This window comes from Metopolophium dirhodum, chromosome 3 (genome assembly GCF_019925205.1).
Source record: "Metopolophium dirhodum isolate CAU chromosome 3, ASM1992520v1, whole genome shotgun sequence".
NCBI classification, from domain to species: Eukaryota; Metazoa; Arthropoda; class Insecta; order Hemiptera; family Aphididae; genus Metopolophium; species Metopolophium dirhodum.
The window spans coordinates 40593805-40809930 of NC_083562.1; the positions used below are offsets into that span (position 1 = coordinate 40593805).

A 216126-nucleotide genomic window follows, 5' to 3' on the forward strand; every position below is an offset into this window, starting at 1 on the left:
GTTAAGTTAGGTATATTAAATTCTATTATCCATAATATTTTACATAGTTTTTTTTAAATACATATACATATACATATGCATATACATATAAATATATATATATATATATATATATGTATATCTATGTATATATAATGTAAAAGAAGATTATAGTAAAGCTATTGATAGAATGATAAATGTTAGATTCACTTCAGAGAAATTATTTACTAGAAAAAAAATTTCACCGAATGAAATTTAAATTGGTTTTATATTTTGTTTCTGAACAATATATTTTTTAGTGTTCAAAATCCAAGTCTAATAGCTTATAAGTTATAAGAAAATAAGAAACTGAATGCTCTTCCACTATAATTGACATGTTATATTGATATCCTTTACGTTATTACAATATGAATAGTGTTCAGTAACTTAAATTTAAATTCGATCAATGATAGGTAGATGTAATAATTAAAATAAAATAATGAATTTGAAATATCAATCATGTTTTTACTGGCTGTAGTTCAATCTTGTCGTAACAGTAAATCTATCAAGATTATATTACTAGTTTCTGAAATTAGTGGTTTTCATACTAAAACACTAAGTATACAATCTTTACTAAGTACAGTTAGAAGTTTTATTCTGGTTATTTTTAATACTTATAGGTAGTACATTTAAGTCAGTCGTACAATTGATATAGATCAACTACTAATACACTCTCTCTTTCTATGGTCCAATGGTCATTATTTACGTTCTATCCATGTTCTTAATAATTACTTCTCAATAACGAGATTAGAGTCAATATTGAGGTTGTAATTGCGGTTATTTGAGATCATATTGTTTTTATCGATTACATATTATATAAAAGCGTATAGGTACGACGTAAGAACCTATTAACTACGAAGGTTTACAAGCAGAACAACAATAGGTACCTAGGCATTTTTTTTGGGGGTACCTATTACATATACATATTTTTATATTTCATAATATAGGAGATCCAGCTTTCTCGTTACATATTAGATAATATAAAAATAGATAAATCTTTATAATAATAAATTGTTACTAATAAGTAATAACTAATAAGACTAACAGCTTATATACAGAGTGATTCACCTAGCATGCTCACCCAAATTTTTTCTTTTAATAATGAATTTATTCAAATAATTTTTGTAATTTTTAAATATCCTTGCATAGACCATATTTTTAAATACTTTAATTTTTTTGTACTACTTAAGAAATTTCCTGTGACATAAATATAAAATAGACGTAAAACCAGACCTAGTATTTATTATACATAGGCCATTTTTATAAATCTTTAATATTGATGGATTAATATTAATAACTACAGATTTTAAATCACCATAGCCTCCATATTTTATAAACTTATTATACCATGAACCTTTTATCCTATGAAAATAAAGTTAAATAACTCAAAAACTACTCTTACGGATTTTGATTCTGATACGTCAAAAATTTCAGAAAAATTATCCATTGTATAATTTACAGTTGAAAAGGGCTATTCTCAAGAATAAGAGGCTATTTCTTTGAAAAACGGGAGTTTGTATCTCCACAGTCCTTAAGTATTACAAAAATCTCAAGAATTTTAAAATATGACCTTAAAGTATATTTAAAAATTCCAAAAATTAGATTTTGAATAACTGCATTATTGAATAAGAAAAAAGGGGGCGAGCATGCTTGGTGAATCACACTGTATGTGGTTATAAAATGCGCCAACACCTACGTAAAATTTCATTCGCAGTGAATGAATAAGAATACAATAATATGTTTCATAATAATTAAAATTCATTCTTATATTCCTTGTTTACAAAATATATCAAATTTAAAGGTTCAAAGAAGATCTTTTTGTATTTTACTATTAAAGAAAAAAAAATAATGTAATATTGGCGGATTTTATTGTGTTTATTTTCCCTCGAGTTAAAAGTTACTCACGCTTGACTTACAATTGATGGCTTTGTTACCAAAAACGATCTCCTCGATTTTATTCAATTCTTGACAATAAATAGCCAGAATGGCAAATGCCAAATGACTACAGAAATTATGGCATCATTCACAAATATTATATATTTATTTCTTACTCGTCATTAAATGTCAGTTTACCCTCCGCTATATTATTTTCATCTTGATGGATCCGCGATGGCGTGATCGTTTGATTAGTTTATTTATTTCGGTTTGGTAATTATTTAATAAAAAGAAGGGACATCTGCAGAATATTATTTCAATCTTCAGTGGGTATTCACTTTCTTTAATTGTGTCAATATTTTAACGCTTCTCCAATTTTCTTAAAAATTCTATAAGAAATTGTTGCTTCTCAGCAAAATTAATTTGACAACTATTTGATCCAACATTTTTTTAAATATAGATACTAAACACTTGTCATTTTTACGTTAAAAATATAAAATTTGATTGTTATCATTATTTTTAACATCTCTACTTTGCTCCAAATATCGCACACAAAATGATAATAATTATTGTTCAAAGCAAGATATATCAGTTGTCTCATCAACCAATACTGAAAAACACTTTGATTTTTTCAACTATTTGTTCCTGTATAATTTTCCGCAAATTTCAATAAAATTATTTTATATTATAGGACTTAAATACAAAGCATTAAATTTTTTATTTTCATATTCTAAATTTTTAGTTTGCACAATACTAGAACTTTCCTGATCAGATGGTAAGTTAATATCTACTTGTGTTTGGACAGTGGGGACATCATCAGTCTAAAATAAATAAAGTAGTACTTTTTAATAGATATATTGTATGGTAATTAATAATTATTTATCCACATCATAAATTTGTATTATAACCATTTTACATAATAATAATCAGTAATTTTTCACATACCTTTTGACGCTTTGTAAAATAATTTTGAATTTGGTTTCTTTTACTCATTTTATAAAGTTAACGTGAGCACGAACCACCTCGATGAACTTATTTAAAATTTAAATAACACTTGTTTCGTTGTCAATTGAGATACCTAGTTGGTTGCAAGATTCGTCGTCGCCGCAAAGCCACTGCAAGGTTTTCCTCTTTTCTCGGGAGACTCGAGACGAAAAATTGGGGAAACACATTTTGTCTTACCGAGTGGTGAGTAAATATAGTGAGTAATGGTATATATCAATGCATTTATTTTATTCAGCTCCTAACATATATATACACATACTATATGATGAATATCTTTACATAATAGAATATTGTATACCCCACCAAAATTCACAACCGTTTTATATTATTGACGTCTCAACATTTGGCTAACAATTTTTTTTCGACAGTTTCCACACAGTCACAAATACTGAATCATATATTGCGATCGCAATAAAACAATGTATTATCATGATATTTATTTATAGCTATGGGTTGGACGGCCGTAATACCACACGCCTGAAATTTTCTCAAAAACCTCACTACTGATTATCATAGGTGTCGTATTATTGATAATTATTTTTATTTTTATCAAATATACTTTTTATTTGAAATTCCAATCATTATTTTATTTGTTCGTTATAATAAAATATTCAGAAAAAATAATATAAGAGTATCATTACATCATCCAACTAGGATTTAGTTCACATAATATAATAAGTTATAAAATAAAAATGGTTTGATATGCAAAATAATTGTTATTTTATCATAGATAACAATACTTTAGGATAAGTGATGTAGTCATACATTTTGTTTTGGGCGTAGATAGACCACAATAATTCAACAGTAATATATCGGTTCCAACGAAACCCTACACAGTACACACCTTCCAAAATTAACAACCCTATACACTTTACAATTCAGACAGTAGAAACAATATTTAAATTTTAAACTTAATATATTATCAAGTCACTTTGATTAATTGTTAGGCGTATTAAATAGGTCCTTGTATATTGTTATTTTATTGTGTTGTTAACGTATAATAATGCATTTAACTATAGCCCCGACAGAATTTTGTAATGATAATATTATAATAGTATTATAATAACGTTATACTAATATTATTCGTTATTATAATGTTATAATAATATTATTAAACAACAATTGCTGTCTGGGAGGTACTTATATTTTGTTGGTACTATAAAATAATATTCTTAGCTAAACTATAATATTTAGATAATACATTTAATAAATAATTATAAATATATGTACTGATATCGTATCAAAAATAACTCAAATTTATGTTTGGACTTTCATATTGAATATAATATATTAATTAATATTCAAATAAGAAATTAAAGCGAGAAAACATTATTTTAATACTTATTAGCAATGGTGTCCAACTACTTTATAATTGCTAGGAAAAAACCTACTACTTACCTATTCACCAACTAACATTTCAGCAAACATTAAACAAAAATTCCAATTTTAAGTTTTATTCCATAGGGAATCTTATATTTAATATATAAATAATTTTTTTATGACCAGCTTTAGAGTCAATTACCAAACAAGTCTATGTTATAATAAGAAATAAGGGCCCAGTTACACTGCAGTATTTTTACCGTTGACTGTCGAGTCTGAACAATTTTACAGCCACTGTTTTTACGTCTAGTGAGCCATACTGCGACTGTAACGTAAAAACCGATCGGACTTGACGGTGAAAATACCACAGTGTGGCCGGGCCCTAAAAACGCATGATTTGTAGGTAAGTAAATGTAAATATTATTTAAATAATTCAAGTAGAAATTAATTAATATAATAATAAGTAATTATAATTTATAATTAACTATTCGTATCTAAATATCAGATAAAAAGCAGTTAATCGCACAAATTTGTTCTAATAATACATTAATGCATCTTACATGTCAAAGGTCGATTCCATTTTAAAATATTTATAATTAAAGAATATTATTACAACTTACTAATTTGATAATATTTATATTTGACTAGTTTTTAAATTATTATACCTAATGTTAAATCGTATTGCATAATACCTATTACAACGGTGCACCAATTCAAAAGGGATATATACCTACTTTTTCGTTGTATTTTATTTGCTAAAAAATCGTTTAAGAATTTTAGGAATCAGCATACGGTGCCAAGCATACATACAAACTACAACACTGTTTCGGATGTCAAGAAACGCGTACGTATAATATAGTGTTTATATTATCTTATTAGCTGTTATTGATCACGTCCTAGGTTCAGAAAAAGTTGCAAATTCCCGCAGGTACACGAATAGCTCCTTAGCGGTTATAGCAAAATAAATAAACAACATTTAAGATTTATCTGCCTCCGCAGTACACTTGCTTGCGTCCTTCTCTGAGGCAAACAACACAATAAATTATTATAATATAAGAGCGTAATAACACGCAGCTACACGGTTATAGTATGCCTCAAGCAAATCGAAATATGATATGAAGCTCGTTTTGTACATTTTAGACGAAATGTTTCAACAACAATAATAATAATTACTATTATTATAACTTATAAGTGAACTAAAATTTATTCTATTAGAATGAAACTAGTACAGGTAATATTAATTATTATTGTCATCTTATACGTTGGTGGATTATTATTTTTCACTTGGATACTTTATGACGTACCTAATACCTATATAATATGTTTATATCTGATGATATGTGAGGAGAGTAAAGCTGTTATAATAATATTATTATTATCATAACACGCTGTCGTGAATTATTATGGCACCTTTGGTACGTATACAATTTCCCGTGTGAATTATTATTTTCTCGGTATTCACGTTTCAGATAGTGATCGTTTTCCGATGTTTCCCCAGACTATATAGTATTTGATTCCCATCCATAATACACATATTAATATTATATTATGATATATTATAGTGTAGGTAGGTTAGGTTAGGATAGGTTAGGTTTTATGTATATTAGTATATTATTAAATTCCACTACACGCGTTATAATTATTGGTGTATATTGTATAATACATGTGCTTTATCATGTCGGCTCTTCTCACCACTTAGTTGCAGACTACGATAATAGCTCATAGCCTCAAAATGTTCTACTTCTACAAATTCCAATGTCACCGGCTACAGGTACAATATAGCTCGATTCAATAAAGAAATCACTCGATCGTCTTTTAAAATGATTATGTTTTTCGACGGCTTTTCGTGTCACTCTTCACGTTAAAGACGCCCCCTTACATTGTACCTACATATATGTATTATGTCCGTAAGTCCTCCGCCATAGTTAAATCGGTTCCTAACTAGTGCTAATGTTTTTCAAATTATTTGCCACTAATTGAAAATCAGTAAGTATATGAAATTGGAAAATCAGTCTTTATAATAATATGTCATATGGCTAAATCAGAGACGTACTAAAAAGTTGCCCTCCTCCTCCTCATACAAACACTAATTTATTTGAAAATTATATAGTTTTTACACAAATGTTTGCAAAATTGGTTTTCAGAATTCTGCAGGGAAATGATTTGTAAAATGTTGATACCATTTTGAAGACCATACTGACTACGGTGAGGGGGGGGGGGGTTGGGCGTAGCGTATTTTTTTATATAAACACTGAAAGAATATTCCGCCATCATGGTCACACCTACTGCTCGAAAGTTTGGGGAAATCGTTTTATAGTCGGTACAAACCTTTGACCATATATTTAATTCGTATAGAGGCTTAATAGCGCTGATTATTGTGATCGTCCAATTACATTTTCGCAGAGACATATTTGGAGTGATTCCTGTAGCGATTTGAATTTTGCAAATAATATACTTGAAATATTTGTTATAGTATACTGCAAAAAAGGTATTCCAATAGAAATAATAGTTTCCTGAAAAGTTATCTATTAATGTCTTAAAATAGGTCAGACTTTTTCGTAGTGAAACACTGGCGAGTGGCGAGTAATTTCCAAGAATGTAAGATTAAATTCACGTAACGAAAAATTGTAAAAATCTGTACTCAGTAAAAAGTATCCATGTGAAAAGTAAAAGAAACTATCCAAAACTATATTACAAAATATATACCTATATTTATTTATTTTTCATCAATTTTTCAGCGTGATGGACGTAAATCTGTAATAACATAAGTTATATAACCTAACCTACCATTAATTTTTTAGGCATCATAATAAGACCTAAATAGTTGGTTACTCATAGTAGTTATATACCCACATAATAGCAATGATGATAAAACAATAACAGTAGAAACAAAGTTTTCATAATATGCAATTTCTCACTGATATTTTTCAAATTATGACATAGGTACTTTTAGTCTTAGCAGAATTCGTTCAAGTAAAACAAAATGCATAGGTCACCAAACATGATAATATCAAAGGAAGCCACGCGTAGTTTGGAGGTAACAGATAACCATGTTCTAGGGAAATTATGGAAAATATTAAGTGCATTGTACGTGGAATATCATACACAAAAATAAAATTTTAGTTTACAACAATATGTAAGTAAAGTTAAGTTATACCATCTACATTCTAAACTCAATGTGTGGTCGGGTTTCACGCGGCAAAGTCAACGGATATTTTCAAAAGCGTTTATTGAGGACATGTTGCAGATATCTCATACGCTCATAGATATCCAAAATTCTAATCACTGTATATATTTTTTCTTTCAACTCTCTGTTTTATAATATTTTTTAAATTTTTCCTCTTCTGTTATTATCTCAAAATTACACGGCTGTAACACACCTGTCACTATATGACTTCGATGTATTGTCGTGTCACTGCTTAACTACATCGATTACATTATATTTTAGCCACTTATAAATTACAACAGACTATAATATAGTGGCTATATACCATCTCTTAGAGTAGGCCTCAGGTAGCGGGGCCCCTGCCTCTAGCCTCATGCATTTGTATGACATTTTGGATCTCGCATTATAAAAAATTATAATCCGAGGTCTCGCTCCACCTCAAAGCCAGCGCTGTGGTATCCCTGAGCAGCACTTACCTAAATATAACCCTTGCGACAAGTGAGTAAATAAAAAAAAAACATTGTTTATTGTACATATCGTACATAGCTACTGTTATAGCAGTCGAGTGCGAATGTGTTTGGTAAGGGCGAAGACTATGTAAATTCCATTACTATACGCCGTCATCGAAAAGCATTTTCTGTTAAAGAACGGACGACTTATTCTATGCACATTGGCGCATTGCATACATTATAATGTGACCACCATATGTGTGTTATATTATATTGCAATATAATGAGTGAGCAAACAATGAAAACTAACATTATTTATCTAAAATAACTACGGGTAACTATGGGAACGGGGCATTTACGTATGTACACAACCGGCTGAGAAAATCATATTCCTCAATTATATACAGGGCGATTCTTCAAGAATGGAGTTATTGAAAATCTGATTTTTGGAATTTTTATATGTATACATAAAGATCATATTTTCATTTTTTTGAGATTTTTGTATTACTTAACGAGTAACCAGTTCTCGGATAGCTGAAAATAAGTGTAATAAATTAATTATTAAAAGAAACTATGGGAGTGAGCATTGGTGAATCACCCTGTGTACCTATATATAATAATATTATTATGTATACATTTATTAATTTTAATTAAATTCAAATTGTTTTTGTTTTATTGTTCTATTTAAAATTGTGTAGGTAACGCGCCCACGGCTACTACATCAAAGGCCACGTAGGTATATGGGAAATTTGAATGCCTACGCGATTATTACGTTATTGATATCACTGTTTCGATGACATTATTTCCACCAAGGGCGTGTCGTACATATTCTGATATTCATATATGTATACCTAATACCATTATACGTGTTGTTAAAAATGGGTTTTTATCATTTGTCTTAAACTTTGAGATTATATCTCAAACCACCATGTGTCACCGACTAACTCCTCGATGTAACTCGTGGAGTCATGGGTACATGAAGTAATATTTAATGTGAAATCGATTCCAAACCTTGTACCGAGAAAAATCGTAGTGAATGTCAGGTATAATGCGCACGGAACGGCGGTAAGACATAAGGAAACCACGAGTGTGTGAAGCAACAAACGAACACACTTAACATTTTAGTAAAATATAGATTACGTTTTATCATAATGTACCAGAGTATAGTGGATACTATTATGGAGTTATTTTTGAAAAGCATAGATTTAAAACAATTTTTCACTTGTGTGTATGCCGAACAAAAAGAAAGTTTTTACATCTTGTCTTAAATTGGAGGTATCTTTTCGTGTTGAAAAAAATGTAGGTAACAAATATTTTTCATTATCCACCAAATAATTAGCTAACAGTTGGATAGTTATTAAAATGTATTATATTTTAATATTTAAATGGTAATGTACCAAATGTATGTCTTTTTAACACTTTTCTTAAGTTTGGTTTCACGTCTGTCTGTGATCAAATCTTGCGCGCTCGATTTGAGGCACTTTTTGAAGATGAAAAATTCTGAAAATTGGTATAGACCTTGGTCTTGGATGACAATACAATAATCCGTTGTCATTTTGAGACATGGACCAAAAAAAAAAAAAAGGATTGTCCCCACGACGTCGCCGTAATATCTCTCGCAGATATTGAACTTTCTCTCTTCCCCAAAAAAAACCGCAACCTCTTACGAAGCAAGTATAGGCGTGTCCTATCCATTATTATAATATCTATGGCAACAACGGTAATTAACGACCACATAAACTTATTTATTTATAAATAAATCATAATCACCAGTAGTTTGATTCTTTTTGTTTCACAAACATATTTCTTAAACGTTTAATAAAAATATTTACTTTCAACTAAAAAGTAGAAAATAAAAAATAAAAAAAAAAATTTTAAAAACACACTTTTCCATAAAAACATTTAAAAAAAAATTTTAAAAATTGCACTAAAAAGACAAAAATAATTCTCTGTACTTAAAAATAATGAAAAATTTATTGATGAAAAATTTAAAAGTGTGTGGTGCTCATACACTTGACATATATTCCCAGTCACTATCTTATAAACAGGATTGAACAAAGAAGTGTATGTGAGACTTAGCTCGGCTTTTAATGTTTTGTATGATGCACCACACACTTTTAAATTTTTCATCAATAAATTTTTCATTATTTTTAAGTACAGAGAATTATTTTTGTCTTTTTAGTGCAATTTTTAAAATTTTTTTTTAAATGTTTTTATGGAAAAGTGTGTTTTTAAAATTTTTTTTTTTATTTTTTTTTATTTATTTATCGAAATTAAGGACGTTTTGCTTGATTTGTTTGAATTAGTTACAATATCAATAAAGTATTAAAACTGACCGATATACATACGTATTATATATATTTAAACACTGCACGCCTGCGCTTACAATTTTCAGGAAGGATTTATATTTATATACCAAATTATAGTTATAATTAGGTAATTGGATGTACAAATAACTATTGCATTAACTTTTTTCTATTGAAAATTAGGATATTTTTCGAAAATAAGCTTACAAAATTATATCATAATATGAAAAGGTTAATCAAGAAAAATGTCAAATGCAATTTAATTCTGACCAATTTCTAGCCAATTCATCCTTTAAAACCACCAGTAAAGTATTTTATTACATTTAGAATTAGAAATTATATCACGTGTACTATTGTGGTGCTTGGTGAATATAATAATAATATATATATAGTATAATATACTATATGGAAATACTGTACGTGATATCGAACATAAATGATAACGTATTATGCTATGAGTTCTCGTCTATTTATTTTGAAAATTTGAATATAAAATATTACTCCGTAGATCATTTATTATTTTACAAAGGATACTATTCATAATATTATATACAATCGCTATAAATTTGTAGAGATATAATTTTTGGAATCTTTCGAATTATTTCTGATCAGAGATTATGGAAATATGATGACCGAATTTAAAATCGGATAATATTTTGTATTTCTAAAATGACATAGTGCCATATCAGCTGTTTAGTATCATTGAATAATTTTACATTTTACATATTATTGTAGTAGAACAGTAGCCAGTTGGTAAGTACATGTGAAAAGTTGCGTCGATTAGGTTAACGTTAACAAAACGTACTTTTGAACGTTTATCGTATCGTCTTCGAATCATGTAAAATACGTCTTCGATATCATTTGCGACGTATTTTTTGCATTTAGGTGCTTACCGTTTTTCTGAAGACTTCTTATTCTGCCATTATAATATTATTATAATATGACATTAATATTACAAAATACATACGAATAATTTTAATACTAATAATATTACGTGTGATTCTAAATCATTTCAAAACAATATTGACTAAATATACATAGCAGACTTCAGGCGCATGTAATTTATCAACCATACAATACCTATTCGAAGATACTTACCAAAGTTTGCATAAAACTCCTGTTCTTGAGGGAAAATATCAAATTATCTCTACTCCATCTAAATATCAATTAATTATGTACGATGACAAAGTAATTCAATTTGTGAGGGCATGTGGACGCGTTTCATAGTTGTCGTGCGGTATAATAATATAGAATGATCGGTTCGAGTCACGGATGTCGTGATTCACCGGTGCCCTAAAAAAACTTAGGAAAAATTGATTATAACGATACAATAAAAGATTACCGTAAACTCACCCTTATTATTTTATACAAAATATACAAACGTAGGTACTGAATACGCGTGGAATTAAATATGATAACTCATACGTTCTATTCATCTTAAGTTTGAAATGTTATATTAAATATATACCTATTATTACACATTCATTAACATGTGAACAATTATTTTGCAACGAGTGCAGTAAGTGTATAGACTTAACTATAAATTAATAGTTACAGGGGCTGGAATATTAGAAAACCAAAATGTAAAATAAGATTTGAGGGGCAAAGTCCACCACATCCACATCATGAGCGTCACTAGAGTTTAGCATTCACAGGGAGTCCTGTAAATTCAAAGTTGAAAACAAACCATAGAGTAAAAGTGTCCCAGACATTAAAAATAAAACTAAAACATAATATTATAATGAAAACAATAAAATAAGTTTAATACATATTTTATAACGACTATAATATTCAGATGCACATATTTTTTTTATAAAATATCATTAGGTAACGATAATCTAGTTATTTTTCTTTATTTATTATAGCTATATGGCTGAATTTATTTTGGGTCATAGTCGCTCTGATGTATGTTTTGATTATCTTCATATACATAAATTCGTACATGTACCATCCACAACATTATATATATTATATAATTGTTAATTATTTTACAGATTGAATACATGAAAGTTTTTTTCTTATACATGAATTTGGATTTTAACCAAGAGGGACTATTTAACACCTTCCCCCTCACTAGTTACACCGATGCGTAAGTGATGAATAATATTAATTAGCCAGTTGTCTTGACTGAAGAAACTATGCATTGATAGATTGTATTGGAACTTTGCGGAGTTGAGAGTTTTTAGTCACTTAGAAATAGTCATTACACCATTTGCGTTTTAAACGTCTTGATTCTTAAGACACTTTTAAAGAGTTAAATTTAAGAAAGGATCTGAACGTGGTAATTTGGTTCTGGATCATGAACAGTAAACACGAATGGGGGGCTGCTGGAGTGCTACAGCTACTTGGTTTAAAGCACCTTGGACCAGTCCACCCATGGACATGTTTAGTTCGGTTCATTTTTTGGCACTGATGCGGTATAGATTTATACTTTATAACATTCGAACGCGAACTATCTACTCGCTGTTACGTGAGCGCGCTATATTATGATGGAGGACTTGTTATTTTCCTATCACTTCTACAATCATACTTGTATATTTCAATACAACATTATTGTGATGTTTGATGATATTAGGTACTTAAATTTTATGGCATATTCTTTATTAAACGATATTTCTCGTAAATATGTAAGTATTGTGTAGTTATTATACAATACTAGCTGATTCCGCTGGCACTTCGTTGCCCGTTAAATGTACCAATTCTATATGACTCAAACTTTGTTCAATTCGTTATTTAATATTCGGTGTATAGTGTATGGTGTTCAAAATTTATCTTAACTTTTCTGTTGCCATGTATAAAAATTCTGATTCGCAGCAGTATATTATCAGGTAGGCAATCTACCTGCGGTAGATCAAGGACCCCGTGCTGTTTGTACGTAAGTGTATGATTTAACTCTAAAGTGTCAAAATTGTACCAAGTTTGTCATTTTTACTTATTTTCACCTACGGAGGATTAATATAATCAATTATTACAAAAGCCTAACACTTTTTAAATTAGCCTATCTTCTTCCCAGAGGTCTAATCTACACACAAACATTCATTTTTATCTATACTAATATATAAAATGATAGCGTTTGTTTGTATGTTCGGGATAAACTCCGAAACTACTGAACCGATTTCGAAAACTCTTTCACCAATACAAAGCCACATTCTTTGTGAGTGTCATAGGCTAATTTAAAAAGGGAAGTGATCACTTCCGGTAGGTGCTCAAACAGGAATTTTGAGATTTACGATAGAAATTTTTGTTTTTTAATGGTTACTATGTGTTACATATATAGAAAAAAATAATTGTATAGACATTGTTGTTGTTTTTGGCTATGTCACCAGGTGTGCACTTAAGAGGCCATAACTCCGGAAACACTTATTCCACAGCGTACAAGCTACACAGAAACCTTCTACATGTTATTCCTAATATGCCCTGAAATTTTTATCGAAATCGGTTTGGTGGATCTCGAGTTATAAAATTTATTCAAAATGTACACTTATTTTTATATATATAGAAGATGTACCTATCGGATGTTATACGACATTATTATTACTCGTGACACATTTAACTACACAATACAATAATATTGCGTAAAAATAGATTTTCACTTACGGCAAAGCACTGAAAAGGTATAGAACGTCAAAATATTAAACACATGGCTGTCACGTTAACAGAAATATTACTTTCGTTTGATTCGGCTGTGTTTGATTTCAGCCTGTGGTAAACGAAAAACAAATACATAGTAATATTATGCTTGCGCTGTTAGTTATTTACAGTAAGTTGTGTTCGTCTGATAAACAAGTAGTAACACGCGCGAGTACGGTGAAACGTTATAACTTATAATTATATTATTATGTTGAGTGTTGACGGTGATTTACATCAAAATAGTATGTCAGTTCGGTACGATTTGAAAATTGCACTGCACGTGGATGTCTCTGGATTTTGCGTACCTAAGTGTATGGGCGGTGTGATGCTGCATTTGCATACGACGAAACGCTAAGAGACGTTATACATGATTGTGCAACGCTTTAAAAGTTACGAAATCAAATTGAATTTACAATAAGTTACTCGCGTGTTTTTCCTCATTGAACACGGAAATATTAGACTCGACATTCACAATTCAATGTTTTTAATGTCGTCCACAATATGACAACAAAGTGCGTAAGTATATTGTATATCCCATCGCATCTGCCATCTGCGTTAGGGTTCTATTATTTTTATAAATACAAATTGAAAACATATTTTTCACTTTTTTGATTAATATAATAACAGTAGAACATTATTATTCATTTTATATAATTATATAAATGTTATTTTCTAAGTATACCTATCGTTGTACCATCACAGGACACAGAACCATGCTATACCTACTATACTGTAATATGTATAGATAGAGAAACAAACTAAATGAAAGTCAAAACACTCTTATTATGGTCACTGAGCTGTTTTAAAATTGGATTATTATTACGGTTTCCGGGAAAACCGAAGAAGCTATTAATTTTGTAATGGTATATTATATTTTTTTTTATGTCAACATTTATTTTTGTTCCATTTGTTTTTTTTTTGTCTTATTTATGGGCACAGTAATAATATTTTTAAGCAATTGAAAATCGCATTTTCACTATCATTATATAAGGATAGGTATTTCCGACAGCAGCTAGTGCCTCCTCTGGTCCACGATACCACGAAAAATAAAAATAATAAATATTATTATGTAAGTACTATTTTTATACTCATAAAAATGGTCCAATTATTCCATCCACGACGACGAAAGTCCACAAAAATGATCAAGACTTTTTTTATTATTATATAAAATACTCTAAAATAAATTATATTCTTGTTGTTTTTCATAATTTAAATTTTTTTTCATAAACGTAATAAATACTTTCATACAAAAATTACATCTCAGAAAGAAATGACTTCGTAAAACTATAAAATAAAATACATTATTTTTAATTTGTTATTTATAGCGGACAAATTCACAATATTGCACGACACGCGTCTTGACTCTTGACTCTTGAGTGTATTTGGACTTAAGTACTTTTAGGCATCTCATCTTACAACCAACGGGTAACCATTTAATATAATATTATAATTAAATTATATTCATAAAAATGTATTTTTATTTGACTTAGTTGGAAACAGATAGGATTTTATAATATTATGGTTGTATGTCATGTTCAGTTTTTCATCATTTCAATTTTCAATTTCAATAATATTATATACCTATACCTAATAGGTATTTTAATTTTATAAACTTTTAATTTCAATTCTGGTGATAAGAATTTACGTTTTCAATATCATATTTACAAATTAAAATATATTTAATTATTAATAATTATGATTTTATATTCATGACAAAAGTATACATAAAAATAGATTGCGAAAAGCAACAAACCATTAACCAATACGCAAAGTTCGATTTTGCCGAATAGATTTGTTCCTCATTAATATACCAAGATTCAGCGATCAATAAAAACAAAAAATGAGCACTGATTATGAAACCTAGAGTGAAACTCCTGACCTGAAAATTAAAATGTATATTTTAAACAATATCATATTATAAATAGGTACCTATATACTATCTTTGATAACACAACGTCTAATAATAAAATGTTAAACGACAAACGAAAACGACTCGTTCGTGAGCGTTGGTGGGTAAAGCGCTAAAACGTATTATTATAGTGTTTAAAACAAAATACTTAGATAGTTAGGTAGGTCTGTAGTAAGTAAGCGGTAATAAAACTATTAAGACGTATGTTGACGATTATTTACATTTTGCTGAATGTTTTTGAACGGCATGGCCCAAGGTATGGAGCCGGTACCCTGAGCAAAGCCTATAATGTATAAAACTAACGCAGACATAATGCACACATGACGTATTTTCACTGAGGTGATCGCGTTACTGTTGAAAATAACCAGCCCCAGACCCGTGGCCGCCAAGAGCATGACGAGACTCGATGTCAACAAGATTTTCCTCCGGCCATACATTTCAACCAGAAACACGGTAAATGTCGTAACTATCAACTATAATACAAACAGGCGGGTTTTAGTAACAGCTGCGTCGGTCGCCATATTATACTACCACTCCTTTCGGTTACTTGTAACACGGTCACCAACAACGCGCATTGTTCGTACGTCACGGGCTTGACGTTCAATTCCGCGAAGATGCAACGTACGCTCTTCTTGAACACGTGGACGCAGCTGAAATCACAGAAGACGAACAGAGCCAAGCAGACAAAAACACACCTCTGGAGCTTTTTTTTATAGAACTTGTCATCGTCAGCGTACTGGCAAGTGCTTGAGCTCGACACGGGTATGACCTGAAAATGGTATAACAATATTATACACAGGTACTTATATAATATTATTATAGTGTGAGTTGTGTCATGTGTGTACGATAGTATAAGAAAATTATATTTTAAAACAACGAAAATGGGGAAAAATAGAACAAATATCTCCCGTGCACGCCGGTCAATTGTACAGAAAATGTGAAATTTAATTTGGATCGCAGGTACACTCGCAAAACGATTTTATTTTCTTTCAACACCAATATCTGTGTGTGTCACTTCACAATCAAGTAACTCCGATTTATATTTTTCTCCAGCCCTTATCACACACAGGATATACATTATATTGATAAATCTGTTTTGATTGTATACAGATTAATGTAATATGAAGACATGACGGATAATATAACTTTTGTTCTAATCTAAAAATTATTTTTATTTTTTTATTTATAATTTATAGTCACTTGCTTTACACGTATAATAAATGAAAAATATTTTTATTTTTTAGCCTTTATAATTTATTATAAATTTGTTAATCTGATTATAAGAAAAATGTTGACGGTCAGTCAGCCTATGATGTTACTACTTGATGATATCATTGTGAATAAAGTAATATATTTACCTATTTACGTGGAACCTTGTTTTCAATTTTCAATCCTTGGCTATAAAAGTTGAACATTTTTTAAATTTTTCACTACAAAATAATTAATTAGAACTTTAAATGCTTATAAAAAAATTGTGCCTGTGTATTTTTAATATTTTTCAACTGCAATTGAAACAATATATTAGGAGCTTTGTATTCAATTTTCACGCATTTTGACCCAATAAATAAAATTTTATAGACAATTATAGAAAAAAAAACTAAAAAAATTGAAAATTTTTCTAAACAGCTCAAAACGTATCGAAATATAATATTCAACATTTTATCAAGTATGCGAATTGATAAAATAAACATAATATAATGTAAATTTTAAGTATCGTTTTTAAATTACAACAAAACAAGGAAATTGCTACTTAAGAAATCGAGTGTCGTAAACATTTTAACTTCAAACGCTCATAAAAATTTAATTTGACTTTCCGGTAGACATTTTCTTTTTGTCGAAAACCGATTTTGCGTAAAAATTCCTGTTTACCTTATTTTTTTTTTGTTTTTCCTGGTGGTTTTAAAAACTACTGGGAATTTCAAACTTTGACCTCCTCAATGCACCAACTAGATTCACTTTTCCATCGAACAAGATACCGAAGTTGAACATCGAAGCGTGATTTCGACTACATATCGTGTACACAGACATAAATATAAATCAATTAAAACAAAAACACACATCATTATAAAATCAATACATTCATCGTTCCGCTCAGAATCTAGAAAAACAATGATGTTATCCTTAATTTAATTGTATTAATATTTGAGACGACGATTAAATTAGCTTACATAATATTTGTTAATATGTATTATGTTTCGTTATTTAATTTGTTAAAATTGTGATAAAGGGGAAAAACATAAATATAGGGGGAGGATGTGATTAGTTATGCTCACTCATTGTTGGCCTATTCAAATTACTGATTATTGATTTATCAATATCGAACTCATCTTATAATCATCCATATGATAATAACATTACTTTTGGTTAGGTACAGACACGCAAGGTTTATAGATAATATTATTATCAATAAACCTTGCGTTTCCAATCCATTATATCTTAGTCCCTGGGTACAGAATATAATATATCAAAATAGTGTAATCGATACTATTTGTATTTGCTTCATTAAAATGCAATATTATACCAAATGAAAAACAAATGATGATACAAAAATAAATTGGGTTTTATTTTTATTTATCGTTTGATTTTTTTTACCTGATTCACGGTTTCGTTTATATCTCTTAAAAAATCGCTGTAGGGACCTACCAAGCTATCAGTACGGTGATAATGACACACCATCATTCGGTCGTCGTGACGGCGGGAAGTAAAGTGTAACAGGATCAACGAAACTATGTTCAGCGAAGCTATACTGGTGGTCACGAGATTCATATGAGTCCACGTCATGAGTAAGCTTAGAGAGTGTGAAATTAGCTCTCCAACAACGATGAACACCCCGATAAAACACAACATGGAACCTGAAATCGATCAGTAGGTAAATTATTTTATCGTATAGGGATTGACAAAATTTAAGACGCTTTGCAGCACGAACGGGTATCGGTGTTAAATAGTACGTAATTAAGGTAGAGGTACTTTGAAGGTATTTTAAGATCAGGAGGCTTGCAATGGGTTCAATAATACTAACAGTTTTTATTTTCTAGCCGAATACTTGTATACCAACGTGTAAAAATAATAACTATAAAAAAAAATCACTGGACAACTTGGTAAGGACCCTACGACCATTTTGGATACATTTTACATACAAACAAGAAATATAGCACTTAATGCAAATAAAAGATTTTATTTTTAATACTATAAATAATTCCAGGTAGCCATTTTGTAGTGATAATATCTTATAAATTTATTTCCCAGTAAAAAATTTAATATTACTTTAAAAAAATAGCGCATTAATATTATGTCATTATGAACAAACTAATAATTTAATATTCAGTGTATTATTATTATATTATGTTATTAGAATCTACATAAATATATTTTTATAGTGCCCGTGGATTTATCCTAGCTTAAACTCCGTTAAATGTAAACCACACATATTTGATATTTATAATATAAGAATTTGGGTGGTTTTGACCAAATATAACACAAGTTTAAAATTATATCCAATTATAATAACAACTTTATTTTCTGTAACCACTGGAAATCCTATAAAAAAATCGTTTATCGTGAGCCTCCTTTAAAATTCAGAATTAAAAAATTGGCTTCTAGGTGCACATCCTCTGTTATATGATTACCAATGTATCTAATTTTAGAATCATTAGTGCGATAGAATCGATTGTGGATCGTTTCGATATGCACTTTTATTGATATAGGTAATATCAAATATAGGCTAGATACAAAATCTAAATCAAAATTAATTACAATTTTAAAATGATATATTGAATAATATATACTAAATTGACACGTTAATAAATACGTAAAATTATGATATTATTACTTTGATTGTAATATATTATAGAATAGCTTTCAATGAATCAAAATATAAAATGTCTTTGGTATTCAAAGTGAAATTGAATTGAAATACATAAATCACATATCTTATTGAATATACTTTGATATTTTCTTTAAGGACAATATTGTTTGTACTCGAAAATCAGAATATTATATTTTTATTGGTTAACAGAATCACTCATGTACACTAAATTGTAATATATTGAAATCAATCCATTGATTTGAATACAATTATATTAATGTAGAAAAAGATCAAAGAGTTGTATATCTACATTATTATAATTATAGGTATGTAGGATCTTTATTGGATTTGTATAAATAATGGATGCAAGTGTTTTGCAATTGGAAAATTGTTATAGTACTAAAATCATACAATAATAATGAAAATATTAAATTATAAAGCTAAGTACAAGTATGATTATATTATAATTTTATCAAATCATTATATTATACATCATATACCTGGTTATTATATATATGTTTAGACATCAGTAGCAACTTTTGTCATTTAGTTTTTACATATTTTATTATTATTTATTTTATAAAAGGACAGATATATTATATATATAAATTTAATATTAATAATTAATAATATTTTCTAATTTATATATGTATTAAATAATACTACATCATAAATGTAAAAAATTAAAAACATCGCGCTCTGCTCAGAATCTAAAATAAATCTATAATTTTCATTAATGGACATATCTTATTTATATAGGTATATTTTTTCAAATTTTAATATTTTGTCATATAAAATTATATGTATCTTACCCGTATGACCGTATTCCATACACTTAGGTATTGTGCCCTTAGGTATATATATTAAATTTAAAACTACAAACAAAAATTAGGTCTAATTTTAAAGAATGTGAAGGAAGTAAGTAACGGATCATGCGTAGCCTTATAGAGTAGACTACATGTCTGAGTAGACTAACAGATTACGCGATAGAAAGAGGCATTAGTAACGGTTATACAAATACTTTTGCTGAAAGGTTATGTGATACCTTCCTTTCAATAGCTCAGAGTATAAACTATTTTTTCAATAAAGCCATTTACCACAACATATTATTATATAAAAAAGACAAATTCATAGGTCGTAGCTATTATAGTAGAGGCTGTGGTATCATAAATGTTGTTACCCGATATTTTTCCATAGCATAGAACCAATGAAAATGTATAGTTTAAATAGCAAAATTAGTATAATAAATGCAAATCGGATTTTTGAGGAAGCTAGTTTAACCAAAATTAGTGAATCAAACATCAAGTTATCTCTTTTGGTATAAATTAGAACGAGAAAAAAATATATGTCAGTTATAAAACTAATGTTATACAATCCTTTTTAAAATGATAAATACCCACGGATATTGTAGTGTATATAATATTGTTTACAATTATAATATGACCGATGATCCATTTAATGTAATAATATACTAGAACATGTAATTTTGTTTTCTAATTAATAATATAAAATAACAGAATAACAAAATAAGTACAAAGTGAAATGTGTGACACACGTGGATGTATGATCATACGAAGTGTACGATTCAATTACAACTAAAAGTTGCAGCATGTATATAAAGTGTATGCTATTTCAGAAATGTATTATTTTAAAGTCATGTTATATTAAGTCATCATAGAATACCTATGGTGACCCAAGGTGCGTGTTTCAACCATTGAGAAAATTATTTATATTTGTTCAGTAACAATAACGCCGCAATAATTACAATATAATACTTAATTGTCTTAAGATATAAATTCTCGTACACTGGTCGGTGTCAGAATATTTTTTTACATAAACTAGGTACTTGATATGATAAATCATGCTTTAATTATAGAATATAATTGTATAGGTAATATTGTTGTTTTAATAAAAATTTTACTTTTGTAATATTATGCTATAAATAATGGTTTAATATTATATGTTTTAAGTTTATCTCGTGAATTATTTAAATTTTAATTGAACGTTTAGCAGTAAAAGTTTTACGGTAATTCGACGCATCGTTTTACTTTTAATTAGATTGATAGTTGTTATTAATGAATATTATAATTTTGAATCCAAGGTTAAATTTACGGTACTTTAATCTTGCAATACTTATATTATTTTGATTTTATTTTATTAACTCGCAAAGTTTGAAGCATGGTTGTGAACAGACAATGTAATAAACTGAACTTATTCCGAAGATTAATCATTATTTTTCTAATATTTAAAATAATATTCTTTATTATACACTAACTACAAAGTTTAGCACTGATTCGAATGATTGAAAAAAAAACAGTTATATATATATTTATATATCATGCCATAAAAAATAAAAATATTTTGTACTCAGGATAATAAATAAGGGAAACAAATTCCAACTCCAAGCAACAACTATAGGTTAGATATTATTAATTATAAGGTTTATAATATATTTCTTGATTTCCATGACAAAACATTACAGTAAAAACTATACTTAAAATGGACAAAATGGACAAGAAAAGAGAACCGAAGAGATTATCATTACGATAGAATAATAAAATACTTTAGTTCAGTTATTCAATTTTTGTTAAGTATAAAATAATTAACTCAATTACCTGATTTGATTCTTTCAAGCAATGTACATACATTGTTTGAATTAAATTACATTACCACCTTCTTATAAATTTAATATAAGTCGTATTAAATTAATGAAAGTGTGTACCTAGTGTATATAATTCGAATTAATTTACAAACTCATTAGCAGTACCTATACCTACTCTAATGCCGCCTATGAAACTCAATATCATATTATGTGTATTGTGTACATTGCGCACATGTTGTATAATTATTGTACGACGTGTTATTACGTTTTTTTTTATGAAATCTTCAGTGTAATTTTGACTGTATGGTGCTTTATTATTTTAAGCCTGCAATACATTTTATGCACCGGTGGTGTTACTTATCTTCGAAATCGTGATAAAAATCCCACCACAAGGCTTTCCGTACACATCCATTGAAGATTTAAAGATTAATTTTTGTCCCATTATTCTCAACTATAGTTTGTATACCAAAATTCCAGCTTTAAAAGCTTTAAAAATCCATTTACCTTATAGACCTGTATATATATATATATATATATATATTTATGTATATCCCAATCGTTAGCTAAACTAATTATTCATACAATCATACCTTATTTTAATTTGATTTAATTATAATATAAAATAATTATAATTTTGATTTAATCAACAAAGAAAGAGTCATTGTAAACTCGCGTCACTAGAGTTTTTTGTGATGAGCGTTTAAATTCTAAAAATTATTATTTAACTCGGTTAATTATTACTTTATTCTCACAGGTGGGAGGGTATGTTACGTTTTTTTTTTTATGTCAAACGTATTGTTCTATACTTCTATAATAACGTATTTGTAATTTTTGAATAAATTCTAAATGATAACTTGTTCTATTATTTTCTGTTTGAAATAAATAAATTACATTTTCAATATTTAAAAAATACAATGTAAAAAGCTAATATAGTTGGTCATAATCATGGAATATAATATGTAAATAAATTATAACACGAGTTATTTTATTTTTACTGGTACCTTATATTTTTATAAACCTATAAGTATTTATATACGAGTAAACGTTTACAACGACCTATACACATAACCTAACTTACCTGCTAAACAGACTTACTACTCGGCTTAACTTGTTCGAATGTATTATTATTGGATAATAGGAATAAAAATCCCCCGGAAAAAAATCGTTAGGCTCAAAATACGATAATGTGAGAATTTCAGATGTTATCGACGTGTATGGTGATATACGGTGAAGCAATTATTACTTAATTGTTAGACACACGAGAACGATAAGATATTAAAATAACTTTGTACTAAGTAAGTACCCAAGTAGGTAGCAAAATAAATATTTCCGATTTTTTAACTGAATAAGCCAGAAAATTGTGTAATAATTAATTAATTATTCTTAATTTTATTCAATATTTTGTATAATATATCGCGATTTAATAATATATTTTTATTTGATTTCAACTATAGTTATAAAATAGGTGTATTTTTAAATTTTAATTATTTTAGGTGAGTCTCTTTTAACGTGAAACACATTCTTTAAAAACTATTAGTATTTCTTTATATTTTTTCTTTTTTACTTTTTGGAATGGAATTTCATACATTTTAAATTTCATATTCCGAAGCGGAATATTGTTTGGTGTATTTAGATAAATAAAAATCAAATTTCAGACGAGTAGCTAAGTAGGAAGTATACTAATTAGTTATATTAAAGTTTCAATGAGTGCAGCTAGCGGACAACAATTTTGAGAGGTACCTACCTCTAAGCAACTCTACTCGTCTAAACTTTAAATATTTACTCAAGTTATATCTCATATTAATCTACTTGTCTAAAATTTGATTTGATTTCATTGAAAGTAATAAGAAAAATATTTTGCTTTAGAATGAAGAATTGAAAATGTATGTTATCATTAAAATAGTAAAACCTTAAAACTAATAACAATAAAATAATAATTGTTTTTCCAAACTATTCAATCTGTGACAAATTAATATTATGTGTAAATAAAATATTTTCAAAAACTTTACAGTTTTTTGAAACAATGAGTGTTATTTGAAGGACTATTAGAAGGACAGAGGATAATATTATATTTGTATACTTATACTATGTATACAGGTAATATTATGTCTGTACGATGGAATAGATTTTACATACCCAGGGGCTTATTTTCCTACGATCGTGAATTTTTTTTCCAGGTTACTATTTATTTTCCCGGAATTAAGTATATCGCGCCGGTGCAGTAGGTACTCGCTTTGGAACGGTCCTGTGACGTTCGTGTTGCTCGTCATGATGTACTCGGGCACGGCCACGGCCAGCGATGCGGACCCGAAGCCCTGGAGCGCGCGGACCGCGTACACGCAGTACACTTGGCTTGGGAACGCGGACGCTAGTGCGCCGGCGCAAACGGATACGAACACGCCGAACACCATCAGTGCGTACGGGCCCACGCGGCTGACGTTGGCGCCCGACCACTGCGACCAGCCGATGGCCACCAGGTACATGGTGGCCATCACCTTTTCCAGTTCATCGTCCGTGAAGTCCGGAAGGCACGGTGGTTGTCCCTCCGCCTTATTCTGCGGCCACCAGCTCTGGTGCAGGCCGATGATCACGGCGCATGTGCTGGCTGCGTTGCGAGGGTGACGAGGCGCAAATCAGCAAATCGTGTCGACGAAAACACAATAATATTATAATAAGTGGTAAAATATGCATTAAATAATATTAAAATAATACTACGTATGCTAAAGTTTATGTGAAAACAAAAATATGTTAAAATTAACCAATACAATGTTACTACTTTGATTACGTTAGTGCAGTCACACGCACTGGTAGGGAGGGGGAGGGGTATTAAGGGTTCACCAATCGACGAATACCATAAAAATATTTTTTTCATAAGTATTTGAAAATCATATATATCATACTTTATACAACTTTAACATGGTTTTTAATTCTGAAATTTCGAAGTTTAAAATTATGCATAAATAATCATACGGTAACGCGCATGTGATAACAACGAACCCTACGTGTCTTATAATATTGTTCGGGGGACGGAGTGGCCGAGTGGACTAAGGCGTCGGCTGCGACGCAGTCGACCCGAGTTCGATTCCTAGGCCATGGGCGGCTATTTTTCTTCGGACAAGTCACGGTGTCCAGAGAACAAGTGTCGCCATCCCCCACCCGGGCATGGCAGATACCTACGGGTGCCCAATAAAAATTCTGCCAAACTAAACACATACGTGTTCCTCCCCCTACCGACTTAATAACCTACAGTAAAAAACTAAAAAATAGCTAATGGCCTCAGCTGCCGGGCTGAAGTTCAATAAAAAAAAAATATTGTTCGTGCTATGTCAAAACATTTGAATATATTAGTTATTATAGCTAGGTAACTACTAACTAGATTATCCATCAATATGGTACCTACAATACTTTTATGTTTATACTCGAATTTTACAAAACACTACGTAATAATTCACAATTTTTTTTCACTTAAAAGTCTTCGTATAATTTTACAATAATATTTCTCAAAAATAATTAGACGTGCGTCTCTTAATTATTATTGTTCTAGCCTTCTGGGTGAATATTTTTATCCACACAAGTCACAGATAGTTTCAATCTTATAACGGGGTGGATAGGTGGCGCTTCTAAAATGATTACCAGATGATTATTTATGTATTACGAACTGGCCACAAATGTGTGTAGTATGTCTGTCGATTAACTTACCGAGAAAAGTCGATACTGAGTCCATTTCAATTTTCGATTTCATGGCTTATACGTATTTTACAAAAACGACATAGGATAATATGAGAGATTCGAGCAATAACCGTATACCCGTTATTATGTAAAATAACAAACAATGTGTTTACTGTAAACATAGAAACGCCGTCGAAGGTCGTGTTTTGATACAATCATGACGATGAATGCACATAATAATATTGCGATACGTTTATTAAAATATCTCATCGATTGTGTGCGATTAGAGACGTACGTAATTACTTTTTAATACATCATTAGGTAGTACGTATTATGGTGAATCTGCAGTCCATCGCATTTTTGCGGTTATTTATTGTATTGATATTGTTATAATATTATTATAACGACTATTGGAAATATATTATGTTTGTGGGTTGAAAAATTGCCGAAAACTCCATAATACGCACCTTAGGAATATGTCAATATATTCATATTTAGTCGTAGGTATAATATGTTTTTAGATTCTGAGCGGAATGAGGGATCTAGTGGTTTTACGATGGTGTTTATTTTTTAATTTTTTTCTAATATCCTGTATACAAAATTTCTACTAGAAAGTGTGCTTTGATTTCAACATATAGTATCTTATTTTTTAACAAATTGGATCAAGATGGTACTTTAATGAAGTCATTTTTCGATTTTCTCAATAGTTATTTAATGCCACGGGAAAAACCACAGACAAATTACAAAAAACCACTAAAAATGGGATTTTAATTTCCAACACTTTGTTTATCACCATAGAAACGAATAATAGAATAACAATTTTAGTTATTTTGTTGTAATTTCTAATATTAAATCAACATAATATAGGCTATGATAAATAACAATATAAAATATCCAGACCGATGAACCATCCCCGCTCAGAATCGTTTTTCGTATACAATGATATGATATCATTGAATTCAAATTTAATACATTCCATTATACAGAGACCCACTTGTAATCTACTGTACAGTAGAGCGACATCCACTTACCTGCTTTTTGTACTTATATGGTGATAATTTATTTGATAGTTAACAATCCTACTTCAGATTGTAGAGCAAGTCTTTTAGAGCAGTTTTTTTTAAATATAATATTATAGTATGACTAATGTCATCCATTTGACAGTGATATACTGCTGTATAATATACAATTACATTTAACACTACTCCACTAAAATATTTGCAATACATCAGGAATTAAGGTTACTGACTGTTCAGTTGCATGAAGCACATTGTACGTATAACATATAAAATATAAACATATATAATGTGTACTCGGGGTGATTCTCCAAGCATCGTCATCACAATGTATCACCTTATAATAATTAATTTATTCGAATTATGATTTTTGGAATTTTTAAGTAGCTATGTACTATTAAGGACCATATTTTCAAATACTGTTCTATATATGCGATAATATTTATTTTCAAATGAAAATCATTCTCTTTTCTATTAATGTTTCGGACATATTCCGGCGTACCAACATCGTTGATTTTTCGAAGATGTCTACAGTTTAGGAGTCGTTACTATTGACTGTAGTTTAAAATGTATATACAATGTTTATAAAATATACAACTGTTCCGTAGATAAATAAACTATTCAAATATTTTATTTTAATTAAATTTATAATTATTATATTCTTAACTGTTAATTGGTAATCAATAGGTATCTACATTATAAAAAAATACATTATCTTTGATGTGGTTTACTTTTTTCTTCAGTCGTGATTTCACAAGTTTTTTGAAGGTATTTACTAAATTTTTAATCCTAAGGAATGTTTGTTTTAGCCAAGGTAACACTTTGGAATTTTGCCAATGATCATTTATTAAGTCAAAAAGTTTTTACCGTAATAATTATTAGTGGTTGGTAAGGTTAAATTTGAAACAATGGTCTAGTAAGTACCTCAGCTGAGGCCGACCCACGGCAAGTGATTCATTGATACGAATTAAATCAGAATTTAGTAGACTTAACAATTGTTATTAAAAATACAGCAAAATGGTGGCGGGGAGTGACTATAATAATCAATATTTTTTTTATCTAGATTCCATTATAAATAAGACTGGTTGTAGGTTTTAAGAATGATGATATTATTTGATTATGATAAATTAATTTTATATGATTGAAAGTATTTGGCCATTCGTAAGAAAGAAGTGGTTAGTAATATTCCACATAAATATATAAAATAAACGGATTATATTTTGGCAAAAATATTTTAGTTTCTTTTTACATTAGTTTCCTAATACATAAACCGTTTCATGAATGTCGTGAACTTAATGTTTGACATTACCTTTTATAACACATTTTAAAAGTAAGTATAGGTATATCTTCTAATATATTATATACCATCGCCAATGGTTCAGGTATAGTGTCGCAGGTGTAATATTTCATTTTAGAGTTCAGATAGTTTTAAGACCATATAACGTATACGAATCCGGAGTCTGTATGGTGCACTGTTATAATGGGTATCAGATTCTAAAATAGATTTTAGTGGAAGAAAAAAATAATAATAACTGAAAAATGTATACGATATAAGAAAAAAAAATATTAAATATCACTGAATTACCACGAATGGAACGACGCTATTCGATACCCATTATGTGCAGTTGTATATAATAATTTAACATCACATATAGTTTTCATCATAATACAATTGATATTGATATTCTACGAACATTGAATGCTACATTATTATTTGTTTATAACTCTCAAAAAAAAATTAAATTCTTTTTAAATAAAAACTGCAGGTACAATATATACATACATTGATCAATATTTAATATGACAAAAAAAAAAAATTAGTTCAACATTGAAGAATGTTGGTTCAATAACATGTATTTATTTAATATTAAAGATGTATTGAACTATTATTGAAGTGAAGTTATCAATTTGCAATAAATTCATAAATGAGCTAGCTGCTACTGCAGTTCCGTGGACGAACGTTTCGTAAATTTATCTTACGGACAAATTTTCTGTTTATCGTTGAATTTATATAAAACTCTGAAGATTGCCTATATCATCTCGTAATTATTTATAAGGTGATACTAAAAAATAGAATTCTTTGCTAAGCGCACGAATAAAACAAATGTAGTACCATGTAGACTATGATTTAAAAAACCCCAAAATTTCACATTATTATTATTGTGCTCAAAACTTGACCCATTTACTTTTTGTTAATGAAATAAGCGTCTCAAAATTCCAGGATGATGGACATTTTATGATCTTGGGCAATGTTATTATTATAAATATAGAGATATGATTTTCGAAAATACGTTAACCATTTTTTTATTTTATGAGCATTTTAAAATGTTTCAAATATTTTATGTTAATACATAATTTATGTCTATAGTAAACCGATATCTGCTCACAATATATTTTTTTTTTTTGCAACTGTTTGATAAGTCACTTCTTCGTCAATTTAATATTTAGTATTACTCCATAGATGAAAATAATATCGATAATATTATCGATCTGACTAGGAGGGAGAATTATTACGAGCTTGTAATTTATGAGTTCATGACCCGTAATAATATTGTACGCTGTCTTACATTAAATTAAGTACATATTTATTTTGCATAATGGAATAAATTATTTTATACACGGCTCATCGCATAGGCAAATTAGCTGCAGCGATGTGTAGAATGTTTTAAAATGTTTAATAGATTTATTATATCTGGTTTTCTTAGTTGGATTTTTTTTTTAAACTACTAATTTTAAACGAACAAAAGAAGAAAGAAACCTCTTTATAAGAAAAATGGTAAGTATAGAAGTGTCGCATCTGGGAGGTAATTTAATAGGTGTGTCTTTTTCGTTTTGTTTCTAATTTAATTTAATTTTTTTACTGTGGCACCGTAACTTGGAGGCTGTACCTTTTGCGCATTGTCAAATAATTGGTTAGGTTAGGTTAGGTGCGCCATGTGGTAATAATTCAGTCAACTGAGTATCACCATAACACAAAGGTGTTGTTACGATAAGTAAGCAACACGTATATTATGTGTGGTAAGGTTTCTAATTACTACGAACCCGGGTGGTCACCCATCCGGGAGCTTGTAGCATCGGGCGTTACTTACTCTCTGTCGCATTGCGTGACTGGGAGCAGCCAAGGCACCACGCCAAGCCACTAGTTAATAATATTAAATATATAATAAACTAAATTTATATTATGACTATTATTAAAAAATATTAAAACACGTATAGATGTAAGGTAATACGTGTAGGTAATAATATACAATGATGGAGGACGGGGATGATAAATGTGGTTACTGAAATTACTTATGCAAGCAATTTTGATAATAAATGAAATACGTAATTATTTGAACAATATACTATACCTATATTATGTAAACGTATCATTTATGTACTTATTATTATTTCATAGGTTAGGTATGTACGTCTTATGTTTTATTATTTTTCATCAAAACCGTGATTTTTAAAATCTGTGTTTCAGATTACACACAATAACTTATTAGTTTTATAATCACAGGTGAGTGCAGTATTTTTCATGCTATAGTTGTTATATTAGGAGTAACTCTTCTTTGACTTACTATAATATACTAGCATACAGAATAATGATTGATGAGTTATCTGTTTAAAATAAACATTAAAAAATGATATTATATTTTATATTGTCATGTTATACATTTTACCAGCAAATAATAACCATATTAATATTTTTTTTAATGAATTAAATATTTGAAGTAGGTAGAGTTTTTTGCTAGTTGAGTATAACTGCACCCCATGCATCCCATTTTTTCTAGGAAATGTTTGTATCAATAAAATATGTGCCACATAAGAGTTATATCAATACTATTTTATTTTCATTATTAATATGTGCTAATTTAATTAATTTTTGATAGTGAACATTTTATAGTCATTATAATAGTATGTAATAAAGCTTATTAGTTATTATTATGTAAACAACAATTTTGTAACATTTAATTCACATTAAGTCATAACATTTGTTATGAAATTATACTATGATGGTATTATCATTATCAGTTTTATTTATGTGTACATCAAATTGTCAATTGATCAAATTCTAGTACCAATATAATTTAGCTATTCAGATTTCTGAACTTCCAGGAATTATAGTTTGACTGTAAAACTTATAATGCATTTTAGGTTGCATACAATTATAATTAATTGTTTTTCATTTTCGATCATTAACATAATTTTCTTAGCTCAATTTATAACGTGTCATAATATAATATACATACATTTTGAGAGTGCTGATTATGCTGTTACTAACGAAAAGTTCATCTGTTGTGTTCAGAGTTCTATATTTTGATAATTTAACTTTATGAAAGAATTTTTTTTTTCACATTTCCACCTAGGTAGTAAAATATATACAGGTTGATTTTTTTTCACTAACTTCTTACGTTTTGGAAAATTATGTATAATTATTTTTACGAAATTGGAAGACATAACAAGGCAATATTATTGTAAAAATTGTATTGTTATTTATTAAGTTTTTTGTTTTTTTTTGGGATGAAAAGTAACATTTTTAATTGGATATTTCGAAGCAGAAGATTATTTTAAATTATTTTACAAATTTAAAATGATTAGTAATTATAGTTATAAATATTAAAAGTCAAGATGAGGGAAATAAAGTGTCCTTGGTACTCCGCATAATGTTGACCACTAATCTGGTTATACAAACTTAAAAGTAACAAATAACATTTTGGTTTCGTAATGACTGCTATTTAATACTTTCAAAAACTTAAATACTTTTCGAGATCTGAGATTATGAGTGTTTACTGTTTTAAGAATTACCCAGTAAATATATGTATAAAAATTCATAAATATTTAGTTTTTAGTTGTTTGAGATTTGTTTTTGGTACTTAATAAATACATTTAAGTGTCTTTTTATATTAATATAAGGTAAGAGTGTAAGACCCGTCATAGTTAAAAGAAAAATTTAATTTAAAATGTTCTGCCGAACATGAATAACATCGTTTTAACATCAACCAACCAAATATAACCTCTTTAAGTATCGTTATTTATGTCTTATTGTAAGTAATTAATGTGGTTAAATTACATTTACAGGAATTAAATTGCCCAAACAAATGTTTCTAAATTTATATACGCATTTCTCATTCGAGTGTCACTACTCACTGATGGATGGCTTCTTCAACCAATTGGTCATGTCTTTAAACTCTTAAATCCTATATTCTGATTGTGCTTATAGATTGTATATCTTATTGAAATAAATATTTCTAAGTATAAAATCTATGTATGACATTTTTTTTTTGTCAACCACAAAAATTATCTGATAATTACCATTTTGTATTTAATTAATTTTAAAATGTTTATTCGTGTGAAGTATGATTTATATTAATTTGTTACAGACCGTACATTTACATAATCTGAAGGAACTCATATACTTATATATATATATATTTTTATATAGAATTAACTTTATTTTGTTTTACTTATATTTTTTCTTAGTTTTGAGTTATGATTTGAAATCTCTATTATTACTACTATTGTAACTGACATAAATATTAAATTAAATTTGTTATTTAGTAACTAAGTTTTTACGAAAGTAGAACAACGCAATATGACAATTTCCTATTTTATAATTTCAAATTTATAAAGAAAAAAATGTAAAATTCAAATCATCAGGAAGCGCTTAATATTTGTTTAGTTCTGATTATTTACATGATTAAAAATCTTTAAGGAACCAAATACAGTTATGAAAAATATAGAAGGATTTTGAGGGGCTAATAGGGATAAAAATACGGCTAAATAATTGATAAGGGGAAATAAAGTAGGTACGTTGGAACACTTGCTACACCGGATATAGTTTAGAACTTAATTAGTCTTAGTGAAAAGCCAGAGGGTATTAAAACAATTAAAAATAGGTCATTATTGTTGTCAGTGTTGGGTCCTGGGGCTCCAAAGCGTGAATCTATTGCTATTGTACAAACAACATGTAAGCAAAAAAAATTGTCACGGAGATGAGTAGCACACCAAAACGACATGCGTTTTAATTCATATGTACCTACGTAGTTATTATACTTAATAACCTCATAATGTGATACAGCTGAGAAATATAGCGTTTAAATAGATTAACGACGAGTAATTGACAACCGGGTGGGATGTTAAACCGATGAAATTTAACAATAAGATTTTTTGATACTAATAAAAGAATTTTTGGATACAATAATTAGTAAGCTTGACAGAAAAAAAACCGTTAAAATTATGACCAAAAATGCTGATGATTTTATTGAAAAATGAATGACGAAAACTGCTAATCACGGCGTGACTCAAACCTATGAAATTATATAATGAAGATCGTAACGAATCACAGTTTGATTAAAGTTTCCGTCAAGAAATAAGTCGAATAAAATACTCTATACAAAATACACACAATATATCAATATTTATACACGTATCGAGTAGATAAAATTTCAGTTTGATACTAACGTGATGTCCCATATATAATAATTATAGACGTACCGATAGATTTGGCAGACTGATGTTTTTTTAATTTACTATATTGACCTTGATTATAATTATTATAACAGACTTGTGTTAAGCCAATTTACCATTATTGTATAATATATGTAGGGCGTGCTGCATTATAGTCGCAGGCCGAAGATTTAAAATAAGTTGAGACAGTAAAACATTATAATATGTGACCGCCGATTAGTATCATGACCAACATTAGTTGAGAGAAGCATGTTATCCATCCGTGTGATAAGTTATGAGCAATGGCAATGGCAAGTATACGTGTTTTATCATAATTTTGAATAGGTAGTGTTTAGAACGAAAACTTAGTGAACACTACAATTCGTCAACGTTCCCAAAGCCATCTTTAACTGTCAAGCTGGCTGTTTCTCTGTTCGTTTTATTAAGATTTTGGCCGGAGAAGTGCAATTTTGGTTATGGCCAATGCCGTTTGCGCCTAGTTTTGCATTTTGCAGAGCTGATCGTGCAGCACTTTAATAAATCGAAAATTTATTACTTATCGAGTGATTTAGAGAAGTAATTTTCTCACTATTTAAGCAGTAGGTTTAGTGTTAGAGGACATCACGAAAACCAGTAAAGAAATGCAACAAAAATGTTGACGATTGGCTTTACTTTCATATTTCATGTTAGGACGCGCCATAATAATATAATAATATATTTATAATATTTGTATACTAATCGATGCGAGTGAATTGTCTATAATTGTCCTATCTGGATTGTTTTTCTCTTTTTTTCGATTAAAATTAAAATGCATTATGTTTTGGGACCGGATTTGATGAATACGAAGATGAAGTTAACCTAACTACGAAAAAATAAATTTTGCAACTTGAATGTTCATATTATTATATCTTTCACGAAATTTACCCTATTTTACGACAGTGCACAGACATTCATAAAATGTATTGAGTTTTTTCGTTTTGTTTTTAAGGGAATATTTGGAAAGTTTTGTACGTTTACCTACAAATTAGGCGTATAGGTAAGTTAGCTACTATGCATTGCGTCCTACTAAAGTTTGCCATAATTTCACGAGTGTTATTCTATAATAATATGTTTGTACAGTAGGCATTACACCTGTTGTAGTTTGGAAATCACAAATACGAATATAATTACTCTAATCAATTCGACTATAGCGGCTAGCTGAAATAATAATATTATATTAATGCGCATTGTGACTAATGTACAAGTAATCCACCGAAGTTACACATCGTCCCGCTAAACGCTATTACGCAAAATTCACTATAGAAACGGAAACTATAATAATTATTATCGCGTAGTTTCAGGTACTATAATCTGGACAGCAACATTCAATTGCGATTATTGAATATTAATAACTGGGGTGTGGTTTTTATAATATAATAAAAAGTCAAAATATATAAATATTTATGTTGTCGTACTATTGCCAAAAAGTGTATTAAAAGACATGAAATATTTAACAAAATAATAGTAGGTAGGTATCATATAAAAAAGAAAAGTACCGAATAGAAAAACAAATGAACGATCTAGAACAATACTATAGTCACCAGAGAAATATATTGACAATATAAAATATTACATTGAGATACGATAAAATACGTTACTTCTGTCGCCACTTTCAATTAAATAAAGAAAATTATATTGTTCGGGGTTATCAAATATACAAATTGGAAGGAGGAAAATAAGGTGTTCCGGACGACTTACAAATATTTTTTTAAAACCGTAGCTACTATTCCTATTTATAATAGTGAGTGTGAGCGAAATTTCAGCTCTATTAATGAAATTATAACACCCATCAGATCTTCATCAAATATTAGTACAGTCTCTTTTATTTGATAATTGTGTTGGCCATCTACTCACTGAATTTTGTCCTGAAAAATATGTACCTACGCTCATGGCTAGTCAAAGGTAGACATTCTGCTTAAGACTCAGTGGCAAGTCGCAAACGTGAAAAAAAAATTGACGAAAAATACTCAGCATTATGGAAATTATTATAAACAATGTATTACATTTGAATTATACCTATAACTAAATTTTTTAAGCTTAAAATTTCTTATATTACCTTTTTGTATCTATTTAACTAATTATATTGTATTGTAAAGTAAACACAAATTAAAATGATTAAAATTCAAAATTAATATTTTAATCCGCACATTAATTTTATGAGCGTTCCTGGTTCGTAAAATTTTTCATTTCGAGCACTGTATATTGTATACTATAATAATATAATTTGGCGTTATAAAAACTCGTTTACCTATTTTATCTAATTTTTTTACGACGTTGACTATTAATATTTACGACAGAGTGAACATATTTACCCCAGAATAATGATTATTATCAATATATTATGTCTATGATTATGTAAAAATAAAAATACGAAATACTATATATTTATTCGTAAAATATTTTAAAATGAAATATGCGAAAATATTTAATAATGAACACGTAATTATTATTTTATTCAGGGTGTTAGAAACGTGCTTGTTTTTTAATCAGAATATTAAGAAATCTACGTTCAATATAATTATGAATTTATATAAAAATTCGTGTCCAATATTAATTGGTTATTTAATGGCCATCTGGCGCTCAAGAAATAGTACAATATAATTTAACCAGAAACAAAAACTAAATAATATTATATGGATGCGGACGAAAAAAAAACGAGCGATAATTTCATTTAAAAAATACACAATAAACATTACAATATATCGGGACGCGCGTAAATCACACGAATGAATATCCACACCGGAACGGTATTTTATTATTGTTATTTCGCCAAACTCGTATTTTATAATATATAATAATAATATGTGATAATACATAAAATGATATCATGTAAATCACAATAATAGTATTACAGCAGAACGTTGGTGTAAAGCGGAAAAACATATCGTTTTTAAGATTCAATGAATCTATAAATAGGCAACAAGAGAATAAATATCATGTGTGTTGAAATATATTCATATTTCATATTATATCCATATTTACTTGGTAATATGTTGTTATTTGTTATCTTAGAACATATGATGAAAGAAATAAATAATTCATATTAAACTACAAAAAAAATTTGTCTTATATTCAATGCATTGCGCGGGGCCTGATAAACACTGTGTGTGTGTGTGTTTGTAGGGGGGGGGGGGTACACGTAGCACGTAGGCTAGTGCGGCCTTGTTCTCTTTCACTTGATGATAGTTTAGAAATTATTAGGAATTTAACTGTATATTTTACCATATTTTTATTCAATACTTCACTACTTATTTTAAATTGCATATCATAAATCCTTGTATAATAATAATATAATCCTTATAGAGTGATAAAAATATTGGCCGGAGCTACACTACCGCATGAAATTGAGAACTTTTCCCTTACAATTTTCGCATCTCAAAGATTTCAACGGCGGTGGTCTCTTATAATATTGTAAACTTGATCTCAAGGTGACTTATTTTTTTTCTCGGAATCTCCAAGGCTCCAACGTTGTATAATATAATATTTTATTATTAATAGTGGTGTCTAGTGACAAGTTTAATATATGAAATACCTCGCGTGTTTTTAACCTATCAAAAAAAACACAACTTTACTGTGGTTGAGACGTTTCGCTTCAAGATTGGGAAGATTTTCAAGTATAGCACTAAAGTTTACGTTCAAATATCAACATGGTGTCGTTTACAATTCGGCCGTAAATCGCTGCTGTTTATGAACATTAGGCCTATACTCGTTATTGAGAATGGATGGCGATAAATTAATTGTCTAAAAATCAGCGTCGCGTATCATTGTTAATGTGCATGGAAATTCATCCTCGGAGACTCGAAAAGTAAAGAAAATTCAAATACAACTTAAATACAAACGTTTATTGTCGTCCCCCACGTTTCGAGATTAATTAAACTAAAAGGTACACGCTTTGACTTATGAAAAAATAAATTAAATATAACTCCGTCCCCCACTTTGTGCAATGGTGTAAAAACGTCATAAAAACAATTGTTTGTGTTTAAAAATTTGCTATACGCTGATAATTAACTGAAAAATAAAATTGATGAGATTATTTTATAATAAAATTATCATTATTATGATAAAAAAAAAAACGGTGATGTTATTTTTGAAGAGTGGTAAAAAATACAAAATAATAAATATTTTTCCTCGGGTGGTCGGATTAAAAGTAATTTCTAGTCCATATATAATGTAATATAATCATGAACGTTTTTTGTTTGAAAAAAGGTAAATGCACCTTCATCATCTAAAATATGTAGGTATATATATGTATATATTATAGTAAATTATGAGTTCACAGTAATTTTAGTAAAGATACCTCATCCAGGGGTCAGGGATGATATATTTATGTATTCCAGGGTTTTCAAGTCTTGTGTGCTCCATTATAATATTGGACATCATTCTCAACGAAACTCACTAACCGGTTACGATCATCGAGATTACCGGGATGTAAATATTTATGTCACATGTTTAGTTGTATATATTAGTAACCACCAAGCTAAGTTACTTTATTTGTATTAAATTATCGCAATTCATCAAATACAAACAATTATAAACAATTTCTTTAATTATGAATCTACTTAGCCCTTTTTTGTTATCACAACTTTTCTAACTTGAGTTTTTTTTTCGTAGCGAGGTTTTTTACACGTAGTGTTTATGTTGAGATAATTATAATCAAAACTCATTTTTCGGTCTATTCGTATAACCTTTAAAATTTAATCTGACGATGGACGCGATCTGTGAAATATTTTTTTGAAAACAAATCACAGTTTTGTCCAATGAATTTTGTGTTTAATGGGTGTACCTGTTTATTTAGTAAAAAAGTGGTTAAAAAAAAATGTATTATTATTTTTACAATGTACAACTGTTATTATTATAATTTATAACATGTCATCGTATTAATATTGTTTTGTTAAAAAAAAAAAAACGGTTTGTAAGTCTTTCTTCCGATAAAAAAATGTAAAAGAACAAAACATTACCAGAAAATTGTACAAGATACAACCAAAAATGTGTTGCTGAACCTAACACACCCACACACCCACACACCCACACACCCACACACCCACACACCCACACACACCCCATCGTGATTCGTTCGGCGATGGTCGGGCCAGGCGACGACGAGGGTAAGCGCCGCTCGCGAACACGTTGGGCGAGCGTATAGACTCCACCGTTGTCGCTGTCGATTACAGTCCGCCGATGCGAACGGAACTCTGACGACAACCACCGAATGACGAATCGGATCGTCTCGCGAGATTCAAATAGTCGTGATCCCATTGTTAATGTCGTGATTGTTGGTTATCGTTGTTAATATATTTTAATTAAATCGTTTCATTATTATTAGTATTATTATTTTTCGACGGATTTGGTGTCCGATGAAGTGAAGCCAAACTGATACTGTACTGCGGCCGGTCCTGAGGTATGTGTACGAGCATCAGACATCCGAGATAACGGACATTTTTTTATATTTTTAACCATCGTTATTTAATTTATTATTATTTAATTTTGTTCTTCTTTGTCATGTATGACAATGTCGAACAGGAAGAACTGATTATCGTCAATTCACAAACGATCCGTCTATAATAATGTCGTATACCCAGTGCTCGGATTAGTTTGGGGTAACTTGGATAAGTCACAAATAAAAAGTTAAATGTCTTAGACACTCAATATGTATACATAACATATTTTTACCGTTCTGAAATCAACTATATTGTACAGAGAGCGGTGAATGGCCTCAAGTCGATTCGAGAGTTTAAAATGATCAAATTTAACGTAAATGTCGGACGAGATATGAAACGATAATTTTAGTGCTTACAATTACTGCTGTTGTTGTAATAATAATAATAATATATGATGGTCATGGGCTCGAAGAAATTAGGATTTTTTTTTCAAAATATTTAGAAAACTCGAAACGTAAAGTTGTGTTAGTAGATAAATATTTTTTTTTCTCTAAAGGTACTCTATAGAGTATTATAATATTATAGACAGTGTTGAATGTTCTATTAAAAGTAATAACGAAAATTCATAACGCAATTTGATTTTTAATTATTCGAATGATTTCAATGTGTCGGACGGCTTTTACCTATATAATAAAAGTATCGAAACCAGGTAGCAGTTAACGGCGGCGTTGTGTATACGTGCTTAACGTTTTACATACCTTTTTATATTATTTATTACTTTCTGTTGTATTTGTGATTAGTAACATAAAGTAACATAAAAAAAATGTTTGTACGTAAAATTCAAATAGTGGTGAACTTGTACCCGAGTGAGTATGTGAAACTTTTGTCTTATGAATGTTTAATTAACCACTGTTTTTTGAAAATTTTCAATTTTTATGGATATCGGTGAGTTATAATAGAAGTTGAAAAATAGCACTTTTGGTTGATATTGATGAATCAATATTCAATTTGTAAGATAAAAATATGACAAGATATACTAACGAATCATTATATTATATTGTGCAAAACGAATTTTTTTGAACAAGGTAAATTACCATTTAATTATTTGGAATTTAAACCCGATTTCTGTCTAAAGAATCACACTTGTTCATTCTATTATATTATGATAGCACGTAGGCTTGATCTTTTTAATTAACAGTTTATCGGTAATATTTTTATTTAATTTTACAATCTTATATACATTACGTTTTTTAATTTATAATAATATTATTACATGGCTCTTTTTAACAAGGTATGCTTTTATCACATAAAATACTAAAACATTGGCTTTTGCCTCATGTTTTGGCCTACGAATTACAATTACTTAAGTGATACAATTTGGGTTTAATTATTATACGGTGGTTTGTCCTTGATATATTAATTAAATAATTATGTTTGATGATAGTTTTGAAGTTTAATAATAAATAGTTTATTATGAAGTGATATATATAATAATAGTATACATATAAAAAGCTCTACCTACATGACAAATGCAACACGCTACTCGATATTTTACACTTCGAAGAAAATTTATGAATCAAAAATGTGTATTAATAAGTACCAATCAATTTTATATTATATACCCTAGTGGGAATTAGGTATTTTTTACGTTTTATTCGTTTAATTGCCATAAACAAAGCGTTACGCAAAGTCGGTTAAAAAATGAAAATATCTGAACTCAGCACAAAAATATTATATTTATGTTAAAATTATAACCACGGTCAAATTACCATTATTACCATTCAATACCATTTAGCCAATTGATAAATATAGTTATATTGTATTATAGTAATTGTTGGCCACCGAAACTTGAAAATAATAATACCAAAAACTTTCAGATACATTATAATATTATATGCAATTTTAGTGCATTGGAGCTCTAGGTATTTTTAGGTCCTCGAGAAACTGTTGTCTTACCACTCTTCTCAACCCATTCTCATAATGATCCTTCCAAAGATATTATCTGAATATAAGCTATAAAAATAAAACTTCCATGCCTGGTTAAATATTTATTTTGTAAATTATGATGGTATTAAAATATGTTGCACGCAACTTGGTTTTGTCTTTTATGTCAATAACATAAAAATGATAACAAACAACGATTTTAAATTACAATTATCATAATATTCTCATACCAAATATTCTTATATTTATTCGACATGATCATTACATTATTAAAAATGATTGTCAAGCTTACAACTTTTTGTGTCGAGTTACTTTTAAATTTATGGTTTTATTGAAAATGTAAACACCGACTGAATATTGATATTAACTGAATAAACAATTGTTATTATCTTACGTTATTACTTATTATAGTATTAAATATTAATCAGTACAAATAGAGATACCTATAGAATACCTAAACAATAATTAAAAAAAATGTTTGTAACTTGTAAGGATACTATAGTACGATTGAAATATAATTTAATTTTGAATACTCCATACTAACATTATTAAGTTTAATTCCTCTCTAGAGTTTAAAATAGACATTTATTTTGATGTCGATTTTAATGAAGATTTCTCATTTTTTCGTAAATAAATTAAATACGTCCTGACTCGACGTCTTGATTATCATACTATTTGGTCCCTAAAAAATAATACAATTTGTATAAACAATTTGGAACCGATTTACGACTTTTGCGACTAAGAGAGTAATTTTATCGTTTCAGAATAAATTCGTTCCAAAAGAAAATCACATGCGCTCTACGTCTTACTCGAACAACGTGACATATGTCATGCATGTTAGTATTGAAAAATGAATGTATAAAAACTTTGTAACGTATACGCAAATTATAACATTACATTCATAAGTAATGGGTTTTGGTATTTAAATCCCATTCATCGTACAATGTAATATGTTGTAATGTTCGGTTAGGTACAGCATAATTTATGATCTGTAGACAAAGTATTATAAGCTTGTAGTTACACGCGAAGTTCTTCAAGTGAAAGTTTATTTCGCAAAGTACACGTTCGACATACCTAATATTGTGTACCATTTTAGACGATAAGTCTGCAATACAATCGAACTAGGTCCCAGGGTCCCTCAATGTGCATGCGCATACCTACTTTATAATATATATATATATATATATTATTACACGAATAATATTCTGTCTCCTGTGAGTGCTCTTTTTTTTACGTCCGTGTGTATATCAAGCACACATATGTACAATACGCTTTCGACGGACTGCAAACAATAATTTTCTTCCGACGTCATAATATTTCGATAAAACGAAGCGGTTTTATCTATACAATACGTCTTCAACGGATCGCCGCGCTGTAGGTATTCTGTTGACAGTGTACCTACATATGGCCGCGGTTCTGTCACAAAATAAAAACTACTCGTGCACACAATGCGGTTATTTGTAGTTGGATTCCATTAGTGGTTTGGTTAAAAGGCCATGAGTACAAAATATACTACTACAAAAGTCTATGTCGAATTATGGTTCGCTTCTTAAATAATTACATTTGAAACGTAGCAATAAAATCGTTCAAATATAAATTAATTGTCATAGAATCTCAAAGTTAGGTTAGAAATAATATAATATAATATAATCGTTTCACTATAAACGAACACCCATCATAGATATATACAGTGTTTGGATTAGATAAGTATTTTTTTTTATCTAGATAGATATAAAAGATAACTCAACTCATATTTATCTAGATAAAAATAAAGATAAATACTTTTTTGTCTAAATAAAAAAAAAATACAATTATTTTTTAAATGGTTTTAAATTTAGGTATATTTTAGTTGGGCACTACGAACATAATTATAATAATGGTATAAACATAAATAATTACATTATTTATAAACTATAAACTTTGTTTGAGAATCTGTATAAATATTTAAAAATGCATTTGTACAATTTCACAATTTTTATCAGTAAAAATGTATCTAGATAAATTTATTTAGATAAGTAAAAAAATTATCTAAGATGAACGTTTAGATACCTTGTAACTATTTATCTAGATAAGATAAAAGATGAACAAATAACTATCTAGGTATTCATCTAGATAAATTTATCTAGATAAGTCCGAACACTGGATGTATACCATCCAAATATTGGAGACAGGAAAAATACTGTTCGTTTTTAGTGTCCAGAGTTCTAGGTGTGGGAGGGGGATGGGGCTTGTACAGAAAATGATTTCATACTTTAAATAGATTTTTTTTTATAACGCATAATAATATTATCGTAAAGTAACAGATGGTAGATATTAATAAAAGTTTTATCACCTACCTATAATAGGCTATTGCATCATATTATTAACGATACATTATCATATGACTATAACTTCACGTGATTTACACTGTTAAAACGTCAGTAGATACATAATAATATTATTATATGCATTAAAACCAGTATACAATCATCTATTTAAATTTATAAATTTGTACGCAAAATTATAATAATATTATTACAGAGTGTCATAGGATAAAATTTAAATCATTGTTTCAGGACGTACCTATATGTTTGTATGACAGGTTGGATTTTAGTGGCATGAGCGATTTGCTGATTCAAACAATATAAACCCTTAAATCTGACTTTGAAATTAATTTTACTGATAGGTTTATTTGTATATATCATGTATTTGTATTATTGAAAATAATTTATTCGTATGTTTATACACTATACCTACCTATTACTTTTTATTTTTAATTTCAATTTTAAATGAAATACATTTTCTTCAATATAAATAAAAAAATATATATACAATGTACGACTGTATTTTAGAATTACAAAAATCATTTTGAAGTTTCTTCAATTTTTCGACCGAACGTCTTGTTTCAAGGTCTCCAAATGGCAGAAGAATATTTTAAAATGTTTAAAAAAAAACAATAAGTGGCTGAGATAACCACAGTTCTTATATATTGGATACGACTTGAAGCTGTTGACACTTATTTATGCATTCGGATAGAATAAAGTTTAGACGCAAATAATGAATTTCTATAACAAACAAACTTTTAACCAGAGGCAAGTATATTGTATATTATATCCGATGAATGATGATAGTTGTTCGAATACAAAATAAACATCTGTCCATATATTAAAGTGAACCAAACTAACATGGCGGAACCGGAAAATCGTAATAGCCAATAGTATATAGGCATATTATTATGAAAATAATTCAGCTTTATTTTAATGCTATTTAAAAATACTACCCATCATTCTTGTAATTTGGACAAATCTAGTTTGGAAACGATAATGTATTTCATAATTTATATTAAGAGCATTAAAAACGAAGAACGTAATAAACTGTATGTTCGTGACAATCCATTTTACTCTGTTATTTTAAAAATTAGAGTGATTGACCTGTAATACAATTTAAAGGTAAAATTTTCTTCTAAGGCATCTCGGAGGCTTTTAATGGAATTTTAATTTTGATATTATGTACAAAATAAAATTACAGTTTTAGATGTTTATAACTCGCGTAATTAAAATATCAATGAAAGACTCCGAGATGCCTTGGATAACAATCATACCTTGAATCGTATAATATCTCATTTCACTCTGATTTTAAAAATAACAAAATTAATTGTTATGGACGTAAAATGTGCTCCTTGCACGTTTGATAGATGGTGACTTCCGGGTATCCCGGTATCCTCTTAATTGCATTCATAATATTTTATGGCGCCCGTAAAATATTATGTAATTATACATATATACTTACATCTAGTATAACAATATATACTTACTGTATAGTGTATACTGTATAGCTAACTATGCCTCACTCACCTCAAAGCAGTATTTAATCATGTTTATAAATTTAAATGTTATGTGATATCTCATCGTATTTTAAAAACATAAAAACGCATCCGCATAGAACTAAAATTAGTCTTTTTAAAAAAAACTTCTGTAGTAGGTATACCTGTTTTTAATTGAATAAATCACAATTAGATAACCTATATCGATTTCGTGTTCTGCACTTAGATTAAATTTCAAACATTTTACAGTTTTTTGTTACGATTAGGGGTATAGGTACTACAAAAAAAAAAAATAAGAAAATTACCTCTTAAAAGTACCATATACTATCTTTTTGATCTAGATCAAATATTACAATATCAAGTTACTAGAGCCCGATAACATATTATAACGCAAGCACAGTAAAAGTTATACGTGGTATGTGAACTCTGATATACGGCAAGATAACATAAATATAACAGAGTTAGAAGCAAAGATACATATTACGATTGTAAAAATACAGATAAAAATTAGAAAAACTTATAGGTAAATAACAACAACAAAAATATGTAAAAAAAGACGTGCTAAACATAATCAAAATTAATAGAATTAATTAAAATATTAGAGGGACTGTTTATCATGTAGTTTGTTTTATAAGAGATGAGATAGAACAAATCTCTATTTTTGAGTATCATATATTATGTAAACATGCAATTTTTTTTATAAAAACAGTATTATATAACAAATACATACCTAGCTTGCTCAAACAAGACCTAAAATTATCGATTTATGTGATATGTATCGATATTATTATCGAGAAATTACAAATATTGTAGTATTAACTTTTTGAAATTATTTTAATTAAAAATTTAAACATGAAATTTTATCAACATAAATTTGACCTAGAAAATATATTTAATTAACTTAAACAAATTAATATAGCAGAATATTTTATGTATCGATATAACTGCTTGTATTTACTATTTAGTTCACCTAATTGCATATTAATAAGTTATATTACAAATATTTTCTAAAGCAAGTTAATTTGATACTTAATTAAACTAAATTGTGAATTTTAATATAATATTAAATTTAATATTTTAAAAATGTTCATGAAAACGCAATAATATCAAATTGCTTAATTTGTATCTAGTTGGTGCATTAGAGAGGTCAAAATTCCCAGTAGTTTTCAAAAGCGCCGGGAAAAACAAAAAAAAAAAAAAAATAATTAATGGATTTTAAATTATTTTATTTTGCGTTATTTTTCGTTTAGTGATATTCTATAAATTATGTTTTGTCAACAGTTATGTTTTGTTGAATTATACATAATATATTTTGTTAAACGTTGTATTTTGTTTTGCAGTATTTAATTATTTTTGATTATCACTTTCCGTTTTAATTACGTTTACAAATTTCAATCGTTTTTTTCGTCAAATATAACGTTTTTATAACGTTTGCAAGCTCTGTATTATATCATTGAATTCAAATTTAACACCATCCATTACAATGACACACTTGTAACCTACTGTACAATAGAGCGACATCCACTTTCCTACCTATTTTAGATTCTGAGCGGAGCGATGAATGTATTGATTTTACAATGATGTGTTTTATTTTATTTTTTTATTTTTTATGTGACGGTCATCACGGTTTGGGGAAGTAAAACTGCTTTGATTTTCTTCAACAGTATCTTGTTCGATGGGACGGGAAACTGAATCTAGTTGGGGCATTCGGGAGGTCAAATTTTAAAATTCTCAATAGTTTTCAAAAGCGCCGAGAAAAACAACATAAAAATATAAAATTACCGAAATAACTTATTAAATATTACAACACATTATTAGATATATATTAAGTAAATGTTGTATTGCAATGCATACAGATCAGAGATGAGTAGATGACTAAAGGCAAATAAAAATGTTTTCCTGTATATAAATATATAAATTCGTACAAAAAGTATCCATCAATAAACTCTTAACAATTTTATAAATATATCAACCTTTATAATCAAATATTTGGCGTGAAATTTTTTAAATAAAAATTGGATTTACTGCTCGAAAGTCGAATACGAGTTCCGGTTCAATTAATTAATTCAATAACTGACACGTTAAATAGTCACGAAAATTGTACTAATTTTAAAATAACGTTTACACTGTGACATCAAAGATGTTTCGACTAATGATTTTACATCATTTATTAAACAAGCCAATGGCGCTTTGGCTTTGAAACATTTGAAGTTTCTAAATGACCAAGTACAATAATTTACAATAATATGTACTACGCTATGTGTTACGATACATTGCTAATAAAATACTTTAATTTAATCTGTTGTGTATAAATCATTAAACCCTTTGAAAAATATACTGAAGTTTGAATTTTTTCAGGATACCTATAGTAACGTGTAATAGTTGTTCGTAAGAATCTATAAACTACCTACTAAGGTAATCGCTAAATAAAATAAAATATAGTTATTTTTTATTTTTATAAATATTTAAAGTTGATGACAAAAAGTTACAGTGTCATAATAATTAGTCTTTTAACTTTTAAGTCAACGACCATACGAAAATGTGGTAAACCACAACAATACCTGCATGTGATCTATACAATGAGCTACGTACATAGGCTTAGTCAAGTCTTATAACATGTTACATGCACATTTTTAAATCACTTTTTGTTCAGCGCCTATACTCTGTTTTTAAATGGCAGTTTATATTAGTTTTTTAATAAAAAATTGCTCGGTTAATTATGAATTTTATGTGCTTTACAAGATAAAATATTTTACAAAATTTATATTTTATATAATTTATGTATTGTGTGTAATTTTAAACTACTTTTTGTGCAATGAACCCATAATGTTTTCGCGGGCAGTTTCTATTGCTTATCGAAACAATTTATATTTTAGACAAGACAAATCAAACATTGGTAAAATAGAAACAATTGTGGTATCATCTTCTGAACATCAATTTTTTATGAATTATATTGACTATAAATATTATTAAACATAGAACCTTTCTTTTTTAAACAATATTTTTAAATATGTGTAATTATTTGATTGTTATTTCGATCTTCGAAAAATATATATAGTTAGGTTATCCTACTCATTGCATTTACTTTCGTTATTGATTTCAATTTTAATATTTTTGTACCACCGATGTATTATGTTAAACTTGCAATATATCGTATAATGTAAATTGTTTGTTTTCGTTAAGAATTTCAATTTTTATATTGACATATTGATGAGTTTTTTTTCTTTTCAATAATTGTTTTTACTATACTCTTTTAGAATCAACACTGTTGTTATATGTGTACTTTTTAATTTTTAAATGAATATAAATTTTTTTTTTTATATTTACTTTATTTTTTTTTATTTATGTAATCTGTCACTCATTCAAACATTATGACTTGCACAAATTGAGCATTACCCTTTGTGCGCTTGCGTATGTTGTATGAATAAATAAATAAAATATAAATAGTTTTATGAATTGAAACGTATGTACTTATATAGGATAAATCTCATTTGCTGATGAAAAATTCACAACTGTCCAATTAGTATAATTTTAGAATCCACTGCATAGGAGGTAAGCCATTAAAATTGCAGGAGGGGCTAACATTATTAACATCAATGTGAGCGGGAGGGGGGAGCTTCGACCCTACATAACTAAAAAAGAAGGGGGCTTGACGGACTTTTTGGGAGGACTAAACTCTCCGAAGCCCCCATCCCCCGCGATTTCCGCCAATAATCCACTGGCAGTACGATAAGTTGTTGTTACATTTATATTTAAAAAATATAAATTGTAATGTTGAATTTAATATAAATTCTTTATTATATAGGTATATTATTATTTCGACATTCCGTATACAACCAAACGAGAGAGATCAGAAAACTACTAAACTGAAGACCTACTTCAGCATCGATAAACAAATTGAATGCCCAAGTATATAATATATGATATAGGTACACCGATATTTGAGCTTGTTTAAGAAGAAAAACTTTTTGATATTTCAGTACGCGTTGAATTCATATAATATAATTGCTTCTAAGAAACTCGTTGAAGATTATTCATTTTCATACAGAATTTTAATAATTTATACAACAAATGTCACCTTTGGGATATTAAAAGTAGATCAAAACCTACATTTTAGGAACATAGTTTTTTTAAAATACAGTGTACTCCATGAAAATTCCTCACTTTATACAATAATTTATAAGTTAATATTTACCAAATTTGTTTTTTAGGTAGCAGCTACAACAGCGACTGTTAACGATTGCATTAATGTATTATGTTTTATAGTTATAAATTCTCCACTGTTTTTAACATAATATATTAATATAATCGCAGCAAAAATTGCAATAATTATTAACTACCAAATTAACAATGTGAATAATTATATCACTACATTATACTTATGTTTGTGAATATTTTTCAATTACATACTGCCGGTTCCAGCGTCATGTTTTATAATAATTTGTATCGTACCTGACGAGCGAATACGATGCGCGATTATACATAAATCGAATTCGTGTCCTCGTGGCAAATAATTCATATTTGCTGTCGTTATACTAATATTTAAAATACGCATGCTGCAAGCAAATCCCGTTAAATTGGCACTTTCGACGAGTTTATGTGTCGGAGAGACCAACACGTCACACGCAATTGCGGAGAAAGAAATTTTCGACGACAAATAAAACAACATCGTAAAAAATAAATAAATTAGAAAACCTGCGGGACCGCGTTCAAAACGTGACAGTTAGCTGACACAGGCACAACGGATTCGTTTAAAGACATGATAAAGAAACAAATACTAAGGGAAGACGGAGGTATCGTAGATGCGTTTTCGTTGGATTCCAATTTTTCTTCCTCCGCTATAATACAAAATATTATGATATACAAGATACAACTCAGCGCGACTGTAATTATATAGGGTAACCTGAAGATTTTATGATATGATGCACGTAGTTTCAGTGTACAATTTTCAATTACAAATGTATCTTTTATGTACGGATACAACAGCGTACGCACACACACACAAACGCCTATTTTTATGGCCACAGAATTAAAATAATTTAAATTAATTGTCGTTAAGTATTTGTTTTACATTCATGAAATTTCATTATTACTGCTGAAGTGGTATGTAAAAATGAGTTCTGAACTCTTGACCCAAAGTCGTACCCAATCGTGATAGAGAGCTTTCAGACCATTAGTTAAACTGTTTATAAGGAATTATACATCATAGCGATGTAGTATATAGGAAGTATTGAACAAAGACGACCCTTACATTATCTGGGCAAAATAATAGATAATTAATTGACAAATTATTTTGCTAACACTTAAAACATTTATTAAGGTAGTACACTTAAAATAGTTATTAAGGTAATACACTTAAAACAGTTATCTAGGTAATAAAAAGGAGGTAATCACAATGGTCTGCATAAAATACTGATGATATTTATACAATTAAAAACTTTCATAACATGCTATTAATTGCTATTACCGGATTACTCGACGGTGTTTACATAGAATGAACAATAAACTACAAGATAACTACAGTAGAACACACGTAATAACATGTGCAAATGTGAAAATAAAATCGAATAAATAAGCAAAAGCTAAAAAAGAATAGGTATCACCTTTTCACCCACGAAAACAAAACAATAAAATTGGAAATTATTTATCTCAGATAACCATTTTATTTTGAGAGGTAGGTAAATACATACTTTAAATTATTTTTAAAAATATTTTTTTATCTAAGAAGGTATAGTTATTTTCATCTAGATAAAATTATTTCAGCGATGCTCTACACTATATGAAGGTATTTAAACGATCACCATTATGAAAAATATACATTATAATGTACCGTTAATCAGCAACCATATTGCTCTATACTACATTTTGTGCTAAAAGCCGAATCAAAAACTAAATATTTTATCACATTTATTGCATAATAAATACTACTTTTTAATTACCAAATCGAATGTGACATCATAAAAACTTTTGTATTTTTTACATTCTAGCCAGTTGGATAAATTGTTTGATTAGATAACCCGTTTGACGACTGCAACGAAGGTTAAATTCGTCTACGGCAAAAGTAAAATACGAAATAGTTAGGACCGGCTAAGATAACTCAATTCGTATTATACAGAATAATCATTGAATATTTAGATTTTATTGACGCCACTGAGATCCTCACCGATATCTTATTATTTTCATAGAAATGTCATTGAAGCCGATACATAATGTCAGACATGACGAAAAAAAAATGATATTATTATAGTTCTGCGTTTGCTAAACAATTCTGGTCTTGACGCATTGATACGAAAAACTTCACGTGTCTATGGTTCGCAGATAAAACTTCGGCGTACTCGACGTCGTTTTGACGATGAAAATGTGAAAATATACATTGCGAAGTGATGTGTCGTTAACGAGATGTGCACACTGTGAATGATATTATTTTTATGTGGTTCGTCGGTAGTGATTAAAAGAAAAATAATTATATACCTTGTAAGATATTGTAAGATACTGTGAAAATGAAATCGTGGCGTTGGTGTACCCGAATTGCCTATCTATAACGCCGTGTTAAAATAATTACGCAAACACAAATACATCGTGTTGTTATTAATTATTCTATAGGAGTTAATATCGGTTAGATCAGTGGTTCCCAACCTTTTTTTTTTATTCTACGCCCCCCCCCCCCTTAAATTCGAGTATAGTCGACCTTTTTTTGTTTTAGTAATTCAAAATAACTATAAATTACACAACTAATGACTATTCTTTTTTTCATAATTTTAAAAATAAAATCAACTTAATAATTAATAATATTATTTTTATATTTTTGAATACAATTCTATAAATATTTTTTATATATAATATTATTAAAGGTCGACCGATCCGTCTTGCGAATTAAACTTTGTACCTATCGATATTAGATCACCTGCGAAGAGGTCAATCATTATTCAATAATTGTATAATTTTATTGTTAATGGCTTGGTGTGGCGCGGTCCGTACACTCAACTGCGGAAACACTCTAAGTGTACGTATCGGCCAGTGTTACTAGCTCCCGGATGGGTGACCACCCGGGGTTGCAGCAACAAATAGCAACAAATCCTTGCCACACATACAAACGTGTTTCAACCAATTGTTCACCCCCCCCCCCCCCCTACAAACAAAAAAAAATTGCCAAGCTCAAAACAAAAATTGTTATCGATGGATGACTGTTTAAAAACTTAACTTATTGTTTTCAATAGTAGTTGCTTATAGAGTATAACAGCAATATTATCATGTGTAAATTTGTAATAAATTCTAGATCATGAAAGTTAATATACTGTAGGATATAGTTAAAACTTAAAAAGAACCAATTAAAATAATAATAATATAATAACCTTGGATAATAGATAGTATGTTACGTAAATATCGCGTAAAGTTACGTAAGTAATAACAAAATATCTCGGTTAATTAAAATATAAGTTATTTAGTTTACGAGCATTAAATGTATAGTATACTTCAACACATGTTTACCTTATTTTTTTTATTGGGCTGACTAATAATTTACCCACTTAATGATATTTGAGTAAACTTATTAATTATATTATGGCTACTCTTATAAAAACGACTGTAAATTAGACTGTTAGTGTTTTGTATGTTTTATGGCAGTAAGAACTACTATCAACTATATTGTTATTATTATAAAAAATGTTTTATTAGTCTCCATATTATGAATTTTTTATTATTGTCTGGTTAGTTAAAAATATTTCAGAATTCAAAAAATGTAAAATAGAGAATAGATACCGTTTAATAACTCTAAGACGATAATAATTGATTTTTTATTTTACCCCTTTACCTCCTCCTCTCGAGATAGCTATACTGGTACAAAATAGTATACATACATAATAATAAATTATTATTTAACAAATGAGAAGAATCACATTTCGATACACATCTGTATTATGTATGTATATCCAATTTTGGACTGTTATATTTTTCTGGGTTTAATGGCTTATAAATAAAGAGTGATATTTTCATTATCACATAATGTAATTTCAGAATATAACCCTATTGTGAATCACCAGTCGGGTTATTGAAAACCGAGCAAAACATTTTCGGAAAAAACACATCCAGTAACACTATAAAAAACGCTAATTTCAAAATAAAACAGTTTTTTCTGTGTTTTTATTTCATATTAATATTGTAACATTGCAATTAAATTATGGCTGAATAATAATACATAGGTATCCCAAGTACCTAATTTAAAAATGTTCAGGTTTTTTTTTTAATTAATTAAGAATTTATCTGACTTTCAAGCAAAAGCTTAAATTTTAAAATAATCTTCGTTATTTAATTAAAATGAAAGCAAACATTCAGGAAGCTTTATATATAAAATAAAATATACAAATATCAGAGAAACTTTTGGTATAGAATGCTGTATATTATGTAGGTATATGAATAACGAAAGTCTGCCATTTTACCAAAAATTATCTTCTAAACAAATATATTTATCCCTAACGAAGAAAATATATACTTATGCCCTGCGAGAAGAGAACAATGTTTTGAGTTCAATATGATAAATCTATACTTGACAATAAGTTGTTGTATGTATGAAGCAATAAATATTTTAAAAACGTTAATAAGGTTTTGAGCACATTTAGTTTATTTTCTTTGTAGAAAATAAAATATGGAATTAAATCAATATAAAATAATAAAGTTAAGTTATTCTAGAATATTTATGCTGTACTGAATATTTAGAAAATGTTCATTTAAAAATATAAAGTGAAATACATTTTATATAACATAATATACATATATAGTGTATTATTTATTACTTATTAGTTAATAATTATTATAATATTAAAATTTTTTTTTACGAATGGATTGAAATAATAATTACGCCCCTAACAAAATTAAAATTAACTTTAAGTAAATACCTACCTACTACAATATTACTTTAATCTGTCAATGTTTTTTTTATAAATTCTAACAGCATTTGATAAGTACAATAATAAACTATTATGTTATATTAAATATTTATGAATATGATTAGAAAATAATATATGTATTGAATTTGTGTGTAGTGTGGGTAACATCGCTACTGTATATATTATATTAACGTATTCAATGGTTTGTGATTATCGTATATTTTAATAATGATAATGATGTACGTTCAATATAATTTAATAGAAACTATTTAAATTATTTAATGTAATTTCCGATTTATTGACTTTACACATGAAAGGACCGTAAATCATAGTAAATAATACTTTTGAAAGATATTTAAACATAATGAAAATTTACATAATATACACATAATCGTCATGGTATTTTTTTTCGGGGGGGGGGGGGGGGGGGGAAATAATTTTACTGAAATAAAGTATTAATAATAAATTATTATTATTTAACAATATACAAATCATTAAGATAATATAGGTTTCCTGAGCAACATTACAATGTAGGCTTATTATAATATTGAAACATATAAAAGTAGACTCTACGTGTATTAAAGATAAAAAAATCAAAACCGTAGATACATTATTTTATCACGTACGTGAAACTTAGTTTCTAATAAATACGATTATTGTATGCAATAATTGTTTTTATAATTTTAGATTGATTTTATTATAGCAATAACGGTAACAAAATGTTAGTGTTAGATAACTTGATTAATTTTTCGGATGTTGATACATATTAACACGAATCCATACATTTCGTACACTTTTGATTGCGTTACACAATTCGATTTTCATTAATTTGAATTAGGGCTATAATAAAATAACTACTTCTACTTAGCCTTATGGTATTCCGTATATTGGATATGTTTTATAATTTAACATTAAGTAGAAGATATTAAGAGGCATAATGGATATTTAATCTTAAAAACGTTTAAAATAATTTTCTTCAGGTTCTCCACTAGGTACTAAATAATAGTGTTCATAATTCAGATCCAACCCATATTGGTGTCTGAGCATTAGTATTTTAATAGTTATTTCAGTTAATAATTTCAAATACCATACATTTTGAATAAATAATAATTCTCTGAGATGTTACAATGTGATTAGTTACTTCACAGTTTTATTAAACTAATCATTAGATTTTTGAAGTATTCACTTTCACTCACATTATTTCAGTTGTATTTAAAATAAAACTTTAAAGATATTTTTTTAATAGAATAATAATTATTTAATTCAAATGTCGTTAAAATTAATTGTCGTAGGTATACAATAGAAATTTATTTTTGTATTTAGAGCTATATTTTATGTATGAGTCAAAATTTAATTTAAAAATGATTCAATAAATATTAAATTATTAAAATTAATTACCATAAATCTTGAAAGACGTTTTTATTAAACCAAACTTATGAAGCGTAGAATTTAAGAAAAAAAAATAGAAATGTACAAGAAAAGAAAATAGTGTAAAAATGTAAGCACTTGTTATTATAAAAATTGTTGTTGAAATCGTACATTGCTCAGAATTTTTTGTTTTAATGATGCAACAGCCAACAGCATCTCTACGTTAAAATGTAGAGTAATAATAATACCACATTTAGGTAGACCACATTTTAGCATTATGCACAGCACGAATTAATTTATATTTTTAAGATCTTAAAGTTAAACTTACTTATAAGTTATAAGCTACTTATGGTATTTCACAAAATATACCAGAAAATGTTTTTCGCAATTGAAATATTTGTATTCATAAATATGAATCATTGGTCTCTTGAAATAGTTAATACATTTAATAACCTACATTAACTGTAGATTTTAAAACTATTATTTTCTATTATTTTTATTTTGCATATAGGTTAACCATGTCTGTCACCAGTTGACAAGTCTTTAATAATACAAACATGTTGATCTCGATCTATCATCATTAATATATTTTAGGTCCCACGGTGTAACACTAGTGACGTGCTATCTTTTCGGTATTGTATGGTGTACGCAGCTGTTAAATATTATATTTCTATTTTAGCATGAAATAATTACGTTTAATAAATTTGAATAATTAAACCATTATCTAATGATTAAATGTAAGTTCTTGTAACACCCTGAGGAAAATTTCGTTCTGTTGTTATGCTTTGAATTAGGGTGAATACTTATTCATTACACATAATATACTATAAATAAAATATATTGTACTACGGTATATTGATACATGTATAAATAATAATTTAATTAAACACTTCAATTAGTATACGATAATAAACAATTTTTTTAATTTAAAATATCTATCTTCATTAACTTAAAAATACACCTGAACAATTACATAAACCACATAAAATTATTATATAATCATTTAATATTATTATTTAATATCATTATTATTTCTGCATCAATTACTGATGAGTAAATAAACAAATATTTAGTAGACGTATCATTGAATAACCAAACATATATATTATTATATAGCTTAACCTAGAATCTAATCTTAGTAGTAAAAGTATTTTTAAAATTAAGTGATATTCCAAGATAACTAAATTTTGTTAAATAAGTATTATAATGAAATTCTTGATTTAATATAAATAATCAGTAATTTAAATAATGTAATATTAATATAAATAATATTATAGTTTTTGGTTTAGCTTAACTAAAGGACGTTTTAATAAAACCTTTGTATTATAATGTATTTATGATATATTCAAAATATTTATAACAATTTTGTAAAACTGAAAAAATAATGTAAGTCACTCAACTCGAGGCAATGTAATTTATTTGTGATATGGTTGTGCATGGATCATTGAGATTAACCGACAAGCACAAATTTGAATTAATAGTTTTTAGTCCCTTAAGGTTACACAAGACTTACGACAAAAATAACGTTTTCTTTTAATTTCGTTTCATATTTTATAATAATATATCTAAAACACTATTTTTTTTTGCTACCAAATTAATAAAATTAATTTTAAAATCAGTCAAATTTAAAACAGTAATTTGATATGATTATAACTATTTTATCCAAACTTAAAAATTTTTAGAACAGAGGTAAAAATTAATGGAATTAAATGTACCAATAAACAGTACAACGACCATGTTATCTATTGTATACACATTAATCATTATATACGATGATATTTCTAATTTTAAAATCCTGTTATATTTTTATGTTCCGGCTTTAAATTGATTATTATTTAATTCACAACAAGTATTTGTAATTTATGCAACAGGTGCCCATATATTGGAGAAAGAAATGGTATATTAGTATACGATCTTGGAGATGACGAATCTGGGATTTAACGACACATTGCGTGACAGAAACACTTCCGCGTGGCGACAACTGATAAGAAAATCCGCCGTGATGCAGCTTCATGTCCCCGGCCTTCCACTTTGGAATTTCAAAACAAAATTAACTTCATTCGTTTGTGCTTTGTTTGCTTAAATCCCATCGTTTGTGCTCAACTCCTCTCAAAGTCATTCAACTTTCAAAGCAGGGGGCTGGGGACATGCTTGACCCCCCCCCCGTCCACTTTGGAATTTTGGAACAAAATTAACTCCATTCGTTTGTGCTGATTTGTGCTTTTAACCCAGTCGATTGTGCTCAATTCCTTTCAATGTTATCCAACTTTGAGAGTTGGGGGCTAAAGTGGAATCCCAGGTACTCCCCTTTTTCTGCGAAACTGATCAAAACTGTCCACATAATCATTTTTACATCTATGGTGTTTAGACGTAAAATATTTGGTTTACCAGGAAACCCCATACACTTGTGGATTAGAATTTTCTTACGCATAATAAGAAAAAGTTATAAGTCCCTAAGAAAATTAATTTTAAATTACAAAAAAAAAGTTAAAACCATTATATTTTATTTAAATAATATGAAGGTAAAAAAAATCATAAAAATAGAGCTTCATGTCTTTAAAAAAAATTGCTCAAACTGTTTTCTAATCCATATCGGTTTGATTTTCCAAAATACATATAATGTATTTAAAGTACCACCTGTATCACAATTATATCTTTAGTATTAGGCTGTAAGTCCATTTGTTGGGTCGCAAGTATTTTTTTCCAGAAATACCTAGCACAAATTTAAAAAAAAATTTCTAATCCAGTGTATGGGTTTTCCTGGTAAACCAAATGTTTTACGTCTAAACACCATAGATGTAAAAATGATTATGTGGACAGTTTTGATCAGATTCGCAGACAAAGGGGAGTACCTGGGATTCCACTTTAACCTCCAACTCTCAAAGTTGGATAACATTGAAAGGGATTGAGCGCAAACGACGGGGTTAAAAGCACAAACCAGCACAAACGAATGGAGTTAATTTTGTTCCGAAATTCTAAAGTGTGGGGGAGGGGTTAAGCATGTCCCCAGCCCCCATGCTTTGAAAATTGAATGACTTTGGGAGGAGTTGAGCACAAACAATGGGATTAAAAGCACAAACTAGCACAAACAAAACACAAACGAATGGAGTTAATTTTGTTTTGAAATTCCAAAGTGGGGGGACGGGGACATGGAGCTCCGTGACACTATCGTTGAAATAGGATTTTTGCACAGGTACCCACGTTTCAAGATTAATTCGAAAAATAATTATAATTATATATATTTCTATTGTATGTCCTATCTTTTTATGTGTTAAAGAACCAATTAAATAATAACTGATAAGTAGATTATCTTAAGTGTGAATATCGTGATGCGTCTTATCTACGTAGTTACCAGATGTGTAAAGTCTTGACAAAAGGCTGAGAAAAAATCGTTATTACACATGGCTGTAGGTTAAGATTTAATGGCCTATCAAGTATCTATTCCAAAAAATTGTATTTCAAAATTATTTAAAATGGAGTTCAAACATCTAAGACATATTATATTACACTGTAAATAAAATATGAATTTAGTAGGATGAAACTATTTATTATTTGCATGATTATACAAAAACGCATTTGATTGCAATCAAAAAATTGATTTATGGATAGGTATGTTATTGGAAAGGAAAAACGATTACAATTTACAACGTCCATTTCCAGTATAATTTGTTGATAAATTATAGTAATCCATACAATTATTTTATTTTTAAACAAATCCCAGTGCCCCAGTTATAATAATGTTTAGTATAAAATAATAATTTTAAAAATGCACTACAATAACATTTTTAGTATTTTTATCGCCGGATACTATATAATGTTGACAACTTATGTCTTAAATTGGGTGTAGTTTATTTTCAACTTTTAACGGTTAGCCGCCTGTTATAAATTTTTCCTGTAATGCTTTTCTTATAGAATTCTATTCACGAACCAGTTAAACCATGATGAAAGTATAATAAAGAATGTTTATTAACTGTACCTACATAATGATATAAGAGAGGAGAGTAAAACTTTTTATGGTTGTTTATTCAAATTCAAACATTCAAAATTATTTATTTTTAACTCTATAGTATAAATAAACGGTTGTACTTTGAAAAGATAATAATAATATAATAAATTAAAAAATAATAATTACGAAATATCAGTATCACACGTAAGCTACAAAAATTAAGTTCAAGTTTTTGAAAAGAATTATTTTTACCAAATTCAAACAATAAACTGCAGACTGCAGAGAATTCAGTAGAAACATTGGATTTCTCCATACAACTATACTCGTTTATTTGTTTATTTGTTTTTTTTTTGTTTTTGTCACATGTTTGTAGTGCACTAGTGTAGGTGTTACTTAATATATTATGTCTTCCGTACGTTTTTTTACTTTTTCACTGTATTCAATCATACTATAATATTAAAATAATATTCTTTGATTTCGTTTAAAATCGCTTTAAAAATCTTCTCTTTATTTTATTTATTTTTGCTATGACATAACGTAGGTATGTACATATTTTATTTTGTACGTGGCTGTAAGCACATATGCTATTTTTTATTTTATATTTTGTGTTTTCGTCTTTCCATACATATTCAATATTTTATACAGTGTGCACTAGGTGTAGTGAAGGAAACGTTTATATACAATTCACATTTCCCAGCCCCCAGAATAGCTGACAGTTGGTATAATGTATACCTGCTAGTGCATTGTGAGTGTTCCATTTGGAGAAACATGTCCATTGTTACATATTATTTATTTTTTTTTTTACGAATAAACATTGATAAATATTCACGAGAATATTGCACAACTGATCGTCCAATTAATAAATATATACGTAACTATAGTTAACTAAAATCAGCGACAATTAAATTTTTTCGTGTGCATTTCAATTTTTATTTTTTTAAATATTATAATTTTATTAACTATATACAAGCTTTTAGCTAAAACTGTACCTAGTCTGTAATACATACGCCATCGGCCATGCACTAAAAAATTGTATCCGATAACCCCATATATCATTACCTACATAAGTCGGTGTATATGTCCTTTCCAATTTTCTAAATGACATACAATTTATCACAAATAAATGAAATAAATGGTCCATAACTAAAATGTTATGAACGTTTTTGCGTCCCTTCGTTTCTTTACCTACCATATTATTTATTTACTCATAATATGGTAACAACGGGCATAGGAAACAAAACCATTTTTGTGTATATCTATAGAGATATCTGTGCATGTTATAAGTTCGTATTTTCGTAGTTTAATATGTAACAGCTAGGTAGGTACAGTAAAAATACATCAATCGAACATTTTTTAGTTGGAAAGAATATTTTATTATATACTTCAAAAATATCATTTCGACGATTTCCTTTAGAAAACTTATGACTTTGTTGTTCTCAAGCTTACAATTTCATTTACAGGTAAATAATTCTAGCATATTGATATTGTTTATCATTTTATTTTATGCAGCACGTCAGAAGTATATTAACTACTTGCATTTTGAGACTTCTCAATTCTCACGAGGCTTGTATTATAATATAGTTTAAGGCATTGATTAAATTAAAATCAATGGTATACGTTTCGTCTACGAGAATCACAAACTATACAGAAATCCAAACAAAGCGAGTGATTTTAATAAAATTATATAATTTTGTGAACTCGCATCAATACGTTATTGTATACTTTTACAATGCGAATGTTCGTAATAATAATTTTTTTTGTTGTCAGCAACTCTTTTAGTTCTCTGTTTCTATGATTGTAATATATTCAACATTTATTATACAAAATAATATATGTGACAATCATTATTAAACTATACTACTAAGTTTGTTTTCAAGTGAGGTACAGTATAGAATTCAGCTGTAGTATAAACAATTTATATAATGGCGTAATTAATTGAAGTGTCTAATAAAACATTATGGGCCAATTTACAGTAGATTCTATCCTGACCTGATTTTCGGTAAGAGTTCCAAAAAACGAAAACGGTTTACCTAGTATTTAAATAAAAATATTATTGGTAGTATTTTCTATATCGTTCTCAATTTGTACACACTATTATAGCTTTTATGTATTGCCTATACTCCTTTATCAGCGTGGTCAAAACTTAAACAATTCTTTTGCTCCTAGCAACGCACAACCTAAGGATGTATTGATTTTAGGTTTACTTTTTATTGGTAAGAAGAACATTTTTCGGGGGACAGTAAGAAGAGTTACTGAAGTTTCATTTACCCCACCTTTATACGAACAGGAAATCTTATTTGAATGGTACTTTTAAGAGGTAATGTTTCTATGTTCGTGGTAGTGTTTCTAAGAGCATGACCTACATAACTGAAAAAAAAATAATACTAAAGGAATCACTGCAGCTAGCATGCAGGTCTTATCCTAGTTAAGTCAGTTGGATTAATTTTTTTAATGAGTTGATTTGAGATACATAATAGTATATCTGTTGTACAGTGGAAAAAATAAAAAATACTATTCGTTGCTAAGATGATCGAAAAGAGACAAGCGACAAACACTATACCCGGACCGGACTCTGTAAGCCTGTGTGGATTTTATATTATTATTTACTAAACAAATTACTTGTGGTCATCTTCTAAAAGACTTACCTATAGTATATTATTTCCTTTGAAGTCCGCGTATTAAATAAACGGGTAGCAAATATAATCTTAAAAATGTTTATGACTATCGTCTTTTTCTTTAAATTAAATTAATGTCTGCACATTTTATGTTTTACACAATGGTTTTTGTTTTCTATCACATTTCAAAATTAATCAGGTTTTTATTTTTTTTTAATTAAATTAAATCAAAATAATATAATATGTGTTAATATTACAATTTACAATACGGATATATGATTTTGTATTATATCTAGTTTGATTGTGTTGCTGAGTATTATCTAATTGATATTTTTTAGTTCTCTCTTAACACCGTGATTTAATTCTACATTTAACGTTTTATTGTAAATTAAATAATAACTACCTATACAATATTAGTGTATTGTCATTACATTATTAATTTTATCATTCATATTATTACTACCAAATTGTTATGCAGTTATTGCACATTATTAATCTACGTTGATGTAGGTCATGTCAATTTTGTTCAGTAATTACGGGTTCTCGATTAAATAAAATTGACGTGTTATTACGGTCCTAAGAATTTAGGTCTATTTAGGTATAAATTATAATGGTTTTTTTTCAATCAAACAAATTCTTATGAAAACGTCTCGGCCACACACTTTTTAGGTTTGATAGGTGTGTTATTCCGGTCAATATGAATGAGATTTCGTGTTTTTGTAGTCTACGTTTCATAACAAATACCTACCTAGTAAAATAGGAAAACGTGTTCGATAAATAATTATAAAATCACTCGCATACAGCAAAATAATTATTACCCTTAGTGTGTCAATCGTTTCTAAATTATTATTAGTTGTTTTCTTTCGAATATACGAATAGGCCCCTCTATTATAAGCTTTATAACACGTTTAGAAGTTTTTGGTTTTAGTTGAATATCAAAAATAAAACTTTTATTAAAAATTACTGGCTAAGGATATATTATGATATTAGGCATGCAATTGCAAATCATATACATAATATCACTATTATGTAATATGTAAAATACCTAGGGTCAGATATAAAATATTTTAGTTTCAAAAAATGCATACGTGCAAAACGTTTAAACATATAAATATAATTTATAACAGGTGTTTTTTTTATATAAAAATATATTTTAATTTTTTCACTGGAAAACAAAAAAGAACAAAAATACTTTGTTTTAGTACAAATGTTTAATCCAAGAAGATTGACAACGACCGACTACATTAAGAGGATTTATTTGGTTTTTTTTAAGTTGCTTATATTACGAAAAAATTGTATTTTATTAAATTACGAGATTTTTAAAATAATCTTTTATTTATATATTTTGTACATCATTAAAAATGTTCAAACTGATTCCTTTCAAATTCAATTGTTCTCATTCGGAACAACCACTTTATTTTATTAAAAACCAAGAAATTACTATTGGTCACATGTTTCTACTAGATTTAGTTATACAAGTGCAAATAGTGTTTAATATTTTTACTTATATAAATTAAAATTATAGTTGAGATGCGGAACAATACGAATAAATGAACACACGTGATGTGTACATTGTATTCATTTTTCTAGAAAAAAAATCACCATTCGTAAATAAATGTGAACAATGTCAATGTGTGAAGATTGCATTTCGCGTAATTCTCAATTGTTGACAATAATATAATATCTGCAAAAGGTTTTTGCACAATAATATTGTATTGTTATAATTATTTTAATATTTTGTGTCTTACACTATTATGATAATCGTTTGATAGTAATTTAGTCATCTACTTGAAACAAATAACAATAATGGTTCTTGCCAGGGACGGCTCCAGTGACATTGTTAGGGGGGGGGGGGGGGTGTGGCAAGTCATTATTTTCAGAAAATGTCAATGATTTTTTTTGTAATTTTGTTTTTAACAGTATAAAATTGTTTAGAAATACAGCTTGGGGGGCGGCCTCTAGCCTCACTCCCCTGGGGCCGAGTTCTTGCTAGTTTTCTCAAATATACTATGGAAAAACAATGACGAACTGTAGAAAAAATGAAGACTATATGGAATCGTGATTTTGATCGAATTCAAAAGCGTTATTCGAATATTTTATTGTGACTTATAAACAAAAACTGTAACACGTCTACAGTCTATAATACAGCTTTCTCAATATTCCACCCAAATCTTGTGATAGCTTAAACAATCTCAAGCGCCATTGTTTTGCTTGTTAATTTTATTATGGGCCAAAAAGTGTTTAGGGACAACAGTTTATCAATTAATTAGTGTGTTTAGGTCATAGGACATATTAAACACACTAATAATTACACACTAATAAAACATTTTTCGTACTTCCTGTTTTTAGAAATTCAAATTTAAAACAATCATTTATCTTATGGTTGGTCAATTATTGCATAACTGTACGACCATATAATATTATATCATGTCAGCATTATGTTTCTGTGATCACTTTTTTGAGTCGAAAATTTAATTCAATTTGACAATCGTTTCTGGTATAAAATGTATTTAATTTTTCTTCACAATTGGAAAAATATAACAAAAAACAGCGTGAAATCTAGAGTAAAAATGTTTGTATTTCAGTCAAAAAGCTTGAACATTTAATACTAGATTTCTTATATTAAGTTCTATTCTTATAACAGTTGATTACGTCAATAGGTATATTGAAAACAAATATATAGTCACAATAGTAATTGTATAAGTGTTTAAAATTTTAATTTTGACGAAATCATACCTTATATATATTTTTAATTCAACATTTATTTGAAATTACTTATACAGTCTGTAAAATATGAATATATTTACCTACCCATCGGGTATTTATTATTTACCCACATCATGTACGTTACCTATAAATGGTTAATTTTTGAAGGCTATGTGATGACGTGAACATTTTGAAAAGTATCATGCCAATTACATGGTAAAAATAGGCGTGGAAAGAAAAATTTGTATTTATGTATTTTTATTAATAAATGAGGGTTTTGGAGACACAATCCTACAGCGGGGGTGCTTAAATTAAAAGTATGCAAATCACTAAAATAAGTTTGAGAAAAAATTCTAATTATGAGGTTAATATTTGTCAAAAAAAAAAAAAATATCAACAGTTTTAAGTTAGAGGCGGTGGAGATACGATCAAGTTTTTTTTTGATGTTACTACATATTTGAATTCAGCTCACGTTTTTATTTCAGATCAGTAATTTGAATTGTTTACGCTTAAATTATATTTGAGATTGTTTTTAGATTCTGAGGGAAGAGATGAATATACTGGGTTAACAATGATGTGTGTTTATTAATTTTTTTTTGTGTCTGTCACCACCGTTTGGGGCAATAAAACGGCTTCGATTTTCTTCAACAGTACCTTGTTCGATGGGAAATTGAATCTATTTGATGCAATTTACAATTCCCAATAGTTTTCAAAAGCACTGGGCTTAACAACATATAAATTAAGGAAAAACGGGATTTTTTACGCAAAATCGGTTTTGGACAAGTTCGATTTTGGTTTTTGGTGTAACTCTGAAACAAATTAACGTAGATATATGACATTTTTACCGATTGTTTGTATAAGCATTTGTCCGTAGCCGTAGTTTATATTAATATAAATATTAGTGAATGTCGAATTTGATGTTACTCATTAGTTAACATTTTAAATCTTCTCGATCGGTACCTAGTTTGTTTTCTATTATATATATTACTACTCGATATGATAATATCAGATGGTAAATTCTAACTGCATTATTTGAAACATTTTTATTTTGTTGTGTAGTTTTTTATACACCTGGTTCAACGATTCCTATTTTTGGTGGGCGAGCACTTGACTTTGCGACGACGCCGTGTGCCCGGAATGGACAATTATAGACCATGAGTTCAGTTATACCTAGAATTCACGATCGGCACTATTCACTGACCGACTGTATTTATGGAGTCTATATTGTATTAGTAGTGTGAGTAGCTAGATAGTGGTCGGGATTTTCCAAGAAAATACCTATGATCACCGCTATATGGCTGTGTGAATATGTGTTAGTACTTGGTGCAGTGTGTATTGTAATTTAAAACACGGTTGAAATGAGGTATCCAACAATCAAATAAAAATTGGTACAACAATAAATAATAAAAAATATATAAAATAAAATTATTGATAATACAATTAATGGTGGATATAAATATAGTAATACTATAATTTATAGTAACTATATATTTCGAGTTATGTGACCAGTGGCATAATGTTACATTGGTACACAGACTCTTTTGGTTCAACAAATATATTATATAAACTTACGGCTCAACAGATAAAAATAATAGTTTTTAAGGACAGCCCTTCTAAATAAAAGAATAGGTAGGTAATAATTTAATAATGTCAATACAATAATAGTAATAACGCATATTTTTGATTTGGTTTGTATAAAATATTAAAAATACGATATGGTCACCCTTGACACTGATACAAAAATACAAATAGTAACAAATAGCTCTTCCGGCTCAACAGCATTTACTAATTAATACATGAATAATAAATATAAAAGCTTATAAATTGTCGGCAAGCAGACTGGCCAGCTGCTGCTACTTAAATCTAAATAGAAATTCACTTCAAAGTTTTCACGCATACCCATAATTAATAATATATTATAAAATATAACATTAATGTGCAACCGAATGTATTATACTCTTATTCAAGCCTCGTGCATATGCAATTAATAATAATAATAAATAAATGCTCAATCACAACGATTTGCGTGCATTAAAAAATGTATTATATAAAAATTAAAAAACTTGGCTATTAGTATCCGGTATAATCATTGAGTGTAACTGAATGGTATAGTAAAATACCTTTTTAAAATTTAAGGAAATAATGTGTTTAGAACTTTGTTTAAATGCTACTACAGCCTTTCTTACGACTGCCCGTACAATATGCCTATATAAATATCATGTTATATAACACGTGATAATAATTAGTATAAACCATTCAATAACAGATAATAATATAATTAAAATAAATAAAATATAATTAATATAATTTGCATTGTGTGTGTGTGTGAGTAGAAGGGTTGTTGTTACTTGTTCGTGAATACGGTTTTATAAAGAGTAATTCACCAATCATGCTAATCCATTTTTATTCAATAATCTATCATTAATAATACAGCTATTCAAAGTCTGATTTTTGATATATTGGTACTTATATACTTAAAGGACATAGTGGTTTTGGATTTTTGATATTTTTTGTCGTGTTGTGGCAATACAAACTTCTATTTTTTTTAGATTCTGAGCGAAGCGATGAATGTATTGATTCTACAATGATGTGTGTTTTTTTTTTTATTGTTTTTTTTATTTTTTTTTTAATTTTTTTTTTATTTTTGTGTCTGTCATCACCTTTTAGGACAGTAAAAGTGCTTGGATTTTCTTCAATAGCAACTTTTCTGATAGGAAAGTGAATCTAGTTGGTACTTTGGGGGGTCAAAAGTAAAAATTTCCCAGAAGTTTTCACAAGCGACGTGAAAAACAAAAGAAAAATTAAGGAAAAACGGGAATTTTTACGCAAAATCTGTTTTCGAGAAAATCGATTTTGGTTTTTGGTGTAACTCTAAAACAAATTACCGTAGGGACATGAAATTTTGACTGAATGTTTATATTAGCATTTTCTATACACCATAAAATTTACAAAATATTTTGACTCTTTTTGAGCTGTTTACGGCCATTGTCAGTTTTCAATTTTTTTAGTTTTTTTTTCTATAAATATCAATAAAATTTTATCTGTTGAGTAAAAAAGCTTGAAAATTTAATAGAAGGCTCCCAGGTTATTGTTTCAAAGGCAGATGAAAAAAATTAAGAATCCGTAGTCACAGTTTTTAATTATAAGCATTTAACGTTCAAATTTTGACAAAATACGGAAAAATCACGAAAAATAGCAAATTATTTTGAGTTGAGAATTCATAAAAATTTTTCTTTTTAAATCTAAGATTTGAAAATGTAATATAAGATTACTCATAAGTTTGTCTACCTTTATCAAAAAAAAAAATGTCTAGAAGAAACTTAAATTAAATTTTTATGAGCGTCTGAAATTTATATTTTTACAACATTTGATATTTACTCGATTTCTCATGTAACAATTTTCTTATTTTATTGTAATTAAAAAACGAATGACTGTAGATACTTGAAAATTTCACTGAATGTTTATATTAGCATTTTCTATACACCATAAAATGTTGAAAATATTTTTACTCTTTTTGAGCTGTTTACGGACATTGTCAGTTTTCAATTTTTTTAGTTTTTTTTCTATAAATATCAATAAATTTTTATTTGTTGGGTAAAAAAGCGTGAAAATTTAATATAAGGCTCCTGATATATCGTTCTAATAGCAGTTGAAAAATATTAAAAATACATAGGCACAATTTTTTTTTATAAGCATTTAAAGCTCAAATTTTGACAACATTTATCAAATTTATAATTTATTAATTATTTTGTAGTTAAAAATTTAAACATTTTTAACTTTTATGGCTAAGGATTTAAAATTTAAAACAAGGCTCCACGTAAATAGGTTATATATAAATTACTTTATTCACAATAATATCATCAAATATACTTGGTAAAATCATAGGCTGACTGACCGTTTTCGCTCAGAATCGTTTTTCTTATACAATGATATTATATCATTGAATTCAAATTTAACACCATCCATTACAGTGACCCACTTGTAACCTACCGTACAGCAGAGCGACATCCACTTATCCACCTTTTTTAAACATGAACTCTTCTTTTCAACTTTAAATTATTTAACGGATATAAAAATAAAAATTCATACGATTGAGTTACTTAACTCTACTAAACTTACCGAGATACATAACTGTACTAAGGAAAATAGGTACATAATATTGGGTTTGAAAAATATGAGGATGATTTGAAAAGGTTAGTATTTATATTTAAACATTTTAATTTGTAAAAATGGTTCAAGTATAATAAAACAAGAAACAATTATATATTATACAATATTTCAATAATTTCATATTTTTGTAAAACCATTTTTAAGGACTTTCATCCTTAGTATAAATATTTTTATAGTTGGAAAACTAATCGTTCAAATTTTAAATTAGCTACATAAACATTTTTAAAAAATATATCCACCAGATAAATTACAGTAAAAAGGAGAATTCTAATTTGATAAACAGAAGTTTGTATCGCCACAGAATTTAGTAGTACATAATATCTCAGGAATTTTAACAAACGGCCTTTAAGTATATTTAAAAATTCTAAACAATTCTAAAAATTAGAATTTGAATAAATTCAATATTAAATGAAATAATGGGGATGAGCATGCTAGGTGAATCACCTCATATCTATATATATATTAATGTTGGTGCCAACAGTATGTTAAATACTGTTTTACTGAACGTGAGGCGTGTTTCTACATAATTTCTACTAAACTTTAAACAATTATTTAAACATAAAACCAGACAAAATGGCATGGTTTTTCTTGACAAGGAACTATCTAATCTCAGTGTCCCAGTTAAAATATTAAATATTTATTTTATACGTATTAGCGATGTGAAATTTATACTCTGGATCATTGGACTTTAAATTATATGTTCAACTTAAAATCAAAAATTTTTCTATTACATTGAGTGTTGTATTGCATTTTAGAATATGAATTTCTATGAAAGAAACAGTACAAAAATAATTACTTATGCGTGTGTAGTGTGTACCTACAACGACCATTGAACATAAATATTATTAGTTTTCCGTCGTTGGTAACTAATCATAGTCATTCAGTTGTTCATACATTTGTTGACTACTCAAAGTTATGAATAATCTATCCGTTAATTAATAATTATCCATATTTTAAGTAAATTAATGATATATGAATCGACGATTCATCATCTATACGTTTGTTTAACTTTATTTCCGCAATATTTTACACAATACATTTATTAGAGATATATTGATATCTACTTTCCGCAATTAAATACTTAATTATGATCATGGTTTTAGTTGTATGCAAAATATGGGTCAAAAACAATGTCACTTAATGCATGATTATAAAACTCATTTATCAGTTATCACATATACTTTTCACTGAAATATCGATCGTTATTCTAGCATATTATAATGAAATGCTAAAAATAAAATAGTAAAACCATAATTATTTGTTCACTGTTACATATAAATAAGTCAATAGGTGTTACTATAATACATATTACTTGGAGAGGAGGGGCTAAGAAGTACCTACTTTTTTTTCCATTTTATGAGTTTATTACAAGACGCATATTTTGACATTTACATTATGATTATATAACTAACCTCACTAAACAATTAAGTACTTAAGTTTTGTTTCATAGTGTTCATCTTAAGTAATAGCCTGTATTTTTAACATATATTTGTATAACTATTATTTATATAATATAATTGTTGAGATATATTAGTTTGTGCTAGAAGATAATAACAAAAATACGTTATATATATTGAATATTTTATTAACTTTTTCAATACATATGAAGAAGAGGTTATTAAATCACTTCTGAAGTACCTACACATGACATTATTAAATAGTACCATCAATATAATATTTTTATATATTTTATTGTTTGATTTTAGCCATAACTATAAAACATAAACTATAATTTAAATTTAGATATTTTGGTGTAATAAGCCGCGATATAGCTACACTTATAATACGACATTATAATAATTGATGAAGTTTCATAAAGCGAATTGACTGGTTAATGGCGTGTGAAACTGTTGATGTATTTGATCACATGTAGTCGCTACATTTAATGATCCGAAAAAATGGTCTTGCCTTTTTGAAACTAAAATTATTTTTTTTTTTAATTTTTCGTCTTATCATTTCATCTTTTTTTTTTAGAACTTTAGATCCAAACAAAATGAGGCATTATTATTGTATGATATTAAAATAGTTATTAGTAAAATATTATTTAATATCACATGATAAATGTACCATATGTGTATTGTACGAACGCTCGATTTACCGCAATATTTCTTGAAGTCGTTATCTACGAAAATATTAATCGCTATAAGTAGACATTTTAAAAGTACCTACTCGATTACACCGCGTACTTAGAAACACGGTTTGTTTTCGTAACGAGTTTTAAATGCGTATTATCCCTTGCGCAAACAAAAAAAAAATAAAACAAAAATGAAATGCGCTTTTAAGTTAAATCGACAGCGTCAAGTTCACCACGCACGAGGTAAGTGTCACGGAAACAATAATAAACAATCTCGAATAACCGATCGGCGAATGCCGTTGATTACAATAAACATTCGGTGCAAAAATCTCATTTCGTTTCAACAGTTTTTGAAAACAATTTAGAAAGCTTCGTTTAAAATTCGACACTGCAGTGACATCGTGTATCGTAAGTTCGACTATAACAATAACACATTATTGGTGTTTGCGTGAGTATGTATACCTATAGTTACGACGTAACGTACAATTTGTGATTTATCAGAAAGTATAATATATATATAGAGAGAGAGAGAGAGAGAGAGCGATTGCAATCCAGCTAAAATGTGAACTCTGCAAAGTGTATAGGCATGAAAGTAGGTAACATTTTTTTTTTCATTTTAAACACTATACCGTGAATTATAGTGTACCATTTGCTTTGTCGAAAAGATGATGTAAAGATGAAACGTCATCAATACCCGGAAAATCGAGAACAGGAGCTGAAAGTGATACGTCTACTGTGAAAATGTAGAGAATATAATATATTATACGTTTATACCTACTTAATTTAATTTAAAGAGTACAATTATTATAATATTATATTATGCCGGTTGAAAATAATACCGTAAATGTAACCTTCAAAGGCAAAGACAATGCACAGGGTGTCACAGTGCACGTTTATCACACCATTAAAAATATTGCGTCGCTACAAAATATTTAAAAACCTATAGTATTAACAGGGTACCGTGTCTAAAATTGATGTTTCTCGTCTACAAAATAATCATTCGAAAGCCAAAAAAAACCAGCAGGCAGACCGTTTTATTATCTGATAAATGCAAAAAAAATAATAAGAATAAAAATTATAAGTCTATTGATTATTTTATACCACTTGGTTTGACAAAAATTGTATTAAAAGCAATTGAGGATTCGGAATTTCTCGGATTTTTTCCATGATTTCACTCAGTTCTTGAATTAGATGGTAATTCGATGGTAAGGAGTACCGCTGCTAATTATACCCTAATAAATGAGAAATTCAAATCTTCAAGTAGGTATGTAAGTTATTTTATATTTTTGCGCCCTCCATTTATTATTTTTCCAATTCAAGGCACTGATTAAATAATATATGTATATTTCATGGATTTTTCATAAAGTTTTCCAATTGCAAGTGGGAATTTACAAAAAATAACCTCTTCAAAAACTGTATGGTTTTCGTATCCAACATACGATCTGTAATGAGGTTGCCACAAACTTGTTTTATGTACTAATAGTTAATAATACTTAAATAGGCATTTATGGTTTTAATTGGTAGGTATCTTCTTCTTCTTCTTATCAACTTACCGGTCCGTAATGGACCATTGCCGTCTTTAAAAGGTCACGCCATCCATCTCTGTTGTATGTCGACGCTAAGTTCACGTTCTGATCCATCTCATTCAAATCTCTGGTTATTACATCAATTCACCGGGATCTGGGTCTTCTTAGGGGTCTTGTTACGTTTATTTCTCTAACGAGTACTTTTTTTATTAGTTGTCCATCAACTTTCCAAGTGTGTCCGAATCACTCTAATATAGTTTATTCCTAATATACGCTAAGATATTTGGTCTGTTGCACAATTTCTGTAATTCCTCGTTTCTTCTTCTTTCACATGTATTTGTTTCTTGGTTGAATCCGTGGCCCATAAATGCTCCGGAGTATTTTTATCTCAAATATCATTAATTTTCTCTTATCTCCTTTTGTCGAGGATCATGTCTCGCACGCATAATATGTTATTGTTGGGCGAAGTAGATAGCGGTAAGGCGTAATCTTATGTCCATGAGAGTAGTTTGACTATCGGTACTATAATAACACCTGTCCCCACTCATAATTTTTTCATACACTTCTTAGTGAATATTATTCTTATTACTAACATTTACTTCAAAATATTTAAAGTTATCCGCTACTTATTGGTAGGAATACGTTAATGTAAATTAATTTTTCATTTTTTTTTATTTTACAAAAACTTAAACGTATAATGTTAAAAGTAAATTTACAAATAGTATAATATAATTTACAATAATTTGTTGGAGCCACGTCCATTGTTGCGTATTTATGAAATTATGTTTAAAATTTGTTTTATGAAGTAACGCGATGATCTTCAATATAAATATATTTTAATAAAAACACTTGAAATCATTTAAAGTTTTCTAAGTAAAAAGTAGTAGTAAAAGTAACTTTTACATCGGGTTATTGAAAAATATAATACGACAATATAGTTATAGAGTCTTTCAATACGTTTTATCATATTATTCATTTTCAGGCCAATTTTGTGATTCTATATAAATTGTAGTAATACGTACTGAGTGGTGTTGGTTCACACACCTTGAGATTACACACTCGAATTACGCATGTACGACATCATCTTAAGACCTTAGCCAATTCCATTTATAAATGATTAAATTATTGTTTTATTCTATTCCTTGGTACCTCGTTTGCGATTGAAACTTAATCTCATCTTTGCACCAGTCATTATTTGAAAGAATCGTATTACTACCTAATTATAAATAAATATCGATATACCTACCATAATATATTATACTCATGTACCTATATAGTATATAGTATATATATATATTTTGTATTATATCAGGATTACCTATATCACTTGACATGGATTTCCTAGTACAATTATAATATTAAAGCCTTAAATGTGTATGCATGTAGTCAAGTAAAGTAATATATTATTACAAATACCTTTATACAATTAAAAATGTGTGTGAATACGTTTTAAAAATATATTTTATAAATATTCAAAATTTTTCAGTCTTTCACATTATTTTTTTACATGGCGTATCACTAAGCATGATCACCTCCATTTCTCCCTTAAAAAATGTATTTATTCAAATTCTTGTTCTGCTTAAGGAGTGTGTTGTGGTAATAAAATTGTGTTGTAAGAAATCACTTTTTTTTTCTGTAAATAATTATATGACGTATTCCACGGGGTGCCACCATTGGGTGACTCCCCCCTCCTGCCAATCAACCCACATTCCATTTATTTATTGTACTACTTGTAAATACAGATTGTAAATACAATTTTTGTTGAGTAAAAAAAAAAAAAATTATTATATTGTGGATAATCTTTTTTGAAAATGCTGTTTTACCTAATTAAAAATTTGAGCGAGTAGTTTATAAGTTATTTAAATATTTATACTAAGAATAAATGTTGTTATAAATTATTTTACAAAAATATAATATTGGTATAATTTTGGATCTAATCGGTGATGGATTAGCACCGGGGGGAGGGTGCTTCTTGAAATCTAAAGCACCCACCGTTTCACATATTGAATGTTTTTTTAGATTCTGAGCGGAGCGATGAATGTATTGGTTTTACAATAACGTGTGTTTGTCATCACCATTTGGGGCAATAAAACTGCTTCGATTTTCTTCAACAGTATCTATCTTGTTCGGTGGGAAAGTGAATCTAGTTAGTGAATTTTGGAGGTAAAAATCCCAATAGTTTTCAAAAGGGCAGGGAAAAAACAAAATAAAAATTAAGGGAAAACGGGAATTTTCACTGGTTTTTTATATTATCATTTTCTATAACGATAAAATGTTCAAATATTTTGATTTGTTTTGAACTGTTTACGGACATTTTCAGTTTTAATTTTTTTTCTATAAATGTCAATAAAATTTTATTTGTTGATTAAAAAGCGAGGAACGAATTCATTTTGCTTAGATATCAGAAAATAGCAAGTCAAACACATCTGTATACATTAATAATATTAATTTATTATTAATGATGTATCTGTAGAGGGTGAATCCACAAATCTGTTTGTCAAGCGATACAATTAAACCTCGAAAAAGTTTAATATATAACAGTTCCGTATTATTCACTTTTGACAATTTTGCGTATTATTTTATTATATTATACAATTCCATATGAATATATTTATCAGAACGACAATATAATATGCATTATGTATTGTATGAAGTATAGCGTGAAGTAATTTCGGTTGCGAATATCGATCTATAAAACCCGTTTTTGCGTCCCTGTTTACGAGTGAGTGCTGTTTGGTGGTGAATCGAGTCTTAATCACATCCATTCTGAAAATATGCGCAACCCATCTCGATATATTAAAATTGTTGTGCTCACGACTTCGATTATACCAGGAAATTGTCATGTTAGTTTTAGCTCTAACCTTTTTCTCATGCACTTATACTTACTACTTATAATATTTGATTGTATTTGTGGTGGTTTTTATAGAACATAAAATAATTATTATTTTTAAAATCAAATAAATTATGACCAACGTTAATATTATAATTTATAATACAATAAATTATAATTATTATAAGGTATTCATCGAAAATAATTTTAGGTGAAGATGGAATTATGACGGTATAAGATATTTGATACGTATGTTGTCAGTGAACCATGGCCCGAATAATTGAGCTTTTGGAAACTGGAGAAACTTTAAGATTTACTTATAATAACTTTATGAATACCTTTTGAAAATGATAGGTCACTAGAACGCTGACAATCGTATAACTACTCATATATTATATTACATTTGAAAAATAAGTGTACAATTTTCAAAATTTTCAAATTTTATTCTACCTATTTAAAATTATTTTTAATCAAAAATGTTTGTTTTAAATAATTTATATGATTTCGTTTGATGGTACTATCTTATAAAGCGGTTGCCAATATTACGTACCCACACCGATATACCACTAATAAATAATTAATACATATTTAGTTTAAAACGACATTCTTCCGATTCCAACCATACAATATTATATTATATAATATTGTGTTATAGGAATAATTTCCTAGAATTAATAATAGGTAGGTAGGTTCGCGTTTGATTAAATTAAACGTTTCTAAAATATAAATTATTCTACCAATATGTTAAAGCTAATATGGCGATATTTGAAAATGCGTATTTTATTGCGTGTAAATCTGCACGTATTTATCCGGAAACATTTAATTATATATTATAATAAACTATTCTAACTAAAGTTTGCTTATTTTGATATTTGAATAGGTTTCATTAAGTTTTTAAGATATATTTCTATTAGTTAACTAAAATTAGTTAATTTTATTTGCGCATAAATATTAAAATATGCTTGATGAATAAAGTTTTTCATAAACTGTATACGGTAGTATTTATCTTTTACCACAATTCGTAGTTTTGTATATAAATAATATTTAACTTAAACTTTTTTTTTTTTTATTAATTTTGAAAAATGTCGTGTTTATTCTGGAGTACATACAAATCGATTATGATTTTCTAATATAATCCAAATTCGAGTAAGATCAACATTTGTAAAAGTAAATATTGATGAAATAAAATATTTTTTGAAAATCTGTATCGTTCATTCTATATGACACGTCAGTTATTTTGATATGATATTATTGCTTCATGCTTGCTTCGGATAATCATAAGTTAGAAGGGTTTATAGCAAGATTTTAAGAAAATACCATGTAGAATTTCAAATTTGTACCTATTAGGTAATAACATATTTTGATAAAATGTATTATTTTTTTTTAACATTTGTTTATTTACACAAGCTATCTAGCTATTTATTAGTTTAACTTATCAATATTTTGTACATTGATTTCAACATTTCAGTCCCTATTTATTTTTTTTAGTTAGGATAGATAGGTAGGTTACTAATGTATCTATCAATACGGATACTTATGGAATATAATATATGGTGTTAATTAATTTTCAAGAGGGACTATTTTATCTATAGTAATATGGTTTTATTGTATAATATGGTACTCAAATAAAGTGTAGTTAAGTCCAAAGTTTTCAGCTAAAACACGCAAATAGAATTAAAACAACTTTTGTTTGTTTTACAGAAATTGTTGAAACAATTCCAATTAAATAATTACCTCCTAAGTACACCTGAACGTTTAAATATTTGTTTATACCTGTTGATGTATCGTAAGTAAATCTTGAATCTGTTTTTGGAGAAAACAACGACTAACACTTTCAGTTTCCACATCGAACACTTTCAAAGATTTAACAGTATATTATTATACAAATACAACACATAAGAAAACAAACATGAATGATGTACGTTTGAGTCATGTAAATTTAGTATATGAAATTTACTATCTAAACGACTAAAATGTATAGTTTCAAGTTTCTGTACTCGCACTTTAATAGTTCTATCATAATTATTTAAACATTGACGTGGTAGGTGTTTGCCCAAGTGGATTCAAAATTCTTTGGACGAGTTTTATATTATTAAAATCTTATTTAACTTTTTAAATGGAACGATGAAACTATACCTATGTACATTGTACATACAATTCCCTAATAAAGTTAGGTACGGAACTCGTTTATTTATTTAGTAAATAATTATTATATACAGCATTCATAAATATTTTAACCAGCGTGATAATTATTTAAAACAGTAATGAAAAAATTAAATTTATATTTAAAAAAAACTATTTAACACTATTAATATATATATATAAACATATAGGTCACTTGATTTAGCACTATAGTTACACGTGACACGTCTAAGAAGTAGAGGTATATTTTAATTTGTGGTATTTGTTTACTTTTTTTTTAAATTTATTTTAATTACATTATCCCGTGAATAGTTTTTTTGAAAACTTGAAGATACCACATCATCCTAGATTTATTAGGAAGAATGTAACAAGAATTTAATTTAAATACATTTATAAAATTTGTTTAACTAACAAACTATTCTTATACACACATAATTTAGAATATTTTAAATTAGGTATTCCATGTAAAATAACGAATTTATTTTTCAAGCTACACCATACCGCAGGCTCAGAATCAATAGGTTTTAAATTGATTTTTTTTTATGCACGTAGGTTTGGTTATCAATGCTCCATAATTCCATAATTCAAGCCCACACACAACTATATTTAGGCGCATTATTTGTAAAGTCCTTGAGAACTCTGGAGAAATAAATGTTACGAATCGATACAGTTTACACATTGTTATTTAATAGTGGTCTAAACGGAACTTTTTAGTTCTCAACACTATCGACTTTAGTGATAAACCCAATAGATTCTATCTAAATGATAAAATTAATATTTAATATATTATTATTTGTGACAACCATACAATAATAAATTATAATTCATATTTAGATAGTACAATATTATGAATGATTGTACATTAAGCAACACAATATAAATAATTATAGTATAAGTAATATCATATTATTTTGGTTTAACATAATTTTGTTTTCCGTGAATCACTCAATTAATTCAGAACAAATTGTTCTAACTAAGTGAACAAAATAACCAAAAAACTTAGGTTATCTGTAGAGCATGTTGGTTCTTCATTGAAAACGTATACAATATATTAAATCGTTTTTTCATTGTTTAGTTTTGCTAAAAGACGGATTACTTTGTTCATTTTTAGATTTGACAATCCGTTAAAAATAATTTATTATCGTAATGAACCCACAAACACATATACTTATTTAATATTATATTATACTCACAAGTCACGAGCATCCGTTAAAATTTTTTTCAAAATAACGCCTGTACGTTTTCTAATTATTTCTTTCCAGGGAATTCGTTAATTTTTTGAAAATTTGCATAAATTAATATGTATGGATATATTGGATTGATTGGTGTAATAATATATTTATATATTATGCAAATGTGAAACCTAATCGAAAACAAATATATTTTTCCAATTTATTATAAAATTCAATGTTTATTTATTAGTTATAAAATATTATATTACATTTTTTTGAAGATGACTAAAAATAGATGTAAGAAGATTCCTGAAACAATAAATACAAGTACTGTGTTTCGTACGTCGGTATAGTACCAACATTAACTTAAATTCAGTAATTCAATTTGGAGAATTCAAATGAAAAAGAAACCATTTTTTTTCCTGTCTATCTTGATTCAATTCCGAACAATGAGAATTAGGAAAAACATGAATACTGATAATTAAGATCAGTGGAAGCCAATTTATTGTTACTTTTTTTTTTACAAAATAAGGATTAATGGGGAGTATCAACAGTTATACTCCTTGGTGTAATAACTAATAAGAATTTTATGAAAACAATTTTAACACTTTTACTCTTTTAATTCGAGTATCATTGTTTTAAAAGCACTAATTAGACAAAATATATAGGTACCAAGGTAAATTTAAATTTTAAGACGTGTTTTAAAGTAGTCTTATCATTTTTAGAATATTCAAACATAATACATTGAGGTCAGTACTCAGTATCAATAACGTTTCGTTACTTGAACATTTACCTACAAGTTTATAATTGTATTAAGTAATTGTAGTATACTTAACAAATTATAACTTAATCAGTTACATAGTATTCGTGTATTATATTTATGTGTACAGCATCCCCTGGTTCATAAATTGTGTTATCTAATATTATAAATTAATATATTTTATTATTATGTTAGCGCGTATATTATTATTGAAATTTGTAAATCTTATGGGTATTTCATAAATTCGATTTAGTACGTACGCGTAGTTTGAAATTTTGATATTTTAATAAGATAAAATTATGTTAGGTAATCGACTTCATTTGACATATCTGACGTAAATTGGATAAGTCATTATTAAATTAGCAGTAACAATAATCTATAACACGTACTGACGTACGGCGAATATTATTATAACAAATATCAAACTTTTTAATACAACTGTAATAATATATAGAATAGAATATTATAATAATATAATACATAACATGATAATATTATTATTATATTATATTCATAAGCCAAAACGATTGCTACCCCACCAATTTTATTATTTAATCCACAGACTGATCACAGGCTTCATGCAATTGAATAAAATATAATATATTATATTATTCAAGATGTTTGCTGCCCCATGATTTTACTCCAAATGATGCCTCATGTACCTTATGTATTCGAAAACATTTAAATTCAAAAATATTCACGTTTAATCAAATTATAAGGAATGACAGTCAAGCCATCAATATATCATGCAAGTTCACGTCTTAGTTTCAACCGTATGAAGTGAATTTATGGCATAAATATACTGATAGGGTCTGTTTAAGATGATAATTCAGGTCATTGACGTTATTTTTTGTCTGCTGTTTTGTACTGACGGTATTTTGATATATTATTCTATTTATTATCAATATAACTCATCAAAAAGTAGTCTGTTTTTCGTCCCATTTTACGAAGATAACCGAAATTGGTTATTACGGAAGTAACGAGCTGGCCACTAGCCAGTTAAAGTCAGTACTTGCCAATAGTGATCTCGAGATTTTCGTAATAGTGATGAAAAAAAATGTACATAATATAAGACAAAATAAAATATATAGGGATTGTCGAGAGAGAATTGCCATGTGTTTCGTTTCTATAGAATAAAATCTGATAAACACGTATTATATATTATTTATTAAATTACAACGAGTATATGGTATGTAGTCACTAACAAATTTTATACGTATGGTTTTAAAATTATGATTTTTTCATGGTGACCGCATACAGCCGAGGATACTATTAAGGCTAAAAGGATGGCTACGAAAGTCGTATGTAGTTTATATTTTATATGGTTTGATGTTTGCGAAGAGGCCATTTTTTTATTTTCTTCGTATTACAATACGAAAATAAGGGAAAACCACAGACAATCACTACCATCTGGACATTTTAAATAAGGGGAATATCAAAAAGAGGGGTTTAAAGGCCTTATGAATCTGACGATTTATCATCGGTTTCGATATTTTTAATGATAATATATACCATTTGCATTACCCTGCGGATAACGTGAGCCCAACATCCGGTCTGCGTATCCTGTGGAATATTTTAATTTTATTATAATTTATAAAACATATTTTACCGAAAAATATATTATAATTTCTATCGTTTTAAGTGATAACAAAACGTAATAATATGTATTTATTGAATTCGAATTTAGATATTTCAAATTTAATTGCAAACTTTGAAACTCACCACTGTTGAAATTACGTCTTGTTGAGTTAAACAGTATATAATTAATGGTAAAACTTTCAGCGTTCCAACTTTTATAAAATTAACACGTTTTTATCGCATTTTACCAACACCCAAAAGTAATGTTGGTTTTATAGTTTATATTATGCATAATGGCTGGTGGGCATTTTGTATATATTTTGTTTTTGGGTTATTCAACTTTGTGCTCTCCAGATAAAAGGTCTATGGTCTATGGTCTATGGTAATGGGTTTATAAGATATGGAGGATATAGTGATTTGAAAACTGTGGTCTTAAATATTAATCTACCAATATTAATAATTTGTAATAATTTATAAAAATGGCTCAAGTATTTACCATACTAAATCCAGTTTTACGTTTATTGTAATATTGTTTTTTGTGTAAAACTATTTTTAAGAACTAATATCCTTAATATAAACGTTTTAATAACTAAGAAGTCACTCATTTTAATTTTGAATTAGGTACATAAACATTTAAAAAAAAATATTTTACTAAATAATTTACAATAAAAATGGGTGTTCTTATTAAAAAACAAAAGTTTGTATCGCCACAGAACATTCCTTAAGTAGTACAAAAAAATTCAAGAATTTGAAAATATTATGGTCTATGAGTATGTTTAAAAATTACAAAAATCATAATTTCAATAAATTCTTTATTAAAGGAAAAAATAGGGGTGAGCATGCTTGATGAATCACCCTGTACGTAGGTATTATGTGAAAATTAGTCTTATGCCACTTTTTTGAAATTTCAAAATGGATTTAAGCATTGCACAGGATTTATACTACGGTAGTTTGTTATTTATTGCCGTCAACATCGGCAACATCGGAACTTGAGCAACTACATTATGCACCGTTGAGTCAACGTTCTTTATCTAGTCCAATATAAAACTACTCCTCGTGATCTATTATACTATATTACATTATATTTATATCTCGAACGACATCGTATTTGCCCATAATATGATTTTAATGTTGCGTATCATCGAGTGTGGTCAATATTTTTTTACTGTATCATTTCTAAAATCAAATAATGTATTTTAGTTTTGTATTCAATAATATTGTACAAAACGAAGAATAGAGGTATTCAAGGGTTTATTATACACACACCCAATAAACAGTGCGTAAATTTTTTAGCTATCTCAAAGGTTAACTGGTTTTTACTTTTACTTTTATTATTTTATACATTTTCCATCATTATTATTATTATTAACATTATTATCATAATTATAAAATAGTTATTTTTTTTTTTTATATTGATCTAAAATACAACTTAGCATCAGAGCTGGCCATTAGTTAACATGTCTTAATTCTTAATTACTATTTATAATTATTATACATTATACTCAGCTTAGTTTGAAAATACGATTAAATTAGTTCATTTTAGAAATTTTAGAAATTTTAGAAATTTCAGGATTTTCTTGTTCTGGTCTGGATCGTGTCCGAGGGTTGCGTCGAGAGTTTCGGTCAAGTTGAAGTCCATTTTCTCCTGTTTATTTAGATGGAATTAGATGGCATTCCGTCGGGATATATTTGTCAGTGAGTCGTTGGCTCCAAGCTTTGCAGCTGGGAGGTTCGTCTTTTTATATAAGATATCCTCGAGTTAGCCTGATGTGTCTAAAGCCACAGGTATTTTATTTCGAATTAAAAGTTTGTTTTAAAGATTTGTTAATTTTGTATAACTTTCTATCTCCAACACGGACATTGCTTATAAGAGATAGATCATTTATTTATTCCGTAAATTTAAAACGTGAGTATGTTCTAAATTAATTTTTATTCCATAAAAAAAAAATTACGTGTACTCGATGTATCGACTTACCCGATCTAACCAAACCTAATATCGGGTTACCTAGCTTTGCTCGTGCTTAAATATTTAATTCTAGTCGGAGATTGTAGAGGCCATTAACTTTGTCGTTTGAAAATCTCATACATCATAAAATTTATGAAAACGCTGCTTAAGTACTCCTAACAAGATTATTGCATCGATAAGATTGTATAAGCTAATTCTTTGGCTCATTTGTTCTCCGGGGATTTATGAAATTGATGAACTACAAATTGAGTTGATGGTCTTGAGAAAACATCATATAAAGCTTAAAGTTTCCATCAGCATATTAAGCGATTAAAAATCAGTTAAATCAAACTGACGTATCGATATAATTCAATTAGGATGGTAAAAAACAAAGGTTTTTAGGTATTTTTTTATACAGTTTTCTGACGTAATTACATGAAAAATTAGAAAACAATTTGCAAATGTACGTTTGTATTTATTCTAATTTATTTTCTAATTTCCGGTCGTCAAGGCAGCATGTCTCGTTGCCCTCGAAATGTATCGGTTTAAAAACGTACCATACTGTCCAAACTGAAGCGAGTACCTATATATTATTATAGAGTATATTATAGAGTTAATTAATAATAATATAACACAACACAATATATGATAAGTCAAAACAATAACTAAAAATTTTAAATTTTAAATTGGAAATTCAAATAGCTTCAAAAAATAAAATCCAAACTGCCTATTATAGTATAGTTTGTTTTAGTGAAAACATTTTGATACTTGTCATATAACAATATGACTTTTAACATAATATTATATATTATGTTTTGGGCCTGGGTAAAGCTTTTTTTTCCAACCGATACCTATTCGCGAAGCTACTTTTCGTTAAGTTTGGAATAACTCTGAGTCGCTTATATTTTATAAACGTCAATAGGAACTGTTGCAGCCCGACCAGCCCGTCAGTTAAAAAACACTATACTGATAGTATTATTTACGCACTAAACTTGTAAGTCTTGTATTATATTGTATCAGAGATGTTGCAGTACCAGCTATTGAGTGTTCTGAATTACGAAATCTTTTGTCTCAAATTCCAAACACACACACACACACACACACACACACACACACATGCGCATGCGTACTTGCGGTGAACGACAAGCGTAGTACCTAGTATCGCGTGGATATTATATTAAGTATTTACGTTTATGTTGTAGCTCACGTCGGTATATCACACATCATCGAGTACAGCATTCTAGAACTCAAACCCGACTACAGTATTATACTGTACGTAGGTAATGAATATGTGAGGCATTTGTATCATATAATACCGCGGCCTAAATCGATTCTATGAAATTTGTATATACAATTTGAAAGCCTGGGTAAGATAATGATAATTTTTTTATTGAGTTATGATAAAATGATAGAGAACATTTAAAAAAGTTTAAAGTTAATAGTTGTCCTATTTTTTTAAACTCAGTTAAGTTGAAAGTTATATGAAAACTTAAATATATATACTCTATAAACAATCCGTAATACGGTTTGAGTTAATAATCGTTTGCTTATTAATCTTAAGTCTATTTTATTATATTGTCGGGTATAGGCAATAAGCGCCGCGCGTCAGTGAGCAAAAGCTCCACCGCACCACCACCCACACACTCACCCACCTCTGCCCGCTGTTGTATGTGCCAACTAATTAAATAATAATAATAATAGACATATTCGTAATAATAGGCCAACGAAGCAAATGAGCTGAGCAAACGAGCATTTTATAAAACAAGGGTTACGAGGACGTAAACACCGCAGTAGCAGGACAATTCGGGTCCTCGAGTGAGGCTCATAATACTATTATGTTTGTAAGCGATTCATTGAGACTCGTGTTTTGTGTACCATCAAGAGATAGGTTAGGCTGACAGTGGCGCCCAACGTCGGGCTCGAACCCACGGCCCCGAGATTAAGAGTATCGTGCCTCTATACCGACTGAGCTAGGCGGGCACATTTTACTATTTAGTCTGTTTGATTATATTATTAATATTACCGGCCTCCCACCAATTGTTTCCACGGCCTGTCCGTTTTACGTACTCGTTCTCTTCTCTTCTTGCCACCTACGGAGACGCACCGGCACCAATTTATTATTGTTGTATACCATAGCGTTTCGTTCCCAAAACATGGAGTAGCGACCATTGAAGTTTTCCCCGGTGATGATCGCGGGAAGAACGTTGGTGAAAAAGGATGATCGACGGGTGTCTGATCCGTTTTTATAGTATGTGCATAATATGCAATATTATTATTTTTTTCTACGTATCTGCAGCCCGGTACTTCGTGTGTAGAGTGTATATGTTACGGGCAATATAATTAGTTAAAATAAAACTATAAAATTAATTTTAATTTAATAATAGTATTCATTTTATTTAATTTTATCCATGTCAGATCAAAATCAAAATCAATTCAAAATGTTAGGAATAGGTAGGTACCTTAAATTGATTATGTAATTAAGCCAAAGAATTTTTATTATTTTAATGTTCCGAAAGGTAACAAAACACATTTTATTAATATTATTAATACTTATTATAACTTATAAAATGTGTACCAGCAATTTAATTTTAGCCAAAATAAAAAACTTGGTAATTAAAAAACTCTTAAAGTTAATAATTATAAACAAGTAACTTTTACACAACTTTTGCACAACTTTTCGGCGTTGTCCGTGAAACTTGCTTGTGATTGTGCATTTATGCGAGCAATATATTGTCAAGTTATAATATTATTATTATATTTTGCAGATCCCGCAATGTACGTACGGAGTGTATAATTTCTAACTCTAATGTTTCAAAGTTATACCAAGCTACTTATCGTTATTATTATTATTATCTTACCTTATTATTTATATTTACTGTCGGTTTATCTTATTTTAGTCTTCATTGGAGATTCTTAACAAAATCTGATGGTTTTGACCAAATATAAAATACAGGTCTAAAATTATATTAAAATAGTTATTATCTATTTTATTTTTTGTAACCAGTAGCAACAATATATAATAAACTAAAATATATTATTACTTTTTATTAAAATTATTTCTATTATTTCTATAAAAAGTTCTCAAATTTACAATAAAAAAAAAAAAGGTCGCTCATCGAGATAAGATATAGCTCTAGATATATAGATCTTTGAAATCTTGTAATTTTTTAAAGGTAAAAAAAAATATTAAAATCGATTGAGTAGTGCCAGAGATTACCCAACAAACAAGCATTTTTTCTCCATTTTCTCATTTTCTACACATTTGGAAATTTTTGAAAATGTTTGTAAATATAATGTTATAATATATACTCTAACCACAAACTTACATTTGTTTAATAAAAATGTGAAGTGTTGACAGAAATTATTAAAAAACACAATATTGCAAACCATATATTATAATAGCTTCGTATCGTACATGATCAGAAATCTAATATAATAATTTTTATATTATACAGGCATAGGTACGTCATATTTTGGCATAAACAAGACGAGATTGTTAACTAATATGATTATAATATTTACACAATAATATTTTAAGATTATATTAAGTTTACAGTTGATCGTGCAGTTGTATTTATTAATTTGATATATCATTTTTATTGACTTGTTTTGTTGTGGTTGGGATTTCTCGTGGAGTTACTATAGAAGTAGGTGTAGTTTGTGTTTTGATTTTCTATATTGTAAGCATTTGAGAAGTATGTGTTTGACTGTGATGAATTGATGAGTGTACCGCAAAATGGGCATGGATGTTCCTCGGCCATGAGGTTAGGTGGTTTTGAAGGTGGTTGATTATATCCACGCTTTTCCTGGAGGATATTATGGCTGATCCGGTCACAGTTTTATGGATTTCTTGATCTCTAAGTGTATTAGTTTATTATTTTTTTTAAATTAAACCATTGGATTTATATTCAAATATTTCGTTTGGATTTATTGAAACTTTGTAAATTATGGTCCAATATATTGGGAAATAATATTATTCTGAACATATTATATATTTTATTAAAAATAATAATACTATAAATTCTTAATGCTAGTTTTAATACTATTTAAGTTATTACATAATATAGAACTATAAATGTTGGGTGAATTATTATTTATTTGATAAGTTATAAGTGCTATAACAGCCAAATCAAACGTTTATATGAAACATAATTTATTATTTTGGTTTTCTTAGACTTCTTTATATATTTTAATAAATAAATATGCGTAATTATAAGAAAATGCTTTAGTGACCATAAGTTCAGTGGTTCATTAATATTAACCACTTTATTTTTAGAATTCCAATCAAAAGAAAGTAAGAAAGTCTTAAAGTCTAGTCATGAATTTATAATTACTAATCATGTTCTTCGTTATTACTTTGATGTTTAAAATCATATCAAATATGATTAGACATCGACCACAATATGAAAGTGGTATATATCAGTTATTCTCGCCCCAAAAAACGCGATGACTGATGAAAGGTTAAATGTGACTGATGAACTATATATATTTGTTTTATGTACGTACATAAATTAATTTATATATTAATTGCTCTAAAAATCAAAGAAAATCACTCATCTGCATTATATTTACCACAAAAAAGGAAAAGTAGTTTTTTTCACTTAATACCTTAAGCGCTAATTTTTATTTGTTGTTATACTTTTAACGAGCACTATTTTGAGGAAATTCACTGGAGATTAGAGGTGAAAAATGGTCTCTAGAACGTGTTTTGCAAACATTGGTAGTTCTTCAAAAAAATGTTAATCAGATTGGGCTTGACAAGGTATCAAATGAATGCACATGAGGGATGATATTTTTTAAAGTATGGTAGACACCTAAAATATAAACCGCAACACCTTGACTACAAATCGTGGCTTACAACGATTATTAATAGGTATATGTATTTATTATTCACAGACCATAAGTAGTAAGTCAGACAAATGATAGTCATGACGTATATCATTTCCGCGGGAAGGCTTATGTCATTACTTAAATGTATTATATTATATTATATGGAATATGTATAATATATAATATTTATTGCCTTTTTTTAAATTAATAAATGTATTGTTTTTTGTTTTTACTAATTGAATAACTATCAAATTATATAATAGTATAATATTTGTATACTACTAATTTGATTATCTTATATTTTTGACGATTTGGTAGTGGATGTGGCATGTGACGACACTTTTGTTTATATATTTATACAATATCAGTTGTAACTTATGTGGTTTTCTGGTACGAATATAAATAAGTTAATAAATAACTGTGTACATAACTATAATACACATAAATCTCAGTACTAATTTATGTGAGTTTAATTGAATATTTCCCGTATAATGCAGAAGACAATTTAAATATATAATGGCACCTATTACTACCTAATGCATATAATATATAAACAGAGAGTGAAAACAATTATAGTACTTATAAATTATATTATTTATGTATAGCTAATACTATAATAAGATAATAAGAACGCGTATCACAGTATGTCATCTAATTATTCAAAAAGGTAATATTTTACAATTTACTATGTATATTATAGCATGTGTAGCATATTTTCAACAATTACTTAAAAACATTTTTATTTAGTAGCTTTAGTACCTACGCAAAAAAAATTAAATACAATATGACGATTTGTTATATATCTATAAGGCAAGGTTAGGAAATGCAGTTCTAAACAGAAGGATACTTAGCTGTATTTTTATCCGAACAACGTTACGATACAAAGATTCGTAGGTCCAAAAATATTTTGTTTGATCATCTACAGTATTATTATACTTACAACATTTGAGATTTAGCCAGAATTAGGTAAAATAATAAAATAATATATCATTTTTTTATTTATTTATGTTTACCTTCGATAGCAATAATTACCATTTGGTTGGATGTACATATTTTATTTATTTGGATAAATATAGACAAAAAAAAAATCAAATGGTTAGCAAATGTTACAGTATATAAAACCATTATAAACGGTAAGAGAAATTTGAGTGTTAAATTGTCAAGCATTTTGACAGAAAACTTTAACTTAATCAACATAAATAAAATTGATAAATAAAAAATTCAAATGTCTATAAATAGTTCTAAAAGATTCAAAATATTTTGAAAATATAATTTTAATTCTTATGTAGTTAGGTATAGAAAATGTTACAAAAATAAAATGTACAGTCAGAAATAAGAAATAATTGTCAGTGTTAGTTTCTAAAAACGTTTCTGTTCCAAAATGTGATGTTAGACTCATAAAATAATATGCTATACAAGTTATGATGATAACAGTGAAATTCTATATTTATATTTATAAAATGGGATTATGTTTTGATTTTTTTTTTTTATCATAAATATGCATTATAATAATAATACTAAAACACACAAGTCTTGTATTATATTTAGATTCTCGCGTAATTAAAATTGCAAATTTTTATATTCAGATATAAAACTCCCCAAAGTGAATATTTTAAAGTCTCGAGGGTTATTAAAAACTTATAAAATAATCTAAAAAGTTTTCCTTCTGACGGGAGTTCAATCTTTGTCTTTCACTGGAGAATCACTGTAAGTTTGGGATGTTTTCAAGATTCGTCTTGATTTACTTTGAAATTTTAAAAATTGATATCCCTAAAGTACCATTTATATCAAATTTACAATCCATGTACATGCTATATCATTGAAGTCAAAAAACGAACAATAATATACTGTAACATACGGACGGAAAGACAGACATGACGAATCTATATTCCGTTTTTTGCTACGGAACCCTAAAAATGATTAAGTCAAAAGAAAGAGTGATTTTGACTAATGTGAAATGTGTATTTTTCAGAACTATGCTTTCTTTTATCACATTTTAAATTAATTTAATTGGAAATTAATAATTTTTTGTTTTTAATGTTTGACAGATATTTTTTTTTAATAGGTAAATAATATAATAATAAATCTAAACAAATAATATTTGACATATACATTTGAATAAATTTTTGCGTAAATAATTGCTATTATGTTTGAATATTAAATAAACTACCTATAGGTATATACGTAAGTACAGATTAATGTGACATAAATACTTATCATACAATCGTATAAAATTTATTGTTTTGCAAAATATTTTACATAAAAGAAATTGCATTCCACGTGAAAATTATGATAATATGTGAATAAAGAATATAACAAGTATACTTAAATATTTCAGCATTGGTTCAAATTAATAATAGCAAGAATCGCGTAGAAAACATTTGTACTCCATAATCGGTTTGAATTATGTATACGGACTTCTTTTATTAGAAATGCGAATTGGATGTTTTTATAGGTATGTGATCATTTTTTTTTTCATGCATATTATAATACTTATAACTACAACACATTTCAACACGGCGCTCTATATACGCAATATAGCTACACCTATGTCACCGATATTCATAAAATATTATAATATACCTACGTGGCTATGTCCCAATGATAACGTAATATATAATAATATTTATTATTATTGTTATTTTTATTGAGTTAAGGCTTCAATAGCCTTCTATATAATAGCCTGCTATTAATTAATATTTTATATTAGTTTAAATTATTATGTTTAGCAATAATATGCATCCCTCGCCTATCAGAATTCAGAAAAATATTTACTTAAATGTAGATTATAATACTATATTTGATTTTAGTAGCTAAACTGCACAATAACTATGAAGACGTTCGATAAGCTCAATTATTTATTTTGTACGTTTTTATGTAGTTATTATACGTCTGGAAATAGTATTTTTGATTTTCTTCAAATCATAATCCAGTTTCATTAGTTAGTGGTATTTTAATTGATTAAATAATTTTACATAATATTGTTTTTTGAACTTAGAAATTAATATCCAGACTAATAATGAGGACATGATTTAATATTAAATGTGAAACAATACTTTTCATTATTTACCGATTTATCAATATGCAATATAACATCAAGTGTGATTTTTGAATACGTACCTATACATAATAGCTATATGCCTATATCCTATAAGTTATGATAAGTCATTTTGGCTAATAAGTTACATAAAATCCGTAATAGAACTAATTTTACATTATACAATAAAGTAGAAAATTATTGTTTGATAAATTTGTTTGGGCCATAACTTTAATAATATAATAAACTAATATAGTTACAAATGACCATATTTTAAATATTGTAAAATACTGCATTACTCAAATATTAATTGTTGTATATATATATTATAACACATCGATATTGATGTATAATTTCAAAGCCACAAACCAAATCTGCACTCTATCACGATTTAAATCTACGTCAAAAATAACCACAATCTGTCGTTGAACACAATATTATAATGAAATACTCATCGCTATACCTGATACGGTAATAACGACAACGAATGAACGAAATACTTCAAAAACTACGACACAAACTTAAAATTGGTTTAACTTTCACTGCACAATCTTAATGGTTAGCAAAATTCAATAAGTCAATAATTAATGTGGACGTGGAGGGCGTATCAAGAGTCGTATTAAAAATAATAAAACACCCCATCACCTCCTCGAACGTGCTCCAGATACGCTACCGAATTCCGTTGCGTTTATTGTAACACTATATTATTATTGCATTGTCTCTGTCATTTTAAATATTATTCCCCCGGTGGTCTGAGTGAGCTGAACTCGATCCGCTCAAACAGACGAACTTTCGGAAAAGTCATGTTTATACGGTATAGCTATATAGATATACCTATATAGTATATATATCAACCGCGAGGCTTTCGTAGCTTCTTGACATTCAGGTGTCACTCATTAACACAAATAATACATTCGTATCAGCGAATAAATGTTTGAAAACTTTTCAACTTTGTCGTTAACGCATTGTAAAAATATGTTCAAAAGGTAGAACCAAACTGCTATTACCATTCGAGATTCATACTTTTAGGTTATAATCACTATCAGCTGCTCATTGAAAATACAAATCGAAATTTCAAACATTACTGTAACAATAATATTATTATAATTTAGATTTATTGCGAACATTCAAACCATATATGACACAATAATATGCTAGTCCTTATAGAGTATTCGATTTCAATAATAATATACAATATAATTCATGGTTATGATAAGAATAATATACAACTTTCGAACTGATTACCTTTTTCAGAGTGAGTACAACTATTTATAAAGACTGAAAAAATTGTTCAATGTCTTCCAGACAGTTAAAAATTATGTAATTTATTATTTTAATAACCTGTTTAAATATCGTATATTTTCTTTGAGTACATTTACAATATTAAAAACGATTCACAGGTACTATAAACCGAAATTAGTACATTCTTGAAATTAACAATAATCCTTATAATTTAACTTTTACTAATTTTTCTACATTTTGTTTTAGAAATACCTCTAAGGCACTATAGCAAATTATTATCAGCTTATTTGTTTTTTCTTTTATATTACCAACATTTTAAAAATCAATCTTATTGATTTAATTCCAATAAGATACTTTTATAAGGTCAAGTTTGAGATTATCTCTCATTTAGCATAAACATATACCAGATCAACAAAACACCATAAAATATTTTTTTAGAAACGTAATAATTTTTATCCTGCTGAAATGCTTATTATTATCTTCGACTCCAGCTGTTAGGAAAAAATTATTTCATCATATTCGAAATAAAATAACAGCATGAATACAAACCATGTAATTTTAAAAAGTTTTGAAAAAATTAAATGACCACATTTTATTATCGTTTAAAATCTTAGCAGACAAAAAATAATAATAGTAATAAAATTACGACATGATAAAACAATTTTATTTTCATCTTCGATTTAAATCAAATAATAATAATAAATCTTTATTCAAGGAAAAAAAATTCCAATCACATAAAATAAAATGTAATAACAGTGGTGTATAATGTATATGGTTTAGTAATATTACATGCACATATTTTTAACTACGTACATTGTTTCTAAAAAAAAAAAATACATAGGTACATAACACAATGATGGTTTATAAATGAATTTGTGTAAAATAATTACTAATTAGTTTTTAAACACCACTATTGTTTATGGTTTTAAATTTAATGTTTGTATAAAAATACATACAACTCTTTTGTTATACCTATGATGTATTTTTAATTACCCACATAAATAAATGAGTCGGTTTTTTACTCAATTTTGAGGGTTTGATAAAATTTTAAAATTCAAGCATTTTTACTATTTTTGTGATTACGTACCTATCATTTTCGTCGTAGATTTTTCATCGGGAGGGATGATTTCCTGATTTTTTTTTCAACTATAGCTCCTTTGGTTTTATTCGAGAACACGTTTTATAGATTTAAGAAAACAACGAACGGCGTATATTATTCGACTGTTTACCCACGTATTATGGAATTTGTAATTTAATAGTAAATGTGATAACAATACTGTTTTTATACATTAAGAAACACTGGTGAAATATTTTTAAGTTTAATAAATAAATATAAAATGTAATTTTACCATAAAAACTGACACCTAAAAATGAATCGCAGTTTACATTCAGACATATTTAGCTATTTATACGCCTACATCAGCTATTTATAACCATTTTCACCAGCCATGTTGTGTAAATTTGTAAAGTTAACTTAAATGTTTAACTGTTTGCCTATAGGTTCACGTAGTTTATTTATTTACGTGTTTAGTAATTGATTTCTCGAAATGAAACTGTGTTGAGGCATTTTTTTTTATGTAAACGGACCTAGACCAACACCTTCGATGACGATAATATGTAGGAGTGACGTCGGCATAATTTTTACATTTTTCTATACCAGAAAATCAAATCAATCTTATGCGTTTTACTTAAAATGGGATTGTTGTGAGCATTGCTTTCGCGTTGTGTTCTGACAAAATTTGTACGAGACGATTTTTTTTCTTCAAAAATAATACTTGATTATAATTTTTTTGATCTAATTATAGATTATTTGTTTGAGCGTGGAGTTTATCATCAAAGCGAATCAAGATTAAAATTACACGTGTTGTCTGTATACTCTACCGACAGCTTAATTTTATTTTATGAGTAACTTTACTTAATGCCTTTACAATTAATTACAATTTTAAACACCTAAAGGCTAAAGACTGGGTACTTTTCATCCCAAATTAAATATTTATTTCCCAGAGTTCTATAAAATTACGATTTCCTGAAAAAAAATAAAAAGTCATATGGTTAGTGATGTATAAAGATTGTTTGTCTATGTGGAATGCTTTGCTTTGCTTTTCTTTGGGAGGGGTGGCTATGCCGTTTACTATTCCAGGCTTGTGCCTCTACTAGTGGATGGATTTTGGGGTTGATTGGTAGGTTCAGTTATGTTAGTCAGTCCAATTTAATGGGTATGGTTTGAGTAAACGTTTGGTGGTTGGAGGGGAGTGGGTTTTACCTAAGAGGCGGATATGATCGTATTCGGAAAAAGAGTTTTTGTAGAACATTGTTTTTGATTGAGAGCAAATGGAATTTTGAATAGATTTGAAGTTGGCTGATTTTAAAAGGGCCGAGTTTCTAACGATAGTGGGCATACCGGTTATCGTGCGTATGCCGATGTTTTGGACGGATTCAATACGTCTCCAATGGGAGGGGCCGATAAAGGGTGCCCAGGAAGAGCCAGCATATGTAAGTATAGGGGTCACGTAGAGTTTAAGTATGTTAAGTTTTGTTTTCAGCGGAACGGGACTGGTACGGTTAAGTAAGGGGTAAAGCATACCACGGACGCGGGTAGCTTTTTTGGTTACGTCTTGAATGTGTTGGTTGAATGTAAGTTTACGTCCAATCGTGACGCCTAAGTATTTGGCCTGTTTTGACCAGTTAACGGGTTGGTTATCGATGGTTAGAGGTGGAATGTGGGTTGTATTAGAACGCCCGAAGAGGACTCCTACTGTTTTGGTCGGGTTTATTTTGATTCGCCACCAGTGGAACCAGTTGGACGCGAGGTTGAGTTGGTGTTGTAGTTGTATGGTTGCACGTTTGGGGTTTTTGTTACTAGTAAAGAACATCGTGTCGTCAGCGAAGAGTGAGAGGTTGGCTTTAGGAGTCGTTGGAATGTCGTTAATGTACGTCAAGTATAGCGTCGGTGAGAGACAGGAGCCCTGAGGGACTCCTGCGAGTACGTGTCTGGTAGTAGAGAAGGAGTGTTCGATTTTAGTGGTAAAAGTACGGTCGGTGAGAAAGGATTGGATGATTTTTACGATTTCTAACGAGATGTTGAGTTTGGAGAGTTTGTAGAGTAGGCCTTCGTGCCAGACGCGGTCGAAGGCTTTCTCCACGTCGAGGAAGACGGAAGCAGTGTTTAAGTCGTTGTTAAAGTTTTCGCTCAGTTGGTGGGTGAGTTTGGTCAGTTGTAGTGTGGTCGAGTGTTCGGGTCTGAAGGCGAACTGTTCGGGACGGATTTTGTTTTTGAGTTTGTCTTGTAGGTGGGTGAGGATGAGTCGTTCGTAAATTTTGGACAGGGAGGAGAGGAGGGCGATTGGTCTATAGTTTTCGGGTTGTTTATGGTCTTTGCCAGGTTTGGGAATGGAGATGATGACTGCTTTTTTCCAGGCAAGGGGAAAGTAGCAGATTCTGAAGGCGCTGTTGATGATCCGAGTAAGGGACAGTATAACGTTGTTCGGTAGGAATTTAAGAGCCGTGTTGGTGATGAAGTCGTCACCTGGGGCTTTCTTTTTGCGAAGGTTGCGAATTATGTCTTGTATCTGGCCGGGAGTGGTAAAGAGGTTAGATCGGGTGATGTCAAGGCCTTGTAGGTACTGGGAGTGAGCGGTTACGTCTGGTAAGTCGGGGCCGGGGTTTGTTTGAAATTGACGTTCGAGCGAGTCGGCTATCAGCTCTGCTCGTTCGTTGGCCGGAAAAACTAGGCCGTCGGGGCCGGTTAGTGGGTGAGATGCTGGACGTTTGTGTAAGAGACATTTGTTGAGTTTGTATATTGAACCGTCTTGGTGGTCTAGTGAGTTAAGAAAGATGTCCCATTGGTCAGTATTGTGCGTTGCGAGTAAGGTACGTATGAGAGATATTTTGGCGTTTAGTTGTCGTTTAATTGTCGGGTCGCGGTTTATTTGCCATTCGCGGCGTATACGGTTTTTGTCTTGTATTTCCAGTTTAATGTAGTCTGGTACTACAGTGGACGGGTGTTTGCGTGTCGGTACGTATACGCTGGATTCAACCGCTTGTTGGATATGTTTTGTGAGGTTTTCGATTGCCAGGTCGATAGACTCGCGGTCGTTGGTCGGTTGAGTGGTTGAGTTCGGTAAGTTCGTGAGAGTTGTCGTGTATTTTTTCCAGTTAATAAACCGATTCGTAACCGGTGGAGAAGAAGAGATCGGAGTGCAGAGTGTATCTAGAAGAATGGGGTTGTGGTCGGAAGATAGTTCGTTGAGGTTAGTGATTTGAGTTTGATAGGGTAGTCGTACGAGGGCGATGTCGAGTATGTCAGGTCTGTATCGTGTGCATGTCGGGAAATGTGTGGGAGAAGAGGGAGCAGTTACAGAGTAGTCCGATTGTTGTGCGTGGTCAAAGAGGACACGGCCGGCAGCGTTAGTCGTGTGGCTATACCACAGCGGATGTTTGGCGTTGAAGTCGCCTGCCAAAATTTGCCATTCGGCACTCTTTGTCAAAAGGTCGAGGTCGTTTGTCGTTAGTAGGGTTCCGGGTGGTTTGTATACGGCTGAAATAAGTACTTCGTGGCCGTTGAGTTGTACGAGGATGGAAGAGGTTTGGATGGTTGTGTTTAGGGTAACTGGTTGGTGAACGATACGTCGGTTGACGAGAACGGCCGTGCCTCCGTGGGCGGGCGAGCCCCGCACGGGCGGCAGGTCGTTCCTGTACGTAAAAAAGTTAGGAATGTGAAGTCTGGCAGAGGGTTTTAGGTGGGTTTCGTTAAGTAGGATTATGTCGGTTTTCAGTTTTAGTGCTAAAGAGCGCAGTTCGTCAAGTTTGTGGTTAATGCCGTTTGAGTTCCAAAATAGAATTTTTAAGTTATCCATTTTGGGGGGATAGTATGGTTAAGAATGATTGTATTCTATGTGGAATAAGGTGAGTTGTACAAATATATGTTATGTTTTCTTAATTTTTTCTAATATGATATCACGCTATACGTTGTTACAGAACAAACACTCATAAAACGGTCTTTCTCAAGACTACAAATAAATAGACATAACAAGCGAACTACACAAATAGAACAGGGAGATCACAATGATAATATGTGGTTTTCAACAAACATATTTCAATCAGTATGATGAATTAAAAACCTACCTAGCATGTTACGATAACAAAGCAACGGTTTTTCCTGCCATGTTATGATGATATCATGGAATTGATGGCAGGCGGAATCAACATAATATTAGGTTAGGTGCACAAGTGTCCGGCGGAACCGATGGCCGACAGAATTGATATTAAAACGGCGGACTCGATAAAAACATCCCAAAACCATGATATGATATTGCAATTGTCACCGGTATAATTGCGGTATTCAACCTGACCATGAAACGGTAAATTTACTACACAGTACACGATATATTACAAACGTTATGTCCAATTAAATAACCACCTATGTATATTATGTTGCACGTCATTAATATAGACAATACGTACTCATCATTAACACGGCCGAAGACGGTTTCAATGGTTTCGAGATTGGAATAATTAAATTAATTTGTGGAAATTGACCCTTATGTTATGCGTGTAATATCTGTATTTGCACTAGTAGCGTACCTATCACATTTTAGATAATATCACATTTTGTGGTTCAATTTATCCGACATTTTAAGACTAATGACCTGTTTGTAGACCCAGGTTATACGAAATGGTTGTAGCCTCAGAGGTTCAAGTGGAAGGAAACGTAAAGAGACTACCTATTATAATACTCGTAGGTAGGTAAATAAATTAGAAATATGTTTTATTTCACACCGGCATGCTACTAGCTTACTACCGGCACAACTAGCTTTTAATTAACAACTCTTGAATGTTATTTTCGAGTAGTTACGTTTACAACCGAAACATTTTGACACACGACTTCAGTTTACTATCTAAATGTTTTGTTTTAGATTCTGAGTGAATAGTTATGACTTATGAATATGTATATTTTATTATGGCGTTTTTTTTTTTGAGGAGGAGAAGGAGGTTATGAGTACTCGATTTATAGTAGAAAAAAATGCTTCAATATTTAAATTGGAGGACGGTTTAATGAAGAAAATCGAATCTAGTTGGTACTTTTGAGAGGTCAAGATTGAAAATTCTCAGTACTTTTTAAAATAATCAAACAAAATACAAAAAAAGAATGAGGGGAAAACAGTCGTTTTTAAGCAAAATCTATTTTATTGTTTTGTATTGGAATTCAAAAATCGTAGATACTTGACATTTTTACCAAATAATTATATCATAATTTTACAATGTATATAGTATAATTTTCAAAATATGTAGACTCTTTTTGAATTATTGGACATTTTCGAGACAAGATATTATATGATACAAATATAAACTATTACAATAATGAAAATATATTAATAGTAAAATAAATGCAGTGCTTTTGTAAAAAATTAATACTATCTACCACATTAGGTACGTACTAATAGTAAAATAAATTTCTGTGATAGTAATAAAAAATATAATATGTCATAAATTAATATACTCAGTAATATATGCTAACAGAACGTCTTCGCTCTAAATCGTTTATCATATAATATGCTGTGAAATAGGTAGGCGTGTCATTGAATTCAAATTTGACATAAACATTACAGAAACTTACTGAATGGCAAGGTAGACTGACACTTACTGTACACGGGCGTGGTTACTTACTTCCCCCCCCTTTTCTTATTTATAGTTCATTTTTCCATTGTTTTCAGAATAAAAATATTTAGGTACAAGTGTATAACAATTGAAAAATAATCAATATCATTATTTTTTTTTTTAATTTTATATGGCGAAATCAATAACATAAACATCACATTGTCTTACTCGATGGTACGTTTGACACCTACTATACAGCACAGAGGTTACTTACTCTCTCCCATTTCGTTTTTATTTTCAGACCATTTTTCCATTTTTTTTTTAGGTATTTATAGATATAAGTACAATATTATAACAGCTTGAATAAAATCACGATTATACATTTTTTTTTAATACGAAACAATATAGTAAAAAATAAAAATATGATTGTGTCATTTAGAAAAATTAAAAATGAACGGTTTTCGAGTTTTTCTCTCCTCTCCCCCCCCCCAAAAAAAAAAAATCAAATAGTTTTTCCAATTCCTAAATGTTGACAATATATTATATGAATAAGTCGGTACACCTTGACGATAAAATACTGTAAACTGTATATTATTAGATATATTATATTAGATTACATAGTAGTTCCACTTCCTAAGAAAAGCCTTAATACTAATATGTAGGAAACTCTAAAAGTGATTTATTGCTCTCATGTCATATGGAAAACTTAAGGACTAGTTCTCGTGAATAGTAGTTTGTTAATCTATGTACGCATAGTTTTGTTTCCGATCGACATTTGTCTTGTCTTCGTCTAGTACAGTTAAAAAAAACAGCCCCGGTTTGAATACATGTTTTTAAATATTTTCCACGACCTTATACCTGTCACGTCCTGTATACACGACTTTTGAATAATATAATCACCGATATTATTGTTGTATAAAATTATACAGAGTGAACCGTTAGCCATGCTCGTCCTGCACGTTTCCCTTTAATCATGATTTGCGGTTTATCAATTATTTACAGTGACAAGGGTCGTTTACATTGAAAAAAAAACATATTTTAATCACCACACGATATTATATTTTAAAAGGTATAAAACAAATTTTGGCAATAAGTAATTGAAAATATAGTCTTAACTAAAAAAAATTCTAAAAAACAAAATTTTAATAAAATATGCATTACTAAAGGATAACAGAAAGGCGAGCATGTTTGGAGAATATCACCCTGTATTTAGCACGTATCGAGTTAACGTCGATGGAAAAAATTGCTACCTGTAAAACCACTTGATAATTCATAATGATTAATCGTTCCATCGTTTTTTTTCGGATTATAAAAGATGAAGGTTAAACTTTTTTTGTTCGAGTATGTATTGTTCCTTGTAGTTTTTGTCTGAATTTATTGCTATAAAATGTCTATTCCTAATATCTTGCAGACTATATATTATTATAAGTTGCTGTTTTCTCACGTTTTTTTTCAATAACAGTATACTAGACAATTTCAAACATGTACAATGACAATATTAAAATGTCCAAGTCATTCTTTTATTTATAAAAATAGTTTTCTCAATACCATTATTATTTGGTTTACTCGATTTGTTTACTACCCTATGGATGTATACTAAATATACTGAAACAACAAGTGCTGTAAACTAAATAAATATCTCCATATATCTCTACAAAATAATAAACTTATAATTAAAATGTTTGTGTAATGTATTATATTTTTAAGTATAAACCTAACTAGAAATCTAAGATTAGAGTTTCACAATGATTTTGAATCCTGTTGTAGAGAGATAAAAGTAAAATATAAGTTTAAGTGACGGTTATTTAATATGTAGAATTATATGAAAATATTATTACGATAGGGATATGTTAATCAAATGCTAATCATGGAAACAAAACTTATTGTAAATCTGTTATAATTTAGCACAATATTTGTCAAATTTCATTCATTTAATTTCAAAATATATTTTGTTAAGACATTTATTGTTGACGCAGTTTTTTGTTTTTTTAAGCAAACAAGTAATATTTACTAAGCACAATTAATTAAATTGATATAATCAATCAAACAATTTATAATACATAATATCCATTTATTTTTTATTACAGCCATGGATCTTCATTTAACTAAACAAGAACAAACACGTGCATTTGGACAACACATTGAATTCTGAACTCTTAGTGGATTTAAGTAAGTGTCTTAACATTTATTTTTAGATTTAAAATTGGTAAATTTAAACTTTTACATATTTTTAACATATGTTCATATAATAAATACAAATTGAAATTCGTATGCACATAGTGTTCCGGTAAAAAATAATATGTCAATTGTGCTCAATTATAATTATAATCTAATATTCAGATTTTAATTTATGTAATTTATTTACAATATTATACCTATCACTGCCAAATGAATAAAATTTAGTTGATTATTAGATTATTACTTCTCCAACAAAAAATCAAACTTTACGTATAATATAGATTCCAAATAATAAACTGTCGAATATTATATTGTTATAATAATTGGCCGATAATAAAATATAAATATAATGTTGTATACAAAGTGCAAACATAAAATATTTCAAACATGATACTAATTAGGTAGGTAAAATATATGAAATTCGAAAATCCTTTTAACTTTTATGTGACAATATTTATTCGTCCCTTATGGTTCGCTCTTATCATATAACAGCGTTATTCTATATGAACAGTCAATATGAGTTATATGGCATATTATAGTCGTTGCGCTCTTTTTCGTTGAACAAATACAATCATCGATCGAACATGCCATGCTAATTGTAGTTTTGTACCTATGCACACAACTGCACAATTAAATATGTATTTAAAACAATAAGTCCATTGCTCTATATATACTTCACAATAAGCCGTTAACATTGTTTTAAATTGTGAAAAAATATGACGCAATTTACATTTCGGAAGACATTATGACTTAAACGACATTAAGATTAATTAGAGAAGATACGCAGAATCGTATTTTTAATTTATTTTTTAAAGAAGCTTTCCCACCCCATGTGACACCATAATATTAAAGCACCGGCGAAAATAAATAAATTAGGGACAAAAGTTAATTATTTGACAAAATATAATTTTTTTTTTTTGGACTTAATGTTATTTCGTATTTTATTTGGAAACTGTAATAGAATTATTTACTACTTAATAACTATTATTATTGTTCCAAAAAACGGAAAAAAAGATTTTCTTTTTAGTTTTGACCAAGAACAGGTCCTATAATATAGTTAAACTTTTTGTGAATTATAAGGAAAGATATAATATTTACAATTAAATTAATGTACGACTTCTGACGAAAACTTATTTATTAATTGTCTTAATTGTCTACTGCTTATCGTCGTCTCAATTTTTGTCATAATTTATATTTAATATCATGGCGGTTTTAACACGACTTACAGACAGTTTAAAATTACGTATTTCCTCTGAAGATCGTTATAAATCAACCCTATATACGAAAATAATACTACGTGACTTTTTTTCATAAATAGTGTCAGTATGATAGACCTTGTACTTACTATAATACCTACCTACTATAAGGTACTAGATTCGTTTATATATACTTTTATATAATATATTATATAAAGTGTTAGGTTAAGCTTACCTGGTATTTTATTTTACGATGTCGCGGATTTCTTCTTGCAGGTCCAACTTAAAGAGTTAACAGTATAATGATTCATTTTACTACATATTATATTATTATATTATTATATTTCACGTGTTATATAATGTAAAACGTTTAAAGTTTTTAGCTTTGTCCATAAATAATACGCTTGTTAGTTCTACATGATAATTTTTTTTATGATTTATTGTGCGTTTAAAATTTTAATTATACCCTTTTCGACCACTGAAATACTTTTGACTTATTTGTAACGAAAAAAAAACAAAAAAATATCATACTTAAAATACACATATTGTATAACAAGGACAGACAATTATTTGTTTATCAATAAATATGGTTTGTTATTTTTTGGTGATCATTAGTAAGTTATTTTTAATAGTTCGTTTATCGACAGACCAGATAAAAATATTCTCATGGGTTTCTATTATATATCTACACTTAGGTTTACGAAAAAAAAAAATCATTAAATGAAAACGTAATTGAAAATAATATATATATATATATTGACAGAGCATTGAATAGAATACTATGAGAATGTTAACAAATGTCAAATGGTTTATAATGTTTTTGCTTGAATTTGAAAACCAAATTTAAATTATTAATCAAGGGTATAATACCCGTAGTCTGGGTAACGAAATAGTAATTATTAATTTGTTTATAAGTGAATAGTCATTTACTTTTAATTTCAACTTATATTAACCATGTCATCAATTTATAATCTATGTGATTCAATTGTCAGACTATTTTATAAACAACTATGATCAATTTCGGATGAAACAATTGTTTTCACTCTTCGCGCTATAATACTTCCGGGAGAGGATCATAATAATTTATACTGGCTTAAAATTGATTTCTGTTTTCTAATTATAATATGTATAACTACAGATTACTTAAAATATAGTATATTGTAAATTTTAACTGCCAGTTATTTGTACTACTGTGAATTGTACCTATTATAAAGGTACTCGACTAACGGTTGTAACCTCCAGTTATATTAACAATGAGTAATGGATACCTTTTTTACAGTGGCAATTTTTTTTCGATTTTTTAGTGCAGCATTAATATTTTTTTTGTGATATAAAAACACATAATAGTATAATACTATGAAAGTATATTTGAAATTGTATAACGATATGTAGGTACATCATTAGTGCATAACAATACAGCACCAGATGCATCCAAGAATAAACTAAATACCTACTTAAAAAAAATTGATTTATATTGTACAATCGTTGTACCCGTGTATAGTATTATATTATGATGATTCAAATAACTAACGATGAATGTAGTTTTATCGTTCATTAATAAATAAAAATACGGCCATTGAAAATGTGTATGATTAATTTTTTTATTGACGACTTTTTATTATTATTATTATTATTTGTTAAGCTCCAAAATTTGAACAGCAATAGTTTCATTCATCCTTATGTTCGACGATATTGGCCTGTCACTATTATACACCTTGATTGATGAACTGTTTTGTGAAATTCTCGTCATCGAAGAAAAACAATTTACATTTTATTAATAGCAGCAGATTTGTATAGCGACAATATTAATATTACAAATTTTTATTGCGTACATTACGCAACATATTAATACTGTAATCATTTATATTCATGGCATACTATGAATATGTTTACTAACATGTTTATACTTCGGTATGTATTAATTATATAGATTCCTATAAGTTTATTAAGCGAATAAAAAGTTTATTATTTAAACATTTAGTAGTAATAACGGCAGAAGTCATACCATATGATTTGGGACATTTGGGTAACAAAATCTAATCCAATTTTTATGATACTATATATGATTATAATACATTATTATTTATCAAAAGTTTGAAGGAACGCGGCCAGATTATCTTACAGTTTTGCGAGTTATATATAGGCACACAAAATGATTGTAAATTCAAGATAATATGACAATGACTTTGTATAATATTATGTATTTTGACTAACCATTATTCTTATTCAATTCTAACGTATTGATAAAAATATAATGTCTATTGTTGTAGAAGTATTATTAGATTTCGAATGGAACGTTGACGCTGTATTGGTTGTACAATAAATTGTTTTTTACCATGTCTGTGTGTACGGAAATAATGTTGTGTATACAAAAATTGTCTCTATTGATTGGGAAATATTGGACACAGATGTTATAATTTTTCAACTTCACAATCTTGTTCGATAAACCGAGGCGAAAATATATAGGCATTTGACATAAATTATATAGGTACGAAATTCAAAAATCCATATTTTCGATAATATCATAAAAAAATGTACCTATTAATTAATTAATTTATTATTTTTAGGTGCATAAAATAGTTATTTTACATTTACGATTGATAAAATATATTTTAAATTATTATATGAATTCCATAAATTATCAAGATAATAATACTTAAAAAGTCACTATAATAATATTATTTAATATTTGGCGCCTTAAATCACTCGGTCGTTAAATGTGCACAGTATTGTCGTATCACTTATATCCAGTGACACGCGCTAAACCTGCCATTGTCTTATCTTCGTACACTCTATAAGCTAATGGCTCTCTGTCCAAAATCAATTGTGTCAGCACTGTTTGATTTAGAGAGGCACGCGATGGCATACGTTTGTCTGTCTTATGTTGGTTCCTTCTATAACAGAGTGACTTGATATTTCGTACACCACGACTAACTGAATATGGTGAGATCAAGAAAAACTTAATCAACTCATAGCACGTAAATCCCAGCGCTGTTCGGTTGAAAAAGCAAGAACGTCAAACGATTAGAATACAATTTAACACAGTTTTTAGTCACTTTTATTATTTTATTTATATAACAATCATAAAATAATTTACTCATCCGTGTTACTTGTCCGCACACGACCGTCACACACATTCTTGCCGAACTCCATACGGCAGCAACGGAACACAAAGCTCATTCGTATAGCGATGGTGGCGATTTATTACAATGGTCAACTTGTAAATAATGCGGTCTCGGCACATTCGCTTCATTGGCCTAACCTCATTTATAACTTACCGCTGCTAAAATCTAATTTCTACTATTCTGCCCGGGTTTTATAAAGTCATGTTTTTGTAAATTATTACTGACTGTAGCATACGATATAATAAAGTACAGAGATCGAAGTTATATAGTCTCCTAGTTTAGTAAGATAGTTCCTATAAATATTAAATTGTATATTATAGTTTATATTATTATTATATAGTATAACACAACAAAAACACTCCACCAAACTCCGTGTAAAAAAATGCTAAGTATAAAAAAAGAACGGCTCTAAAAGTTGTCATATAATTGTATAGCTAAGCCTTTGAACTATATAGATATAATTTATGTTAAAATAGTTTGCTAAATAATTGAACTCAGCTTAAATACACTACCTATTTCAATGATCGTAGACTATAATATTATTATTATGTCATTCTGCTATAGTATTTTTAATTTTTACTTAAGTCGCCAAGCTAAGTTAAATTGTTTTAGCAGACTATTTTAACATAAATGATAACTGTAGATGTGATTTGATAACTTAAGTTAAAACTTTTATAAATGTAAGAGGTGTTGCAAATGTGTGATTTCCCTCCTCATGTGAATAGCCATTGTCAACTGTTGTAAATTAATAATTTTACTTATTTTACATACTGTATAAATCGTAATTTTTTCAAATAAAGTCAATTCTAAAAAAAAAAAAATGATATCTGTAGTTCAATGACTTAGCTATAAAATGACATCACAATATTTTTAGAGCCATTATTTTTTATACTTAGCGTTTTTACACGGAGTTTAACGGAGTGTTTTTATTGGGATATCACTAATTTTTTTAATTTTTTGTGGATACCTTATTTTTTGTAAGTCTAAAAAACGTGAATAAAAAATAAGTAATAACTTGCTTTATAATATAATATAATTATTAAATAATAACTTTTTTTAAAACACTCGCGTACATTTATTGTGGTGGTTACAGTCGGGTACGTGACAAGAAATACATGGTTTTAAATTTTAATAATAATATGATATCGTGATTGATAGTGAATGTGTGTTCGATAATGACTTGGGGGGGGGGGGGGCAAACACAATGGAGACATCATAAAAATATTAAAGAATATAATATCTATGGCACGTGCGTAAAATATCGGTAACACTATCATATTATGTTGTGAGGGTCCACCACCGATCATCGTGTCGGATAGTGCATTGTAATGCGGGCCGCGGGGAATATTATATAATAAAATGTTGAAAATTCGCTACAATAATTTATTTCTAGTTAAATTGGCTATGACTGTTGAGATATTGTTCAAAATGATTTGAAAATTACAGCATGCACTTCTACGTAAAATTTCCAGTTAGATGATTGTATTTCAAACTTTATTACTTAATTACAAATTTTCTTCTCTTTCTCGAGAAATTTTTTTCGTGAACCATGTTGCTTCCTGTAATTATTGTCCAAAAATTTTTGAGTGTTTCTTGGCTATATGTGCATTTTAAGGCTCTCTTTTCTTTTTATACTTAGCGCGAACCTGCCGTTCGATGTAATTCGGATACATAGGTGTTTTACTTAAGGCAGGCCGTACGTAATAGTTGTAACAAACACATTAGTAACCAAAAATTATTAAAGTGATATAATTATATAACGTGCATACTACCGTTATACTGACATAAATAAGCTGTACAGCAGACAAGATTGGATAAACTATTATCTTTACTAATATTAATTTATAAATTCTAAGAATTTTTGCCTTTTTATACATTATACGAAAAAAATGTATTTCCCAATTATATGGCCCCTTATGCCGAGGGTTATTTTTAATAATAATAATAATAAAAACGGTATTTTAATCAATTTGTTAATTTAACATTTTTACACAATAAGAACTGTTTTGTTGTTTATTTTTTAATCGTGCTTGACTATTCTGCCTATTTAATATTCCGTTCGTTATCGAACATTCAAATAAATTTTTTACACCATAAGAACCCATAGTTGTTGTCACTTGTCAGTCGATTAATACAAATTATAATATCTGTATTATTCAAGCACCATTTCATCTTAAAATAAGTCAATATTATTTATCTATTTTTATATCGTTTTCTACAAACAACAATGAATATTAATTGGTAAAAGTTCATTTATACGAATCGAGATGACAAAAAAGTAATAAAATTGGTCATTGGTCATTGCTCACTCCCATTTTTTCTATCATTTTAAAACTATAGGTTAGGTATAGGTACTTACTAAAGTTTTCATTTAAACAAAATAATTTTTTATCACCTCAATACACTTTTATTAAGGTATACAAATTTAAATATGTTAAGATACGGTACTTAAATATACTAAATATTAAAATGATCAGAATATTTTGAGTAAATAAATAAATAATTTATTTTATTTTATTATTTATTGAACAAAATGTGGCTGAAAATGTTTGTTGCAATCACCCTGTATAGTACTCCACCTATAGTATTACGTTTCTTTGTAACGACTTGATGAATTCAATATCAAACAATACAGTCGAATATTTGAGAACAGAGACCGCGTACACAATGGAAAAATGGCATTGCTCCGAACTGAGAGTATCGCAGAAACCATTCGTCTTCATATATGTAATGATACTATTATTTTATGCTGTTACGATTTTTTTGGGGGGTTTCAGATATGGTGTCGGTGGAAGTTAAAACCTTTTAAGAGGCAATGAAATTGACCTCGGTACATGTTCAATTATATCCTCCTCTCATACAATTCAATAACATCGGGTGTATTAATATTTTTTTTTCTTATAATAATGTAATGATAATGGAGAAATTAATTAATACTGCGACTATAATAGATTTGTTAAGTTTAGTTTATTACTTATTAGTTATTACACTAATATCGTTTTTCGTTTTTTTTTATAAATAATAATATCTGAATAAATAATAAGTTAAAACTAACGAAAAATTGTCTTATGAATATAGGAAGGTTTGTGTACCTATCTAATATGTATCTACTATGTATTTACAATCTATAACCACAGAATATTATTCTGTCGTATAATGAATAATAATACTGAGTCGGTATATATAACTCGGATCATTAGATCAATAAACATTAAAAATTATGTTATTATTATATTTTGTTTGTTTAAATTTTCATAAAATTAAATATTTTATTTTTTGTCCTTCTAATAATTTCGTATTGTGGTACTATTCTTAGGAACCCGTAACATTTTGTATTGACTCATATTATTTTATGTTTTTTTTATAAGTATAGGTAATACATAATACATAATACACCGTGGGTGGCTTATTTATATACCTAAACCCGTCAGTTGTACTTACATATGCAACACGCCCATATGACATAGTCGCATAGACCCATAAAGTCATTCATAAACCCTCATATATTCACCCCCCCCCCCCCCCATCCAAAAAAATTCATACATAAATAAAAATTATTTGATGCATACATCATTGAAATGTAATAAATATCTGTTTGAATTGTTATTACTTATTACATTATTCTTCTGCTACTTGTGAAAAATCATTGTCTTCTATGACGTGTAGACTGCAGTGTAAAAAATTCACTTTGGAATTGAATGTTGTAAGATAGGTTATGCCAGTGACTCGTAAAGAATTCATATTATATAGAAAGAAGAAGCATAATATATTTATCTATTATTATATAGGTGTGTTTAGAAATATTAAAAGAAATTTAAAAAATATTAAGTATTAAAATAATATTATACACCATTATTATATTAAAATATAAGTACTTATGTCTTATAATATATTTATCGTAGATTGTTTTTGGTACTCAGCAAAAAAAAAAAAAAACGTTTAATTTTAATGGATGAATAATTAAATAATATATTCAGTGTGTTATATAATAGATGTAGTGTTATAGTTCATGTATGTTTTGATCTACAAATGTATGAAATAGCAGATAAACAATACCCTACACGGGTCAGTAAATCATAATTTTTTACAATCGCATGAGTTAAAAAAAATTGTATTTTCGTCTATGAACACACTGTATATGGACATTATACAATATTATGATGAAATATAGTAGAAAGCAACGGAGAAGGAAACATTCTTAGAACCACCAAGATTTGTTTACTTTTGTGTCTTATATAGTTACCGTTTGCGTGCCTATGTAATTATTTATCGTGTCGTATTTCAGATGTATATACTAAAATCATAAATCTCGTCGCGGTTTACACACGCGCGTGCGCACATCACGTATTTACGCCATGTCTAATAAGCGTACATCATACGGATATTCCAACGTTTTAGATATTATTTGCTCCCGTACGGTCCAAATTCTTAGCACAAATTGTTATTTTACGATAATACATTTCAATAAAATGTACACTGCTAGCCACAACAGAACGAAGACACGCCTTAAGGTATAATATTATAATTATAGTAATTACTAATTATTAGTTTGTAAGCCTAGAGAAATTCGACCGATCGAGATCCGCTTTCGCGCGTACCAATAATATATGCATCATTTGAAGAAAGATTTTTTGAAAATTTTGTTTTGCGAATCGCGTGGTCTATATTATAATATTCGCTACTATAAATATTTCGTTCGATTTTTTTCAACAACCTGTAGTATTGTTTTACATTTTATTTTAATTTTTCATCTACACTTTAATTCATTTAAGGTAACATTATAGTATATATTATTATGTACAGTACGCCATTTACACCTCGTTACCTTTTATTTATATATTTATTTTTTTTTATATACGCCTCAACTGCTAAGGCTATTGGCGTTTCAAAATATACATTACACTTAATGTTTTATACAAGATATTTTAAATATGATACATCATACATGAATGGTTTAAATTATTGTTATCACATGTGATAATATTATGTATATGACGTATATTATGTATAACTATTGTGAATATGCAATATTTTCTGAATCAAGTTCGTCTCTTTGAGGATTTGTGGTTGATTCTATGTCATATCCGGGTTATTGGGTGCTACTCGTGCTAGTATTTCACATAGATTATAGGGGAACATCAAACTATGAAGTCCCTGGAGTCTTTCGTCAAGAAGTACCTTTTATGTTTATCTATATAACTTATATTATATCATGAATTTATGATACACTTCCCTTTGGAAATATTTAACTTTAGTCGATACTTTCTTCGCATAATGTTATATAATAAATAAATAAGGTACTGAACTACTGACGTCATAACAATATACCCAGACAGCATTTTGTAATGATAACGTTATAATAGTATTATAATAACGTTATACTAATATTATTCGTCATTACAAAATTATAATAATATTATTAATCAAAAAATTGCTGTCTGGGTAGTAGTATAGTGTGTACATTTCATAATTACAACATACCTACTAATATGAATAGTAACAATGATATGGATATGTGGCTTAAGTTAAAAACATAACATAAAAAAATAATTATTATTTATGCATTAATATGCATATTATGCATTGATCGGTAAATCTACTAATTTTATAAGAAAATTTATATACACATTATGGCTTGAGCGCCCACCACAGAGAATTCGTTTTATTGATTATTAATAAATAATTGAAATCTTGTAGAATATTAATATCCATTAACACATCATGATGCGTAGGTGGGAAATATTGTTGTCAGATAAACACGTATCTTATTGTCAGGGAAATGCTCTTATAGTTATGTCAATGTCCAAACACATTGTGAAAATTAAAAATTATATTCTTCGTTTTTACGTTTGATATTGATAGCTGGTACTTGTTAAACAATTGAAATGTATTTTTAGGTCATGAAAAAATCCTCTCATAAAAAAATTTTTCAAAGACTAATAATTAACGTCTAGAATAAAAAAGCACAGCTGTGAAATTATAAGAGGTAATGAGAACCGTAAGCAAATTTAACTCCAAAGACCAACTATTTTTGGCGAAATATTTTAAAATTCGGAAGAAACGATCAGTTATTCTGTTCGAGAAACAACTATGTAGCGTGTGGGTTACATAAAAAGGCAAAGATGTTGTTTAACCTCCTGGCGCTTGCTACCGTGTGTTTATAGTTTTTTTTGTTCTACAGAGTATTGTCGAAAACTAAACTGAGAAATTCGAAAATAACGTCTTCTGAAATATCCACATAGTGTATTGTGTTCGTTAACTTTGTTCCCAAATTAATTTTGGAGAGGAATAATTGCGTGAAACTCATTTTATTATGTTCTTTGAAAACTTAAAAACGTAATCAAAGTTAAACCAGTATTATAAACTATTATAATATGACTGTTCTATCACACTACCTAGAAAATATAAAATTCGTTTCAATATAAATCGATAGCATGATCTAAGCGTATCCATAATCAAACCGATTTTCACATAATTTTTCATTATTTTCGAATGATATCGCAGTTAATGCTTGCATTTTAACGTAAAAACTTTTTTCGATGTTTTTGAACGCTGACAGTCAATTTTCAAATTCGCAGTGCATTTTTGATTTCTTTACAGTTTCATCTTTCGAAATGTCTTCATTTCGGCTTATTTGTGTAACGATTTCTAAATAATATACTAAAATCATAGTTAGTACACTATTTTAACTATAGATACGTAATAGTAGGTACGTACCAATTGAGAACTAGAAAACGGTGGTAAGAAATAAAAATGGAGTGTGTAATATTATTTTGTGTTTTTAATATTGTGATCATATAATTATAAATATTCCTATACAGGAAAAAAAGGACGTTAATAATTAATTTTAAAATCATATCATGAAATTCCAATTTATCAAAATTCGGCTGCAATGTACTCATTATAAAATACATTTTGATAAAAATTAAAATCAAATTATCTCGCTCGTATGGTCTCGCCCATATTTAGTTCAAAGTAAATTCTATATACTCGTGTGAAAATCGGAAAATTCAAACAAGCATTGCAAACGGTGGGCGTTATCATATAAACACGTCAATTTGTCGATTGTTCCCGGCCAGTTTGACAAGCGGCGTGTGAAATTATATCGCGTTTGGTTTTAAATTACTTTTACCTATAATATTATATACTATGGAAGTATGGTACCGATTCTAATTGATCTCGCAGTATATATTGCGCACGACATGCAGCTAATAATAAAGGGAATACGATTTTTTAATCAAAATCAAAAGTTAATTTCAACTCACAAATCGTATAACCGACGGGAACTATACCCAGCACAATATTATTCAATATAAAAAAATAAGGTTATAATATCGTTGTTGAGTTTAAAATTGCATGGTATGGTTTTGAAAAAAAAAATTAATTCCAGAATGTACATAATACACATCATAATATATTATTATAGCATCTGTACACAACTGTGTTGTTTATATTATAATTGAAGCTTAAACATAATAATAATAATTATTTTTATTCGTTTGGTTATATTTTTTTATAAATATAAATGTACGAAAATTATTAATTATTTAATGTTTTTATACATAATAATCAATTTTGTAAAGTATTTGAATATTAATACATACGTACTTGTATTTTTAATTTAAATACTTTATCGTCTTTGTTTGGATTATCAATATTATTATTGTTACTCATGAAAATAAATCCGGAAACTCGAAATCTTAGGATTATTGTAATTTTATTATTGGTACAGCCTCCTAAAATAAACTCTAAACACTATTATTGATTATTTTCGTCAAAATAAAGCCTGTAAGGTGACTTGAATTGAAAACTATAAAATATTGTTGTTGTCGGCTATCGCTGGTTTTGTCCTTTGTGTACGTCACGCGTTTCTATATTGTAAATATTAGATATATTATATTCTAAGAAAGAAATATATAGACAATTAATGGAAATATAATACACAGGCACATGCCATTTTGCGAATTTATTAAGTATAGATACACTTTATAGTTTATTATATTTGAAACGTTTTGAACATACTGTAGACAATTTGTTATTTGGTACTTATATGGTTATAGGTATAAAGTATATTGTATAACGTAAATTAACCTAAATGATCAAACTTAAAGCTTAAACGTCAAATACATCGCTCTGCTCACGAGAGACTAACATTCATGAAAAGTATTTTTATTTAAATACTTACTGTGTACTTGATATACTTTTTAAGTAGCATTTAAGCATTTGTACCTACCTATATTTAAATACAAAAAATGAAAAATATTTTTTTACGAAAGTGATAATAATTTACCAATAACAAAATTTGTTTTTCGTGTTAAACAAATATATAACATAATATATTATCGAACAAGCAGAATGGGTGCGACTAGGGGACCATCTTTCAAGGGTGTTTTTTTTATTGGTATACACTTCGTGTCAGTAAATCAAAGTATATGCACTATATATGGGACATAGGTACATAAATCTGAAATCCGAAAGCACGGTTACAGTGAATTCCTGTGGGTCGCCGAACAGAAATCCGAAGTATGCGAATTAAAACTGAAAGTATTCATTGACAATCCAAAATTTCGGTGCGATGTTTACTCCGAACGATCGTCACGTAGTAAAAAATTCAGAAATGTTTGCGTAGGGTATCTTACACGATCTACATGACAAGGCGATTAAATAACCAATTAAAAATATTTTTATTATTTTTTCTAACGAATACAATATGGTTAATAGAATAGAATCTATAATATTATAGAAACGCTGAAAACGAAAAATGTCAAATAATAATTTTATTTTCTGATAAATAAATTAGAATATGATATTTATTTTCATACATGACATAATTTTTAATAGTTGTCGTATTTAGTATTAAAAATAAATAATTACTAAATCACTAAAATATCATTAAAAGAATTCAGTTCATAGCATAAAAATTTAAAATTTTCACAAAAAATTACTAGTTGCCAACATAATGTGTTTACTTTTATACAAAATAATATACAACCAATATTGAAGAAAACGTTTAATTTTATTAAAAAAAATCTTTTGTACAACAAAGATTTGTATTACGTATTATTATCCCATTATAGAAGCAAATAATGAGATAAATTATAATTCTTGGATCTTATCCATATTAATTCGTCCATACTATACTTCATTTTTTTTTTTTAAATTTCCACTCACTCTTGTCAAATTGACAAATACGTATGTCGTACAACTTAAAATAATACTGCAGGTATACTCGCAGTCACTCAGAAATTCAAATTATTTTATTGTTTATAATATTAGCCATGCATATTTTGTGATGTATTGTTAAACATTTTGTGTATTTTAACTATGGAAAATGAGTAGTACTGTAAATCCGGGTTACTATTATATAATATTTCTTTTTATTTAAAAAAAACCACGAGTATTTGCCATTTTTTAGTGGAATAAATTTGATAGTATTTAAATTAAGTCCCAAATTGTACACAAAAAACACGGAAAATGTTATGCACTCATTTTATCAATTCATTTAAAAACATATTTACATTTTTTTCTTGTTTTAAAAATGTACATGGGTACAATTGTAAAATCGAAAATATTTAAAAAATTATTATCATTATGCATTTGTATAATATTCTTTTCCCCGCGCTGTAGTATATTATAATATCAAAAGCTTTGTTTCACGTTTAAAATAATAATTCACGCAGGGTTACACCGATAGGTAGAATAGGTAGATACTGGTTCTCATTGAATTATCACCGAACTCTTTTTAAATATAATATAATATGATAATATGAAAGGTACTTGAATGACGTTCGATGCTTACGGTCAGATGACACTCAATACCGAATAAGCGTGTACCCATCAATAGACAATAATTATTATTTATAGTTGTATGTTTATATTATTATATTTTATTTGAACTTCAGCTGCCCCACATATCAAAAGTCGGTTCTGGGATTATAAAAGCGGCCCCTCTGATTTGATTTACCCATATCATTAATTTGAATAAACAATTTTACAACAATTTTACAAACAAATTTACAACACAGCGCTGTTCTTCCATATTATATAATTCAATCAACAAATTAATTATAAACAAGTTAAGCTATAGATACTTATATATAATTAAAGATAAATAATTTTGCTTTCAACTATTACACGTGTTTATATTTTTGTGCTGAATTAATAATATCTTTAGTAGGTATAGGTACACGAAGTTAAATAGGTAACTCAAAAACCACGAGTTCAAATTTTGGTTTTGATTTAGGTACCTATCAACATTTCAAAAAAGTCATCTGCTTAACAACAATTTACAAAGAAAACGGTGATTTTCATTTGTTAAAAAAATTAATTAATAAATATAAAGTGTAAGTAACATTTTCTATATTTAATTGTTAAAAATATTATACTATTCGGGGTAAAAATTCCTACATTGTACTTATTATTAAAAATGCATTTTCGATACTAATTAACTGCTTAGTTAAATCATTTTTAGTTAAAAAATACAGTTTAAACATATTTAAGACATAAAATAGTTTACAAATAATTCTTTTTGATATAAGTACAGATTACATTTTTATATAAAGATAAATAAGGAGTTTTTATAATAAATCACATAAATAATTTCAGTAACAGCGTTATTTAGTATGTTACATACAGTATTAAGTTTTAGTCACATAATATTCATATCGGAGCCGGTGGGAAATTTTTTTTTATGATATAAATGTCTAAAAAAGTCTATGAAAATACATAATACATAGAATTTTTAAGCATTATTTACAAACAAATGTACAGTTACTCAAACAAGTTTTTTTTTTTATCAAATATTTAGGCTCTACAATGTATTATGACATTATGAGCAGTTGTTTACGTACTTACTTACGTCTTGTAGATTGTGTTGTTGTGTGTACTAAATATGTGATAAAAAATAAAAAGTAAAAAATACGGAACGATTGACAATAAATTGGAAAAATAAATAACTTAAAGTTTCAAGAGCTAATTTAGGTAAATTAATTAGGCATGCCCTTGTGCCGTCTTAATCGATTCATCAAAACTTTAAATATTTATAGGTACTTATAAGTTATAATTAATATTTAATTAACAATTCACTATTTGAACATCGATTTTTATATTCAAAAATTCTCGGAAAAATATTCGAAGTATAATATGTCCGACGAGCAGTTTTTATAAAAAAAAAAGTGGGGTAAACCCTCTCTCCTCCCCCCAAGTACTTGTATAACATATATAACACGTCATACAATTTGAGTATATTATATAAGTGTATTATTTTACTGCGTTTGACGTTTTTATTTCAATTTTTATCGGACACTTGGAAATCTCGATAGTTGTTGTTTGATCCAATAATAATAGCCGTGCAATGTGCATAACAACAGCGTAGAAAACGCTCAACGAATCGTTCCTCTATATATTATTTTTTCATTATTATCTTATTGATCTTAAGCCTGGCAACCACGGTCATTATGATTTGTAGGGGTAGTACGGTTGGTTTGGAACGGCGAGGATAGTATGTGTGGCGAGGATTTGTCATTAAAACCTGGGTGGTCACCCATCCGGGAAGTAGTAACACCGGCCAATGCTTGTACTTAAAACGCCACACCACGCTACACCAAGCCACACATATTATTATTATAACAATAACGTGATTCTTTATATAGCTCATATACTGTAAATATTATACTTTATTTTTAACTATATTGTAATTCATGGGTTATCTTAGTTGTACACTAGTAACTTTTAAAATACTAACCACCCCTTTATTTTCTATTTTTTAATGTAAATGTTCGTAAACACCACCACGGAAGAAAAAGTAATTCCATCAGCGAGTGAACGAGAGGGTTTTTTGTGGGAGGAGGGTTCAACAGTGGAATGTAGTGGTACATCAAGTACGCGATTTTTATCTTGTGTACCACCACCGAGAGGTGTTTGGAATTATTTTAATACTATGGAGAGAATGGACTCCACATTTCTGCGGTTAAATGCCTTTATCCTAGGGCGTTGGCGGGAGCGAGGGTTTTCCATACCTCACCCGTTATGCGGACAGTTATGGCAAATTTAGGTATTTTTATGTTGTAGTGGTCCTTTAACGAAACCCTTTTCGCTTTCAAAATATTCACAAATTGCATTTATTTTTTTGGAATATGTCTTGAAAATTGGTTTTTCTGAGTTAGCTGTATTTATTTCGTTACACTGCCTTTGCGGTCAAAGTTGATAACACATTTTCAAGTTCAGATCTTACTTACTATTGTCTATTATCTATCGTTTTACACGCAGAGTGTCCTTTATTATTTTATGCTGACAACAATGCGATGTCTGACGTAAAAAATATAAAAATAAAAATATCAAACTAATAATTTCAGCTAGATTTTGAAACTGTTAGTGTTATTTCACATTTCCGTTTAAAATAAAACCGTTCAATCAGGTAATGTTTGGTTTCTACACCCTATTCACCTAATATAGGTCGTTACTTAATACAAAACAAAAAATGAACAAAAAATATAAAAGTATATACGTAACCTATAGTTATGCACAAAACTACGTTACATTTAATATATAATAATTATGTATATATTTTTTTTTATCAAAGTTGATTTAATCAAAATGCTTACTGCCGGTACCACACCCATTTAACTAAAAATAATCTATTAACTTTGCGAATGAATAAATGTGCTCTGCTCCCAGCAAAAAATAAATAAACAACTCGTTACACTCCAACGAATTTATTTATAATTCATATTTTATGTTCAGAATCTCGATTTTCCAAGCTTCGTCTTATTAAATGCTTCCATCGTATTTTATGCCAATATAACGAAAATATAATAATAGGTACAGTTAAGTACCTACTAAAATGTAACAAATCATATACTTTGAGATTTGGATAAACTAACTACTGTTTATCAAAAAACTAACTGAATTTAAATTACATTGAAAGTTTCACTTTATAGGATATTTTTTTACGAATTATAAATAATATCAACTATCAAGATAAGTTTTGTAAAAATGGTAGCATTTTGGTAATGTTCATGTATTTTTTTTCAAAATTAATTTCATGTATATTCTTGGAAATAATACATTTCATATTATACCTAGTGTAGTCAAGAGTATTATTTTGAAATATATAATGTATATTAATTATTATCTCTATAGACTCAATGCTTTCAATCCTCTGACAACAATAATTTTATATAAAATAATAAAGTTTTAATTTCACTCCCCCACAAACATTTTTTCAGTTGAAAAATAATATAATATTAAATATTTGTTTATTATTGTATGTGTACCTATATTGTTTATATTATTTCAGCAACGTGTTTGTCTGCATAACATTATATGTTCTACAAAATCGATATAAGAAAAAAAAATGTCCACGTCGGTCGAAATTAGCGATATCTATAATATTTTTATGTGTATAAAGTATATTTTTATGAAAAAAGAAACGTACAACTTTAGCTTAACATCAAATCGGTAAGAGATAGATAACGATAAAAACTTTTAAGTGCTTATTTTCGTAACGACTTGGGGGGTTAACAATCTGTAAAAAAAAAAAACACGAGTAGGTATATTGCGAATAAAATAAAGAGACAATAATGTTACCGGTCTATTGTATTCGGATCGTGATATTATATCACTATCCTAGAATTTATCACGACAAAATAAACTACCTATACGATAATTCGTGGAACCACCAGGTTACATGGATATGTCTACCAGTTTTCGGTTTTGAGCCCTGCAAGTCTTTATGATATTTTTTCCGGTCACCCTATTTTTATAAATAAATCATGAAATATATAGGAACCCATCTAATATTGTGTTATACGCTTGACGTGCCTCCAATCTGACCGGTAAAAATCAGTAGTCCGTCAAAATTCTTTATTCCTTCACACGCCGAATCGGTTCAATTTGACCAATTATTATTATTTTCGTTTATCGCTTCTTAAGAAGGCTGCTATTGGTGATTATTATGAGCTTAAAATATACGCTTCACGTGTTACGATACTTGTCAACACTATCGTCTTATATAACCATTTACCGTTACATAACATTGATCTTTTGGGCGAAAATATAATTAAGAATATTATATTGGTAACGAATAAAAAAAAAACAACTCTCAGCTACCAGTAATAATTGAAAATCCTATTTTTAATGAAATAAATAATTGGTTAAAATGTGATAAAAGCCAAGTGGACCAACTTGTGCGGAAAATGATTTCGCATGAACGAGTGCAGTGGATGATAATACTGTGCGGAGGAAATAGTTTGTTATTGTGGGTCTTTCAGTATAACAAAATATTTAATATATTAATTTAACGGTTACGTTCAGTTATGTTTTTAAACTCACAATTTCCTATACTCACAAGTCCATCCGAGTCAAATAGAAAATATAATTCAACTTTTATAATACCATAAAACATTCTACAAAACAGTAGTGAGTAGGTACAGTAAAAACTTTAATTTTAGTTCAAATATTTTTAAATTATTCTACTGACGTTTTTTTTCTATAAAAAGTGACGTAAATTAAAATACATAACAATATATTATAGTATAATGTACATATAACATACCATAATATGTACATACAATATTTTAATATTATTAATTTTTTTAATTTAATATTTATTACTCTTGCAAGTTACAATGTAGTTGTTTCCTATAGCAATTAGTTTATAAATACTAACATTTTCAAAAATCAGAGAAACTGAAATAACTGTCAAATGTAATTAACTGACTGTTAAACTATTAATTACCCCTTTGTTTTAAGTGAGGTGTGTAAACCATTGTTTTAATTAAATATTTTGTTAGATCTAAAATTGACTATGAACCAATCTGTCATACCAATAAAAACTATATTACATTCTCAAAACAGTTAATACAATTCGTAATGGTAGTCTGAGGATAGCAACTAGAGCAATTCGTAGTACCTAGTTCAATACCAAGTATTCTATCCATGTCTAGAGAACTGCTTCATTACATTCGCAAAATTTAATTATCCCTCAATTACATAGCTCAAGTTTTATCAACCTTGCTAAATTCTACAATACTATTGTTTATTATTAAGAGCCGATTTTTAAACATTTGTTCTTACAATTCCACCATAAAAACCACCAGGCTTAAGAATGCTAAATGAAATGTCCCCTACCAAAATCTATTAAAATGTAATAAAAATGTGTGTAAGGCCTCCCCTCCTACCCACCATGGAAAACATTTTCCATTCAAGTTGATACAAGTCTATCGTAGTTACCAAACAAGAAACGATTAACATAATATACAAACTATGCTACATATTATACTGGTATGATTCTACGTAGCAGGTAGAATTTATTATGTGAAAACACTCAATAACAAACATCGCATCAAATGTTTTGTGCGTATTTTTATTTTATTTTATTTTTTCGTATGAATTCTATACATATTCAATTAATAATAATTAAATATTCTGTCTACTAAAATGTAATGTTTATTTATTCAGTTATAATAGGTAGTACTACAACGCTATATAAAGAATTAAGAAATTTAAAATTTTTTTTTTTGTTTTTCTATAAAGATTACGTAAGTCGCGAAAAATATAGGCCTAAAAAAGTGGATCGCGAGTCAAAAAGGTTGAAGACCACTGTGCCACTAGTCTGCGAATAGGGCACTTCAAGACTTCCCCCGGCCATTTTATGAGAAAATACGAACCACTGTTGTGCCAAAAATGTGGCAAACCTTTAACAGTAAAATACTTTCGTGTCTTCTGTCGAAATCACACCAAAACTAGAACAAACCTAGAGTTTTTAAACAACCGATATGAAGTTCTGAACCCACAAGAAGTCAGCCTTGAGAAAATAATTTCCTTTCTAAAAACAATTATTAATATTACGTTCACCTCAATTTAGTCTCTACACTACATAATATACTCTTTTGTAACATTAATAAATATTCATTTTTGTAAGCTAATAAACAATTGAAGTTGTAACATGAATAAAGACATAAATAAATAAGTGTTGCGCTTATATTACATACAAAATAATGTTATAATATTAACAGTAATCATTATTGTTAAATTGGAAAAAAAGTATCTTGTTATAATGTAAATTGAAATATCAGCACAAAAGTTATTACTTAATTGGTTTATCTGTCAGTTCTTCCCATTATATCTTCTATATCATGATATTATTTAAACGATTGTTATAATATTATTTTACCTTGTATTTTTTTTATAAATCGAAATAATATGTTCTATACTCTATGGCACATTCATAAATGTAATAATGTATGGTTATTAATATAATAAAATATATTATCACAGAATATAGATGAGAAATCTCATTAAAAATTAAATTAAATTTATTCCAATTAATATACGTGGTATATTGTATACTCTGAGTTGAGCGATGAATGTATTTACTTCACAATGATGTGTATGATGACTTTTTATTATATATTTTCTTCTGAAAATGGTGCCATCATCATTAAGAACAGTGAAAATACTTTAATCTTCAACTTTGAGGAAGGTTCCTGATAGAAAATTGGATCTAGTTGGTACATGGGGGAGGGGGAAGGGTAAAAAATGTTCCCATTAATTTTCAAAATTATTTGGATGAACAAAAATTTAGAAAAACCTGGAACTTATACGCGAAACTAGTTTTTAAATAAATCAATTTTGTTCGTATGTTGTGATAGAGGCATTTTTGTTCACTAAATATTAAAATTATCATTTTCAAAACGTTTTAAATAGCTTATACTTGTATAGGTTTTCTTTCTTTTTATCGGCTAATGATAAGATAAATTTGTTGTTTGTGAGTTTAAATGCTCGACAATTTTATTCTAAGATAATCATAAGTTTTTCTTATATAAATTAAAAGTTATCTATAATATTATATCATCATCATTTTTAAAAGAGTTTAATTAATAACAGTTTTTCTCTAAATTCGTTAATATCACATAAGTATGTAAATTATTTTGTAGTGGACAAATCATTAAATGTTTAATTCACATACCTGAGAGTTGAACATTCAATACAAATTTCCAAATAAATTATATAAATATGAAGATTAAAAAAAAAATTTATCATGAAAATTTTCATACAGTTTTGTGTTTAAAATTGTATAATATTTTCAATTTTTACAACTATGGCTCAATAATTTAATACAAAGTTTCATCAAAGTTTTTCTTAAAGAAACTAAAAAATACATACTATAAACATTTTTTTTTATAAACATTTGATGTTCTTATTTTAAAGAGCTTTTGTCTTTTGGATAAGCCAAAAAAAACATTTTAGATATTTTGTTGTAATTCAACAATATATTATTCGTTAAAAATTGCAAGGCTTCGTTATTACGTATATTATTATTTACCTACTATACATAATGATATTTAAAAAAAGGTCGGATCACATTTAAATTACCACGATACTATTCACGAAGTACGTACTTATCGTAAATGTCTTAAATTTAAATAATAATAAAAAAAAATTTGCGTATGTATTTTATATTTTCCAACTGCTATTGTAACAATATAACAGAAATCAGGACCCTTGTATTAAATTGTTACGCGTTTCGATCCAACGAATAAAATTTTATCAACATTTATAGAAAAAAATCTAAAATATTGGAAACTAAAAATGTCTCGAAACAAATCAAAATATTTTGAAAATTTTGAAGTGTATAGAAAATGCTAATATAAATATTTAGTGAACATTTAATGTATCTATGGTTATTTGTTTTAAAGTTGTACCAAAAACCAAAACCGATTTTGTCGATAACCAATTTCGCGTAAAAATTAGAGTTGTTCCTGGAGCTTTTGAAAACTACTGGGAATTTTGACCTTCCCAATACACCAATTAGATTCACTTTACCATCAAAAAAGATACTGAAGTAGAATCATTCTTTCGACTACTTATCATGTAGGTACACACTAAACAGGCACAAATATAAATTAAAATAAATTGAAAACACAATACCATTGTAAAATCAATACATTAATCGCTCTGCTAAGAACTGAAATAAATTATAGAGATTGCCATAACGTATATTATTTTTTATACACAATGACATTTTCAAATATTTGTACTCATTTTAAGCTTATTATTGCATGAATCTATTCAAACCATAATACGTCGTTGGCAGTGACTTATAAGTTAATAATTAATAATACAATAATTATAGCCTATAGGTATATATAAAAGTAGTATGGCAAAAGCTAACTTACCGTGATATTACTAGAAGGAATATTAATTACTAATAGCAATATAAATATCCAATAAAATATACTTAGAAATGTAGATTAACCGTCACAATTCAAAATCGATTTAACGCCTACAATGATCTAAATTTAATTAAAATTTAACACGTACAGAGATCTACTCAAGGTACACTAAACAACTATTTTAAAATGCATTTTCTATCAAATTATTATTTACTATAATAGTATAATTATTAATCATCGAATTATATATTATTAGCTTTGAGCCGTATTTAATATTTTCCACTACGCGGTGTCTCCGCAGTCCACCCAACTGTTAAAAATATTAAATAGTTAAATGTAATAAAAATAATATATTATATTCATATTTAAATGTCAATTAAACTCAAAATTTTTTAACACCAATTTTTATAAAAAAAAAAATACCTACCTATTTATTTTTATTATACTTTCGAACTCAAAATGAAATATTGTAATAATAATTCAAAATAATAGGTATTGTGTAAAACCTAATTTTATTTTAATTTTGTAATGAGAACAATATACTATGCATATTTTAATACTATCGTATTTAATTGTAATGGTTCGTTTAAGAAAAACAGAGTCGTAATTAACTACAATTAGTAAAGAAAACTGCACGATTGAAATTTATTCGCAGGATATTTCTTTGATAGCATAATATTTTATTTTATAAATGGTTCATAATATAGTTTTTGATATTATTATTTATTATTTAATATTTCTTTTTAATACTCAATACGGGTATTATGACAACGACGCTATTTATTAAAATATTACATTTTTAATATCTCATGGAGAGGAAAACTATTATTAAAAATATTTACATAATTTTCTTAATTTATACGCAATATATATATATATGTATACATCTTGTATATATATATGTGTGTAAAAAAAGTTTTGTTTTTCCCCTGCAAAATAGTATAAAAAATGTATTATATCGGCGGGTATTGACTATTGGTGGATGGTATGTGGATCTACCTATATATGTGTATTGTGTATACCACTATATAGGTGTATTTCTTATGCTTAAATACCGAAAACCAACTTATATAAGCCAATATAATGCTTATACTGTCAACTCGCGACTTGTTATAATTATTATTATACATTGGGTAAGGGCCATGAAAAATTGTCTCTGACTTGTTGCGTGAAAAAAAATAAATCTAAGAAAACTCTACTCATCCATAACTTTTTAGAAATAGGTAATAACTTGTGTTTCTATGTTATCTGTAACAGTATATGACAAAAAAAAATATTTTAAATTAAGAGTAAATTCCAAATAAATAATATGATCACTGTGAAGTACATTTAGTGTTCAGTTTTTAAATACAATGGCCCGAGGGTAGTGTGCACGTAAACATTTTAGATTATGACGCAAAACGTGTTACGTTTTTTTAAATTTGATTTTAAATAATTTGTTATATATTGTGAATATTATAATAATATATTTTATTATTTATTATGTATGCATGTATGCATGTACATTGAAGAAACAATAATTGTCAAAAGCAACATTATGCATATTTTAAATTGGAGCTTTTGACAATATTTTGTAGAAATAATTTTATAAATCATGTAAATTACGTTTGCCATTAGATTGAAAAATTGTGTTTGTAACGGCATATAGCTAAAATATAAAATTATAATTTCATCGAAAAATTAAATGAACAATTTATATAAAAAGGTAAGGAATGGGTTAAAAAAAATTTTTTTTTAAAGGCAAATAATATTCATAACGAGATTTTATTATAGATATGATGTTATTGTCTGGTGATAAATAACATTTTTTTCGCAAATAATGAATACATTATTGCATCCATGTATAAAATATATAATTAATAATAACACAGGAAGGTACTTACAAAATATCTGTCAACTTTCTAGTTTCTGCTATATCACTTGCATTTACTTTCATGATAGTACCTTATAAGTTATAACACACTTATTGTAGCCCAAAGGATAGTACTGGGAAACGGATATTTTACCATACAAGTGGCTATGAAAAAAAAAAATGATTAGCTATTATCATAATTCGACGGTATTTTGTTAAAAGGGTGTATACCAAATTATACTATTTTTCAGGAAACAAATAAAACCGATTAAATACTCAATTTTTAAAATAGAACATTCATTTATACATTTTATTAAACATGAGAATCTATGGAACTAAAATTGCTTAAACTAAATTTATATTTAATGTTGTATTCGTTTAAAAAAAATGTATGTGGTGTAGGCCCTTTTAACAATTTCAATTTTATAAACGCCCTTCTAAAAACATATAATAATAGTGGTATAAGTCCTTTTAACATTTTCATTTCTACAAACGCCCTTTTAATTTTATACAGTATTTGTATACATTATACTATATTGTATCTGTTAACTTGTCGGTTTATTGTTAACTGATAATATGAAATTGGAGGGAAATTTGTTATTAAGTGTTACCAATACAAGTGATGTCCAGTGTGTAACCTAGTAAAACCACTTTGTTCAATCTGGTAACATATGGGAACACCAATAATCATAATTATTCTTATAAACTGTGAAGGTTGTAAGCAATTAGCATGCATTCGGTGTGGTATAAGCCCTTTCAACAGTTTTGTGTAGATTATTTTAATTTATAAAAGGGCGTCTGCATATCTTATATTCGGTATTGCTCTATCTTATTTTTCAGCAGATGTATACGCCATTTTACCAGAATATGCTCGTGATTTTTCTGAAGATTTAGATAACAAAAACGTATTTTAACAAAATACCGTCGAATATATGTTTTGGCGGGTATTTTCATATTTTTGTTCGGTACCCATGTGGCTATGTAACATTTTTAAGAGGTTTGTTCTGCGCCAATGTGCATTGTTTATAATTTATTTAACTTAAATAAAATACAAATTATGTGTAGTTAACTGTAATAGTTTTAATAAAACCTGAATGCAATAATCATCTTACACTTTTGTTTGATGTTAACGTCCAGAAATCGTTCAAAGGTTCGTAAATCGATATTGAATGTTGTTGTGGGGCTATAAAACTGTAAAAACTAATATTGTATCTACATGAAAAAAATTCCTTACATCTCTTTGTACAGTAACAAAAATTTAGCTTTTCAAAAGTTGCATCGCTAAAATATAGTATTATAGAACTAATAATAAAGAACCCAACTGTTCACCTAATAAAGTATTAACTATGATGATTATGGTGTAAAATTAAAATCATCACTCTTTCAATAGTAGTAAGTACTAATTGCTTTTATAAATGCCTATCTATATGTATATATAGTTTCCGGAAAACAAATACATCCAAAAATATTATTTTTCCATAGAAATAAACGATGATAATAATATTTCAGATTTTACATGGTCAGAGCACGCTGCAGTTATATAAACATCAAAGATTATAACATCAGAATTAATTCGTAAATAATTAGAGGTAAAATAGGTATAGGTTCATCACTAATTATTTATGACGTATATAGACCTATAGTATAAGTGCATATGAGGGGTGGAAATCCAAAACATATTATTTGTACAATTGCCGAAATTGACAAAATCGAGTTGGGTATCGATTCTTATGGAAAGAATATCGATACATCGATTGGCGTCGTCAGAATAGATCAAAACGTACTATTTACTGGTCAAATCTGTGATTCAAAATTACTGGTTAATCCAAAACGAATCTTTTCCATACATAAAAATTATATTTAGAAAATCAAAACGTACTTTTTCCAGTTTTACGCCAAAACGTACTATTGCCCGTGTTAAAAGAATAGGAACAAATCATTAACACTATAATTAAAACGAACTATTTCCAAAACGTACTTTTACCCATGCTGTACGTATACCTAAAAATGTTATTCCAAAACGTACTAAATTTTAATTTTAAAAATTTTAATTAAGTTTTAAATTAAATTAAAAATTTAACTCTAGAATATTTAACACATTTGAATAGTTTTAAGTGTAAATAGTATATAATTAAATAATTTAAAAAAAAAATCTCTTTTTCATATTGTTTTGTCTGGTTGTAAATGGTTTGTTTTTATTGGAAAAGTTAAGATACAGAATATCGATACTCCTGAAAAATCAGTATTTTGGATAACGTTTTGGATTTCCGCCCCTGATATATATTTGCTTAAAAAAAAAACCTAGACATAATATTTTTATGTGCAGACACATTATTTTCGTACGATGTTAAGAATTTGGTACATACATCATTGCGCATACAATAGTAAAACGTAAATTATTTAGAGAAAAAATTTGTACAAAATGTACCTTTGCTGGGAGCATTTCTATATGTTTTTCGATATACGTACTAGCAGGTTTAAATAATTATCATCAGAGTGCACGAACCGGACCGAAATAGTTTACATGGACGTTAATATAATTCGCACAGGTTTTTGAATTTTAAATTTTTTTATCTGCCTTACTTTCGCTTTATTTAATTGCATAGGTAGGTAAATTGTATTACATTTTTCATACAGCGTTACCGGACCTCACACCGTTAAAATATGTAACATTTTCTACTCTTTACAGAAAACGTATATAATATTATATTTGACGAGGTGTACACTTCAAAATTTTTCACTTAATTTCAATTCTATATAAATTAAATTTAAGTCTGTAACGATGCCATTTTGTACGGATGAAAGAAAAGTAAAATTAAAAATAAATTGTAAAAACCTAAAGTGAAATAAAATTTAAAATTTTACTTTTACTGTCATACATATTTTAGAAGTTCCTTCAACATAATTGTATTTAAGTATACTACTATATGGTTATAAGTGCGGACCAGAGAAAGAATCGCCATCCCGTCGTTTGTGTCGTCATGAGCAAGTAATTTAATTTAGTTAATGTTATATAAGTTCAATTATTTACTATAAGTAATATCTTCAAAAAACCATTGTAACTACAAGAGTCTTATGAACTTAGACAGTTGTCTTATTGTAGTTTATTGACGATGTACTTGGGTCTTGAAAAATAAGTGTTCCAGGAAATATTTTTTTTTTCTTCGACGAAACCCGAAATAATTGGAAAACAGTCTCAATTTATTTAGGGTCCAAATCCGTAAAGCACTCGCTGGTCTCCCCTACTCAGAATTATTTCTCCACAACGTGATGACTGATCACTTTCTAATTTTAAAAATCAACAAAATCCCAAACACATAGGTTCGAGTGACTTGCCCAGAATTAATTTCTCACTAGGATAATACCGGCCAAAGCGTTACGATTAGCCTGAACCATCAACACTGTCGAACGCTTATTTTTCTTTACTCATTTCTCCTTTGATGTAATATATTACGATTGCCGTTTGGTAACAATAATATGATAAATATCAGTACCAATTATGTTCTGTTTAATGGTACACCTGTTCCTATTAAGTCCTAAAAATTAAATGAAAACTAAATCGATGTAGGTTAGTACATTAGCGACAATGTAACTTGTTAGTATTTAACTAATTATATAGGTACTAAGATATTTTTAAGTCATTGAAGTTGCTAAATGATTGAAACACAGATTTAAACTACCTAATATAATATAGATGTAGATTTTATAAAAAAGAAAAAACACAAATATTTATTCAGCGTTTTGTGCATGTTTCCGTTTATACTTAAATAGTTCTACGTATTTAAACTAATATAAAAAAAAAAGTCTGAGGCACTCGGGGACTGCCGCAGCCGCGGTAAAGCTATTGCGTAACAATTTTGTAGCTCCGTATCATGTAATTATAACTATTTATTTTTGTATTATAATAATTCAAGGTACACTTTTTGAGCGCGACGACCGAAAAGAAAAATGACTAAATGAGTTTGTTGATAATGGTAGATAAACACCGTGCTGAGATATTTAATCTGAGACTTTTTTTGCTTGTACAACTGGTTAGACTGTAAATAACAAAAATAATAATAATTAATAACATCTTACGGTCACGCTTTTTCGTTACTAAAAATTTTTTTTCAGTTACCACGTCACCACTATCCAATAGCTTAAAAGATACAAATGACATAACAAATTATTATGAACAATTTTGTTAATTTTTAGTAATTTAACAAATTCAAGTCATGGGAGTAAAAAAACTCAACAATTTGTGATGTATAAAAGCTTATTATAAGTTCTGAAAACGGGTTATTAAAACTAGAGTCCATTACGACTTGCTTTAAAATATATTCATCTTTCAAATAAAAAAAGAAAAGAAATATTCGAAATCTGGCAGTTCCACAAAGCATGAGAGTTTTTCCATTGAGGCAAGTTGTAGTACTACATTGGCTCGGGCACCCTTAACAAAATATTTACCCTTATCATTCATTGAACAAATTATAATCGTTTAACAGTTACAACGAGTGCAGGTTTATAATGTTTATTATCGTATCTATAAGTGATACTAAACAATTTCGTTTTATTATCATAGTGACTGCAATATATTTGCAGTGTTTTTTTTCATAACTTATGAGTTTAATGTAGCAGACGTTAACCATAAATTATTATTCTACTTTTATTACAAAACTTTTAAGAAATGTATACATATTATGCGTAATGTTGGGCTAGTCATTCCTTGTTGATTTTATTTTCCAAAAAGGTACCTAGATTATTTTAAAACTTTAATTAGTAGATGACCTTTATATTTTTCCATACGAGTAAACCGTGAGTTTTTCTACCTGGTATTTAAATTGACTTTCCCCAGAAGATTCTAAAAAAAAAAATTTAACTACATAAAAGCTGTTTTTATAAACAACATTTTTTCCTCTCTTGTGACGAAATTTATAAAAGTACCAATTTATGAGTGCAGTAGAAGTCTGTTGATGAAACAACGTGGTTTCAAACTAAATATTGATACCTACAACCATATTTCATGATAATTTTTATTATGACAAGTACCTAGGTATAATGTATAGTCACTGCACCGCGATTTATAAAATCAATCAAACTAAATACTTAATAGAGTATGTATTTTATTGTTATTTTCAACTCAAAATTATCGAAATAAGAGTAGTTTTAGCTACAGCTGATTAAAATGAACCAACGTTAATTATGTACCTATCATAATATTTTCTTTTGCTATAAGAACAATGTTATAAAATATACTCAATAAGTTAAATATGGCACGAAACGCAAGAGGAAAGTAAGTTTATTCAGGAAATTTAATAAACAATAGATTTTATTTATTTTACAATAATGTAGTAAAGTACTTACCTATATGTTTCTTAAGATAATATATATACATTAAATGGAAAAGAATATAAAAATAATCGGAACAACCGTTTCAATATTGAAATTGTATAAATTTATTTATAACACTATATTATACGCTAATATTTTTATTATATAAAAAATAAAAATACAATTTTCAATAAAACAAATTTCAATAATATCTACCGTTGCTTTAGATTCTGAGCAGAGGTATGAACGTATTGATTTTATAATAATGTGTGTTTTGTTTTTAGTGTCTGTGTACACGATAAGTAGTCAAAATAATGCTTCGACTTTCAAATACAGTTGGCTTAAGTTTTTGGTGTACTATATTTTTATACTGAATTTATTTTATGGTAAATTATCAGCAGGTAATGCTATCACAATAGTAAGTACAATTAGTAATATACATAATTGTATTGAATTCACGATCACCATCAAGTTTCTGGATCAATGACCTAAAGAAGCGATAAGTTTGATTCAAACTGAATGAATAATTTTATTTTTTCACTCTCGTCGTCTCAGGTCAGCCAACATATATTAACTGACGATAGAGATATAGTAATCTTACTATATCTCTACCGTCAGTAGGTCATTATTTATCAATATTTTATTGGTAGGTGTTACCATATTGAAGTCGTCTCGACCCGAATGGACGCCCGTCGGTAATATTTGTTATACCTAGGGTTAAGTCTAAATCTGATTTATTACGCGTATAATTTATCACGTTTACGACGCAAAAGAAGTTGTTTGCCAGACCGTAAATACTGCGCAGGAGACCTAAGTCATCCGAGATCATAACTCTGTCAACGATCAGGCGAAAACGTGATATGAATTTTTTATCACGAATCACAAAATATGTGACACCTTCGGTCCATGACACCTGATATCGTATTATAAGAGGAGGGCCAGATCCCTAATTAACTTTTAAATATAATATGTACTACAATAGAACTTAAATAGACATAAAATAATTTATACAATCATGTAAAATATTAATATTGTAGAATAGGTAGGTGTATAGCGATTTCGTATAATATATTATATTTAACAATTAGTTTTAATTATTAACCTAAAAAGTTATCGGTTGTCAAATAAGGAGAAAAAAATAAGCATACTTTTTTTGGTTCATAGATTTTTTTATTCAATCTGTTACAAAATTAATATGACCATACCAAATATTTTTTCAACAAATTATGAAGCTTTGTTTTAAATCACCGGAAAATTTACCATATTATTGTTATTTTCAAATTTTTCTATTTCTTAATAAAGTACGTCTTATAACATATTATTTCGTAGTTTTTTTTTATTTTTTTTAATTTTTACTAAGTATGTGATATATTTTCATCCAACAGATTTTTTTATCTACCTAAGACGGGTCCACACCAAGTGGCTTCCTGTAGAATCATGCCGCATGGCAAACACACATGGTCGCATGACATGTGAATTTGAATTTCAGCAGTTGGAATTTTTGCATTACGTCTTCATTGAATACAATATGTCAGATTCGCACAACACGTGCGGCTTTCCTTTGATATAGCCATCTTTTCGTTCGGGTTGAACGTCGTCGAATTGCGGCGGAAAACGAATTTGTGACGTAATTATGCCACTCAAAATACACCTGCAAAGGCCATCGAATGCGTTGTGTCATATGATTGGCATCTCAATAACCGTTCAAAATATATTTTCTTGAATATTTCCCAAAATGTCTATACTCGTGTATATTAAAGACAACTTTACACGGTAGCACTGCGTATTATAATGTTATATTATGGGAAGTGACATAATTGTCTATATCTACAATAATCGTGTACCTACCTACTGGATGTTAGCGGTGCATATTACTATATATTACTCATAAATAAACGTTATTCGGGTTTAACCTTACTCAAACAATATTATATACCTACACGAAAGTTATTATAACGATATTAATTATTGTTGTACCTCTTAATGTACAACTCGAGTTTGATGAATAACTAAAATATCTGTTTGCCCGATATAATTGAATTATATTATATTCTTGCAGATGAATTGAACATGTTTTGGACTAAACAAATAACTGTTGTAGGTATTGACTGTATCTCAACTATATAAACAGACCTATAATATAATACCTGTAGCTAAATCGCTATATGACATAAATAATAGAAAAATTTTATACATTGTATAAACTGTAATTTATTATTTCGTTCAAATAATACTTTACACGCAATATTACCGTGCGTAAATCGTAATAATATTATAAAATAATAATATTTCCGTTCAACGTGGATCGATATAAAGCCAATTCATTATTAGTGAACATTATTTTACATGACACGTCATTATAAACCATTTGATTTCGGCGATAACGTACCATATTATAATGTATTTACTCGTGAAAATATTTTATGCACTTAAAAATATTAACTCGTCCGCGAAATAAATAGCCACACTATATAATATAATATTACAATAGCTTCTAGTAATGTGTCGGTTAAAATCTCGTTTTATTCCTATAGATTATGTAAACAATGTACACGCAAGTATAAAACACGTATAATAATCCTGCTCAAAGCAGGTTTAATTAATCAAGAGCACATGTGACTAGAAAACGCCGGACAAGTGCGCTTCTAAGATTCCAAACCTCCTTATCTTTTAACAAGTTAAGCGTTTAAGTTATTTATTATACTCGCGGCGCTTGTGCCAGAAATACGCGATTATAGGTTGACTCGGCCAAAACGAGTATACCTATATGCACATTATGATTCATTATGAACGTATACTTGCAAGTGCGTGTATATTGATATAGTAATATAATGTTAAATGGGTACATCCATGCGCGAGATCAGAACGAATATTGTCCGTTTCGGTGACTTTCGAATAAAATATATAGAGACGCGTTTTTATCATCGTCGCCACAAACGGAAAAGTCATCGGAAACTACATTGTACGCAAGTTTCATCGTTTCAATAATTGACTACGTGTCGATAGGGTATTAGGGTCAGACGAATCGTGATAAATATTACGGTGTGTTTTTTGGGGACACGGTGAACACGCATCTCAAGTACCTATAACAACTATGACTTCACGATACTTATGTGCATGACGACGAGGGTTATTGAGATTTGATTCAAAAACGTTTTTTTTTCCCGAAAACGTCCATAATTCAAAATATGATATCAACCTAAAAAGGTAGTGCCAAAAGCTAATAGTATCACCTGAACTTCAAAATACATGAACGAAAAATTAGATTTCCAGTTTTTGTTGTTAACTCGCCTCGAAATAAATATGATTGTTGTGTCAGTATACATATATAACATAATACTAATTTTACAAAAACAATTATTATTTGCGTTGATTATAATTATTGTTAAAAAAAAAAAAAAAAAAAATGTTTTAAAAAACGGTGAAGTCTTTCCGCTGTATGGTGTCCAGTGTATCTTGTTATTGAATTCACGCGACGAATAACGATTGAAAGCGGAAACTGTCTGTAACACTACATTTTTAAGGATTTAATGATGTACCTAAATATTTTATGTTGCTGCAAGAAATTTATTTTTCTATTAATAACACGGTAGGTTCCAAAACCAAATAACATAATATATATTAATTTTAAATATATTTTATGTCTGGTTTTGTAAGAACAAATTAAATTTAAATCTAATAAAATCAAAATGTATGTGTTTTGAAGCGAAAGACTCAAATACTGTAATTAATAATAATTTAGTAGTTCATTCATTAAATTGTAAATCAGATTTAAATACTATATGTGGTCCGAGATGTATTAAGGTTGAACATGTTAAAGAAATAAAATACCTTGCTGTTATTCTCGACTTGTTAAAATGGGATAAATATATAAATTACATTTATAATATATTACGTAAGTTTTTTTACATATTTAAAGAAGCTAGATATAGTTTTAATAAATCATATAAAAGAGTTATTTTTTTAACATTAGTACAATCTGTATACTCTTATTCTACATCAATATGTGAAGGTACTTTTAATAATTATTTGTCCAGTCTTATTACTACCATAAACTATTTACTATTTTAATTTATAATGAAATAGAGATGAAGGACTTTAAATATAATTATAATTTATCAGTTTTGATTCAATTTTATAAACATAAGAATTTAATTCCAACAATTAATCATGAGCACGGCGCTAGATACAAAAAATATATTATTATAAATTTATCACACGTTAATAAAGTATTTGGTAAAAATAGGGCTTTACAAGTAGGATTAAGTTTATGTCGTTCTTTAAATATTAATATTGATCACTTTAAAAGTTTCGAGTTGTTTAAATTGTCCGTGAAACACCTTGATCTATCTAAGTCTTAAATTTAAGTTCATTTTTATACAAATGTTGATTATTGTAAATTACAATTAGATCTTTCTATTAATAATATTGTATAATGAACATTCAAAAAAATTTATTTATTTATTCTTTTTATTTAAATTTGACTTCTCTTATGTATTCATAAAATTGATAAGAATGGCTCCCCCTGCACAAGCTTAGCTTTTAGGGGTGCTGCAATATTATAAACTTGTTAAGTATAACACAAAATGTATTGTATATTATTGTTGCAAATATATATTATTATAATAATAATAATAATAATAATAATAATAACTATAACATTATTTAATAACTAGGTAACTGTTATTAACATCAAAGTCAATCCTAATATATACCTATTAAAACGGTATGAATAGGTTCGTGGTATAATCAATAGGTTAAAATAATTTTAATAAGTAATGAATAAATTAATTGTTATTCTAAACATTTTGAAGACTTCTTTGTGTATATATAATATCAAATATGTACAGATAGTTAACAACAATATAGCTTTAATCGTTATTTCTGTTTCTGTTTTAAACATTTAAACTTCAATTAGGTACCAATTAATAAAAAAAAGTTGTCTTGTATATTTTTATAGTACGCAATAACTGTTAAAACGACTTATGAGGACCTAGTATTACATTTTTAAGTTATCTCCATTTTTTAGAAAAAAGTTTTAAAAGGTTGAAAATGTCAAATGCCTCTATAACTATTTCAAAATGAGCTAAAATAATATTTAGAAATTATACCTCGTATAACAATTTTTATTTAAACAAATGCAATATTCAAGTCTTTAAATTGTGGTTACATAAACATTAAATAAAGTATTATACAACCTTTAAAGTTGAAGATTGAATCATTTTTACTGCTCCAAAAATAAAACACATAATAGCATAATAATTAATGCAATACATTCATCGTTCCACCCAGAATCTGAAAACACTAAAATAATATATTATGAGTTATGGCATTTATTATATTTTATACGTTTTAATTTGTATTATATTATAATGTATACAAAGCGCATAAAACAATATTATTGTGGGGAATGGAGTGGCCGAGCGGACTAAGGCGTCGGTTGCGACGCGCACCGACGCCGGTTCAAAATCTCTGCCTCGAATGGCATTTTCTTCGGGCAAGTCATTCACGGTGTCCGGAGAGAAGTGCCGACATCCCACACACGGACTAACTAAAAAATCGCCCACTAAAAAATCTGCCAAACTGTGTAAACGTGTTCAACCCTACAGTACCCTCCCACACAGTTAAAAACCAACAAGTGGCCTAAGTTGCCGCGGGTTAATTAATAAAAAAAAAAATATTATTATATGGATAACTATTATCAATACAATTATATTTATAATTACAGTTACACGGCGCTTAAGATATGCAATTATGCAACACAAAATGACTATATCTTCAAAACCATAATAATATTATATTAATTTATTATAATATTATTCATACTATATAATATAATATAGTTCAACTAATTGGAACAATACATTATTGTAACATTCGGATTTGGTACCTACATCAATACATTTGTATATTAGCTAAATTGTAAATACACAAGACCATGTTGTGTTAATTTGAGTCGGTACATTTTACACAAAAACACTGAAGTTAATATCATTTAGATCCGATAAATAATTGAAAATTAAAATATTTATTAGGTAAAACATGGAAAATATTTTCGAGTTTTCCCGTGTAGCAATATAATTTATTAATTCTATTTATCATTTCACAAATTATATTAATTTCACTCAAAAGGTGTTATTGTTATACAATATACAGATTATTTCGTCGCTATTGTCTTTAAGAGAGAAAGAATATTTTAAAAATCGAAAAAGTATTTATTTGGGATATCATTGAAAAAAAAATTGTATAATTAAAAGCACAATGATAAAATGTTTTGTATATTTATATAATTATGAAGGGCAAGCCACCGTAATAAAAAATAAATGTTGTTGTTGTCAGCGGAGCAACCAATTAATTTTTATACAAATGTTATTTGCTGTTTAATTTCCAAGCACAACAAAAAATAATTTGTGAAAAGTAATAAGAATATACAGTCTATGCAATAATACAACTATACAAGTTTTTTTTATATTTATTTTACAACGATTAAATAATTCGAGAAAATTTGTAGTCATCATGTTGTTTTTGCGATAATGTCGACAACGTCCAATTATGTAGTTCACTATAGATAATTGGCAAGTTTTTCTTGTTAAGAACACATAAAGTATTGCTCGGATTACACACATGCATATGTGTAGTAAGGGAATAATATACATAAAGTCTCCATTCGATTTAACTTCCACCAGGTAGATTCGAAGACATTTTCCCCCTTTTCACGCCTGACCGGCTGCATTGTACGTTCCCCAAAAATATAAATCCGCCAAACGTCTATGGGGATTCACGTTGGCCTTTTCGGGGTCAATAGCGAAGGTGGTTTATTCAGTACCTATATAATAAACATGTTCTGTATAATACTATACCTATATAATATACGAAATAGATTCGAAACTCGCTCTCAGTGCTTCGCCATAAATGTAAAATGTTTACTCTCTAAAATACATCTTTATGTAATAACATTATGTTCCGTGAGTGAAAATAATTTTTTTTTCAATAGATAAATCGAGCAGAAACATATATACGCATCGTGCTAAAATTTAAATGAAAATATTTTAATATTAAAATTGTAAAATGGTTAAATGAATAATAGCCGTTGGCATAACGAATCCCGATCGTGGATACTTAGAAATACCATATTTCACGTAGGTTTGATTCATAATATAATTATTTATTTTCAAATTGTATAATATTTTGTTTTACGATTCGTTGAATTCTGCAGTTTTTTTTAGAGAACTGGGCTTCTGATACGCTGCTTATGATGATTATATTTCAATATACATTATGTTAAAAATAAAACGAACGGATACGATACTGGAACTGAGAATTATATTTAAGTACGGATAGTTTTTGGGATTATTCAAAAGTTGTAGAGAAAAAGTTCTTTTTATTCCCTGAGGGAATTAAACGCGTGGGCCTTTTGTCGGATTTCCCGTAAGCTCTTAGCAGATTTTTGCAACTTTTCAGACGAAAACAAATGGGAAATTCCAAAAATTCCATACTAAGAGTACCATTTGTGCTGTACAATATTCAATCTGTAGAGGTGCAGTAAAAAACTTTCGGAGAATTGTTTCTACAACAAACAACAACAAATATTGTTAATATAAGCATAATAGGTAATTTAAAACAAAACCACATTGATATTAGGTATATGTTGTTTTTTCGCTCGAAATCTTTAAAAACAGAGATATAAAATCTATTAAGCTATAAGTTCTAATACTATCTATGATTATTAATAACTGATGAATGGGATATATCAGTTAAGGTCAGGCACGCCCGCAGATAAGTAAAATAAAGTAAATAAGTAACTCACTAGGTGAAAAATACTTTTAGTGACAATATAAGCTGTGGGGGGCTTTGCTTTTTATATTTTATTTTTTATTTAAAAAATCCAAATTATTAAAATTCTCAGGTGGTTCCCCCCTCCCTCTGAGCGTGCCTGGTTAAAGTTTAGATATTTATACATTTATACGTTTCTGGGAGGCTTTTCAAATATGTTCTTTATTTAAATACATTTTTACAAAACTTAAACTTTAAAAAAAAACACGTCTGCACCAAAAATAATTCTATTCACAAAATGAAAATTGAAATGGTTTTATTTCCTGCACAAAATACCTACATTATAAAAATATATTAAATAACAATTGATTTAAATTATGTTTAAATATTGTTTTGTTAACTTTCTGTTGAAAATAAATTTGACAGGTGTTAAGTTGGAATAATTGTCAAAACTATAATAGATAGTAATATATGGAATGTAGCAATCATTTTCTCATCACATAAAAACATTGATTTATTTGAAACATGTTACTAATTTAAATAATAATATTATTAAGTTATAACATTACCTTATAAGTTGTAACTACATCAATGTTGTATAGTGTTCAATATAATTAAATATTGTCTACTAAATTGAAACGTTTTGAAAAACAATTATTCTATATAATATATCTAGTTGCAAGTAATTCTTGGTATTCATTTTCATTCTCGAATTATTATTCTGTTCAACTTGATAAACATTCAACTTGTCTTTACATTTATTTTTAAAGTATATAAAGTAAATATTACGAACTAAAAATATTATACCGTTAATCTCACACTCACGTGTCTCAAACATAATTTGTGATTCACTCGAGGATATTATAATATTTTCATAAGATTACAAGGTAATATTAATTTGTTACTTTACTACCAGATGATTTTACAACCCGTGACGAAACTTTGTATGTCAATCAGGATTTAAATTTTGGAGAAAAAAGAAATGTATGCTGCAACTGCGCCTTTATTTTTTTATATATATAAAATAGCCTTCTTTAGCATACCTACTAAAAAATAAATTTAAAGAGCTGATATTATATACGTTTAAATGTGATGTTGATTCAGTATATTATGGTCTAAAAATATTGACCAACTGATAAGAGAAAATGTATAATAGAAATTAATTATATGATAAAGAACAAATAATTATAAAAAGGTAATTAGTACATTAGTAATTATGGCACAATTTTGTTGTTTGTACAAATTACAACCACGAGACATTTCATAAAAGTCTTAGAAATTTTTAAAAGAAAAAGAATTTGTAAAAATTGCATTCCTAATTGTTTGTATTTTAAAATTAAGTTTAAAAATTCCTTTCAGGTAGATAGGTATATCATTACCAAACATGAATTTTTTTATAGATTTCGTGATTCGAATTGAAAATTTAATTTTAACATTTTATCCAAATTCGACCTTAATTAACAAAGAATGGCTATTAATTTTATTTTCAACTGAAAATTTAAATTAGATTTTTATTTTTATTTAGTTTATCAATAACAAAATATGATTAAAAATCATAATGTACAGGGTGATGATTTTTTTATCGAAGAACACTCATTATTTCTGAAAGTATAGACTTTTTACCAAATTTTTTTTTCTAAAAATTTTAGTTACATACTTTTCTACATTTGTATAACACTTTAATTTTTTTCACTCTTATATGTATTGGTCAAACTATTATCAACTTTTGATTTAAAAATGGCAATCCATAATAAAAATGTTATAAAATAATTATAAATACTATTTTTTTATGAATTATAACGTTAAAAATTTAATTTTTTGATAATCCATTAGCGAGATACAGTGCCTCAAAGTTTAAAATGTATAATATTATACTATAGTAAATTTAATGTTTAAAATTTAACTATTTTTACGATGTATAATACTGATAGTAAAGATGGCATTTGATCAATACACTTTTTTTTAATATAAGAGTATATTTATCGTGTAAAATGGCATAGCACTATGTGATCAATTTACTGCGCCAATACCCAAAATTACAACGACCAATTTACAGCTCCAAAATTAAGGTGATCAATTTACACACTCCTGCTTACTCTACATGCACAAATTATACTAGCAATATCTTGCTATAACATATAAATATAATATTAATGATAATGATCTAATAATGCAAACATATTGGTCGCGACAATCGAAAACTTGATGTCCGAAGCCCGTTGTCAGTATGAATAATATAAAATAAATATATAATACAGTGACACCTCCTAATAGTAGACATCTTCTAATAGCAGACAAATTTTCAGCGACTACGATTGTCCGAGGTTGCACTGTATAATGTATATATTCTAGAAATTTGGTCGAACCGGTGAGTAATATAATATATTTGTATGTTCTGAGCACCTTTTTACAGGGAGATTTCATCAGTTCAAGTGGCATTTTTACATGATCCACCGTGTAACAAATAATCATAAACTTTTTCAGAAAAGCGGAAAAGTGGCATTTATGTTTACATTTTTGAAAAAAAACGCACTTTGATGTTTGCACCATCATCATTGATATGTTTTATGACCCTGGTGTGGGAAAAAGTTGGGATAATTTTTCAACGGTTTGGACCAACGAATTACCTAAACACACATTTTTCGTTATTTTCTGATGCGAATACGCATGCCACGGAATAATAGTAATAATAAGATAACAATGTCGTATGATAATCGTATTGATTGATCCTTTTTTTCGCGGACGTTTATTCTGCTGGTATAATAATATGATATGTGTGCCGTGAATGAAATACCATCAAACGGCGATGATGTTATAGTACGCGAAACCTATTAAGGTTTTAATTATATTGTTTGAACATGTATGGAAATATTTTCCCTTCAATTTTAAGTACATAAACAACACGCGCACCGGTTGTGTTGCGATATTTTTAATTAACACACTATTATTAGTAGTATTATTATTACTATCCGGTTGATTGTAAACAATATGTCAATATGTACTATATCATATATTTATATTATATAAAGCGCATAATAAATTTAAACTCTATATCTGACCTGAAAATAATATATTGTTATAATACAATTTGTTTCATGCAATAATTATTTTTTTTATTTTTTAAAATACAGCGGCAACTTAGGCCATTGGGTGGTTTTTACTGTGTGGGAGGGTACTGTAAGTTTTAAACACGTTTTTCACAGTTTGGCAGATTTTTTAGTGGGCACCCGTTGGTATCTGTCATGCCCGGGTGGGCATTATGGGGATGGCGGCACCTCCCTCCGGACACCGTGACTTGCCGGAAGAAAATGCCACCTGTGGCCGAGGCTTTGAACCGGCGTCGGTGCGCGTCAAAACCAACGCCTTAGTTCGCTCGGGCACTCTGTCCCCCATAATTATTATTATAATTAAATGTACGCATATAAACATAGATAATATGTAGGTACAATATAACTCTACAAGTAGTACATTTTTTATCGATGTTTTACAGATTATTTTTCAGGAAGCAGTGGTAATTTTTAACCAGGTTAAATGTTAATCAAATATATTTATTTATAAATTGAAGTCTTATAATTTGTTTCAATAAAAACGTAATAGTTATATTGTAAACCAATCGACACTGAATTGCAATGTGTTTTTATATATATATATTATATATAGTACGAATCTGTTATAAAATTAACGTTCTTCTAGACTAGTTTGGTGCTTCGGTAGAATCGAATTTTAAGCTGTTAAGATTTACAAAACCTAAAAATAACAACAGCAGGGCACTAACTATCTTGATTAATGGTGTTGAAAAGAGAAGAACCTTAGAAACTTAAAACGAGCTAGTGGATTCTGACATTTTCGCACAACACTTGACAGAATTTCCATGTAAATTATCTTCAGTGTTCAGCCTCTTAAATAAATCATCCACAACCATCACTATATCTTCTCTAAAAATGTTCTAATGGTATTTTTGTTGTCAACTTAACCTTTTTAAGTTTGACCTAATGTTTTAAATAAACCGTAACCTGTTGTGTACTTTATTTTGCTTGCGGGTATCACATTGGATTATAAAGTGAAATAGTATTATCGCCAGTCACCGCGCAAAGGAACTGTACATCGTTTTGGCGTATTTACACCGTTCAACAAATTTTACCTTAATGTAATTATATTATCATACAACACACCAACATCATTATAATTCAATTTATAACTCGGGTATACCGATTATAAATGACCTCCTCACGCGTATTCCTACCAATCCGTTTTTTACTGATTGTTAAATTGTTGATAAATTAGACAAATATTATACAATCGTCCTAGTCTGCTCAATCGTTAGTATTTTAGCTGTTCTCGAACAATCTATTCTCCGCAATATTGAATATTGTTATTGATCAAACACATTTTTAAGTGTATTACAAGTAGTACCTTACTCACGTATTTTTCAATATTCTATTTCATGAGAGATAAATTAAACAAAAACACAATTTTTTATAACACGAAATAAAATATAAAACTAATAGAAGGTATACTGCAGTATAGGTACTATAGTTTTTGATTCTGAGCAATGCGGTAAAGATATTCATTTTACAATGATATGTTTTTTTTTTGTTTGTGTATTTGAAATTCATGATGACAATTCTTTTTTACAATAGTTCGAAGCTTAGATTTTAACGAAATTGGATATTAAGTTAAAATAACAATTTTTCTTCTGAAACTCTGACTGATTTTTGTTACGATGTTGTAATAAAAAAAATAAATTATTGAAACTAAAAACTTTTTACCCTTAAGCTTATTTTACTATCATTTTTATACACAATGAAGTTTTCAAAATTAGTTAAACTCTTTTTAAGCTATTTATTTTACGAACCATAATACGTCGTCAGTATATAGTGGCTTATAACATATAAGTTCATGAACATGATAATATTATAATTATTAATAATTGTATAGTATTATAATATTATAATAAGACATAATATGATGTTTTTGGCCAACGTTAACTACCTAACCACCATATTACTAAGAGAAAAGTAAATAGAAAAAAATTATATAAATAAATTATAAAATATCCTTAAATAGAGGTTGGCACACCATATCCGTTTAGATTTATCTGTCGTAGGTATGCAATAATTTATTTTTGTATTAAAATTAAACATCAATTACAGTGACCTACTCAATATCAAAGTACTCTCAAAACCTATATGTACTAAGTACAATAAAATGACTTCCTCAGTTTTTTTTTCTTATGAGCACACTTGAATTCAATAATATTATGGTTTAAAAATGACTAATTGCCTTATTATAATAATCATGAATGGGATGATGTGTACGGTTTAAGATTTAAATTTTCAACAAAACTTCACGAGTTCATTCATCAAAATTGTCAAAAACTTTATTAATATATAATATTGCATATATTTAACTGTGACCATTTTTATCTTTTTGGCAAACAAAATATAATCTACTTATCTCATCTTAATCGTTTTTTCACAATTATAATGTCTGGCAATAGTATATTATTTTATAGACTTTTAAGAATATTATAAATGTTAAGTGTCTTAAAACCGTTACCATAACAAACTGCTGGAAACAGGTACGTTCTACTAATTTCTCTGAATTTATAATACAAAACAATACAATTATAAATCAATATATAGTTTTGAATTTAAATCAGAAAAAACTAATATTTATAATCGAAATTTAAATTGAAATTTAAAAATTTCATTTCAATTTTAGGCTCTGTTTAATTATTTATACTAAAACTAATAACAAAGGTGTTTCATTCCATTACACACAATGCGATGTTTTATTATTATATTTTTGTTGATTTTAAAATCACGATCACGCACAGCAGCTGCTGCAGTACATATTATTTCCAAAAGTCATGTTTATAAAAATCGTGTGATATTACACGCATGGACACTAACAATTAACGAGTTCCAAAAAATATCTCATATTTTATTCCCATGTAGGTACCACCAGTTAAATTATTGGCCTTGTAAATATATTCTAGCCTATAATATAAAAGATACTTTAACCGTGGCAAACATAAGCTGAAAATTATTATTACCGCAGTAAACATAAACTCAAGGCTAATACTCTCGTTATAACGCGGCCAGTGGAGGTAAATATCTTCCAGGATGTTTTGACATACCCTGAGGGATAAACCAACTCGACGTTTTTAAACCAGTTAATAACAGCCAAATGTGTGCTTATTTACTCCTATTCAAATGTGTATACTTTGCCATAACATATACACTTGCAGTGCAGAAATAATTTAAGGTACATTGTTTTCCAGGACAGTTGAAGCAGTGGCGTACTCACAGGGGGGGGGGGTCACGGGGTTTGAATTTGTATTATCATTTTCTATACACGATAAAATGTATTATTAATATTATTTGGATTTATTTTGAACTGTTTACGGACATTTTTGGTTTCCGATTTTGTTTATTTTTTTTTCTCTGAATGTCAATAAAATTGTATTTGTTCTATAAAAAGCTTTAAAATTTAATACAAGACTCTTAATATATTGTTACAATGACATTTGAAAAATATTAAAAACCTATAGGCACAATTTATTATATGTTTATTTTATCAATTCTTATATGGCTATACTTGATAAAATTTTCAAAATATTTTTACTTGTTTTGAGCTGTTTACGGACAATTTCCAATTTCCAATTTTTAGTTTTTTTTCTTTAAAAATCAATAAAATTTTATTTGTAGTCCTAAAAGCAAGGCTGGGCATCAACAAGTTAATAAGTTAAAGTTAAGTTAATTAACGAGTTACTTTTTTTCTTATGTTATTAAGTAACTTACAAATTAATTAATTTTAATGCCACGTTAAGTACATTTTTTTCCTAAGCCACAGGTTCAAAATAAATTCAATTTTGTAAAAATTAATTTTATAAAAAAGAATCAGAAATTTTAAATTAATATATTAGTTATTATAGTTATATTATTTATTAGTAAATAATAATTTATAATAATAGTTATTATATTGCATATTCACAGAAAATATTATAAAACTATATTATAGACGGAAATGTTATAAGGGTTACTGTTAATATTACTTTCTTACAATATTGTATCGTACCTATTGTTTGAAATTTTGAATAAAAATATGGATAACTATTAACTTAACTAATAGTGACACATCTCATTCAAAATGGAGCCATTTAAATAAATATTTTAAAGAAACGCCCGGGCCGTGATAACAGGCCGTGGGCCTATGTACAGATAAGTTTATATTATAAGTATAACAAGTATACAAATCAAAAATGTACACTGTACAGGTTAATAAAAAATTAATTTTTAAAAGAAAAAGATTTATTCTTGTTGGCGATGCACAATATCCTATAAATTGACCAGTTAAAAAAGTAGTAAGTAGTGTAAAACGGTAAAGAGAATGGATAGAGATCATGGACTGAAACTTGAAAATATTGTATTTTGAAATGTTTGGTAAATTATTATGGTTTTATAATGATTATTAAAGTATGAATGTTGAAAAGCTTAGTTTTTGGTTGCATTATTTTACTTTTGATATTCATATGATATACCAAATACAGCTCACTAGGTACTGACTACTAAAATGATAAAATACATAATAACACAAAATTTGTAAATATTATGACTATACGGGGTGGGGGGGGGGAGAGTCCCCCACTATTGAATTCTAGTAAATTTTCAGAACCCACCCCATAGAAAATTCCTGAGAACGCCACTGAGTTGAAGCTGATTTTCCAGCAGAGTTGAATGTGATTTTCAAGGAATGTTGGAGATGATTTCTTGAAATGGTTCACAGTTACATTTAAAATGATTGTTCGATCACATTATAATAACTACATGATACTGTTTCGTTGTTTTATTACACTATACTAAATATATGAAACCGCGGTGATCATTTTACTGTATTTAAGCTCTTTTGTGAAATACATTCCATTGGTATCATTTTTTATTTGCTTAGTAACAATTGTATCTATTCATCAATATACCTATTACAACTATTTATAGTATTAGTATATTAGTACATATTAATATGATAATGTTTCTGTTTTGAATTATGAAGCACAATTGCATACACACAACCATTTAGCTTAAATTATTGTGTACGGTGGTGCACCCACCGGCATTATCACGTCTTATCAGTAATCACTTATTCGACGGTTGTGATTTCTATTTTTATCTCGAATCATATACTTATGAAACTGATACTTTAATGTACCTTCCCCTTATCGAGTTGTATGTTCATCATAACGGGCCACGCAGTCTTCCGAGAGTCGACCGTATCTTTATGTGAATAATAACAGCGTGTGGTTACACGTAAGTACTTTGTGCTTCCGAACGCAAGTTTGTGGAAATTATTCATATACAGCAATTATTATACAGTATGGTGTAGCTCACACGTCCCAATACTAAAAGTACACAAACGGCGAAGAACACAAACGACATTAGAAACTTCTTGGATATGTAGAACGCTTAGGTACGTATGCTATTCTCATACATATTGCATTCGGTTGTGAATTACATTTATCAATTTGCATTTGAAACGGCAATATATATATATTTATGTATACATGTGGTATGTGAGATGCTGTTTGGTTTGGTTTTCGATAATCTTACTGTTTGCAGTTATTTCCTGTGGTTATCACTAAACAAGTGTCGACAAGTTAACAGAAAACAATACGTTGCGAAATAGTACAACGAATTTAAATCAAACACAATTTTGGATGTTGTAGTTTGTAGGTGTTGTCAACATAATAAGATACCACGATGGATCTATAAAATAATACAATTATAGTGAAGATTTCATTATTTATATTTTATTAATTAAAACATCTACAAATATAATACCTAACTATGATCATTTAATTCAAAATATAAGATATTATTTTACACTATAATGTAATAATTACAATGATATTAATACGATATTTTAAATATAGTACAAAAGTGGAATTGATTATAAAGAACGTATTACAAATCCCTAGTTACAATATCTTACGTAATTTATTATTCACAAATTTGCAACTCGCATTGTTTTTCACTTATATAATTACTTGTTCGGAAATAGAAAAATAAACTAACGTATAATCGTTTATATTTATATTATATTAATTATTAATTAAAAACTGAATTTCTGTGGTTAATATCCTTAAATATACTGCGTTTGTGTAGGTATTTGTTGTTTACATTTGTACATTTTTATACAATATTATAAAATACAAGTATATTATAAATTACTGCTAGAATAACATGAATATAATGAAAAATTCTTAACGATTCTCGCATTTTCATTAATTTTTTTAAAAATTTTTTTCCAGTACTCATAGATACATCAAACAAATTCCGGAATATAATGAATAAAAAATCATAATAGTAGTTTTCAACAACTTGAATGAGGGCACAAAGAAAGAAAGCTAAGGAAATCGATCGTATATCAAGTTTCGACTGTACCTCGTCGTTGAGTATGTCACCGTAATGGATGTGTTAAATTTTAACTCAATGATAAATGATTGCATTAGAAAAACGATTCCAAACGGTCGAGCGGAGAGGCGTGTCGCCTATGTTTCTAAGGATATTTTATAATTTATTTGTATTACTATTATAGTAGTAGGACAATAGGTATAGTACATAATAGGACATATCCTGTTTATATTACAATATTATTATTTATTTATTTTTGTGTCAACATTAAGGTCATGAGCGTTGTATAATATGTCAAAATGAACACAAATATCGGTAGCTTAAATTGGATACTATAAATTAAAGAGCATAATAATTCATACAAGTAATATGTTTTTGATCTTTAGAAACCAGAGACGAACTCAATATCCCAAACAATCTCAATAAACTTCTTGCGGCTTGCGGCACCAAGTATTAAAATCATCACTTTGTTCATTAAATTTCTCCATTTATTAGATCCGTACTATAATATTTAAGCTATCAATTGACTAGGAAGGTACTAATAATGTATAATAGTACTATACATAATAGTGATGTTACATACCTCCTTCGACTTTATTGTTAATTGCCTTTTAACGAACGACAAAGTTTCAAATTTGAATGGGAATCGAATAAATGCTGCAGATCGAACAAGGGAAGCTGAGAAGTATTTTTTAGCCGATCCTCAAGTTTCAAATATTATATAATATTATAGCTAACGTTCATTTTTCTTTTAATGACACACGCAACAACAACAACGTGACTTTGATCGAAATAAAAGTACCGTTACGGCGATTAAAACCGTTATTGTTATTTTGTAGACGAAAAGTAGAATTTATTGTTTTTGCAGTTCGACAAAAATAAAACCTACAAGATTGTATATACAGATGAAAACAAAAAAATAAAAACAATCAAATGATTGGTTTCGGGCGGTCCAGAGACGTAACACTCGCAAATTTCTCGAGGAAACGCTTTAGCTGCAGACCAGGCCGCGTACCGTTCAGTTTTGCTTTATCTGGTCGTATACATTATACATGTGGTCAGGTATAATATATACGACCTTACCCTTGAGGGCCATAATTTTTTGTGATTTTCCGTCGAAGGGCACATAAAAATAAACATGGTATAAAAAAATACAATTTTTATATATATGAGACCGAAAATCGTAATTAATTATATAGCGTTCGGATGTCTTGGTTCAATACTTTTGAACAAAACATAAGGTCAATAAATGTTAAAAATATAATATTTCTATCGACAAATCATTCACGGTAAAAAGCATTTCGTGTGGACACTGCAAGTCTGCAACGCCTACATCGGTGAAACTTCAGACTATAATAAGCGTCATCACCACAGGTACCTATTATTCGGGCTAGAGCTGTAGCAGGCAGTAGTTTAATAACAATATAGCAACTATAAAATATAACTGTGTGCAGATGTATAGAATTCCATGATGATTTGCGATTCCACACGAAATTACTTTGCGCCGTTGCCGATAAATTAGAAGACGTGTAACATAAAGGCAAATACAATTTTATTTTGAAAAACCTCTTTTAGACCTGAGTAACTTTTGGATGTCTACGTTTCCGTCTCTGAATATTAATAAAATGGATGACATTTTTTCAAATTGTTTATACCTATATCTAATCACTAATGTACCAAAACTTCCATTATTTTTAATTTTGTGCGTATTATTACTGTAATATTAATAATTTCCAAAATACGTGGACAAACACGTCCTGGATTATCCATGGATTACACCTGTAATCTGGTTCATATTTATAGGGTCTATACAATATAATATTAAACTTACTGTTTTTTCACTGTGTTGAAATTATTTATTTTAGCTAATGTTTTTTATTTATACTTATATAGCATTTGATAGAACTGTGTTAATTTTGGGTTTAACAACTAAAATAAATACATTAATCGTGTGATGAAAGATCGTATGTGTTCTCATAATAATCGTCGGTATTTTTGTTCGAGGGGGGAGGGTTATAGTAGTACTTAATATACTCAAGTATGGTATTATAATATAAGTATTTCGCTCAGATGATAAAGAATGTTGCCGCAGGATTGGATCGCTGTCAGCTGCAATGGAAAGCGAATAATCGTCGGTATAAATCGACTTGGAAATAAATACGAAAATATCTATCGGATTTTATTTTGTTTCTTTCTAACACAACAAACACCCCCCTCTAACTCTCCCCTGTCTGAAAAAAATTGTTCCTAATAATTGAACATAATAATATTTTATGTATTGCCGTATATCATAATTTACTACGACGATATTTTATTAAAAAGAAAAATAATAAAAATACTTATCATAATAATAATTATTGATTTTTTTTTTCCAGAAACCCATCTGAAATTTTATCATTGTTTATCTTATTACTTACACTGTTTAATTCGTGTTACATAATTTCCATTAGAAATTTACACGTTAAAAACATAACATCACGATGATGCGTGACTTAAATATTATAGTCGAGTATTAGGTATATAATAATTATAGCGTAGCTGCTGTTGAAGAGACTGTATAATATCGTCACCACAACGTGATTAAACGTATTGTGTTAAAATAATATCAATCAGGACGAGCTTTGTGCGTCACGTAATTGCGAAAATCGTATACTGAGTGGAGGTGTACATCCACCGTGAATTCGTTATCCGATTACAGTATTATTATATTGTACATATTTCGAGCCCAACAGAATACCTATTCGGTCAAAGTTTTGCAATTATTAAATGATTTCAATTAATTAAGGTACTATTAATGCATTTTATAGTAAGCAGTTCATAAGACAGTGATATACGGCGATGATACGTAATAGTGATTTATCACATCAATTTATAGCGTTTATTATAACAAACGTCACCACGTGGTTAACCCAACGTAACCGATAAATTATTACTAAACATTATACTTTAGAAATGTATTTTAAATAGGTAATTTAAATACCTACACTTGAATTAAAAATCATTTAAATACAAATATACATTTCAAAAATATTTCACATCGCATAGAGGCTAAACCCCTCCATAATAGGTATGGTTAGTTTTTTTTTGTTCTTGGTGTATAAAATAAACTTTTATGTGTTGATTAAATATATTTTCTCCTCAGCAAACTCCACAACTACCAAGTGATCTGTGAATTCCTCAAATCATCTTCAACTGCCCAAAATTAACATCACTACGTGCCCACTTATATTCTCTTTATAAATCTTCCGGCGTCTCCTTCAATATTCAAAATAAATTTCCCGCTTAACAAATATATATTATAAAAAATATATAATATTCCCTACACTGTCATTCTTTATAAGTTATAAACATAATATAAACTATTACACAAACTAGTATTGTTTTTGTGTATAATTTATATTTTCTGCATTAACATAATATTGTAATCTTGTTAATTTAAATTCAATATTTCAACTGACAAAACTAATTGTAAAACAAAGTTTAAACATAAAAAAATTAATGTTTTTTTTTTTAGAATAGAAAGTCGACAAACAAGTCTTCGTAAAAATGAGCATACAAATAAAATTTGGTATTTTTTTTTTTATTAGTGTTTTGTATTTTTAATATACAACTAAAAGATAATTATTGCAAATATAAATTACAAAAAATATTTAAATACCTAACAAGTACAATCAACCGATACTTTTAAAGTTTATGTGGCAAACTCCAAAATCCACAAAAGTTGGTTGAAAGTCTGAAACGAAAACCGAGACCGCCGCCCTTTCATGGAGCAGAACAAAACGACTCCTAGCGTTACTACATTTGAAACTTTATACAGTCCACTTCACCATGAAAGTTTATCCGATAACCACTATAGACTATAGACTATACCGTATTATCGTTTATAATAATCTATCTAAAATTCACTGCGGAGAGTTGCGTACAGGTGAGTTCATCGATGCCGTGATTTAAAATTCGTAAAAATTTAATTTCATGGTCAAATCTGAAGGCAGTGACTGTGTGACGTCATAATAATCAGACGCGTCGCAGAACGTCCGCGCGTCCGTCAGACGTGATATTTATAGGTGCAACATGTGTTCATTAGAATTGATTATTTTATCTCTAAATCCCTAAGCTTGACATAATTTTCTCAGTGAATGTATAATAATATGGTGTGTTTGAAAATATTAAATTTAGTCGTGTGGTTGTTGTAATGACTAATGATGTGTAGAAAAAGGAAATATTTCAAACCAATAGGAAAATGAATGTTGAGTGATACATAAATTCACATTATGGTGTCATCCAGACACTCGAACAGCCGATAGTTAGATGGTACAATTTGTGCGCACCCGTCACCGGGTATTGTGCGACAATGAGCATATCATAGTGTAAATAGTTCTTCTCTTAGCAAACGATCCTCTCCCATTTGTTAGGTTTTTTCGTGCGTGTTTTTTTTTTCTAGTCCTCGACCGCCCACCCCCGACGGTGGTGTATGACTCCCTGGGTCAAAATATCTAACCGCTCAAATCACTTGCAGAATCCGTGGTCAGAAATGATTACCGCTATATTATTATCACGAAAACACTGTATAATACAATACGACACCGCCCCACAGCCCGAGGACAATCGTTAACCCGAGGTGTCGACCCGCGACCAGGATATAGATGAGAACGCATTACGCCATTTACAGTGAACAATATCGTTGGTTTTCCGACACCTCTAACACGCGTAATTGTACGATATTACGATTGTATGGTGTTGTGCGTGCACCGTTTCGCGAATGCCGAATGGTACACAATCATAGGTTAATTGTTTTCGTCTCGACTATATAGTATTCTAATTAACTTGATAACTCAACTTGTTTGAGACGATGACGTGTGTGTGATGCCCGTCTTATTAATGCATAATGTAGCAAATTATGTTCGCGTTAAAAGAACAAACCATTTCCATCTGTTATTTTTAACACTATTGCAGTGAATTAACTTAATTGGTATAAAATCTAAGAGAAAAAATTATTTTCAATGAGGCTCTTGTGATATTGCAGTTTGGAAGCAATAGTTATGGGCACATCAAAATTGTAGGCACATTTTTTTATAATTTAGTTGACAAACGACAGAATGCATAAACAAATCAATTAATTAGCTTAATGATTCACTAAGATTTAACGAACCAATAACGAGCCACTAAATCATGTTTAAGAGACCATGATATTCATTTAATGTTTATGCAACCAGGAAATAAACATCTAATTATTTTCCAAACTACTACAGTGTACTTAATTTACTAAGATATATGCTTAAGATTACGCAAGCCAGACAAATCTTGTTTTCACACTACAAGTTACTAGTGGATAGCTTTATCTTAACAAATAAAAAAATTGGTTAGATATTATTGTTATTTTTTTTAGCTATTTTAAGTTAATAGCTTTCACCGTATTAGGCAAATATATTGTTTGACAACAACTATTAACTTATAAATTTTAGTCTCTAAAGATGACTTAACTCTACTAATCAAGTTGGTATACTATAATCCACAGATCTGAATTATATATTAGAACCAACTATCACTTTTAAATTGTGTTTGCACTATCCTATTTCATAAAGTTTCGTCAGTTATACGGAGCTCCACGGTTTATGCCCAAGACAGGTGCTGCTTTTTAAAAAATTTTCCACTTCCCTGTTCAATTTATGTGGCGTTATCATTGTTCCGAATAAAAGGGCACGCGCGTTAAGACACGGCTGTCACTCGCCACACTGATTTATAAGATTATTTGGACCTTGGTATAGTCACTGAAAAAACTTTAAACCTGGAGTAAGTCTGATTTAAACTTCTTAAGGCAACAGCGGAAATTCGTATACATATATTTTTAAGGCATGAGTGGTGTTGAGTGTTATAGGAATTATAATTCCATTACTTTTGCGGATGTTTCTTCTGTTCGATTCTGACATTCACAAAGGGGCACGTGTGATTTAGTAGGTGACGGTGATTACAGAACAGATCTTATGTACGATTTACGCGTAACTGGCCAAAAATGTACGCTCTTTCAGTAATACGGTTTTAGGTATGACGAGAAAAGGATTCGTATTCATCGACGGTTTTAATTTCTTTTGTGAGGAAATAACGTTTTAGATTCTTCCCCAGTGATACGGTATATTTATCGTTGTTTTTGTTTTGATTCTTATACCTATTTCCTAAAAACTTTTTTGAACGAAATATTTGAAAAAGTTTACGTAGTTCTTTGAAATATAGAATATCATAAACACAGTAGTTACGGTACATGAATCAAGAGCTCGTTCTTTGAAAACAGTTTTTCTAAGAATAAGCAAACACCCCCTAGCTGAAAACTAGCCAAGTTAGAATTGAGAATTAACTCCCTAACTCAAAGATTTATTATTTCCATTGTATCATGCCCGGTGTATCATATTCACATAGTATAGGTACTCTTGTAGAGAAAGTTGGTATTATGGAGAAATGATTACTTACTAGTTACAGGACGACTCACTTAATATTTTCTCATGGCAATACTGTATACAAAATACACTTCCGAATACTCTTAAATTATTAAGACTATTAATTATTAAATTATTGTAATCTAAGATCCAAAAGTCAAACCTAATAAAATCGTTTGTTGTTTGACCACTCTGACGTTTATGTGGTTTTGATAATGTAAATAACCAATGATACGTGTTGACATTATAATATAATGAAACGCAATGACGCGCAAACCGTATGTGGTTAATATGCGTTCAACTCGTATTGCGAGCATATTAATAAATAGTCTATATTTTGGTATTGTAACCGTAATAATCGGAAAATATTCAAACATTGCAATTGTTTTAAAACGTAATGAAAAGTCCAGATTTGTATCACAATATTACATTATTATATCACTGAAAAAAAAGATTCATTGATATTTCATTGACGTATAAATAGAAAATTGCTCAACTGTGTCGATTGATAAAGTTGGCATTGTGATCCTTCGTAATATTATACGTTTTACCGGGAAAAAATACGTATAATCTACCATTTAAACGCAACAACATTATAGTTGACCTATTTTCATGCAATTTACTATCATTAAACGCTTTATTAATTTTATATTTCGATAATAATATAATAATATAGTAATATGAGTTACGCAATGTGAAAATATTGTTGTGGATATATAAAAAAAAACTACACACCAAAACGCTAACAGTATTAAATAATACATTGTTCTCGTCAATTTGTACAAAGCAATAGTTAATACTTCACATGAAATTTAATTTATATTAAAAATGATTAATGAAATAAATAAAACTGTTGTAAATATGTTTTTATTTTTATTTCATACGACTCAAATAAAAAAGAAATTAATAAAAATCATTTTTATCAAACAGTGTTTTAATTTAAACTACACACATAATAGAACGTTAATTTAAAATAGTAATATATTGAATATATATGGAAACGGATATATTGATAATAATAAATTATCAGTAACCTACCAATAAATTTATATCATGGTGAGAATTGCCAATATTACTTTGTTCGTTAACGAGCACCCGTGATTTCTATTTAATTTCTATTGGTTTCTGTGTACATTTTTTTGGCAAACATTTTTATTTATATCTTCAATATGTTTTAATACATAACTTATCTGTAATTTAGGCAGTGGCCGGTTCTGTAATAAAGATAAATAACACTAACTAATAAATTCAATTTAGGTATATAGCTGTGGGATACAATAAAATTTGATTGTTGTTCAGTCACGAGGCTGATGTACCTAAATTGCCTATGCATATCGCCGTGTTCAAAATGTATGAAATAAGTATCAGAGACTCGTTATATTATTTGCTATCAATAAAAAAGATTTACGATACTATCATACATATTATTATACTTATTGTGGATTACAGAATATAAAATCTATGGGTAATGTGTATTTGTATTTATTTTGCTTTTCAACCGATACAGCTATAGACAATAGACATTAATATTACAGAAACAATATTTAATAGTAGAAAGCCACTAAATTAGCTACCCTTATTATAATATTACATACAATATGTATCTTAATAATTTGATAAAATTAAAGATGGTCGGGCAAAAGAAAATAAACAAAAACCACTATTCAGTTAATGAAAAAAAGCCAGTCTCATTTCTGCATTGACTTTAATAGCTTTTTCGTCTCACAGATAACTTATTATAAGTAGAAATACACAAATCAAATATTATAATACGAACTTATATTTTTTTCCTTCACAAGATGGCATAAAAATCGAAAATTGCAAAATTGATATACACTCTTTTATCCATTTTATCCAAGCATCGTAAAAAAATTATAATACGTATAATTTTGCATGCGCTTTATTTACTTAACACTTCCAATGAATACATAATATTCTATGATAAATGATAATATATATTATTATTTTTTGTGCTTGATTAGATATTCCGTATTAGTTTATATATATGTTTAAAACTGGTACCGAATAGAGATAAAACAATAAATACGAAAAGTTATCCTTTTAAATCCAGACAGTAAAATAAGCGAAATATAATAAAGTACTGTTTTAAATATGAAATACTTAAACAAGAGTATTATAAAAAATATATCATCGTTCATTTAAATTTCGATTAAGACCCTCAACTAAAATTAATAGTACAATTAGAATTATTGTTAAGATAATCAAATAGTGTTATCTTGTAGAATATGTACAATATTATTTGATTTATTTTAATATCGTAATATTCATTACTGCATAATAACGCCCGAATCATACGAGTTAATCGTACCTAACTTCAAAAAAAAAAAAAGTATATGAAACACGTGTTGATGATTATGATATTATAATGTATATATAATTCTGGAAAGTATTCTATAACTTTAATAATTTGTATATTATTAAGTAAATCATAATGGTGTGTGATGAACGCCAAACAGAGATTGTTTTGTTGTATATGTATATACATATTATAATATACTATGAACCAGTTGAGACTTTAATTGGTGAACTTTACAGTGAATAAAAATAATTTAGTTATCAAAAGAATCGACATTTACGAATTATAAAATATTTTAATACGAAGAAAGAATTATTACTCGTAAACACATAATATATATATATAATATATACCAACTAACTCGTCTACAGGTGATGGCATTACTTTTAAACTGTCATTGAAACTACAAGAAACGCTTGTATAAAATTATAATGTCATGTGTTTTTTTTCTATATTATTTTAGGGGTTCGCGATGAACTCGTCGTCGGCCGGCAATGACACGGCCAAAGGTTCCACCAACGCCACTACAACCGGTCCACACGATTTGTTCAGAGACAGACATCTCACCGACTACTTGTTGATAGTGCTATTCTGCCTTGTCATATTGACGACGGTGGTAAGTGAAAATATTTACGTAAAACATTGTTTTTTTGTTAAGGCATGCTTTATTCTATTTAAGTATACTCTGCTGCACAAAGACCAAATACATATTGATAATTGATATCTTATAACGATTGTGGCGTTTGTAAGCAAGATATTAAAACTATTGAAATATTGTTCAAATGTTCGTCGCCGTATGATTTATTAAAGTTTCAGATTTCATCTGAATAAACGTGTGTATTTTTTAATTTTTTGTATTTTGTCGAGTGAGGCGCGTATTGATTTAAAGTTCGTTCCGTAAAATTATTGTAGTACAATATTGTGTATAATATGTATTATTATGTTTGTATTAGTCGATCAAGCCTATTTAAATCGCACCACGAATGTAGTTTTCTTATACTTAACGTATATTATATTGAAATGCGAATTATTATTGTGCTTCGTAAAAGTTCCTACGGTTGGTTATCCGAATTGTTCGTATCACTAGTGGCTCTATATATATATATATATATACGTTGTTAAGATATTTTGAATAATGAATGGAGTTCGCACATCGGTTTATTTGTTGTTCTCAAATCGTATTCCCAGTTACTTCACAAACATGACACCACAGTAGTACAAATATCCATATAGTACTCGTCAGTCGTCAGTACTTTCAAAATAACCAGAAAATATAAAACAATTATTACAAATTAAAATTTTTAAAACTAGTATTTGAAAACCGATTAATATTTTGGTGTCCCTCGAAAACAAATAACTTTAGAATCTACGCCTTAGATACTTGTTATAATTTTCACCAAATGTTTGTATTAGCATTTTCTATACATGAAAAAATATTTTAGTGTTTCTTCTATGAACATCTTTAAAAATGTTTTTTCAGGGTCAAAAGGCTTGAAAATATATTACAAGGTTCCTCATAAGAAGATTATACTGGCTGATACTGTAACCAAAAAATCTAAAAAATATATTAACTCGATTTTTTTATAGACCTTAGAAGTTTAGCAAAATTCAATATCTATACATAGAATCATAACTTTAGTTATTTTGTTGTAATACAAAAATATTTTTCGTGATGATTTGAAACAAAGCATATGGATAGTTAATTATATTGTTTATTCAATATTGCGTGTTTATAGTTTAAACTGTATTACTATTTACTATAAATAGTTAAATAAATTATAATAATCAGTTACACAATATTTTTTTATGATAATATACTGACAAGCTGTTTCCGCTCAAATCCATTTTTCATATTTTACTATATCCATTACAGTTACTTACTCAGTAACAAAGTACACTTGACTCTTACTGTACAGTAGAGAGGTTAACTACTTCCCCCCCTTTTTTTTGAAATCGGTCCAAAACACAAGACATCTTAAAACTCTATGGAATCTAGCCAGATTGAAAATTAATAAATAGGTTATTCATCCTGCGTTGTGCTAAACGTGATTTGTTATAAATGCGTAAAATATTACAATATTTATACATATTTTAACTCGCTTCAAAATTAGAATATCGAGAAAAATCACCATAAAAATCATACCAAGTTAATTAAAAAAATAAGTCACGTGTGCAAAGTTACATATTTTATTCAGATGTCCTCTTTCACATTTGAGTTACCTGACGACAAGAATATATAATGTTTTAATTATTTTAACTATCAATAATACTTCGAATTAAAAGTAAATGATTGTATTATTATGTTTTCGTGTCACCGTCATAAGGGTAAACACTAAACAAGTTTTCGAAAAAAAGAAATAATGGGCTATACTGTTTTGACTACGATAGGCACCAGCACTATAATAATTATTTACTTACAAACAAAAATGTTTTACCACTCGAATAAATTAGACCTAAATCGACCTTTATTTGCAGAGAAATGTCGAATAATTAAAACTAAATTGCGATCATTATGTTATGCAATGTTTCTTCTCTTGGTTTTCAAAAGTATGATTTCAATGCAATTATAACTAAAAAAAATGTTTTGTTTTGTTTTAAGTTATCTCTGAAGTTTTCAACTTATCTTGATCTTAAACCAAACCGTAAAGTCTACGACAGTAAAAAGCTAACGAATAATACGAGAGTAAAAAAATAGATAAAAAATAGGCTAACTATTTATTTTGTAGTTGAGTTAGATGAACCAATAAGGAACCTGTAAAATCCTCAATTTCCAATAAATGTCGAACGAAAAGTTATTTCAAGAATTGATATCAAACACATTGGAATGGGACATTTCTAAAATGATTACATAACGAGACAAACTATAATAGAAGGAATGTAAATTTATAGGAAAACACGTGATATGTAATGAAAATCTGTGACCGGAAAAACTATCAAATGCACACGCACAATCGCTTATAAAATATCGTGCTGAAAATCATGATACAGCTCATCACATATTCACGTCGATAGATAGCCTCTACCGGTATACTTTTAAAATTACATTTAGATAACATGCTTTATATTCTAATTTGAACAAAAGTTTTGGGACACAATATCCACAAAATAGTATAGTTATTTCAGGTAAGCGCTGTAACTTTAATTTTATTTACTTTTATAAATCAATAATTCACAAGTAAAATAAATCAAGAATATAATACACCTATATTCTTAAAAAAATGATTGTAAATAATAATATTGACAACACTGAATACAATAATTTAAATTGCCCCTGTGGACATTAGCTAGGTGCCGTTTTACTTTTAAATATCGAATCTGCATAATTTTTTCTCTTAAATTTCGATCATATTTGATTTGTCTGTTAGTGAAGCCAAACGTGTCGCGCTCGTGATGGAATGATATAAAATGACTAAAATCCCAAACATGTTTCACATGATGTAGGTAGCTATCATACGTATTCATGTTGGTTTATCTCGGGAAAAAGTTCAATGACTAAAGATTTCGAGTTGGAAAATCAGGCACGGAGCGGCAGCACACAACTCTTGGTAAATCTCTGTAAATCGCGTACTAGTTTATTCGATATGACGAAACTGTTTTATAAAAAATATGAAAAATATGTTCTTATTTCTGCTACGGACCATCGAAAACAATAACATTTTATGTAAAATCGATTACGATAGGGTATAGCCAGTAAGTTATCATCTATACCTACCACACATTCACATGATGATGATTTATGACGTAATGAACAGTTAACGAACAATATGATTGTCGAGTGTAAATCGCGAAATCGTGTCATTTAACCCTGCACTGCATAATGTGGATATTGGATTAAATGCTGATTTCATTTTTTAAAAAAAACGTCTTTTTTACGGCATTGTAGACATTAAATGTCAAATTTTGTCAACATGCCGAATTCCGTACAAAACAAACTTGGAATCAAAAACAAAATGTATTTATTGAAAATCATTATAGTTTGTATTATCAATTCAAATCATAATCATTAAAAACTATAGAATTCCTTTTGTGTAATTTACGTTTACGTTATCACCATCGGTAATATTCGATATCCTGTCTTAATAATACTAGCATGTTGTAATTACGACGACAACAAACCCATCTTAAATAACAACCAATTCATTAAAGGTAAAAAGTGTATTAAGTAGTCCTTGATAACGGCCATTCGATGATTTCATTTCGACCAACGAAAACACGTGCACGTTTCATACCTACCATAGGTTTGATTTAAATCCACCACTACGATTACGTGGCTGATAAAATATGTAAGTTGTAGAATATTAGAGTTGTATAATATAATTAAAATATTATAAATTATAATATATTATTATAATATGCATGGATACATAATATTGTATAACACTCGTCAGTCATGAACAAATTTCTTTCCATTTCTTTATCGATAATTGAACACAACGATTTCTATAATATTCTAAATTCGATATTTTATACTCCAGTCGTGGTGAATAATGTATTCCGAGAAGAGAAGTATTCGATTATTATCCAATTTTACTCGTGCTCTTTAAAATTTAAACTAAAAAATGGTCGGATGTTACCTTAAATATTTCCTTAGGAACATTTCGTATTGCCGAGGGACTACAGTACAGCTATGAGTTTCAGAAAAATGTCTACAGTTCTATATTAGTTCCGAGAAGATTTTTTCGACTTGAAAATTGTTATCACATTGACCCGTAGTAATAGTGAACTAAAATAACTAGAAAGAAATATTCGACGTAGCTATTGCTCGTCCAGAGGGATATAGGCGATTTTAATGAAACCTCCTAGAACTCGGTTCAATTAGTAACCCGTAGGTATGTCGACATATCACAAAGAATGAGCTTAGAAGTTGGTAATAATTTATTTTAATTTTACAAACATAAAACCTCTCTCATGTCGTTTACCCAACCATCAATAACACGCTATTACAAATTTCAGACTTTTCTCCATTGACCTCGGAAAATCCAAGGATAAACGAGATAAAACCTAGAACGACTTTACATCTTGCGATTTTTTTGTTGAAAACGAAATGGTTAATGATTTGACATACATAATACATACCTACTATATAATAATAATATCCCATAATATAAAATAAACGATGCTACTAATTTTAAATGAAGAGCTTTTCATTATTATTAAAACTGAGGCATTTATTTTACAATCTATAATATTTTTTTTATACAATAAGTATAATAAATAAATTAGATAAACTTTTAAAAAAAATATTTTTTTAATTATATGGAACTGTTTACAGTATTATACAATAAAAATAATATATGTATTCAATTACACGAGGTGAGTGGCGGAAAAAAGTGTGATAACTCTCAAGATGGATAATTAAATAATTAAATAGCTTAATAAAAATATCGATATTCTGATTAATTCTAAGAATGTCTGATTCCGTTTTTATTATGATTTTTTCGTGATTTTCATGAAAAATTCTATGAAACAAAAAAATTATCTCCACTCGAATAGTTTCAATATGTCCAATTTTCGACTCACGGAGATACTGAATAAAACCGGACTTCTTTTGTTTTGCTCTTTGAACAGTTTACTAAAATACAAAAATCAAACATCATCAAAGGTAGTAAATTCAATAATAGCTATATCCGGTCTGAATCTAAAATTGTGTACTATAAATTCCAATATTTATTCGTTGTTAAACTACAATTTTTATTTGTTTATATAACCTATCTGGGACTTAGCATTTGTATAATACTGCATAGCAAAAGGTCCCAGTACGCTATGGAACTTGTAATATAATCAATAAGCACGTAGATTCATAATTGGAAATCATGTGCAGGTAAGTGAAATAGATATATCTAGGCAGGAACAATAATTATATTAATAATGTATAGTAACTGTAGTAAGTATAATATCAAAAATAATAATTAACTTATATTGTTGAGTAATAATTCAATAATATTTTTCAAAAAACACAGCGAAGTCATAAATAATAAAGAATATACATACATAAAATTATTACAACCGATGACACCATTATATCAAGTAAGTAAAATTTTCAAAGAGCGTGATTGGCATGTATTACAATAAAGGCGTTAAATTAATACTAATAAAAAGAAAGATTGAATAAATATTAGCGTATTATAATATAATAATAATAATAATAATAATATACATAAAAAAGAAACAATGATATTGTCACAGAATTCAGGTGTAAAATTGTAATATACAAGAAAATGATAAAAAAACTTATTGAATTTGAAGAATATAATATTAATATATACGTGACTTGGACGCAAAATTGTCAACAATTGTTTTAAAATAGATAAGTACATTTTTCAAAAAACGTATGTATTTGATTCAACAGCTTGTCGAAGTATTTATCAATATAATGTAAAAAAAATATTGATTGATTTGGTAACTGAAGTTCTTATAATATATCATATTATGATTTTTCAAGAACTTATTATAATAATATTTTATCAGTACGTAATTATATGTTCCGTGTGCAGTGTGCTACCTATATACGCATAATATCTAAGACAAAAAAAAACTCTAAACCAGACTGAAATAATAATCTAATCAGCAATGATATTATTAAACCTAACGTATATATCTAACTAACTGGGGTTTATGAAAAACGTAAAATTCAAATTTCTTATGAGACGTTTAATCAAACTTTAATTGAATGCCATTTAATAATACAATACAATTTCTTCTTATTATACATAGTGATTCACTAAGAATTCAAAAGCATTCTTTCTCACCCTCATTTTCATATAATAATGAATTTATTCAAGTACTGATTTTCAGAATTTTTATGTATTCTTAAACAGAATATTTTCAAATTTATATATTTTGTACACAAATTAGGTTTTGGTTTGTGGTGATTTAAACTCCTTATTATCAAATAAGAAACAATCTTTTTACTGTACCTAAATTATTATTCAAATTGTGTGAATCTAAATCAAAATTTAAACGAGTAGTTTCTGAGTTAGTTATTACAATTTAAATACTAAGGACAGTATTCCAATAAAATTATTTTATCAAAATATTAAATAGATTTAATATTTAATCAAGTACTTGCTATACTCGGATTATTTTGTTTTAGTTTTAATTTTAATATTAATATAATTAAATTGTTATATTAATTGTATTCATTAATTACTACAGTTTTAAAATCATCATAGTCAATAACCCCCATTATATCTTTTGAACCAAAAAGTCATCTGATTATTATAAAAAATAGGTGGTTTTCAACTAAAAAATCAAGTTTGTATCACCGCAAGACCCTCTATGAAACACATAAAAATCTAAGTATTTAAAAATATGGTCCATTGGCATATATGCCTACTTCAAGGTTTCAAATATCATGTTTAGATAAATTATTTTTTCAAAGGAAAAATTGCGAGAGAGCGTACTTGCTAATAATCCTGTACGGCTGCGTATTTCCATATAATTATTTAAACAAATCGTCGGTTTGCAGTAAGTTAAAATAAGTGTGTTGACGTTATGGAAAAAAAATACTCTGCACTTGACTTCACCAGCAGCTTGAGTGAGAGCATGATAAATTCACGTTGAAAATGGTCAAGGCTTGTAGTTAAGAGGTCACGTACTTGATTACCCTTTTCTTATCCGGAGACTCGTGGTAAATAAAACACACTCGCCAACTATACGTTATTTTGTCGTATAGAATGTTTGCTATATACTCGCAGTGACGCAGCTCCGGCCAAGAAAACCTTCACCACTTTAGTCTCCTGTAATTTTATTTGCAAGCAATGAGATGACAATAGTGAAAAAAATAATAGTTAACAACTCACCACGAATATTACTTATTGTGAGAATTTTTTCCTCCGTCCGTATATAATTCACGCGGTGAATATGTTCACGTAGATATTATTTGTAGTATAATAGTATACTGTATGAGAGAAAAAACCCGAACTTGACGAAAATTCTATGATATAACTTTAACATATATATTAAAATTACATCGGCTGTATATTTGCGAGAACGGGGCTGTTTATTCAAAACGTTTATATTCAGTACGCTTAAAATAAGAGACTTGTTACAAATCGCATAAAACAATATTATACTGGTTACACTCTCGTATATAAACTGTGTGATTTTAGGGGAAAAAATAACTAAACGCAAAACGAATTATTGTTTAGTCGTATATACTGTACTCACGCATGGCACGTTATAATATTATTAAGGCGCCCGGTGCCCAGTTGCGTAGACATGATTTCTGAAAGGGGGGGGGATCAAAAATAGAAAACGACATTGATGAATAGGAGGGGGAAATTAGAAAATCCCCACCCTTTCAAAACTTTTTACTTAGGTAGTAAAAAAATTTAACAATAAGAACCAATGAATATCATTTTAATCCTGTAGAATAAAAAGCTACATTATTTAATATACGAATAAAATACATAATAATTAAATTAACAAATCTAGTTTTCTCTTTTTTTTTGCTAGTTCATCTAAAACCTCTTCTGCTGTAATTGAAATGTTTCTATAAATTGCCATAAGTGTTAGACCATTTAGCCGTTCCTGTAACAAATACATTTTTAATTTATTAATAAAATGTATTTCATTATATACATTTTACTTCTTTCATTGTATTTCTTGTTTAAGTTTTTAATCTTTTTAAACAAGAGAACATCCTTTCCGGAGTAGCGGTTGAAACCGGTAAAGTACACAATATGCTCAATAAATTAAAGATATTAGGATATATTATGATATTGCATTCTTTAATTGCCTCTAGCCCTGATTTAGGTTTGTTTTCAATTCTTTCAAGTTTGATTTTCTACATTTGCAACTCAACTTTCACAGTATTTATATCAGATTCTGGAAGATAAAATTTGACAAGTTCATCAAATTCATCTGGCACATTACCAGATTCATAGTCAAATAAACATTGAAAACCTATATAATATTGTTTTTAGAGAGATTATAAATCCGTAAAACAGAGACTAAAAGACTCAGATAAGTCAGATAATGAAATATGTAATATTTACTCACCAAATCTACCGTGTCTGTATGTTTTTGTTGACTTGGTGTAGGTTGTGGATCATCTGGATCTGAATCGACAATCGTCTTTGTACTTTTATTAAAATATGAATGTAGAGTGTTATTTTTTCTTTTATTATTCATATTCGAGTAAAACGTAAATAACAGTAATAAACTTATATTATAATATAACTTGTAACTTTATAAGTTATAATAGTATTACGGTCACGATTCAACATTCAATTTTATTTTTCAATGTAAGCGCACAATTAAATCGATTCGGCATAGATACCTACTATCTGTTATGACTTGTTCGTACAACTGACATAATATTTATTATTGATTTTTGTTTTTAGATAATAATATTTATTATTTAAGCTATTTTTAGCTTTCAATGAACAAATTACTGATAGCTATTAGCTAGTATGTTGTAGGTATATCCATGTTAGTTGATAATATACAAAATTGATAATGTTTTGGTATAAATGCGTAAAAACCATCGCGCAGTATATTATATTATACCATAATAATATTCCTTTTTCTAATATATAGGAAAATGTATTATTATACATGCGGGCGTCGTCTCCGCCTATGTGGGGGGGGGGGGATCTGACCCCCACACCCCCCTTGCATACGCTCCTGCCGGTGCCGATGCCATTTTGTCCTCAAAAATACACTCTGCGGGGATAACGATACCGCCTTGTAAAATCAACTTAATTTCATATTTTTTTTTTTAATTGCTAGAGGGAAATATTCTACAGCCCACATCGATTTCTGTTTTTCAATATTTTATTCTCAAATTATATAATATGTCTAAAAAATACAAAATAAAAAGCATTTTTTTACAATTTTTTTTATACAATTATTATTTGAAATAAAATACAAAATCAGAGATCGATGCGGGCTGTAGTCGTCTTCTTTCAGATAAAAAAATAGTCATCAAAATCCGACAATTCTACAAAGCTTGAGAGTTAATCCCGTAAAGTAATTTTATTCGATATAATGCACTCTATCAACCTTATCAACCCCCCCCCCTCTAAATAGATATTGGGTAGTAGATTAGTGGAAAAGTCTTATAATTGAGGTGGCAACTAAAATATAAAATTTAATTTTTAAATTTTATAGAATTGTGGAAAATTTTAAAAATTGGCACTGGGACCCTTAACTCAAAGCAATTAAACTCACATAATGTCCAATCGGACGGGATAGTCGAGCGTATATAGTATGATATAGTCTTACGTTGAAAATAAAATATAAAATGGGCGTTCTTAATGATTTTATTTTTATTCGATATATAAAATGTAAGATGAAGAAAACTCATATAGGTAGGTTATAAGTATATAACGATGTGGTTTTAAACTTTGCGCGTACGTCGGTGAAATTTAATTAAAAACACAGTGCGCCCATATACCGGAAACGCGGTTCGTCACGACCATCATGTATCCTGCTTCTGCTGCAGGAACTGCGGATCGATCGACTAAATCGATCCTGTTCGCGTTTTCACTCCATTCTCAATAATAATAATTAACGATTCATTAAACTATATATTGTTAACCGTGGTTTGGCCTCAGCAGAATGCCACCCGCCGCCGCCGTGCTTATTACCCGCTCGCTACACCGCCGACTTCCATTTCGGATACCTCCCGCCGAAGCTATATCCACCCTGTCCCTATCCTCAGCCCGTTCTTTTGATTGCGAAGATCAGGCACGAATATATAGTGTCTAGCGGTTTGTGCGCAGACAAGATAAACGGTTTACAAGTGACGTTTTTGTTTGGAGGGTCTAACGTTGCCAAGATTATTTATAAGCCGGACTAGTGGTATAGGACCCATAAATTTCACGTCGGATTACACTGCGATGAGAATACGGATCTCCCGTCGTTTTTCCAGAAATATGTTTCCCCGCGATCGAAACCACGTATTACATAATAATAATAATAATAATAATAACGATGATGATGATGTGGCGAGATTGAAAACTGGACGAGTAAAAGCCTTTAGTTGTAGGTGAACGAACGGTCGTGAATCGATGAAAAACCATTTTTTTGACATTGCATGTCCGCAAACACATTACGCGCTGCCGACATAACTATTATTATAATATTATTGTGCCTAATAAGTAATAACTCATGTATTTGTACCTATGCCTGTATAATACTATAGCTCGTTTTTGGTAAAAAATAGTAATTCAAACTCAGAAGTCTACGCATCGTTTATTAAGGTTCCATAATATTTTACCGAGACAAATGTCATGTACAAATAGGTATATTTGTGATATCATATACTAATATGTAATGATAAATATTCAAAACTATTACATTTAAAAATATATTTGAAGCACAATTTAAGCGAATTACAATATAATCAAATCCTAAAATAAAATTGGACCTAACACATCCGTGGCGCACTTAACAATTGATATATTTGAATAGTAGATAAGAAAATAATATGATCCAATGGTATGTGTTGAATAGTAATAGTATAGAATAGTAATAGAATTAAAAATAGTATTTATTTATTTGAATATAATAATATAATGTGATTTTTTTTAGATGTATTATTAATTATATATTGTTTTTAAATTTTGAAAAACAATAGAAATAATTACTATCTTTGTTAAACTACTATATATTCATACAATTATTTAAGATCTTTTTCCGTGATTCCATCATGATATATAGTTTTATGTTCAGTATGATTTTTCATTTCGTTTTTTTATTTTTGTATTACAATATCGACCCAAAGAGTATAAGCTCCAGATTGTTTGATATTAATCTAACTTGAATTACTAATAGGTATAGTAAAATAATATATATTTATAATATAATATGCAAACTGCAAAGTGATAAATTTAAGCTTCTACACTCATTATTTCAAATACTTTTATCTTCATTAAAAAACTGATTTTTTACAATAATAGTTATCGTTATTTTTATCAAAGTTTCTTACTTTTTTAATGACAACAAAATTTTAATTTCATACTCCGAAGCAGTAAAGATCTTTTGGAGTACTTCAAAATATAAACGATTAATTTGTATACGTATTTCTATTTCTAAAGCACATACCTTATAGTTCTGTTTAGTTTTAAAGTTTATATTATGAGAATAGTATTGGGACAACATAATATTGCAGAGTATCACTGTGCTACTTTACTGCAACGCTCAACTCAGATTTAAATACTTATATGTTATAACTTATAAAGTTATAACCAATTAACCACTCGTTTGAAATTCAATATGTATTTATCGTGTGTGTGTCGAAAAATATTTCGGTGGTACGAGAAGTTTGTATATTAATATTATATTATAAACTCAAGAGTAAGAAATTCATTAAACGTGACGACAATAGCCGAAGGCCGATCGACTTGGATGCGGGACACTGACGGATTGCTGGGGCTACGAAAAGGCGGACGATGAAAGTGAAAAAAGGCCACACCGCCGATGACGGAGGCGATAAATTTATGGCGAATGTATATATCCACAACCGGAAATATTCGCGAACGATCGGTTCCGGTGAAATACCAGAGGGACGGCGGCGATGTCATATTTCACGTGGGCGGGAAAAATTGAATCCCAACCCATTTCGAAATAATAATGCAGACGACCGCCGAGGACGCATATTACGTATTTTTCAGAACGAAAATAATACGCAGAGCGATCATCGTCGTCGGCCGCAGTCGAACGCTGCAGCATAAAATTAAATAATATTTTATTATTATTATTCGTATTATTGTAACTACACAATCGTAGTAGGACCAAAAACCACGTACACAATAGTGACTACGAGGATAACTCAAAATCACTGGTCCAAGGAAAAAAATATCAATATTTGTGGAACGCGTGTGGTGATGCATATATTCATATCTGCATTGAGAACTAGAACTTTCAATAGTAACTATATTATACGAAATACGCGCTTTAAGACTTCTGCGGACGTACAAACGAATATCCGCGTGATTACACTATGCGTAGGTATAATATACAATGACGACCGTCATCTTATGTGAATACAATAACACGACATTGTTAGTGAAAATAATATGTCAATACGATAAGCGCTTCACAAAACAGTAAAATAAAATACAGTATGATTGTGCAGTTGTTATACTTATGAGTTTATGACGTACTGGTGTGTATACTTATTCAGTGTGTATACTTATGATTCTTATTTTTTTTTCATATTATTGTAAAAAGTATTTAAACTCTACAAGTGACAAACTTAAAGTTGACTCAACTCTTGATTTACTTATGTACCTACTTATAATATAAAATAATGTCTCTAGACATTATATTGCAGTATATTATATTTTAGGTACCTAATCATTATAAATACTACATAAAAATATAAGTGTCTATACAAAGTTAAGTTATGATATTATAATGTTAGGTAATTTCATTCTACTGGACGCATGCATGTCTACGTTTAGTGAATTATAAAGTCTATTTTAATAATAATGTACTATTGCAGTAAAAATAATATATAATTTTGGGGCACGGAGTGGCCGAGCGGACTAAGGCGTCGGTTCTGACACGTACCGTCACTGGTTCAAATCTCGGCCACGGGTGGCTCCTCTCTCTGGGCAGGCAACTGTTTTGCCCAATTTGAAATGCTGCTAAAAATAGACCAATAAAAAAATATATAAAATATATAATAATATTATGTGCTGTATTCTAATTTCTAACAATTAGTTTTTTTTTACAAAATACGTATTGTGTATTGTTTAAAAAATTACAAATTATCCGAAAACTATCAACCCAATACGAACGATTGTACGATATAGTGACATTTCGGTCGCCTCCGATATATTTCGTGGATGCATATAGAGAATAAATTGTTTATGTGTTTCATTGAACTGGAAAAGACGATTAGCTTAGAACCATATTATAATATGGATATCGAAGTAAACTCGTCCATCCGTTTTATTTATTTATATTTTATTATATATTTTTCACCGTTATGTCACATGACTTATGGTACATTTTGTTTAATGCTCTATTTACCCTTTGAATTCGCTTTGTTCGTCGCGGACAATAGAAATACGTCTTTGAAAATTATGATAACGGGACGAATGTAAACCAAAATGATGCATTTCGTATCACCGTGTTTATGAATTAATTTTTTTTAAATTTAAGGAATTATTTTAATAAATATTTTCTAGATACCTGCATGTTAAGGGTTAACATTATCATGACGCGCTACATCTGCTGTAAAAAATATATTTACTCAAAATTCTGCAATAATCGCAGTTTTACGAACAGCGGATTTGTGAACATTTATTCGAATCGATTTTATTTTTTGGTTTTTCACTTACTACTTGTCCGTAATTTCGAGAAGAGCTATAAACGATGGACGAATAATATATGAATACGTTATTTTAAAAATATACAATATAAAAACTATAGGTAGAGGTGCTAAGTACATAGATATAGATTACGGTACAGAAGTATAAGAACAACATCACAAAGAAAATTTAGATAATTTTATTTTTTGTAAGTCTTTATATAATATTATGATGGATTCTTTATTAGTATGTGTATTGATTGAGGATATTATTTAAACTTTTGACTTTTGAGTGAGGATATATCAGGATATTATTTTCTGTTACGAGTTTTGTTTTGGCTTTGACGATTTATCTAAACATATATATTTATATAAACGGTTTTTCTATTTATTTTTATATTTACCGTGATCGTTAGTTATTTTATTTTTAGATTCTGAACGGAACAATAAATTTACTAACTATAGGTTTTATATTGATTTGTGGTTTTTTTTTTAGTTTCATTTTGAAGGGTGGTTTGTTGAAAAAAACGCATGGGGGTCCAAAGTAGAAAATGTCCAGTGAAGTTTTAAAAAAAGGGGGTTAAAGCAGATTCGGCTCTGCTGTAAACTTGTAGGTGTAGGACGTAGGTGTATCTTGTCATTGAATAAGTCACTAATATAATATCCTAATATGTTAAATTTGAATTCAATGATAAATCACCGCACACGAAAAACGACTCAGAGCAAAGCCTGTCTGTCAGCCTTTATTATTAATTAATATATTTCATATTTTCATGGTATCTTTTTTAATATTGTTATTAAAGTAATTTATTTTACTATTAGTAATACTGTAGATTAAATTAATTGTTGCCGAAAACATTGAATATTATTTAATGATTGTTCAGTACTCCAATAATTAGAACTTAACATCTTTGACAATTGGGTCAAGGGCCTAGTCCTAACATTTAATTCAGATAAATGTAGCATTTTGTCCATCGCTAGGTTTGGATCTGTACTGAAATTTAATTAATCTTTCAACGATGCCTTCCTCCGTCGAGTGACATACATCAAAGACCTAGAAATACACTACACCTCTACCCTTAATTTTGAACAGCACATCAATGCTACAGTTGGTTAAGCTCTAAATTGGGTTTCATCATGCGTATAATATCCTTAAACGTTTACCTCTGTTAAACGCATTCACACCTTCTATTTGACCTTGACTCGATCCATTTTAGAGTACGGTGGGGTAATATGGCACCCATATCTTTCAAGGACCCGATTAAAACGTGTCCAATATAAATTTTTGTCTCACGCCTCATTCGTTCACAAGATACAACATCCTCTTCATGACTGCTCCCTTATCTTTAATTCACTCAACATTCCTACACTCACTCCTCCCGGCGCCACGACGCCAATTTCAAAGTTATTTCATTCCTCCTTAATTATTCCATAAATTCTCCTAACTACTACCGTGTTCATTCCTTCAATGGTATAATAAGCCACCAGCTATTTTTCGTACTATCAACACAAGTTATCGTGACTATAATAATTCGTTTCATAAAATGTAATCCCTTTCGTCTTTTAAAAATATTTTGGCACTTTTGAACTATTTTGTCCATGATTTATGTATACCATTTCTTAAGATACATCAGTATATTGAGTTAATAGCAATAATACATGATATAATATATTAATATCAAATGATATTATGTTTACCTACTAAAAAAAATGTTCAACAAACCATAGTAATAATAAGAAAAATAATTTACTAAATCCAACCTAACATAAATAAATAATAAAATAGCACATAATTTCCGATTCCGTACAGAACTATTTTTCGTACACAATATAATTTATTATTGAATTAAAATTTAACACATTCATCACAGTGACGAAGCACACTTGACATTACTCATCACTCATTATCTACTATACAGCAGAGTGACATCACCAGTTTTTTTTTAAATTTTTACATAACCAATGTAACCACGGTACGTTTATTTGTAATATTATCCACGGCAGAGGCAACGAAAACTGGTTTTACCTATTACAATATTAATGTCATAGGTAAATAAATAATTGTTGGAAAATTATTGCTTGTGGGTGGGTGCTTAAGGTCTAAAAATAAGCGACGCCACATTGGCGCATCAGTTCAATGGTAATTATATAACGATAGATATAATTATTATCATTAGCCACCTATTATATTATTATAAAATCGCAGTCATCCGCGGATTATCACTATATCACGCAAACGTTCACCTGTCGGTTCTGCGGCGCGAGGAGTCATACATTTCCCAGTGTATAATACTATTATTTGTCGGCGGGCGAGCATAACCTCCCTTGGAAACCTCATTCGCTGGGCCCACCCGACCACCACAATCAACGTTTACCAAAGCATGTAAATATAGCACGCAGCTTAATATTACCTACGTTCGTTGTACATCGTCAAAATTATTCCACTCCTCCAACCCCCACGGTTAAATCGTGTAATCTAGAGGCAGCAGGATAGTAATTTCTGCAGTTACGCTGGTAGATTATTGCGCCCTGGGAGAGGGTTGAAAAATTTCGATACCACAAGTATTTACCGACTAATAGTATATCGTAATGCGCGTGCAGAGCGATAAATGTGTCGTTGTGTCAGGTAAAAACAAGTTTTTCTCAAAATATTATCCACCTTACAATTAATGTGAAATCGAAATTGTATGCCACCGTTCAAAAAAGTAAAAACTTTAAATTACTTAAAACTACATTTTGCGAATATCAGTATTATTAAAGTATCAGCTGCCAGCTTGTATAATGTATATAATACATTATTATTAAAACATGTTTGGTAACGTTTGAATATGAAGCTATGAGGCAAGCGTTGATGATAGAATGCACTTCGTAATAACAATTATCTATAATACCATATTAAAATATTACCTTTTTATCATTGACTATCCATTTAACTATTTGTATTAAATCTGGAGATTACTGGTTGGTAGCGATCTAAACGAAACTATTATTATTGAAGTGTTGATCCGTTTAAAATTACGCACTTTTGCAAAAGGCAAACAATGGGTTTTCATAGTGAAAAAAAAAACTCAGACTTGTCATTGCTTAAACATTAATTCACATCGCCGGGCTTATATTTCTTATTTTTTGTTTACAGGTTGGCAACACGTTAATTATATTCGCGGTGTTTACAACCAGGCGACTTCGGACAGTAACGAATTACTTCGTGACGTCATTGGCCGTTGCCGATTGGCTTGTGGGAACGTTCGTCATGCCAATAGCCGTCGTCTACCATGTTACAGGTAAGCTCAAAGTGGTATAATACGAGGGTGCAGTGATGTTTTTTGTTGTCATTAATTTACTGTTTAATAACCGTCAGGTGAATGGACGTTTGGACGTTTGATATGTGACATTTGGGTTTCGCTAGACGTGTGCCTTTGTACTGCGTCGATACTCAGCCTTTGTGCCATATCAATCGACAGATATTTTGCCATCACCAAACCTCTGCGGTACTCAAAAAAACGGAGGTCCAAAAGACTCGCGTCGCTCATGATACTGGTCGTATGGTTGGTTTCATTGGTCATAACATGTGCTCCCCTTTTTGGATGGTTTGTATAATATTATATTATTATTGTATAATTCTATGAGGTACAGCAGGGTGTTTCTTGGGAATTTTACCTATTTAAAGAAAACAACATTTAAATGTATCAATTGTCCAATCCTTTATAGATGCACAATGTATATTATTCCACTTTGGAGCATTTATTAACGTTGGTGTAGATCCACAGAATTATAAAAAATGAAAACTTTCAAAATCACAATAATATATTAATATTATTAATATAATAATACTATACCAACTTTGATATTATAATCAAGTTCGTTATATATTTTCTTATTTGTAAACTTGTAAATATTTGTATATTCTTGGAACACACTGGGCTAAACTGCTATATACAATTTAGATCGTGAATAATATTAAAATAATATGTTGATTATATTGATAAATTTGTATTATAAATACATCGTACACAATAATGAGCGATAACTTGCCTGAGCATACTGCAAAAAAAGAATAATTGTATGTTCTTAAATACTTAAAAATATTAAACATGAAATTATAAAGTTATAAACGTTTTCATACAGTTTTTAATAATATATTTTGCTTTATTATTTTATGTAGGTACGACGAAAATCGACACAATAACAACAGCTGTACCTATAACCAAAACAAGGTATACGTAGTGTTCTCGGCAATGGGCTCATTTTTCGTGCCACTGGTAGTCGTCGTCTACGTGTATTTAAAAATATCCTGCGTAATCGCGGAGAGGCACAACAAACTCGAAGCCCTCAATGGACAAAAATTGAAGGTAAAAGCAATATACATTATTAAACGTATACATAGTACAGTAGGCGTAGTGTAGGAAGTATTAAAATGGTGTGTGCGTTTTACCTTAATATCCAATTAGAGTGTATAATATTATAATTTCGAACCGCACGTGTGCGTAATGTCATTTCGATTTATAATACTCGTATCATATGAATGTCATATAGTGACTGTTCTATTTATTTTTATGTTCCAATATTTGAATCTAACATGTATAATGTATGAATAAGACTATAGACTATAGAGCAAATCATTTTATTTAAAATAATAATATTATTCTGTTCGTCTATCTAAAATTTACCAATATTGTGGAATACCTCAATCTAGAAAAGGCTTACTTAATAATGAATATATGATAGGTATACAATTTGCATGGAAAACAATCAATAATATAATTGAACCATCATGATTAATGTGTGACACCCAATCGCCATTCTATCTGCAGTAAAGATAATTGTTTGACATAATTAGGTATAGATTGTCTCAACACGAAATTGACCGCTGCATCTACCTGTAACAGGGACGGTTCCAGAAACTTGGTTGAGGGGGGGGGGGGGCTAATAGTTATAATTTTCACAAAACTTATAATAACAAATACAAAACAACAATTTTTACAACACAAATTCATATAATATGTTTTTTTGTTAGCAAAAATATTCCCCCTTGACCTGGGAATATGAGTAAATAATTTAAAAACAATTTATTTTTAAGGCTCGTCATTTATTTTTTAGTTTAGATAAGACAGCAAGTATTAGTATTTTTAAATGTACAAACTATTTAACCGATTACAATAAATAACAATTTGTACAACCATACAATATAATGCGTATACTGACGCGTATACTTTTCGTGTACTGACCGGAATATAATAAGTCTCAACTAGGTACTTATATTAACATATGTTTTCAACACGAGTAACCCTGTAATTGTCAACAACACTATTATAGTGACATAATTAATACTCTTTTACGTAAAGGTCGATGACTTTTTTTTTAATAATATAATATAACTTAAAAAAATCGTTTGATTTGACTCCAATGCGCGTCGGAGTGAATTTTAGAATTAATTTGTTCAAACTCTTCAAACCTGTTACAAACCGTGATTGGGTGAAACAAAGAAGAATATTATACAATATTGGCACAATAGCGAGTAAAACCTTATACTGTGTAAATTTACTAAAATTTGTCAGATTTGTTGGATAATCCACGAAGGGGTTTTATCCGATTCCGTGTCAAACACCTTCTCATCCGAACTAACGCGGTATCTTCGCATTATGAGTAAATCATATGTATATAATACAGAAAAACGAAGCGCAATTATCAAAAACAATATTTAGTGGGGAAAAAACGCGCGACGTAAAAGTTTATAAGATATATATCTATTCATTAAATCTAATTGACGATTTTTGTCGCTGTAATAATCTGTGCGGGTATCCCATACGCACAACAGTAAATCGAAAAAAAAAACGATTTATCATCAATATGCTACGCTCGTGACGTTTTGATTAAAGTTTAAATGTGACGGTAACAAACGCGCGCGCGACACCTTAGGTAGTCGGCATGATAATATAAAAATAATACTATGTCGAATCTCATCGTCGGTTCGAATGAAACGAACGAGAATGTGTTTTGAATAGAAGCGACGACGACGTTTTATCGTACGCACGTGTTATGTGTTATTATGAAAAAAAAGTATAGTTACCTACCCATTACTTTATTATATTATTATTTTTTTAATATCGCGTACACCATTATTAGGAATGAAAACTGTACACAATAATCGCAACACGATAATAATTTGACGCATAATATACAGACTCTAACCCGCATTTCCAGCGAGCGAGAAACTCGCTCGTATTACATTTTCGTTAAAACGTGAACACTGAGAACAGTCTCAAGACAGCTGGACACCAGGCTAGGGAACACCTTATGTCAATACTGCAGTCGTACTCGCTATCGTAATACAGTGAAACTTTCATATTACAAAGTCTCGTGTGCAACAACTCGTGTTCCATTGAGAAATTCATTGAACAGAATTAAATAAATTTGGTTTTCAAAAATATTTTGTCAAACAAAAAATGTTCTTAAATGGAAGTTGGTCATGTTATGAAACCATCACCGTTTTTCCGTCCATGATGTGTGGAATATGGAATTCGAGGGACTATAATATAATAAACCATTGTGTTAGAAAAAACGATTTTAAGCAAGGAGTTATTGGGATCAAATAATATTGGTTATATTTCATGATATTGTGCAGGTACCTACAGTGTTCTATCGCAGTATCAACTTTTAACTGTGTAGAAGGGACAATCGCTTATATCATTGTCTGTTTAATAGTACGTTTAATACTCGGTCAGAATTTAGAACTGATAAAAAAACATAATCGACTGTAGTAAATATTCAATAAAAACGTGCGGCGTATGATCAAATGGTTCATCCGTTCGGGATTTTTATAGGAGCTGTTCTATAGAAATGCGCCTGTTTCCTTTAAAATAAATTATCGATTAAATGTAAAATTTTGTTTGTTCAAAGTTGCAGTTCTCGTATGATTCGCTGCAAATAAGTGACTATTATATTATTTTTCTAATATCGCGTACACCATTATTGGGAATGAAAACCGTGCACAATAATCGCAACACTTTATGACGTATAATATACGAACTCCGGTCCGCCTTTTCAGCGAGCGAGAATTTACGTTGTTTTCGTTAAAAACGTTCAGTCGAATACTGAGACGGGCTAGGGAACACCGGATGTAGTCATACTCATAATAATCTCCGTCCGTGACGTGTGGAATATGGAATTCGAGGGATTATAATATCATGATAAACCGTTGTGTTCGAGAAAAACGTTTCTATGCGAGGAACAATAGGTTTTAGTATTAATAGTATACGTACGACATTGTGCAAGTACCTACCTAAGTACCTTATAAAGTGTCTTAACGCAGTATCACATATTTTAACAGTCGAACTGATATCATAAAAAAAACAAACGACTGTTGTAATTACTCAATTATTAATGTGTGCGGTATATTATGCTCAAATGATTCATAATATTATATCCGTGCAGCATTTTTATTATAGGGCCCACAAATACGTTTGTTTCCCGCAAAACCCGCAAAATAAATTAGAATACATGTCATTTTTTGTTTGTTCGAAGTTGTTCTCGTAATAGTCGTTTCAAGCTGTATATGGTTATAATTATTAATTTGGAATAAAAAACGTGTGCTGTCTCGTGGACGCGAGTTACACGATTCATTAAAACCTCTATACGTAATTTTGTTTGGGGTAGGTTTATACCACCGTAATAAAAGGTGAATATTAAAATACAAAACTTTCTGATTCAGTGTACTAGCTGTATAAATATTCATAAATGTAGTTACAATAATATGATGATACAATTCCGAGGAAAATAATTCAAAATCCGATGTTGCGGTTAATTTGTAAATATACCAAGTTTCGTAGAGACTTAATATATAACGAGCCAACGGGCAACGAGTTAACAAATTTAAATTGTATAAATATATATAACTGAAACAATGACTATATATACTCAGTAAGTGCATTTACGACCGACGATAAATCATTAACGTCCGCACGCACATTGCAGTTAACAATACGTCTACAATTCAAAACCAACAGCGACAAACATCAGTAGTATTACACTATTATGAGAATCTGTTACAAAACTCAGAGATGTTAAAACAAAATGATAATATTATACTTTTATACATTCCGAAACTCAAAAGTTTGAAAATATTTTATTGCTCGATCTTGTTCAAACATTTAACGTCACCAACGTTTAATCACCGATTTTTCTATTTATATTAAATATTAATTTTCATTAATAACCAGTATTGGAGAGTTAATCTTAGTAAAAAATAATATATAATACGATAACATAGGAATTAGGAATAATGTTTCAATCATTTTATCATGTTCCATTATACAAAGAAATCTAAATATTTCAGTACGATCTACCTTCTAACTCAGTGGTTCCAAACTATGAGGCTTCCCTTGGAAGGCTCGAGCATTTGACGGAGGGGAGGGGGGGGTATGGTTATGCTTACTTCTTTATATTTTTTTTAGCGTATAGAGTATAAATTAACGACGATACGCGGGTATACGGCCGTATAGCCCCGTATACCTATTATAATTTTTAGTGATAAAATGAGAAACAGGAGAGAAAAAATAAGGTTTATGGAAAATACTTTAGATTATTATAATAATTATTAAAATATGTATAATAATACATATTATATTATTTATTTGATAAATAATTTCATTGTTAACAAAGAAAACTTTTTATAAATTTATAATTATTTGGTTTTAGTTAAATATTTTATATTTTACTAATTATTGATTGTTAAAAACTCTGAAATATTGTATGTAGGGCAAAGAATTTTATGCATTTACATATTTTGTATGGTTAGTTTTGTCATATGTGAGTAACAAAATACAATTCACAACAATTGGGATCAAATACCTACTCAACATTTTTAGTGCATATTTTGGCTATTTTGGTTTTAAACGCCATATTAATATATTTTATTTTAAGTCTTTATTTAAAATAAAAAGTCATTGTGTGGTTTCATTGAGTAAGTTGTTGAAAAATACTTGAATAGTTTTAATGTGATTGTTATAATAAAATTTGTAAGTGTATTTAAGCAAAGTGATAAACATTTTTTTTTGGATTTAATGTTGAGGTTATATTATATTTATTGACACCTAAGATCTAACCTCGTCATGAAGGAGTATACCCACGAATATTTTTAGCAATATACCACTGGTTATATTTGGTAATGGATGACCTTAATTTAAAGTTATCTCTATGTCACAACTATATGTGTATGCTAGTGCAGAAACTCGTGTATCAATATGACAATATCCTTTTTCTTGAAGTCGAATAAATTTAATACCGTTTTTAATTGATTGTATTAATCCACATAAAAAATGTAATAAATGTAATTGAGTGGAATGATGTTGATTTTACGAACTCTGCAGTCAAATCACGTCTAAAACGGACACGGTTCTTGGCCCAATGTATATGCGGTCTCTGCAGAATGTTACGATGGCATTTTATGGTTATGACACAAGTCTCCGCTCAAACTACCTATTCCGTAATATTTTTTAGTGCATCTCTCGGATTCTTGATCCATTTTTTGACACGTGCTGAACGCAGTTCATAATATTTTTATTAGATATTTTTTTTATTTGTCGTCTTGGTCGTTATTATTCAATCACACTTTCTGACTGTTGGCTTCATTATTAGATATACAACGCCTGATTTAATTATGTCATGAGTTCATGACTTTATTAAAAAACTTGTTTCGAACTAAATTATTAAATGAGCTTGTACCATATACTCTCCAATTTATATTATAATTATGTCCACCTCGACTAGGCAAGTCCAATATTAAACGATGGTCACAAAGTTGGCTATCACTTGGTGACACAACTCTAGGTCAAGTTCACCAAAGACGTGACAAATGTCTTCCTACTGGAACCACATACCACCGGTGTCAATAAATTTTAAATCCAGAATTATTAATGAAGCACAATCTTCAATCTAGTGCATACAATTTATGTAGATAAATAAACGTATTTATTTAATATGTCTTGTGTATTAATTTTGTATATTTACATATTAAAGAAGTATTATAATTGATAATATTTAATTGTGTGTTTTAAGGTGATTTTCGATAAAAATATAGAGTTTGTCATATTCATAGATATATACAACAACTAGATAGCCATCTCCTTCTTATCATCGAATTCGGGTGCCATTTACAAAGCAGGCAATGTTGACAAAATAATATTATCACGGTATAAATGTATATATAAGTATGTATATAATTCGTATAATGTATATGAATAAATTAAAAATAAATGTTAATATTGACTGCTTTATAAATGGCAGCCGACTTCAACATTGGTCACAACTGAAGTATAAAACGGCTATCTATAGTTGTTGCATATATGTGGTAACATCTCATTTTAAGTGCTCAAACCATACTATACTATTCCAAATTGTTTTATCCGAATTTTTTTTTTTTACTAATTATATAACGGTGAATTTCATGGACTTATATAATAAATTGCGTTATTTTTTTTAGAATCGTGTAGGTTTAATGTTCTCACAAATAAAATCTAGTTGATCTGTGCGAATTCAGTTAACAGATCCTAGAATTGAGAAGGTCCTTACCCCTTGTAATCTAAAATGTAGTTTACCTCATAAAGTCATAAACAAGAGTGTGGTTTCAAACACTATTGATTTTATCTAATTACTATTACAAGGTTAATAGATTACATATTGTTTATTAACACTGTAAAAATCAACGCTTTTTTAGTATTTTGTTGATTTTTTTGTATTCGCTAGTTTTTGTCTTATTTTTGCGGTGTGAAAATATACTTTTCAGTAATATATATGTATATTTATATCGTAATTATTGCGGGTGAATAGAAACAGTTTTACATATTTCAGCTGTTATATCTCTGGATCTAAAATATGCCCAACGTTTTCAAGTAAATCAAAATATTGGTCTTTTAAAATTCTTTAATTTATGTTTATTCAAAATACTTGTATTATTAACAGATTATTTTATACACTTTTTTAAATGCTAAGTTTCTCATTTTAGGAAAATGGGGTAAATAGAAACATCTATGTTTGTGTTGAGCCTACCAATAGGTGAATATAGAAACATAATTCGATAAAAATTCACGATTTTCTTATCAATGTTTAGCAATTATGGAGGGAAAATAAAATTATATTCCTTGATTATTTGAAAATCGCAATATTTGACAGTCAATAATGTGAAATAAAAATATTGATAACTTGAAAACTCGATTCATCGGGGACACCGGGCAATAACCCTGATTTTGTTTCTATTCACCCCGTAATACGGTAGGTAAGATTTTTTTTTTACTTATATTAACAATTACAATTTATAGGACAAGGTATAATAAGTAAGTGTGGTGACATAAAATAACATTTGATATAGGCTCATTAATTGTAGAGTAGGAAGGCTCCCAGCAGTGCCACCTGACAAAAAACCAAGTAGGTAAGCTTAAATTATTATTTTTAGCAAACAAGTTTATACTTTTATATATTTTAGATTCTGAGCGAAGCGATGAATGTATTGATTTTACAATGATGTGTGTTTTTTTTTTATTTTTGTGTCTGTCATCACCTTTTAGGACAGTAAAAGTGCTTGGATTTTCTTCAATAGTAACTTTTCTGATAGTCAAAAGTAAAAATTTCTCAGTAGTTTTCACAAGCGACGTGAAAAACAAAAGAAAAATTAAGGAAAAACGGGAATTTTTACGCAAAATCTGTTTTCGAGAAAATAGATTTTGGTTTTTGGTGTACCTCTAAAACAAATGACCGTAGGGACATGAAATTTTGACTGAATGTTTATATTAGCATTTTCTATACACCATAAAATTTACAAAATATTTTGACTCTTTTTGAGCTGTTTACGGACATTGTCAGTTTTCAATTTTTTTAGTTTTTTTTTCTATAATTATCAATAAAATTTTATCTGTTGAGTAAAAAAGCTTGAAAATTGAATAGAAGGCTCCTAGGTTATTGTTTCAAAGGCAGATGAAAAAAATTAAAAATCCTTAGTCACAGTTTTTATTTATAAGCATTTAAAGTTCAAATTTTGACAAAATACAGAAAAATCACGAAAATTAGCAAACTATTTTGAGTTGAGAATTTATAAAAATTTTTCTTTTTAAATCTAAGATTTGAAAATGTAATATAAGATTACTCATAAGTTTGTCTACCTTTATCAAAACAAAAATGTCATCAAGAAACTTAAATTAAATTTTTATGAGCGTCTGAAATTTATATTTTTACAACATTTGATATTCACTCGATTTCTCGTGTAACGATTTTCTTATTTTGTTGTAATTAAAAAATGTATGACTGTAGATACTTGAAAATTTCACTGAATGTTTATATTAGCATTTTCTATACACTATAAAATTTTGAAAATATTTTGACTCTTTTTGAGCTGTTTACGGACGTTGTCAGTTTTCAAATTTTTTAGTTTTTTTTTCTATAAATATCAATAACATTTTATTTGCTGGGTAAAAAAGTGTGAAAATTTAATATAAGGCTCCTGATATATCATTCTAATAGTAGTTAATAAATATTAAAAATACATAGGCACAATTTTTTTTTATAAGCATTTAAAGTTCAAATTTTGACAACATTTATCAAATTTATAATTTATTAGTTATTTTGTGGTTAAAAATGTATAAAATGTTTAACTTTTATGGCTAAGGATTGAAAATTTAAAACAAGGCTCCGCGTAAATAGGTTATATATAAATTACTTTATTCACAATAATATCATCAAATATACTTGGTAATATCATAGGCTGACTGACCGTTTTCGCTCAGAATCGTTTTTCTTATACAATGATATTATATCATTGAATTCAAATTTCACACCATCCATTACAGTGACCCACTTGTAACCTACTGTACAGCAGAGCGACATCCACTTATCCACCTTTTTTCCAGTCAAATATCTAAAAAATAAAATAACTCTATAATTTTTAATAAAGGACTATAGTCTATAATATGATAGAACTAACTAAAACTTGGGAAACAATGAAAAATTGCATCAAAATATGTTTTGCTTTAGATTATTAGAAACAATATAATATATAAACAGAAAACATATTATTAAAATTCAGGTTATTTTTTCTCGTTAAGTTTTGTTTTCACAGCCCTAAATATAGTGTTCTATACTTCCATTATATTTATATTTACATTATATTTATATTGACATATTCGGAAATCTCACATTATAATATGTGACATAGGCTAGTTATATCGGCCATAATCATAGTCTTTAGTCGAGGTTAAGCACGATCTATGCACATTTAGGTACCCGCATTTTCCGTTTCCAGTCCGATTCGATTAAGAGTCTTCGACCATTTCCTTCTTAAGTTATTACCTGTGGTCGGAAAATTGGAGAAAGGTCAAAGGGCACAGTTTTGTGTAATTTTGTGAACCAAATTGTGATGTCATTCATTCATTTCATCACTAGGCGTTTTAAACGTTAATGGAAGAAATATGAAGTACTGTATAGGTGTTTTCCGCAATATGGTTTTCTTGATTTCAGCCTTTGTACCCCTGCCCGAGAATGATATCGTAACCGTGGACGATCGGCAGTGTCGAGTCTAAGGTACATTTATATTTCGTAATTGTATGAAGGATTGTTGCAATGGATAGCGGCTAGAGCAATATTACTGTGTATTGGTGTTCATTACATCGGAATTGATTAAATTGTTCTCGATTTAATTATTTTAACAGCATATTATACCTACTGCAGTTAAAAATATTGTCATTCTAAGTGCATTCATAAAATGCAGATTTTACAAACACAAGGAATATTTTTAACGTAAAAATATTAAAACAAAAAATGTAATAGTAAAAACAATTAATACACACGTGTATAGGCGTATAGCACACTTCGATGGTAAAAAAAATCTGAAATGTTTGTGTGGCCCGTTAGTATTTTTTATCCGTAATAATAATAAACATATTATTATTATTATTATTATTATAGCATGAATACACAAATAATGACGTAAATCGTTACTGTAAAAAAGCTCTTATTGAACAACATTGGCAAATACCATATTACAACAATATACATAAATATTGTCACAGTGATATATGATGGCACTTGACATTGCTTTTGTGATGTATTACTGATAGAATACCAACTCATCGACAGAAGCAAATTAATATACACAAAAAAAAAAAATTACACATAATGATAATATGAAGAATGTGATTTAAAAATATTCGAGTGTATACGCTTTTATATACGAACGCAATAAATACACGAAAAATATTATTAAAATTTATAATGCATTGTTACACGTTTTGTGAATTTGTGATAGACGCGCTTTAAAAACATAAAATATTGAAAAAAAGCTTTTTCACTTGTACTTACCTACGACTCGTCCGACAAAGTTGAATTAATATAGGTATGCATAAAATAACATTTTTTTTCTTGCTTTTCGTATACCCTATTATCCTACGTATATATCAAACTAAATTTTATGAAAACATAATAACTACAATATCTTTCAGGGGACGTAATGCTAACGCTGTCCCCCCTCCAGTTCTCGATACCATAGAAAAAAAAATATCTTTATAAGAACAACTAAATATCTATATTCCATAGAGGTCTTTTCAAGTCACAGGGATACGGCGAATAAGAACTAATATACTAATCATGGTACATTGCCTATTGGTACCATTACACCAATATAATAAATTATTATATTGGTTACTGGATTGTATATTTATAATCCAGATCAGAATCGATTTTCATTTGTTGTTTGAAATTATCCGCCCAAACACATCCTCACAGCGTCGTAACAATTCGTATTGTGTGTGAAAACTTTGAAATCTTTTGTACAACTGTCATTACCGATGATAATTTTAACCGAGCGTCAGGAAACTCGTTTCATCATGAAAACAATGTAAGCACAACTGAATGATACGCCAGTGATATAATAATCAACATATGATATTATTATAATAATATAATCTAATAATTAATAAGTAATATAACTACTAATAAAAGTATAGTAATTGTATGTGTTTTCCGTAACTGAAACAGAAAATTTAAAACCAGAATGTATTTGTCTTCAGACGTATAGTATAACCTAGAACAGTAAGTTATTCTGATGCGTACATTAATTTATATGTTTCCGAAACAAGAGTGATAACAAAAATAATAGTGATACAATATTGAATTTTATAGTTTGGCCAATAACGGAAGTCTATTTGAATTGAATCGAAACTTTTGCAAACTATAAATAATATGTCTACAACAATGAATTTTGAAAGTAACTATAACAGAATTAATTCCACGTTTGCACGCGATATTGGTGTATTTTCAAGTATAACGTGATAATAACCGTTTTTATGGTCATAAATTAGTTTAGTATTTTTATGATTCCAAAACGCATTGAATATTATTTTAATGATTATAGTTTTAAAAAAATGCCAAGCCTTCAACCGACATTCACACATTTTATCTATATTTTTATCGAGCATATTACAATAAGGTTCTGGGTCGATCGACCGACAAGACAATCGATTGACAATAATATATGCAGTAATTTGATTTCACTTTTAATTTATATTCTTAGGTTGATAACTCTAGGATTCTTAAGTTGATCTAAATTACATCATTTTCCGAACTTTGATGATGACATTTTCATCATTTCCATAGCCATAACCAAGGCCTTGTATTTTCATAGATCATCAGGTATACTGAGCCCATCAATTGAATTTGGTTCTGTATGGTGTATGAGTAATACGTATACGCCTTACTTTCTTTTGTTGTGTTTCATAGCTGAGAAGATAAGGTCTTATATTCTCTGAACGTTGGATTGTGTATAAGTAGATTAAATAATTTGTGACGGTCTATTGGTTGTACACCGGGCTGTATCTTAAAAATATTAAGTTAAACTTAAATCATTAAATACATTTAAACAATTAATTATTAAATACAAATACTAATATTAATAATGATAATTAAATTTGTTATTTACCTTTGAATATAGAATTTGCAATGGAAACTGCAGCTCGAGTGCTCGACTAGTTTCTGGAGCATGATTATTAACTTTTGTCTTTCATCAATTAGAATATTGTAGAATCACGCGTCGTTTACATTAATAAAGAGCTTTTTTTCACTATTCTAAGAAAGAGATCATCTCTATTTTTATCTGTAACCATTAAATATCCTCTGACAACTATTTTTTCTCGGCCTTATTTTTACGGAACAATATTACAATATTCCTCCATTTTACCTATATTATATAAAATACGCATAGAGACTGCTTCGACGGTTCAACTAAATTTACACAGTCGGAAAAAGGTACCGTGTCTCAATTGAGATATATTATACACTTGTATATAGTAGATGCGTTGGAATTACAAAAATATTTATAATTTTCAATCGTTATAGTGGATGGGGAAAATGTTAACTAATAATTATTATTAATTATATATTAGAACTGAATTAAAAATCAACAGCACCTTGTATTAATAATGATACACTCGACTTAAATCCAAAGCAGGCTATATTATTTTGCAAATAATCTTTGAACCTCAGATATAATAATACGTATAAACTAAATAGGTAATTATTTATTGTACTTGATTTTAAATTTTTAAATAAACCATCTAAAGCTAAAGTAGAAATTAAATAAGAAAATTACAAGAAAATTGTTTTAGTAAACTTTTTATTAAAATTATGATAGTTAATAATTATAATGGAACGGAATAAACCTAAAAAAAAAAATTCTTATCGGTTAGGTATTATTTTTAAAAAGTTTTTCCATTGTTCATTATTTTTGTACAAAGAAAACTTACGAAGACAACCTAGATAACAAACAAATTTTTAATTCAAAGTACGAATAATGGTCTGTATTATTACTAAACTAATTTGTGATATTCTTGATGTTTTTAATATACTATAAGAAGAATCGTTCAACAAAACAAAACTTAAACATTACGAAAAAAAATATAGTTGGATATATAAACCTGGTATATATTCCCTCATCTCAATGCAGATGACACATATAAAATTAATCATCATTCATTTGTATTAACTCATACGTCTATAACATCTTTTAAATCTGTGTAATATGTCATGTAATGCATATAGTTATTTTTTAAAGTAATCGAATTAAAAATGACTAGTTTTTGGTTAGGCGAAATATCAATTATTAAAATTGTTGTATCGAGAGTGAAAACAAGCAATAATACATCTTCATATAAATTTGAAAATCTACGTGTTCCAAAATTATAAATCCCCACAGCAAAAATTCAAATTAGGCGATTTTTAAAACTTTTGAATCACGAATAGAACAGCTCTGTATAATCAGTGAAATTATAGTCGTATACGACTTGTGGTTATAATCGGAGTTATAATTCTGTACCAAATTTACTGATTAAAATTAAATTATAACACTATAAGGAGAAGAAACAGTTGTTTCTACAAGTTATTATTATGTTATCGTTATCAAGTCAAAGGCCCGAATTATACAATTTGTATTTCGTTATAAGAACTGCGATTGTGCGATCATCTTAATAATTGAAACCAACACGGTTTAGTACAAACACTTATTTCACAGGTAAAACTATAAGGCCTTGGGAAATAGTGAGATTTTGATATATTTTTAAATTTAAAATATGAAGACAATTTAGGTAATATATTATAGGTATTTGGACTCTGATTTTAAAAACTTTAATTTTAGAAAAGTGTAATAATAATGTCTAAGACGTCTATTATAAATGTGTTGTGTATTTTGAAATGTATTTTTCTGGCATTGAATTCGACAATAATAATATTGGAGTCCAAAACAACATGAATAAATTTGTCCTCTTTTAGATAAAAAAAAATTATCAAAAGCCAATTATTATAATTATAAGGTTGTTTTTCTTGCAAATTCGTTTTTGATCGTTGAATACTATTTTTTCGTACGGCCTATCTTCGTACGTGTCACGAAACTAGATATTGACATTTGAGTTGTTGGCCCTTAATAAATAGCCGGCTTAACGATTATAATATAACATTATTATATATTGTATATATATTATAGAAAGTGATAGAATTATCATTATATCGTACATAATATACCACCTTAGACTCTCCAAAACGTTATTGGATATTTGGATTTATTATTTTGTCGTTATATAGATGATTGTAGACCTTTGATATTATTACGTATTATGCTTCCCGTCTTAACATCTACAATTGGATTAATGCGATCTATCTGGGCTAATATTTACCAATTCTTCTGAAACGTTTTTGTGTGCGTTATTTTGAATCTGAAAAAAAATTTCAAATGAAAAACTAGAAACATACTAAACTAAAGGTATATAATAATAATAATTTATTGGCCATCGAAATGATATTACATAACTGCACATCAATAATAATACAATATGACGGTCAAACTCATCGCTGAGAAATGAGGATGACCTATGAGATCTGGGTGCTGATAAAAAAACTAATAAACTTTGTATACCTAATGTATTAATATAACATATGTAGATACATCATGATCGTAGGGTGTAACAGATAGAACTGACTTTTGGAATAACTTTTGTTCTAATTAATATTTAAATTTTTTTTTATATATTATATAATTTATAGTTACTTGCGCTACAAACAACTGCACTATTATACAAAAATTATTTTTATTTTTTAACACTGAAAATAAAAAATTTAAAATTTGATTTAAATTTTTTTGGATATTTTCAAAATAGCCAATTTGTGAATGTGATTATAAGAACAATTTTGATAGTAAAAAAATATCTAGGTCAAGTAGTTTATTTTTTAGAATTTTTTAAAATATAAATATTTTTTTGATAAATGAATTTGGAACGTAATAACTTTTTTCATAATATTTTTTTGGGGAATTTTTGTGTGTGTGTGTATGTGTATGTGCGCATTATACAAGCTTTTTAGGTCCATTTATATTGTATTATATTAATATATTATCTTCCAGCGTTCCCCGGCTTTACCGGGTTTGTATCTATATGTGTGTATACAATAATATACATATTACATATTATTATGTCATATTATAGAAATTTAAAATATTTTTTTTTTTATTTTCTTTATATTTAACGAAAAAAAAAATGATTTTTACTATAATATTAATGAACTTAATCTTCTATTGAACAATAAATTTTGAAATACGTTTTAAAAACGGAGAAAACGAACGAATATAAACATGAACAGATATCAATAAATCATAATTATTGAATATGATGGATATAAAAAAGTTATAATATGTGTAATGTATATTGTATATAATATTTATTATAATCATACAAAAGTTCTAATAAGCTACCTGAAAAACAAGAATTAAATAGCAATACCTGCACTAATAAGTAAAAAACTGCATCCTAAAATGAGGTGTCAACCTGTTTTTTTCATATTTTCAGTACCATTGATCGGTTCAACATTAATTTTAAGGCGCTAAATGGGAAAAAAAAATTAAAAATCATACACATGATTTAAGATTAGAACTTAACGTACGTTACGTGGTATTATTAATTTTTCGTTATTATCATCTAGTAATTAGAAAAAATCAAAATTCGTAAAAATTGACATATTCGAAAATTAAAACGAAACATTTTTTTTTATTCTCCAATGATGCCCTAGGGTTAGGTATATCCATCATCCAATGTACCTTTTTTTTACTCACTCTGTATATATAGATATATATATATATTGATATAGGTATATATGGTTTTTTTATACTGATTTTTTACTTAAATATTTTGTTATTATTATAATATTATAATGAAATATAGTAATAATTATTATTATGTATAATACATAATGTGGCTGTGTAGCGAAAACAGATAATTATTTATAATTTATTAAATTATTTCGTAATAAATAATAGTGTGAATCGTGCTTTGCTAGTTTTCTCTATATCATTTTCTACCAAAAATTAACATTAACATCTCAATAAAATATTTTATGGATTTTTTTTTTTTACTTTTGTTTGTATCAGTTTAAACTCAAATATCTTTACACCTATGGGGCTATTGACTAACAAGTTACACAACAGTATTATGTGCGTCATGTATTTATTGTTTCGATGGCATCACATTTCGATTTTCGACGTGATATCAGCTTTACCAATACCTACGATTAGTTTTAACTGTGTAACGCACAAGAACGTAAAATCAAAGTAATTTACACGTAGGTATTAGGTATAGTCGGATTTCTTTTATAGTCTTAGTTGTATAGGTACATAAAACGGTACAAGACTATCCTCGTTTCGTTTTGATTAAATACATTATCTTTAGTGTTCAACTTTTGAGTAGGATAAACCACGATTCTCTCGAGTCCAAGTATATACCTACGTTGTTTACGGTAAATTACGGTCTTAACGTTTCCAACGATCACAGCTGTTGTTGATAACACGCCTCGTATACAACCGACGACGAAACTATGGGGGAGTTTGCAATATTATCAAAGAGTTGGTTGGAGTTCGTGTTATAAGATCTATCGTTTCTTTATTTTGCATAATAATTTGTTTTCAAGTCCCCGACTGAACTATTATACCAGAGGTCTTAGACGAGATTCGATATAAGACATACATTATGCCTGATATCGTTTCATTATAATAACACAATAATGGCTTATTACTTCAAACTCAATTTGTTTACTTTTGAAAACTCCAAATATAGTTGGTTGATGTATAAATTGCCATTAGCGAGATACTTAACAGCGGTGCTATCGCACGGAGACAAAGTCTTAAACTCTTCAATGTTGCATACGGATATCGTGTGATGATATTATATTATACAAATATTTGAAGCTCACATATAGGTAAACTATTGGAATAATGTATTACATACGTTATTTTCAGCTTTGGAGTTACTTCCACGTCGACGATTATTGGTTTTTGAAATTTCACCAATGCGCACGACAACTTTGAAAATTCGTATGTGGATATTTAAAACAATATTGTTAATTTATACTAGTTTTCGTTTAATTTTATGCGTTTTCTTGTATTTAGTTTCAAGCTATAATCCGCATAAAACAATTAAAACATATTTGTATCCATAAGCAATCTACTACCTATTGATTTCTTATTTAGTGTTTTTGTTTTTTTTTTTTTACAAGACACGTAATCACCGTTCTGTAGGGGCGGACTGACTAGGGTGGCGGGTGTGCGATCCCCCCTCTGGACCTGGTGAAAATTTGGACAGATGACTTATAAATATTTTATTATTAGGATAAAATTATGCTAAATTTTCTGTTTCCCCCGGGCCAATTTTTATTCCTAGTCCGTCCATGCTTTTTTTAAAAACAGAAAACTTTTTCGTTTCGTGTACAGGAAGGCCAACGCCAACGTGTTTTTTTAACAAATATATTGACGACTTTTGGTCAGTATCCGATGACAATAATAATTGCGAACGACTTCACAGTTAACAGCAACACAGCTGTTTGGCATGTACGCTTATTCAAAAGGAACGGTGTAATAATTCATAACCACCATCTGCGATTTAACGACAATCCGGAAACCGGAAAACTGTATAGAGTACCTATATTTACGTCAAAATCCTCATATTATATATCTAACAAAATATATTATATTTAGAATTATGTCTCCGGTAATTATTAGTGCAAAGTCGACGATTCCCAGCACGGTACGATATTTTGACGGAAAACGAGTTGATGAAAATAACGACTTCAAACGTTTATAAGTGTTGCGATAATATTATTATAGCTTATAAGTTAGTTACAACTGATGCACGAGTTAATCATTTAATGATAGAACTCTACGCCGGAAAAGACCATAATATATTATTATAATTTATACAATATGTGAAACGTCATAATAATAATATAATAATAACAATATGATAAATTATGATATTCGTTCATAATAATTCATAATTTCAATGAAAATTATTATTACTGCAAGTACCACATACTTATTTGGAATCGTCGCGTTTAATAGTTTGAATCACTATTGACATGAAATTATTCATACTCGAAATAAGTAAAAAAAACAAGTCATCCGAACATTTTAAATTTATCTTTTAAAATGTTTAGTTTCTTAAGTTATTCCTAATGTAATGGGTGCACCCATTATGGTTTCTGATTTATATGACGTAATATTTTCATTAATTCCGCAACGTAAACTTAAAATAATAACAAATTAAAATACTTCAAATTATTAAAAACACTTAAAATAGAATCGTATAATGTCGTTCTGAATGTTTTTGACCAAGGAAAAATTTTTATCAACAATTAATGAAAAAAAAATTAATTAAATCCGAAAGTTCACACTATTATTTTGTTCAAAAAAAGACGAAATATTTTTTAAATTATACGATGCAAAGACAATGCTTATAAAATGTATTTGGTGAAAATTTCAAGTATCTACAGTTATTCCTTAAATTCATCAAAATAAGAAAATCTATTTTGTAGAAAACTGATTTTGCCTTTTTTAGGATTTTCTCAATCATTAAGAATTGTACTGGTAAATTTTTACTTTTGATCCCCCAAAATACCAATTAAATTCAGTTTCCTATCAGTAAAAATACACATCATTGCAAAATCAAAGCTTTTTTCTTCTATAGTAAATGTATTCAGGCACAAAGAAATACACATTATTTTTAAATCAATACACTCACCACTCCACTCGGAATTTAAAAATCGTATTGTAGCGAAATCCGTTTAATAGAATATTACATAAATTTGGTTTTAATTAATTGATTACGGTTCTCAAAAATAATTCAATAAACAGAAAATTTCGTTATAAAATGGCAGATGCACTGTGTGTATAATGTTATCAATTTGCTACAATACATGTTAATAATGAACTAAATTGTAATATTTTAATACTGAAAATAATTTTGTAGGTTGCGGTTTCATTTTTAATATTATTTCTTATAATGATCCTTAATTGCAATCAGAAGTTTCAAGATTAACTTCTTTAAATTCAATAACTGTTGCATGTAAAATCGTACAATTTTGATATCATCTTTAATTTAATCTAAGTATTTTACTGACGTACCGGTGTCTATAATAATTTACACTCATAAAATTAATTTCAAATATCATGACCATTATGACAAAACTTTTTTCATAATAATATTTATTATTCTGGCAACAACACAAACAATCTGGTATTACCTCGAGGTCTAAGCATTTCATATTTGTGAAAAAATTTGACAGCAAAAATTATAAGATTCAATAATAATATGTTTTTAATAATCACATCATCAGAAAATTATTTAAAATACAATTTATTTATTGTTTTACATCTGAACATTAAAGTCAGCTCATAAAGATATAATTTAATCGCTATTTCAGGCAGAGTCCTTTATAACTCAACAAATAACTCGAACATAAAAATATTACCACCCTCTAACCCCACCTATTGGCCAACACATCAAAACCGTCGCCCAGATATCCTGGATATCTTCATCGCAAGAATACCAAGTAACTGCACTACTAATATCTCCAACACAAACGACCTGTCATCCGACCACTCACCAATCATACTCGACCTCGAAATTCCCTGTTCAAACTCTTCCACAAATCCTCAAAATCTTGGAAAAATAGATTGGCCTACCTTCCAACAACTCATTGAATCTCGCACTCTACTCAACCATTCCTTAAAATCAAGCGAAGACATTGACAGCACTATCCAAAAGCTCACTTCAGATATCCAGGAATGCATTCACCTAGCAACAACTCAAATCACAATTTACCCCAATAACCTACTTCCAAATCATATAAAACATCTTCTCCGTGAAAAACGAAAAGCAAGATCCCGGTGGCAAAGGCACAAATACCCCATCGACAAACACACTTACAACCAACTAAATAATAAACTAAGGAAAGCACTCCAACATCACAACTCCTTCACCTATCAACAATTTATCCAAAACCTAACAACGCATAACTCTTGTCTCTGGAAAACGACCAAAAAAATCCTAAAAACTATCTCAACTTCCTCTCCCCTCCGTAAAGAAGATAACTCATGGGTGGTTTCTGACACAGAAAAAGCAAACCTATTTGGCCAACATCTATCCCAAACCTTTACCCCACATGACATAACTCTAAATCCCACTCAAAGCCAAATTGTCACACATTCCTTAGAGTCTGCATTACCCGTCTCACTACCAGCCAAACACACAAGTCCCGGCGAAATCGAGTTCATTATAAAAAAACTCCATAACAGAAAAGCCCCTGGGTTTGACCGAATTACAAATCGTATTGCCAAAAACCTACCCAAAAAAGTAATCCTATTACTTTCCTATATATATAACGCAATGCTGCGTTTATCCTATTTCCCCCTTACCTGGAAATTCTCAGAGATAATAATGATCCCAAAACCCCACAAACCTCCTGAAAAAGTAACCTCTTATCGCCCTATAAGTCTACTCCCAACATTATCTAAAGTATTCGAAAAAATCCTATTAAAGAGACTCATACCACTAGCTATTTCGGCAAAAATTATCCCTGACACTCAATTTGGATTCAGACCCAATCACTCTACCATTCATCAACTCCACAGAGTAGTAGACACTATCTCAGTTTCTCTTGAGAAAAAACATTACTGCGCTGCCGTCTTTCTAGACGTCGCACAAGCGTTTGATAGGGTATGGTTTGATGGCCTACTATTCAAACTTAAAAAATTTCTGCCTGCGCCTTACTTCCTATTGGTTAAATCATATTTGAGCGATCGCACATTCGTCGTACGCCAGAACTCGAGCCACTCAAACTATTTCAATATCTTAGCCGGAGTTCCCCAAGGCAGCGATATTGCTCCTTTTCTATACAATATCTTTACGCACGACATCCCTAAAACTTCCTTTACTGAACTCGGTTCCTACGCGGACGATACGGCAATTGTGGCCTCCAATGAAAACCCAAACACAGTTTCTAATATGTTACAAAGACACCTTAACATAATTTACCTCTGGACAAAAAGATGGAAGATCAAAATCAATGAAACCAAGTCCTCCTTCATAACATTCACCCTAAAAAAAGGATCTTGCCCCGTAGTCACATTAAACAGCATCCCAATACCTTCCTACTCTGAAGTCAAATATCTTGGCCTCATCCTCGACAGTAAACTTACCTGGAATCCCCACCTAAAAGCCAAACGAAAAGCCCTTAATACCCGACTCCACCTCCTTAGACCCTTACTGAAATCCAAAATGAATATCAACACCAAACTTCTAATTTATAAGTCACTACTCAGGCCACTATGGACTTATGGCATCCAATTATGGGGTGCCGCTAAACCCTCAAACACCCGTACAATCCAAGCCTTTCAGTCAATATGCCTTCGCCTAGTTGCATCAGCACCCTGGTACTTAACCAACAATAATCTCCACAAAGATCTCAAAATCCAAAATCTTAACCAAATCTCCAAACTATATTACACCAGACTCCACAACAAATTTCAACAACACACAAATCCACTAATCTCTAAACTATCAACCAACTCACTCCCTGGTAACCCGCGCCGTAGACTAAAAAGGCAATGGTGTAGAGATCTTCTTTGAAAAGTGAGCTTAATAAGTGCTGGAGGTCGCTACCAGGTAACACCTCCAAACCTCAAATTAATTACTTATTTACTGTCTTATATTATATAACTATATATATTTTTTTTTTCTCTCTTCTCTCTCTCTTGTCATTGTTATTCATGTCACAGGGTGTTACCACTGGGTATCTTCCCTAATCTAACTACTCATACCATATTTTACCTTTCATATATCAAACCTACTTATTATACAAAAAGCATGCATAGATTGTAGATTTCTTCAAATAAATAAAAAAAAAAAAAAAAAAAAATCGCTATTTACTACTCTCAAAGTAACCCCAAAAGTTTTGTAAAAATGTACGTGTAATTTTAATTTCTTTTGAACAAGCCAGCGTGACATAATATTATATTCTACACCATATTATAATATTATGTTATATTTGTCCTTTGTCATTTATGCAACATAATTCTTAATATTAAAGGTAATAAAATTACGTTCGTTCAGTTCTTTGATCGATCATTAAGATACGTTTATCGCTGCCTAATCTTATGATGCTACGTATTTGAAGCACGCCAGTATTGTGTTTGAAACTATAAAAACCAATTTTTTATTAATAATTTATTCTGTAAATTTGAAACTTTTTTGATATTATTATAATATGTTAACAAAGTATTATTGTATTAGGGCGGCGCCACACCATATGTTAAAGCCACAAAAATGAAGTCCTATCAAATATATTATTACGTTATTTGTTTAAGTTTTTAACCCAGAAATCACTTAGATATTATTAATGGATTCGCGGAAAATGCAGTGAGGGTATTTTTTTTTTGTTATTCGTGTCTAAGACGAAGATAACAAAATGCAATGCCTATACATCTGACAAACTCTTGCAATGCAATTTTGAAGCAAAACGTAACTATTTAGTGTGATTTTCATCTCGGGAAAAAATGGATTGCTCCAATAACAGAAGTTTTTAATTAATTTGTTTTCCATTGCTTTATAATATACTCACTGTGATTATCTAACACTAAATTATTGATGATTGACACAAATATAAAATTAAAAAATTGTGTTTGCAATTTGCATACTTACAGTAGAAACGTTATTAGATTTATGGTCAGTTTAATATTACTGTGTACCAAATATAATATTAGCCATATTATATATTATTATTATTATAGTCACAAAATTTAAAAATTAATGTCGTAATAATAATTATGAGTTACTGGAAAAATGATTATATATCCTAATTTCCTATCCAGCACGCATGGTGTAAATGTGTAATCTCAATTTTTATTTTATTTTTCATATTATAATATTATAGGCGTTGTGTTTGTGTATATACCTACTGTAACCGTTAGGCGATACCTATATAGCAGTGCATTTTAATAAATAAGTACGAGACTGATTTTCGTTGATTTTTCAGATATCCCGTTACAGTCACGAATCGATGGAAAGACCGTCGGTGGAAATGGATGAAATCGTGCGCGTCAGGTAAATATAGAACGCCATTGACGGACGGTAGTAGCTTTTGCCCATTTCAGTATCATATTATTATATAACCGCATTATTACATATTTTAATATTGTTATCGTGTATAATATTGTTGCATAACATCGTTAATTTTATCCGACAACTGTAGCTATAATGTCAGTTTGCGCAGAGGTGACGATTGCCGGGTTTCGCTGAAGCGCGAGAACAAAACGGCGCAGACGCTGTCCATCGTCGTCGGCGGATTCATCGCTTGTTGGCTGCTATTCTTCATCGTCTACCTGATCACGCCATTTTTGCCTGCGACGGCCATACCGGAGGACATGATGAAGTGGCTCACGTGGCTGGGTGAGAGCAATAATATAATATCAAATTATATTTTTTTTGTGACCGCGGGTTAGGTTAGGTAACACTACGAAGGTGCAGCGTCGGTCACGGAATCGGTATTAATATATAATATCTGGGAGGATAAAGCAAGGAGCAGTTGCCACGGGCAGCAAGTTTTTATGGTTGTTTTCGGTTATAGACCGTTCCTAGGTCCAATCAAAACACAATTTCTTTAATAAAAATGTATAGAAAATTTCTTTTAAGACCATTATATTTTGTTTTAGTTTTTATAACTTACACTGCAATAAGAAACATATTTTAGTTGAATCCAGTAGCAAGTACAGGATTTTTTTCAGACGGGGTTATGCTAATAATATATTTACCAGAAATTACAGAGGAGAGGTGCATTTTGTAGAAACACATTTACAATTTACATGAAGGAAGATATTTCTGGAGAGTTTGAACCCTTAACCCCTTCTCCTCCTCCCCATCACAGTGTGCGCCCGCACTGGATGAATCCATTTCCGTCAGCGGCTTATCTATAGCAGTTTATATATTTTACTTAATCGTGACACAACTTTATTTTGGTTTTCAACTTATGCAAAATATTACAGTGTACCTATATACTTCAGGTGCATAGATTTATTATTAACATTATCATTATTATGCTTTGCGATGCTGGTCCTCGATTCTTATGTCGTTATCAGTGGTTATTCTTATGTAGTATCAATATAGTAAGTGTATTATTATCATTCGACACAAGCGTAGCACAAATGCACGATAGTAAACTACTTAAAAACTCGACTAATGTGAACACGTATCACGTTATAACTTATATTACTATTTTATATTATGATTTGTAAAAAAAAACTGTTTACGGAGTAGAGCGGATAGTTATTATAAGTGTTCTACATATTTTTTTTTCTTGTCGTCAAGTTCTATTAATACTATTTTAAATTAATTTGACAATAGTAGATACACGATCAAGTAAACAGACCGTTAAATCGTTATACAATACGATCGTAACTATATATTATTATATTGTAGGTTGACAAGACAAATACCCACACATTATACAGCATCCAGTAGTTTTCTCGTCTGTAACACGAGTAGACGTGTATGATTTGTCGTTTATTCGTCAAAGAGTAGTAATTAATTGAACGTGTCATTGCAAGGGGGGTTAATAAACTAATTTAGTCAGTGCATTTTGGAAACAAGCTAATATGTATTTTTAGTGTAATTCTTACTTTGGGAACCTTTGATAATTTATCGATTTCCTGGATCGCCCAAACAAAAATCTTTCGAATCTTCAAAATATTTCAATAAGCTAAACGATAAATAATTTTGACTTTTGAATTCTGTCAAGTCTGGTCGGTAAAATAATTGTATTGTCTACAAGATTGTGAGCTTTCTAACGATGGGTATTTTGGACCAACGAAGTGGGTCAAGAAGACAGTCTAGAATCAACATTTTTTTCAGTTAGCTTTAAGGTAAGACACTCAAACGCAAAAAAAATATTATATTGACAATGATGTATCTAATGCAAGCCAATATAAAATGTATAAAATAATATTATAATACGTAGTACAAAGAAACTAACAAAGAAACAGAGAATATAATATACAGTATATATGAATGATTTCCACGAATTTATAAAAAATAATGTTTCAATAAGTTTTTAAAATAAGCTTACTACGTAAAAAAAAGTTAAAAGTTTAGAATGCCATGTTAGTGCGAAATTAGTTCAAAAAAAATTCGGCAACGCTTTTCAACATTAATCATATTACGTTACTATATAATCGTCTAAAAACAAACAAAACTACATATTATTTATACATTATACTAAATGTAAGATTTTAATAGGTACCTACGTGTTGCACGATCAATAATAAATTATTAAAAGTTATTTTGTATTTAAAATGTTAAAATGCCTTTGAAATATCCGAAAATGTTGTTTTTAGAACCCAATAATAAAAACGTCAAAATGATTAAATGAACGTTTTTACGTTTGGGTAAAACGTAATTCATCCTCGCGTTTAATACCATTAGTTTCGTTCTATATAGAGTTCGTCATCACCGTTTAGCAATCTACTATTGGAAATGTTCTAGAATGTTTTATTGCAAGATTTTTTAACAACATATACAATATATGGTGCCTCCTGCCTCCTAAACATAGTTTTAGTGTGTTTGATTTTTTAAGTGCTTCACGGAGCCCAAATTCTGAATATGACCCTGCGTGAAGAATAAAAAGGGTAAATGGACCGACACAGCAATTATATTATAGAGCGGATATTAATTCATAAGCTATAAGTATGCAATTAGAATATTATTTCATTAAAGTTTTACAAGACCGGTATTTTTACGGTTAAAAAATGTGCCAGTTCCTGAAGTTCTTAAATAATAACAACTTTACCATTTGTATTATACAATGATAATATAATATAGTTTGTTGGTATTTTATAAACTATTTGATTTTAATTATATCTTAATCTATTCTATTGTTATTTTTATCGATTTCTATTACATTTTTTTAAATAGGTACTTATAGAATAAAAATATTATATTACCAGCTATAAGACGGCGTGTTGTATAGGCAATCTGGGTACATTAATTGAAGTTTTAAGTAGCCAGTAAGTATTTTTAAGTATTATATTTTAGTCGTAGGAATTTGTTTGTTAGTGAATTTACATTATTATTATTATTATTATTATTATTTTAAACCATACTTTTAAAATACTTTTTATCCTAAAGAAAAACGAATAATAATAATTCTAATAAAATATAATAAATTAAAATCACACTTAGTTCTAACTAAAACAGCTTTTAACGACTAGTTCAAGTGCTCGCACTAGTAGGTACATGACGTAATGTAATTAATGTTCCGACATAGCTGGTCATTATTCTACAGTCAATCGAACAACAGTATTGATTTTAAGTTTAAAATTGTATATTTTTGAACGTCGCTATAGTAAGTTATTGTGGTACTAAATAAACAACTCACACCGTTTTATGCAATAACTATATATATTGACGCGTGACTCATATATTAAAGTTTATAAGTTGCAAACTGTTATTTATTTTTTACATAATTTCTTATGAAATCAAAACCATAAAAATGTGTGGAATTTAAAAACTGCAATATTAGAAAATAATACGGATCTAGTGGATTCAAAAACTACATTACCTAATGAATTGACACAACATTTTCTTGTATTAATTTATGACTCAAACACGTAATTCCAAGCAGAGTTTAATTTAAATATTGACAGCTTAGAAAAATTCTTTCTGTTTTATACACGTAATATATTACACAGAATTATTAATCAATATTTTATTAAATAATAAATCACCACTTTTGGATTGACACTTAATAAATTATAAAATTATTGATATACTTATATTGTGTTTATATTTTCATTATAAAAATTAGTTTTTTTTCTGTATTATACGCTTGAAGACGATTTATTGTTCGCGACTATTATAGTTAGTACATGGCGTCAATTCCCCGCCCAGACGCATTAAAAATAATTGTCAGACAGTGTTATCAATTATTTCTTAACAATAATTTACATTTCAAACAATCACTGAAAAATGTGCTATGTTGGTGTGCTATCGTTATTAAATTGGTATTACCTATAATACCAAACCATACAGTTTTTATGTACCTACACGTGGCCTAGATTTCAGGAAAACCAAATATGGAACTATATTATAATATTCTCTTCAACTCCGATTAATATTAGAAGGTTGTCTTGTATTAACTGGGCGCGTATTTTAACTGGAAAGCCACAATTTTGAATAATATAATAGATTAGGTTACTTACCTATAGTATACGTATGTACACGTGAAACACACTAATTACGCAAACTACATTCGCGGTGGACATAGAAACAACAAAGAGATGGCGGAAGCAATATAAATTTCAAACGGTCCTATCTCAAAGCAGCGTGTAATAATAATAATAATAATAATAATAATAATATACATATCAGCCATCTCCTTTTTCACCTCTATTATAATTTATAGTATAGCGTTTAAACATCCCTGAAACATAAACAATTACAGATTACGCAGTGTTGTAATAATAGTTATACATATTATTATAGGGACAGTGAGTTTTCTCAAACGTGGGATTTTCAGTAAAAGCAAACAAACTAAAGAAAATTATTTTTATTCACATCCGATTTCCCGGATTATGATAGTGTATATATTTTTTTTAATTTTTTAGTATCGTCTGTCAAAGCTTCAATACAGTTATTAGCCATAGATAATATTATATACAACAACTAGATAGCTGTCTCTTTCTTATCATCGAAGTCAGCCGCCATTTACAAAGCAGGCAATGTCCACAAAGTAATATTATCACAGTATCTAACTAAATAAATGTGAAATGAAAATCTTTGTACAGGGTAAACTCTGGAACTACTTATCAGATTTTCTTGATTTTTTTTTTTAAACAAAAGAGTATATCACGAAGAAAGTTTCTATGAAAGACAATTTTAGGAAAATTCACCGAAAAAGTAGGAAATCTGGATGTCAAAAATACAATAGTAGCGCCATCTGTCCAGAAAAAAATAAACTAAATAATAAAATAAAAATGTAGTTTATTGTTGCAGATTAAAATAATAATAGTGGATTATATTGGTTGCTATTGGTTAATCGGGCATGTTTGTTCAGTCGTTTAGGAGGAGTTCAGTGACATACTTGGTATAACTTTGATACTTTAGAGTTAAATTATAGGGTAGAACACGATTGCGTACGTTTGTCCTTTTTGACAACACGATTGCGTATGTTTGAAGATGGGTAGCAAATATCTTTAAGAAAAAAAAAATAAACAGTATTGCGTATGAAATTGTATGCAACGTTGTCAAGTTTATTAATTTTACAATATACCAAATAAATATCCAGTAAATGTAGACTTTTGTAATAATCAATATAAAAGTTAGTTAGTAATTATTATAGGTGTACAAAAGTCGTATATGTGTGTGTATGTAACTGAGTGATGTGATTATGTGAAGCTGCTCTGGACTCTTTTATTTAATAATTAGATCATATTTTGTATATTATTGTAAAAGGTTACGATTGACGACTGTTATAAGAGTGGTTTATGTCTATATACATTGTGAATATAATGTAATATAATTATAATATAGTATAATATGCATTCACAGAGTCATGGCTCTCAACAATATGTATATGTTATGATGTTGAGTTGGTTTATTAGCTTGTAACTTAAGAGTTAAAAGACAATGTTTAAATTTGTTATATTATAGATTTGTTAAACAACTTATAAGTTATATGTAAATATGTTACATATTTTCTTTGTTTCATATAACAAACAAACTTTTAAAAATGTTCATTTGGAATTTGACGACTATAAACTTTTTGATATAATAAACATTTTATTTTTATTTTTCATGGAAATGAAATATGTCAAGAAAATAAATTTCATGAAATTTTAAAACCCTAACAATAAGCGTAGGTAATAAAAGCTAAATGATTATTAAAAAAGCAATGTATTTATAAACTATTTTTAGTGTAATCATATGGTACCTATATACTAGTATGAAAATTGGCAACAACGCTAAATAGTCCGTACGCAATCGTGTAGTTGAAAATCAGGTAAAATCGTACGCAATCGTGTAGCTTAAAAGGTGTCACCAAAAACAATCGTACGCAATCGTGTTTTACCTAAATTATAAAGTTACGTACAAACAGCACGGGGTCCGCGATCTACCGCAGGTAGATTGCCTATCTGATAATATACTGCTGCGAATCAGAATTTTTATTCCAAGAAAAGTCAAGATAAATTTTGAACACCATATACTGAATATTTAATAACGAATTGAACAAAGTTTGAGTCATATAGAGTTGGTACATTTAACGGGCAACGAAGTGCACGGGATCAGGTAGTATATGTATATGAATAAATGTAAAATAAATGTAAACATTTCCTGCTTTATAAATGGCGGCCGACTTCAAGATATTGGTCACAACTGTAGTATAAAGACGTTTATCTAGTTGTTGTATATATTATCTATGTTATTAGCCTAATATTAAATTATAGATACGATTATAAGTAAAAAAAAAAAAACATTAAAAAAAAACATTATTCACAATTTTTATTTTAAGTTTCATGATGTATTAAGAAGGGCAGATATGGCAAATTTTCCAACGTTAAGTAACAAAAAATACTTCATTTTTTTAATTTTTTCCTGCGCGTGCCATTAAATTATTAAATACACATCTATATAAAACTTATTATAAATGAGAAAAAAATTATAGTCTAATAGTTATTTATTATTAAAAACGAAATATAATATAATAATTAATAAGTATTTTAATTTTTCAAGCGCCACGTTGGAGAAATAACCAACAACAAAGCGTGCTCACTGCTCAATAGTAGCCCTGTTTTATCCATTAATAATATTATGTATCATGCGTATGTATTGATTTAAATTCTTATTTTCAGAATTCATAAGTGCCTATATATATATACTCCAAGTCCATAGTCAGTATTTTCTAAATAATTATATATTACGCGCAATGAGGCAATACAAACTTGCATTTCTTAAAATTATTACCACCCTACATTACTGTGAATTGCTAAGCTGTAGACGATTCACAAGAAAACACTAAACTATTTAAAATTAAATTTGAACGAGGGGCTTATAAAAGTTTTCCGAGAACCTATAATATTATATATTATATATTATAAATTACATCTATTTTATTTAAAATTTTAAACATAATCGAAGAAGTCTGTATTGCCGCAAGACACTTATTCTTCTTAAAATGGCATCAAAAAGCTAAATACCTATCGAAAAATTTCGTCTTTATCATATTGCATACTGAAAAATATATATTAAAGTTAATAAATTAAGGTTATCGAAGGATAAAAATATAATATGGTTATGGTATGCTTGCAGGTTACTTACTCCATGATCACAGTGCGTATAATATATTATGTACACAATAAAATAATGTCATTCGACGCAAATGATACTCTTTCAATTTCTCGACGATTCCTGGACAATATATTAATGTGACTGTTGATGACAATAACAGTGATGACAGTATTTTTAATATCTTAAATTCATAATAAAATTATGTGCAACTGTTTTGCGATGGTTACATCACGAGCACCGAAATTTCGCGGTCATTGTGCTACGCAATATAATATAATATAATTCGTCAGTCGCGGCCAGAGTTGTGCCGTTCGCAGTTATGTAAAACGATTAATTCGAGTGCATTGCGCCATTAAATCTGAATGATTTTTATTGTGTTATTAATATACGTCCGATTAAACGTGACATCGAAATTTGAATAATTCCGAGAATTAACCACGTATTGTACACGAAATAATATAGGTATACCTGTACCCGATCCGTTTTTTGGCGCGTATCAAACGGACGCGGACGTAGTGGTCGTATACGTTTTTGTTTCGTATTCTTCGCGAACTGTTGTGAAAATGCCACCGTCGTGTTTCGTGAGATGAAATGTGTTTGTCTTTTTAGCATACTACAAGAGGCCGAAACAACCACTACAGTAGCCATAAACAAGCTGCTAAAATATATATTCCACATTCCATCGTGGTTCACGCTCGTATATACGGCGGTCACGTGGTATAATATTATATATATATATATTTTTATATGTTAGGTATGTAAGTATTTTTGTGTGCAAAACATTTTATATTTTATGACGAGAGGCGTATATATTTATCTTGCTTATATATTTTATACGGTTTATTTTTTCGTTTTTTTTTCAACCAAAAATATTTTTCTCACAATTTTCGCATGCAATAGCTAATGCATTCTAGAGAGGAAAACGCGCACGTAAATGAACCTCAGCACACACAATTGTCAGAGTTCTATCTTCTCGATAAAAAAAAAAAAATTATTTTGTTCTACGCCATAATATTCTTCAATTCACTGCAGTCGACGAGTTACGAAAAACACGGTTATTGTTTCTTCTACATTTCGTAGAAATATTATATTTAGTTAAACGATTTTATCATTTACACGCACTTCAATCTTTCGATTTGTATTCGCTTCTAGAACGTCAGTCACAGCGAGGTACCTATATTTTATTTAACTTGTCACGGCCGTCGAAAACAATCGAAAAACATGAATATATATTATTATAAAATGATATGAAAAAAAAATAACTTTTGAAAAAAATATTTGTTTAAGATTACTAAAAAATAAAAACAATATCGGTGTCTTCCTCCTGAGTATTCACAATTTGATTACAAATCGATGTTCTATATTGTATATATATATCTAAAATAGCGTGCATGTACTTTTATGAAAATGGAATAAAACTTATGTGAATACGAAAGCTATACCAGGCAAATATACAAAACCAAACAGCAACATATTATATACAATAGGCCTAAAACGAGTAGAACATTATTATATCGACCGTAACTGCAGGCTGTGCATATTCTAGTTTATTGGGTACGTATATCCAGGTAAAGACCACAGTGGTTTGACGTAAAACTAAGTATAATATTGAATCATACAATAACGATATAATCCAATTTCCATTCCTATAAATATAAATATATAATACATTTTTGTACACGTAATAGTACTCCACATAATTTGTTTTTTTTACCCTTATTAGAGGGAAAATGTATGACAGTCATAACATTTTTTATAAATCAGTACATAGCTGATATCGGTGAGGTCACGAATTTAAAGCACTGACAATGTATTAACCATTAAAATATAAAATTGCACTTGTATACTAAATTCTAAAAAAAAATCATTTAATTTTAAATAACAAAGATAAAATACGTATTTTATATACTTACGCCTTTATTTAAATAACAAAAATACAATTTTATAAGCAAATAATATACCTAATATTGTTGTCAATATTGACGGTACATAAACTATCAAATATTAAAATACGCTCAAATCAGAGAACTTTGTAGAAATAAATTTGTAAGTTATATGCTCAAACCATCAAATATGTAAAATATAATCTCGTGAATGCATTTGCATACCATAATCAAAAAAATATTAATAGAACTTAATTTATTCTACAAAATATCAAAAAATCATACAAATTCACTACCTTGAAGACTAAAATTATAATATATTTTATACACCATAGAACTAAAGGTAGAACGCAATAACTATATTGTAAGGTATTTCAGTGTTATTGGAATAACTACACGTTGATGTTCATATTGGTAAATATAATTTTACTCTCTTCGTTTGCGAAAAAAAGAGGAAAAATTTAAAATATTCGTCACAATAATTCGTGGACTTGGACTTTGGTGTTACTGGACCAAAACGAGAAACAAATACTACGGGCAACTACATCATAATATATCATTGAATTTTAAGGTTTTTACGAAATTAGGAATATATATATAGGTTTACCCAGTACTCACTGCATGTATTATAATATAATATAACAGTATAACAAAATATAATATATTATATTTGTACCATTATAATACCAACCCTATCATTATATTTCACGTCATACATTGGCAATTATTAATGATTTATGTTTATTTACATACCTACCAGTTAATCTGTTGGGTGTGTAGGACGTGGATTTAGTTGAGTATCATGCAGTTTGTAGTTAGAGAGAATAAAAACTAAAATCAACAGTTTTCAGTGCTGCGTGCACTTAAAACCGACGACCTACATTAGATACATATCTGGAAATATCCACTCGAAAACCGATAAAATAAATAAATGAAACGTAATCTTTACCAATTACAACTAACTGTAATTCATGTTTGCGAGATCTTACACGTTTGCCTGGCTTCTCGGCGTGTACACGTGCTGAAAACGAAAAAAAAATTATTTACATTTTGCAATAAAAATTTAATATATCAGAATATTATCATCTGGCCGACCGATTCGAGCACTAAATGTATATATTATAAGATCGACGCTTGACGTTAAAATAATATAAAATACGCGAGACGTGAATATTATTTATTTAATTAAGACTGCAGGGTACGATAATTAACTACCATACCTAGTAAAACTCATCAATTGTATGTGACAGCAAATAAATACTCCTCAGGACAGTTGCATAGGCTTCACATGTTCAAATACGTGTGATAGCCCAAATACCTATGCTTGGATCAGGAAAACTTTCTTCAGCTCAAGTGTCCCAAGAATCAAATAATAATAATAATAATACATTAACAAAAATCGTAATAATATTCATATTAACATGACAAAATATATAATACAGCGCAGCAACCAAATAAAATATTAAAAATTACGAAATGTCCAATATAAACACTACCTATCACCTTTGGCCTTACGCCGATCGTCCCATATACCTTCTAAAACCATCTCTCTAAAGATGTGCTCTAAAAACTGATAAAATCTTATCAAAGTGCCGACGTTTTTGACGTACACACACAGCCAATACGTATACTTGTATTATTGATAAGGATTAAACAACACTGGTGTTTTACCTACTTAATACCAAAGGTTAGGTTAGGCAATATAAGTTATATCCCCATAAATATTTGGTAACAATAGATAGACGTGATTCAGGTGGGTGAGACCTATATAATTTATGCTCGAATGATAATCACTTCCTCTAGCCTTCCTACAAAGCCATACATTTATATAGTGAGCTAACGTCCGCTAATATCAATATGCTCTATTCATAATAATATACCTACCAACCACAGCAGTGTTTTATAATATGCATTATAGGTATATTATAATATTATATAATATTATTATGAACACACGTGTTTAAAAAACCTACAGTATCCTCTCCCACAGTTAAAAACCACCAAATTGTCTAAGTTGTCACAGGTTAATTAATAATAAAAAAAAAAAAAAAAATATTATTATGTGTGATTTATAATGTTATTTTGATATTTTTTATTAAGTATCTATTTTTTATTTGTTTGTTCTCCGCGCACGCAGGTTGGATTAATTCGGCCATCAATCCCTTCATATACGCATTTGTCAGCCAGGACTTTAGGATGGCATTTTGGCGGTTGACGTGCAGCTACTGCGCCGGACACAAGCCCAACCAGAACGCGCCACACAACCGGTTCGTGATCAGATACAGTCATTATTCGAGGAACCAAGTCTAAAGAAATACGTCGATCAACAGTCGCCGATATTTCGATGACTTAAACGTCTTAAAGGATAATATAATATCATATTATATACTTTATTCGGTGTAATCTCGTTAAAACCGTAATACCTACGCGTAAAACGAATTTTTTCTCGTTGAGACGTTGAAACGAAATGTGTTTTTAATGTTTTTAATGTGCTGAAATATTATTATGTTGTATAATATTTACTATAGTATAGTAAAACGAAATTTCCTGTTTAAATATCATCATACAGTAAACCACAGTAAAGTTGCATGCGTCTTGTCTTACTTACCCATTGCATTACTTTTTACTATTGTGGTTCTTTATAGTTAATTTTTAAATTATTTATTTCAGATGTCTCACAATAATATTTGTCGTTGAACGATGTAATAAACCGTATTCATATAATATTTAAAATTTTACTGCAACCATTTAAAAAAAAATGTTAATAGATTTTTAAAAAATATTTTTTACTGAGTAATAATTAACTACACACTATTTTGTACCATCAAACATTATTCATAATTGTTTATCTTTGATTTATTCATAACTAATTAGTATTTATATTAGAGGAGTCTTATCATCATTTATTTACAAAAATATGTATAACTGTATAAATCAAATAAATTTTTAAACAGGATTTTTTTTCCTGCCCACAAAGTTCCGTCTTAACGAGGTTTTACTGTATATATAATATATTAACAATATACAGTATATTTAAGTAGACACCTAGTAAGATTTATGTATATATGTTTTATGTGTGTATTTGTACGATATAGTGGACGCAGGGTTTGATCGCCGACATAACTATTATAATATAATACTATAATATAGTACACTTGGTACCACTCTGGCCACGAGACATTTTTTAATGGATTTCCGTGCCACATTCGCTTCAGCCGAGTCGATTCGTTGACCGTCATATATTACTACTATTATTATAATGATTATTATTATTATTATTATTATTATTATTGTTATTGTTATTAAAATTATTATTATTATTATTATTTTTATTATTATTATTATTATTATTATTATTATTATTATTATTATTATTATTATTATTATTATTATTATTATTATTATTACTATTATCATTATTACTATTATCATTACTATTATTATTAGTATAGTAGTATTATTATTTTTATTGTTTCGTATGTCTTATTTTATTGTGGTATAAAAAGTCGACGTACGCAATATTGTATTTATACTCCGGACCAGAAGAGTCGGAAAACTACATCAGAGCAGCAGAGTGAATTTCATATACACACGCAGTTGAATAATTTACGGAAAATAAAAACTAAACCAAAACTTACGCTATGATATGCAGTATAATACCTATAACGTATTTCAATGTTTGAGCACTAAAACCATTTTTTTAAATTAACTATTCTGCGCTTGTCACTAATTTAATCACAAAACGCGTAAAAATTATTTAAAAAAATACACTAAACCGATGTAAATATTTTTACTCAGTCTCAATTAATTTTGGTAAATTTTTGTCTTCCTGTAAGTTATAAATTGGATTACGTTTTAACTCGTCGAACTTCATTGCCCATGCCGATGTCAGCAGCTGAGTAATGGAAGAAAACACGTAGTATTTTACGGTTCTCTTTTCGGCTAAGTGCTAAATATTATAATATATTGCTTTTGTTTTAATCGATTTCTATTAGGTATTATGGTATTGCATTGTAATTTTTGCTTACAAATTGTTATTATTATGAAGAAATTAAATGTCACTGATCGTGGTGTAGGTATACCTATTAAACGTTTATAAACGCGTTGGTCTTGCGTGTAAACAAATATAATAATATTTTTGATTTTCTGACAAAACATTTTATGAATTCGTCTTATAAACGCTTATGTCTAAATAACGACCATTCAAAATGAAACAAACAAAATTGATTATATTGACAATGAATAATGAATAGGAATTCAGAATTTCAGATATTAACTCACAATAAACACTTAACAACACAACTTCGCAAAAAGCAATACAACTTTCGTTATTATTATATTTCGTTATATAATGTATATATATAGGCACGTATTGTGATAAAAAGTATAAAATAAAATTCGCTTTCAAACACATTTATTTGCCCTTTGCACGTTTATTCGTTTTCCGTCTTATATTATGCTAACCAAATACTTTTAGTGAACGATATAAGCATACTTATATAATATGAGTTATACAAATTTAAATGTTAAGATGACCCAAAGACGTTTACGTATAGGTATATAGGCATTAGGCGCACACATTAATAATATACGAAAAGGTTTGAAATTAATTACCCTCGCTAAACATATATTGTACGTCAAGTCAAAGTAATAAATACACTTTAAACATAAATAAATTATTACTTATACATTTTTCAATTCTAGACTTGACACTTTTACACAGAAATAATTTGATTGAAATCCGTTGTACATTAAAAATACTTGTTGGCTTATTTATTTTTCACGGGCGATAAAATGTATAAATATTCATTGCAACGAAATTACATAAAATTAGTTACTTAATATAATTTAAAATGAATTGAAATAAAAAAAAGAAAAAAACGAAATGGGTAGTTTAAAACTTAATGTAATTTCGTGATCACAAAGTACCTACCTATTATCTGTAAATAAAATAACGTATTGAAAAAATGTTATTTTAAAGGAATTATACACGTTAGAAGATATTTTATTATTGTGTTTTCATGAAATTTTGACTTACAAATTACAATTGTAAGAATATTGTGGTAAGGAACATATTTTATTTTTTTGTTTAATTCCAAATCTTCTATGGATAAATTACGATAATACACAGGTATAATTATTATGTTAGGACATACTGATTTCATCGTACTTTTAAATTTCATGAAATAATTATTATTATTATAGTATGTTTTAAGCAATGAAATTTCTAACAAACAAGCAATGTGTTAGTGTATTTTTTATTATTTATTTGAAACATTACTACATAGTACAGAAAACAAATTATATATGTCAAATTGTAGAATAATATAAAAACTATAAGCATTTAAAAATTTGTCAATTCCTAAAACATAAATTAAAATATTCTTCAAGTTTGTCAACCAATGGAGGCATAATTTATTATAAATCACTTTTTGTCGACAACTACACAACAGGAACACAATTATAGGTACCTAGTTTTCTCATTTGGTTATTATTTTATTTTAAATAAATCACAATAATATTATATTACTTGAATTCTTGTTTGTGCTTATCATCAATATTATGATAAAAATTACTAAAATGTACTTTACCTACCACCTCCCCCTCCACCCCTTCGACTTGCGAATTGTTCATAGGTAGTTATAATCAAACCTTTTTTATAAAATTAAAATCGTACCTATTTTTTTCATGATGTTAAATATAAGTTACTCCCTACAATATTATAATATTATAAAATACGAATAATAATATGAAAAACTAAATCAATGTAAAAATGTAGAAGTAAAAATAACTTAAATTATAATAATATTATATTAATTTCGCACCTAAACGTATTGTAAAAATAAAATATTATTATGTGTCCTATACAGCTAGTTTCGACTGATGTGATTACGTGAATAATGAGCGATGCTTTCAGCCAACCTGTAGTGTGCAATCACAATAGTCTATAATTCTATATGCTTTACATTAACAAACATTATATTTATCTAGTCACTAAGTAATGCATTGCAAATATTGATCTCGATAAGCTTATTATGTTCAAATAATACTGTGAATCGTAATACATAATACTCAGGTGCCTATACGATCGAACCTGCAGGCGGATCCCAATCCACAGATTAGTACCTATCTATAATGAAACTGCTATTACCATTACTCAGTGTTCAGAAAAAAAAACCATCGTTGATTGAGCCGATGATGGCAGTTATACAAAGATTGCGTCATAAATAATTTAAAATTGATACATTTCATCAAATATGAATTTGTTAAATGTTTAATAAAATTTACAATTTGGTTATAAAAATACCATTGTTAGTGTAAACTGTACAGTGTGTTGAGTGAACTCGATTATTGAAAATGTCAACATTGTCCATGATGGTAGATATTGTTAAGATTTTTTATTAATCATAAAATATATTGTTTTAAATCATTGTTGTACTGACGTTATATTATATAATATATACATTGTCAAATGCAATAAGAGTATATTTATTGAAATTCATTAATTGTAAATTGTATATAAAATAATCTTTGTAACTTAGTAACATCTGTTAATCATAAGATTTTTCACCATCGTCGTATGTGCAAAAAATACTATACAATGAAGGCACATTTTATTATATGTATCATTTTATGTTTCAATAATATTATTACGTTATTTTTATGGATGTTCTAAAAAAAAAAAATTGTAAAATATTATGCTGTTATTGGTTTACGGCCCAATACAATGTTGTCGTTCTGATATTACGAACGATTTCATGGAAAAAAAAATCAAAAAAAAATCTACTTGTATAAATATAAATGTCTATTGCGATCTCGTATTAATTAATTTAATTATGTTATTACGAATGTATAAGACCGTGTATCGTACACAAACTTGTCTTGTTGTTGCTGTGTATTTTTTTTTAAAGCGAATATTATTATACGTTTATAAATTACATGTCCGTGTTTCGTTCAAATTATCGAAGTTGTTTTAATTGATGTGGTAATATGAATTGTAAATAATTTAATTAATATTTACGTATAAAAAATATAAGTGTTCCATAGAATATTCAACATTTTTAATAATTATAATATTATAAAACATATTATTATTAATGGTTGATAAAAACGTATCGCTGCATATACGTTATTTTGTTTTGTGATTTTAAATTGAATAAAAATAAATATTTTATTTGATTGTGATGTGATATATTTTGTTCATATACTACGTGAGGTATGTATAACGTTAAAATAACTAATATTTATATTTAACTATCATTGTATACACTTGTAAGACAAGAATCGTCGAGAGCTTAATTAATAATTACTGTGACGTGCTGGTTAAACATTAAATTAAATATTCAAGGAAAATCGAAATAAATCGCACACAGTACCTATAGATTAATACGCTTTAAAAATCTTTTTAAATATTATTATATTTAAAGAATGTTTCAAAACTTTTCAAATGGTCGTAATTCAATTATGGAAAATGTATGGAAATAAAAAAAAGAAAATGTTTGGCCGTCATTGTGTAATTGTTTTTAAAAAGTTTTCGATAATTTCTTGTATAAATAAAACGTTTTAAAGTTTCGTAAGGTTCAATTTAAAAATAAATATTAAACTTAAGTGGTTGTCAGGAATCATAAAATATCGTACATTATTTACCAGATTATTTACGGATGTTAGACAAAAATATGGTAATGTGTTCCTAGTATGCAATTGCGAATTGCGATGGTTAGTTGTGGTGAACCGCGGTCGAGAATTGGCGACTCGTGGTTAGTGAAAAATCATTGAAAAGTGAACACTTCAAAAAAAGTGTGATCATATTATACGTTGCGTGAACTAACTCGGATTTAATGAGAAAAAATAATATAATTTTATGATTCAATTTTAAATATTAATATATTTTATAAGCTTTTTTTAATTTTTCAAGCTAAATATTATCGTTTAAAGGAACTCCTGATTTATGATGTTATAATAATACTATAAAATTATATTAAAACTAATTTATTTTAACTTCTTTTTTTCTTAGTTTATCTATCATAGTTACCATCCGGATTTAGAATAAACATAATATTATAAAATATATAATATAATAAATAAATGATTGTTTAAAGTATTAATATTTCCGTATCGTCTTCATAAAATGTATGCCACTTCTATGAAGTAAAAAATATAGGAAAACTATTTTTATTTTTATTTTTATTATTTAATATAATAGCTAAGATATTTACACACGTAATCATTTTTATTTTTGAATTGGTATACAAGTTTACTTTGCATCGGTCGAAGTATTTTTTTCAATTGTAGCAATATTTTGATGAGAATAAATATTTTAAATTTTATAAATTTGTCAATTTTTAATATTAAATATATTAAAAAAAATATTAAAAATATGCTTCGACCGATGCAAAGTAAACTTGTATACCAATTCAAACATCTTTACATTTTTTTAAATCAAACAACTAAAAGTACCTTAATTTCTGCCAGTCGCTTAGGTTGTTATTCCTATGTTCCACGTGTGTTAGACAAAGACAGCAAAATATTGTCACATCCAACGCCCTTAACTAAGTAAAATTAATTTATTACCTATTATTACTTTTTTAAATCGGTGAACGCATCGCTAAGTTTACGAAATTAAATCAGGAAGAGAACACTGCTAAAGAATCGACCGTTTACCAAGTTATGCGACGTATATACATGTCAGGATTGGTGATATTTATTTTATCGTCCCCAGAAATATAAATCTAAGCGGTCCACAATGACCTCTTATATTGTTTAGAAGAAAAAATTGATCCGGCCCTTGTGTCTCTATATATCAAAAAATTATTCTATAGCCCATTTTATCTGAAATAATGAAGTAATAAACGCAGTTCAACAAAGTTATGACTGAGTCATAAATTAATATTTAAAAATACAGCAATGCAATGCATGAAGTCTAACAAATTAATTATGATGATTATTTCAGAGTTTAATTTTAAAACATCTGACACTCGAAAGCCAAGGTGTCGGTGTGAATCAATTGACTTTTACTTTTCAATTGTTTGATAAGTTTATCAAAATCCATAAGCTTCTAACTTATTCACCTTCCAACAAATTACGCAAGAGAGTTTTTACTAACTTTTAAAATTTAAAACAAACGATTGCAATCCATCTTTAGGTTTATTGTGAATATTTAAATAAATACAATATAAGAATGGAAGCAATATAAAGAATATATTTTAAGGCATCTCAACTAAGTTGAAGGAAGCGTAAAAATATACTTGAATGTGTGAGGGGTGGCCAAGTTCACCATTCAAAAGATAAATAGCGATTTAAAAAAAAAATAAAACAAATAATGACTTATGAGTTATGATTATTTTTATGTCGCGTATTACCATATTTTACTAAGTACATTTAAATAACGAAATATTCCGTATACGCCAATCTCAGCGGACGGTTACAGTCTGACTGAATTAAAAAAAATCGACGATAACACAAACATTATTAGTATTATAATAATATTTCTCCAAAATAAAAATAACTGTGAAATAATCACTACAAATGCAAATTTTAATTTATGATAATAATTTGTATATGCAACTGAAATATTAATTAATTGTTTAAAAAAATTGGCTAAATGCAGTTAGGTAACTGTTATATAAAAAAAATTAACAAAACGTATACTATTCAGGTGTACTTATATTAATGTGTTGGTACTTAGTGGTCGGGCACAGTAAATTATTCACTAGAAAACGATTGAGGCCAAGTACAATACGGCAACTGCAAACAGAAAAGCCGGTTGAAGGGCAGCCTGCAAAGGACTTTCAAATGGTACCATTGTACTATACTATACACCAGAGGACTTGATGATCAAATTCTACATAATTGATATTTAAGTTTAAATATAAACTCGAGCTAATGCGAATCCAATTGACTTAATCCGTTTTATCAATAGTTATTTATTTAGGTATGGATTTTGAATAAAAATAATATTTTACTTTATTCGGAATTGGCTAAAATTGTATTCAGTTGTTATAGACACTAGTACACTACTAATTCGACTTTATGCGTTTAATAATTATTCACTTATATCGAGTGAGGTTGGTGTATTACCCTGAGATAACATCAAAAAATGAACTCAAGACAGCGTATTTATAATACGCTACAATACTATATTTGTACAGGCTGTGCTGTGGCTGTATAAGGAACAACCACATATTTCTAAAAAGTTACTGACTAGTCACCAGGCCGAATAGAACAGGTGAACAGTTCATCTTAT

General features: G+C 28.6%; 1 protein-coding gene across 4 annotated transcripts; it reads left to right on the forward strand.

Moving 5' to 3' along the window:
• Nucleotides 1-38208: 38208 nt before the first annotated feature.
• Nucleotides 38209-209172, forward strand: LOC132940851 (octopamine receptor-like). 4 transcript variants are annotated; one of them, XM_061008641.1, is made up of 9 exons: nt 38210-38639; nt 99873-99954; nt 156017-156169; nt 172959-173103; nt 173181-173409; nt 173985-174171; nt 196700-196767; nt 196916-197112; nt 208021-209172. In XM_061008641.1, exons 3-9 carry the CDS (start codon nt 156026-156028, stop codon nt 208191-208193), a joined length of 1143 nt encoding a protein of 380 aa, XP_060864624.1. In that variant the 5' UTR covers nt 38210-38639; nt 99873-99954; nt 156017-156025; the 3' UTR covers nt 208194-209172. The 4 variants fall into 4 exon arrangements, with proteins under 4 accessions (XP_060864626.1, XP_060864624.1, XP_060864625.1 ...); XM_061008642.1 differs by lacking the exon at nt 38210-38639 and adding an exon at nt 57779-57808; XM_061008643.1 differs by lacking the exon at nt 99873-99954 and having other exon boundaries at nt 38209-38639.
• The last annotated feature ends 6954 nt before the right edge of the window (nt 209173-216126 follow it).

Coding starts and splice junctions, on each gene's coding strand:
- LOC132940851 (XM_061008640.1), top strand. CDS start 108,754: ATGTACACTGCTAGCCACAACAGAACGAAGACACGCCTTAAG. Junction 108,796..156,016: donor GAACGAAGACACGCCTTAAG/GTATAATATTAT, acceptor ATATTATTTTAG/GGGTTCGCGATGAACTCGTC. Junction 196,768..196,915: donor GATGAAATCGTGCGCGTCAG/GTAAATATAGAA, acceptor CGACAACTGTAG/CTATAATGTCAGTTTGCGCA.